Genomic DNA, 253,425 nt, shown 5'->3' on the forward strand with positions numbered 1-253,425 from the left:
TACGCAGGCGATGTAGCAGAGCTGATGTGCAAATGAGGTAGCAGAAACGATGCGCACATGATGTAGCAGAGACGATGATGATACTACATGATGTAGTATGCTGTGGCCGCATGCCCTGACCGAGTCGGCCTGTCATCTGGGTACGAGTGGAGCACAGATGGGAGCGAGATGGCCTGTCATCTGTGTTTGTCATCTTATTGAAGATAGGGAGGGACACGTGCTCCTGACTCTGAAGATGGGGCAAGGAGGAAGGTGTGCATCGGAATGGACTATGTTTACCACATTTTTTGCATCCAGAGGGGGCAGAAGTAGCTCCAAAATGGCTCAGAACAGGTAATTACTTGCGTTGAACAATATATTGAGCTATGGGTTTAGGGATTAATACATGCATTGAAACAAGGAACTTAGACATGCATGATTGACAATGAAGGATCCAAAGTAGGTGAGGGCCTACAGAATCAAATTTTAATTTTAAGGCAGATTACAGTTTTTTTTTTTTAATTCAGATTAAAATACATTTAGGCTTGACAAATTTGATTTTAAATACAAATAGGGAGCCTAAAAGGAAATTGTAGAAGAAAAATCTGAATGTAGTTTTGGCAGGTCTAGGCACTTAGTCACAGGAGCTAGACATGGAGAAAACTGTCCCTTGTGACTTCTTGTGGCACTCCGGTCCAGTCCTGTTGTCTTTTCCAGTGAGGGCCCGCTCAGCCAATCACAGGCTGACTGGGATAGGGCAGCTCCGCAGCCTGCAATTGGTTGATCAGGCTGTCACTCTTGTCTCTAGAGTGACAGCCCACTCAGCCAATCATAAACCGCAGTGCTGTCCTGACCCAGTGAGCATTTCCGGAATCGAGAATACAAGACACAAGATCAGAAGTCAAAGTAGCACTGACAACTCCTGGAGAAAGGATATTTTAAGGTTTCCCATCTGGGACATTGTGAACACCAAAGCTTCTAGATATTCACCCTTTTAGCATTATCCAGAAGATAATTTTTTATGATTGGTAAGCACAGATTTTTATGATTGGTAAGCACTCTCACTTTATGCCGAGCGCCCTCCAAAAAGTGTCTTCACTCCTCAAAGGCCCACTTGATGGCCAACAACTCTCTGTTTCCTATGCCATGATTGCTTTCGGCAATAGAGAACTTTCTGGAGAAAAAGCCGGCAGGTTTGAGGTTAGTAAAGGGATCAGCACCCTGTGCCAGGATGGCCTCTAAGCCTGTCTCAGAGGCACCAACCTCCACTAGGCCTAATCCAGTTCTGGATTAGGCTGTACAACAAGGGTTAAGGAACCTTGGCCCTCCAGCTGTTGCAAAACTACAACTCCCAATATCCCTGGACAGCTAAAGCTTTGGCTTATTCATGTGACCTCCAACTATAAGTCAGCTCCAGCTGCTCGTCATCAGATGCTATGTTGAATCTAGTGAGGGAGAGATGTTGAAGTAGGGACAGTCAGGGTTGTAGCTAATTTTAGGCAGGCAAGACCCCAAAAGCTCTTCATAGGGCTAATACACAACACAGTACAGCATATAGCTCCGTCTATACAGTAGGTTGGCCGGCTACAAGTACATCAGCTACCTATTCTCACTGGAAGGCAGCTGCTTATTGTGTACAATAGACTTCACCAGAACTGTTTGCTCGTACATTCTAATTGTCACAGGACAAGTTGAGGGATAAATCTTGGAGTGGGGACAGTTAGGATTTTGGCTGATTTTGGACAGGCAAGACCCCAAAATCCCTTCTTAAGGCTACTACACAGCACAGCATATAGCTCTGTCCATACTGTGAATAGGCCGGCTACCAGCAGATCAGCCACTTAGACGGACAGGCAGGCAGGTGCTCATTCTCCTGAATGTGCTTGTGTTAAGCCATTTGCTGGTACTTTCTAATTGCCGCAGGACAAGTTTTTGCGCTCTGTGGTACTTAACAAAAAAAATAAAATAAACGCTATGTCACGTACAAGATGCTGCTATATGTGAAAGCTGATAATTCTCCTGAATAGCCCTGTGTTGACCAATTAGCTGTTAGATTTTAACTGTAGTGAGGGAAATTTTGGTCCTCTGCGCTCTTTTAAAAAAAACTAGCCCAATGTTGACCTTTTTGCTGTTAAATTTCAATTGTAGTGGAGCAAGTTTTGGAGCTCTGTGCTTTAAAAAAAACAAAAAAAAACATTGTGCCATGCGTGAAAGCTGATAATTCGTCTGAATAGGCCTGTGTTGACCTATTTGCTGTTACATTCTAATTGTAACGTGGAAAGTTTTGGTGCTCTGTGCTCTTTAAAAAGTTAAAAAAAAAACGCTCATGTTACCACCCTGGGACAGCCTACCTGCTACCCCCTGGACCATGCCTTGCCCACTTTTTTAACGCTTTTTAAAAATGTATCCCAATTTCCCAGAGCTGCTGGTGAAATTGTGACGCTTGGGTGCCCACGTCCGCAGGTCAATAGCAGCAGCGACCAACCTGAGAAACCTGTTGTCAGGATCGGGCGATACAGACACGACAAGACAGTGGGCCCTAGGTCTGAACCCACCCAATGTCCCTGCCTACTTGCCTCGATCGGCCCTAGGCGGCCGTGGACAACCACGTAGACGTTCCTTACGCTGATAAAGTGCACACAGAACGAGACGAACGAACAAACATAAAAGAATGGTGAACAAGCCGGGTCAAATCCAAACAGGCAGCGCAGTACAAAATCAGCAGGCAAAGGGATCGTCAAATAGTCAGCCAGAAGGTCAGATAACAAGTCAAACAGAGGGATTAGGAGAGGGGTTCGCAGGAATAGACGCTGGATCCCAGCACCAAGTTCAGCTGAAGCATAAATCCTGCAGAGCTCAGGTTAACTCCTGCATTGCTGGATGAAAAGCAATCGGGTGTGTCACAACAAACCAGGCCCAGTTCACACCAGGCTACTGCACATTCCTGACACCTGTAGCAACACTTATATTTGCCGACGTCAGTACGAGCTGGAACTCAGCATACTACAAGTTGGCCAGGGTTTGCGAGCAGCAGAGATTGTTAATGGAGTATCAGCTCCAAAACCCTCCTGTTCCTCCTACTTACCTTCCACAGTTCGCTACCCATGAGTGGTCATGTATGTCTGACATATAGGAGGTGTTGTGCATCTTTCAGGAGTCAAAAAAGATGGTGAGCTGCGATGAAGCTATTGTTAGCTTAACAATACTACTTCTCTGCGTACTCAAAGAATCTGTGATCACTATAAGGGAGAACACGTTACATGCGGAGGAGGGCGGGATTGGAGAAGGCATAACGGAGCTTGACGCCCAGAGCACACTCGTGTTGGTTTCTCAGCACCAATGTTTGGCTACTTTTCCTGTGACAAACACGTTGCCCACATTATGGCCGGTAAAACTGGATCTTTGCAATCCTTCACCCCTGGTATAAGGATAACGTCTCCTCTCTTATTCCATTAGAGGAGAGGAGCAATACTGTAGGTTGTCGGAATACCAAGGAACTGCTTAATAATATTGCTACACACTTGTAACGCCTGGAGTAGTGGATCCACTGGACCGTCACCAGCGATAGCACTAACCTCACCAGGGAGCAGAGTCTAAGGGGCCGCTGGTTTTCACCAGGCGGGATGGACTTGCTGCGGCAGGCGACCCCCAGGTCGCTACCCCTGGCTTGGTTGCTAGTGACGGCAGGCGAGGCGTGGCAGGAGCAGTAGGCAGGAGATGGTGCTGGCAGAGATCTGTAGGCGTAACCGCAGGAGTAAGGCTGAACACAGGAGCAATGGAGTGACAGGGGAGCAGGAACCAGGAACAAGGACTAGGGACCAGGTAGCGGATAGGAATCAGGAACAACAGGGAGCTGGGCCAAACGCTATGGGAAGCATGTAGAGGCTCCAACACCTGGAAGGGGGCAGGGCTGGAACTTATAGGGAAGTGATTGACATGTGGACCAATTAGGAGCGCACTGCCCCTTTAAATCTGAGACAGCCGGCCGGCACAGTAAGAGACAGGAGCGGAGGAGAGGTGAGGCGCCCCCAGGGGCCGAACTAGCAGCAGCGCCGGGTCCCAGCACAAGGACCCTGGCAGCTGCATGGGGCAGGAGGAGGTCGCGGCGGCGGCCCGGAACACGGGACGCCGCCGTGGCCGTGACAACACTGTAACCAATTAATAGAATACTGCTACACACTGCAACCCACGTATATAATACTGCTACACACTGCAACCCATGGATATAATACTGCTACACACTGCAACCCACATATATAATACTGCTACACACTGCAGCCCATGTATATAATACTGCTACACACTGCAACCCATGGATATAATACTGCTACACACTGCAGCCAATGTATATAATACTGCTACACACTGCAGCTCCCATGGATATAATACTGCTACACACTAGCAGTACAGCTACATAGTGCGCCCCCTGAGAACAGTTCTGCTACAGGCTGCACGTCTGAATACAATACTGCTACACACTAGCGAATAGTGAGATATTCGAATATTCGATATTCGTACAAATATCCCGCGAATGTTCAAATATTCGATCGAATATTCGATCCCTTTAAAGTCTATGGGAACAAGTATTCGATTAGTGAAAAACATCTATTTGACCCTTTGGAGGGTGAAACCGGAAGCTGGGGGATCTGAACGCTTATCGAATATTTATCGGATATTCGTACGAATATCGAATATTCGAATATCTCACTATTCGATCGAACAGTATTCGCTCATCACTACTACACACCATACCCCCTCATTCCATAATGACACAAGCTGTACCCCCAGAAATATACTATATATATATATATATATTACACTCTGTGCCCAGTAAACAGTGTTTCCTCCTACAAGAATGATAATACGCATTGTGCTCTGATTTTTACAAGCACCGAACCCTCAGAAATAAGAGGTCATATAAAACATACTCACCTGTCTCTGTTCCCGTGCCGTCATCTACACAGCCTGCTCCGCTCTTCTCCAGCCTGGTCTGGATCCTGAGGAAGGATGCAAACAGCTTGAGGAAGTCAATGTGCATCTTACATCACAGAGAGACGGCCTTGTACCCAGCGGCACTTAGTTACTCAGTGGTCTCTGCACCCAAGGAGGGCAAAGACCATTAAATGGAGGGGTACTGCTTATGGGGACCCTGCTTCTCTCCGTTTACCGAAACCTTACCCTATGTAATTATGATTATTAGATGTTCTCTAATAAATTACAATTTCATAGCAAGTTATCAGTGTTATACTGAAAACAATAAGAGCAATATCCATAACTCGCCATAGTGTAAGATCTGAATCCCCTCCTGGATCCCATTCTGCATATAACATGTAACATATGACATCCCCTCCAGCAGATTCTGCCACAATACCTGATATCATGTGATCTGCCACTTACATAAGACACAGCATGTCCTCCAAATTGACTTTAGCCATAGAGGTTGTAAAAGTGTGGACGGTGACCACTCCTCCGACCATAATGTCTCCGTCCTGTACATATTCATAGTCCTCATACACTGGTTGTACCTGGAGCCTACAGGCCGGTGCTGGAGACTCACGTATCCATATACAAGATGTCACACACAGGAATAACACACGGAAGTGAATTTTTAGTGAAAAAGAGATGTCAGAGAAACTAAAGATCATGTTACCAGATATAAAGTCATCCATCCTATAATAAGAAGGAATAACCCCGGGGTCTCAGCACTCAGTGATATAGTGACCGGCAGTAACTTGTGCAGCATCTTAGTGTCACTGCAGCCTGAGCGAATCCTCCCCCTTATATACACAGCTCTGCTCACTATCATACATGGTGTCCTAATATTACACTCCGGTCTCATATCACTGCGGAGAACAAAAAAAAAGTTCTTTACTTATGGAAAATTAGTCTTTCTGATTATAAAAATGGTTGTGGGATTTTATTGACTCTTTCAGAGACACGGTGATATCTTGTATGGAAATGTCGGGTTTATCAAGGATTAGAGATGAGGGAATTAATTTTAAAAAAATCACAAGATTCGGAAATATTTGCACAAATTAGAATAGTCGCGAATTGATTCCTAACAAATCTCAATAAAACAGGCAAACCATTGGAGCCACAATAGTGGGATAGCCACGTAATATCAATTCTCTCCCAGGACAGCAGTGGACATTGGTGAATCAGCTGCGTCAAATCAAGTTTTTTCCCATGGCATTTGTGGATGGCGGTGGATCAGCGATGTTTTGGTTGATCTCCCTAAGGTCAACCCGCGTCCTTTTGCATGCACTTACTATGCATTTCTCCCACTAGCCAGAAACCTACTCCACACTGATGAGGGGCAAATACCCCGAAACAGCTGTCTGTGGATATATAGCTTGCTTGGGTGGTTTCCTTGATTGGAAACATTCCTTGGTCTGGTTGTTCTTTCCCGGAGGAAGGTCTGGCTAGTTCACTGACGTCGAGACATGTGATGGTGTCTCTGCAGTGTTCTTTTGCATATTTGATTTCCCAGGGGGCAATGTTCTAGATTATACTGACGTCAAGACACGTAATGTTGTCTCTGCTGTGTTTTGGTTGATCTCTCTAAGGTCATCCAACGTCCTTTAGTATATATTGTAGACCTGGAGTTGGCAACGACAGTACTCCAACTCTCTTCAATCTTGAGGAGCCTAGAACATAGACCTGGAGGTGGCAGCAGCAGCACTTGGACCCTAAGGGACCTAACACATAGAGTTGGAGGTGGGAGCGACAACACTCGCACTCTCTTCGACCCTTAAGGGCCAAGAACGAAGACCTAGAGGTGGCAGTGGCAACACTTGGACTCTTTTGAGCCCTGAGAGGCCTAGAACAGATACCTGGAGGTGACAGCAGCAGCACTTAGACTGTCTTTGACTCTGAGGGGTCTAGAACAGACACCTGGAAGTGGCAGTGACAGCACTCATACTATCTTTGTCCCTGAGGGGCCCTCGGGCTTGGAGGTTTAAGCGGCAACACTCGGCTGAGCAGGGTAAATCCCACCCACTTGTGTCATTCAATCCAGGTCATGACCTACACGGTAATGCAGGGAGAACACAGGGACAAGGGAGCATATTGTCTTTTTTCATTTCGTCCCACTCCGTACTCATAATGACTTTGGCCCCCCGCCCCCTTCCCCCGACGGACTTTAACAAAGAGATCAGCACTTATTGATCTATCTATGGTGGCCATTTTAAAGGAACTCCACAGATAAAAGACTTTTAGAATGTACATGGCCAACTTTTCCTTCCACTTTCTCCTTCGTTATTATGGCTTGAGGACTTGATCAGAGAAATCGACCACTCCCATCTATGTAATCCAGAATAAAATCTCGTTTCCAGATCGCTAGTAGTTTGCCAACTTGTGTTCTGGGGAGGCCTCTCTGATTTTTGGGGGGGTTTTTTGTTTCTTTTTCTCCTGAAAATAAAAATCAATCAAGAAAACATTTAGAATTCTCTGATACTTTGTTTTCTCTAAAAAGATTTTGGTAGAGGTGAATCCATCGTTACTTCCCTAATTACCACTGATACTGATGAAGGGCTTATTATTAAAGCCCCTATTACACCCCAAATAATCATTTTGTGTAATGGTGCCTTTAGAGCCTCATGTTGTTATCCAATATGGCACCTAGATCAGACCTTGCACGGCCTGAATCAAGTGCTTGGCTGTGGGAGATAGCCAGGACACCCACATCAGAAAGGGGGCAGTAATGATCCAGAGGTGACCCCTCCTGTTGGGTGTAATTAAATATTGACAGTTGCTACTGCTGGCAGCTAAAAGGTTACAAAAAATTCTAAAAAATAAAATAAAAATATACTGTTAAGCTGGGTTCACATTGCGTTTTTGCAATCAGTTTATTTTATTTTTTTTCAAAAAAATGAATGCAAAAAACGGATGCATTTGTGTCCATCCATTTTGATCTGTTTTTCCATTGACTTCCAAACTAAACAAACGGATTAATGTGCGTAACGTGTACACAACACACACAAAAACATAGTCAAGCTCATTTTTGTCTGTTAAAAAAACGGATTTGTTTTGATCCTTTTTTTTTTTTTCTATAACGGACGTCAAGGGAAAAACGGGAGTTGGAGAAGTTGGCCTCCCCACTCCCTCACACCACAGCTAGCTCTACTATGAATCAGTGGGCGTGGTGTCCCCGCTCCCTCACACCACAGCTAGCTCTACTATGAATCAGTGGGCGTGGCATCCCCACTCCCTCACACCACAGCTAGCGCTACTATGAATCAGTGGGCGTGGCCTCCCCGCTCCCTCAAACCACAGCTAGCTCTACTATGAATCAGTGGGCGTGGCCTCCCCGCTCCCTCACACCACAGCTAGCTCTACTATGAATCAGTGGGCGTGACCTCCTCGCTCCCTCACACCACAGCTAGCTCTACTATGAATCAGTGGGCGTGGCCTCCCCTCTCCCTCACACCACAGCTAGCGCTACTATTAATCAGTGGCGTGGCCTTCCCTCTCCCTCACACCACAGCTAGCGCTACTATGAATCAGTGGGCGTGGCCTCCCCACTCCCTCACACCACAGCTAGCGCTACTATGAATCAGTGGGCGTGGCATCCCCACTCCCTCACACCACAGCTAGCGCTACTATGAATCAGTGGGCGTGGCCTCCCCGCTCCCTCACACCACAGCTAGCTCTACTATGAATCAGTGGGCGTGGCCTCCCCGCTCCCTCACACCACAGCTAGCTCTACTATGAATCAGTGGGCGTGGCCTCCCCTCTCCCTCACACCACAGATAGCTCTACTATGAATCAGTGGGCGTGGCATCCCCACTCCCTCACACCACAGCTAGCTCTACTATGAATCAGTGGGCGTGGCCTTCCCTCTCCCTCACACCACAGCTAGCTCTACTATGAATCAGTGGGCGTGGTGTCCCCGCTCCCTCACACCACAGCTAGCTCTACTATGAATCAGTGGGCGTGGCATCCCCACTCCCTCACACCACAGCTAGCGCTACTATGAATCAGTGGGCGTGGCCTCCCCGCTCCCTCAAACCACAGCTAGCTCTACTATGAATCAGTGGGCGTGGCCTCCCCGCTCCCTCACACCACAGCTAGCTCTACTATGAATCAGTGGGCGTGACCTCCTCGCTCCCTCACACCACAGCTAGCTCTACTATGAATCAGTGGGCGTGGCCTCCCCTCTCCCTCACACCACAGCTAGCGCTACTATTAATCAGTGGCGTGGCCTTCCCTCTCCCTCACACCACAGCTAGCTCTACTATGAATCAGTGGGCGTGGCCTCCCCACTCCCTCACACCACAGCTAGCGCTACTATGAATCAGTGGGCGTGGCATCCCCACTCCCTCACACCACAGCTAGCGCTACTATGAATCAGTGGGCGTGGCCTCCCCGCTCCCTCACACCACAGCTAGCTCTACTATGAATCAGTGGGCGTGGCCTCCCCGCTCCCTCACACCACAGCTAGCTCTACTATGAATCAGTGGGCGTGGCCTCTCCTCTCCCTCACACCACAGATAGCTCTACTATGAATCAGTGGGCGTGGCCTCCCCGCTCCCTCACACCACAGCTAGCTCTACTATGAATCAGTGGGCATGGCCTCCCCGCTCCCTCACACCACAGCAAGCTCTACTATGAATCAGTGGGCGTGGCCTCCCTGCTCCCTCACACCACAGCAAGCTCTACTATGAATCAGTGGGTGTGGCCTCCCCGCTCCCTCACACCACAGCAAGCTCTACTATGAATCAGTGGGCGTGGCCTCCCCGCTCCCTCACACCACAGCAAGCTCTACTATGAATCAGTGGGCTGCTGGTGGAGGATCAGGTGATGGAAGATGGGCGATCTGTGATGACAACTAGCTGGGACAACCTCTTTATATACTCCAGGGTTCTCCAACCTGTGCCCCTCCATAACTACAGCTCCCAGCATGCCCTGCTAGCCTTCATATGGCAGGACATGATGGGAATTGTAGGAACACTGGTATAGTCAGGCACTATGACTGCCACAGTTCTACAAGACAAGCAGGGATGTGTATATATCACCACAAAGATGGCTGTATAGTGATGACTAAGATCAGGGCAACCTTACACCAGACCCAGGTCCGTAGCTAGGGGTTCACCCTATGGAGGAGCGAGCGAGCCTGAGCGAGAACCTCAGCAGGCGACTATCTAGCTATTAATTATCTATCTATCAATTAATTATCTATCTACCTTCTATCACATATTTGTCTAATATCTATCAGGCAGCACATGGATGATAGGGTGACCTCCATTATACTTAGTAAAACATGCTGGGAAAGCTGGTTGACCTCTATTATACTGGCTTTCGGCTGCTGGGAATGCTGGGTGACTTCTATTATACTGGCTATAGAGTGCTGGGAAAGCTGGGTGACCTCTATTATACTGGCTATAGAGTGCTGGGAAAGCTGGGTGACCTCTATTATACTGGCTATAGAGTGCTGGGAAAGCTGGGTGACCTCTATTATACTGGCTATAGAGCGCTGGGAAAGCTGGGTGACCTCTATTATTCTGGATTTCGGGTGCTGGGAATGCTGGGTGACCTCTATTATACTGGCTTTAGGGATCTGGGAAAGCTGGGTGACCTCTATTATACTGGCTTTAGGGATCTGGGAAAGCTGGGTGACCTCTATTATACTGGCTATAGAGTGCTGGGAAAGCTGGGTGACCTCTATTATTCTGGATTTCGGGTGCTGGGAATGCTGTGTGACCTCTATTATACTGGCTTTAGGGATCTGGGAAAGCTGGGTGACCTCTATTATACTGGCTTTAGGGTTCTGGGAAAGCTGGGTGACCTCTAACTGGCAGAAAGAGTTAATACTACACGATGTACAGCCTCTTTGCATTCTGCCAGAGTACCCACCCATGTATGGGTATTCCCCCCCACCCATATGTACTGTAGGGCAGGGCTGTTTTGGTTAGGGGGCAGTGATAGCAGCAACAGTGTGCACATTGATTATACATGTTATTCCCATAAGGCTCTGGTGGGCTCTGCTATGTTAGGGAGGCAGCAGGTGTCAGGTGCTCTGTACCCACAGACCCCCAGCTTCCCACTCATACCTTCAGTGTGGAGCCGACAACACTGCATCCCCACAGAGCAGGGAGGAGGGGAGGCCGAGGGGTTTGCTGTCGGTGCAGGCTGAGGCTGGGGGCAGGCTGTCAGCAGAGGTGGGTGATGGCCCCAATATAACTGATTGATGTATAGCCCCCCTGCACTCTGCCAGAGTACCCCACCCGCGGCAGGATCAGGGGGCGAGGCTTGTCGTCTGGGGCGGGGCTTGTCAGGACATTAATTTGCCCCACACAAACAATTGAATATCCTGATAAGCCCCGCCCCAGACGACAAGCCTCGCCCCCTGATCCTGCCGCGGGTGGGGTACTCTGGCAGAGTGCAGGGGGGCTATACATCAATCAGTTATATTGGGGCCATCACCCACCTCTGCTGACAGCCTGCCCCCAGCCTCAGCCTGCACCGACAGCAAACCCCTCGGCCTCCCCTCCTCCCTGCTCTGTGGGGATGCAGTGTTGTCGGCTCCACACTGAAGGTATGAGTGGGAAGCTGGGGGTCTGTGGGTACAGAGCACCTGACACCTGCTGCCTCCCTAACATAGCAGAGCCCACCAGAGCCTTATGGGAATAACATGTATAATCAATGTGCACACTGTTGCTGCTATCACTGCCCCCTAACCAAAACAGCCCTGCCCTACACTCAGGGCCGGCGTCAGCACCTGGCATACTCGGGCAAGTGCCGGGGGCCCACGGCCGCCCAAGGGGCCCCCGACACTTGCCCAAGCAGTGAGACAGACGCCCGCCGCATCACCGACCCCCGGGGGAGCGGGTGCTGCTGACACCAAGTCCGGGGGAGTGCTGGGGAAGGACCTGCCGTGTTTGCTGCACTGGGGAAGGACCTGTGGTGACGTCATAAGGGGGCGGGGCTGAGAACGGGAGAGGCTGTATATGGATGAAGGACCTGTGATCATTGTCATGTGAGATGAGGAGGCGGGGCTCACTAATACCTTCCACTGTATGCTGTGAGCTTTAGTACTTTTCTTATATCTCCTTCTGTAATGTCCTCTGATCTCCCATAATAACAGGCTGGACACACTGGGAGTTGTAGTCCTCTTATATCTCCTTCTGTAATGTCCTCTGATCTCCCATAATAACAGGCTGGACACACTGGGAGTTGTAGTCCTCTTATATCTCCTTCTGTAATGTCCTCTGATCTCCCATAATAACAGGCTGGACACGCTGGGAGTTGTAGTCCTATTATATCTCCTCCTGTAATGTCCTTTGATCTCCCATAATAACAGGCTGGACACGCTGGGAGTTGTAGTCCTATTATATCTCCTCCTGTAATGGCCTCTGATCTCCCATAATAACAGGCTGGACACGCTGGGAGTTGTAGTCCTATTATATCTCCTCCTGTAATGTCCTTTGATCTCCCATAATAACAGGCTGGACACGCTGGGAGTTGTAGTCCTATTATATCTCCTCCTGTAATGGCCTCTGATATCCCATAATAACAGGCTGGACACGCTGGGAGTTGTAGTTCCCCCTGGTATACCTCAAGTAATGTCTCTTATTGTAACTCCATTCTAGCCTGCTCTATGGTGAAGAAGCCAGAATACAGAGTCCAGGGGACGACCTCCTTCTAGCACCTTCATTCTAGTCCATTCTAGCATGGATGCGCTCTCACCAACAGGCGCAGAGCGATGACGTCATCACGCCTGCTGGTGGATCCACAAGGCGCACACAAGGGAGAAGAGGACCCGTCCCCCGGATTAGTGAGTATGATTTATTTTTTTATTTTCTTGTGCTGAGGGAGATAAGGGGGCATTTCTATGGGGCAGAGCAGGGGGCATTACTATGGGGCAGAGCAGGGGGCATTACTATGGGGACAGAGCAGGGGGCATTACTATGGGGCAGAGCAGGGGGCATTACTATGGGGCAGAGCAGGGGGCATTACTATGGGGACAGAGCAGGGGGCATTGCTATGGGGACAGAGCAGGGGGCATTACTATGGGGACAGAGGGCATTATTACTATATGGGGGGCACAGCACGGGACCCACAAACCTCCTTACTTTACTGCACATGACACCAAACAGTGGAGTTACTACATGTTTGTCTGACAGGTCCCGAAGAGATGAATTGTAGCTGGAAAAAATCATCATGGAGGTCTGGGCCAGATGGAGAGGAAACGGAGAGCGATCGCCTCAGATCAAAGAAGACGTCACCTGTGAGTTACTGGATTACTTTTTTTTCGATATTTTGTCAAACTTTATTTGGTAGGTGTGCCCCAAGGTGTGCTATACAAAGGGGCCCGCTGAGGCTCTCTCGCCCAAGGGCCCACAAAAACCTGGAGCCGGCCCTGCCTACACTACATATGGGTGAGGGGAAATGAATGACAGTGTGAGAGCTGCCTGACATGTCCTGACTGTCTGAGAATCCGTACAGAACTCAACCAGAGGACGGATCTCTGGGGGGGCGTGGCCAGCAGGAATGGACATATAATGCAGAGGCAGACAGAGTGCTGAGAGCACATTCAGACACATGTATTAGAAAAACTCTCCAATTTAGCTTATTATTGTATATTGCAAAAATTCTTAACATGGCCTTAACTAACTAAAACTAAATGGTCAAAATATTTTATAGTTACGCTTTAAAAATGAAAGGAAAAAAAAGGGAGGGTTAAAATACTGCTACAGATGAGCGAATAGTGAAATATTCGATAATTTGATTTGAATAGGTCTCGATATTCGAATATTTGAACGAATATCGAATCCCATTATAGTCTACGGGCATCGCCTCGACTGACCATTTTGGTGGCCTCTTCAAAACTAGCTAGGATGGCGCACAGATCTTTCACCTGTCTCCACTCTCTTTGAGTGAACACCCCGAGGTCCACACCACTGCTATTCAGGCCATGCTACATTTCCTACTGCATAATGGCATTACTCTGCTGCCACAACCGTTGGAGCATGTGGAGCGTGGAATTCCAGCCTGTTGCCGTATCACAGATGAGACGGTTGACGGGGAGGCCCAGATCCCGTTGTAACGCGCCGAAGCAGGGTGCGAACACCTGAAGTGGGAGCTAAGACCTCGAGCCTTCTTCAGGAGAGGTCAACACCAGGGTAGCACTTAAGACATTTCTGCACAACCAGGTTCATGACGTGTGCCAGACAAGGCCCGTGCGTAAGTCTGCCGATCTTAAGGGCAGCAAGGAGATTGCTCCCGTTGTCGCACACCACCTTACCTGGTGCCAGGTTCTTACCACCCAGCCAGTGGTTGGTCTGAGTGCGCAGAGCCCTCCATAGCTCTTGACCTGTGTGTTGACGGTCTCCAAGACAAATTAATTTAAGAATGGCCTGGTTTCTCTTAGCACGTGATGCTACCTGTCAAGGTTGGGGATCCTGGCTGTGCACCATCCCAGCAGTTTTGGAGACTTTTGGAGACCCAGAGGCACCTTGACCATACTTACTGGTCCATGTGTCTGTAGTCAGATGGACCTTGGTGGACCATCCAACGCGCTTAAGATATTTTCTGCAACGTGGTGGGCCAGGGCAGGGACAGCTTTTCTTGCAAAGAAATGCCTGCTAGGCATCTGATACTGGGGACATGCCAGGGCCAGAATGTGGCGGAAGCCATCTGTGTCCACCAGGCGGAGAGGCAACATTTCCAAGGCCAACAGCCTGGCAATGCCAACATTAAGCTTTTTGGCTTTGGGATGGTTGGGGTGAAAGCATTTCTTATGCTCCCACACCTGGTACACAGAAGGCTGGCTTCTGGACTGGCAGCTGTACTGCGTGCAGGTCACACTGGTGGTAGGCGAAGGTGTCAGCGGTGTTGGTGTGCCTGTTCATGCTCGTGGTAGTTAAACACTTTTCTTTTTTTTTCTCTACTGACGCGTTTCCGGCAAATACGACATATTACCTCAGTCAGAGAATCAGAGGCTTGATCAAAAAAGGTCCAGGCTTCACAGGTTTGGGACCTCTTAGATGGCGAAAACCTAGTACCGGTCTTCCCGCTGCCACCACTGACTATGGCTGGCGCAGTAATATCGGCAGACTTGTGCGACTGCACTCTCCCTTTCTTAGGTGGGACCCGCAGTGTAACTACCTCATCCTCCTCATCCTCCACTGATGATGCCCTTGGCAGCTGTCGCTCCAAAGACCACTTTGGATCTGCAATGTCATCATGATTATCATCGTCATGACATGAGACTTCCTCTATCTCACAGTCTGCATCCTCAAACTGCGGGCTTTCTGACGAAAGACCAGCTTCCTGATCCTCCTCTGAGGGCTAGAGCAGATCGAACTGCGGAAAATGCTAGGATTGATCGAACTCAAACATTCCCGAACCTTCCCCATTCGATTGCTGATGCCTTCCCGGTCCGTGGGGAAGGCGGAAAGTGTCCAGGGACCGCCTGGAATTCTGGGATTCAGCCTATTCCAGGCGGTCCCCGGCCACACTTCCACACGGGCCATGAAGACATCAGCAATCTAATGCGGAAAGTTTGGGAATGTTCGAGTTCGATCGAACCTAGTATTTTTCGAGGTTCGATCAACTCTACTGAGGGCATCAGCGATTGGGGGTCAGAGCAGACTAAATATTTTGCCTCTTGATCTTTAGAACGGCCTTCTGACCCCAACTGCATTGTTTGGTCAAAGAGCTCTTCAGAATTTGGATTATTTTCAATGGCCTGTATATTGGGTAGGGACATTCTACCCATATTTGCTTCCAGTTGGACTGACGATGATGATGATGACATTTGTGCCCGTGACTGGGAGGAAGAGGAGGTCAAAGCGCTTGATTCAGGGTCCGATAACCACTGAAGAACAAATTGACGACGTTGTTCATTAATAAGGCGTACAGAAAACCTAACAAAAGAGGACAGGTCTGACGGTCCCGCTACTGACGATGTTCTTGCTTGTATGTTGGCCGGAGCACTGGAACTGCCTTGTGCACTACCTCTATTTCCCCTTCCTACACCTGATACTGCTTGCCTACCACCTCTGGTTCTCACCATGTTCACAAGATAGATATAAAATCTTACAAAGATACAACAACAACAAAAATCAACAGATCTACCCACTCTCAATGAATCCACGTACACAAATTAGATGTACGATTAATTACTGGGTATAATAGATGTGAAGTATTCCGTATTTTTTTATGACGGACAAAGAACGTATGTCAACGTCTAGGAATACCGCTGTAATCACTGAACAAATGCATGTACATAAATGAGATGTACGTTTAATCACTGTATAACAGATGTCTATTATTATGTATTTTTCCTGACGGACAGAGGACCTTTTTCAACTTATAGGAATACAGCTGTAATAACTAAAGAAATGCACATACACGAGCGAGATGTACGTTTAATAACTGTATAACAGATGTCTACTATTTCGTATTTTTCCTGACAGACAGAGGACATTTTTCAGCTTACAGGAATACAGCTGTAATAACTAAAGAAATGCACGTACACAAATAAGATGTACGTTTAATCACTGTATAACAGATGTCGACTATTTTGTATTTTTCCTGACGGACAGAGGACCCTTTTCAGATTATAAGAATGTACTAATGTATAATGTACTATGTACTAATGTACTGTACCATTGTCCTCTCTATTATAACGCACCACTGTCCTCTAATGTACTGTACCACTGTCCTCTCTAATATACTGTACCACTGTCCTCTAATGTACTGTACCACTGTCCTCTAATGTATTGTGCCCCTGTCCCCTCTAATGTACTGTGCCACTGTCTCCTCTAATATACTGTACCACTGTCCTCTAATGTACTGTACCACTGTCCTCTCTAATATACTGTACCGCTGTCCCCTATAATGTACTGTACCACTGTCCTCTCTAATGTACTGTACCACTGTCCTCTCTAATGTACTGTACCACTGTCCTCTAATGTACTGTACCACTGTCCTCTAATGTACTGTACCACTGTCCTCTCTAATGTACTGTACCACTGTTCCCTCTAATATACTGTACCACTGTCCCCTCTAATGTACTGTACCGCTGTCCCCTATAATGTACTGTACCACTGTCCTCTCTAATGTACTGTACCACTGTCCTCTCTAATGTACTGTACCACTGTCCTCTAATGTACTGTACCACTGTCCTCTAATGTACTGTACCACTGTCCTCTCTAATATACTGTACCACTGTCCCCTCTAATCTGCTGTACCACCTTTTGTACCCTATCAGCTCTATACTTACTCTTGCACACACAGCCCCACCAATCACCAGTAGGTTTAATATGTCCCTATAAAAGAAGGATTAGTTCCGGGTTGGGGTTTCTCTAGGTAGTTCTGTCAGAGAGAGATACAGAGAGAGAGCTTGTGGTTTTGTGCTGTTACTCACAAATAGCATGCAGTGCTAAACCCCCTCAGGGGGAAGGATGTCCTCTGAGGATCACCTTGTCCACACCAGCGATACTTTCAACACTACACAGGGCAGTATACCTGAGCTAGGTACTGACCCCAGTAAGACAAAGCTGCAGATAATGCCTACGTATCGTACTGCAACGCACAACTATTCTGGGAAATCCTGACAAGTCTATTCAACCCAGCGCAGGGACCTGGGACCTCGTACTACCCTAACAAGACAGGTATCCCGACATTATAGGGCATAAGGCAGTCAGATCCAAGTTATCTATATGTGAGTATGAGTATCTTCTTTTTTTCTCTCATCTACTACTCCTGGCAGAGTACACAGCAAAATTGGACAGGGCCCTTAAGATGCTCCTCTACCCCATTTTCCTCTTGCCTACCTCTTCTACCTCTTGTCTGCACCTATGGTTGCTAAAGTATTATTGTATTGCACTGAAGATATTAAGTAAACGGACATTGTCCTGGTTAAGTTCTTGGACTCTTGTCCGGGGGCTGGTTCCAACGTCACTCCGGGCTACTGTGACAAGTGCCCAAGTGACCGACAGACCTGCCCCAACACCACACCAGCTACCCCGGCCTACGTCCGCCCCACCTACCGCACCAGCAGAAAATGATGGGAGCTGTAGCTCTTCAACTTGAAGAGCCAAAGATTGGGGAACACAGTCTTTAATAATCTTCCCCCCCTGGTAATGCTCACCTATCCTGGCTCCTGCTCTGCTGTGTGGTGTTACCTCTTCTGGTCAGGTCACTGAGTAACACAGACAGAGCTTACAGCAGTGCCGGAATCAGCCAGGAAGTGCCGAGTATCAGGACAGGAAGAGCTCCCTTGATCCTGCCAGTACTCAGCATTTAACAATACTAATACAACTGAGTAGGTGGAGCGCCCCCTATTGCCTCACAACTGGTAGGACAGGTTTTTCAAGCAAGCCAATATATTTATTCTTTGCGTAAATAAAGGTTTTAGAGAAGTTTTCCCATGACTAAAATATAGATAGAATATAAGAAAAATAAAATGTTATCTCAGCCGGTGACATATAATAAGAACAGTGACAGCTGGGAAATGACTAAACTCAGGTCTCTTTGTTCCTGATCTCTATATAAGACTCCGGCTCCTTACACCGGCACACACCTCCGGTCCTACACCGCCCGTCATCCCTCATGTCAGGGTGAGTTCTGACACAATGTCCGTCCTTACACTGGAAATCCTATTGCTTCTCCTGCTGCTTCTGATCACATTCGGATTCGTTAACACTGACCGCTCATCGGCCTGTAAGCTGAATCCTATCCCGGCCTATGAGGAGTACGAATATGTGCAGGACGGAGACATCATCATCGGAGGGATATTCTCTGTCAATTGTCTAATTGCTGGAATTAAATACAATGGCATGTCCTTCATACATTCATCGTTCTGCATCAAGTAAGTGACTTGTATAGAGAGACACCGAACCCCAGAACATACAGTCAGACGTCTAGGCGCCTGCACACACCTCTAGTAATGCATCCCCCATAGATTTCCTACAGAGAACATCACATATCAATAAATATAATAAAATTGTGCTGGTCTCAAATGGACCGATCCAGTTCTCCGTAATACGGCACCAAATGGAGCATCGAAGGATCATATCTGGATCAATTCCAAGTATCACAGGCATTACTTCCTATTAAACACATGACAAAATGTCCCATGATATAATAAGATAGATACCCTATCAGGACTGGCCAAATTTTGGTCTTAAAGGGGTTATTCAGCTAAAACAAATTAAATTTCTTTCAAATCAACTGGTGTCAGAAAGTTATATAGATTTGTAATTTACTTCTATTAAAAAATCTCAAGTCTTCCCATACTTATCAGCTGCTGTATGTCATGCAGGAAGTGGTGTATTCTCTCCAGTATGACACAGTGCTCTCTGCTGCCACCTCTGTCGGTGTCAGGAACTGTCTAGAAATGGAGAGGTTTTCTATGGGGATTTGCTGCTGCTCTGGACAGTTCCTGACATGGACAGAGGTAGCAGCAGAGAGCACTGTGTCAGACTGGAGAGAATACACCTCTTCCTGCAGGACATACAGCAGCTTATAAGTGTGGGAAGACTTGAGATTTTTAAATAGAAGGAAATTACAAATCTATATAATTTTCTGACACTAGTTGATTTGAAAGAAAAAATTTTTCGCGGGACAACCCCTTTAAGGACAAGAGCCTATTTTTCAAATTTTACTTGTCTTTATGTTGTTATACTGTAGCTTCTACCATTTTCTTGTGAAAATCGCCCAGATTTAACAAAAAAATTGCAAAGCTAGGTTTTCTTTTATTGTTTTACTTTTTTAAAATTTTTAAATACTTTGCTTTTAATAACAAAATAGTCAGGCCACATAAATCAGGTATAATTCACATTAACAATATGCCATTTTCTAAGTTTTCTACAAAAATGAAAAACGAGATTTTAATGTACAGAAATTAATGCAACACGATGGAAAAACGGCCTCCTCTCAGTGACACCACCAGCCCCCTCTCAGTGACACCACCAGCCCCCTCTCAGTAGAATCACCGTCCTCCTCTCACTGACATCGCCGGCCTCCTCTCAGTGACATCACTGGCCTCCTGTCAGTGGCATCGCTGGCCTCCTCTCAGTGACTGGAATTTTGGAGGGTAAAATTTTTGCTTAAAATGCCTGAACGCATAGGTGTGGTGAGGTGCCCGCTTGTGTCAGCTCAGCCGGTGAGGTTAGTGTTGTGACGCCAGTGCTAATCCAGCACACAGGTGTCATGTTGGTACTTGCATGTTTGTGGGGCTGGCCATGTTCCCCAGATGGTCGGTAACCTCCTGGGTTGTTGCAGGTTCCTTCAGCTCTTCTCACGGCAGTCCTGATTGGCAAATGCCCCACCGGGACCCAACCACAGAAAGGGGAAAAACAACTCAAGGTATGCAGTGGTGTGTTTAAAGGGGCCGGTGCGGATAAAAGATGACAGAGTCCCGGTAGCATAAAAAATAGAACAGTTTTACTGTAAGACTTCTCAATATAACAGTACACATTTCACAAGTAAATAAATCTTTACACAGACTTTAGTGCTTGACTTTTGTGCTTGGAGGAGGTGCTTTAGGAGAAGTAAGAGAGGTATTGGTAGCGGTGCTTTTAGAGTAGAACGTAGAGGAGAGGAGTTTGCCAGAGTAGCCGGAATCTGGAGATATCTTTAATAGCGAAATGTTACTTGTATTTGTGTATAGACTTCAGTCCCAGTAGGGTAGTACAAGCCCCAGTCAATGTTATCTGGGTGTAGCTAGGTGTCCGAGATGTCCCAGTTACCAGCACTGCGCGATAGGATACGTAGGCCTTTTGTAGTGGCCACTTTGTCCTATCAAGGCTAGTTCCTCTGTTGTCAGGATACTGCCCTCACCACAGTGTGATTTTAACTTCCATATCTCAACAAGTCGCTAAACAACAAAATACATTTTTTCCCTCCCCAGCCCCCCACCCTTCTCTTATTGATCCACCATCCCCCCCCCGGGATCGAGTGGAGCAGAAAAGGAAAAAAAACTCACCAACCTTCTACTACTTATACCATTTCCCCCAAGTTCTCTTATATATTTTCTGCTAACACCATAGTAAATGTTTTTTTACTAATTGCTCCCAACCTCCAACTGATGGGGGATTTGGGGTAATCCAGCTGCACAATACCATTATTTTAGCCAGAAAAAGTAATTTGCTAACCAAAATCGTTGATTTCTTGATGTCCATAGGTATAGTTATTTCCAATCTGTCTGCAATCTTCCTTAACACTACCTGCCAGAATTCTTGACAGACTCTACATCGCCAAAGCATGTGTATATAATTAGCTTCCGTTTGCTTACACATAGGACACCTATCGTTATCCCAGTATTCCATGTTACAGTGTAATGTGCGGATAATGTACCTGTCAGGATGCGTTATGCACCCCTCGGCACGTGCTGTGCGGCCGAGAAGGCGCTGATTTTCTTGTATTTGTTCTGTTTCTGTGGTTTGTTTTGCAGTGTCTGAACACTGGTTTATCTGCTCAATTGGTTTGGTGGACACACCCGACTGCACCTGCTGATTTCTGTCTGGTCATGTCACGGTTAATCTGTGTTTTGGTTCTGCTGTGACTGGCAGGTCTTCCTGCCAGTGGTTTTGTTTTGTTGTCAGCTGTCTGTGCTTGGAGATCAGGGGAATGGTCCAATTGTGTTCTGGACCAGAGTCCTGGCTTCTTATATAACTCACCCCAGTCTCTGCACTAATTGCTGGTTATTGACTTAGTCTCTGCCTGTTTGTGTCTTCTGTATATTTGCATCTCCTGATTTTTGCTTTGTATCTTTGACCTTCCTCGCTTGCCGCCTGCCCCTGACCATATTGCCTGGACTTTGACTACGCCTATTGGATCCTGATTTAGTACTTTTGTTGCCCGATTGTTGTGACCAGGACTGTTTACTATTCTCTATTGTGTTTGTTCATCTTGTCTTGTTTTTTGTTTCACTTATCCAGGCCAGGGACCGCCGCCCAGTTGCTCACTGCCATTTTAGGACAGATTGTGGCACGTAGGCAGGGACAGTGGGCAGGGCTGAGCTTAGGGCTCACTGTCTCTGTGTGTTTGGTGCGACTGGTCCTGACAGTAACCTATTGTTAATTCTAAACTGGGTTATTTGATGATTTTTGTTTATAGAACCTTGGTTTGTGTTTTCTAACACATTATCCCATTCTTTGTCAGTAATTATCCCTATCTCTCTCTCCCAAATATGTTCTAGTGATGCGTAGTTGATCCAGTGGAATAAGCTGTCCCTCTTGAAAAAAAATGTGTAACTAATTTCAGTCCCTTACACACCCATGGGGTACAGTCCAAGTGTTTCCCTTCCCCAAATTTATAATTGCCCCACAGTGGAGTGAATTTGGTACTAGTCTGTATGTGCCCTATTCGTTTAACTTTATTTCATGTATTCAACCACTGTTTCATTTTAGAATTATTCACCTTACAATCCGTTACCGTTGTGGTTATTTTCATCAATTCCATTATTGAATCTACATTTTGCTGTGTTTTAGAATGTGCTTTCCCACCAGTGAATTTGGGTTCCTAATTTGTAGGGGAGAGATTGCATAAAAATAATTCCTGAAATCAGGGAGGGCAAGCCCTCCATCCTCTTTACAAGGTGTGAAGCGTGTTTAACACTGCATAGTAGACAAAGTAGTGGTAGTAAACAAACTGCTAGTGCATGTGTACACGTTGGTGACTAGACTTTAACTGCTGTCCCTGACAGGGGTCCTGGCATAAGCCAGGCCCTGGCTTAACTTCTGTTGTCTCTTGTGTCCTTCCTCCCTGAGAATCTAGTAGGAACTAACTGTACTTCCTCCACCAGTGAAAACTCCTCCTACAGGGGTCTATGTATGCCTGCCTGTGAGTGGTGCGGATGAGTGTACACAGGAGCAAAAAAAAAAGTGAGAGGTTGGGAAGCAAAGACCACCTCCTATTGGTCAGCAACAAACACATGGTATGCATAAAACATTAACCCATGACTACCTTCAGCTGTGCTATACATATAAGGATACAAACACTGGCACCTAGTGGAAAAACTTAATTTCCTTTATCCACCACTTAGCTTCAGAGATAAAAGGCTTTTTTTGACAGGTGCACAGGAGAGAGAAATACACCAGTGGTGGGACACCACATAGGCCCCATTATCAGTCCATGGGGAATCCATACTTCTCTTTGAAGGGCTGTCCATATTTCGCTGCTGTGGGGTGCGAGGAACCTTTATCAGTATTGTAGCATAATTTATGCAGAGGGGATTGTACATGAAGTTATGTGGTATACTCTGATGTATTCCGTGATGACTCTGTGTATTCCTTGTGTCCCTGAGCTGTTCCTTACATTGAGTATTCCTTGTGTCCCTGACCTGTTCCTTACATTGAGTATTCCTTGTGTCCCTGACCTGTTCCTCACATTGTGTATTGTGTGTCCCTGACCTGTTCCTCACATTGTGTGTTCCGTGTGTCCCTGACCTGTTCCTCACATTGTGTGTTCCGTGTGTCCCTGACCTGTTCCTCACATTAAATATTCCATGTGTCCCTGACCTGTTCCTCACATTGAGTATTCCTTGTGTCCCTAACCTGTTCCTTACATTGAGTATTCCTTGTGTCCCTGACCTGTTCCTCACATTGTGTGTTCCGTGTGTCCCTGACTTGTTCCTCACAGATGTTTTAAGTTGCCATCATGTACATATTTCAGGTCTCGCTATAGGGATGTCCATATCAGTACGAGTAGTTTGGATGTTTTGAGATACAGGCGCATTGCAGCTCCTGTGTTGTCTTGCCAACATAAAGCAATGGACATGTCACTGTGCCACATATATATTAAGTTTTTAGAACTACATTTCAAAAATTGTCAAGTCCCATTGTCAATAGGATATGGTTTTTGGCATATACTGACATGCTTGGCAATGTCCACATGGGAAAGAGCCCTTGATCTTATTGGTCAGCCAAGTGCCATCATGCTCAATGGAGGCTACAGAGTAACATGGTCCTGTCTGATAGGTAACATTCTAGTGTTGACCAATCACAGGTGCAGGATCTTGGTCTGCTCTTAAGATGTGCCGGTGCTTATTTAGTATGGCTATAGTTTGATTGATATCACCAATAAAGGTGCCATTACACTCTATCATCTCATATCATCTTCCTTTCGTGATGACCTCAAAAGTGCATTCCTGTCACTTGTACAGACCCGATGAGATGCTTTTTTTAGGTATTCTTTAGGGTACCCACCTCTCTTAAAACAACCCTAGAGAGAAGCACCCATAGACTGGAAATTTTGTTCTGTGGAACAGTTCTGAAGCACCCTCAAATACTGCCCTATCAGTATACTTTTTCTCAGGGACCCTGAAGGCCAACTTTTCCAGTGAAGTAAGTAGTTAGTCGCAGTAGGATTGTAGTTAATGTTAGTCTGGATGTTGTTCCCCTCAACAAAACTAATGGACTTGCCCCCCAACTCATACGTAAAGCGCAGACACATGTTATTGCTATTGAGTACTGTAAGAAAATCCTGTAACCCCAAAGGCTGAGGACGTCATCAATATAACGTGCCCATAGGAATACGTGACAGGTGTACAAACTTAAATTCTCACCAAAAACCATTGTGTCCTCCCACCAGCCTAAAAAAGATGTGGGTATTTCGGATATAGCTTGTTGACACATATAAAGGAGCACGGAGTGATGGTTGAAGCCATATCTTCCTGAGGGTGTCACTTAGCGATGAAACATGTTGAAGGTGCAAATATACAGATTTTATTAGCGATAGGGAAAGAAATTACCCCGTGCTGTAGCCTGGGTATCGGAGGGACAGGATCAGGCTAGGAACCAGTGACAGAAATTATTCACCCAGCAACGTGGTTTTAGGTTCTATTGCTTTTATTACAGATACAGTACAATAAAAGTTATATTTATGGGTGAGGTATATCATTAACAGGGTTTAGTGCCCAAGGCTTTGGCCTTTGAGTTTTTGGTAATTGTTAGGTCATGGGTACCTCTGACCGACCTGAAAGATTCAGTGGTCTGTTACTGGTTGTCTCCGAAGTGGTGGCAGCTGAAGTCAATGACGGATTCCATAGACAACACAACGAGACACAGGGGGAGTGCCAAAAGGTAAGCATAAGATGTTTCTTATGTTTTCTAATGGGCAGTCGTATAAAAGAAAGCATATAAAAAAAAAAAACATAAAAAATTTCTAACACCAGATAACCTTCTTAATACAACAAAAGAACCATTGTGATGTTATTATTACAGACCCGGTAATGCAGTGATATTCTTCTGACAGGCCGCTTCCTCAGTTCTACAGAAATCTACAACTTTTCCGTTTTACTATCGACCAAATAAACAAAGACCCAACACTGTTACCCAACATGACCCTGGGATATCACATATATGACTCCTGCGCTCATCCAGGCAAAGCCATCAGAAGTGTCCTACAGATATTATCAGGACCCGGGGCGACCGTCCCTAATTATTCCTGTAGGAAGAACAGGAGAATGGCCGGGTTTATTGGGGACCAGAGTACAAGCACAACTTTACCGATAACTCAACTTTTAACTTTATATAAATATCCGGTGGTGAGTACAATAAGTAGAGAGCTTGGCTATCCCCAACATCCCCATAGACATTGAATTGAGAGGCAGTGTATACAAACCATTCTTAAGAACACAGAGGAATCCAAGTGTAAAACCAACTGTGATCATAAATGTATTATGCTGCATGCATTTTCTCCGTAGATTACGGATTCTAGGGAGCGTGAAGCGGCGGGCTGTGTCTTTACAGTAGTGGGAAGATTTGAATAGGTTTGGAGCTCCCGATGTCACAGTGATACATGATCCCAGGAGTTCCCGATACCGGCCCAAAGCTTTACGCTCTTCGGAGCATGTTCATGCGGCCTTATTTGTTGGACGGTCCAATAATTAGAGGGGAACTCATGAGAATACAGCTGTCCAATCCAGTCTACCCTCCAAGGATTCTTGCGGGTTCACCAATAGCTCAGAAAGATGGACAATGGACTAGTAACTCCTTGACCCTTCCAGAATTAACCAAAGAAAGAGTCTATAAATTCTTTTAAACCTCACAATTTGCTCTTGGTAATGTAGTTGTAATATAGACAGCTGACACACTGACTCTCTCTTTCTCTCTCTCTTATAGATCAGTTATGGAGCCATAGACAGAGTTTTAAATAGCCAACATTTCCCAAATTTTTTCCAGACTGTTCAGAATAATTATGAAACCTTTAATTTTTTATGTCAACTTATCAAATTCTTTGGATGGATTTGGATCGGAATCATAACATCTTTTAACGAGAGTGCACTTAGAGAAAGCAATATGTTATTCCACTTTCTGAACAGCCATCAAATCTGTGTGGCCTTTATATTATGGGAAGGGGTTAACATTCAGTCGACAGTCAGAAAGCATCACAGATACCATGAGATTGCTCGAAAACAGTCGGTCCAAGTGGTCATTCTCTGCGGCACTTATCACGATATCCTATTTGAGTCTTCCACTGCAGAATGGCTCAAGGGTGTGACCATGATCTTGGCTCCATCCTGGGCCCCGCACATCGTTCTCATAGAGAAGTATCCAGAGATCTTCAACTGCAGCTTGTCTCTGGAGCCCGAGTCAGAGGTTACGGCTGAGTTTGTACATTTTGTCGATGATTTTTACCCTTTAAAATACCCTAAAGATGTATTGCTGAAGAATTTGTGGATGGCGACATTTCACTGCTTATCAGGGAACAGAAGAAAAGATGACCTGTATGAGTGGATTTATGATATATCTTTTAACAACTGCACCGGACTGGAACGTATGAGGAGCACCTGGAACCACCTGTCTCAACAAATGTTTGATCCAGTGTACAATGCAGTAATGTCTTTGGCCGAGACACTAAATCGCATAAACTTGTCTAAAAATAAATGGGATGGTCATCAAACATCTTATCGATATCAGGTAAACTATAGAGCAGCTTCTCTGTGGTCAACGAGTGTGAAAAGGTAATCATACAAAAGCTTGATCATATCCATGGATGAAAGGAAACATTTGTACATGTGGTGACTGGTTTCTACTAAGCTATTAGATTGTTGTCTATTGCCTCTTTTATTTGTCCGAAATCCTCTGTCAAGGTCATATACTATGTCTAGAGATGAGTGAACTTGCAGTTAGTTTGGCTAAACCCCAACCTGATCGCTCAGCTGTTGCTTGTCAGGACAAGATGGAGACAGCCCTAGGAGACCAAAGACTGTATCCCCCTCTTCCAGGCAATCCTATGGCTGCATTCATGTTTTCCTGGCAACATTATCTGATGACTGAGTGATCAGGTTCAGGTTTAGCTGAACTTATCGTAAGTTATCGATAAAGAACGTGGGAAAACCCCTTTAAGCAGTATAATCAGTATTCACGGTCAGAAGATTTCTGTCAATGCTGGTTGAGTACACATGTGGTGTCCCACTGCTAGTGTTTCTTTTATGCACCTGTCCAAAAGTTCTCAGGTTAAACAAGTGGTGGATAAGGTATTTTAAAGCAAAGTAGGAAGCAATGGGTTAATTGTTTATTTGTACCCTGTGTTATGTGCTGACCAATAGGAGGTGCTCTTTCTTTTCTTCCTATCCCCTCTGGCTTTTCTGTACACTCACTTCCCTATAGAAGGAGTTAGCTCCATGTGGGAGTAAGTGGTTCAGGTTCAGTGGTTCAGTTCAGACTAGCTTCGAGCGTGAACAGATGCAGAAGAGAGTGGCTCTGAAAGAGACTTATCTTATGAAAGCAACTACTACTTACACTATGCAGTGCTAAGCTAAAGTAGGGCAGAGCAGCCACCAAAGAACACCCTAGCCCTTGGCAGGAACATGTCTACAGAGTGCCGGACAGACAAAAGGAGCTGATCCCAGTAGGACAAAGCTACCATGAAGAAAAGGTCTATGTATCCTACTGTGCAGGTAACTGGGAAGTCTCGGACACCTCGCTCCACCGGATAACAATGGCTGGGGCTTGAGCTACCCACCTAGGACGGGTTCTATGACACTAGGGGCAGAAGGTGGTCAGACATAGTGTAAACGTGAGTACGTGTATCACTTCACTACTTAAGGTATCTACCAATGTTCCAGAAGAGTACAGGGCTACATTGGGCATAGCGCTCCTTTGGCAAACCCCTTTTATCCTCTCTCTACCTTCTACAAAGCACTACTACTGCTAATTCTACTCTTCTAAAGCACCTCAAGCACTGAAGAGTGTATCAAGATTATTGTTGTCTGCAAAATGTGTACCGTTATCCTGCCAAAGTTATACAGTAAAGTTCTTCTATTTTTATATCAAATGAACGGAACTCTGCTCATCTCTGTTTGCACCTATACACATACTAAGAGCCCAAGGGACCCATAACAACCCGGAAGGTTACCTACCATTTTGGGGAATACAGCTGGCCATACAAAAAGCAGGTACCAACATCACACCTGTGTGCTGGACTAACACTGGTGTCACGACAAATAACATCACTTGCTGATCTCCCAACAGACCATGCCCAGCTGGTCACCACAAACACAGTGGCTAATCCATCAATACAGGCCCTAGGTTTAGACAACTCAACTTATGCCAAGGAAGCCAAGCATGAGACAGCAGGGCACGTCAGCATATAGCAACTTTCCCAACCACTTCAAATAAGTCCTTATACAGACTAACCCGACTTGTGAGTGATAATCCCCTTAATGTGGACAGGTCTCGTTTCCTCAGTCATGGCAGTTAACCCCATGATGTTTTACATGCCATAGCTTGGCTTTTGGGAACTTGAAGTAAAAAGGAACATAACATAAACTAACTATCTCAGGCACTGGCCTCAGGCCAGGACCCAGGGAGGACACCTTCCCGCTGAATACTTGATAGAGATCAGCCCTGACTAGTAACTGGATCTCAAGTATCTGAATCTGTTAGACAAATATTTTAGGATCATAGCTCCAGCACCATTCTCACCTCTATACAAATACTCCATCTGCATTGCTCCACAAAGTAACAGTGCCCCCTTTCTGACCCATTGAGGTTTTAATCTCTGACGCTTATATTTAGAACAAACGTCCCTATCTATGATCTTTGGACCCTCTCTGTGACCCATCTAGTAGCTAAACCCCATCTATGCCCCCATATAGTTGTTAAGTCCCTCTGTGCAAAGTTTATCCCTCCTTTTGTGCCTCCACACAGTAGTTAGGAGCATGTGTGCCCCCATATTATAGTAAATCCCCTCTATGCTTCCATATAGTAAATAATCCTCTTTGTCCTACTAGATAGTAGTTACCACCCACCTCCCCATGAATCTATACAGTAGTTAAGGCCCTATGTACCTCTATTTATTAGTTACCCCCTCAGTGCCCCGACCCCATATAGTATTAAGCCCCTCTGTTGGTAGTATCCCCATGTAGGCTCAAATCTTCTACCTGACCTATCACAGCCATGGGATTGCTAGGCCAACGGTGAAGCTGTAAATCTTGCTGACTGGCTGCTTAGTGTCAACTCAGCAGCTGGTTGGGTGTCTGGTTGCTCTGTATGAACAATGTAGGGGATAGAATGTATATGACAAAATCTGCAATGATTGATCAGATCTTTATTCACAGCTACGCCGGAATTTAAAGGTGACAAGTGATTATGCAATCCATAATAATATAATAGTCAATGGAAGACTGGAAAAAGTTAAGGTCGGCGTCTTCCATTCTCAGTCTACAGAGTTTAATACGAATGAAATTAACAAGACTTTAATTCAATGGAAAACTGGCAACAATGAGGTGAGCGGCCATTACATTATGGGAGTAAATGCTTTAATGAAATGTACACCAGGAAAAACTCTAAAATGTCATAAAAAATAGAATGGTCACACAACAGAAATGAAATAATAATTCACATTTACAAAACGTCTACTCTATGTCAGCATTGATTGGTAAAGGTCCTTTCAGTAAGTGACCTGACCGCGCTCCAGCGACGTCCTCCCCGGCTGGAGCACAGCGCCACCTTCTTGGGTGACGTCACGGAGACCCGACGGCGTCCTTGGTTACCAACGGCGCCGCAGGCTCCTGGTCTTGTCTTTAAAGAGCGAGCGGTCATTTCCTGATCGCTGGCTATTAGGTTAATACCCTGGTCCCAGCTCCCCTGTATCTATTCCTGTGAACCCCTTACTAATTCCCGCTGATTGTTTGCCTTGTTATCTGACCTCCCGTCTGACCTTTGACTACCCGATTGCCTTTTGAATTTGTACTGCGCTGCCTGTTTGGTTTTGACTTGGCCTGTTTACTATTCTATACTGTGTTTGTCTGTCTGTCTCGTTTTATGTCACATGTATCCCGTACAGGGAATGTCTCTGTGGTTGTACACGGCCGCCTGGGTAGGGACAGTGGGGTGGGTTCAGACCTAGGGCCCACTGTCTTGTCCTGTTCGTATCTCCCAGTCGTGACAGGTCCTTTCACTTTTTAGGATGTTATGGAGTTCAGATGTTTAGCAGCAAATTTTTTAAATCAGATAAAATCCGGTAGAGAAACAGAAGCAACGATTAGGTACACTAACAGCGGCGACAGTCAAATACACTAACAGAAGCAACGATTAGGTACACTAACAGCGGCGACAGTCAAATACACTAACAGGAGTAACGATTAGGTACACTAACAGCGGCGACAGTCAGATACACTAACAGGAGCAACGATTAGGTACACTAACAGCGGTGACAGTCGGATACACTAACAGGAGTAAGAATTAGGTGCACTAACATCAATGAATATCATGCATAGCAACAGGGGACAGGGATGAATATCAGGTACAGTAACAGGGATGATTTTAGGTACAGTAATGGAGGAAAAGGGAGAATATGTACAGCAATTGGGGCAGGGTAGATTATCATGTACATCAGCAAGGAGCTGTAGATACAATAACAGGGGTCACAATAACAGGAGTCATGGGCGACTATTAGATACAATACAGCATGTGTATAAGGTTGCCCTAACGGTCACCAACCCCAGATGTACATGAACGTGAATTTGAAGGGTTAATATAGATGGCCAGTCACCACCAATCAGTCCATTGAAGAGGAAGTGCAGAAGGCTCGCCATTGTTTTCTAGACTTGCCTACTGATTGTGAATCTTTGTCTTTATCTAAATGTCCTGAGTACCCCTTTAATAAACATTCACATAGGTTTGGAGATAACGCTCGAGGACTAGATTCCCACAGCATGAAAGTTCCTTTTACCTGATAGATCATGGAAAGGACGAGAATTTATGAGGCATCACATGGTGTGAGCGGCTTTATAAGATGAAATCTGGTGACATATTCCCTTCTCTCTTGTTCTCAGGTTCCAAAGTCTGTGTGCACCGAGAGCTGCCTCCCAGGATACAGAAAAGTCCTGGGGACGACAATATATCATGCTTGTTATAAATGTATCAAATGTTTCGAAGGAGAAATCTCAGATACAATTGGTAGGACCTGGGAGATTGGTGGTGGGGAAGGGGGAATTGTCATTTTAGTTTCCCCACAGATTTCTGGAGATGGAGGAAACAAAGTGTTTATGTCATTTGTTGACATCAATTCTTGTGAATATTACACATTGGTCCAGACATCTTTTATTACCAGGATCCAATCTCTGAATATCTAAGTCACCAGCCAATCTCTGAATATCTAAGTCACCAGCCAATCTCTGAATATCTAAGTCACCAGCCAATCTCTGAATATCTAAGTCACCAGCCAATCTCTGAATATCTAAGTCACCAGCCAATCTCTGAATATCTAAAGTGCATAGATGGGTACTACAGAATGGGTGCTGGGGGGGGGGACATAGTAAGGGAGACCAGTTATGCAATGTTATATTGATGTGGCCCGGGGCTCTGGATGCAGGTGTTGGGCAGCTGGACGGCTCTGGTGTTTTGGGGTAGCTCTGTCATGGTGGCCAGGCGTGGTAGCACCCACCCCCACATACATGGGCACCAGACCCTGAAGGAACAGTAGTGTTCCGTGAGGGTGCAAGTCCGGCGCAAGTAAGGTGACAGAGCCCTGTGTAGGGACCCATTTCTAATTAGTACAGAGCTCTGCCAGGATTGGGTAGTGTAGTGAAAGAAGAAATCCTCCTACAATTATAAATATATATAGCTGTTTTATATATGACCGCCTTCTGCCTTACCAGCTTGGAGACCGTCAGGTTATGTAGCATGAGTCCCAGGTCTCTGTCTCTGGGTGTAGCTACTGTAACTTCTCAAGATTTCCCAAGATAGTCGAGCGTTGTCAGTAGGATACTTCGGCTCTCAGCAACTTTGTCCTACTGGGGATCAGTCCCTCTTCCTTTCCTTTAGGGGGTGACTATCCTGACATTAAGAAGGATCCCAGTCGTAGACAAGGGTTTACCCACGTTATGGTTATCCCACTTCTTGAGCTTAGCACTGCATAGCTGTAGTCTCACAAAGAAATCTCTCTCAGTCCCGTCAAGCCAGGGCCGCTTCATGGAAGGGCCAACCGTCAGCTATGTGACGGGGGGTAGCTCTTAGGATCACGTGCTGTTTAGGATGCTTGAAAAGCTTTATGTTTGACTGTCAGCTTTTACATGGGGGGAGGGGGTGCTGGCGGCATAGTCACGCCTTTGCTCCTCAGCGGACAGGAGGGTGGTGAGTCATGGGGAGGGCTGTGTGGCGCGAAGGGGGGCAGAAGACACTGCATGGAGTGGGCTAGCTGTCAGCTGAGTGCCGCAGTGTGTGAGGGCGAGAGGTGCTGGCAGCACAGGAGGCAGCTGAGGGAAACGGGAAACTGTTATCTGTGTCATACACATCCTCCGTTTCTTCATTAGGTTATAATCGCTAACCCTGTTTATTGAACACAGAGAGGACACATGATCCATGTGCCTGAAGGGATGTCGGAAGGACAGAGGAGAAGTGACCCCGGGTGAGTTGCCAGGGAAAGCATAGAAGCGGCACAAGAGGCCATAATTATGTGATATTACAGGTAGATAAAACTATGTGTGATTTATTTAAAGATATTTTAAAGTATGTTGTTGCTCTAACTACTTCCCTTTAGTTAGTCAGTTAGTGTTATTTCTATTCTCCAAATTCTAGTTTCAGAGAGGGAAGAAAGCAGACTTGTTTTTCACCAGCTTCCCAACCTTTATAGGTTGCTAAACAAGACCCCTAGGGAGGCTGGAGACAATGAAGTCTTCACCTCTGCCTACACCGAGGACATAATAGATAACACAGGACAGTCAATCACCTTAGAGAAAGGGATTAATAACTCAAGACTGGAGCTGCAGTAGAGCACAGTGCCAGCAAGCCGCACTCTACTGACAAGACGCACAGCTTTGTAGGAAGGACACTACAAGCCATCTCCATCCAGAGCAGAGACCTGGGACTCGTACTACCCCCGAGGACGGGTAACCTGACACTGTGGGACAGAAGGCGGTTAGGATAGATAACTGGGACTCGTCTATAAGTGAGTACAACAATTTCTCCAAACACTCTGAAGACAATTCACCACATCCCGGTAGAGTACATAGTACATTAGGCAAGGGCCCTCCTATCTCGTCCCTGACAACTGTTACTGTTTCTTCTATCACCTCACATACTACCTGTTTGAGTATTGCATTGATATTTTTCCACTAAGTACCTGAGCACTGTTTGTAATTGTTTAAACTAAGGTACCTTCTTTTATAAGTTGTTTAAAGTGGTTCTCTGTCATCTCTTCCCCCGCACCGGTCCTAACCAAGGTCCGGTTGCTGTGTGTCACCACTCCTAGCCACCGTGACAAGTAGCCCCCAAAAAACCAGAACCCACCATCAGGCCCAACATCAGTACCAGCACCCCGTATCACGGCAGTATTACAACAAATCGAACACAAGGTGATCTTAAAGACATCTTGGCCATCGTTAAACTGTAACCCAAGATATTCATTGTCAGATCATATAAATACATATTGTATTGATAAAATTTAAGCGAATGTATCGGAACACATGCTGATATAAGTTTTTTCATGCTCATGGATCTATTTTAAAAGAAATTTCTCAGGACTGGATCCAGCTTTTCCCCGAGTGTACAGGCAGCTGATAGGCCGGTTGCTGATCATATCGAGCACTTTGCTTTGTTTAGATGGGAGATTCTCTCATCTCTAGCGACCATGCTTCAAAAATGTCAATATATTAGGCCCCCTCACCCATTAACTGCTGGGGTGTCAGATATTTTCTATTTCATTTCTAAAATAATAGGAGTCCAAAAATCCCATAATGCATTAAAATAAGAAAAAGAAGAACAACGAGTGTATTCTGCAATTATTTACATACTTTTTATATCTTTAAATTATTATTAACATAACAATTTATTTTTTTTTCTTCAGACAGTGAAACCTGCAGGAGATGTCCCGACCATGAGTGGCCCAATGTCAGCAAGACTCAATGTATCTCCAAACAGATAGAATTTCTTTATTACTTTGATGTGATATCAGTGACTATTCTATCAGGATCCATGTTACTTCTCACACTGACGGCTGTAATATTGGGGATTTTTATTCGATATCGGGACACCCCAATTGTGAGAGCGAATAACAAGAACCTGAGCTTTGTCCTCCTGGTCTCCATCATGCTGAGCTTCCTCTCTGTCTTCTTGTTCCTCGGTCGTCCTGTGGATACAACCTGCAGGTTACGTCAGATCTCTACTGGAATACTACTCTCAATATCCATCTCTTCATTGTTGGCCAAGACCATCATGGTTTACATGGCATTCAGAGCCACCAAGCCTGGAAGTGTGTGGAGCAGATGGAGTGGAGTAACGCTCCCTAACTGTGTGCTCCTGGTCTGCTCCTCTGTCCAGGGGGTCATCTGTATGAGTTGGGTGACCCTCTCTCCCCCCTTCCAGGAGCTGGACACACACTCTTATAAGGAGAAGATGGTGGTTCAGTGTAATGAAGGGTCAGATCTTTGGTTCTTCTCTGTCCTGGGTTATATGGGGATTCTGGCCGCTGTTAGTTTTATTACAGCTTTCTTAGCCAGGACATTACCGGACAGTTTCAATGAGGCCAAGTACATCACCTTCAGCATGCTGGTGTTCTGCAGTGTCTGGATAGCCATGATCCCGGCTTATCTCAGCACCAAAGGCAAATACATGGTGGCCGTGGAGATATTTGCCATCCTGACCTCTAACGCTGGACTGTTGGGCTGTATATTCTTCCCGAAATGTTATATCATCCTGTTCAAGCCAGAACTAAATACAAGGAAACATATTCTAGGAACTAAAAATACTATAGGACATCACTGATCCAAAGCACTAACAGCAAAACTTCCAAGATTTATAGTACCACAGTAAAATAGTTAATAAGGTTGAAAAAAGACAAGAGTTCAAAAAGTTCAACCCACAGAAACACCACTGCGATGATCTGCGTTGAATCCCCCCCCCCCTTCCTCAATGAGGCAGATGCAAACTGCCTCATCACAGGGACAACAACTCCCTCCCCACTCCGATGGCAAAAAGATTATTTAATGAATTAGCCATGACAACATCATGTGGCAGAGAGTTCCATAGTCTTACTGTTCTCACAGTAAAGAGTTCGCATCTGTGCTTTCCTCTAGACGTAGAGGATGCCCCCTTGTCATGGTTACAGACCTAGGAGTAAGGAGACCACTACAAAGATCTCTGTACTGTCCATTCATATATTTGTACATTGTGATCAGATCGCCCCTAAGACGTCTTTTTTCTAGTGTAAATAACCCCAAGCTTGATAACCTGTCGGTCTCTTTTGATGCATCCCATTATTTTATTAGCCTTGGCAGCTGCTGCCTGGCACTATTCACTATAGATGAGGTTACCATCCACCAATACCCCCAGGTCCTTTTAGGAAGAAGTGTTACCCAGTGTTTTATTATTTAGCACATAACTGTACTTTCTACGGCCCAAATGCATAACCTTACATTTATCCACATTAAACTTAATTCACCATTTATCTGCCCAAGCCTCCAGCTTCTCCAAATCCTTCTGTAAAATGATATTATCCTCCTCTGTACTGATTACTTTTTTCAGTTTTGTGTCATCTGCAAAAATGGAGATTCTTCTCTGTAGCCCCTCTACAAGGTCATTAATAAACAGATTAAAAAGAAGTGGACCCAATACTTAATCCCTGTGGTACCCCACTAGTAGCTGTTACCCAATTAGAGTATGTTCCATCAATAACCACCCTCTGTTTTCAATCACTCAGCCAGTTACTTACCCATTTGCATATGTTTTCCCCGAGTCCCAGCATCTTAATTTTATAGACCAACCTTTCATGCGGCACAGTATCAAATGCCTTTGAAAAATCCAGATACACAACATCCACAGGCAGACGGAGCTTATAAACAACTGGGTTCATGCACTTTAGTACCGAGGAATCGTGGACCCAACTTGTAGCTTGGGATTTTCAGGCACACATACTTAGCGGACAGTCAGACCTTGTCACCCGGAAAAACGGTCACGACAGGTCTTCTTTTCTTGTCTGCCTGAGACTTCATTTGATTGGTTGCTCATAACAGGGATTGCCTCTCTGTTCCCAAATGGTTTGAAAGTCTTCGACCAGTTCATCCACGGCCGGCACCTCAGAGGATGTAGACAGAGGCAGCAGAGGGTGAGGATGTCACCCATAGATTACAAAGAATGGCGACGTGCCTGTGGAACTAGAGTCCAGGTGATTGTAGCAAAACTCTGCCCAAGGAAGAAGACTAGACCAATTATCTTGGCGGCCCAAAACAAAATGACGAAGATAGTTTACCAGGACCTGGTTAACTCTCTTGACTTGTCCGTTGGTTTCTGGGCGATAGTCCGAGGAAAAGTCTAGGTTCACCTGGAGTTGAGAACAGAGAGCACGCCAAACTATTGAGACAAATTGAGTACCTCTTTCCGAAATGATATGTCGTGGAAGCCCATGCAGACGGAAGATGTGCTAGAAGAATAAGTTGGACAGACAAGGAGCGGAAGGCAGACCGGGCAAAGGAACAAAATGGGACATCTTAGAGAACCGGTCTGTAACCACCCAAATGACAGTGTTGCCTGTAGATGGAGGAAGGTCAGTGATAAACTCCATGGCAACGTGCTCCCAAGGACGATCGGGGATGGGCAAGGGCTGAAGCAAACCGGCAGGTCTTTGACTGGAAATCTTGTTTTGGGCACAGGTGGTACAAGAAGCCACATAGTCCATGACATCTTGGTAGAGACTTGGCCACCAGTAATGTCGAGAAATCAATTGCCTTGTCTTTTGAATACCAGGATGACCAGCGATCAAGGAAGCATGACCCCACTTCAGTTTCCTCCTACAAAGCGCAGGGCATATACAGGTCTTGCTGGGAGGGACCTTCTGAAGTGTGGAGGTAGCCACAGGAATCATACGGTCATTAGGGATAATATGACGAGGTGTATCTTCTTACCCTAGGACAACAGATGCTTGCGAGAGGGAGTGGGCCTGCAAGTCTCTAAAATAGATCAGTATGTCGACGACAACACAAGTGTTGAGGAGGTCCCAGAAGATGTCATTGACGAACTTCTGGAAGACCGCCGGGGTATTACACAGGCCAAAGGGAATGACCAAGTATTCAAATTGCCCATCCCTGATCCATTTGTCATCCTCACAAATTCAGATAAGATTGTACACGCCCCTGAGGTCCAATTTCGTGAAGATAAAGCCGGTCAAAGAAATCAGAGATCAATGGCAGGGGATACTGATTCTTCACCATAACCTTATTTTGACCTTGGTAGTCAATCGTTCTTCTGGATAAAAAAGAAACCTTCTCCAGCTGGTAAGGTGGACTTGCGGATGAAGCCCTTTTGCAGGTTTTCCTTTATGTAGGTGGACTTGACTTCAGTCTCCAGGACAGACAGGGGGTACACCCTACCACAAGGAGGAGTCACACCAGGAAAAATCTATAGGGCATTCATAGGGGCAATTAGACGGCAGCATGTCAGCTTCTTTGGTGGGAAACACATCAGCCAAATCTTTATATTCAGCCAGGAGGCCAGGTAGTGGCTTGTAGGAATCCAATGGAGACAAGGGAAACTGGATCTGAGGGGTCTTTAGACAGTGGTCAAGGTCCCCATCGAATGATCTCGCCGGTCATCCAGTCCAGGTTAGAAGTATGAAGCTGCAACCAAGGTAGGCCAAAGAGGATAATTGAAGAGCAGCGGGGCAAAACGTAGAAGGCCAACTTCTCCTTGTGCAGGACCCCAACCTGAAGGGTCACTGGTTTGGTCTGGAACCACATCACTAAGGGATTCTCCAGTGACGGAGGATATGTCAAGTGGAACCACTGGTAGTCGCCACTCCTTCACCAGGGATACTGAGATGAAACTGCCTGCTGAGCCGGAATCCAGGAAGGCTCCAGTAGACTGGATTTGCTGACCTGATGATCTGGAGATTGTCACTGGGAAAAACAATTGTGGAGAGGTTGCATTCACACCTAGGGTAGCCTCACCTACCGGACCTAGGTGCAGGAGTTTCCCCAGGTGCTGAGGGTGCTGAAGAAAGCTAAGGCAGAAGTGGTCAGGGCTGGCACAATAGAGGCACAGATTTTGCTCCTGACGACAAGTTCATTCCTCAGATGACAGAGGAATGAATATTACAGGGGCCGAAGGTGGTGGAGTCGCTGAGGAATACTGCTGTAAGGGCGGCAGACAATTGCTGAATCTGCTGTGACTGCTGCTGAATCAGTTGAGACTGCTGGGCGACCACTCTAGCGATCTCACGGATGTCGGGCAACTCTCCGAGATCCATGGTTGGATCCTACTACATCGACTGGAGTTTTGGATCCGATGTACCACCGCTAGCGATGGTGTAAGCCACACCAGGGAGTGAAATCTAAGCGGCCGCTGGTCTTCACCAGTGCCTGCTGCAAGGCTAAAATGACCCCCAGGTCACTACCCCTGGCTAGGCTTGCTAACGGTGGCAGGCGAGGTGCAGCTGGAGACAAGTGGGCAGGCAGCAGCAATGCAGCAGGACTCCCGGCTGGAAGCGCAGGTGGCAGAAACCATGAGCAGGAACATGGAGATCTGGGACCACACGCTAAGGAAGCATGCAGAGGATCCAACAGGGAATGTCAGGACAGGTGCTTTATTTATAGGGGCAGGTGATTGGTGCATTAACCAATTAGGGACGTGCTGTAAATCTGTAGTAGAGAGAAGAAAAAAGTACCTGGGTAGGTATCCTGGCGCTGCCAAAAATTCCTTCATTCCTTCATACCTTCCTTAATTTTTGGCAGCGCCAGGATACCTACCCAGGTACTTTTTTCTTCTCTCAACTACATGAAACCACGGGTCCCGACACTGGGAGAGTCCCGTTTCCTGGATCCTTCGGCCGGCAGCCATCAACCAACGCTACAAGTTACCCCATAGTGGGGTGATACGCACAAAGCCTAAGGGGCTAAAAGGTGAGAGTCCACCTATACTTTTAATTCACACATTTCCATGTAACAGGATTACACGAGGCGCCATCCTCCCGGATCCTTTTTTCCTCTTGTCTTATTTCTGTTATATCTGTGACAGTCGACCAGGACGGCCGGGAACAGGGGCACGGAGATGTAAGGCGCTCAGATCGGCAGATGCGCCGGACCCCAGCACATGGGCTCCAGCATCCGCTGTCAGACAGAAGGGGGTCAGAGCGGCAGCGGCCCGGAGCATTGGACGCCACTGCGCCATGACATCTATAAATATTAGTAATAAGGGTCTGTCCAACACCTAATTCCTGCAAAACTCTAAAATGCATGCCTTCTGGGCCTGGTGATTTATGGATTTTAATGTTTTTAAGGCGTCTCCCCACTTCTTGTTGTGTTGGGCAGGTGAGATTTATGGGAGGATTAACATTATCCCTAGTCATGTCCTCTCTTATGGGATTCTCCTCTGTGAATACAGTAGAGAAGATCGTATTTAGTAGATTGGCCTTTTCCTCTTCCCCCTCCACAATTACACCCAGATTATTTTTGAGGGGACCAACATTTTCAGTTTTATGTCTCTTATTATTTATATAACATTTTGGGATCTGTTTTACTTTCTGTGGCTATCCTTCTTTCTGTTGCAATTTTTTATTTTTTATTCTTTTATTTGTTTTTTGCACAATTTATTCTTCTGTCTATAGTTGCTCAATGCTTCTCCGCTACCTTCTAATGGTCTGCACAGCAGGGTCTACAGCCCTGTACTCTGACCCAGGAAGTCTTCCTCACCTTCCAAATCATAGCAGATCCACTTCAGGCTGGGGCTTGCATCAGAGGACAGGACTGTGAGGTAATCTCTCCATAGCTGTAACCCCTCTCTCCCCGGACAGAGAGTGCTGCTATACTGTGCCCATATCTGCCCTGCTCATTCCTTCATGCTCCCTGCAGTCTCTATCAGTCCTTGTGTTTCCCATCCTCTCCATTCCTGCTATAATGTGCCTGCACTCACACTCAGCTATACACACTGCTGCTATAATGTGCTTGCACTCACACTCAGCTATACACACTGCTGCTATAATGTGCCTGCACTTATACTCAGCTATACACACTGCGGCTATTCTGTGCCTGCACTTACACTCAGCCATCTACACTGCTGCTATAATGTGCCTGCACTTACACTCAGCCAGTCACACTGCTGTATGTTTTTGTCACTGTCCTCCTGCACAGCTCTGTGAACACACGCCCCTTCCCCATTGCTGTCATGTGACCACACAGACCTCTGACAGCAGCCCTGCTTGTCTATTCTTCTCTCATTTTCACATAACTTACGTTGTGCTGCAGGCTGAAGGGATTACGGCCGGAGTGTATACACATGGTATACAATACGGCCGAGATCCCTAGTGGCACGGTAGAAAACTGACATGTCAGTTTTCTGCGGCCGATATTCAGTGAATAGCGGCCGCAGAGAACCCTGTCAGTGCACACTATGGAGCGAGCGGCTCTAAGGTATCGGCCGGGATTATCTTTTCTCAGACCGGCCATTCCGTGAGCTGGACGGTCTCTTACATAATGTGAACATAGTCTAAAATGTTATTGAGAATTAAAAATCTTTATTTTGGGGGTGTAGAACCAACTTTCTGCATTTCAATCATTCTTTATGGTAAAATTTACTTTGGTTTAAAGGCCCTATTCCACGGAAGGATTATCGGACGTATTCGGCCCATAATCGTCCCATGGAATAAGAGGCAATGGTCAGCCGACATTATTCATGTGGGCCGATCGTTGAAGTCGTTTGTCTTTAAACATGTTGAAAGACAAACGACTTATATAGCAACGACCTACTGCCATCGCACCGCGTGATAGGAGCGGCGGCAGCAGACCGTCGCTATATCCTATGGGCTGCCCGCACGATCAGCGATCACCCGGGCAGCCCCCCTGCAGCTCTTCCCGGACTCATCCGCTTGCTGCCGGCGCAGGGAATAGCGGCGGCAGCGAGCAGGGAACGAGTCGGGCCGTGGAATACGGCCTTAGGGCCCTATTCCACCGGACGATTATCGTTAGCATAATCGTTAACGATTAACGATCTCAAATGACCGCTATTGCGAAAGACCTGAAAACGTTCACTCATTTCCATGGAACGATAATCGTTACTTATGATCGTAATTGCGATCGTTTCTTCTTCCGTATTTCTTCGCTATTGCATTCGTATCTATTGCGAACGACCGAACGATGTCTTATTCAATGCGAACGATTTGCGAACGTTTTGCGAACGAGCAACGATAAAAATAGGTCCAGGTCTTATAAAGCGATCAACGATTTCTCGTTCGGTCGTTAATCGTTACTGCATTTCAACCGAACGATTATCGTTTAGATTCAAACGATTTAACGATAATCTGAACGATAATCGTCCGGTAGAATAGGGCCCTTACACTGAGCAATTTTTATTGATTACTGACTAAAGATAAACGATCGCAAACAAATTGTTTATCGTTAACCTGAGATATTCACCATATTGCACAGAACGATAGTCGTTAGTTACGATCGTTACTATGAACGTTTATTCCTTCTGATCCTAGAAAAACAATGTACAAAGTGCAATTACACTGAACGATTAGCGAAAAAATGAGGAACTTGAGCGAACGAACGTGGAATTACAGCGAACGATTAGCGATAATTTTAGGTTCAGATCTATATCAACGACATACGAACGATTTTTTGATCGTTGCCTGCAATTACACAGAACGATTATCGTTTAAATTTGATCGATTTAACGATTTTTCGCACTATAATCGTCCCGTGTAATAAGGCCCCTAGAATAAGGTCCCCCCCCCATCTGATACAGTGAGGACGTTCTGCTCCATCAGCGTCAGTCTCTATCATTGTTCTCCCCGATCCGACGTCAAATAATGATCAGTTACCTGATCGGATCAACTCACGAAGAAAACAATCAGATTAACCCATGAGTGACCGGGCCCAACACTCCCCAAGTGTACATCACGGGGAGATGGTCAGCTGATTGGCGGTCAGTAAAGATGGACTTGTTAACCCTTAAAGAACCCTTTTTTGGTTCTAATTTATTGTATTTTTTTTAACAACCCCTTAAAGGGATTATCCAGGATAAGTAGAACATGGCCGCCTTCTTCCAAAAAACAGAGTCACTCTTGTCCTTGTGCGTGGTATTGCAGCTCATTGTAATACCGCACACAACCTGAGGACAGAGGTGGCGCTGCTTGTGGGAGGAACCAGCTATGTTTTTTTGTTTTTTTTTTTGTTAAATAAAATGTCACGGGAAAAAATTCCATGCACCCGATGTGTTTGGGGCCTTAAGACTGCGGCACAAACACTATGGGGGACATTTATCAAACTAATTGCGCCTGTTTTTAGTCTAATATATCTAGTTTGCGCTCAAAATAAATCTAATATGAATTTATGAAGCTTTTTAGACAAGACTATCCAAATTAGATGCCACTTTTTGAATTAGATTTTTTGTTGATCATTAGATCGAGAGTGCGCCAGAATTCTGTTTTAGCTAAATTTATTAACTGCACAATTTTTTAAAAAGTCGCATATATTGGCGCATCGCTACGTCTGCTCCGAACCAGGTGAATTAATTAGACTAATTAAAAGACCATTATTTTTAAGACACATTTACTATGCAATTAGACAATTCACATAAATTTGACTAAACACATTAGATTGGAAATTCTGCCAAAACATCGTTGACAAAATCGTGTTTTTAGATTTGTTAGTGAATATCCCCCTATGTGTGAATGCGGCCTAAAGCCATAAATTGTTATTCTTTGCAGATTACCATCAGTTTATTTGTTTTTTTTCAGTTTGTTCTTTGAGTTAATTTATTGTTAAGAAAACAAAGTGTGAACATAGTCAGAGAAAAAAAATCTAAATATAAGGAATGGCGGCGACCAGTCAGTGACGAAAGGGTTAATGGTTTTTATATTGGGGGCTGTGGCCTGAATGCTCCACACCTGGACCCCTCCCACCTGTGATCAGCTGATCTCACAGAAGCCTCCAGTCTCAGGTAGAAGCAGATCGTCTCCTTATTCCTCTCATGTTGTTACTTTGAGAGTTTTATATTGCTTTGACTTTTCTTCAGAAACTTTTGCTAGTTGAGCAGCAGCTAAAAGACTGCGATACGGTATGCTGCAGCGCTATACGGGGCCACAGACCTGACCTCTATCTCTGATCCTGACAGAATTTACAAGCAGAATCAGAGAGAAAACCATTGTCCTGTGCATTCTGCTTGTCATCCACCAGATGGCAGTGTAGTACTGCACGATGCCTCCCAGGCTCATGTTCTGCTGTGTTACCACTAGATGGCAGCATTGTCACACATCACAATTGTTTTCATACAGAAAGTCCCATTCTAAGGCTGGAATGTAGGAAAATAAATCCAAGGTGAAAGTTTTCAAGTCTTCTGAGCAGAACAGAAATTTCCACATGTTCCTTCTGTTATTATAGACAGAGAACAATACAGATGTTTGGCTGTGTATAAACTGAACTCCAGCTACAAATATAATATATACCTGTGGCCCCCAATGCAAGAATCTATACCGGGCCCCATACACACAAGTTTCTCACGTTTCTTCCTGTTCCCAGAATTCCCTGGGCCTCCACATCCATAGACAATTCCCTATCCCAGCCCTCTAATCAGAGCTGAGGTGTCGCTGCAGTGTGCTGTCACTGCTGCTGATTGCCGCCACTTGTCTCGTAGCGGTGTGTTCCCCGACCCCTGATCTGTAGGTTTATTTCTGCGGATCCATTGAAGTAACAGAATCATAATATATCAGGGTCCGGTGCAATTCCATCCGTGACCACTAGGGGAACATATTGTTATCTGCTCTATAGCATCTGATAGTAGGAGCTCAGTGACTCCTGTGATGTCCTGTCTGCTTCACTACAATACTCCCCCCTCTGGACCCCACCAGCAGAATAGTGAGTGCAGCTCTGGGGTATAATACAGGATGTAACTCAGGATCAGTAATGTAATGTATGTACACAGTGACCTCACCAGCAGAATAGTGAGTGCAGCTCTGGAGTATAATACAGGATGTAACTCAGGATCAGTAATATAATGTATCTACACAGTGACCCCACCAGCAGAATAGTGAGTGCAGCTCTGGGGTATAATACAGGATGTAACTCAGGATCAGTAATGTAATGTATGTACACAGTGACCTCACCAGCAGAATAGTGAGTGCAGCTCTGGAGTATAATACAGGATGTAACTCAGGATCAGTACAAGATAAGTAATGTATGTACACAGTGACCCCACCAGCAGAATAGTGAGTGCAGCTCTGGGGTATAATACAGGATGTAACTCAGGATCAGTAATGTATGTACACAGTGACCCCACCAGCAGAATAGTGAGTGCAGCTCTGGAGTATAATACTCAGTATCAGTAATGTAATGTCTGTACACAGTGACCCCACCAGCAGAATAGTGAGTGCAGCTCTGGGGTATAATACAGGATGTAACTCAGGATCAGTAATGTAATGTATGTACACAGTGACCCCACCAGCAGAATAGTGAGTGCAGCTCTGGGGTATAATACAGGATGTAACTCAGGATCAGTAATGTAATGTATGTACACAGTGACCCCACCAGCAGAATAGTGAGTGCAGCTCTGGGGTATAATACAGGATGTAACTCAGGATCAGTAATGTATGTACACAGTGACCTCACCAGCAGAATAGTGAGTGCAGCTCTGGAGTATAATACAGGATGTAACTCAGGATCAGTAATGTAATGTATGTACACAGTGACCCCACCAGCAGAATAGTGAGTGCAGCTCTGGGGTATAATACAGGATGTAACTCAGGATCAGTAATGTAATGTATGTACACAGTGACCCCACCAGCAGAATAGTGAGTGCAGCTCTGGGGTATAATACAGGATGTAACTCAGGATCAGTAATGTATGTACACAGTGACCTCACCAGCAGAATAGTGAGTGCAGCTCTGGAGTATAATACAGGATGTAACTCAGGATCAGTAATGTATGTACACAGTGACCTCACCAGCAGAATAGTGAGTGCAGCTCTGGAGTATAATACAGGATCAGTAATGTATGTACACAGTGACCCCACCAGCAGAATAGTGAGTGCAGCTCTGGAGTATAATACAGGATGTAACTCAGGATTAGTAATGTAATGTATGTACATAGTGACCCCACCAGCAGAATAGTGAGTGCAGCTCTGGAGTATAATACAGGATGTAACTCAGGATCAGAACACTATAAGTGGTTTGTTGAGAGAAATGGCCCCTCTTTCCACTTCCCTATGGTGGGGATAACCTTATATCGCTGGCAGACACATGTTGGGATCAGTCTTGTACATTGAGCCTCCTGTGCCGGTGCCGCTCATCTTGTTGGGATATGTTAGAGATTAGCGCATCTCTTATATAACAGACAAGTTACAGCATTTCTATCTTCAGATGCTTCCTCCTCCTCCTCCTCCTCTTCTCCGGTGATTCCCTGTGCGATCATTTGGCCTCATAGTGAATGTACTGAGTGTTTGGTTTGGCCGGTGACCAGTGCCATAATGTGACGGCTCGTTCCTCCGTGAGTCACTGCTCCCAATCCGCACATTCCTGCAGCTTCTTGTCCAGTCCCGCTGAGCAGAGCGATGGCCTCTACAACATGAGATGTCACTGCTCCCAGATCTGCACATGTGAACAGTGACATCACTTCGGCCTTTGCTCACACTTCTCGGCCTACTGGGGCTCCTTGTGGTCACAATTACATGGCTCCCTAATAAATAAGATGGAAGCAAAGACCTATGGAAGGGAATCCTCCACCTCAGGTCTGTAATGAGACGAAACGAATGAAAACTGTCAGGATGTAAAAGAATATACAGGGATATAACTACTATAATACTGCTCCTATATACAGGAATATAACTACTATAATACTGCCTCCTATATACAGGAATATACTACTATAATACTGCTCCTATATACAGGAATATAACTACTATAATACTGCTCCCTATATACGGGAATATAACTACTATAATACTGCCCCTATATACAGGAATATAACTACTATAATACTGCTCCTATATACAGGAATATAACTACTATAATACTGCCTCCTATATACAGGAATATACTACTATAATACTGCTCCTATATACAGGAATATACTACTATAATACTGCTCCTATATACAGGAATATACTACTATAATACTGCCCCCTATATACAGGAATATAACTACTGGTTCCTACTGCAGCAGGACAGCGACCTGAAAACGGTAGCGGATCGCAAGCCACTTATCACCTTTAGGAAAAACAGAACCATAGCAGATGCCCTCAAAGAAAGTCAGGCCACTAGACCAGGGAACTGGCTCGACCGCTGTTTGCCGGAAGGCAATAAGCGGTGTGGCTCTTGCCAATATTGCCCCCAGATGTTGTGTCTCACCTTCATCAATTTAGGGGGTAGAGACTGCTTCATCCGGGATTTTATTACGTGCAGGACCACGCACGTTATCTATGCCATCCTCTGCCCGTGCCACAGGTACTATGTAGGTAAAACCAAACGTCCCCTCTGGACTAGGTTTAAAGAGCATATGTACTCTGTGCGCACGGGTAGGGGAGTGCCTCGGCTAATAGAACACGTGCGATCCGCACACTCTGGTGACACAAAGCTACTCCGCTTCATCGGCCTTGAAAGGGTTAACCCCCCGACCACAGGCATGGATAGGCTTAAGCTCCTTCTCAAACGCGAGACTTTGTGGATTTTACGTTTAGACGCCACGGGACCTTGTGGCCTCAATGAGAGGAACGACCTCAATACCCTCCTTTGATGTTTTGCCACATGTTTATTTGTACCGTAACTTGTTTGTAACTTTATTGATACTTTTGTAACTTTATTGTTCACTTGTATATATGCACCTCCCCTTCACGTACACGCTGTTCCTAGCCCGACGAAGCGCCTCAGTGGGCGTGAAACATTGTTGCTCCTCCGTGAACGCACCTGCCATTCCACCTTCCCTCTCCCTGCTGCATACGCTCCGATGTGTCTGAATTAAACCACCTGCATCTTTGAAGTTGGTGAGTGCGAGACTCTCTTTCTCCATACTGTTATAACTACTATAATACTGCTCCTATATACAGGAATATAACTACTATAATACTGCTCCTATATACAGGGATATACTACTATAATACTGCTCCTATATACAGGGATATAACTACTATAATACTGCTCCTATATACAGGAATATAACTACTATAATACTGCTCCTATATACAGGGATATAACTACTATAATACTGCTCCTATATACAGGAATATAACTACTATAATACTCCTATATACAGGAATATACTACTATAATACTGCCCCCTATATACAGGAATATAACTACTATAATACTGCCCCTATATACAGGAATATAACTACTATAATACTGCCCCTATATACAGGAATATAACTACTATAATACTGCTCCTATATACAGGGATATAACTACTATAATACTGCTCCTATATACAGGAATATAACTACTATAATACTGCTCCTATATACATGAATATAACTACTATAATACTGCTCCTATATACAGGGATATAACTACTATAATACTGCCCCCTATATACAGGAATATAACTACTATAATGACCAAAATTAGCAGGAGATGCCTGTGCTCACATGTCTGGACCCTATGTCTTCCCCATTCTGTGAGAGCAGCAATGGTAAGTGTAATACCATATCCATACTTATGTCGTTTGGGGGCAGCCTTCCCCGCCGGTGGTGCTGGCTGGGTTTTGGTGGGGCTTTTTGGGTCTGGTCCTGTGACATTGGGGTTGCAGGGCCGTTCCATGGCCTCCCTTCCCTGCACGTGCACGCTTTGCGGGGTTGGCGGTCGCTGACCGACACGGTGTGGAGTTAGCGTAGGGACCCGTGTGGACCAGAGGACCTGCGCGGTGGTACACGGGGCAATATGGCTTGATCAATTCATATACAGACACTCTGGTGTTGATTTTTAATATAGGCCTAGCGGCATTAGTATCAGCCATATATGGGATGTGCAGCCGTTCCATTCTCTCCAGTTCGTATAACTACTATAATACTGCTCCTATATACAGGAATATAACTACTATAATACTGCTCCCTATATAGAGGAATATAACTACTATAATACTGCTCCTATATACAGGAATATAACTAATATAATACTGCTCCTATATACAGGAATATAACTACTATAATACTGTTCCTATATACAGGAATATAACTACTATAATACTGCTCCTATATACAGGAATATAACTACTATAATACTTCTCCTATATACAGGAATATAACTACTATAATACTGCCCCTATATACAGGAATATACTACTATAATACTGCTCCTATATATATACAGGGATATAACTACTATAATACTGCTCCTATATACAGGGATATAACTACTATAATACTGCCCCTATATACAGGGATATAACTACTATAATACTGCTCCTATATACAGGAATATAACTACTATAATACTGCTCCTATATACAGGAATATAACTACTATAATACTGCTCCTATATACAGGAATATAACTACTATAATACTGATCCTATATACAGGAATGTAGTACTATAATACTTCTCCTATATACAGGAATATAACTACTATAATACTGCCCCTATATACAGGAATATACTACTATAATACTGCTCCTATATATACAGGGATATAACTACTATAATACTGCTCCTATATACAGGAATATAACTACTATAATACTGCTCCTATATACAGGAATATAACTACTATAATACTGCCTCCTATATACAGGAATATAACTACTATAATACTGCTCCTATATACAGGAATATAACTACTATAATACTGCTCCTGTATACAGGGATATAACTACTATAAAGCGAATGAGAATAAATAAATGAGAAAGCGGGAAGTTTACCCGCGAAACGGCTGTAGCCCGAGGGCACAGCATCTGCTGGATCTGTCTCCCCCTGCCCCACACCAACCTGTTTGATGTCACCCTGAAATAAAGATACGTACTGCCTGAAGACTGGTGAGTGCTACGGGTCATCTTTCTGCTGCTTCACTACTTGGCTTGTGCATTATATTGGACTTACTTACCTCTGCATACCTGTCTGAGCACCACATAAAGGCAACGCTATCGGGTCTAGATAATCCCGTTACCCGAGATACCAAAAGTGACACTTCCTACACTTAAAATACATTTGTGAACGCATTGCTTACCACTGAATGCGATAGTGCCGACATCTCTTTGTAGCTTGTGTGATATAACTACTATAATACTGCTCCCTATATACAAGAATATAACTACTATAATACTGCTCCTATATACAGGGATATAACTATAATACTGCCCACTATATACAGGAATATACTATAATACTGCCCCCTATATACAGGAATATAATTACTATAATATTGCTCCCTATATACAGGGATATACCTACTATAATACTGCTCCTATATACAGGGATATAACTACTATAATACTGCTCCTATATACAGGGATATATCTACTATAATACTGCTCCTATGTACAGGGATATAACTACTATAATACTGCTCCTATATACAGGAATATAACTACTATAATACTGCCTCCTATATACAGGAATATAACTACTATAATACTGCTCCTATATACAGGAATATAACTACTATAATACTGCTCCTGTATACAGGGATATAACTACTATAAAGCGAATGAGAATAAATAAATGAGAAAGCGGGAAGTTTACCCGCGAAACGGCTGTAGCCCGAGGGCACAGCATCTGCTGGATCTGTCTCCCCCTGCCCCACACCAACCTGTTTGATGTCACCCTGAAATAAAGATACGTACTGCCTGAAGACTGGTGAGTGCTACGGGTCATCTTTCTGCTGCTTCACTACTTGGCTTGTGCATTATATTGGACTTACTTACCTCTGCATACCTGTCTGAGCACCACATAAAGGCAACGCTATCGGGTCTAGATAATCCCGTTACCCGAGATACCAAAAGTGACACTTCCTACACTTAAAATACATTTGTGAACGCATTGCTTACCACTGAATGCGATAGTGCCGACATCTCTTTGTAGCTTGTGTGATATAACTACTATAATACTGCTCCCTATATACAAGAATATAACTACTATAATACTGCTCCTATATACAGGGATATAACTATAATACTGCCCACTATATACAGGAATATACTATAATACTGCCCCCTATATACAGGAATATAATTACTATAATATTGCTCCCTATATACAGGGATATACCTACTATAATACTGCTCCTATATACAGGGATATAACTACTATAATACTGCTCCTATATACAGGGATATATCTACTATAATACTGCTCCTATGTACAGGGATATAACTACTATAATACTGCTCCTATATACAGGAATATAACTACTATAATACTGCTCCTATATACAGGAATATAACTACTATAATACTGCTCCTATATACAGGGATATAACTACTATAATACTGCCCCCTATATACAGGAATATAACTACTATAATACTGCTCCTATATACAAGAATATAACTACTATAATACTGCTCCTATATACAGGGATATAACTACTATAATTCTTCCCCCTATATACAGGAATATAACTACTATAATACTGCTCCTATATACAGGAATATAACTACTATAATACTGCTCCTATATACAGGAATATACTACTATAATACTGCTCCTATATATACAGGGATATAACTACTATAATACTGCTCCTATATACAGGAATATAACTACTATAATACTGCTCCTATATACAGGAATATAACTACTATAATACTGCTCCTATATACAAGAATATACTACTATAATACTGCTCCTATATACAGGAATATAACTACTATAATGCTGCTCCTATATACAGGGATATAACTACTATAATACTGCTCCTATATACAGGAATATAACTACTATAATACTGCTCCTATATACAAGAATATAACTACTATAATACTGCTCCTATATACAAGAATATAACTACTATAATACTGCTCCTATATACAGGGATATAACTACTATAATACTGCTCCTATATACAGGAATATAACTACTATAATACTGCTCCTATATACAAGAATATAACTACTATAATACGATCCAAAAGTAAGAAAGAGCTTAGCACTCACCGTTTGCTGCCAACATAGTCCACTTTATTCAGATCAATTCAGCTCCCTCCCCTGTATTCATGCTGAATTGATCTGAATAAAGTGGACTATGTTGGCAGCAAACGGTGAGTGCTAAGCTCTTTCTTACTTTTGGATCGTATTGGATTTGTCTTCATTAGCTATATGCACCACCGAGCTACCTATCCTTATGCCTCTATATCCTCTACCTCTATCATCCTAGCCCGGATAGTCTTCCCAGCCACATATGCACTTTGGTGCTAACTCGGTTTATCTACTGGACTATATAACTACTATAATACTGCTCCTATATACAGGAATATAACTACTATAATACTGCTCCTATATACAGGAATATAACTACTATAATACTGCTCCTATATACAGGAATATAACTACTATAATACTGCTCCTATATACAGAAATATAACTACTATAATACTGCTCCTATATACAGGAATATAACTACTATAATACTGCTCCTATATACAGGGATATAACTACTATAATACTGCTCCTATATACAGGGATATAACTACTATAATACTGCTCCCTATATACAAGAATATAACTACTATAATACTGCTCCTATATACAGGGATATAACTACTATAATACTGCTCCTATATACAGGGATATACTACTATAATACTGCTCCTATATACAGGAATATACTACTATAATATTGCCCGCTATGACCGCAGGATTACTATTCCTATATATAAGTGGTAGTGGGTGCTGTGCGGCTCCTTCCTGACACTGTGCATACACTACATCATCATTGTATAGGATGAGCACTTTTCTCTCGCGTGTCCCCTCTATTCCCTCTTAGAGTGTGAGCTCTTGTGATCAGGCGTCTCCATCTGTAGTTTGGATAGTTATTGGTTACTATGTAATGTCAGTATATGAGCCCTCTGGCTTGTACAGCGCTGCAGTCTATGTTGGCGCTATGTAAATCAGGCAGATTCTTCCCATCCATCATAGTTGGACCAGATAATACAGTCTCCTCGGGGCCAATAATGAGGGAACAGAATGTTCTAGTCCTGATTTATTGGCCATGGAATTAGTGATAGTGATGGGATCCAGCGCCCGCTGCTCAGGATGATCTATGGGACACGGGGTGAACATGTCCGCCCCAGGAGATGCATCTGCTTAGTGGACACATTGGGGTTATATAGGAGTCGTGTCCTGGTACCGGCTCAGACTGAGCGGCTCTTCACACTGATAATGGCCGAGGCCGGCAGATAAGCCCCTCCATGAATCCATGCCCCCCACAGACCCCACGCCATCTCACCAGAATATATAGACACTAATTATATTATTAACCATCCTAATCTCCAAATGCAATTGACCCCAATACAGAGGGCGAAAAATGATTTATACCCCGGGACCCTTATACAGAGAGCAATGAATCCCAAAGGGGCGGAAAATGTGAGCGCTGGACCCGTCCATCATCTATACTGGAGGCCGATGCCAAAATACATCGCCCCCCCCCCCCTCTCGAAAATGAAAAGTAAGGAAGTTTTCCATGCAGAAAATCATCATACATATTACCATCATACCACCATACACAATAACATCATACCAAGCTCACTATACTAAGATCACCATCATATAAACACCAAATAATACCGCCACACAATGACCACGTCACCATCCCAGAGTTTATTTGTATAGCGCACACAGATTCCACAGCACTTTACCTATCTGTATGTATGAGTGACTAAATATAATCACCAATATTACCCCATACAAAAGGAAAAAAATACCGCCACATCCTGAACACACTACCCCTGCTTAATAGAGTCCAGCATTACCCCTACACAGTGACAGTATAGTGATCAGGGTGCAGTTACATCCAGTGACCCACAGGGGGCGTCTCCTCTCATCAGTCTCGTTCTCTTTCTCTTTTCTTCTCCATACGGTCTGGGTCATCATGAAGACTTCTATTTGCCATGACTTGTCCCTATTGGTCAAACATTTTAGGCTCCACACTTTTCCAGCACCCTCTTCACCCCTATACGATACCTCATCCATAGTGCCCCAACATGAACAGTCCACCCCATGACACCCACACAGTAACTAGCCCCTTCTCTCCCTCCATGCTGTAATTACTTCCCTTTTGCCCTGACACCTGAGATCCCTTCTGCACCTTCACACTATTATAATTCCCCCCCCCCCCCATCCTGTCACCATGTAGTCATAATTCCCCCCCCCCCACCCCCCCATCTCCTCATAATTCTCACTACTCACCAATAGCTCCAGTAATGTCTTCTAGGTCAGGCTGCTCCAGATCACTTCTAGATCACAGGCCTAACACAGCCTGCTATCTAGAACTGAGCTGATGGCCCCCTGTCAGCAGTGTCTGTGCCCTTATAAGGACACAGGTGACATCGGGGGCGTCCTTATAAGGGCACAGGTGACATCGGGGGCATCCTTATAAGGGCACAGGTGACATCGGGGGCATCCTTATAAGGGCACAGGTGACATCGGTGGCGTCCTTATAAGGGCACAGGTGACATCGGGGGCGTCTTTATAAGGGCACAAGTGACATCGGGGGCATCTTTATAAGGGCACAAGTGAAATCGGGGGCATCCTTATAAGGGCACAGGTGACATCGGGGTGTCCTTATGAGGGCACAGCTGACAGCGGGGGCGCCCCATAGAGTACAGGAGCAGGGAGTCCAGTGTCACACTGGAGTCCCTCCTTGTTTACGCATTTTCCATTGGTCAATAAGATATTAGTGTAGCACGCCACAGAATAACAGGCATCAGTCTATTGCTGATCTCTCTTCTCCTGTAGTGAGTGAGCACTATGCATGGATGTCACTGTGCAGGGGCGGTGGGTGACGCCCCCTCAAGGGCCACAAGTCTTCACTTCCCCTCATGACGGATGCGGCCCTGACTATAACACATCAGGCCCCACAGTAAAATGAGATGGGGAATGTGAGGGTGAGCCACGTCTGCCGCTCACACTTTTTATTTGATCTTCATTTCCTAAAATCTTGTGAATTTGTGAAAAGTCAATAATCACAAATTCACTTTGAGACTTGGATTTTGCCCCCTCCCAGAATTCATAGCAAAGATTTAAGAAATTCAGATCGGGCTGATGTCACGGCTTTCAGATACATATTTTTCCTATCTGCACAACGTGTGGGAGTTGTATCTCGATTACTCAGGAATTATTAGAAACAAACTTCTTCTTGTCGTCCCTTGACGGCTCCTTAAAATAACATCAGGAACAATTCTGAGGCGCCGGTCACCGGTCTGATCCGGGCAAATCCAGAAACATGAAGCAAATTTCATCAGAACTGATTTGTGCCTTGGAATGACTGATAGGATGGTTGGATTCCTCCTCCACATCTGGACTGACCACAGGCCAAGATTCCTTCTAATCTCGGGATCGTCCCACTCATCATACTCGATCATACTCGGTGCCCAGGACACTTCTGTTTATGTCTTAGCTGGACAGTTTATCTTACAGAATAGTGATGGCATCAGAGACTGTGAACGTTAGGGGGTCTCATATGGTAAATTCTGATTCCTAAAATGTGCCTCTCCACTGAGCTGATCGGGAGTCTGTAGCTTGGAGCATCTTGAATTCCTTGGCCAGTCGGAAGTCCTAACTGGTTTATTGTGGTACTCGCTGGACTACTAGCCTAGGATACCTAGAAACTGATATGGGACTTAGAAGACATGGAACCCACCACCACCATTAAAGGAGTACCTGCCATGGGAGCCTGGGAACTGTAGAAGGTAGAAGAAAGGGAGGAGTGCTTGATAAGACTGTTGATAGGAAGTGAATGTAGAGGCCACCGTGTTCTAGGTGGACCCTTACTCTAAGGAATTGCTCTTCACACTTCACACCAGTAGGACAACAGTTTAGAAATCCAGGTGGGAAGTCTGTCCACCATATTCCTGGTGGAATAGGGAACGGAGAGGAGGAGGCATGTAACTCATACCAGTAGAGGAAATTCTGGTTGACACTTCTAAAGGAACTTTTATGGTTTCCATTGATGGCTGTCACCCAGCACCTGGTACCCATCAAAAACTTCACTATATATAACTATTTAGAAGTTCCTCAGAGAACAACTCAACCTGATGTATAATTTTTAAAGGAATCTTTACAAATTTGAGATCTTTCCTGACCTGGAAAGGTTTTCTGTCTTGGATTATAACCTACTTCCTATCGATATACAATGATGTTTCAGCAGAAATCCATTCTCAGAAAAGTCCCGGCGGTCGTCTCGAGCTGGAACATTCGTCTGTGGAGATGAATGAATTTATTGCATTGGAAACCGATCATTGTTTGTTCGAATTTCAGAGCCAGATCTATTTTTATATTGCTCAAGTTATTGTCAACAACAAGAAACCTCTCAGGACGTTCACATGTTTGGCCAAACCATGGGGAAAAGAAACATAGATGGGAGGCTACCGAGTGGACATCCCTGGTATATGGAATGGGAATGGCTTTGTGTCCAAGCACTGATTTTGATTTCTGGTTCTCATCTAGTGCAAAATGTGCTCCCCCCATAGTCAGTAGGGGTATTACAGCTTTTCATCTCTCAAAACCTTAATGGCTTGTCCCTGCTTGTTTCCGGTCGCGCTGCATTCTCTGTGGTTCTCAAAAATCTGAGTGGAGTGATGTCCCCAGATGAGCAAAAATTCTATAAAATATCTCAATGTTGGATAATATAAATGGCAACCCCCAACATGGGAAGCTGGTGGAACAAAGCTTGGCTTACAGTGAGGCTCCAGTTAGAAGGATGGGAAGACATAATTGGAGCTGATCATGTTATATTGGTTCCTCTATTTCAGTGGTCTCCAAACTATGGCTCTCCAACTGTCATCAGACTACAACACCAAGGCGTTGGCACTACAACACCAAGGCGTTGGCTGTCTGGGCATACTAGGTATTGGAGAGCTATGGATTGGAGACCATTGCTGTATTTGCAGCTCGGAAAAAAGCTACTTGCAAAGCCCTCCAGTAGCAACCATTGGCATTGATCAGTGGTCCAGTCATCTAATCCTTGGCTTGTCATGGTGTGTAATTTGTCTGTCCTTGATGTCTATTATGAAGTTCTTTACTTTTATTTAGTCGTGTATTTCATTCTAAAGCTGGATTTGATGGAGGAGCCACCCGTCGGCAAGAGCAACACTTGAATTCCATAGACATGAAGGATGTGGTTTACCCTTAGGGTCCCATTGCTCCTGTTGCTGTATGTCCACCCCAGACATACAGAAACTGCCACTTAAGGAAAAATTCCATGTTATGGTGCAATATGGTAATGTCTGAGGTTGTCTTCCTGTAGGCTCCACGCTGCTTAGAATCTCAATCACTCACTCTTAAGATGAAATGTTCCAGGTCTCATCCGTCCAGAATCCCAATTGTCTCCCATTAACCAATTGTCGCAATGGCATTTCTCTTTTGTTTTTGCATTTTAATCGTTTCCGGAGAACCATTAACATTCCCATCTTCCAGACTTGCAGATCAGCAATGCGGGGAATGTGTTTACTAACAGAAGAGACCATTGACACCACATAATGACAACGCGGAATGGTTGCAATAGCTCTGGTCTGAGATCACGAGTCCAGAATCATTGGGGAGAGGATGCTGGATACCCACTGGACGTCTACTGGAAAACACGCCGCAGGTTTTCTTCTCCGCCGAGGATGGGGATTAATTACCAACTTGTGGATGAGGTTTCATAGGCAGCTGGCTGAGGAATCGTTGTCTGACCGCCCTCTGAACTTTCCATTCTTGCTTCCTGTAAAACATCAGGCCCAAGAGGACAAAGCAACGGACTGGAATTTTTATCGCTGTTGTCTTAAGTTTGCCTTGCAAAAAAATGTTCTTGGATATTTCGAGCAAGAACAAAAAAGGGCAAAGATGAGAGACCTTCACCCATAAAGGGCAATGGTGGAAAATGGACCAGGCGAATAATCTATGATACGTAGGATATGATGTATTTCACATACTACAACAATCTGCTTGTCATTTGTCATGCTATTGCATTGAATTGTAACCATGTCATGGTGGTGACCCTTTTGACAGTAGAATGGTTCTTCAAGAGTAGATAGTACTGATTTTAGTTGATCATCTTCCAAAGAAATGGAGCATATGCAAACATGGAGAAGTTCATAGAGGTGGTCCCTGTAGCTGCTAGGGTCAATCCTCTTACAGGGACAACTTCTATGGCCTTCTCTTCCATGTCTCCTAATACTGTATTGCTTTGGAAAAAGAGAAAATAGAATCAGTACTACCTGCCTCTTAAGAACCATGGTGGAATTTGCTTATTAGGTCCCATAGCAGATCCAGGGGCAGTAATGCTGCATTGCTTAAAAAGAACAGGAGCTAGACTCAGTACTACCTGCCCCTGAAGACCTGTGTTAGGGTCAATGCTCTTACCAAGTTCTTCAGGGTCAGGTAGTACTCAGTCCAGCTGGCATGAACATGAAGAACATAGAGGTGGCCCTTGTAGCTGATATGGGACTTGCTAGGGGGTTGTTCCTGAAATAGTTCTTCAGGGGCAGGTAGCAGTGAGTTGGCATCCACCTGTTCCTAAAAAAAGGCGAGTTAGCAAGGAAGAGAAGATCAGATGCAGTGATTTTGCTTCTTGCATCCTAATGTCATGGAGGTAACTAATGTTGGGCATTGTCCTGGGCCTTCTCCACGACTGATCCCATGATTCCAGTCCAAGGAAATCATGAGTGAAGATGCTGCAGAATACAAATCAAGATAAGGTTATTAAGAATAGGTGGCCTCTTGACCAGCAACAATACAAAGCCTTCTTATGAGAGATAAATGAACCTTAAGCACAGTTGGGTTCTTCCAAACTCAAAAGTTCTGCATCTGATAACAAGTGGATAAAGAAGTTGGATGCAGCTCTAAGAATACCTTGAGGACATGGATACAGCCATAGGCTGGGTTCACACTACGTATATTTCAGGCAGTATTTGGTCCTCTTGTCAGGCCCTCATAGCAACCAAAACCAGGAGTGGATTGAAAACACAGAAAGGATCTGTTCACACAATGTTGAAACTGAGTGGATGGCCGTCATATAATGGTAAATAACTGCCATTATTTCAATATAACAGCCGTTATTTTAAAATAACAGCAAATATTTGCCATTAAATGGCGGCCATCCACTCAATTACAACATTATGTAAACAGATCCTTTCTGTGTTTTCAATCCACTCCTGGTTTTGGTTGCTATACAGCCTCAAATATACAGCCTCAAATATACGTAGTGTGAACCCAGCCTTAGGCTGTATCCGTGGTTTCCAGGACTCCTTAGTGCTGCATCCAACTTCTTCGGCCACCAGTAATCAAATGCCTAGTGTTGGTGCTTGGACGAACCAGAGTGTGCTAGAGATTCGCTTATGTCTAATTCTTACCAAAGACACCAAAAGCCACATGGCTTTTCATTATAAAGGTTAAACATATCGTACTTAGACAAATGACCCTCAAGTCTACCTTTTTTCTTCCACCTCCTTTTACACTTGGTCATTATTGACCAATCTGATTTTGAGGTTTAGGTCAAACGGAATAGGAGAAATTCCATAAATCTGGTCGTCTCTGTATAGTTGGAATTTTTGACACCATTGGGTGTGTGACACCTCCGACGTTATTGAGATGCGTTGGAGGATACCATCATTGGCGTGTCATGTACATTACTGCCTCCTTCATTGGCATTATCCCTAAGTTGGCCATAGACCCTTGTTCTAGTGATTATGTGGTCCCTGCTCACATGACTCAATAATGAATTTGTACTTTTACAATTCATAATGCAAAGACTCTCTTCCTAACTTCCTGCATATAACATGCAAACCCCATGAACCAGTTCTTCCAATATTCCCATCTCTGTTGGGGTAAATGATTATTATATTCTTTTCTCACTGTTCTTGCACTGATCTCTAGGCTACAGCTTCTCTTTCCACCTCGTCTTAAAAAAATGCAAGAAATCAAACTTGACACCTTGTTGTCATTTAATGGTACATGTTCTTTGTTGCCACAGTATTAGTCGATATCCTTCCCAGGTATCCTGCTTTGAAATTCTAGTCTGGTCTCTCTGAGTGAAAGTAATAAGGGTCTTGATGACAGATTGGAGCAGAGATAGACGACTTCATCCCAAGCAGATGAGAGAGTAAACAAGATAAATAGACGCCCTCCCAGCTCAACACAACGGGGTCTGGGGGCACTAAACCATGGTTGTAGCACCAGGGACATTCCATGCCGAAGACTTTCTGGGTTCTGGTTTTTATAAAAATTCCCTCTTGAGAACAAGCAGAGGCTCAAAAATCCAGACCAGATGTTCAGGCTTCACACCATGGTCCAAGCCTCCTCCACAATAGATTGTTATTCAATTCCTAAATTATGACTGAATCCAAACAAATAAAGATAAAATCTCATAAATAACAGCAAAAACTCGATCTGGGGTCCCAGAAATAATCTGTAGTCCAAGGATTTATTTATAACATTAGGGTAAAAAATGTGAATGAATCATTAGATGCAGCTTATGTTGTGACTCCTCAGTCGTGAAGGCTTCGATACGGGTGAGCGGCACAGTTGTGGTGAATGGTTTTTCTTTATTTTGTCTTGTTCTTTATTGACATCTATCATATGATTTTCCAAAATAAAGAACAAGACAAAGGAGATGAATACGTTTGTTTTCTGTTATTACTATTAGTCATCCTTCAAGTCATCATGAATGATCACTGATTATCCCCTCACTACTGGTCCCAGTACTTTTCCTTCACCGTCTCCTCTTTACTTGTCCAAGTGCATATCCTTCACCATCTCCTCTTTACTGGTCCAAGTGCCTATCCTTCACCATCTCCTCTTTACTGGTCCCCAATATCCATGTTTCATCTCACTATTGTCCCTAGGTCATCTCTTTACTACAGCTCCTGGTTTTCATCCTTTGCCTACAGTTGATAGTGATCACTCTCCAACCTGAGAGTGACAACTAGATAACACCTCCCCCACTAACTGCTAGGCATACACATTGGCTGGCCCACTTCTAGGACTTCCCGGTGTAGTTCAGTATAGTTGAGGCTCAATCTGTACCTTATTGTATCCCCGTGAAGTATTTGATATCTATCCATTAATCATCTTCTCCTTTACAAAATCTAATGGTCATCTGCTTACAATTTCCAGATCACTTGCAAATCAGCTCTTCTATAGCACCTTTCCCTGGTTGTCCTCTTCTTTTTCTTTGAGAAACACAATATGCGGCTCTACAACTTGTCAGGATGTTACTGTCTACTAAGTGACCAAGTAACTGTTGCCTAAAGTCTATAACTAGAAGAGAATATAGTTACATAGTAAGGTGGGGAAAAAAAAGACTTGTCCATCATGTTTAACCAAGAGAAGGGATGGGTGGATGGATACAATATAGTCATCCAGCAGTGATTCCTAAGTCCCTACATTGAAGATCACTGATAAGTTTCCAACCTCATTTACCACTCTGTAGAACATCAGAGCTGACAGGATATTGCATGTGGTGAGGACAAAACTAGGATATGGCGGCAATGTGCTGCTTGGCAGTAGACCCATCTTGTTCTTTCAGATAATGTTTCCTTTCTTATGGAATGGATCCAGCAGCGATCACTCTAGTAAAAAAATCTGGAGGTTTTTTTTTTTTGTATTAATCTAAAAAGAAAATTGGGGCACAAATAAAGATGTATATCCAAGAAGGTCTGAGGAGCCACCAAAGTGCAATATCAAGCAAGATGTCCTTGTTCTGATCAAGAGCCTAGGAGAGCAAAACGACAGATCTTCAAAAGATATGGAAATTGCTTTACAAAGCAATAAAATATTATAAAAGGTCATCAGGGACTAGCCGCACATAGACGGAGGGAAGCTCATGGCCTTTGCTGAGTCCTACAAGCCACAGGGTGGACATACAGCTACTGTAGATCTGGCTGTGGTTTGGCCTCGATAGTAGAAGCCGCTGCAGTCACTTCATGGTATGACGATAATAATGAGCGGAGACAACAACATGAAGACATTGACAAAGTGCAGGAGCGGGAAGATGGAAAGCAGACGACTCTGCTGTGCTCTGGCTTCTTACTGCTCCAAGAAACTAGAGACTGTGCACCAGCCAGCAGAAGGGACCACAAGCTACAGAGATCCCAGCTAGACCCAAAGGGGGGCGCAAAGACATTACAACATGGGCTTAGGGTTGGAAAGTAGATGCAGTTTAGCCCTTCATACCTTAGTCTACAGCAGTCTCCTCCAATTGGTTGCTGTTGGCTGTCCGGACATGCTGGAAGTTGTGGTTTTGGAACAGCTGGAGAGCCACAGGTTAGAGGTCACTGGTCTATAGAAGTAGCCCAGTCATCTTCATCTCCTTACAATGGCGGAAATTTCCTTTTCACACTAGAGAGAGGGCAGCTCTGGAGCACAAACTGCAGATTCAACTGGTGCAATATTCATGAACACAGGAAGTTTTTTACAATTCAGCATTTATTGTGTCCAGATTTTTTAGTGTAACATTTTGTGCTTTGCTATTTGTCACAGAATTGGATATTGTTCCTATGATAATTTCTGAGTCGGCACATCCGGGACTCTCTGCTCTTAATCCTCACATTGGACCATGTTTTCTGCAGGAATTCGAAGCACCCGGGGAACACGTGGAAATATGTTAATGGCCCCCGAAAAGAGAACGGCAGCATTCCTCTCATAATTACCCAGAGTAGTTATAGGAGGACACAAAGCCACATGAAAGGAGACTGGGTAATGGACACATATATTAAGTGATCAGACAAAGCGTGAGCCAAGTGCTGAGGACATTGAGGGATGGAAGAAACTTCAGGGCAGATAAGACACAATGATACTGGGGAAAATAACACAAGGCATCTAAGGTGAAGATAAGATGATGGCTGATACCTGATACACACATAGGGGGCACTGTGCAGCCTTCAGCTGGCGTTGGCCTTTATTTAACCAACTAAACATAGCAAAACACGACTATAGCAATGGGTAAGCAAGAGTGCGTCTGTAGTCTGTACTATACTCCAGCTCTGCCCTCACTATTCTGCTGGTGGGGTCACTGTGTACATACATTACTGATCCTGAGTTACATCCTGTATTATACCCCAGAGCTGCACTCACTATTCTGCTGGTGGGGTCACTGTGTACATACATTACTGATCCTGAGTTACATCCTGTATTATACTCCAGAGCTGCACTCACTATTCTGCTGGTGGGGTCACTGTGTACATATATTACTGATCCTGAGTTACATCCTGTATTATACCCCAGAGCTGCACTCACTATTCTGCTGGTGAGGTCACTGTGTACATACATTACATTACTGATCCTGAGTTACATCCGGTATTATACTCCAGAGCTGCACTCACTATTCTGCTGGTGGGGTCACTGTGTACATACATTACTGATCCGGAGTTACATCCTGTATTATACTCCGGAGCTGCACTCACTATTCTGCTGGTGGGGTCACTGTGTACATATATAACTTATCCTTTATTATACATATTCATCTCTCTGGTGGTGTCCTGTAGAGCAATTAGATACACAACCCCAACCCCCTTTCCCAATTTCTCTTAGATGACTCTATGGAGGGGTCTCCACTTTCTCGGATACATTGTCTCTTGGAATCTATCACTTTGGTAACTATTGCTGCCTAAACATAGAAACACAGCATTAACCATTGGACGTAATGAGCGGATTTCATGCTTTCCAGACCGTGTTATTACATTTGTATCTTTCCAGTTTTCCTTTTTCTTGTGTTTAATGGTTTTGGCTCCTTCGCTAGATCTGTTTCTTTATTCGCACCTACTGACTTTCTCAGGAGGGGGGCAATCTTTGGATTCCAATACAGTCTTCTTCAATCTCCCAAAAGGCAAATATCAGGGTCAATCGCAGAACAGAAAATGTACAAAGGAGCCAAAAATTCTTAGCTGATGGCGAGAAAGATGAAGGTAATGTGTTCTGACTCATCCACGGTCAGACCTGAACTCTCGGGAAAGTCTTAGTCCGCAGCATAGAGGCAGAGCATGCAGCTCCTATAGGGCCCCTGGAGACTGGGGTCACGGTTCTCATTGGTCCCTCTCCTTTGCTATTGGTGGTAACTTCCTGCAGAACGTGCTTCTCTGGGTGAGCATATGGTAGAAGGATTCAAAATCCAGAACTGAAATAGGGGTCCAGGTGTTCTCTTTCCTACTGCACCCCTTCGCTAATACACACCTCAGTAATCTGCTCAAAACTTTGTAGATATGCATGGGGGGGGCAGTCTACTACATCTAGAACCATGATACTTTGCAGCCATTTAGTCTTCTCATTGTCTTAGTAAAGCTCCTACTCAACAATAGTTCTATTTCTCTCCAACAAGTGACAACCATGATGAATAGAGTACATTAGATCGGCACAATGCCAATCAGCTATTGTTCTGGAGAAGACCCAACCTAGACTCCTATTCTGTTATGTGCTGGAGCTGTTGGTTTCTGATGTCAACCATTGGTAGAGTTAATGCCATTTACCTATTACATAACCACACCTTGGACACTGCTAGTCCAACTCCAGATGTGGGTGGTTAAGGATCCCACGCATCTTGAGGAGCAGACTATCCAAACCTGTGACTCTCCATCTTTTGTATTGCCATAACTCCCAGTATGGTGAGAGTTTTAGTTTCACGATACCTGCAGAACCAATAGAGAAGCAGCACTGATGACCCTGGTGCCTCCTGTTTCTTTACGGTGGACACCACGTGGAGGAGGACCAGGTGGAGCCTTGAGTCCTGCTTTTTGTCTTGCGTGCACTCTTTCTAGGAATTTCCTCCAGACATCGCCCCCAAACAACTTCATGCTCCTTCACATGGAAGTAGTAGAAATGTTAATTCTTTATACTTTGAGAAATGCCAGGAGAAACTCTACCCAAAAATTGGAGACACATCAGCATTGTGGTTTACATTAAGAAGAATGATTTGGACTTTGAGTAATAGGAGAGTTATTTGTGACTTATTTCAGGAAACGTTGTGAAGTCGAAACTCTAACAACAAGTGGTTTATTTATAGGGTGGTTTCTATTTGTACATGTTTATTTCCCATCCGGGACATATGTGTCACAAAAATGAGGGAAATGGCAAACAAGGCTGAAGATGCTAAGAGTCATCCACAGCATCTGGCCGGAATAGACACCAAACGGTGCCGACTTAACCGGAGGAAACCCTGCCGATCACATATGAGGTTGCAGGTGTTGTCCATACATATCATAATTTTTTTTTTCTTGTGGGAGCATGTCCCAAGCAAGACATCACTCAGTGAACATGGATATAGCACATGGAGTTCTATTACATATGGGGCACTGACCTTTGATGTGGAGGGTCCCCGTGCTCGGACAGTTATGATGATGTGTGTGTCATTCACGTTTAGCGCGTCCGTTTCTGTACTGAACTTTTATGACAATGAAGTAAAAGCTTGACGTTTAGTCAGGAGCTGGAAGCTTTTATTGTTTGTTGTTTTTAATTATTATCAACCTGATACATTTTGGGTATCACCAGTAATTGGGATAGGTCACTCTGCAGGCACTTCAAATTCTCACCACTGAGCAGACTCAGTTGGCTTTCAACCTCGGACATCTTGCCAAGGTTTCTTCTGACTAATGAAGCTTGAGCCGTGATCCCATTAGCCTCATTATTCTTTATCTATCTTGTCTCCTGTTACATTTCTAACAAGTCAGAAATACAGCATTCCCATTAACCTCAGGTCTGGTTATCAGGCCCGCATAACATGTTTAGTTTACCACCAATGCTGTTACAGTTCTATGGCTACTGGAGACTTTTATTAGCTGCTTTTACTGTGCTATATTGTCCTCTATGCTGCTGCTACTTTTGAGAGTTTTCTACATGGAAGTAGGGACAGAAAGATTTGGATTGGACAGAGTAAGGGTGGGTTCACACTGAGGAATAGGCGAGGAAAGTTTTCTGCTTGAAATTCCTAGTCTTTTCAGCTCTGGTGGAAGTCAAGCAGAATTTAAGCCCCCATTGACTTTTATATAGGATTCCTCTAGCAAAATCCATCTAAAGAATTGACATATCAATTCTTTGGGCGGAAAGCAGATCTGCAGCACAAAATTCTGCTTGGAAACTCTGCTGTGTGAACAACAGAGCAGAAATTGCATTGAACACAATAGGACATTGCTCTGTTCATATTTTACGGGAGGAATTTCAAGCAGAAATTAAGAGCGTATTCCTCTTTAATTCCTTAGTGCGAACCTACCCTAATATCAGAGCAGTTTAAAGGTAACATAGAAATCTGGGGTGGGACAGATTAGGAGGGGACAATAAGTTCTCAAGAAGTACAGAGAGGTTTTGAAAAATAAGGGGTCTGGCAGAAACAAGTCTTGATAGGGAGAGAGGGGTCCGGAGAGGACAAAGAAGTCTAGAAGGAACAGAGGGGTATGGAGAACAGTAGTCTAAAGCTTTATTTCCACATTTCATGTTTCGCATGGAACACGGCTGTGGAAGGCTGTACCGGATTTTCTCCCAGGCACAGCAGCTATGATATGATGCTGGGAGCGAGGGAACTGTATGGATATGTGCCGGGCAGTGATGACGGAAACACAAAAACTGGGAATAAGGCCTTAGTGGGAAAGATGGGTCTAGATTGGAGAGAGGAGTCTGGATGAAACAGAGGAGTCGGGAGGGGGACAGAAATATCTAGAAGATTACTCCCCTATATCCACTGAGTGGCAGTAATGGCATACCAGTCCTTACTAGGAAGCTCATTGTAATAATATATTACAGGAGTAGCTGTTACCTAATGAAGAGTCGGAACCCTCCGGCTGCACTTTGTCTCTTTGTTTCATAAGTCACAGAACGGGAGACTCTCGGGCAACGCTTGTTACAGATCTGGTATTTTGCTTGGCAGATGCGCGGCCCACACAAACTGGTCAAAACCATAAATATCCCATGAAACAGTTCCATGTGTCTCGGGCTTATCTGTAAAGCCACAGATCTAAATCCCTGTTTCCCTCATTGAATATAATTGATTGTGCTCCAAAGAATGTGAAAACAAAACTAATATTCCTTTAATGTTCCGCTGGCCGGAGAGGCCGATGCTTGGATCTGATGAATTTCGGCTTCATATTCCAGATTGCGGCTCTGCACAGTATCAACTCCGGCTATGATCCTCTGCTACACGACCTATCTTGGAGATTAGACAAACTGGTGACAGATGAATCGGAGCTGTGCGATCAAAACAATATTGGTTGGCGGACAGATACATCATCCATTATATGAAGTCAAGTGGCTTCCCAAGCAGCTTTAAGGCGTCACTCAATCAGATCCTCAGCATGGTTACATTTAAGTCTAACTGGGCTCATTCCAAGAGAAGACTTCTCGAAGAGTCTCCCAATAAGAACTCCAATCTGGACATGTTGACATGTATATTGCGTCTTACATTCTGGAATGTTCCCACTTACCACTATACACTACCTTTAAAGACATCAACCTTGGCCGGGATGGAAACGTTCCAGGACTCCATGATTCATCCAATGGGGAAAACAAACTCCTAGCAACTTATCGAAGAACATTTTATAGGATGAGTGATAAGAAAAATATCATCTGGTTATCAGAGGAAAGTCCCAGGCTTTTCATTTCTCCTTCTAGAGAATGAAACATGGCCTCCTGACAGCAGATAAAGACCAGTTGGTCCATCACTGCCCAAAATCAGCACGAGCTCACAACACAATGACACCCCCGAGACTAATATATTCTAATCTGAGAACGAGTAAAGCAAAACAGATTTCACTTCTACATTGACCTGTAACTGAGTAAGTTAATTGTATTCATCGTGGTAAAACGTCTCCACGTCTCCAAGAGTCTCAACAAGCAAATTAGGGCCGAGTGGGAGACGAAGAATAAAGCAGTTATGTGTAATACATAATAAAACGTCCATTACCGTCCAGGATAAATGACACGTACAAAAGACTGGATAAAGTAATGGCCGTAATTCTTTTTATATACTTAAATACTTTATAAATTTAAAGAGGTTAAGGTCGACCCCCGCCGATCAGCCGAGCCCTGTGGCTTCATTCTTACACCGCAGTGCTGTAAATGTATTATCGGCTATTAAGCTGGAGCCTCCCCCAATATGTGAAATTGGTGGCCTACTCTGAGGATTAGCCATCAATACTGTAATCTCAGAAGACGTCTAAGTATCTACTGAAACTTAGTAAATAATGTATGATTGAGATCCCACATTATCTTCACTGAAAGTTTTATCCTCTGCTCAGCTTTGTCTCCTGCTAAGTAAAGCGCTGTGTATGAGCTGTGTATGAGCTGTGTATGAGGCCAAGAGAAGAATGATGACTGCTCCAACCACATTTATGGCTCACTAAAGTTGTCAGATTTATACTCCTGACAAATACGGAATATCTTTAGTAAATAAGAATTTTAAACTATGTAACTAATATAATACTATCCCCTATATACAAGCATATAACTACTATAATACTGCTCCTATATACAAGCATATAACTACTATAATACTGCTCCTATATACAGGAATATAACTACTATAATACTGCTCCTATATACAAGAATATAACTACTATAATACTGCTCTTATATACAGGAATATAACTACTATAATACTGCTCCTATATACAAGAATATAACTACTATAATACTGCTCCCATATACAGGAATATAACTACTATAATACTGCCCCCTATATACAGGAATATATTTCTATAATACTGCTCCTATATACAGGAATATAACTACTATAATACTGCTCCTATATACAGGAATATAACTACTATAATACTGCTCCTATATACAGGAATATAACTACTATAATACTGCTCCTATATACAGGGATATACTACTATAATACTGCCCCTATATACAGGAATATAACTACTATAATACTGCTCCCATATACAGGAATATAACTTCTATAATACTGCTCCCATATACAGGGATATATCTACTATAATACTGCTCCTATATACAGGAATATAACTACTATAATACTGCTCCTATATTCAGGAATATAACTACTATAATACTGCTCCTATATTCAGGAATATAACTACTATAATACTGCTCCTATATACAGGAATATACCTACTATAATACTGCTCCTATATACAAGCATATACTGTACAGTGTAATAAGAAGCAGCTCTTTGGGTTTCACTGTTTCTAATTCTCCATGTCTGTTGTTTACACCTGATATGATTCAGAGTTTGCTGTAGTTTTCTTTTATTGTTGTCCAAGATTCCACTAATTTCTTCCAAGTTCTGGAATTTTTGCTTTGCTGTATGGAATCTAACTTCTCGCCTTTAGAACCTGATCCTATTGCACACAGGAGTTGTGATGTGTCCTGAAGGTGCCAGAGGATGAACGTGCAGAAGGCAGAACACGTATCTCAGACTTTTTTGGATTCTCTGCTTAGTCACATTTCTTCTTTGCACCTAACATTCCTCACACGATACAAACAATACGGCTTAATTCATGGGAAAGTGTGAGGGAAGTGGCGGCCAGGGTTTTCTGTACAGTGTCTGATTCTGCTGACAGGAGTTTGGATATTTGCTGAAACATGAAAAGTTCCTGGCAGCCAATGAGCAGCTGAAATGTACTGAATTCTGCCAATGAGGTTGTGCAGCATAAAATGGTGCGGTACCCTGTTGGCCAGAAACATCTCTATGATGCTAGGTACTTTGTCAAGTCAAGGAGTGACATCTATATTGGCTAATGTGCCGGATGAAAGGGCCTCTGGGCTCTGAAAGCTTGTCGATATAGTTGAAACATTTGGCATTTGCCGGTGATTGATCATCGGGGGGGATACACGGAGGGGAATTTGGCCCCATGTGTGGTAAAGTATGTGAGTCTTACTGAGGGTCCACATGACCGACGATGATGATGGACAAATAAGGTTTAACATGTATAGCTGGATCCAAATTACTTAGTCAGTGACGTCATCACTTTTGCCTCCAATTCAATAAGCCACCAATATATGGAGACCTTTGGCTGTAATCCAAGGGGTTTAACATAACTCTTTATTAATTAACCATTTCGGAATTACAGCCATTTTGCTCGTAATTCCCCCCCCACCCCCAAACATTTTCACCGGCCCAAAAGTAATTGGACAATTTAACCTAATGATGAATGCTGTATGGGGATTAGTCTTAAATACGTGGCTGCAAATTGTTTGCAGTTAATGTCTGGAACACACGAACATCCCCAAATGCTGAGCTGTTAGCGCATTTGTGTTGCTATGTTTTCTGCTTCAGAATCCATCCGTTCCTTCGATCTGCAGTCACATCATCGAGAAATACCAATGGCTCAGTTCCATTGACGTCACGAACGCCCGAGCCCTATCATCCACGATGTGTGATAGATGATGTGCTATGAGCCCTTCCTTTCCTTCTTCATACTTCTACTCATCTTGATTTCATCCATATACAGAATCTGGTTCTGGATCTGGGCAATTTCTTTTTTTAGTGAATTTTTCTCTGGTCTCTATGATCTTGGAGTTTTCTCGCGCAGTGCTTTGCATCCTTACACAAACCCTCGGTATTCACATTCACGACAGCTTCTCTAGACAAGATGATGACTTTCTCTTTGTAACGTCTATGGAAGGAGATGAACAGCCGCTGAGGTAGAAAACCAGGATTAGATAAATTGGACGTCCAATCATTCCTCTTATTGGGATCTTCAGGCTTTCCAATCCCATTATAAATTACTGTTGAGCAAACTTGCCGAGCTGTTCAGGTTCGGCAACATTCCCTGAACCTGAATGATTGGCATTTGACTCCCGGTGGTTGGAGAAGTTGAATGCCGCCCTGGGAAGTTCTAGAAAACCTGTTTTCCTGGCAGCCCTAGAGCAGCGTCCAACCTTTCCAGCTGCTAGGAGGCAGAGCGTTCATTTTCCCAGAATGCTGCCAAACAGTTTGGCAAGTTTGCTCAATACTACCAATTATTTAATTTTTAATAGGGAAGGAAATAAAGTGATGTAGTATATATTCTGGGAAATACTGGATAAGATGGTTCTATATCTAGAATGGGTAAAGAATGTTATGTAAAGTTTTCGACCAGTCCACAGGATAAACTGATAAAGTCGAATGAGATGCTCTGCAAAGTCCAAGATACTGGCTAGACAAAATATTTTACGAGGAATATATATTATTCCCTCTTTTATTGAGCATTGTTGGGCCACGTGATTTTTGTTGCATGTACTCCGAATAGAACTTACTAGAACATTTGAAAATCCATGAAGAATGTGATGGAATCCATCAGTCATGAAGTGAAGTCATTTTATCATGTACTTGTGTGACCTCAGATGGGAAAACCATCCAAAATTATGACTTGTGCTCAGTCAATGCAACTTACTAATTTTGTTTACTCCTTATATCTCCAGGCTAAAAATAACAAAAACAAGGAACCAGAGGCAGATCCTAATTTAGCAAATACAATGTCAGCAGCTGTAGGTTCCTTTGGGCTTTTATTTTCCTCTTAATACAAAAGTTGTGAAAGTTGATCGTTCCTCGCTGTTCTCAGTCCATCTGCTTCATCCATAGAGGAGCACAGGCTGTCCATGCTCCTTGGCTGCCTCGCCTTCTCGTGCTTTAGTGAATAGGTCATTTCCATGAGCTCATCGGACACATTTCCATTACTAGTAATACTTTTGGCTCTTCTACATTGAACTCAATAAGGATTATGGAACCAAAAAGGTTTCCAAAACAACATTTGGATTAAGTTCTCGTTTTGCACCACTTTAGCAATTTTGTTATTTATTATAACGTACTGTAAAAAAGGTATCGGAAAAATTATTTCTTCAGGAATCCCCTCCCCCCCAAAAGAAAACAAAAACAAAACAAAAATCAACTCGTGTAATAAAAAACTCCAGACTCAATAGATAATAGCAGCACTAGTGCAATACTAGGCAAAGTTCTAGATGGTATACTGATTTCATAGCTTATTTCTGGGCTCATTGTCATCCCCTAGCTGGCTAAGGAGGAATGTGGGGAGGAAATAAGGAACTATAATATGAAAGTTATCTACATAACAGCAAACTGACCCAACATAGAGGCAAAAGATTCTGCAGATGTCTAAAGTTTAAGCTAAACAAAGATACCCCAGGACTCATAAAAGCAGAGATCAACAACACCTGGAGCTATGGAAGACACAACTGTGGGCAACTTTCTATGAGCACCGCTGCTATCCGAGAAGTGTCCATTGGTAATCATCTGTGGACAATGGGAAGCAAAGTCAACAAACATCTCACGCAATGAAAGAGATCAATGTGGACAATGGTAACCAGAAGTCAACTTCATCTGAGGCTATGGCAAAAATGAGGAAGTTAAGGTCAGTTGAGGCTAACTACAGGGACCCTACGTGGGGTCAACTACAGTATTAAAACCACAGGAACCAGCAGAGGTCCACTATCCACTGGGGCTGATTGTAGAGTAACTAATTCACTGTGAATCGTGGGATCCAAAAGTCATTAACTCTATCTAGGGGGTTATGGAGAAGATCACTGTGGACCACAGAAACCAGCAGAGATCAAGCTCCATTTACTTCAATGGAACTGAGTTTCAAAACCCCACCCAATCGGGAGACAACAGTAGGGGGAAAGTGGCCATGTTTTTGTAGCGCTGGATAACCCCTTTAACAACACCTGAGCATGGGGAAAGGTCTGTGGCCCACGGGATCCAGAAACCGTCAAGTCTACATTACCAGACTATGGAGGGGATGATGGTGAAACAAAAAACAGAAGTCAACTCAGTCAGGCTAACTATAGTGGATCTCAGAAACAGAACAACTACACTACACATGCTGATTATAAAAGAGATGACTATGGACATTTGGATTAAGTAGGTTAATTCCAGTTGAGGATCCGTAGAAGGTTTCTGTGGACTATGGGATCCAGTGGCTAAAAACTTTGGAGATCACCTACCTCTCATAAACCCCATTTATCCTGAATTGACATGAACTTTTTTGCAATGGTAACAGCAGAGTCTATGATGGATCCAAGAGTCGTGTCATCACTGAGGCACCCAGGCCTGGCTTCAGGGTGGAACAAATTTTCCTAGAATATCTTTGTTAGCTAGAATCCTCAGTCACTTCCATTAGAGAACCGTAGATGCACAATGTAACACAATAACACAATTTGGGTGGAGACCTCTCTGAAAGCAACGGCAGAAGATCTAGCTTTAAGCCTGGGGATGACCTAACGGGTAATTTTCTCTTGATTGTTTTTCCTTGAAATTTATAAGTAATTGTCATTTGGGGGTTAATTGATGGATTGGGGTTTTGATGGTGAGGTCTTCACATTTGCTCCATCGTAGACCTCTGGAGTATATATTGACAGCATATGCCTTCCATCCTCCGACTTTAGTATTGACTTGGGGAATGCAGCTTATTTACTTAAGATGTTCACGATGCACAATGTTCTCCAGGAATGTGGTGCCCTACTCACCGATGTTGCATGCCGTCAGTATTAATACCATACAGAGCAGCATTCCTTCATATGCCTCGAATTCTGATCCTTCTAAATCACCACATTGTCATGTGTCTTCAATTAAAACCCACTGGAAGGTGCCGTCCTGGATTGCACAAGCCCCCCTCTCCTGACACTGATGGGCTAACTGGGTTAAGTCTATGGGATTTTCTTTAATTCTTGGTCTTTTTTCTTAGGATTCGCTTTGTAATCTTGAAAAGCTTTTACGGGAATGGAAAATCTAAATATTTTACTCTTCCGCAATCTTATTTTCATAAAAAGAGAAATTCTTAATTACCTCCGTGACTTCATATTTCTTACCCAATCTGGAGGAGATGTAACCTGGGGGTCCTGGTACTGTCTGATACTTGTGCAATCTCCATAAATCATAATGTTATATTCCTTTCATGGGTTTTGATCCATATTACACTACATGGTTGGTTGAGGAACATTACACTGGTTTAGTTATATTTCGGCACATTTACTGTTTTTACCTGATGAAGTCATAAAATGGCGATGTGATGTGACTTGCTCCTTCCTAGTCCTTGGCTGTGTTGCTCTCAGGAGGCATCAGGCAGTCATACGGATGTTTTTATACCTGTGTAGGCGTGCCTAGTTGTATCTGACACTCCCACGGGCCTAATGCTGATACCACCACGCTCAGTTACTACAACCGCTTCCCAGTCTGCAAAATGGCCATTAATGGCTCATGCCCTATAGTTACAATAGGAAGATCAGCTCTGGAGCACTTTTTCTCAGTTTATAGACGGGTTTATAGACAACGTAATTTCAAGAACAGAAGTCTTTTTACATCCGGTTTAGCTCTGAAACTTTTCCAGCTTGGAAAAGGTTAAAAACTTCCACCTGCCACTTTTTCAGTAAATTCGGACTCAATAAAAGCCTGAGTCTCCGCTCGGTGTGTACTGCATATAAGATTTATTTACAGTCCTTAACTGGGCAGTTATTACAAGATGTCCGACATACACAGCGTAACAAATACACAGTGTTAAAACAAGTTAAAAAATAAAGTTTTACATTTGTTTCTTCTTAGACGCAGGAGCTGGGGGGGGGGGGGGGGAGGGGGGACTTTATCTTACAAAGTACATAAAAAAAGGAAATCATATACAAAACAACACAAGTGTGCAAAGTGTCAGTGTCACGTGTGACCATTAAAAACAGAGCGATACAAAAAAAGCTCACTCACGCATGGGGAGGGGAGAACAGCTACAAAGAGGTTTCTCCCGCTAAGCAGAGTCTTTCAAGTTTCCTATATATATATATAGATATTTATACTTGGGTTTTTGGCACTGTGCGGTGAAGACGACACCAATTCATGTGGTCAAAAATACTTCCCCTAAAATCCAAAAATATTACAGGAAGTCCCCGATTCATTCTTCACTACCCCTTAGTTATATCGCGCTGGGTGACATCCAATATGTACGCAATTACAGCACATACGTATTACTATTGCCTGGATTCTAACTCTGCCAAGTTATGCCATAACATCTAACTCCAATACCCCAGGATATATAGATAGCTTTGCCATGGAAATGTTACGCAGCTTTCCCAGATATGATGTTATAAGTGACCCCGATAATTCTCCCTAAGTAAATAGTCAGCCAACCAGATTTCCCAGTAGCCATATCATGCAGCATCATGGGAGTTGGCTTAGTTTGGTACATCGATGGCGTAATTTAAAGGAGACACCATTTAAAGGCATAACACAGCTAGGAGGCAGCCATATTGGTTTCCCAAGAACTGATAATAACTAAGAAAGGATTGAAGAGAATTTCCAACAACAAGTAGCGACTCGTGAGGGAAGTTTTAGATTGTAGGGTGTAGTGGGGATGGGTTTGGTTCCCGATAACCCGGAGGTGAGACCTATATGGCTGTTTCTGCAGGGGGGGGGGGGGAGGTAAATTTACACAAATCAGAGACATAAGAAGATACAAAAAGTTCCTATATACAGTACAAACTTTGTAATAGACGACGTATTAACAGCTTAAAATCTAGAGAGTCCAGTCAAGAGAATATATCACAAGTGGTCAGAGAGGATTTTATCCTTTTTTTGGGGTGCAGGACCCGTAAATAAACACAAAACAAAGAAGGGGGTTGGGGCTGAAACCTTTGTTTTATCTTCGGAGGAATGCATGTGGCGTGTCCAGTAACATCATCCCACAATACTATGTACATGGCGGACTCTGAACGTTCCTTCATTAGGCCCTTCACGTAGCTTTAAGTGCATGTGCTTTGCATACGATGTGTAGTGCATTTCTATCTATGTACAATGAGGAGGGCTGGCCCCGCCCATTGGGCGGCTGATATCCTGGGCCCCGCCCTCCCTGGAGTATCGCATGGGCGCGTCACCCTGTCCCGATGCGACAACCTATACATTTAGAGAATAAAAAGCACCGCACTGCACTATAGACACCAAACACGAGGCTAAATACTGCGCAAATGTCATCGATAGAGGGGGGGAAGGAAAACTGTACAGGGTTCTGTAAACTGCTGGGCCTGAATCGCTCAGACTTACCCCTAAGCCCCGCCCACTTGACGCCGCTTCAAGTCCCTGTCAACCCCTCTGTCGCTGTAAACATCGTTTTAGGAATGTTTCATTTTAGCTGCATAAGAACTACTTGGTCTTTAAAAAAAAAAAAAATCCAAAAAATTCATCTTCTCCTTGAGCAGCGCCGACACCACGCGGAATCGCAGAGCTGTGATACCGCTGTCGTGTTCTGCAGGCGTCAGCTGACTGGAAGGAAGGGGCATTATACCACATGGCACAAAAACAACAAAAAGAAACGAAAACTGGTCCTTCCCAGAAAGAGGTGATATGGCTGATGACATCCCGGGTGCCCTAGGCGTCCGATATACAGCTCTGTATCTTGTCCATCCACTGCTGGGCACTTTGTGCATCCTGAGCGCAGAAATTGTACACTCGCTTGCTGGTTTTTACCTAGAAGGAGACAATGTGGAGCAAAATTACTTACACACCGAGCTCTGCTACGCCAACATAACATACAAACTAATATTCACACAGAGAGTAGCTACTGGTACCTACTAGCTGAGAGTCTGTGACTCCTCCCTAACCATGTGGCCTAGCATATGCTGCAAAGATAGGGTCACCTGCTCACCCACCACCTGCCTGGCAGCCAACCAAGTGAGCGTATAATAAGTGAGATGGGTGAGCACTCACTATGGAGACAGTGGGGTAAAGCAGTCTCATAGAGGGTGAATGACTCGGGCCGTCACATGCTCAACCAACACCCATGAGGGGAAGAAGGGACCCCAATCTCCTGATAGGTTAGGGGTCCCAGTGGTTGGACCACTACTGATGAGTTGTATTCCTGGGATACAGCTACGGCCTGAAACTCTACAGAAGAAAAAACTTTTTTGAAAGTTATTTAAAATGTATAATTTTGGGTACAGATATTCTTAAAGAAACCCCTATCTCCAGGCCAAGCACCTGAGTCCTCTCTAATCTGACCCGGAGCCACGATCTTGCTCTCCATTGGTTGTCTTGTCTTGTGACTTATTTTTCCCTGACTGTGCAGATTCGACATGTAGTATGGTCTCGCAGGTCATCTGACCCCGCAATGTGTATATGTAACGTATCTCCAGTCACGGTTCTATTTCTGCTCTCTCCGGAGTGGACGCTGATGTCATGCGCTGGAATTTTCGGGACCCCACCCGGCGATCCTTCAGGTCCCAGATGGCATGTGGAAAGCTGCTCTGATATGTCTGCATCCAGAAGGAATGCCTTGTTTCATCGGATTATCTGCTTCTAATTACATGGAAACTTTGACTTTTGCCTTACTTCTTCTTCTCTCGTTTCCGTACTAGGACACCGTCCACTGTGAATGTTTGCCACGGCCGGCGACCAGGCGTGAACGATAAAAACGTAGTGGTCTGGAACGTTCCGTAGGGATTGGAGGCTACATGTGAGGTAACGTGCCGCCATGTTCCACCTGTGTGTGACCCGCTGCCTCCACCGCTCACATGAGTTATGTTAATCAGTCAGCACGATGGTTGTAAACACTGAGATACCGCGTGACGTGTCCGGGAACTATGTTCGTGAAGCGTCAATCGCCAACCACCACATACAGACCGGTGCCGCTCTCTCCCCCTCTCTCTCTGGAGGAAATCCCAGCACAGTCTCAGCGCCTTAGTATTCACCTATCTCCATCTTGGACGTCTCGACCCATTATAGAAGACTGGAAGGAAGACGAGCAGCAACAAGATGGATGATGAAGAACCATAAGATGAAGGGTGGAGGAGCCGAAGCACGTTGTGCAGAGCCGATACCGCAGCCCTGTCGGGGGGGCCTCCGCAGCTACGACGTGTTTGTTTTCTCGATCAGACGCAGAGGATTCTGTTTTACGTTTGTCAGATTGTGTCTGTTTTGTCAGGGACGGTAATTGATTGCAGCTCCGAAGTCTCTATTCTCATTCTCACATATTTCCGCCTCATCAAACTCAAATTACCGTCTTCAGGAAAACAGATGGGCGGCGATGTACGGATGCACGGAGGAGCCGGGCAAGAGGAAGGCCAGATTACAGGGAACGTCTGGGGCTCGTGAAAATAAAACCTAAATCAGGGGGAACAGGCTGACGGCCCGAGGCCGAAACAACTCCTCCTGACCCAGATCCTGCAGTGTACGAGAGCAGAGAATACTCCGGGAATACACAGCACAACAAGGCTCCGTACACTGCTGGCAGTCTGTTACTATGTATCAGTGTAGACTATAATGTGATATAGACAGACTAACACTACAGCTCTCTCCTGTGCTGGGAGTCTGTTACAATGTATCAGTGTAGACTATACTGTCATATAGAGAGACTAACAGAACTACTCTCTTCTGTGCTGATAGTTTGTTACAATGTATCAGTGTAGACTATACTGTCATATAGAGAGACTAACAGAACCACTCTCTTCTGTGCTGATAGTTTGTTACAATGTATCAGTGTAGGCCATACACTTTAATAAAGAGTTCTGTATACTGATACATTGTAACAAAATAACAGGAGACTTGTGTTTCATCAATGTATCAGTGTAGACAATGCTCAGTGATGTTAACACATCGGCGACACAAAACTCTCTCCTGTCCGCATAGTTTGTTACAATGTATCAGCGCAGACAATGCTCTTTAGAGAGGCCAGTATACAGCGATACACTGTAACACAATATAAGGACAGGAGCTAACCTTGTGCTTCTGATGTAGCAGAGTGGACAATGCTCTGCGATCTAAAATACATCAGCTGCACAAATCTCTCTCCAGTTCTGATAGTTTGTTACAGTGTATTAGCGTAGACCAGGGGTAGGGAACCTTGGCTCTCCAGCTGTTGCAAAACTACAACTCCCATCATTCCTGGAGAGCCAAGGTTCCCTACCCCTGGCGCAGACAGTACGGTATAACCTACACTGATGCACTGTAACAAACTACCAGCACCAGAGAGAGACTTTGGGCTCCCTATGTGTTTTATGAGAGTTTGGTCTACACTGGTACATTGTAACAAACTATCAGCACCAGAGCTTGTCCTGCTCATCTCTCTGCTGTTCTGACACTTTGTTACAATGTATCGGGCAGTATGGCTCATTCACACCATGACATAAGGCTTAGATGACATTTATTAGATTGTTCCGCACTATTACTCACATCGAAAAACGCCTTGTCGCTGGCGTGCTTTGGCACTCCTATGGTAGGGCCGGCGGGCACCACCGTCTCCACGTCTGCCAGGTCTATGTGCCCTTTGCAGCTGGCGTCTTCCCCAGAGTCGTAGTATCGAAGCTGTAGGGAAGGACACAGAGTACAGTGACTGAAAGACATGGGATTCCTGTCTCCCACAATTCCCCAGGCTACCGAGAAATCATCCAGTAACAGGACAACCTGGGTTATATGAGACACCATGGAGATGACAGCGCCGCAATAAACCGCCGGAACTTTGAACTTTTATAACAAAAAAAAAAAAACTTTACACAAAAAAAGCGAGAGAATCATGTTTATGAGATTCCAGGGATTCATCTCTATCCAGAACGTGATCACTGGAGCCTCCTGCCGACACGTTTTACCACCATGATTGGTACATGCACCGGGGAAGCGGCTACCCCTGCTGGCACACACCGGCTGCACCAGCAACACCTTACCGGTTGTACCGCGGTGATGTACGCCACTGCCTATGTCAGAGATAATCGCTGGGGAATCCTCGGAATGTATATTTCTGACATGATGTGAATAGCCCCGTATGTTGTAGTCATCAATTGGTGATAATGTGGCTTAGGTGATGGGTGACACTGCGGCTGAGAGGTGACACTGCTTCACACCCCAATCACAGCTACTGTCATCCCCCTACCTGGTACTTGGTGACAATGTGGCTGAGAGGTGACACTGCTTTACCACCACCCCATCACAGCTACGGTCATCCCCTTACCTGGTGCTTGGTGACAATGTGGCTGAGAGGTGACACTGCTTTACCACCACCCCATCACAGCTACGGTCATCCCCTTACCTGGTGCTTGGTGACAATGTGGCTGAGAGGTGACACTGCGGCTGAGAAGTGACATTGCTTTACCATCACCCTCCCCCATCACAGCTACACTTATGCCCTTACCTGGTGCTTGGTGACGTCAAGTACGAACCACCGCGGCTTCCAGCCCTTGAGCAGCGCCCCTCGCTTATACAAGATTCCTTCAAATGACCTGCGGAGGGGCGAGATGCATCTTCAGATAATGCAACGAGTGTGCGTTCATTACCTTCAGGAAGCCGGAGCGGCACCATGCAGTATACACACCAGATCTAAGATACCAGCAGGATTTGCCAGACTACATTGCATCGTACCAGTAACAGTAGCATTTCAGCAGAAGATTGTTAAGAGCCGTGACTAAGGGCCACATGGGTGCAAAACCCGTCGGCCAATTTAAAGACTGTGCAATAAAGTTGAGCAACTTTATAAAAAAAAAAAAAAAACAACTCCCAGCATGCACTGACTTAATGATGATTACATTCAATCAATAATCTGCAACCTGTAGCTCCTCCAGCTTCTGCATAACTGTAACTCCCATGATGCCCGGACCGCCACAGACTGAGGGCATCCCCTATGTCAATGCTTCCCAACTCTCCAGCTGCTGTAAAATGACAACTCCCATCATGCCACAGGTTGGGGACGTTGCTATAGACCAGTGCTGTCTAATCTGCGGCTCCTCAGTATTCGGGCAGTGTTGTAGTATTGTAACAGCTGGAGAACCCGAAGCCACCAGGGGCATGCTGGGAATTGTAGTTTTATAATAGATGGAGCTACAGGTTGGGAATCATTGACTGACTGCACCTCTCATTAAGTCAATGCATGGGAATAGTAGTAGTTTTGCAACAGCTGGAGAGCCACAGCTTAAAGGGGTACTCCGGCGAAAATCTTTTTCTTTCAAATCAACTGGTTTTAGAAAGTTATATCAATTTGTAATTTACATCTATTTAAAAATCTCCAGTCTTCCAGTACTTATCAGTTGCTGTTTGTCCTGCAGGAAGGGGTGGATTCTCTCCAGTCTGACACAGTGCTCTCTGCTGCCACCTCTGTCCATGTCGGGGACTGTCCAGAGCAGGAGAGGTTTTCTATGGGGATTTGCTGCTGCTGTGGACAGTTCCTGACATGGACAGAGGTGGCAGCAGAGAGCGCTGTGTCAGACTGGAGAGGATACACCACTTCCTGCAGGACATACAGCAGATGATAAGTACTGGAAGACTGGAGAATTTTAAATAGAAGTAAATTACAAATCTATATAACTTTCTGACACCAGTTGATTTGAAAGCGAATAATTTTCACCGGAGTTCCCCTTTAAGTTGTGGCTCTCCAGATGTTTCAAAACTACTATTACTCCCATGCATTGACTTAATGAGAGGTGCAATGCAATCAGTCAATGATTCCCAACCTGTAGCTCTCCAGCTATTGTAAAACTACAATTTCCAGCATGCCCTGGCAGCTGGTACAATACTACAACACTGCCAGAGCACTTAGGAGCCGCAGATTAGACAGCACTGGTGTATAGCAACGTCCCCAACCTGTGGCAAAGATTTACACTGGAGTACCCCGCTAAAGACCTCCAGAATAAGAAAAACATGGCGGCTTTCTTCCATAAACAGCGCCACTCTTGTCCTCAGTTTATGTGCGATATTGCAGCTCAGTTCCATTGAACTGAATGGCGCTGAGCTGTATAACCAGAGATGAGGACAGTGGAGGCGCCGTTCCTAGAAGGAAGCGGCCATGTTTTTCTAATCCTGGATAAACCCTTTTAAGTCTCTGCAATACAGTGAGAAACCACAGGAAACCCTCAGCTGGGACAGGTGAAAGGTCAGGCGGATTTCAGCCATGATTGTGAATGAACGCACCTGTTCTCTTCATTCTTGGAGGTAAAGTGATTGTATAGCGTCGCCGATCTCCGGTCCACCCCATTGGAGGGTGAAGAGGTGATGTTCTGGTCGTCTCCTAAGCCGCTGTCCGGCAGATGCACCATGGAGGTCTTCTGGTAGGACTGGAGGTTGGCGGACATCAGGCTGGCCGGGTTCCTCTACACAACAGGACAGAGAACAGAGATTAGCGACCATGTCGGACACCATGTGAGGACAGGAGAAGGCCCCCTGCCCCGCTGTCACTACCGGGGGGTCCACCAAGGATTCAGGGAGAGTTAACAAAAAAAACCTAAAAATAAACGTAAAGGCCTCTAAATGTTTTCAGCCTTAATACGGCACAATGGAAGTGGCCTCAGGGTCTGTTCACATGTGCGCGGTGAGCTGCGGAAGTGTCGCGGATTGGCCCAAATTAGGGTAAATAAGGAAGTAAAAAATCTGCAACAAAGTATGCGTATCAATTTAAAAACATAAAACAAAAATTCTAAAAGAAAAAAAAAGTATAAAACACAAAAGAAAAAGTAAAAAAAAAATAAAAAATGCTGAAAATTTCCAAATTCTAAAAAGAAATATAAAACAATATAGTAAAAAATACAAAGGAAAAAGTAAACATAGTAAAAAATTAAAGGGAACCAATCGCGCCGAAATTGCCCCCATTGATAAGGAAACGTACTGGTACATCACCCAGCACGCTTCCCAAACATCCCCCTGTGCCCTCCTTTATTACCCCGCAGTCTTACATTTGTGAAGTCCCGCGCCGTTTGCTAATCAGCCCTAAGTAGTCATGGTGGGCTGAACTAGTCATGGTCCTGGGCGTAGTTATCCGGGTCCTGGGCGGCTTCCAGCGCCGTAATCACAGCCAGAGGGGCGTGATTCAAAGACCCGCCGTACTGCGCACGCACGCCGCCGCACCGCCGCCATGGAACGAAAGCCAGAGATGATGTCGGCGGAGCACAGGTCTTTGAATCACGCCCCTCTGGTTGTGATTACGGCGCTGGAAGCCGCCCAGGACCCGGATAACTACGCCCAGGACCACGACTAGTTCAGCCCACCATGACTACTTAGGGCTGATTAGCAAACGGCGCGGGACTTCACAAATGTAAGATTGCGGGGTAATAAAGGAGGGGACAGGGGGATGTTTGGGAAGCGTGCTGGGTGATGTACCAGCACGTTTCCTTATCAATGGGGGCAATTTCGGCGTGATTGGCTCCCTTAACATTATAGTAAAACATTTTCAAAAAAGGAAAAGCTGTTTAAAATCCTATAAGAAAAAAAGTGTAAAACGAAATTGTAAAATATTACACAAGAAAAGGGTACAACAAGTAGAGAAAAGTTCTGTAAAAAGTATAAAAACATTAAACACTAAAAGGAAAAAAAAAGTATAAAGAAACAGTAAAAAAATACAATAAAAAACAGTAAAAAAATACAATAAAGAACTTAAAAATTCTAGAAGAAAAAAGTATGAAACAAAAAAATAAGAAAACAACGTAAAAAATCTATTATAAAAAAACAGAAATAGTAGAATTTGGGTCGGCTGGCTGATCCTTACATTCTCCTTCTTGGCGTCCTCCTTGAGTTTGACCTTGGCCTTCTCCCACAGAAGCTGCCACCGCTCGGCGCTCTGGTTCAGCGCGCTCTCCAGCCGTTCGATCTCCTGCAGCGGGGACACAACGTTCCGCTATCAGATTGTTATATAACGGAGGTTGCGGATCTCTCGGACCCTCAGATGACACCGGCTGTGACTGGAGCCAACGTTAACATTCGGTTTTGACTTACGGCAGCGCGCGGCCGTGTCCTCTGGGCGACCTATTGTTCTGACATGGAGAAGGGTGCGGAGCGCAGACACATTCTTGGGATGAGGAGCGGAGGAGACGGACACATTAGGGTTTGTTTGCGGTTGTAAGAAACAAGATGGAAAAACACCGGGGGAGCACATGGAGCGGCGTGTAGTGCAGCGTCCCCGGGGGCCGGGGGTGGGAAAGGTGATACCTGAGAGGTGGCTGCCTGGGCTGCATCCAGCTGCTCAGTCAGTGACTACCGAGTGCCTGGCTGGCAGGAAGCCCTGGCAGTAACCTGATGCCATCCTCATCTGACTGCCAGCTCCGGGGGACACGGCCTGCTTAATGTATCTGCTGAGGGATCCCGGCGGTAAACACCTCACCTGGAGATTCACTTACACAGCGGAGGAGAAAGTATTCTCTATATTCCAAGCTCATAGGGATGTCTGCAAATACTGGATATCACTGCCAAGAGGAAGCCGTGTTACATGGGACTGCAGGTGACCGCTACTGTACTAAGGGGGTGTTACATGGGACTGCAGGTGACCGCTACTGTACTAAGGGGGTGTTACATGGGACTGCAGGTGACCGCCATTGTACTAAGGGGGTGTTAAATGGGACTGCAGATGACCGCTACTGTACTAAGGGGGTGTTACATGGGACTGCAGGTAACCGCTACTGTACTAAGGGGTGTTACATGGGACTGCAGGTGACCGCTACTGTACTAAGGGGGTGATACATAGGACTACAGATGACCGCCACTGTACTAAGGGGGTGATACATAGGACTGCAGGTGACCACCACTGTACTAAGGGGGTGTTACATGGGACTGCAAATGAGAACTACTGTACAAAGGGGGTATTACATGGGACTGCAGGTGACAGCTACTTTACTAAGGGGGGTGTTACACGGGACTGCAGGTGACTGCTACTGTACTAAGGGGGTGTTACATAGGACTGCAGATGACAGCTACTATTCCAAGGGGGTGTTACATGGGACTGCAGGTGACCGCTACTGTAGTAAGGGTGTGTTATGTGGGACTGGGTTGACAGTTTTAAGGTTGTGTTACATGGGACTGCAAATGAGAGCTACTGTACTAAGGGGGTGTTACATGGGACTGCAGATAAGAGCTACTGTACTAAGAGTGTGTTTCTGGGGTGTTACATTGGACTCATATCCCATCAGTGAGAACCCCAGGAGCTTACACTCATATCCCATCAGTGAGAACCCCAGGAGCTTACACTCATATCCCATCAGTGAGAACCCTGGGAGCTTACACTCATATCCCATCAGTGAGAACCCCAGGAGCTTACACTCATATCCCATCACTGAGAACCCCGGGAGCTTACACTCATATCCCATCAGTGAGAACCCCAGGAGCTTACACTCATATCCTATCAGTGAGAACCCTGGGAGCTTACACTCATATCCCATCAGTGAGAACCCCAGGAGCTTACACTCATATCCTATCAGTGAGAACCCCAGGAGCTTACACTCATATCCCATCAGTGAGAACCCCAGGAGCTTACACTCCCATCAGTGAGAACCCCAGGAGCTTACACTCATATCCTATCAGTGAGAACCCTGGGAGCTTACACTCCCATCAGTGAGAACCCCAGGAGCTTACACTCATATCCTATCAGTGAGAACCCTGGGAGCTTACACTCATATCCCATCAGTGAGAACCCCAGGAGCTTACACTCCCATCAGTGAGAACCCCAGGAGCTTACACTCCCATCAGTGAGAACCCCAGGAGCTTACACTCATCAGATGGGTGATGGCGTCCGGCTGCACTTTGGCCACGTTGTCGTAGCACGGCCACACCACCTTCCTCTTTCCTTGCTGCGAGGTCTCCTCTGCCGGCTCCTCGGACGGGGTCAGCCGGGTCGGGCTGGTGGTCCAGTCATAGGACGGCCCGGAGGCCAGCGTCTCCTCCGTGTAGTACTCCCACTTCCTCAGGGTGGAGATGTTGGCACTTGGTTTCAATGGCTGGAGGAGAGAAGACAGAGGGGGAGGGGGTTATAGAGATGGAGCTCAGGGGTCCGGGGGGCCCGGCCTCTCCCATTCCGCTTACCTCCACCTCACTAGGGGCGTAGAGATAGTTGAAGAAGACGGGGCTCCTCCTGTGCGTCCTCTCCATGTACTCCCAGATGCAGATCCCCCTCCTCGTGTGCTTGTCCCCTTTATCCTCAAACAACGTTCCTTCAGAAAACCAGAGACCTTACAGTCAGATCCCGCGGCCCTCAATGGGCGAGAAATCCCCCCCATGCACTGTGACCCCCGACTGACACACTGTAACAAAGTCAGTGTCCAGGCCAGACAATGCTCTGTGAGAACACAGACCGGAATCCACACCGATACATTGTAACAAATCAGGACAGGATCCCCCCCGATGCAGTGAATCAGTCCAGACAATGCTCTGCGAGCGATACAGACTGGTATCCACACCGATACATTGTAACAAATCAGGACAGGATTTCCGGTACAGTGCGTCAGTCCAGACAATGCTCTGTGAGAATACAGACTGGAATCCACACCGTGTATCAGTGCAGACAATGCTCTGTGAGAATACAGACTGGAATCCACACCGTGTATCAGTGCAGACAATGCTCTGTAAGTGATGCAGTACGGAATCCACACCGATACATTGTAACAAATCAGGACAGGATCCCCCCCCCCCCCCCCCCCGGTGCAGTATCAGCCCAAACAATGCTCTGTAAGCGATACAGACTGGAATCCACACCGATACATTGTAACAAATCAGGACAGGATTTTCCGGTACAGTGCGTCAGTCCAGACAATGCTCTGTGAGAATACAGACCGAAATCCACACCGTGTATCAGTGCAGACAATGCTCTGTAAGTGATACAGTACGGAATCCACTCCGATACATTGTACCAAATCAGGACAGGATCCCCCCCGGTGCAGTATGAGACCAGACAATGCTCTGTGAGTGATAAAGACTGGTATCCACACCGATACATTGTAACAAATCAGGACAGGATCCCCCGATGCAGTATCAGTCCAGACAATGCTCTGTAAGCGATACAGACAGGAATCCACACTGATACATTGTAACAAATCAGGACAGGATCCCCCCTCCGTCCAGACAATGCTCTGCGAGCGATACAGACTGGAATTTACACTGATACACATGTTTCAAAGAGATCCTGTTCCAGACTTGTTACAATGTATCCGTGTGGATTCCTGTCTGAATAGCTCACAGAGCATTGTCTGGACTGATGCACTGTACGGAGGAGGGGTCTGCCCTGATTTGTTACAATGTATTGGTTTGGATTCCGGTCTGTATCGCTCGCAGAGCATTGTCTGTACCGAGGGGTGATCCTGCCCTGATTTGTTACAATGTATCAATGTGGATTCCAACCTGTATCGCTCACAGAGCATTGTCTGGACTGATACACTGTACCAGGGATCCTGCTCTGATTTGTTACAATGTATCGGTGTGGATTCCAGTCTGTATCGCTCGCAGAGCATTGTCTGTACCGGGGGGGGATCCAGCACTGATTTGTTACAATGTATCAGTCCAGACAATGCTCTGTGGGCATTACAGACCAGAATCAGCACTGATATATTATAATCAGGACAGGATCTCCCCGCTACAACATATCAGCCCGGATCACAGTCTATCTGAAAGCAGCGATGTTCAAGTCTGATGTTTTGCAGCATTCGTCTTCCTTTACGGCAGAGGAGACAGAGTCATACTGCAGTGATCGATCAGTAGTGTAGTTGTCTCCATCCTCTATAAGTAAGTGCCCCCCTGAGTATGAGCTGCCTGTCCCCGGCCCCCGCAGTGAGTTATGGTGGGGACACATCCGGCACATTCCTCCCGTAGCTCCTCCGGTCATCCACCTTCCCTACACGAGGGGGACGCCACATACCGTGCTCCAGACGCTCGTAGTCAGAGTCCAGCAGGAAGGTCTTGAAGCGATTGGAGACGTGATGGAACGCCAGGAACTTCAGATAGTAGCGGTTGAACTCAAACTCGGTGGGATACTGATTGTGTATCTGCGAGATAAGAAACGGCAGCGTGTCAGGGGCGGGGTTATCAGGGGGGTCACATGACTGCTGCCGGGGGTCCCGACAGCTCTCTAAGAACTCCTATCATTACATCCTGAAAAGTTCTGAAACTTCTTGTAAATTTGACAAATATTAAAGGGGAACTTCAGCAAAAAAAAAAAATCTTTTAAAATTACCTGCTGTCAGTAAATTACTTCTATGTAAAAATCTCCAGTCTTCCAGTACTTATCAGCTGCTGTATGACCTGCAGGAAGTGGTGTATTCTTTCCAGTCTGACACAGTGCTCTCTGCTGCCACCACTGTCCATGTCAGGAACTGTCCAGAGCAGGAGAGGTTTTCTATGGGGATTTGCTGCTGCTCTGGACAGTTCCTGACATGGACAGAGGTGGCAGCAGAGAGCGCTGTGTCAGACAGCAAGAAAGATTGTTTGCAGTATTGCAGCTAGGCCGCATTCATTTCAATAGAGCTGAGCTGCAATACCACACGCTACCTATACATAGGGGTGGTGCTGTTTCAGGGAGAAAGCAGCCATCCAGGATGATGTCACTTCTCTGATAATCTGGCACGTTCTGGATTGTTGTCCAGTGTGTGCACAATGCCCAATGACCCGGGAGCGGCGGCGGAGCCATGACATCACCGGACCGTTCCACCTTTGTGTTCTCGCAGATGTTATTCTTAGAAGAAAATACAAGTAACACAATGGAGGATTTCTCCGGGTCTCGGCTTCAGCTGACACCTGGAAAATCTGGCATAAACAAGGAGCTGGCGGCCCGCTGTGTGTTTATACGGCGTGATGGACGCGTGCGCTGGGATAGGGGCACGTGCGGCCAGCCAGGGGGGGGCACACGTGACTCATAGTCCGCATAGTTACACACACAGGTTCTTCTCTGTCTCTCGTTCTGCACCTTTAGCAGCAGCTGCTTGGCACTGAGCTCTCTATGACCTTACAGCTAATATTGTTTATCCAGAGCCTCCTGATTCAGAACATGATCATGGGCTGCCGACCACCACTGTGTCCCATATAAGACTGCAGGCATGGACCGGCTGATAACAGGGGACAATAGCTGTGACCCTGCAGAAGGATGGATCCTGGAGAAGCGCTGTGACACCTACAGGACTGTCCGCCATACTATTATTATACTCCACTATCTATGATGGCAGATAACATGGCGACAGTCCTGTCCCGGATATTTATAACCTACAACATGCACCGAGCTTTACCACAATGCAATGGAATCTGCTGCATCGCATTCTGAGAGATGTAGCTGGTGCTGCTAGGAGAGATGTAGGGAGAATGGTGAGGGCAGCTTCGGCGGTAACTAGAGAGAAGTAACACTGCAGAAAGGGAACTACAAGTCCCAGCATGTCTGTTCTCACCTGATGGACACAGTCCAGGAACTGCAGGAAGATGGGCACGAAGCCGCTGCCCTGGCTGCTGAGGGAGAGGCTGCTGCGCTGGCTGAAGCGATGGCCGAACGACAGCCACTCCTTCTCGATCAGCATCCGGAAGCCGTCCAGCGTGCGGTAGAACGGGTCTCCCAGGAGTTGCACCAGAGAGATGATCTGCGAGATCAAACCAGGAACAAGTGGTCAGAGTCTGCTCCTATCCGCTCCTGGGAAAGCCGAGTCCCAGACCCATCACCAGTATACAGTCAGTGTCCTGTCATCCAAAGCTGAATGGCGGCCATATTGGATTATACTCAGAACAGGGAGAAATGCTATTTCTTACTGGAAACCATTATCTGCTACTCAGCTTTCCTAGAGTCCTGAGAGGCCTGGCCGCACAATGATAGAGCACCCCAAGGAGACTTTACTCAGGTTATCAGGCCAGCTGGAGTTATTAAGCAGACACCCAGCTTTCCCAGGAACAGATACTAACTTTTCTTTCTGCTGCTTTAGTGATATCTAATCCCGAGAAAGCAGAAAGATGAAAACCAATCAGGGCGGTCACCCAGCTTTCCCAGACTCCTGAATGGTAACTCTGTTCCCATAGTGGGGAGGGCGCTTACCTGGGTGGTGATATCCCACCCCTCCTCCAGGCTGACCATCACAGAGGAGCCGCCCTCCAGGAGCTCGGAGATGATGACCGACAGCTGGATGATCCTGTGTATCTGAGGAGAGAACGAGAGTCTGATGGAGATCAATGGCTAAAGAGACAGCATGGAGGAAGAGCGAGGGGGGCGGCTGAGCGGCAGAGGATTAAAGGGGGATTCCTACAACAGCTATATAACGGTATTAAAGAAAGGGATGACAAGGCCTCTACTGCCACCGCTGGCTGTATCAGGAACTGCAGGCTGCTCACTATTTACTGGAATACCCCTTTAAAGTGATACTGTCCATATCCGGAGTTCTCAGCTTCTTAAGCTTATTAGACTTATCTTACCGTATAAAGGATTTCTTGGTGGTCTCTGCCCTCAAAAATGCATGTTATTGTTGGTGGACAGTGTCATATGGGCGGGGCTTCACAACCATTGTGCCCCCATATCTCCGCCTACATTTGCACAGTAGGCCTTGCCCCTGACGTCATTGGCACCTAAGCTCCGCCTCTCAGCAGCGTCATCAGAATCAGCAGGCCTAGAAACCTATGGCACAGAGGTAGGCGGGCATATGGGGCACGACAGCTGTGAAGCCCCGCCTACATGACCCTGTCCACCAACAATAACATGCATTTTTGAGGATAGTGACCACCAAGAAATCCTTTATACGGTAAGATATGAAATGTCCAGAATATAATAAGCTTAAGAATGTGCTGAGAACTCCGGATATGGAAAGGGGGGTGAACACAGTATATAGGGGTTCACCTACCAGCAAGTGTCCAGAGGGGAGTGTAGGAGTATACAGCATGGTGGACGGCTGATACACAGTATATAGGGGTTCACCTACCAGCAAGTGTCCAGAGGGGAGTGTAGGAGTATACAGCATGGTGGACGGCTGATACACAGTATATAGGGGTTCACCTACCAGCAAGTGTCCAGAGGGGAGTGTAGGAGTATACAGCATGGTGGACGGCTGATACACAGTATATAGGGGTTCACCTACCAGCAAGTGTCCAGAGGGGAGTGTAGGGGTATACAGCATGGTGGACGGCTGATACACAGTATATAGGGGTTCACCTACCAGCAAGTGTCCAAAGAGGAGTGTAGGAGTATACAGCATGGTGGACGGCTGATACACAGTATATAGGGGGTGCACCTACCAGCAAGTGTCCAAAGAGGAGTGTAGGAGTATACAGCATGGTGGACGGCTGATACACAGTATATAGGGGTGCAACTCTCAGCAAGTGTCCAAAGAGGAGTGTAGGAGTATACAGCATGGTGGACGCCTGATACACAGTATATAGGGGGTGCACCTACCAGCAATTGTCCAAAGAGGAGTGTAGGAGTATACAGCATGGTGGACGGCTGATACACAGTATATAGGGGGTGCACCTACCAGCAAGTGTCCAGAGGGGAGTGTAGGAGTATACAGCATGGTGGACGGCTGATACACAGTATATAGGGGTGCAACTCCCAGCAAGTGTCCAGAGGGGAGTGTAGGAGTATACAGCATGGTGGACGGCTGATACACAGTATATAGGGGTGCACCTCCCAGCAAGTGTCCAGAGGGGAGTGTAGGAATATACAGCATGGTGGATACACAGTATATAGGGGTGCATCTCCCAGTAAGTGTCCAGAGGGGAGTGTAGGAGTATACAGCATGGTGGATACACAGTATATAGGGGTGCATCTCCCAGCAAGTGTCCAGAGGGGAGTGTAGGAGTATACAGCATGGCGGACGGCTGATACACAGTATATAAGTGTTCACCTCCCAGCAAGTGTCCAGAGAGAAGTGTAGGAGTATACAGCATGGTGGATACACAGTATATAGGGGTGTATCTCCCGGCAAGTGTCCAGAGAGAAGTGTAGGAGTATACAGCATGGTGGATACCCAGTATATGAGCAGATGTGATATAGTCACCGCACTCACCTGCAGGAACCACTCAGAGTCTCCCAGTGACTTGAAGAAGGTGGCGTCGGAGTCGCCTGGCACGCTGCTGGGCACACAGGCTCGCATCAGCTTCTTAAAGCTCGCCTTCACCTGACGGTTGTCGCCAAACTCCACCGGCACAAACTCACAGTTCAGGGCAAAGTCGAACTTAAAGCCCTGGAGAATGAAGAGGCACAAAAAAATATTGTGTTTACAACCCCAGTAAGGTGTCAGGGTGGGAGATGCCTCACATAACTGCAGTATAACTAATAGGGACACACAGGAAAAGCACAAGGGTCGCTGGCCTTGGTGAGGAGCCAGGAGCCGCACTGTGACCGGACGCCGGTTGCCTGGAGATTATAGTCGTTTGTTATAATAAAGACGGAGCAACAACCCCAAATTACTGCCCCAGGGTCACAACACAACCCCTGTCCTGATGGTGCGTTACCATGAATCAGTCTGGAAGGGAGGTCTGATGGCGGCTTATCCCCCTACGATCAGCAGGCAGTGTATGAGAGATCAGCAGGTAACCTGGATGCTCGGCTGCGATCAGTATGCAGTGTACGAGAGATCAGCAGGTGACCTGGATGCTCAGCTGCGATCAGTATGCAGTGTACAAGAGATCAGCAGGTGACCTGGATGCTCGGCTGCGATCAGCAGGTAGTGTATGAGAGATCAGCAGGTGACCTGGATGCTCGGCTGCGATCAGTATGTAGTGTATGAGAGATCAGCAGGTGACCTGGATGCTCGGCAGCGATCAGCATGCAGTGTATGAGAGATCAGCAGGTGACCTGGATGCTCGGCTGCGATCAGTATGTAGTGTACAAGAGATCAGCAGGTGACCTGGATGCTCGGCTGCGATCAGCAGGCAGTGTACAAGAGATCAGCAGGTGACCTGGATGCTCGGCTGCGATCAGTATGTAGTGTACGAGAGATCAGCAGGTGACCTGGATGCTCGGCTGCGATCAGCAGGCAGTGTACAAGAGATCAGCAGGTGACCTGGATGCTCGGCTGCGATCAGTATGTAGTGTACGAGAGATCAGCAGGTGACCTGGATGCTCGGCTGCGATCAGCAGGCAGGGTATGAGAGATCAGCAGGTGACCTGGATGCTCGGCTGCGATCAGTATGTAGTGTACGAGAGATCAGCAGGTGACCTGGATGCTCGGCTGCGATCAGCAGGTAGTGTACGAGGGATCAGCAGGTGACCTGGATGCTCGGCTGCGATCAGCAGGTAGTGTACGAGAGATCAGCAGGTGACCTGGATGCTCAGCTGCGATCAGTATGTAGTGTACGAGGGATCAGCAGGTGACCTGGATGCTCGGCTGCGATCAGTATGCAGTGTACGGGAGATCAGCTGGTGACCTGGATGCTCGGCTGCGATCAGTATGCAGTGTACGAGAGATCAGCAGGTGACCTGGATGCTCGGCTGCGATCAGCATGCAGTGTATGAGAGATCAGCAGGTGACCTGGATGCTCGGCTGCGATCAGCAGGCAGTGTATGAGAGATCAGCTGGTGACCTGGATGCTCGGCTGCGATCAGTATGTAGTGTACAAGAGATCAGCAGGTAACCTGGATGCTCGGCTGCGATCAGTATGTAGTGTACAAGAGATCAGCAGGTGACCTGGATGCTCGGCTGCGATCAGTATGTAGTGTACGAGAGATCAGCAGGTGACCTGGATGCTCGGCTGCGATCAGCAGGCAGTGTATGAGAGATCAGCAGGTGACCTGGATGCTCGGCTGCGATCAGTATGTAGTGTACGAGAGATCAGCAGGTGACCTGGATGCTCGGCTGCGATCAGCAGGCAGTGTATGAGAGATCAGCAGGTGACCTGGATGCTCAGCTGCGATCAGCAGGTAGTGTACGAGGGATCAGCAGGTGACCTGGATGCTCGGCTGCGATCAGCAGGTAGTGTACGAGAGATCAGCAGGTGACCTGGATGCTCAGCTGCGATCAGTATGTAGTGTACGAGGGATCAGCAGGTGACCTGGATGCTCGGCTGCGATCAGTATGTAGTGTACGAGAGATCAGCAGGTGACATGGATGCTCGGCTGAGATCAGCAGGCAGTGTACGAGAGATCAGCTGGTGACCTGGATGCTCGGCTGCGATCAGTATGTAGTGTACAAGAGATCAGCAGGTGACATGGATGCTCGGCTGCGATCAGTATGCAGTGTACGGGAGATCAGCAGGTGACCTGGATGCTCGGCTGCGATCAGTATGTAGTGTACGGGAGATCAGCAGGTGACCTGGATGCTCGGCTGCGATCAGTATGTAGTGTACGAGGGATCAGCAGGTGACCTGGATGCTCGGCTGCGATCAGCAGGTAGTGTACGAGAGATCAGCTGGTGACCTGGATGCTCGGCTGCGATCAGTATGTAGTGTACGGGAGATCAGCTGGTGACCTGGATACTCGGCTGCGATCAGTATGTAGTGTACGAGAGATCAGCTGGTGACCTGGATGCTCGGCTGCGATCAGCAGGCAGTGTATGAGAGATCAGCAGGTGACCTGGATGCTCGGCTGCGATCAGTATGTAGTGTACGAGAGATCAGCAGGTGACCTGGATGCTCGGCTGCGATCAGCAGGCAGTGTATGAGAGATCAGCAGGTGACCTGGATGCTCAGCTGCGATCAGCAGGTAGTGTACGAGGGATCAGCAGGTGACCTGGATGCTCGGCTGCGATCAGCAGGTAGTGTACGAGAGATCAGCAGGTGACCTGGATGCTCAGCTGCGATCAGTATGTAGTGTACGAGGGATCAGCAGGTGACCTGGATGCTCGGCTGCGATCAGCAGGCAGTGTACGAGAGATCAGCTGGTGACCTGGATGCTCGGCTGCGATCAGTATGTAGTGTACAAGAGATCAGCAGGTGACATGGATGCTCGGCTGCGATCAGTATGCAGTGTACGGGAGATCAGCAGGTGACCTGGATGCTCGGCTGCGATCAGTATGTAGTGTACGGGAGATCAGCAGGTGACCTGGATGCTCGGCTGCGATCAGTATGTAGTGTACGAGGGATCAGCAGGTGACCTGGATGCTCGGCTGCGATCAGCAGGCAGTGTACGGGAGATCAGCAGGTGACCTGGATGCTCGGCTGCGATCAGTATGCAGTGTACGGGAGATCAGCAGGTGACCTGGATGCTCGGCTGCGATCAGTATGTAGTGTATGAGAGATCAGCAGGTGACCTGTATGCTCGGCTGCGATCAGTATGTAGTGTACGAGAGATCAGCAGGTGACCTGGATGCTCGGCTGCGATCAGTATGTAGTGTACGGGACATCAGCAGGTGACCTGGATGCTCGGCTGCGATCAGCAGGCAGTGTATGAGAGATCAGCAGGTAACCTGGATGCTCGGCTGCGATCAGTATGTAGTGTACAAGAGATCAGCAGGTAACCTGGATGCTCGGCTGCGATCAGTATGTAGTGTACAAGAGATCAGCAGGTGACCTGGATGCTCGGCTGCGATCAGTATGTAGTGTACGAGAGATCAGCAGGTGACCTGGATGCTCGGCTGCGATCAGCAGGCAGTGTACGGGAGATCAGCAGGTGACCTGGATGCTCGGCTGCGATCAGTATGCAGTGTACGGGAGATCAGCAGGTGACCCGGATGCTCAGCTGCGATCAGCAGGCAGTGTATGAGATCAGCAGGTAACCTGGATGCTCGGCTGCGATCAGTATGTAGTGTACAAGAGATCAGCAGGTGACATGGATGCTCGGCTGCGATCAGTATGCAGTGTACGGGAGATCAGCAGGTGACCTGGATGCTCAGCTGCGATCAGCAGGCAGTGTATGAGAGATCAGCAGGTAACCTGGATGCTCGGCTGCGATCAGTATGTAGTGTACAAGAGATCAGCAGGTAACCTGGATGCTCGGCTGCGATCAGTATGCAGTGTACGGGAGATCAGCAGGTGACATGGATGCTCGGCTGCGATCAGTATGTAGTGTATGAGAGATCAGCAGGTGACCTGGATGCTCGGCTGCGATCAGTATGCAGTGTACGGGAGATCAGCAGGTGACATGGATGCTCGGCTGCGATCAGTATGTAGTGTACAAGAGATCAGCAGGTGACCTGGATGCTCGGCTGCGATCAGTATGTAGTGTACGAGAGATCAGCAGGTGACCTGGATGCTCGGCTGCGATCAGTATGTAGTGTACAAGAGATCAGCAGGTGACCTGGATACTCGGCTGCGATCAGCAGGCAGTGTACGAGAGATCAGCAGGTGACATGGACGCTCGGCTGCGATCAGCAGGCAGTGTATGAGAGATCAGCAGGTAACCTGGATGCTCGGCTGTGATCAGTATGCAGTGTATGAGAGATCAGCAGGTGACATGGATGCTCGGCTGCGATCAGTATGCAGTGTACGGGAGATCAGCAGGTGACCTGGATGCTCAGCTGCGATCAGCAGGCAGTGTATGAGAGATCAGCAGGTGACCTGGATGCTCGGCTGCGATCAGTATGTAGTGTACAAGAGATCAGCAGGTAACCTGGATGCTCGGCTGCGATCAGCAGGCAGTGTATGAGAGATCAGCAGGTAACCTGGATGCTCGGCTGCGATCAGTATGTAGTGTACGGGAGATCAGCAGGTGACCTGGATGCTCGGCTGAGATCAGCAGGCAGTGTATGAGAGATCAGCAGGTGACCTGGATGCTCGGCTGAGATCAGCAGGCAGTGTACGAGAGATCAGCTGGTGACCTGGATACTCGGCTGCGATCAGTATGTAGTGTACGAGAGATCAGCTGGTGACCTGGATACTCGGCTGCGATCAGTATGTAGTGTACGAGGGATCAGCAGGAGACATGGATGCTCGGCTGCGATCAGTATGCAGTGTACGGGAGATCAGCAGGTGACATGGATGCTCGGCTGAGATCAGCAGGTAACCTGGATGCTCGGCTGCGATCAGCATGCATGTGTACCAGCTGTTGGTGGTCGGCGTTACGCGAGGAGATTCCCTTCTAGGAACAGGAGTTCGGACACCTCGGACATCGGGAATTTTATTACTGTGACCTCAGGAATGTCGGCCGCTGATGTTCTTGGATCGAGACCAAAAAATTGAAAGCGATAGGAAGAAGAATGTCACCCGAGGAGCAACGTCCTGCAGGCACGGCCGGGTTACGGGAAGGGGTCGTGGGATCATCACGTTGTGTATGTAAGTGGAGGCCAATGGTAAGCGGGAGCTGATAGCCGCCGCTATGTGGGGAACGCAATGATAAGGTCTAGTGCTCAGCAGGACAAACAGGACACTAGAGCTCAGCTACACCGGAGACGGCTCTGCTACATGTCTCTAGTGAACCCTGAGCATCACCCAGACACTGCTACAGAGCGATCAGTGACTCCTTACCCTTAGCTGAGACTTCTCCCCAAAGATATAGAGGGCGGCCGGGCGCTTCAGCAGCTGGTTCTGCAGGGTGGTGTGGTCCGTGTAGGAGGGGTTGTGGTCCTTACCCGCAAGCCGAGCGCCAACATCCACCAGCGGCGTTTGGGTGGTGATAAGGCGATTGCTGGAGCGCAGACTGGCCCAGACACCTGCACATAAAACGAAAGGTTACTCAAAGAAAAAGGCACATAGTGTGTGTGAGAACTGGGGCTGACTAGGCAGCCAGGGAGGAGAAACAGAAGCTAAGCAATGCCAGGCGGCTGCTGCACAGCCGTGCTAGTAAGAGAGCCGAAGCAGAGTAATGCCAGGCGGCTGCTGCACAGCCGTGCTAGTAAGAGAGGCGAAGCAGAGTAATGCCAGGCAGCTGCTGTACAGCAATGCAAGCACAGTAATGCCAGGATGCTGCTGTACAGCAATGCAAGCACAGTAATGCCAGGATGCTGCTGTACAGCAATGCAAGCAAAGTAATACCAAGCTGCTGCTGTACAGCAAGGCAAGCAAAGTAATACCAAGCTGCTGCTGTACAGCAAGGCAAGCAAAGTAATACCAAGCTGCTGCTGTACAGCAAGGCAAGCAAAGTAATACCAAGCTGCTGCTGTACAGCAAGGCAAGCAAAGTAATGTCAGCCTGTTGCTGTATAGCAATGCAAGCAAAGTAATGCCAGGCTGTTGCTGCACAGCCATATTAGTAAGAAAGCTATAGTAAAGTAATGTCAGGCAGCTACAGAATTAGATGTAAGGGAATGATGAGGCCAGGACTCTGCTAGATAGGTAATGAAAGGAAAGCTCCTGTAGGGACTGTCACCCAGCTTTCCTGGAGGTATATAGTTATATAACCATACCCTGGGAGGTGAGGGAAGGATCACAGACTATGTGATATCACATTGACCTGCAGGACGTTAGGCTCTATTCACATTAGTCTAATGCTTTCCTTGTAAGCCACATACATTATTCCATCAGGATTTGGTGAGAGTGGAGGGGCCGCTGCCTGTAGGATGATGAGGAGGATGGTGGAGGGTGATTGGTGGGCAGGCGCTCTATACCTGGGGGAAGTTGACAGGAAGAGCCCCTATTGATGATGATGATGGGAGGTGATTGGGGTGCAGGGGCTCTATCTGCGGGTAGGTGACAGGAGGAGCCTCTACTGATGATGATGATTATGATGATGGGGGGTGATTGGTGTGTAGGGGATCGGGGCAGGGGCCCCTATTGATGACGATGATGATGATGATGATGGAAGGTGGCGGCTCAGGGAGAGGGCAGGGTAGGTACCTGTATTCTGTATCTTTTCCTTAGCTGTGAGATGTGTCTGTGAGAAGAGTTTATCCCTGTACCCCAGAACTGGTCAGCGGAGGAGGAAGAAAGCGAGAAGGTTACAGCACAACAGGACAGAGACAACAGCGAGAGAAGGAGCCGCACAGAACAGACAGAGAACCCCAACATGGCGGCTCTGAGGACGTCACAGATATCAACAGAACATATATCATCACTGATAACACTCCATACATAATAGGTGGTGTCCGGATAGTGGTGACCTCAGCATCAGGCAGCTCCAGGATCAGACACTGTCCATGATGATGATGATGGAGGAGGGCGAGAGGAGGGCGTCCTCAGGTTTGGTGGGGTGCAGATTACGGTTTTATGTAGTTCTGGATTCTTAAAAGGGTAATTTACCAAAAATGTTTTCTTTCAAATCATCTGCTCCCAGAAAGTGCCAGAGATTTGTAATTTACTTCTATTAAAAAAAATCTCCAGTCTTCCAGTACTTATCACTTACTGTATATCCTGCAGGAAGTGGTGTTTTCTCTCCAGTCTGACACAGTGCTCTCTGCTGCCACCTCTGTCCATGTCAGGAACTGTCCAGAGCAGGAGAGGTTTTCTATGGGGATTTGCTGCTTCTCTGGACAGTTCCTGACATGGACAGAGGTGGCAGCAGAGAGCACTGTGTCAGACTGGAGAGAATACACCACTTCCTGCAGAACATACAGAAGCTGAGAAGTATTGGAATAATTTTTTTTTAACAAGTAAATTACAAATCTATATAACTTTCTGCGAGCAGTTGATTTAAAAGAAAAAAAAAATCACTGGTGAATTTAAAACCAGAGAGAGACACTCAAAGCTTCCTGGGACCTTCCTGGCTAGAGCATTACAATGCTGGGAGTTGTAGTGTCACCACAGAGTGCTACATATATATCAGCTCCTGTTAAAGCTTCCCTTCCGAGAGGCCAATCGGCTGTCACCCAGCTCTGACTTACTAACCTCCTCGGGTAAAGCTATTGGACGGACTGCCATCCAAGTGTCCTGGCACAACATGCTTAACCCCTCCGCTCATTCTCTTTCTGGCGCTGTCTGATGTCGGTCAAACAAAACGGACAATGAGGACAACAGCGGGGGGGAAAAACGGGAAAACAAACAAAAACAGGTTAAATGCAACACAGAACATGGATGTGGATGTTACATTGTGGACCCCGGCCCCCCGCCCCCAGTTGGTTTCCCCCTCGAGGATCATCAGATGAGGCGTTAATGGATTAGGGCGCTGGATGTTAGGGGAAGCCGAGCATGCATGATTTCCTTAAGATTCCCAGCGAGGACGGAGAATCGTGTAACACATAAGCTGATTAAGTCTTAAGTTGGCGACTTTTCCAGTCACATGAGTCTCCGTCTGCCGCGTGGCATTACCTTCTACTGAACCCGACCCGATCACATGATCAATACCAAATCACAGACACCTATATCCCCCCCCCCCCCATCCTGACTCCAGATCCTGATACTCAGGGATGGGAGGAGACTGTGGCCTCACCTGGTGACAGGGCCAGCGTGGGCCGTACGGCGTGGCTGCTGTTGCCGTTCACCTTGTAGTGGACAGAGATGGCGTTCAGCAGGGCCTGGAGGTATTTTTCCTGCTCGATGCTGCTGGAGGACTCTAGAGATGAGGCCGGAGCTGGGGGGCGACAGACGTGGGATGAGTGGCGGTAATACACAGTACAGACATCGTTCTTCCCCAGCTCTATATCAGACTCTCCGTAATATCAGGATTAGTGAGGAGCCGAGTTGCCAGGATTGGCAAAATTCTCCGAGCCAGAATCAAACCCGAACAGTTGGGCAACTCCGCTCAACACTAACCAAGATCGGCCACTCACCGGCCGTGTGCGCGTTCTGAGATTTAAAGAGCCCGACGACGGTCTTCCCGTGGAAGCCTCCGGAGCGGAGTAAAATGGCGTTCGTCTTGGGGTTTTTCCAGGAGACCACCGGAAGTCGGTTGTGGCGGTAACACCGAGCAACCTTCTGCAGGCTGCTGTCCTGGACCGACTGCGGGACCACCAGGAGACCGGGGTAACTGGAAGAAAGTGTAAGGGGAGGTCATGTCATCTCCAACATCATGCCGAGCTCTGGGCCAAGATAAAGGGGGTCACCCACCTCCGGCACAGGGAGTACATCCTGTTCATGGCCGTCACCCGGAAGTGCTCGGATTTCAGCCGGGTGGAGCTGTTATTGATGGTGCCCAGGGCCAGACGCTGGTAGTCCCGGAAACAGGCCCGCTCCACCAGCTGCTCCATCGTAGACTTCTCCGTGGATTTCAGCGTGGCGCTCGGCAGCTCATTGTCATCGGAAACTGTGGACGAAGCGATATATGGCAGACGGTATCAGAGCAGTCACGTGACCTCAGGTCATGGGGGAGCGGACATGACAAGGCTTCAACCAGAGATCCTGAAACTTAGGATGATTTGCAGTCATTGACATTAGTCAGCGACTACTCTCTGAACCCATAAACGTTATTTAGTGTGCAGCAGCCAATAGCTTGAGGAGACAACCCCCCACCCCCACAGCCGTTTTCTGTACACAGCTCTCAGTCACAAGGCCTCATTATAAAAGGAACAGAAAGTAACTTTGTACCCGAGATGTCGTCGTCCTCGTTGCGGCTCCCGCGTTCCTCCAGTATGGTTCCAGTTTTCTTCTTGGCCACGTATGGCCGCCCGATGGTCATTTTCCCGGCCCGTTTGGCCCCTTTGACGATCGTTTTGGAAAGGGTCCTGGAAACACAGAACATGGGTTACATCACCCATCATGTGACACCAGGACGGTGTAATGTTCTACAGCAGGGTCCACCCAAACAGTGGGAAACTACAACTCCCATCAGGACCGGACTGGACAGGATTTGTAGTATTTCAGGAGCCAAAAGTTGGAGGACGCTGCTCTTCTATAGGATTTTTATAGGATTATTTAATTCTTGTGCAAACCCGGATCCCCTCCATCATGGGCTGGTTACCTGAATGAGGTGTTCTTCTCCTTTTGCTTTGGTAAGATAATGGGCGGAGCCGCCTGTCCTGCCGCAAAGGCGAAGGTGCTGAAGATGGACACCGGATAGCGGAACTTCATCAGCTGCTTCTTGAACAGATCTGCCATTTCCGGGCTGACCTCCTCGTCGAATGCAACTTTGATTAACTGGGGGGAGAAAGGAAACACAAATATAACAAAAATAACAAACAATTCAGCAGTTAACCAGACACTGGACATTATAGGGTCCGAAGATGGAAACACTGGTATTTTTCACCAGTTTTCCCCCCTGTAGGCTCCATCTCTTATGTTCAGTTGTCTCTGAGCTGCTATCATGGCGCCATACACTGCACACGTGTACAAGAGTGGATCCTGCTCTCCTATATAGCTATAGCACGCCCTCAGAAGCAGCAGGACTGAGGACATTTTAGAGCAGTAAGGAGAAGTGTAAGCTGTGAATCCAGTTCCAAAAGGAATAAAATGTAATAGTTTAGCTATTTTATTTCTGCAGCTCCCACCTCATATTTCAACATTTAGAAGTATAATGAAATCATGGAGGATATTATAGAGCAGTACTGAGCAGTGTAAGCTGTAAACCTAGCCCTGAGCAAGTTATAACTACAACCAGAGAGTTTAGTAGCTTCTCTGTCTTAGTAAGCTCCCTCTTCACCCCCCTCTCTATAGACCTATATTGGCAATAAGGAAGATGCCTCTGTCCTAAGCCGAAGCCCCCTCCTACTTGCAGCATGAAGGACATTATAGGGCTATACTGAGAAGAGTAAGCTGTAAGGATAACCCAGCTCTGATGAGTAAATATAGTACTTCAATCTCCTGCAGTCTTTCAGTCAATTCGCCCTCCCGTCTCCACACCCTTCTACTGGCAGCATGTAACCTGATTCCTCAGTATTATTTCTTATTTCTCAAGACAACCATTTTAGGTTTTTGCAAAGTGAATGATGAGTTTACTGACCACTCACTTTTTTATTCCGTGATGCAGATATTAAAGGGATTAAACAGGACTAGAAAAAAGAAATTGTTTATTGGGAAAGAGCGCCATAGCTATCCTCTAGCTGGTGTCTGGTATTGCACCTTACCTCCACTAAAGAAAATCACACACAAGCTGAGGACATAGGTGGAGCTGTTTCTGGATGACTTTTTCCCCTTTAAATTACGGAGAGGGGGGGGGGGTGACATACTTTGCTGTTGTGTCTGGTTGCTACCTGGAATGTGGCGGAGCGGATCTGGAGCCCCTCCTGCATGTTCTGCTGCAGATGGTTCTGGACATTGATCTTCTTCTCCTTAGTGATGGAAGAGATGGGGACGCTGCGGATCACAGTCTGCTCCCCTACTGCAAGACATAGAAGACAGACACATCAAAGAGCGCCCCCTAGTGTCTTCCTAATCCAACCCCCCCCCCCCTCCCGCCCAGGGGTCACCCAGCTTTCCCAGGAGCAGATAAGCATTACACAGCTGAATAGAGGGTTTATCCCATCGGCCTGTGCAGATCTCCTGCCGCTGGCTCTCCCCCCCTGACATTGACTGATGGCACGCTCCTCTGTGTGAATAGGTACAAGTTGTTCTTGGACTGTGGATAATATACACAGCGGAGGATACACAGAGGTCAATGCTGAATAAATACACAAATAGCAGAATATACACAAACAGCAGCGCTGACCGATCGTGTCCTAATAACCTGCCAATAAACCGCGGCGAGCGTGCGGAACATGAAATACGAGCGCGGCGCAGGGGCTGCGAACAGCTGACGGGGGCCAATTACATCTAATGTGTTACATATGAAGATGCGTTACAGGCGCAATATAATCTACAGGAGACGCCAGAGAGCAGACAAATTATAGCGGTATTCATCTACATGATCTTATCCCTCTATATACCGCCAGACTACAGATAGAGGAGGAGGAGAAAACCAAAACACTGCAACAACTGCCTGCAAAGCATCACACATACATACATACAACGGCCCGGGCAACTGCACACACATACATATATAAAATATAGGGGGCAGTATTCTAGTATTATATTCTTGTATATAGGGGCAGTATTATAGTAGTTATATCCCTGTATATAGGAGCAGTATTATAGTAGTTATATTCCTGTATATAGGAGCCGTATTATAGTAGTTATATCCCTGTATATAGGAGCAGTATTATAGTAGTTATATTCCTGTATATAGGAGCAGTATTATAGTAGTTATATTCCTGTATATAGGAGCAGTATTATAGTACTTATATCCCTGTATATAGGAGCAGTATTATAGTAGTTATATTCCTGTATATAGGGGCAGTATTATAGTAGTTATATCCCTGTATATAGGAGCAGTATTATAATGGTTATATTCCTGTATATAGGGGCAGTATTATAGTAGTTATATTCCTGTATATAGGAGCAGTATTATAGTAGCTATATTCCTGTATATAGGAGCAGTATTATAGTAGTTATATTCCTGTATATATGAGCAATATTATAGTAGTTATATTCCTGTATATAGGAGCAGCATTATAGTAGGTATATTCCTGTATATAGGGGACAGTATTATAGTAGTTATATTCCTGTATATAGGAGCAGTATTATAGTAGTATATCCCTGTATATAGGAGCAGTATTATAGTAGTTATATTCCTGTATATAGGAGCAGTATAATAGTAGTTATATTCCTGTATATAGGAGCAGTATATAGTAGTTATATCCCTGTATATAGGGGGCAGTATTATAGTAGTTATATCCCTGTATATAGGGGGCAGTATTATAGTAGTTATATTCCTGTATATAGGGGCAGTATTATAGTGGTTATATTCCTGTATATAGGGGGCAGTATTATAGTAGTTATATTCCTGTATGTAGGGGCAGTATTATAGTAGTTATATTCCTGTATATAGGGGGCAGTATTATAGTAGTTATATTCCTGTATATAGGGGGCAGTATTATAGTAGTTATATTCCTGTATATAGGAGCAGTATTATAGTAGTTATATTCTTGTATATAGGAGCAGTATTATAGTAGTTATATTCCTGTATATAGGGGGCAGTATTATAGTAGTTATATTCCTGTATATAGGAGCAGTATTATAGTAGTATATCCCTGTATATAGGGGGCAGTATTATAGTAGTATATTCCTGTATATAGGAGCAGTATTATAGTAGTATATTCCTGTATATAGGAGCAGTATTATAGTAGTTATATTCCTGTATATAGGAGCAGTATTATAGTAGTTATATTCCTGTATATAGGAGCAGTATTATAGTAGTTATATTCTTGTATATAGGAGCAGTATTATAGTAGTTATATTCTTGTATATAGGAGCAGTATTATAGCAGTTATATTCCTGTATATAGGAGCAGTATTATAGTAGTTATATTCTTGTACATAGCAGTATTATAGTAGTTATATTCCTGTATATAGGAGCAGTATTATAGTAGTATATTCCTGTACATAGGGGGCAGTATTATAGTAGTTATATTCTTGTATATAGGAGCAGTATTATAGTAGTTATATTCCTGTATATAGGGGCAGTATTATAGTAGTTATATTCCTGTATATAGGGGGCAGTATTATAGTACTTATCATCTTGTACTACAAATACCTAGTGGGTCATGAGGAGTTCCTTTGAAAATGATTCGATAAGTAGTTAGGAATAGGGCGCCCTCTGCAGGAAGGATGTGGGGTCCTCCAAGAATTCCCCCAGTGGCTTCTTCCCTCCCGTCGGGGTCCAGTAAGACTCGTAAAGCTTCACAAACAAACTCTTCTCCGGGCAATAAGGCTGGCCTCAGGATTTTCGGCTGTATTGTGAAGAAAAGACATGAGCACAATGATGATATAGTTGAAGTATTTCATGATCTGGACATCTGGAATTTTGATTAGCGATAAATGATAAAGTCCAGGGTTTAGGTGGGGTAATTGTAGCCTAATAGTGATGACTCCTCTGGGGTCCGGCAGGAATGTGTCAGGCGCTCGCGGGGTCATCAGGCTCAGGCATAAATCACTATACTGTGTTTGTCGCCAAGGAACGCGCAGAACTGCGCAGAATCTTCTGGACAACAAATCTGCTCAAAAGTTTTGAAATTTACCCCCAGTAGCCGTGCTTATCGAACAGTGGACAAGCCCTTTAAGACACTGCCATGGACAGAATAGAGGGATCGCTTAGAGACGGCACTCACCTTCTTGATTGGAGGTAGTCGTCTACTCTCCCGATGTACAGCCTCCAGTGTTTCTAAGTGCATAGCGACAATACCTGCCGGAGACATGAGAGGTTATGGAGAGAGAAGTCACAAGCTCTCCTTACACTGATACAACTGATTACATAGGGGGCGCTGTGGGGTCTGTTCTCAGGACCGTACCTGGGATCATGCAGTGCAGACTCTTGATGTGCTCCTGGGTCACTCCGCTCTCTGTACACACCTTATCAATAAACCTGGTGATAAAGCGGACCACCGAGTTGGCGATATCGTTCTCAGAGTCCTCAAAGCCGCTCTCAGTGTCGTAACTGTCCGCAACACTCCCAGCAATACTATAGTGACAGATACATAGGGATTAGTAATGTAATGTATGTACACAGTGACCCCACCAGCAGAACAGTGAGTGCAGCTCTGCGGTATGATACAGGATGTAACTCAGGATCAGTAATGTAATGTATGTACACAGTGACCCCACCAGCAGAATAGTGAGTGCAGCTCTGGAGTATAATACAGGATGTAACTCAGGATCAGTAATGTATGTACACAGTGACCCCACCAGCAGAATAGTGAGCGCAGCTCTGGGGTATAATACAGGATAGAACTCAGGATCAGTAATGTATATACACAGTGACCCCACCAGCAGAATAGTGAGCGCAGCTCTGGGGTATAATACAGGATGGAACTCAGGATCAGTAATGTAATGTATGTACACAGTGACCCCACCAGCAGAATAGTGAGCGCAGCTCTGGGGTATAATACAGGATGTAACTCAGGATCAGTACAAGATAAGTAATGTATGTACACAGTGACCCCACCAGCAGAATAGTGAGCGCAGCTCTGGGGTATAATACAGGATGGAACTCAGGATCAGTAATGTATGTACACAGTGACCCCACCAGCAGAATAGTGAGTGCAGCTCTGCAGTATAACACAGGACTTTATGTATAGACTATGTCAGTGTATATATAGTAATATATTGATAAGAGGTATTTCTGTATACTGTCTCGGTGCTGGCGTCTGCTTTCCCTCCTCTATAATAAATACTTGCATGTCCGTAGTAACAGGACAGATATTATTCGCCTAGTAAGACTATGAAGCAACACTGATGATCAGACGATTGTGGTAGAGATTCTTTGACTATTTTGTAAGACCCTTGATAGCTCTTAAAAGGCCAAACATTCCATCGCTGCTATCAGGGAAATTCATTGGAGCCATTTATTGTAATTTATTGTGACAATGTGATGTAAACCATGCTGAGGGCTGGTGATGGCTGCATACCTCATGGTGATGGTCCAGGACGGCGGCGCGGCGCAGGGGAACGGCCGGAGAAGGCTCTGCACGTGTTATAGTAAAGGAGGCGACTCATGGTCAAGGAATGATCAACGACAACACAAACAATGAGCTCAGCGCCCTCAGCCTACATGAGAGCCATTGTTTATGGGGCTGTGATCAGACACTTAATCTGAGTGGCGACATGAAGACAAGAGGAACATTCCAATGGGGGTAAACATGTCCTCACATGTGGGGGTCCTGGGTTTAACCCCTCGGGGGCTGGACCTATTTGCAATCATGCAATCACATTCTATGAAACATGGCTCCTGTAAGACTCAAGACATGGAGGGGATGCTGCATTCTACCGCTATCCCAGGCTCCTCCCTCTAGTCACATTTTTCCTCCCCCTCTCATCTGCATGCTCCTCCTCCATCTCATTTGCATTATTCTCCCTGTCCACTGTATTACTCTCCCTCCTCCCCCTTCTCTTCCCCCCCTCCTAATCGCCCCCTCCCAAAACTGAAGGTAAACCTTGGTGCCCAAGGTGCATCTCATCCAGCCCGCACTGAGTTTCACTCCTTTCACTCCTCCGTATCCGCCTCCCAGATTCCTCCATATCAACCTACTCCCTCTTTCTTCTTAACCAACTTCTCCCCCCCTTCTTATCAGTCCCCTCCCCTTCCTTATGAGTCTTCTCTTCACTCTCTTATAAGCCTTCTCCCTCTTGCTTCTTATCCGTCTCCTCCCCACTCCTCAGCTTTACGTGTTATCCATCTCCACTCCTTATGTGTCTCCTCCCCCTTCCTCCTCATCCGTCTCCTCCCCCCCTTCCTCCTCATCCGTCTCCTCCCCCCCTTCCTCCTCATCCGTCTCCTCCCCCCCTTCCTCCTCATCCGTCTCCTCCCCCCCTTCCTCCTCATCCGTCTCCTCCCCCCCTTCCTCCTCATCCGTCTCCTCCCCCCCTTCCTCCTCATCCGTCTCCTCCCCCCCTTCCTCCTCATCCGTCTCCTCCCCCCCATTCCTCCTCATCCGTCTCCTCCCCCCCATTCCTCCTCATCCGTCTCCTCCCCCCCATTCCTCCTCATCCGTCTCCTCCCCCCCTTCCTCCTCCTCCGTCTCCTCCCCCCCTTCCTCCTCATCCGTCTCCTCCCCCCCTTCCTCCTCATCCGTCTCCTCCCCCCCATTCCTCCTCATCCGTCTCCTCCCCCCCATTCCTCCTCATCCGTCTCCTCCCCCCCATTCCTCCTCATCCGTCTCCTCCCCCCCATTCCTCCTCATCTGTCTCCTCCCTCTTCCTCCTCATCCGTCTCCTCCCCCCCTCCTCCTCATCCGTCTCCTTCCTCCTCATCAGTCTCCTCCCTCCTCCCCCTTCCTCCTTATCCGTCTCCTTATCCGTCTCCTTCCTCCTTATCCGTCTCCTTCCTCCTTATCCGTCTCCTTCCTCCTTATCCGTCTCCTTCCTCCTTATCCGTCTCCTTCCTCCTTATCCGTCTCCTTCCTCCTTATCCGTCTCCTTCCTCCTTATCCGTCTCCTTCCTCCTTATCCGTCTCCTTCCTCCTTATCCGTCTCCTTCCTCCTTATCCGTCTCCTTCCTCCTTATCCGTCTCCTTCCTCCTTATCCGTCTCCTCCCTCCTTATCCGTCTCCTCCCTCCTTATCCGTCTCCTTCCTCCTTATCCGTCTCCTCCCTCTTCCTCCTTATCCTCCCCCCTTCCTCCTTCCTCCTTATCTGTCTCCTCCCCCTTCCTCCTTATCCTTCTCCTCCCCCTTCCTCCTTATCCGCTATGAACACCAGTGGAGGGGATCAGAGGAGACCCTGAAATGTATTATTCACCTGTTACCCATGTAGTAGCCCCTACACGCCGGTGTTTTACCTGTTAGTGACAATACTGTTGCTGCCGCTCTCCCAGTCGCCGGTGGCTGATGTCCGCAGCAATTTGTTTTTGCTGGTGTCTAGTGGAACCAGGAGATAGACCATGAGATTGGCAAAGTGTATGGCCTGGCTGAACACCGTACTCTCCTCACTCTGGACCAGCTCATGCTGCTGCTGCTTGCTGAGGGACGGCCATAGGCGCAGCTGCTCCGCTGCCAGGTCCATGACTGTATTCTCCTCCTCTGAGCCGTCCACGCCGTTCTCCTAAGGATGGTGCAAAACAGTCCTGCTCATCACCATATCCATCAATATCTACACAATGTACATATAAAGACTACAAAGCAAGTGCAGGCTCAGCAGTCCATAATATTCATGATATTCAATATTCTGGGTCGCCCACCCGGCAGTGATTGACAGCGGCCTGACCATAGTGCGCACAGTGTTACAATATGATCACCTGGTTGCACTGTAACTCCACCTTCACAGAGCGGGGGCGCCATCAGTCCACGGGCCACGCTGTCAGGCTGTTCCACTTGAAGGAGTAGCAATAAAAACTTTATGTACTGCTGCAGACTTGCAGGGGACCAGAGGCCAGCCGCAGACTTGCAGGGGACCAGAGGCCAGCCGCAGACTTGCAGGGGACCAGAGGCCAGCCGCAGACTTGCAGGGGACCAGAGGCCAGCCGCAGACTTGCAGGGGACCAGAGGCCAGCCGCAGACTTGCAGGGGACCAGAGGCCAGCCGCAGACTTGCAGGGGACCAGAGGCCAGCCGCAGACTTGCAGGGGACCAGAGGCCAGCCGCAGACTTGCAGGGGACCAGAGGCCAGCCGCAGACTTGCAGGGGACCAGAGGCCAGCCGCAGACTTGCAGGGGACCAGAGGCCAGCCGCAGACTTGCAGGGGAACAGAGGCCAGCCGCAGACTTGCAGGGGACCAGAGGCCAGCCGCAGACTTGCAGGGGAACAGAGGCCAGCCGCAGACTTACAGGGGAACAGAGGCCAGCCGCAGACTTACAGGGGAACAGAGGCCAGCCGCAGACTAACAGGGGAACAGAGGCCAGCCGCAGACTTACAGGGGAACAGAGGCCAGCCGCAGACTAACAGGGGACCAGAGGCCAGCCGCAGACTTGCAGGGGACCAGAGGCCAGCCGCAGACTTGCAGGGGAACAGAGGCCAGCCGCAGACTTGCAGGGGAACAGAGGCCAGCCGCAGACTAGCAGGGGAACAGAGGCCAGCCGCAGACTAACAGGGGAACAGAGGCCAGCCGCAGACTAACAGGGGAACAGAGGCCAGCCGCAGACTAACAGGGGAACAGAGGCCAGCCGCAGACTAACAGGGGAACAGAGGCCAGCCGCAGACTAACAGGGGAACAGAGGCCAGCCGCAGACTAACAGGGGAACAGAGGCCAGCCGCAGACTAACAGGGGAACAGAGGCCAGCCGCAGACTTACAGGGGACCAGAGGCCAGCCGCAGACTTACAGGGGAACAGAGGCCAGCCGCAGACTTACAGGGGAACAGAGGCCAGCCGCAGACTTACAGGGGAACAGAGGCCAGCCGCAGACTTACAGGGGAACAGAGGCCAGCCGCAGACTTACAGGGGAACAGAGGCCAGCCGCAGACTTACAGGGGAACAGAGGCCAGCCGCAGACTTACAGGGGAACAGAGGCCAGCCGCAGACTTACAGGGGAACAGAGGCCCGCCGCAGACTTACAGGGGAACAGAGGCCAGCCGCAGACTTACAGGGGAACAGAGGCCCGCCGCAGACTTACAGGGGAACAGAGGCCAGCCGCAGACTTACAGGGGAACAGAGGCCAGCCGCAGACTTACAGGGGAACAGAGGCCAGCCGCAGCCGCCCAGCTCCCCCACATGCAACTCCACAAAGAGTATCTGCCCCCCCTCTCCCCGCTCTTTATCAAACATTCATCTATTACATTAGATACAGTACAGTCTCTTATATTACTACATATATACAGCTCAGCCTCATATATACAGTATATACAGCTATGCCTTATATATACAGTATATACAGCTCAGCCTCATATATACAGTATGTACAGCTCAGCCTCATATATACAGTATATACAGCTAAGTCTTATATACACAGTATACACAGCTCAGCCTCATATATACAGTATGTACAGTTCAGCCCAATATATACAGCTCAGGCTCAGTCAGGTATATACCGCAGGTAGACAAGCGTGTGCCGGTACCTTTGACGCGGGCGTGGTCCCTTGGCTTCCATCTTTCGCAGTCAGGTAGAGCGCCCGCACCTGGCTCTGGACGTCATTGTAGAAGGTGGTCTCCCAGAACTGCTGGTTGGTCCATATGGTGTGGTCCTGGATACAGGTGTAGGCGAACTGGCTGACCCCAGCTGATAGTTTCTGTATGATGAATAGAAGAAGAAGAAGATTTATACAAATATCAGGTCATAAGAAGTATCACACGTTTCATGTGGGAGACACCTGTCACCATAAGCCTCAGCTTCCTGGAGGAGAACAATGCCATCTGCTTCCCGGCCTCTAGATGGCGCTCCAGGCAGGAGAATGTTCCCTGTTCTACCTGCAATACTGAATCATGCTGGAAACAAGTGGCTCATAGAGGGGTCCGCTGCTCGGGACCCCCACCATTATAAGAGAGAACCCCAATGCTAACAACTGCATGATACTCGACTCATACTAAACTCCATAAGCAGAGTCCATAGGAACAGGGACCTCTACGCTCATGGCGGCTGCGCTGATCTAACAGGAGCTGATCATGGGATCCAGGAGTCACCTGATCCCACTCAGCCAATCAGAGGAGGCAATCAAGTGCACTATGGGGAGAACAGAGGGGCAGTTGCCAATAGCAACCATTTATTTATTTATTTTTAAGGTAGGAAACTGGTTGGTTGCTATGGGTGACTGCTCCCCTGCACAAGGATTGATAACTCCCCCCCATGTGGCCCCTGATCTGCCCTCTGAGGGCCCCGGACAAGGTGAGCGCAGCTCTTGGCTCCGGTTCAGACGTCTGCAGCACCTACATCAGTCACGGTTAGACATTATACGGCTCAGTTACCGATAAGGTCGGGTCAAGGAGAGTTGTTGTATAACCGGTGTGAGAACCGCGCGGAATGTGCCGGCAGCTTGTTATGATGGGAGAGATAGCGGATGAATACAGAGATGACCGCCAGGGGCGCCCCTGACCATAAAGTTATGGGGGACACTGAGCGCACCCCACTGCTGGTCATGGCGCTTATATATAGGGATGGACCTCATCTGTGGCGCCCCCTAATGTGTGGGGTGTGTATACTGGTGTGTATGATATAGCAGTACTGGTGTGTATGATATAGCAGTACTGGTGTGTATGATATAGCGGTACAGGAGTGTATGATATAGCGGGACAGGTGTGTATGATAGAGCGGTACAGGAGTGTATGATATAGCGGTACAGGAGTGTATGATATAGGGGTACAGGCGTGTATGATATAGCGGTACTGGTGTGTATGATATAGCTGTACTGGTGTGTATGATATAGCGGTACAGGAGTGTATGATATAGCGGTACAGGAGTGTATGATATAGCGGTAGAGGTGCGTATGATATAGCGGTAAAGGTGTGTAAGATATAGCAGTACAGGTGTGTATGATACAGTGGTACAGGTGTGTAACATATAGCGGTACAGGTGTGTATGATATAGCAGTAGAGGTGTGTATGATATAGCGGTACTAGTGTGTATGATATAGCGGTACAGGTGTGTATGATAGAGCAGTACTATATGTATACAGTATATTTGTACTATGTATCTGTGGGATCTTGGATATCCGAGAGCAGAGCGTTACTCTAACATTTCCCAGCAGCTGTCAGGGGGCGGCCATGATTTCCGGTGACAGGTAACACGACCTTTGTGCCACTAATTTTACATAAACCTTGTAATTAATTTAGCATTTGGCAGCGCGGCAGAATGTGCTAAAGATACGAGGATTAGTCCAATGGGATAAACATATTCTGCATTGTTTGTGGATTATCCTGCTCCGAATCCAGGCTGGAGGTCTGCGGTGCCGCTCCGGCTCCTCCGGCAGTCCGACGTGCCGCTCCGGCTCCTCCGGCAGTCCGACGTGCCGCTCCGGCTCCTCCGGCAGTCCGACGCGCAAATACAGCTCCTCTGGCAGTCTGACGCGCCGCTTCGGCTCCTCCAGCAGTCTGCGGTGGCCCTCTGGGTCCTTCAGCAGTCCGATGTGCCGCTCCCGGTCCTTCGGCAGTCCGATGTGCCGCTCCGGCTCCTCCGGCAGTCTGACACACCCTGCTCCGCTTCCTCCGGCAGTCTGATGTGCTGCTCTGGGTCCTCCGGCAGTCTGCGGTGCCGCTCCGGGTCCTTCGGCAGTCCGATGTGCTGCTCCGGGTCCTCTGCCAGTCCGATGTCCTGCTCCGGGTCCTCCGGCAGTCTGCGGTGCCGCTCCGGGTCCTCCGGCAGTCTGCGGTGCCGCTCCGGGTCCTTCGGCTGTCCGACGTGCCGCTCCGGGTCCTTCGGCTGTCCGACGTGCCGCTCCGGGTCCTTCGGCAGTCTGATGAGCCGCTCTGGCTCCTCCGGCAGTCTGCGGTGCCGCTACGGATCCTCCAGCAGTCCAGACTCTGGTGCGGCTTCCTCAGCAGGGGGCGTCCTCTGCATTCACCTCATATGTACTAACTTCACAGCAAGGGAATACAGTAGAGCGCCACCTAGAGGAGGAATCAGACCGGACTGGATGAGTGCTCATCCACCAGCTCCGGGGCCCCGACTCCTCCACCAGCACTAGAGAACAATGAGAAGATTTCAGGAGACAATAATGGGAAACATCCCGCTCCTCAGGATCGCCAGGATTGCGTCTGGTTTTAATAAGAATTCCAGCGATTCCAGCAGAATCCGGCAGAACTTCACATTTTTCTATGGAATGGAATGAATGATATTTCTGCTCCAATATACCGCAACATGTTTTCGTGTTTGCTGGCGGAATATCAGGGGTTAATATGGAAACTGGTGGGATGTCCCCTAGTTGCAGAAGCCAAGAAAGTGGCAACGTGACGCCTCTATATATATCATGTATACATATATACTGTACACTGTGGCCCCTGAACACAACAGGATGCATATATACATATACACACACACACTGGCCGTGGCCATGCGCCCCCCCCTCTTGTATTGCTGTGTCACTCTGTGTCCCCCCTATAATGCTGTCACCCCTTATACTGCTGTGTCACCGTGTCCACCACTGTATTGCTGTGTCACTCTGTGCCCTCCCCTCGTATATTGCTGTGTCACCCTGCACCCCCCCGTATATTGCTGTGTCATCCTGTCCCCCCGTGTGTTGCTGTGTCACCCTGCACCCCCCCCTATATTGTTGTGTAACTGTATCCCCCCTCTCTATATTGCTGTGTCACCCTGCATCCCCCCCCTGTATTGCTGTGCCACCCTGCGCCCTCCCTGTATTGCTGTGTCACCCTGTGTCCCCCCCTCTGTATTTCTGTGTCACCCTGCGCCCTCCCTGTATTGCTGTGTCACCCTGCGCCCTCTCTGTATTGCTGTGTCACCCTGTGTCCCCCCCTCTGTATTTCTGTGTCACCCTGCATCCCCTCTCTGTATTGCTGTGTCCCCCTCTGTACTGCTGTGTCAACCTCCCCCCCCGTATTGCTGTGACACCCTGCGTCCCCCCCGTATTGCTGTGTCACCCTGCATCCCCCCTCTGCATTGCTGTGTCCCCCTGCGCCCCCCCCGTATTGCTGTGCCACCCTGCATCCCCCCCAATGCTGTCCCACTCTGTGTCCCCCCTTGTATTGCTGTCACCCTGCGTCCCCCCCTGTATTGCTGTGTTTCCCCCCACTGTATTGCTGTGTCCCCCTGCGTCCCCCATTGCTGTGTCCCCCTGCGTCCCCCCCCCCCCCGTATTGCTGTGTCCCCCTGAGGTCCCCTCTGTACTGCTGTGTCACCCTGCGTCCCCCCCCCTGTATTGATTTGTCCCCCTGCGTCCCCCCCTGTATTGATTTGTCCCCCTGCGTCCCCCCCCTGTATTGCTGTGTCACCCTGCGTCCCCCCCCGTATTGCTTTGTCCCCCTGCGCCCCCCCTGTATTGCTGTGTCACCCTGTGTCCCCCCCCTGTATTGCTGTGTCACCCTGCGTCCCCCCCTGTATTGCTTTGTCACCCTGTGTCCCCCCCCCCCGTATTTCTTTGTCACCCTGCGCCCCCCCCCTGTATTGCTTTGTCCCCCTGCCTTCCCCTCTGTATTGCTGTCCCCCCCCTGTATTGCTGTGTCACCCTGCGTCCCCCGCTCTGTAGTACTGTGTCACCCTGTGCGCCCCAACCCCTGTGTTGCCGTCAACCTGCGCCCCCCCCCTCCCCCCTATATTGCTGTGTCACCCTGCGTCCCCCTCTATATTGCTGTGTCACCCTGCGTCACCCTCTATATTGCTGTGTCACCCTGCGTCCCCCTCTATATTGCTGTGTCACCCTGCGTCCCCCTCTATATTGCTGTGTCACCCTGCGTCCCCCTCTCTGTATTGCTGTGTCACTGTGTCTGGGTGCGGAGCAGCTGCCTCGGCTGGGGGGGGGTGCTCACCAGTCAGCAGCCATAAATCTGAGGCTGCTGACACTCCATGGCGGGAGGAATGTGCCTCCTCATCCAGGCTCTGTCCTCACTCCGCAGGCTCGGCTCCCATCCCTCCTCTGGTTAGTTACAGTGCTTTTCTCGCTCGGAGCGCATTGTTCTGGGGACGGCGGGTGGTTGTGATTAATTTGCACATATTATTAGGCTGATGGGGAAATAACTGTACAAATATTCTGGACCCGGGACAGATCCGCCCCCCCCCTTGGGGACTACAACTCCTATCATGCCCCAACACCCCCCTTCCCCACTAATGGTGATGGTCTAGGCAAGAATACTGTGGCTATACCCCGGGTGGTCAGAAAACCACCCCTCGTCCCCCCGGCCCAGCCGCCAGCCCTCGTCCCCCCGGCCCAGCCACTAGCCCTCATCCCCCCGGCCCAGCCACCAGCCCTCGTCCCCCCGGCCCAGCCGCCAGCCCTCGTCCCCCCGGCCCAGCCGCCAGCCACAAGGTGTGGGGCCAGGGGTGATCCTCAATCTACAGGCCATCCCACCACCCCCTAACAGGGGGGCACCGGACCATGAGACACATGTGGGTTGACTCCCCATACTGGGCATACATCAGCAGATACTCTGGTAATGGTGTCTAGGACACAGCCTGTAACCGTCTACAGATTGTTACATTAGCTGCAGTATACAGATACACAGAGCCTGCCACTAATAGTTTTACAGCAGTCATAAAGTGAGGCACAGTGACCCAGACAATAATAACCATCACTATGTAACTAATGGTTGTGTTTATGTTGGAGTCTGCTTCCATGACACGCCCGGCACAGGACCTGGCAGCCGTCTCCGTGTACCCGCCAGAAGACTGGCAGCCGCCCCTGCCAGCCCAGCCAGGTAAATAGTCTACAACCTGCTCATACATATTAACAAGCCCATAAAACTGCAGGTGTGAACAACAATGAATAGTTATCATCCTATTACCGCATAGCAGACATACCGGAGCGTGGCGTAACCTCAGCCAGCCACCACGCTCTACACGTATAATACCGCTATACTGACCCTATGCTTATAATACCGCTATACTGACCCTATCGCAGAGCCGTCCCATGGCCCCCGTTCCCTGACTGTGCGCGCCTGCGGGGTTGGTGGCCACTGACTGGCGCGGTGTGGACTTAGTGTAGGGACCCATGTGTATCAGATACCGGCACGAGGTACATGGGGCAGTATGGCTTGATCAATTCATACACAAAATTCTGATGTGTTTTTTATTTAGCCTAGCGGCACTAGTATCAGCCATAGGTGTGATGTGCAGCTCTCTGTTTCTTCCCTGAACCGCATTATAGTAGTTATATTCCTGTATATAGGAGCAGTATTATAGTAGTTATATTCCTGTATATAGGAGCAGTATTATAGTAGTTATATCCCTGTATATAGGGGCAGTATTATAGTAGTTATATCCCTGTATATAGGGGCAGTATTATAGTAATATATATCTGTATAAAGGGAGCAGTATTATAGTAGTTTTATCCCTGTATATAGGAGCAGTATTATAGTAGTATATCCCTGTATATAGGAGCAGTATTATAGTAGTTATATCCCTGTATATAGGGAGCAGTATTATAGTAGTTATATTCCTGTATATAGGGGGTAGTATTATAGTAGTTATATCCCTGTATATAGGGGGCAGTATTATAGTAGTTATATTCCTGTATATAGGAGCAGTATTATAGTAGTTATACGTATGGTGAGAGTTCCGGCCGGCACTAACTACAAGGTACACCCAATGTGGGAAACCCGGGACTGGAGTATATAGCACACAGACTGTATCCAAACCGTGGAGTGGCGGTGCAGAGACAAAAAAGGCAGGATAAATGAACAAGGATCCTAGCCCGACGAAGCGCCTCTGTAGGCGTGAAACATTTTGTTGCTCCTGCTGAACACACCTGCTTCACCATCTCCCCTCTCCCCGCCTAGCCTACTCTGATGTATCGGAAATAAACCACTTGCATCTTCAGTCCGGTGAGTGCGAGACTCTGTTTCTTGATCCTTGTTCAGTATTATAGTAGTTATATTCTTGTATATAGGAGCAGTATTATAGTAGTTATATTCTTGTATATAGGGGTAGTTATATTCTTGTATATAGGAGCAGTATTATAGTAGTATATTCCTGTATATAGGAGCAGTATTATAGTAGTTATATCCCTGTATATAGGAGCAGTATTATAGTAGTATATTCCTGTATATTAGAAGCAGTATTATAGTAGTTATATCCCTGTATATAGGGGGCAGTATTATAGTAGTTATATTCCTGTATATAGGAGCAGTATTAAAGTAGTTATATTCCTGTATATAGGAGCAGAATTCTTAACTTTCAATGACAGGGGCCGCATTATTGAGAACAGGACCATCTCTTCGGGCAGACATGGTAAAGATGATTGACTTACAAGGGTTGACAGACACAAGGGGAATGAGACTGCCCCTGACCCATATTAACCCCCCAGTGACCGGGTCACACAAGGCCAGACTGCCTCATTAACAAAACACTGGGGGGTACAAAGTACTTGACTACTCTCCTTAGGATTGGAGGTCAAAGTCAATATGGACAAAGTCCTCCAGGGACCAGACTCAGAATATCTTCCTGTCACCACTAGTATGTGATGGTGAGTATGTGGAATCCGCGACATCCAACCTATGGTTTACACAGTTTCAAAGGTTTCGAGGTTTTCCATGACGTCCGGTAGTAAAGTAAAGTTGATCTCACATTTCATCTGAACACAAGAGACGGCAGGAATGTAAGGAACTCCGGACAGGAAGATTAAAGCAGATCTGTGCTCAAAAATAAACACACACAATTGCTTCGAGCAACTCTAGTCCTCTCCCTGTTGGCCTGTAATGTCTCTCATAAAAGAGGCCAGGAAGTGACTAGTAAACTGCAACTATTCATATTCTATTTTAATCCAGAGCTGCACTCACTATTCTGCTGGTGGGGTCACTGTGTACATACATTACATTACTGATCCTGAGTTGCATCCTGTATTATACCCCAGAGCTGCACTCACTATTCTGCTGGTGGGGTCACTGTGTACATACATTACTGATCCTGAGTTACATCCTGTATTATACTCCAGAGCTGCACTCACTATTCTGCTGGTGGGGTCACTGTGTACATACATTACTGATCCTGAGTTACATCCTGTATTATACTCCAGAGCTGCGCTCACTATTCTGCTGGTGGGGTCACTGTGTGCATACATTACATTACTGATCCTGAGTTACATCCTGTATTATATCTCAGAGCTGCACTCACTATTCTGCTGGTGGGGTCACTGTGTACATACATTACTGATCCTGAGTTACATCCTGTATTATACCCCAGAGCTGCACTCACTATTCTGCTGGTGGGGTCACTGTGTATATACATTACATTACTGATCCTGAGTTACATCCTGTATTATACCCCAGAGCTGCACTCACTATTCTGCTGGTGGGGTCACTGTGTACGTACATTACATTACTGATCCTGAGTTACATCCTGTATTATACTCCAGAGCTGCACTCACTATTCTGCTGGTGGGGTCACTGTGTACACACATTACATTACTGATCCTGAGTTACATCCTGTATTATACCCCAGAGCTGCACTCACTATTCTGCTGGTGGAGTCACTGTGTACATACATTACTGATCCTTAGTTACATCCTGTATTTCTTTTATTAAAATTTTAAACATAACAATAAATAAATACAGAAATAACACCCCATATACCATATCTGACCAGAACAAGACAATAAATAGAAAAATGAAACCATAACATAAAGCACCGGTCCATCCCCGCACTCATTCCTCCACACAGACAACCCATATACCTATATACAATATATACACCCATATACCTATATACAATATATACACACAATATAAACTATTTAGCTAAACATATTAATAAACTATATACACTACTATATACAAACCTATATATACACTACTATATACTATACACCTATAAACACACCTATATACACCACTATATATACACCTATATAACTAACTAAATGTGAACCCCCTGGCCCAGTTGCATTGTGCACAACCTAATACCACAGACATAACTCTACTCAACCCAACACCAACTAAACAAGACATCACTACACAAATAAACTAAAACTAAACAACACACAATACAAAATAATAACCTACAACTAAACAATACATATGATATTTTTAAATATTTTTTTAATTTTTTTTTTTTTTTTTTTTTTTTTTGGGCCCTGAGCTGGTCCCGCATCCCATGCCCCCAGTACATGATCACGGACGTCCATGAACCAGCCCAGGATTTTATATATATATAAAAAAAGTCCCAACAAAGTCCCACAGAAGCCCCCTCCCCCCTTTTACCCACCACCCAACCTATCACTAAACCCGAACCCCAGGTGCAAACAAAACATATATAATATATACAGTATATACAATTTATACAAACATACAAAGATAATCACAAAGACAATCACAATACACAAACTTTTGAAAAAATATATAACATACTAAACCCAACAATAATGAGACTTCTCAGCCCCACACACAGCCCGAAAGCCCAAGATCAGCGCCTGCAAGCCCTATACTCCAGTATCTCTACAGCACAAAACAAAAGACTAAGGTGCCAGCATCAGCCCACCACCAGGAGAGGAGACGCAGGCTAAGGAACCTTATAGGCAAAGCCCCTCCATAGACAAGAGGCCCTACCAGCTCCCAGCCTCTCGTACTCCAGAGAGCGCACCTTCACCAGGTCACCGAGTGTGCCCCTAACCACCTCATCCACAGGGAGGATTTTACGCTGCGTCGACACTAAACACCGTGCACTCCACGTGTGGTACCTGACCATTATGCTGACTAGGAATAAAGTGCTCCGGTCCCAACCACCAAGGTTTCTGAATGCTCCATAGGCCCATTCCGCATAGGAGAGACGGGCCAACCTGGGCCACCCGATGGAAGCGCCCACCCTGTTGTAAACCTCTGTATTAAAGGGACAATGAAGCAGAAAATGCTCCATGCTTTCCAGCATGCCTCCACACTCTTCCCGGGGACATCCCCGATCCTCAGAGCTCCTGCACTTCAGATTGTCCCTCACATACAGTTTCCCATGGAAGCAGCGCCAAGCCAAGTCCCAAAACTTCAAGGGGATCCTGATGGAATTCAATAGGCCCAAACCAACCTCCAGATCCCGACTTGGGCAATCCTTGAGCGCCAGCGGTTTTTGGAAATGGGACGACAGGACCCTATTGTCAAGGAATTTCCTCGACAGAGTCCTAATCTCCCACATCCCCAAACCCCACCGACGAATGACCTTCAGAACCAGGGTAGCATAAGCCGGAAGATGCCCGTGTGGTGTGCGGAGATCCTTCACTTGCCCTCCTGTCTCCCATTCCTGGAAGAAAGGCCGAAACCATCCCCTACAGGAGAATACCCACGGAGGAGCCCTCTCTTTCCAGAGGTTTGCAATGTTGGTCTTAAGAAAGGTATTCACCAGGAACACCACGGGGTTGACCATACACAACCCCCCTTGTCTCCTCGTACGGTAAGTAACCTCCCTCTTGACTAGGTTCAGTCTATTCCCCCATAACAGTTGGAAGAACACACTGTAGACCCGAGTCCAGAGAGGTTCTGGCAAAATGCAAACACTGCCCAGATATATCAGCAAAGGGAGCAGGAATGTTTTGATCAGGTTAACCCTTTCCCTGAGGGTCAAAGACCAACCCTTCCACTGATCCACCCTCTGAGCAGCGATCTTAAGCCTGCTGTCCCAGTTTTGTTTGGGGTAATCCCCTTGGCCGAATTCGATGCCGAGAACTTTTGCAAACTCCTGGGGCTCTGGAAGGGTGTCCGGGAGATCAAATCCAGGATCTCCACCTCCCAGCCAGAGACTCTCACACTTATCCTGGTTGATCTTGGACCCAGATGCCTCTGAGTAGCGCTCCACCTCTGACATCACACACCGCACCCCCTCTTGCGAGGAGACGAATATGGTGACATCATCGGCGTACGCTACCACCCTCAGAGTGGAATCCGGCACCGCAGGGTCCATTCTCACCCCTGCCAACGGTCCACAATCAATCCTCCTAAGGAAAGGATCAATTGCAAACACGTACAACAGTGGGCTCAAAGGGCAACCCTGACGGACACCAGACCCAACCTCAAAAGAGCGGCCAATCCAACCATTCACAAGCGGGAAACTCTCTGCCCCTGTATACAAGGTCTTAAGCCAATCAACAAAAACCCCCGGCAGGCCATATCTCAGAAGAACAGACCAGAGGTACTCATGGTTAACCCGATCAAACGCTTTTGCCTGATCCAAGGACAGCAAGTACCCCTTCCAATGACCCGCCCTACCCTGCTCCACAGCCTCCCGGACACCGAGCACAGCACTAAAGGTACTGCGGCCTGGAACAGAGCAATGCTGGGCCCTCGAAAGGAGCTGGGGTGCAAACTTCACCAGCCGATTAAACAGCACTTTTGCCAGAATCTTTCTGTCCGCATTGAGAAGCGCTATGGGACGCCAATTCTCAATGCGGGACGGGTCTTTACCCTTTGACAAGATGATCAAGGCTGACCTCCTCATTGACCTCGGCAGAGTGCCCGAGGAGAGACACTCATTGAATACCTCAGTCAAGAGGGGAACCAAAGTGTCCTTAAAGGTCTTATAGAACTCAGATGTTAAGCCATCTGGACCGGGTGACTTCTTGAGGGCAAGACCATCAATAGCCACCCTGACTTCCTCTTCTTGGATCATCTCTGTCAAAACGTCAAGAGAGGGGTCTACCCCTGGTTCAGGGACGGTTTCAGTCAAGAAAGCTGAGGCCTTATCCCGATCTAGATCTTTCCTCCCCAAGAGGTGCGAGTAAAAGGATCTGACGACCTCCAGGATCCCCGATCTGGACCTTTTCAGGGATCCTGTACTATCAATCAGTCCTGAGACGATTTTACTATTCACTGACATCTTGCAGTTTCTGTAAGGGTCGGGCGAGCGGTACTTCCCGTAATCCCTCTCAAAAACCAAAGATGCGTGTCTATCATACTGGCACCTCAGTAGCAAGGCTTTCACTCTGGAGATATCATCACGACTACCTCCAGTCGAGACAAGACGTTCAAGTTTCTTCCTCAGGCCCTGGTACAGGCGATACCTGTCCAGACTCCTGAGGCTCGAGAGCTGGCGGAAGAATCCCGCAACCCTTTTTTTGAACATCTCCCACCACTCTGACTTACTGCTACAAAGGCCCAGCAATGGTACCTGGCTCTGAAGAAAATCCTCAAAGGACTGTCTTATTTCCGCTTCTTCCAAGAGAGACGAATTGAGCTTCCAGTAGCCTCTACCCATCCGGGGGGTCTCTGTAACATTCAGAGAAAACAAAATTAAACAGTGGTCGGAGAACTCCACCTCAACAACGGACACCGCTGAAGAGACGGCTTCCTCCTTTAAATAAAACCTGTCTATCCTGGACCTACAACTACCCCTATGATAGGTGAATCCCGCGTGGCCTGGTGTATGCCGGATGTGAACATCCACCAGGCGAGCCTCACTAGCTATACTATTCAGAGCGACGCCATCATAAGTCAGCTTGTCTCTGGAACCTCCCCTATCCTGGGGCCTCGTGACAGCATTGAAGTCCCCTCCAAAGACCACCTGCCGACTTGTAAAAAGATAGGGCTTGATCCTCATAAAGAGACACTTCCGATCCCACTTGGACTGTGGACCATAGATGTTAATAAGGCGAAGTTCTTGTCCCTTCATGAGGACATCTAGAATCAGGCACCTCCCCATTTCTAACTCAATAACCCGTCGGCATTCTACCGGTGCGGCAAAAAGTACCGCCACCCCGCTATACGGCTCGGCCGCAAGAGACCAGTAGGAGGGCCCATTCCTCCATTCCCTTCTGGCTTTAAATATAGATGACAAGTCTGTTAGCCTGGTCTCCTGCAAAAAGAAAATATCAGCATTAACGTGGGCAAAATAATCATAGGCCGCAAATCTAGCCGTATCTGACTTAATGCTGGCTACATTAATGGAAGCCAGCGTCAACGGAGAGGGTGCCGCCATCATGAGTGATTGAGTTAGACAGCTTTCTTTTTCCCACTATCCTTTCCATCCTGCCCGCCACCTTCCTCATCTGACGATGGTTTACCCCTCTTTAGTGAAACAGATGTATCCATGTCCCCTTTATTTACCTTTTCCTCGTCCTCTGACCCTGGGCAGATCCTCCCCCCAAAGGAAATACGTTCCCCAGGGAGAGAGGATTCGACGTCCCCTGCAGGCCCCTCCGTCATCGCACCAACCAGAACCTCACCCTGTGCCTCCTGCACCTCTGAGGAGGAAATATCCTGGAGGGTTTGGAACCGGTTTGAGAGACCAATCAGAGGGAGGATGGTTGTACCTTCCTTTGGCATCTGGGGGGTGGGAGAAGATCTTACATCCCCCCTTTTCTTATTCTTTTTAGTACCCCGCTTGTGCTCCACCCATCTCCCACTATCCTCATCCGCGCTCTCACCATGGGAGGACAGTGCGGAGATGGCCCCTTCTTCTTTCCGAATCCTCCAGATCTCCTCATCCAGATCACTGTCCCTCAGAGCCTCAGCAGTAAGATTGGCCTCAGGGATGAGGTCAGAGGTCATCACAGTTGCGCAAGGCTCCTGAGACTCCCCCATCTCCCTCTCCCTTTGGCGCTTATCCCGACGCCTCAGTTGGGCTGGCGTCTTTTGCTTACTTTTCTTCCTTGGCTCTTTTACTCCTTCACCTCCGTCAGCTGCCCCCCCAGTAGATTCCTCCTCACGACCTTTCTCCACCGGGGTAACAACTGCGTTGGCAAAGGAACGAGGGCAGCGACTGAATGGGTGACCTAAGTCACCACACAGGTGACACCTAATCTCCGCACAGGATGCAGCGTGATGACCTATTTCCCCACACAACGAGCACTTCAATACCGTGCACCTAGCACTGAAATGTGTGGGGTCACCGCACCTGTGACAGAGCTTCGGCTGACCCTGGTAGAAGACCTGGATTCGATCCCTTCCTAGGAAGGTGGCAGATGGTATGTGGGTAACGGTGTTTCCTGAATACCTAAGTTTGACCATAAAGGTCCAAGCCCCTGACCAGATGCCATATTCGTCCCTGTTCTTTTTTGGGACTTCCACCACCTCTCCATACCGGCCAAGCCACGTCATGATGTCAATACAAGAGAGTGATTCGTTACGGGTTAAAACGGTCACTCTCTTGACGTTATTTTGGCGAGACACCGCCTGAATGGCAAAGTCTCGCCAGCCGGGCTCATCCTTTACCAGCTCGTAGTTCGACCAAAAAAGCTCAAGCCCCTCCGGCCGAACAAAGCTGATATCGAATTCAGGGGTACCAAAGGGATGTATCAAGGCAAAGATGTCGGTTGCCTTGAAGCTCATCCTCAGCAGGAGCTCAACAACTTTAGATCTTGGGGGACATGTATCACTGCCTCTCCACCTCAGACGGACCACATTCCTTCGGACACCGCCTGGCCCGGCTGTTGGGAGAGACCACACAGTTTCCCTACCCCTTTCCTCTCGGAAGGCTGTAAGGCCATGCCTTTCTATCAAGAAAGACAGATCAACCTCCCTACCCTCTACATTGATTGTTCTCTCCCCTCTCTTTAAGGCCTGCAGAACACGTCGATGCAAATCACCATCCCCAGGGCCCGAGGACGAGGAAGGCCCCCCACTTCCCCCAGCGGCGACATTTGCATAGCTGCGTACCGCTGCTGCAGCCGCTGGGGGTGCAACTGGACCAGGCCCTATGCTCCCACCACTAATCTGTGCCCCTTCACCACCCTCCTCCACATAATCCATACCCACACCAATACCACCTGTCACACTGCCCCGACCACCCTCCAAAGCCCCAGACAGATTCCTCCCCACATTCACTCCTCCCTTCCCCCCAACATTGATTCCCCCATTCACACTGGGTGGACCAGTGTGTTCTGGAACAGAAACAGATTTTGTACCATCAGCGTCATTGGGTACCAGGACCGGAGCCACCTCCACAGGACAGGCCACTGGTCCCTTAAGAAAGGACCGAACAGCCTGCCTGGACTGTTTAGAGGCAGCCCCTGCCCTATTTCTGCTGGTACCCTCTGCCTCATCAGTACTAGAGTCCTCCGCACAATCTGGTCCAGCAACTCCAATACAAAACAATGGCTTTAGTCTAGTCTTTCTTTTGGGAGGCGAAGGCATCCTAGCCCCGGCAGCATCCCGACGACGACACCGCTGCTCCAAAGGAACAGCAGTGCCAGCGCCAAGCGCCACCGGAGCTCCCGCAGCTGACACCGGCACACAGCCGCTCCCCCCTCCCATCAGGGAGCAAGCTGATGCACCAGTGCCTTTAACATTACTGCCCACCGCTGGGCCACCTCTCCTGCCACTGCCCGCTGCTGGGCCAATATCGCTGTCCGACCTTACGGCCGGTTCCTCACCTGCTCCACCTCTGCTACTGCAAACAGAGATGGAGCTTACCGCCATACTAGACTCCATACTCTCCCCATTCTCCTGCACAGGGTCCACAACAGAACTCAGGCCGGGCTGAGATATGGAGTTCACACAGTGAGCTGACCCTGAGGCCAGTCCGGGGGGCACAGGGAGGGGGGAATATACAAATGTTACCTGCTCCTGAAGCTTGGTGGTCTTTACCTTAGTCTTTCTCCCAGGCGCCTCCTCTGGTAACTCCTCTCCGAATACGAAGTCCTGGAGGCGCCCTGGTGACTCCAGGAGCTGGATCTGGGCCATCAGCGCCCCTCCCTGGTAACTGGTGTTGCTTTCATCCCCCGAACAGCGGCTAGATGACAATGCCGCTTGCCCTGCAGGGAGCCCACTGTATGGGGTCTGTTGTTGCGGACCCCCGGGTGGATACGGCTCACCCTCATGTATCTCCGCAGCGTCTCCTTCCTCCTCCACCCGGCTCTCTGGCTGGAGCCCTCTCAGCCCTCTCTGCTTTTCTCTCTCCATTTCAGCAAATCTGTCGTCATTCTGTAGTTTCTCTTTAAATGGCCCACTGTTCTCCAGAATAAAAGTTCTCTTTCTCATTAGCTTTTTGATATCAGCTTTCAGATGCTTCATTTTCGCTGTTAGCTCAGCCTTTTGCTGCTTAGCAGCAGTGTCCATCAATGCTTTTACAGCACATACCTCCTCCTGGAGCTTGTACAGCTGGTTTCTGGCTTCCTCATACCCATGGAGGCCTGCAGCAATCCGGAGGCCATAGGTCTGCCCCTTCTCTTGAGACCGCGGCACCCCCCAATCTTCCTCCACACCTCCATGGGCAGACTGCCTTGCTCCAGGAGGAGTGTCACTGCTCACACTTTCATGGTTTGGTTCCACAGCCACTGTAGTGCTGCTGGTGCTTGCAGTTCCACAGCTAGTTGTAGCCTTGCGGCTACCCTTTGTCACCTCTGGTTCAGGGGCGACTGGAGAAGCATCGCTGCACCTCCTAGTAGAACGCCTCAGCCCTTGGACCTCTGATGGTATTCCCTCTGTTGGTCGCTGGATTCCTCTGCCCCCCACGGACCTGGTTCGGGGGGCAGGAGTTGGGACTCTCCTTGGCTCGCTCATGCCTGAAAACCTGCTCCCTCCCTGGGGAGGAGAGAGCAGGCTCAGGGGCAGATCTTCCTTGCCTGGAGCTCAGGAGCAGCAGACTCACACAGCCTCACACAGCAGGACCACACCCAAAACTAATTGGAGCTGCACTCAGTATCCTGCTGGTGGGGTCACTGTGTACATACATTACTGATCCTGAGTTACATCCTGTATTATACTCCAGAGCTGCACTCACTATTCTGCTGGTGGGGTCACTGTGTACATACATTACTGATCCTGAGTTACATCCTGTATTATACTCCAGAGCTGCGCTCACTATTCTGCTGGTGGGGTCACTGTGTGCATACATTACATTACTGATCCTGAGTTACATCCTGTATTATATCTCAGAGCTGCACTCACTATTCTGCTGGTGGGGTCACTGTGTACATACATTACTGATCCTGAGTTACATCCTGTATTATACCCCAGAGCTGCACTCACTATTCTGCTGGTGGGGTCACTGTGTATATACATTACATTACTGATCCTGAGTTACATCCTGTATTATACCCCAGAGCTGCACTCACTATTCTGCTGGTGGAGTCACTGTGTACATACATTACTGATCCTTAGTTACATCCTGTATTATACCCCAGAGCTGCACTCACTATTCTGCTGGTGGGGTCACTGTGTACATATATTACATTACTGATCCTGAGTTACATCCTGTATTATACCCCAGAGCTGCACTCACTGTTCTGCTGGTGGGGTCACTGTGTATATACATTACATTACTGATCCTGAGTTACATCCTGTATTATACCCTAGAGCTGCACTCACTATTCTGCTGGTGGGGTCACTGTGTACATACATTACTGATCCTGCACTGATCCTGAGTTACATCATTGGGTTCCCCTTTAAGGATGGGGAGAGGTCAGAGAACTTTTTGACAAAGTGATGAAGATTTCCGTACGGGAAATTATTTATAAAGAGATTAATAGGATTTCCCAGTAACAAGTGGTGATCAGGAGATTGTGGGGATCAGGCACGAGAGGAGAGGAGGCGGTGCAGAGCCGCCTGTAATCACCGATCCGGCAGAGAACACTGGATTCTATTATTCCGCCACCAGAATAGATCCGTCTCCTCACTGAGGTGTTTAGCGCTGAGCCGAGCTCCGAGCACGGCCATCCGCTTACTGCCACAACCGGAGGCTATTTCTGGATCCGGGCAAAACAACAACTATAATCCGCACTTTCCGCCAAGTCTACAACTTTACACAGGAAACGTGAAGAAATATCGTCAGGAAACGGTGTCAGTTATATAGAGATAAAGATGGGGACAATGAAGGAACACGTGCACGCTCAGCTGGGTGGGGTGTGAGGTAAGGAGACGGGAAGAAGGAGGTAACGCTGAAGATTTCTGCTCTGAGGCTGCAGAGTTGTGAGTGACGCTCCAGAGTACAGGGGCAGAGACTGTACAGATACTATGGGGGGGGGGGGGGGCACATACTTATAGACAGTCTGACGCTTGTACGGCCACCATATCCTGTCCATATTCCTGCGATGGAAAGACCTGGGCGGCCCAGGAGACATCACAGCAAATGCCAAAGTGTATTATTATTATTTATTCATTTATAGAGCGCCCTTGAAGGGGTTATCCAGCGCCTGTGCAGAACTGAGTGTGCAGAACTGAGTGTGAGTGTGCAGATCACATACAATGTACCTATATAGTGCACCTCATCCATTGTATCCAACATATCACATACAATGTATCTATATAGTGCACCTCATCCATTGTATCCAACATATCACATACAATGTATCTATATAGTGCACCTCATCCATTGGCTGGCCTGATGGATGCGCTCTGACCCTATGGACTCGCTGGCCTGATGGATGCGCTCTGACCCTATGGACTCGCTGGCCTGATGGATGCGCTCTGACCCTATGGACTCGCTGGCCCGATGGATGGGCTCTGACCCTATGGACTCGCTGGCCCGATGGATGGGCTCTGACCCTATGGACTCGCTGGCCTGATGGATGCGCTCTGACACTATGGACTCGCTGGCCTGATGGATCTGCTCTGACCCTATGGACGCACTCTGGCCTAGTTACCCTCCGACTTGCCATGTTTTCCCTTGGAGCCAAGTGGCTACTATATCTCCAGACATATGTGTAACTGGCTGACAACAGAAGACAATAGATTACTGCCCCTTTAAGAGGTTGCGTCCTCCTCCCCCTGAGCCCGCCCGTACTGTACAGGGAATGTAAATACAGGAGACTCATTCCTGAGCTATTTCCTTATTGTTCAGAAGAATTCTTACAGTGTGAGCGGCAGGAAGCATTGCTGCCCCCCCCCCCCCAAGGTCAGGGGTCACGCGTGCGTGAATCACAACTAACAATAACCGCATCCGATCCACAAACACAATAAACCTCCGCTGACTTGTAATAAAGCTGGTCAGCCCCCCCCTCCGCATTGCACAAGTGATGACTCCCCATGAGTCTGCCCCATCAAGATTAACATTTCCCATCACCGAGGTGGAAGAAAGAAACCAAATAAACCGGGAGAACCTAAATATTAGCGAGAAACGCCGATTCACCATGAACAGGGGGCTAATGTACAGGGCGGCTGGGGTTAACCCCTTAGTGTATCCAGCAAAGGAAGAGACAGCAGCTGTGAGCTTTATGGCTGGTGAGAGATGAGAAGCCTTGATTTACCTTTCAGGAAGAGTGCGGATCATCTTTAGCAGGAAACAGGCTCAGGTTACGCAACACATGTTAAGCCCCGCCCCCACCCCCCATGTTCTGTCTTCATTTATCTGCTACTGAAGACAGAATTCCCATTAGGGTGAATACAGAGGAGGCATTCACCCTATAGCACACACAGGGGAGATAGCGGAGGAGGCACTCACCCTACAGTACACACAGGGGAGATAGTGGAGGAGGCACTCACCCTACAGTACACACAGGAGGGATGGCGGAAGGAGCAATCATCCTACAATACACACAAAAGAGATGGTGGTGGAGGCACTCACCCTACCGTACACAGGAGAAATCGCAGAGGAGTCACTCACCCTATAGCACATACAGGAGAGATGGTGGAGGTGGCGCTCACTCTACAGTATATACAGGACAGATGGCAGAGGAGGCACTCACCCTACAAGACATACAGGAGAGATGGTGGAGGTGGCGCTCACTCTACAGTACATAGAGAAGAGATGGTAGAGGAGGCACCCTCCCTACAGTACACACAGGAGAGATTGCAAAATCAGCACTCATGCTACAGTTCATACAGGAGAGATGGTGGAGGTGGCGCTCACCCTACAGTACATACAGAAGAGGAGAAATGGTGGAGGGGGCACTCACCCTACATCACATACAGGAGAGATAGTGGAGGTGGCGCTCACCCTACAGTACATACAGGTCAGATGGCAGAGGAGGCACTCACCCTACAGCACATACAGGAAATATGGCAGAGGTGGCACTCACCCTACAGCACATACAGGAGAGGTTGCAAAGGTGGCACTCACCCTACAGCACATACAGGAGAGATGGCAGAGGTGGCACTCACCCTACAGTACATATATGAGAGGTTGCAGAGGCGGCACTAACCCTTCACCGCATACAGGAGAGATAGCGGATGCGGCACTCACCCGGCAGAACGCAGTGGCCAGAGGAAGAAGCTGTGCTGCGATGTTATATTCTTCGAAGCTGGAGCAGTCCTGAAATATAATAACCCAAGAAGGTTAATGAGAGAGACAATGAAATATCTAGTGAGTACAATAGAAGCTAAACTTATTCCAGGTGGGTGGAATGTGGCGGCGGCCATGACACTTGTACGATAGGCAGCAGACATGACAGGTAAAGTGCTGCTGATGGATGGCAGCGCCAATGTCTGCCCAGCAGTAACCAGTAAACATGAGTTTTATGAGATTTTCCATCATCACATACGGAAGCCATTACCACCTATAAGTGTACGGGGTCAGGGGGTGGGGGGGTGCTGCGCACCGGGTCGTATATACATCACTATTATCCTATTATTCTGCCCCATAAATTTGTCTCTGAATTTTCCACTATGATTTCTGATGTTTCTAAAGACTCCTCAGATGTTGCAGCCTTCTCTGGGGTCTACATAGCAGAGGAGCAGGGGCCACAGTGGAGAACCTGGAGCACTGCTCTGAGATAACCACTTGTGGTCCTGACGCTGCCAGGTGACGGGATTAGGATACAGTCACAACTTCCATGTTTGCTGCAGATTAGATGCTGCGAAAGAAAAAATGCAACACGGCAAATGCAACAAACATGAAGCAGACCCTTACACTATGTGCAGCCACTAGTCACTACCTGTGTAACCAGCCACAGAGACAGCCCACCACAATGTCATATCTACTGAGTGATGGGGACAACTGAGGGGGAGGGATGGTGGGGACAACTGAGGGGAGGGATGGCGGAGACAACTGAGGGGAGGGATGGCGGGGACAACTGAGGGGAGGGGAGGGATAGCAGGGTCAACTGAGGGGAGGGGAGGGATAGCAGGGTCAACTGAGGGGAGGGGAGGGATAGCAGGGTCAACTGAGGGGAGGGGAGGGATGGCGGGGACAACTGAGGGGAGGGATGGCGGGGACAACTGAGGGGAGGGGAAGGATGGTGGGGACAACTGAGGGGAGGGGAGGGATAGCAGGGACAACTGAGGGGAGGGGAAGGATGGTGGGGACAACTGAGGGGAGGGGAGGGATAGCAGGGACAACTGAGGGGAGGGGAGGGATGGCAGGGACAACTGAGGGGAGGGATGGCGGGGACAACTGAGGGGAGGGATGGCGGGGACAACTGAGGGGAGGGGAGGGATGGCAGGGACAACTGAGGGGAGGGATGATAAGGGCAATAACAGAGAAGAAGAATGATGGTGATAACTGATAAGGATGATGGTGAGATCTGATGATAATGACAAGTGATAAGGAGGAGGATGATGATGTGATCATTGAAGAGACATTTTTGCAGCAGTAATTTTGCACACACAGCAGAGTGATCTATTCAGGATCTATATAGGATCCGGGTCCCTTCCGGTGATGTTTTCTGTCTTCCCTTAGGGTGATCTATTTTATATGTGGGATCTGGTCCCTCCCGGTGATGTTCTCCATCTCCTCCCCAGAGTGATCTACACTCACCGGCCACTTTATTAGGTACACCATGCTAGTAACGGGTTGGACCCCCTTTTGCCTCAGAACTGCCCCAATTCTTGGTGACATAGATACAACAAGGTGCTGGAAGCTTCCTCAGAGATTTTGGTCCATATTAACATGATGACATCACACAGTTGCCGCAGATTTGTCGGCTGCACATCCATGATGCCAATCTCCCGTTCCACCACATCCCAAAGATGCTCTATTGGATTGAGATCTGGTGACTGTGGAGGCCATTGGAGTACAGTGACCTCATTGTCATGTTCAAGAAACCAGTCTGAGATGATTCTAGCTTTATGACATGGCGCATTATCCTGCTGAAAGTCGCCATCAGATGTTGGGTCCATTGTGGTCATAAAGGGATGGACATGGTCAGCAACAATACTCAGGTAGGCTGTGGCGTTGCAACCATGCTCAATTGGTACCAAGGGGCCCAAAGAGTGCCAAGAAAATATTCCCCACACCATGACACCACCACCACCACCAGCCTGAACCGTTGATACAAGGCAGGATGGATCCATGCTTTCATGTTGTTGGCGCCAAATTCTGACCCTACCATCCGAATGTCGCAGCAGAAATCGAGACTCATCAGACCAGGCAACGTTTTTCCAATCTTCTACTGTCCAATTTCGATGAGCTTGTGCAAATTGTAGCCTCAGTTTCCTGTTCTTAGCTGAGCGGAGTGGCACCCGGTGTGGTCTTCTGCTGCTGTAGCCCATCTGCCTCAGAGTTGGCCGTACTGTGCGCTCAGAGATGCTCTTCTGCCTACCTTGGGTGTAACGGTTGGCTATTTGAGTCACTGTTGCCTTTCTATCAGCTGGAACCAGTCTGCCCATTCTCCTCTGACCTCTGGCATCAACAAGGCATTTCCGCCCACAGAACTGCCGCTCACTGGATGGTTTTTCTTTTTCGGACCATTCTCTGTAAACCCTAGAGATGGTTGTGCGTGAAAATCCCAGTAGATCAGCAGTTTCTGAAATACTCAGACCAGCCCTTCTGGCACCAACAACCATGCCACGTTCAAAGGCCTCAAATCACCTTTCTTCCCCATACTGATGCTCGGTTTGAACTGCAGGAGATTGTCTTGACCATGTCTACATGCCTAAATGCACTGAGTTGCCGCCATGTGATTGGCTGATTAGAAATTAAGTGGTAACGTGCAGTTGGACAGGTGTACCTAATAAAGTGGCCGGTGAGTGTATATGATATATGGTATCCGATCCCTCCTGGTAATGTTCTCCGTCTCCTCCTCAGGGTGATCTATATGATATATGGGATCCGGTCCGTCCCACTGATATTCTCCGTCTCCTCCTCAGGGTGATTTATAGGATATATGGGATCTGGTCCCTCCCGGTGATGTTCTCAGTCTCCCCTCAGGTTGACCTATATATGGGATCAGCTCCATCCCGCTGATGTTCTCCATCTCCTCCTTATTGTGATCTATAATATATAAGCGATCCGGTCTCTCCCGGTGATGTCCATTGTCTCCTCCTCAGGGTGATCTTTATGATATATGGGATCCGGTCCCCCCCGCTGATGTTCTCCATCTCCTCAGCAGGTTGTCCTCAGGCTGTTGACATCTCGTGTGACAATAGATTCTGCTCCGTCTGCACAATGTGACTCTTGTTTGTCTGCCGGCACATCTGACTTTTCTTAAGTCAGGATGCCATGCGTGTTTGTCATGGGGCCCCCACTTATAAAGATCAGTAAAGTGTGTCAGTAATCTTCTGAGGAAATGGTTGAGATGCCAGTCTCCCCCTCCGGACACTTAGGTCTCTCAGTGGGGACTTTGTCGGACCCTAACCATCCGCAGCTGTGCTGGGCCGCCTCCCCCTTGTACCGCGTCTCCCCATCACTGTGCAGGTGTCTCAGGGGATAGATGCACAGCATCCATCCTCCCCGAGCCGTCCCGGAATGTGCTGAGTAATCGCATGTCAGGGGCTGAACCATCGCTATACTAGAGCCGCAACTCTGCGACACTGTCTATATACCGGCTGTCACACAGCTTTCCCAGACCCCTGAATGTAACATCTATAATGCAGGATGTGCTAGATGCCACGTGCCCTGTGAAACTGTCTGGGATGGCGGCCATCTTTAGTGCTCTGCTCCTGATTAGATATGTGAGATATGAGCGTGCCGCACCACCAGATGTGAGATATGAGCGTGCCGCACCACCAGATGTGAGATATGAGCGTGCCGCACCACCAGATGTGAGATATGAGCGTGCCGCACCGCCAGATGTGAGATATGAGCGTGCCGCACCACCAGATGTGAGATAGGAGCGTGCCGCACCACCAGATGTGAGATATGAGCGTGCCGCACCGCCAGATGTGAGATATGAGGGAGCCGCACCGCCACATGTGAGATATGAGGGAGCCGCACCGCCACATGTGAGATATGAGTGTGCCGCACCGCCACATGTGAGATATGAGCGTGCCGCACCGCCAGATGTGAGATATGAGCGTGCCGCACCGCCAGATGTGAGATATGAGCGTGCCGCACCGCCAGATGTGAGATATGAGCGTGCCGCACCGCCAGATGTGAGATATGAGCGTGCCGCACCGCCAGATGTGAGATATGAGCGTGCCGCACCGCCAGATGTGAGATATGAGCGTGCCGCACCGCCAGATGTGAGATATGAGGGAGCCGCACCGCCACATGTGAGATATGAGTGTGCCGCACCGCCACATGTGAGATATGAGCGTGCCGCACCGCCAGATGTGAGATATGAGCGTGCCGCACTGCCAGATGTGAGATATGAGCGTGCCGCACCGCCAGATGTGAGATATGAGCGTGCCGCACCGCCAGATGTGAGATATGAGCGTGCCGCACCACCAGATGTGAGATATGAGCGTGCCGCACCGCCAGATGTGAGATATGAGCGTGCCGCACCGCCAGATGTGACATATGAGCGTGCCGCACCACCAGATGTGAGATATGGGTGTGCCGCACCGCCAGACCCATAAACTCTCCAGACAGCGAGATGCTTCTCATTACAAGCAGAGGATGACCCCCAACATGGCTAACTATTCCATGGAAAAGAGTAATTCTTACAAGATTTCATCACAGCCCGTGTATGTCACGTGGCGGCCGCGGCTAATGGACCATAGCTATTTTACAGCTGGAGCAGACCCCCGCGGAGTCAGGTAGGCGGAGCCTGGATTTATGTACATAACAAATTCAAAGGAACAAAGTTCTGTAACTTCCTAATAGACAATGCTCTGTGAGCTCCAGCCTGATACATTGTACATAGCTAGTCCTGCTCTCAGCTGTATCCAGTGTAGACAATGCTCTGTGAGCTCCAGCCTGATACATTGTACAAAGCTAGTCCTGCTCTCAGCTGTATCCAGTGTAGACAATGCTCTGTGAGTAACTGATAGACATGAATCAGCTATGTGATGCATGATGGGAGGGGGGGGGGTTGCGGAGTCAGCAGGGGCTCGGGGTGATTTTTCAGCGGTTTTTACAGGAATCTCAGTGTTTTTTCACCCGGACACATGAAGTGAGTGTGGAGCGTGGAGCTGAGTCAGCAGATCACTTATCAGAGGAGCTAAGTATAGAAGACTGAGTCACGGCTAAATCTAGAAGAATATGAGGGAGCAGATCGCCGAGAACACAAGGACGGCGGACAATAGAGGGTCTGTATCAGTACTGCTGAGCCACAGCAGAAAGAACCCAACCCCCGACCGTACAGACCGCCGGACACAACCCCCGACCGTACAGACCGCCGGACACAACCCCCGACCGTACAGACCGCCGGACACAACCCCCGACCGTACAGACCGCCGGACACAACCCCCGACCGTACAGACCGCCGGACACAAGCCCCAACCGTACAGACCCCCAGACACAACCCCATCACACAGAGCGGAAGAACCCAACCCCCGACCGTACAGACCCCCAGACACAACCCCATCACACAGAGCGGGAGAACCCAACCCCCAACCGTACAGACCGCCGGACACAACCCCACTACACCGAGCGGAAGAACCCAACGCCCGACCGTACAGACCCCCGGACACAACCCCATCACACCGAGCGGAAGAACCCAACCACCGACCGTACAGACCCCCGGACACCCCCCCCCCCCCCCCCCGCTGCCAGCCGCAGACACTTGGCCGTGACACCTTCTTGGCGGCATCAGATGACATGACATTACACGGCCAGCTCAGCAAACCCACTGGGACAGAATGAGCCTCATGGAGGCGCTCAAGAGCTGAGAATGGAAATCGCTCAATGCGCGACTCCCCAATACAGTCTTCCCGACCTATGACCCTCCAGCTGCTGCATAACTACAACTCTAGGCAGAGCATGATGGGGATTGTAGTTGGAGGGCCCCAGGTTGCAGGAACAGGGGAACCTTCTGCCTTCCAGCTGTTGCAACACTACAACTCTCATCATGGATCAATGATTACTGCACAATTTAAATCAATGGTCTGCAACCTGTTGCTTCCCAGCTGTTAAAAAACTACAACTCCCAGCATGCAGTGAATGAACTGCATGGATCAGGGATGGAGGAACCTTCAGCCTTTCCACTGTTCCTAAACTACAATTCTCATCATGCCTAAACAGCCAGGGCTGCGCAGACAGATGAGAGGGGCAAGAATTCCCAGTCCCTGATATATGATGGGATCTGTAGTTGTATAAGAGCTGGAGGGCTGTAGTAGATCATTGACTAGATGCATGCACTGATTTAAAGGGGATGTTAAAAAAAAATAAAAAATCAAACCAACTGATGTCAGAAAGTTATATAGGTTTGTAATTTCTCCAGTCTTCCAGTACTTATCAGGTGTTGTATGTCCTGCAGGAAGTGGTGTATTCTCTCCAGTCTGACACAGTGCTCTCTGCTGCCACCTCTGTCCATGTCAGGAACTGTCCAGAGCAGGAGAGGTTTTCTATGGGGATTTGCTGCTGCTCTGGAAGTTCCTGACATGGACAGAGGTGGCAGCAGAGAGCACTGTGTCAGACTGGAGAGAATACACCACTTCCTGCAGGACATACAGCAGCTAATAAGTACTGGAAGTCTGGAGATTTTTTTTAATAGAAGTACTGTAAATTACAAATCTCTATCACTTGCTGGGACCAGTTGACGTGAAAGATGTTTTCTTTTTGTAAACTACCCCTTTAAATCAGTGCATGATGGGAGTGGTAGCTTTCTCACTCTGCGACGCCTAAGCATTCTGCCGCAATGTAACACAAAGCGACATCTCCCATGATGCAATGCATCAGAGGAGCCTACCCTGCAATACACTCCAAGCAGCGGCGAGCAGAACTATAACTGCAGCTCTGGATGTGACTGGAGTGTAAGAGATGAGATCGGGATCGGCAGAGATATAGGGTGACACCGAGTCATGTTGATCTGTGTTTGGCTTTATTAGGGGGGGGCTCTGATCGGAGGGATGGGAACGCCGCGTATCCCGGGCCATGTCTCCCAGTAAACACTCATCACAGATGGTTACCATCACAAGGAACGTTCCCAGCGCGGAGTAAAAATGTTCGGAATGAACATACGGTTCTGGACGGGGACCAGTAAATAGTCGTAAATCCAGCGGTAATTGAGAGAAGATCTGCACTTAGGACATTCACAATCCCGCTGTTTATATCATCCCGGGACAGGGGGGGCGGCAGCTGCCGATCACCCCGATCATAGGGTCCGACGCCAGCCACAAAACAAGGGCCTATGGGGTTGTCACCCGGCTTTCCCCTGATGGAACCATACATGTGCGGTGTAACATACTAGGGCTGGGCGATTAATCTAATTTATTCGATTATTTCCCCAAGAATTTGAGAATCGATTTGATTTTCTTTTAAAATCAATTTCAAACGAACGGACGGCTGGGAGGGAGGCGCGTTGGTCGCGGCCTCCAGCTAATGAAACAGAGCGTGAGGAGGGAGAGTGTCCAGTAGCGTCCTCTGTCCTCGCCGCTTACCCGCCCCCATACCGTGACGAATACACGCGCTCCCTCCCGGCCGCACGTGGAGGCCCCCAGAAGAGGCTGCAGGGACTGAAGGACCCGGCGATAATGTAGCTGCAATTACTGTAGCTACATGCTCCCTCCACCCCTCACCCCAGTGTGCCCCATTCTCCCCCCTCCCCGTGCTCCATGCTCCTAGCTATGTCCCTAACTCTCATCTTTACATGTAATAATAAACCCCTCACCTGTTCCTGTACTACTACACCCCCCATCTGTTCCTGTACTACTACTACACCTCTCATCTATTCCTGTACTACTACTACACCCCTCATCTGTTCCTGTACTACTACTACACCCCTCATCTGTTCCTGTACTACTACTACACCCCTCATCTGTTCCTGTACTACTACTACACCCCCCATCTGTTCCTGTACTACTACTACACCTCTCATCTATTCCTGTACTACTACTACTACACCCCTCATCTGTTCCTGTACTACTACTACACCCCTCATCTGTTCCTGTACTACTACTACACCCCTCATCTGTTCCTGTACTACTACACCCCTCATCTATTCTTGTACTACTACTACTACACCCCTCATCTGTTCCTGTACTACTACACCCCTCATCTATTCTTGTACTACTACTACACCCCTCATCTGTTCCTGTACTACTACACCCCTCATCTATTCTTGTACTACTACTACTACACCCCTCATCTGCTCCTGTACTACTACTACAACCCTCATCTATTCCTGTACTACTACACCCCTTATCTATTCCTGTACTACTACTACAACCCTCATCTGTTCCTGTACTACTACACCCCTCATCTATTCCTGTACTACTACACCCCTTATCTATTCCTGTACTACTACACCCCTCATCTGTTCCTGTACTACTACTACTACACCCCTCATCTGTTCCTGTACTACTACTACTACACCCCTCATCTGCTCCTGTACTACTACACCCCTCATCTGTTCCTGTACTACTACTACTACACCCCTCATCTGCTCCTGTACTACTACACCCCTCATCTGTTCCTGTACTACTACACCCCTCATCTGTTCCTGTTCTACTACACCTCTCATCTGTTCCTGTACTACTACTACACCCCTCATCTGTTCCTGTACTACTACACCCCTCATCTGTTCCTGTACTACTACTACACCCCTCATCTGTTCCTGTACTACTACACCCCTCATCTGTTCCTGTACTACTACACCCCTCATCTGTTCCTGTACTACTACTACTACACCCCTCATCTGCTCCTGTACTACTACACCCCTCATCTGTTCCTGTACTACTACTACTACACCCCTCATCTGCTCCTGTACTACTACACCCCTCATCTGTTCCTGTACTACTACTACTACACCCCTCATCTGTTCCTGTACTACTACTACAACCCTCATCTATACCTGTACCACTACAACCCTCATCTTTACCTGTACTACTGCACCCCTCATCTATACCTGTACTACTACTACTACAACCCTCATCTGTTCCTGTACCACTACAACCCTCATCTTTACCTGTACCACTACAACCCTCATCTTTACCTGTACCACTACACCCCTCATCTATACCTGTACCACTACACCCCTCATCTTTACCTGTACCACTACACCCCTCATCTATACCTGTACTACTACACCCCTCATCTGTTCCTGTACTACTACACCCCTTATCTATACCTGTACCACTACACCCCTCATCTATACCTGTATCACTACACCCCTCATCTTTACCTGTACCACTACACCCCTCATCTATACCTGTACCACTACACCCCTCATCTATACCTGTACCACTACACCCCTTATCCACTATACGTAAAGAAGATCTCCTATACTATATGGGGGCACAGAGTACATAGGGCACATATTTGGGAAAACTACTTATATGGGGCATACAATGGGCTTGTCTACTGCATGGGGCACAGGGGGAGCACTGTTACATTGGGAAGCAATACAGTTGTCTCAAACGTCATTAAAATAGTATCAGACGCTGCAGGGACCAAAATGTTCTGTTTATTTAGCAAAAAAGGAAAAAAAATAAAAATAGAGATTTGCCCCCCAAAAAAATTTTAAATGGAGATTTTATTTTTTGCCCATATCGCCCAGCCCTATTACATACAGTTACATGCTGTGCTGCTCTGCCTGTGTAAGTCATAAAGCGCACTGCAGCTGCTGCAAAACTACAATTTCCATCATGCCTGGACAGCCGACAGCCAAGGTTTTTTACCCCTCTTGAATATGAACCAAGCAGAACCCTGCAAACTTTAACCTGCAGAACCATGAATGCAGCTCTGGAGGTGACTAGAGCCTTGCTTGGCAGCGCCATTACCTGCAGGGTGCAGTTCATCATCCGCACAATGTAATCGAACTGCTGGTGGTTGAGGATGGTCCTGTTCTCCTTCACGTGGTGGCTCAGCTCCTCGGTCAGACACTGTCTGGCAGCTTTCCCCTTCAGGGCGCGCAGGGCGGCTGGCAGCGTCTGTGGAGACACAAGCGGTTGTTACTTGTGAATGACACTTCATTAGGGAAGGAAATATGTCCTGGACGGAGAAGAGAGGAAACGCTCAGCGAGCCCGCCAGTATACAACCTCCAAGAGAGTGGCTGATAACAGAGAATAAAGGCTCACACTGGAGGACGGGGCTTCAGGGGTCTTAGGCTAGTCATACTTAAAGGGGTATTCTGGGTTTGTTACTGTCGATGGTGAGACTAACAATTCCTTCCATACTTGTTATTATCTTTTCTGTCTCCTTCCCCCAGTTCTCAGCTGCTGCTTTCTGCTGAAGACACAAAAATCTGTGTGTGAGCCTCTCTCTCTGTCTCCCCTCCATTCTGAGACGGCTGATGTAAACAAGTCCCTGGCAGGCTTTATCTGCAACATTGTAGCTTCTTTGTTATGCTTGAGGGGTTAATCTGAGGTCAAGTTGCTAATGAACTCGCTGTCAATAATTCTCCCAGCATTACAAAGAGGCTACAATGTTGCAGATACAGCCGTCTTAGCCAAAGGGAGGGGATAGGAGGGGGAGTAGGAGAAAAAGAAATGTGTGAAATGTTTCCTCTCTGTCTCCCCCTCCCCCCCCCTCCCTTCTGAGATGGCTGATGTAATCAAGTCCCTGGCAGGCTGTATCTGCAACATTGTGGCTACTTTGTAATGCTGGGAGGGTTAATCACTGTGAGTTCATCAGCAACTTGACCTCAGAATAACCCTACCAGCATTACAAAGCTGCTACAATGTTGCAGATACAGCCTGTCAGGGACTTGTTTATATTAGCCGACTCAGAAGGGAGGGGGGAGGGGGAGACAAAGAGAAAAGCTCACACACAGGTTTATGTGTCTTCAGCAGAAAGCAGCAGAACTGGGGGAAGGAGACTAAATAGATAATAACAAGTATGGAAGGAATTGTTAGTCTCACCATGGGCAGCAACATATCAGAAGTTATGTGTGAGTGGAATACCCCTTTAAAAGGTCCCCTGTACCTAGCACCATCTCACTGTTGATGGGTGAGTGACTTTGGCTGTCTTACATTGATCTCATTGTGTACCACACTATCATCACCTTCGCAGCAGCTTTGGATGTGACTGGAGGCAACACAATGAACGTCACTCAGTGTAAAGGACAACCTTAGCGCTGTGACTCTAGAAAAGGCAAGGAATGCTGGGAGCTGTAGTGATCAGTCAGCGGCGGCCGTCCTCAGACACAGACTACACACGGCCACATAGTTTCCTAAGAAGAAGCTGTGAGAGGCCAGTGATTGAGGTCTATTGCTGGAAGTGACAGACGAGAAATGAGACATTCCCGGAATATTGCCGAAGGTGCGACCGGTGATACACGGGAAGAAAGCAAACCGAGGACGCAAAGAGAGAGAGACCCGGGGACACAAAGAGAGAGAGACCTGGAGACACAAAGAGAGAGAGAGACCTGGAGACACAAAGAGAGAGAGAGACCCGGGGACACAAAGAGAGAGAGAGACCTGGAGACACAAAGAGAGAGAGAGACCCGGGGACACAAAGAGAGAGAGACCTGGAGACACAAAGAGAGAGAGAGACCCGGGGACACAAAGAGAGAGAGAGACCCGGAGACAGAAAGAGAGAGAGAGACCCGGAGACAGAAAGAGAGAGAGAGACCTGGGGACACAAAGAGAGAGCAACTCACAGGACAGAGAGAGTGAGACCCAGGGACACAAAGAGAGCGAGACCCGGGGAGACAGAGAGAGAAAGAGAGAGAGAGAGCAACTCACAGGACACAGAGAGAGAGAGAGAACGAGACCCCGGGACACAGAGGAAGAGAGCAACTCACAGGACAGAGAGAGCAAGAGAGTGACAGAAGGAGAGAGGAAGAGAGGGGAATAGAGAGACAGAGGGAGAGCGGCACAGGGAGCACACAGTAAATACCTTCTCGGTTTCCAGTATCTTGTTCTCGAATATATATAAGATGCAGTTTCGGACGACCTCCAGCCTCCGGGCGCTGTTAAACACTGTGCTGCCCTTGTCCACTATGGAAACTAAAAGACAGCGGAGGAGAGTGAGGGAAGAAACATGAAGTGTGAGCTCTGCGGGTCAGGCTGGCAGTGTACAGTCATTATTACAGAGGACCGGGCAGCAACATCTGTCACAGAGACGCCTCACAAGTTTTTATTGGTCGGGGTTCGAGTGTTAACACTGTAGAATGCGCCGCCACATGATCCTCTCCCCGCCGCCCAACGCTCCTGTCCCCGCCACCGCACACTCCTGTCACCGCCACTGCACACTCCTCTCCCCGCCGCCCAACGTTCCTGTCCCCGACACCGCACACTCCTCTCCCCGCCGCCCAACGTTTCTGTCCCCGCCACCGCACACTCCTCTCCCCGCCGCCCAACGTTCCTGTCCCCGCCACCGCACACTCCTCTCCCCGCCGCCCAACGTTCCTGTCCCCGCCGCCGCACACTCCTCTCCCCGCCGCCCAACGTTCCCGTCCCCGCCACTGCACACTCCTCTCCCCGCCGCCCAACGCTCCTGTCCCCACCACCCTACGCCCTCCTCTCCCGCCACCCAAACCTCCTGTCCCCGCCACCGCACACTCCTCTCCCCGCTGCCCAACGCTCCTGTCCCCACCACCCTACGCCCTCCTCTCCCGCCACCCAAACCTCTTGTCCCCGCCACCGCACACTCCTCTCCCCGCCGCCCTACGCCCTCCTCTCCCCATGGCCCCACGCCCTCCTCTCCCCGCCGCCCTACGCCCTCCTCTCCCCATGGCCCTACGCCCTCCTCTCCCCGCCGCCCCACGCCCTCCTCTCCCCATGGCCCCACGCCCTCCTCTCCCCATGGCCCTACGCCCTCCTCTCCCCGCCGCCCAACACTCTCCTCTGAAACGAGTAAAGTAAAACTTTGTGAGACGAGATTTTTTTATGGATTTCACTCAATAAATCTCTTTGTACCGACTGGCTGCTGGATCATCCTGGTTCCTATGTCTGCATACAAGTCGTGTTACCTTTGACCATTAGCCTAGATAATGGGTGCACAGACTACCAGACTGACACACTGTAACAACCCCCCAGAGGTGTATAGGATCAGAGAGGAGGGTCTCACCGACAGGGGATCCGGCAGGGACGATGCACTTCTTCTCCAGCCATGCCCCCAGCGAGTTCTGGTTCTTGTGGACGCCATCTTGGATCAGCTCCTGGACTTTGAGGTCATTGATCTTGGGGAAGGGCAGAATGTGGACACGGAGGTGGGAGCCCTCTGTAGGTTTGGGGACTTTCTGGAACGCCATGTGCGGGTTGGGGTTCTCCTATAGGGAAGAGGAAAAAAAAAAAGCTGAGCGGGTGACGTCTCCTTATGGGACTTACAGAAGAAAATCTATAAGGTCAGTCACCTATACACAACTAATACAGTGCCGACCCCTGATGAAGACCCCCCCACATATGATGTAATAGGAGGTTATATCAGTACTGGAGCGTTATAAGAGGAGCGGCTGATATCAGTCACATATGGTGTAATAGGAGGTTATATCAGTACTGGAGCGTTATAAATGGAGCGGCTGATATCAGTCACATATGATGTAATAGGAGGTTATATCAGTACTGGAGCGTTATAAGAGGAGCTGCTTATAGCAGTCACATATGATGTAATAGGAGGATATATCAGTACTGGAGCGTTATAAGGGGAGCTGCTTATAGCAGTCACATATGATGTAATAGGAGGATATATCAGTACTGGAGCGTTATAAGAGGAGCAGCTGATATCAGTCACATATAATGTAATAGAAGGATATATCAGTGCTGGAGCGTTATAAGAGGAGCGGCTGATATCAGTCACATATGATGTAATAGTAAGTTATATCAGTACCGGAGCGTTATAAGAGGAGCGGCTGATATCAGTCACACATGATGCAATAGGAGGTTATATCAGTGCTGGAGCATTATAAGAGGAGCGGCTGATATCAGTCACATATGATGTAATGTCTGGAGATTATATCAGTACTGGAGCGTTATAAGAGGAGCCGCTGATATCAGTCACATATGATGTAATAGGAGGTTATATCAGTACTGGAGCGTTATAAGAGGAGCGGCTGATATCAGTCACATATGATGTAATGTCTGGAGGTTGTATCAGTACTGGAGCATTATAAGAGGAGCGGCTGATATCAGTCACATATAATGCTTATATATATATATATATATATATATATATATATATATATATATATATATATATATACATATACACACACACACACACATTACTGAGCGTACAGTCTGATGGGGGGGGGGGGGGGGTCTCGCCTCAATCGGAACATTTGGAAGTAGTAAAACAAACAGCCTGTCAGGGCTCTGGCCGTGCGGATGTAACAGGATTGTACAGGGATTAACATGCGCTCGGACAACACATCCCGGCACATTCCGGACAGACAGCGAAAATGTAACCAAATAAAGAGGCAGATAATAAGCAGGATGACTGCAGCGACATCACACTGAGGTGAGAACATCGCCCAATGCACCTGAGCAGGACACTGTCACATGACTCTGCACAGCTCTGCTGATTAGCTGGGACAAGTCACATGGGGGCTTTCCACCCGACAGAACCAGATGGAATAGAGGAGGAGTAGGAGGGGTTCCTTACGTTTTTGAAGAGGTGTTCCGCCAGCTCCTTCACCCGTTTCAGCGTCTCCTGAGCGTCGTAGTTTTCATCTTCTTTGATTCTTTCCACTTCGAAGGATACGAGCTGTGAGGAGAGGGCAGGATCGGGAGCTTAATGTAACACCAACACATGGGGATCCACTACAAATAACGCACTACAACTCCCACAATGCAGCGGGCACTGAACCAGCAGGGGGTGGGGAGACCTCCAACATGAGCAGAATTATGAATGCAGCTCTGAAAGTGATTTCAGAAGAAAACCTGACTGGCATTACACTTAGATTTAACCCATAAAATGGCGCTCAGACGCAGAGCTCCGCAGATATGCCGCCACTTTATTTAGAGGAGCTGTCTCTTTAAGAGACCGCCTTAGCTGCCCGTAACTTCTTACAGCCTTTATTTAGCCCTGTAAATCGGGAAGATTTGCTTATTTACTCCCCCCATCATTATTACAGTCTATAAAGGCGGCGTCAAGGCCGCAGATCGGATACCCCCCCTCCCCGATCCGCCTGAAACCAATTAGCATCAATTAAACATAAAAGAGGCTAATGGGAATCAGTTCTATGAAGGAATTGTACGGAGCGGCCCAAGAACAACATCTAAGGCCCGGCGGCGCCCCCTCCTTAGCGGCCCAGAAAAACAAGGGCGCCTTATGGGGGGTAAGTGCTTCCTTCCTGCTCCAACATTCTAGTCAGTCAGGATCGGGCTCTGGACTGATACATTGTATCCAATATCACAAGAGACGTCAGAGTCTGATACACTGTAACAAACCCTCTGCTCCGAGCCCATGTATGTGAGCAGGGTGCTGCAGTATTAGTCAGGGTTCCCCTTTAAACACAGGACACAAGACGTGGACATATGTTCTTACCTCATCAAACAGATCGCAGGCCCGGTACGGCGGTCCCCGCTCCGACACAAATCCGGCAAACGCCATCCCGTTCAGGACTTTAGTAAGGAAATCGGTCTCTATTAATCCGCGCTGTCCCAGAAAGGCGGCCTGCAGAGAGAGGAGGAGAGCGGGGGTCAGCGGGGCGGGGGCAATGGGGGTCAGCGGGGGCAATGGGGGTCAACGGGGAGGGGGTCCTGACCAGACAAGTCCCTTAGCTGCTATTGTCCTGCATTAGCCATTTTTTATACTGTCCGTGCTCCATGACTGTTCCGTCCCTCCATATTACACTAGGGGGCGCTGTAAAGTGACTGTGATTTTGCAGGTTATGGACAGAATGCATTCTGGTCCTCTGGACATTCAGGACAGATCTTATTTCAGATCTCAGGATTTTTTTAGCTGTTTTTTTCCCCTCTTTTATTTCACTTTGTTGTTGTTGAAGATCAGAAGAAAAACAAAAAAAAAAAAAACCTGCTGCAAATAAGTAGGCGGAATGTAAGCAGAGTGCTGGAGGTCCGACTGACCATATACAGTAACCTAGCCTAGAGAGCCGGCCGACCCCCACAGAGCCCAGAGAGCTGGCAGACCACGACGGTGCCAACAGAGCGGTCCGAACCCCACGGCGCCCAGAGAGCCAGCCGACCCCCACGGCGCCCAGAGAGCCAGCCGACCCCCACGGCGCCCAGAGAGCCAGCCGACCCAATGGCACCCAGAGAGCCGGCCGACAACTACGGCACCCAGAGAGCCAGCCGACCCCCACGGCGCCCAGAGAGCCAGCCGACCCCCATGGCGCCCAGAGAGCCAGCCGGCCGACCCCCACAGCGCCCAGAGAGCCAGCCGACCCAATGGCACCCAGAGAGCCGGCCGACAACTACGGCACCCAGAGAGCCAGCCGACCCCCACGGCGCCCAGAGAGCCAGCCGACCCCCATGGCGCCCAGAGAGCCAGCCGACCCAATGGCACCCAGAGAGCCGGCCGACAACTACGGCACCCAGAGAGCCAGCCGACCCCCACGGCGCCCAGAGAGCCAGCCGGCCGACCCCCACAGAGCCCAGAGAGCCGGCAGACCACGACGGCGCCAACAGAGCGGGCCGAACCCCACGGCACCCAGAGAGCCAGCCAACCCAATGGCACCCAGAGAGCCAGTCGAGCCCCACGGCCCCAGAGAGTCAGCCGACCCCCACAGCGCCCAGAGAGCGGGCCCATCCCCCACAGCGCCCAGAGAGCGGGCCCATCCCCCACGGTGCCCAGAGAGCAGGCCCAACCCCAAGGCGCCCAGAGAGCCGGCCGACCACCAAGGCGCCCAGAGAGCCGGCCGACCACCAAGGCGCCCAGAGAGCCGGCCGACCACCAAGGCGCCCAGAGAGCCGGCCAAACCCGCCGACGCCCAGAGAGCCGGCTGACCCCCACGGCGCCCAGAGAGCTGGCCCATCCCCCACGACGCCCAGAGAGCCGGCTGACCCCAAAGAGATCCGACCGTCCCCAAAAAGACCGGACAGCATCCAGAGAGCTGACCCAACAGTGTCCAAAGACCAATTACCAGGGTCAGTGGTACGTGTTGAAAGCTCAGATGGAGAGAAAAAAAAAAAAAAAACAGAATCCTGAATGCAGCTCTGGGAGGTGATGATATAAAGCACATTACCTTGTGGAAGTGTATGACGGGTTCTGCATGTATCCTGATGAGCTGAAGGCAGGATCGGTATCCCTGAAATATCTGGGCAAACAATCGGAGGAAGACGGCCCGTACTTCTTTATCCTGAGGGAAGAGGAGACAATGCGGTAATTTACGCCGAGCGCTCCCACATCTCACCGCGCTCTACACCATAACCCCAGCGCTCACCAGGATCTTTACAGGGGACAAAGAGGTGCGCAGCGGCGGGAAGGCGTAATCTGCAACTTCGAGATCCGGATGAAGAACCTGAGAAAGGTGAAAAGTGACAAAAATGGAGGATTCAGGAGAATGATAAGATAAAAGACCAAGCGGCCGATCCCTTGTATGACCAGAAGTTCTGCTATGTCAGCGTCTCTGTTTGCAGTCAGTGAATGGAAAGTTGTAAAGACCTGCTCACAGCTGCGGATTTGCTACAATGTAGACGATCCCCTGTATGCTGAGCTCAGCGGCACAGGGCCCCAGCTGGCAGTTTGGTACAATGTGTCAGTGTAGCGGAGGGGAGATGGACTCACCAGGGACAGGGCGGTCTGCGTCTGGTGCAGCAGGGGCTCGGGCAGCTGGGACAGGTGGATACATTCTGGGATCTTTATGGTCCCTCCGTCCAGATCCGCTATGATCACATCGAGCTGGAACAACACAAGATAGAAGGGTGATAATAAGGGTATGTTCATATCTCGTTTTTAGTCGCACGTCGGGCTACATGGCAGAAATCAGTGAAAAAAAGATGCTGACGTGCAGCCGACGGCCACATGACGGCCACATGGATTTTAATGAGCAGGACAGAGTCATTATGTGACTGCACGGCAGCATCCTTTTTTCACAGATTTCTGCCGTGTAGCCCGAAGTGCGGCTAAAAACGAGATGTGAACATACCCCAAGAAACATGGCTCCACATCCATCAATCCATCATATCTAATCACTGTGGAGTTCTGGGAGGGAGGGAGGGAGGAAGGGAGGGAGGAAAGGAAGGAAAGAAGGAAGGAGAGGAAGAAAGGAAGGAAAGGAAGGGAGGGAGGGAGGGAGGGAGGAAGAAAGGAAAGGAAAGGAAAGAAGGAAGGAGAGGAAGGAAGGAGGGAAGGAAGGAGGGAAGGAAGGAAGGAAGGAAGGAAGGAAGGAAGGAAGGAAGGAAGGAAGGAAGGAAAGGAAAGGAAAGGAGGGAGGAAGAAAGGAAAGTAAAGGAGGGAGGAAGGGAGGAAGAAAGGAAAGGAAGGAAGGGAGGGAGGGACGGAGGAAGGGAGGAAGAAAGGAAAGGAAAGGAAGGGAGGGAGGTAGGGAGGGAGGGGGAGAGAGAGAGAGAGAGAGAGAGAGGGAGGGAGAGAGAGAGGGAGGGAGGGAGAGAGGGAGAGAGAGGGAGGGAGAGAGGGAGAGAGAGGGAGGGAGAGAGGGAGAGAGAGGGAGGGAGGGAGAGGGAGGGAGGGAGGGAGAAAGGGAGGGAGGGAGGGAGAGAGAAAGGGAGGGAGAAAGGGAGGGAGGGAGAAAGGGAGGGAGGGAGAAAGGGAGGGAGGGAGAAAGGGAGGGAGGGAGAAAGGGAGGGAGGGAGAAAGGGAGGGAGAAAGGGAGGGAGGGAGGGAGAAAGGGAGGGAGGGAGGGAGAAAGGGAGGGAGGGAGAAAGGGAGGGAGGGAGGGAGGGAGAAAGGGAGGGAGGGAGGGAGGGAGGGAGAAAGGGAGGGAGGGAGGGAGAAAGGGAGGGAGGGAGGGAGGGAGAAAGGGAGGGAGGGAGGAAGGGAGGGAGGAAGGGAGGGAGGAAGGGAGGGAGGGAGGGAGGAAAAGAAAGAGAAAGGAGAGAGAGGAAGGGAAGGAGGGAAAAGAGAAAGGAGAGAGAGGAAGGGAAGGAGGGAAAAGAGAAAGGAGAGAGAGGAAGGGAAGGAGGGAAAAGAGAAAGGAGAGGGAGAGAAAGGGAGGGAGGATGGAAGAGAGGAAAGGAGGAAAGAAGGGAGGAAGGAAAAGAGAAAGGGAGGAATAAAGGAAAAGAGAAAGGGAGGGGGGGAGAAAGGAAGAAAAAGAGAAAGGAGAGAGAGGAAGGGAAGGAGGGAAAAGAGAAAGGAGAGAAAGAGAAAGGAGAGGGAGAGAGAGAAAGGAAGGGATGGAGGATGGAAGAGAGGAAAGAAGGAAGGAAGGAAGGGAGGGAGGAAGGGAGGAAGGAAGGGAGGAAGGAAGGGAGGAAGGGAGGGAGGGAAGAGAGAGGAAAGGAGAGAGAGGAAGGAAGGAAATAAGCAAGGGAAGGAAGAAAAAGAGGAAAGGAGGGGGAGGAAAGGAGGAAAGAAAGGAAGGGAGAAAATAAGAAAGGAAAGGAAGGGGTAAGGGTAGGTCATTATGTGTTCTGCTCATTTGCGGGATGTACGCGGCTTTTGTGCAGGACTCAAAAGCGTAGTCAAAAGGGAAGGAAAGGGAGGAAGAAAGGAAAGCGAAAGTATAGAAGAAAAAAGAAAGAATATAGGCAGGAAGGAAAGGTAAGTAAAGTAAAAGAAGAAAATGGAGGGTGGGAAGGAAATGAAGAATGAGGATAAAAGGAAGGACTACAGAAAAGGGAAAGAAAAGATCGCAGGACAAGGAAGAATGGATAAAGGAAGGAAGGACGAAGAAGGGAACGAAAGAAAATAATGGGAAGAGAAGGGAAAGAAAAAGGACAAGAAAGAAAGAAGGGAAAAAGTATTGGGCCTCTCTACCTCGCTCCCCTCCGTAGGACAGGTACAGACTGGCCCCCCAAGGGACATCCACCCCCTCCCCAAACACAGACCCTCATACACTGAGCGGTCATTACCCGTCATGTCCCATATTTGATGAAAAATCTATTTATATTTCCCTCTATCCACTACTCTCACCATCCTTCTCTGTTAGCTCTTGTTTACATAGACAAAAACCACAGTGAAAGTTCCACTCCCATAACCAGCGTGGATTTTCAGCGTGCCTGCACCGGACTCATGAAGCTTGCAGGATATCCTTATACATTGCGTTCATGCAATCCTGGATGCTTGCAGTACCACCTTTTACCACAAGTGGCAGTATTAACACAGGGAGAAAGTTGAGCAAAAAGATGAAAACATCTTTTACTGTCAGACCATCCCCCCACTGGTATGATACAGCTCTATAGTGGTTATTCTATAGGTGACTGCGCCCCCTCTTGGTGAGGTCCGCTCCTCGGAGACAATAGCTATGGGCTATAAATTCCTAGACTTTGGCACCTGTCTCAGAAGCCGCTCTCCTGGGTCAGATGATCGGATTCCACTCCGGGTGACACGGCTGGATAAAACCAGTTCTTGATGCGTGTGCGCCATATGGAATGAATCAGGTATTGTATGCCCCACTGCTACTACTCCTATCACTATGGCCAGTACACATAACATGGAACCATCACTCATAAATCAGCCCCAAACATGTGTAACAAACACTCCAGTTATTTCAGGGATTTGTCCTCTCAGGACCGCACACCCCCTCTATATTATTCCAGTCACTCGAGGGGCGATTCTCCGGGAACGACAAGACGGATGGTCGGACACGTCAAACGTGCCGAGAGTTAAGAACAAGACACCGTATACAATAGGGACCTGACAAAGGGCGATAAATCCAGCACTCAGCACCTGTCCGACAAGAAGCCCGCTGCCAGATGACGGCCCAGACTCCCGGCTACGCTCTGGATCAAACCAGTTTCCATACTTGTGGAACACACATGGAAGCAATATGGTGGCGTACAGCACGGGGAGCGGGACGTGTCATGTCACTGCTACTACATACATCAGATCTAACATGGTCAGGTATAAGTGACCTGTCACATCCCATTACCATCAGGACATTGGACGAGAACAATGTGGAAACCATCAACAGGCTGAAAATGTCAACAAGCTGCCGCTGACGTAATGCATTGCATGTATCTTACTTAGTCCTTGACAGTCGTCCTGACTGGATTACTAGTACCAAGCTCTTATTAGGTTTTGTTGTTTTTTTATGCTAATTACAAATTGTATTCACTAAATACTCCAAGTGCCCATGGGTGAAATCATCCTAGTAGACAGGAGGATAGGGTAGACGCTCCTGAGCCAAGCTCCGAACACAAGGACACTGCAGGGGGGGTAATGGGTCTCACATATTAGAACAAATATCACCAGGATCTGGGGTTATAAGGAGCCAATAGTATTTATGGGTTTCTCAGAAGACACCCCTGGACACTCAGAGTACTGAGACATGGATTACAATGAATAAGCCAAAGTAATACGTTTTGTTTTATTTATTTATTTATAAAATTTAAAACAGACAATATACAATTTAACAAACCTGTCTTACCATAGAGTTACATTGCAGGTAGGTGTCCCGATATATATCCCTGATATATACATCCACAAATAGAGCAAGTAAACACGTGGCCATAGAATCCTAAGGAGGCTCTCATCACCAGGTCTCTGTTATATATTTCCTGTCTATTGTGGCATGTACCTTACTGTATACCCTGATACCTGCTGGTGTACACATTACCACCCTGATGGACAGAAGCCATAGTGATAAGGAGACATTACATAGATGTTACAGACACAAGAAGATTATAGATGGGCACTTATTATCAGAGAATGACGTCCTTTACAAACATAATGGGCCCAGGTCCCCCCACCGCTGCCCTGGACCACCAAAAACACTTACCAAATCATGGAGCTCCGAGCAGAAGATAGAATGGACCCCGATAATAAATGGAGTGGGGGAGCTGAGGACCTCGAGGAGCTGGGCAGGAAGGATGGGGATATACGGGTAGCTGCAAAATACAAATGTCAGGAAGAGATCAGACAACATGTGACCAATCTATGTGAGGGAGAGAGAGAGAGAGAGAGAGAGAGAGGGCGGAAGGAAAGAAGGAAGGGAGAGAGGGAGGAAGGGAGGGAGGAAGGAAAGAAGGAAGGGAGAGAGGGAGGAAGGGAGGGAGGAAGGAAAGAAGGAAGGGAGAGAGGGAGGAAGGGAGGGAGGGAGGGAGGGAGGGAGGAAGGAAAGAAGGAAGGGAAGGGAAGGAAGGGGGGGAGAGAGGAAGGGAAGGAAGGGAGAGAGGAAGGTAGGTAGGTAGGAATGGGAGGAAGGAAGGGAGGGAGGGAAGGAAGGAAGGAAGGAAGGGAGAGAGGAAGGTAGGTAGGTAGGTAGGTAGGTAGGAAGGGGGGAGGAAGGAAGAAGGAAGGAAGGAAGGGAGGGAGGAAGGGAGGGAGAGAGGAAGGAAGGCAGAGAGGAAGGTAGGTAGGAAGGGGAGGAAGGGAGAGGGGAAGGTAGGTAGGAAGAGAGGGAAGGAAGGAAGGGAGAGAGGAAGGTAGGTAGGTAGAAAGGGGGGGGAGGAAGGAAGAAGGAAGGGAGGGAGGGAGGGAGGAAGGGAGGGAGGAAGGGAGGGAGGAAGGAAGGAAGGAAGGAAGGAAGGGAGGAAGGGGAGGAAGGAAGGGGAGGAAGGAAGGGAGGGAGGAAGGAAGGGAGGGAGGGAGGGAGGAAGGGAGAGAGGGAGGGAGGGAGGAAGGGAGAGAGGGAGGGAGGGAGGAAGGGAGAGAGGGAGGGAGGGAGAGAGGGAGGGAGGGAGAAAGGGAGGGAGGGAGGAAGGAAGGAAGGAAGGAAGGGAGGGAGGGGGGAAGGAAGGAAGGAAGGAAGGAAGGGAGGAAGGGGAGGAAGGAAGGGAGGAAGGAAGGGAGGGAGGGAGGAGGGAGGAAGGGAGAGAGGGAGGAAGGGAGAGAGGGAGGAAGGGAGGAAGGGAGAGAGGGAGGAAGGTAGGAAGGGAGGAAGGGAGGAAGGGAGGGAGGGAGGAAGGGAGAGAGGGAGGAAGGGAGAAAGGGAGGGAGGGAGGGAGGGAGAGAGGGAGGGAGGGAGGGAGGGAGGGAGAGAGGGAGGGAGGGAGGGAGAGAGGGAGGGAGGGAGGGAGAGAGGGAGGGAGGGAGGGAGGGAGGGAGGGAGAGAGGGAGGGAGGGAGGGAGAGAGGGAGGGAGGGAGGGAGAAAGGGAGGGAGGGAGAAAGGGAGGGAGGGAGGGAGAAAGGGAGGGAGGGAGGGAGGGAGAAAGGGAGGGAGAAAGGGAGGGAGGGAGAAAGGGAGGGAGGGAGAAAGGGAGGGAGGGAGAAAGGGAGGGAGGGAGGGAGAAAGGGAGGGAGGGAGGGAGAAAGGGAGGGAGGGAGGGAGAAAGGGAGGGAGGGAGGGAGGGAGGGAGGGAGAAAGGGAGGGAGAAAGGGAGGGAGGGAGGAAGGAAGGGAGGGAGGGGGGAAGGAAGGAAGGAAGGAAGGAAGGAAGGGAGGAAGGGAGGAAGGGGAGGAAGGAAGGGAGGAAGGAAGGGAGGGAGGGAGGAGGGAGGAAGGGAGAGAGGGAGGAAGGGAGGAAGGGAGAGAGGGAGGAAGGGAGGAAGGGAGGAAGGGAGGAAGGGAGGAAGGGAGGAAGGGAGAGAGGGAGGAAGGGAGAAAGGGAATGAGAGAAGGAACCCAGTATGGATGGGCACCTGTGATATGGATGCTAGCACCCCAGTATGGATGGGCACCTGTGATATGGATGCCGGCCCCCCAGTATGGATGGGCACCTGTGATATGGATGCCGGCCCCCCAGTATGGATGGGCACCTGTGATATGGATGCCGGCCCCCCAGTATGGATGGGCACCTGTGATATGGATGCCGGCCCCCCAGTATGGATGGGCACCTGTGATATGGATGCCGGCCCCCCAGTATGGATGGGCACCTGTGATATGGATGCCGGCCCCCCCCCCAGTATGAATGGGCACCTGTGATATGGATGCTGCCCCCCAGTATGAATGGGCACCTGTGATATGGATGCTGCCCCCCAGTATGAATGGGCACCTGTGATATGGATGCTGCCCCCCCAATATGGATGGGCACCTGTGATATGGATGCTGCCCCCCCAGTATGGATGGGCACCTGTGATATGGATGCTGCCCCGCCAGTATGGATGGGCACCTGTGATATGGATGCCGGCCCCCCAGTGTGGATGGGCACCTGTGATATGGATGCTGCCCCCCAGTATGGATGGGCACCTGTGATATGGATGTCGCCCCCAGTATGGATAGGCACCTGTGATATGGATGTCACCCCCAGTATGGATGGGCACTTGTAGTATGGATGTCGCCCCCAGTATGGATAGGCACCTGTGATATGGATGCCACCACTGTGGGGTCACTTTCCGCCATATTACCTATACTTTAGCGGGTACATTAGAGCCTCTAGTGCCCGGCAGGCGTCGCTGAGCCGCTGGAAGCTGGAGGAATGGAACAGGACTTTGTTTTCGGTCAGCACCGCACAGAAGAGGCTGAGAACGTTCTGGATTCCTACAACACAAAGGATCAAAAAAAAGTTATTGAGAAAACAAATCAATTCCAAATATCGCCAGCGCCAATCTGCCAACGATGAGAGAAGCCGAGCTCACTGGAAGAGACTGCGGAAAATCTGGGTCACATTTGGTGATTTAGGAGAGCGGGGGGGAGGTGACCAGCAGCGGGGTCAGCCCCAGGAAACGCCATCCAATCCGCCCATCAACAGACTGGAGACTCCTTCCAGCTCTCCTTGTATCTCCGCTTGCTGTCAGTGACCAATACACTGATCTGTATAGGATATAAGTGTATAGAATGTAAGAGCTGCCCTCCTGCTGGTTTGTTACAATGTAGCAGCGCAGACACCACAATGGACTGTGAGGTGTATATGACCCTGACATCACACATGGATTGTGTAAGGGGGACGTGAGTAAATTGCATTAACGGCCCGAACCTCAAACGCCCGCCGACTCGTGTAAAATGTGAAGTATTTAAAGGGGAAAACAATTCCCCGAAATCAGGAAGAACCACAAAGATCTGGATGTGATTGTTCAGACGTGGAGATCAGAGCGGGGATCATCCTCTGTGGTTACAGGAGGAATGAAAACACCAAGAGAGAAGGCTGGGATATCACACATACATAGCTACAGCATACATAGATAGTAACAGACCATACACTGCGTAACATACTATGTATATGTGATGGATATAGGTAACAGTTCTATATTCATCACACATACATAGCTACAGCATACATAGATAGTAACAGACCATACACTGTGTAACAGTTCTATATCCATCACACATACATTGTAACATATCTATATCCATCACACATACATAGATAACTATGTATATGTGATGGATGTTACAGCGTGTATGGTCTGTTACTATGTATGTGTGATGGCTATAGACCTGTTACTATGTATGTGCGATGGCTATAGACCTGTTACTATGTATGTGTGATGGCTATAGGTATGTTACTATGTATGTGTGATGGCTATAGACCTGTTACTATGTATGTGTGATGGCTATAGACCTGTTACTATGTATGTATGATGGCTATAGGTCTGTTACTATGTATGTGTGATGGCTATAGGTCTGTTACTATGTATGTGTGATGGCTATAGACCTGTTACTATGTATGTGTGATGGCTATAGACCTGTTACTATGTATGTGTGATGGCTATAGGTCTGTTACTATGTATGTATGATGGCTATAGACCTGTTACTATGTATGTGTTACGCTTTCGCTTCCTGTTGATGGGATATACTGGAGATCTGGGTTCCTTATGTTCCTTCTTATTAATAAACCACCTCAGAGATTTCTGGGATCGCTCCTGTCGTCGCTGACACATCAGTCTCTCCTTCCTGTTGTGTCCTGCGGCTCGGAGATAGAGAGCGACCTCGGAGGTGAAGTGCTCGGACGCTTTCCCCTCACCAGCTATTTATATAGGATGTATCTTTAGAAGGACGGTCGGGAAGGAACAGTCTGATCTATCCGAGACGCTACACGAGCCTCCAGGAAAAGTACCAGAAGGAGGTGGTATATACAAGAGCCTGCAAAGGTGATATCTTACTGCTATACCGGGATATCATCCAAAGAAGTGACAGGCCCGAAGCCTGAGGCTGCACTACTGAGGCACTCACCTCCCTCTTATACACATACAGCTATGGTGTGCTCACATCTATACACACAGTCAGCTAAGCTGGATGGAGACACTGACATGGCCTTCAGTAGTTCAGCCTCACTTTTAGGATGTGCACTGAAGAGGCTGCCACCTAAACACTGAAAGCTGAAAACTGGCAAGAAATGGGTAGGCACATCTTAAAGGGAATCTGTCTCTAGGTTTATTCCATCTTAAATGATGGTAGCATAAACTAGTGACAGAAATGCTGAGCAGATCCTCATTCTACCTATCTGTTCTCCTAATATGCAGGAGAATAGGATTCTTGCCACACCCCTCCCCCGCCCTCCAGCTGCTGATTGACAGCTGACTGCCTATACACAGCATGCATAGATAACTGCCAATCAGCAGTTGGTGGGTGGGCTCAGGCCTCCCACAGCCAGGGGCGGCGGCTCAGGCCTCCCACAGCCAGGGGCGGCGGCTCAGGCCTCCCACAGCCAGGGGCGGCGGCTCAGGCCTCCCACAGCCAGGGGCGGCGGCTCAGGCCTCCCACAGCCAGGAGCGGCGGCTCAGGCCTCCCACAGCCAGGAGCGGCGGCTCAGGCCTCCCACAGCCAGGGGCGGCGGCTCAGGCCTCCCACAGCCAGGGGCGGCGGCTCAGGCCTCCCACAGCCAGGGGCGGCGGCTCAGGCCTCCCACAGCCAGGGGCGGCGGCTCAGGCCTCCCACAGCCAGGGGCGGCGGCTCAGGCCTCCCATAGCCAGGGGCGGCGGCTCAGGCCTCCCATAGCCAGGGGCGGCGGCTCAGGCCTCCCATAGCCAGGGGCGGCGGCTCAGGCCTCCCATAGCCAGGGGCGGCGGCTCAGGCCTCCCATAGCCAGGGGCGGCGGCTCAGGCCTCCCATAGCCAGGGGCGGCGGCTCAGGCCTCCCATAGCCATAAAAACCTAGAGGAAAATGACCCGGAAACTGCAACCCCCATCATGCCCTAACAGGCGTAAAGATAGGGGTTGTAGCTGACTTTGACGACCGATGTTATAATAAATCGAATCACCTTCACGTGTGAACAACCAGAGCGACGGTAAATACATTTACTATAAATACGTCCACGCGGCCGGTGTATGAAGAGCGAGAATGAATAAGCAAAAAATTGAAGAGTCAGAGTTAATGAGTTCAGAGTGTGAACTGTGTCCTAGATCCCTCCTGACGGCCGGGCTAACTATTACACGGCCAGGGATGGAGGCTGATGGGGCCAGAGGTAACCGCTCCCTCTATATCAGCTGTCATTATCCAAACCCAAATCAATGATTAATATAGCAGTTCTCAGAATGGCCACTAGATGTCAGCACAGTACACATGCAGAGGAAAAGGAACCTCACTTTACAGCCTGTGGTAAAACTGATCATCATTCAGAGAAGTGGAAGTAATAACTCACTACCAGAACAATGATCAGCAAGCTGTATACAAAGTCCCTGTGGAAGTGTACAGTGTGCAGAACACAGAGATGAACATGAGCATGAAAACTATGAGCTGGCGATGCGCCCTCTTCAGTCCGGGTATTCAGCAATTTTTAGGAGAACTGAGACCAAAAGGGTTAATGTTTCTTCTTAGGGAGATTATCATAAAGCCCTGTGAAGGCTTATAGGTCAGTCCACTGGGAATTCTGGGAAATGCAAAGCAGCTCTCTGAAGCCTCCATAGATCTTTATGATGCACTCGCCTTCTGGAGAGATTCCTGGCTTGGCCTAAATCCTCAGTCATGTTCTAAGGCTTCTTACGGGAGTCAAACACTGACATGAAGGGACAGCCGCTTCAGTCCCCCCTCCCGACAGCTGCTCCGCTGATCCCCCATCCCGGCAGCTGCTGATTCTTTCCCCCGTCCCGACAGCCGTTCCGCCCGTCCCCCGTCCCGACAGCCGCTCCTCCCGTCCCCCCTCCCGACAGGCGCTCCTCCCGCCCCCCCCTCCCGACAGGCGCTTCTCCCGTCCCCCCTCCCGACAGGCGCTTCTCCCGTCCCCCCTCCCGACAGGCGCTCCTCCCGTCCCCCCTCCCGACAGGCGCTCCTCCCGTCCCCCCTCCCGACAGGCGCTCCTCCCGTCCCCCCTCCCGACAGGCGCTCCACCCGTCCCCCCTCCCGACAGGCGCTCCTCCCGTCCCCCCTCCCGACAGCCCCTCCTCCCGTCCCCCCTCCCAACAGTCGCTCCTCCCATCCCCCCTCCCGACAGCCGCTCCTCCCTTCCCCCCTCCCGACAGCCGCTCCTCCCTTCCCCCCTCCCGACAGCCGCTCCTCCCATCCCCCGTCCCGAAAGCTGCTCCTCCCATCCCCCGTCCCAAAAGCTGCTCCTCCCATCCCCCGTCCCAAGAGCAGCACGTGTGTAACATACAGCAGGGTACGCCACTATGCAGGGGAGAGGAGTATACAGGGAAAAGCTCTACAAACCTCTAAATACCATCATAAATAAGAGCTCTGATTGCTGTCAGTGAACAGGAACCTCCCTGCATATTAGAGTGTGAGATCATGGGGTCAGGGATGATGGGAGTGATGATATACTGTGTGTGACAGGAGATTAGAGTGTGAGCTCCTGGGGTCAGGGAGGATGATGGGAGTGATGATACATTGTGTGTGATAGGAGATTAGAGTGTCAGCTCCTGGGGTCAGGGATGATGGGAGTGATGATACTGTGTGTGATATGAGATTAGAGAGTGAGCTCCTGGGGTCAGGGAGGATGGGAGTGATGATACACTGTGTGTGATAGGAGATTAGAGTGTCAGCTCCTGGGGTCAGGGATGATGGGAGTGATGATACTGTGTGTGATATGAGATTAGAGTGTGAGCTCCTGGGGTCAGGGATGATGATGGGAGTGATGATACACTGTGTGTGATAGGAGATTAGAGTGTGAGCTCCTGGGGTCAGGGAGGATGATGGGAGTGATGATACTGTGTGTGTGATAGGAGATTAGAGTGTGAGCTCCTGGGGTCAGGGATGATGATGGGAGTGATGATACACTGTGTGTGATAGGAGATTAGAGTGTGAGCTCCTGGGGTCAGGGAGGATGATGGGAGTGATGATACTGTGTGTGTGATAGGAGATTAGAGTGTGAGCTCCTGGGGTCAGGGAGGATGGGAGCGATATGATATACTCCGCAGCAGCCTATGTTGCTGCCATACAGATGTACCAGAGCTCTGGGATCTGCAGTCATAAGTTTTAGCATAACAATGAAGAAACAAACAATGAGGATTGGGGTCAGGCGGTGGCGGCAGAAGCGGTGTAGGGGGGGGGGGGCATTGGCCATCGCTGCCAACCACAAGTCCCACATGAGAGGCTTCATCTCCCCTGCGGCCGGCGGATGGAGCGGCTTCAGACGGATGCCTGCAGTGACATCATGGGGATGTGTGCAGCGCAAGGCGGCCGGGCCCCCGAGGGCTCGCCAAGCACGGACTTCATTATTAACCAATAATCTCCAGCCCGGCCATCTGACTGCCATTATAAACTAATCAGGAGGCCGAGAATACAATGTATCTGGAGCGCACGGAACATTCCTGCCGGCCCGCGTGTTCTGGAGAGCGCCTGGTGAATACCTGAGACCAAAACAACCCGCACGCCATGTACACAGCCTCACAGTCAGAGCTGCAATCATAATGCTGCATTAGGTAAAACTCAATGCAGCTGAAGAAGGAGCAATCCTATAAACAATCACATTCAGAGCTGCAATCATAATTCTGCATTAGTGTGCATTTACACAGAAAGATTTATCTGACAGATTTTGGAAGCCACAGCCAGGAATGGATTTGAAAAGAGGATAGATCCCAGTCTTTTCTTTATGACCTGTTCCCTGTTTATAGTCTGTTCCTGACTTTGGCTTCAAAGATCTGTCAGATAAATCTGTCCGTGTAAACGCACCATCAGATAGAACTGTCAATGCAGCTGAAGAAGGAGAAATCCTATAAATCGATCACTTCCAGAGCTGCAATCATAACTCATAATCAACTGTTAGAAAGTTATATAGATTTGTAATTTACTTCTATATAAAAAAGATCTCCAGTCTCCCAGTACTTATCATCTGCTGTATGTCCTGTAGGAAGTGGTGTATTCTCTCCAGTGTGACACAGTGCTCTCTGCTGCCACCTCTGTCCATGTCAGGAACTGTCCAGAGCAGCAGCAAATCCCCATGGAAAACCTCTCCTGCTCTGGACAGTTCCTGACATGGACAGAGGTGGCAGCAGAGAGCACTGTGTCAGACTGTAGGGAATACACCACTTCCTGCAGGACATATAGCAGCTGATAAGTACTGAAAGACTGGAGTTTCACATTGTAATCTGTAGTAAGGATAAACTACAACTCCCATAGTGGAATGCACTGCAGTGCACAATGAGGAAGGCTCTCCAGGGGAATGCGGCAGCAGAAGTGTGAGTGCAGCTCTGGAGGTGACTGCAGTATCAGCCACACTCACACATGTCAGGTTGGGTGCGCTTTATGTAATGTAATATACCACGTATACCGCCATCAGGTGACCCAGGCGATGAATAGGGATCAGACGGGCTGTGTGCAGCCATTGTGCCTGTGCACTGACCCGTCCCAATCGGGCTTCCTCATCCCCCTGCAGTACGGACGGGATGCAGGAGACACGTCCGCACTGTACTTTTCCAAGCTGAGCTGCTTTCTAGGCGCTGGGGTTATGTAACGCTCCGTGACCGGGATTCCGGATTGTTTACTGGAGGCGGCCGCGGGGGGGGGGGGCCCTCTGTATCTCCAATACTTTCTAACAAACTCTTCTGTCCTGATTGTTTGTTACAATGTATCAGGGCAGAAACAATTGTTCTGTGAAGACACCGTGCACAAGGGGAGAAACATGCGGGATTACCAGCACCCAGAGCTGAACTCACAATTCTGCAGGACATGCGGTCTCTCTTCTATCACATTAGGAGCAGTTCACATGGTTGGAAACGCCTAATATAAGAACACAGCTTCAGAGCTGCAACGTCCGTGAGACGTCCACCATCATAAAATACACGAAGGAGAAGAGTGATAGAGGAATAAAGCCCCTACCCATAATGCAATGCACAGTAATGTCAAGTGCCCCGAAGAGGAGGAGACAGAGGAGCCCCGAGGAGGAGGAGGAGACAGAGGAGCCCCGAGGAGGAAGAGGAGGAGGAGGAGACAGAGGAGCCCCGAGGAGGAAGAGGAGGAGACAGAGGAGCCCCGAGGAGGAAGAGGAGGAGGAGGAGACAGAGGAGCCCCGAGGAGGAAGAGGAGGAGGAGGAGACAGAGGAGCCCCGAGGAGGAAAAGGAGGAGGAGGAGACAGAGGAGCCCCGAGGAGGAAAAGGAGGAGGAGGAGACAGAGGAGCCCCGAGGAGGAAAAGGAGGAGGAGGAGACAGAGGAGCCCCGAGGAGGAAGAGGAAGAGGAGGAGACAGAGGAGCCCCGAGGAGGAAGAGGAGGAGGAGGAGACAGAGGAGCCCCGAGGAGGAGGAGACAGAGGAGCCCCGAGGAGGAGGAGACAGAGGAGCCCCGAGGAGGAAGAGACAGAGGAGCCCCGAGGAGGAAGAGACAGAGGAGCCCCGAGGAGGAAGAGACAGAGGAGCCCCGAGGAGGAAGAGACAGAGGAGCCCCGAGGAGGAAGAGACAGAGGAGCCCCGAGGAGGAAGAGACAGAGGAGCCCCGAGGAGGAAGAGACAGAGGAGCCCCGAGGAGGAAGAGACAGAGGAGCCCCGAGGAGGAAGAGACAGAGGAGCCCCGAGGAGGAAGAGACAGAGGAGCCCCGAGGAGGAAGAGACAGAGGAGCCCCGAGGAGGAAGAGACAGAGGAGCCCCGAGGAGGAAGAGACAGAGGAGCCCCGAGGAGGAAGAGACAGAGGAGCCCCGAGGAGGAAGAGACAGAGGAGCCCCGAGGAGGAAGAGACAGAGGAGCCCCGAGGAGGAAGAGACAGAGGAGCCCCGAGGAGGAAGAGACAGAGGAGCCCCGAGGAGGAAGAGACAGAGGAGCCCCGAGGAGGAAGAGACAGAGGAGCCCAAAAGAGGAGGAAGAGACAGAGGAGCCCAAAAGAGGAGGAAGAGACAGAGGAGCCCAAAAGAGGAGGAAGAGACAGAGGAGCCCAAAAGAGGAGGAAGAGACAGAGGAGCCCAAAAGAGGAGGAAGAGACAGAGGATCCCAAAAGAGGAGGAAGAGACAGAGGATCCCAAAAGAGGAGGAAGAGACAGAGGATCCCAAAAGAGGAGGAGACTATGAGACATGGAGAAGGAGGAAGAGGAGACACTGAGACATGGAGGAGAAGGAGGAGACAGAAGAGACAGGAGAGAACTGAACAGAGGAGACAGCAGGATAAAAGAGTGGGGTCCGGACGCTTAGCTGAGCATTTTGGGGGCTCCTGGGGACATAAGTCATAAGATGAAGTATCCAGCTGCCTGCTATGTAATATGTATGGTCAGCTGGAGATCAAGCCTCTTCTCACTTATCGCACCCAGCAGAACTGTGAATTCAGCTCTGGATGTGACAGGAGTATAAGACTATGGCTCAGTATAGGTTAAGTCTTCCATAAGTCAGTAATCGCTGGATGTGGATGTACTCAGGGAGGCTGATCTGCCGCCATGGTGCGGATTATACAGACAGGAGGTGGCGGTGCGGCTCCTCACACAATCATCCCTGCATGGATTAAGAGAGAAAGTTCTGAGGTCACTGACCCCCCTCCCCCCCCATCCTCCAGACGCCATCACCTTGTGGCCTTTTATTCCCTTCTTAAGTGACAATAATGATTTGGCAGCCTCAAAACCACGAGAGAGACGGAGGACGGAGAGGTCTCCACATCTAATACAGTCACCAGAGCTTCGGCCACGCGTCACAACCCTCATATAACCAAGGGTTCACACAATGCTCTGTGAGCTCCAGACTGATACATTGCACATAGCTAGTCCTGCTCTCAGCTGTATCCAGTGTAGACAATGCTCTGTGAGCTCCAGACTGATACATTGTACATAGCTAGTCCTGCTCTCAGCTGTATCCAGTGTAGACAATGCTCTGTGAGCCCCAGACTGATACATTGTACATAGCTAGTCCTGCTCTCAGCTGTATCCAGTGTAGACAATGCTCTGTGAGCTCCAGACTGATACATTGTACATAGCTAGTCCTTCTCCCAGCTGTATCCAGTGTAGACAATGCTCTGTGAGCTCCAGACTGATACATTGTACATCACTGATAGGGATGCGGGGAGGGCGGAGCTCTGTGATGGTATAGGGGGGGGAGCACCCTCTCGGCTCCGTCTCCTTACAGTAATGTTGCTGAGAATAACAGGGTGCGGCCCTCGTAAACCGCGGGTAAATTTCTTTTTGGCCCCATATAAATACCTTCCTGTAAAGTAACGGGGTGACGCCGCACTAGCAGCTAGAGTGACCGGGTCACCGATGAGGAATGAAAACACCCGCACCGCGCCAAAATTACCGGACGGGAAAGTAAATGAAGGCAGATGAGCAGAGCCGAGCGTGCGCCACCCACACCCCACACTGCTGCTCCACCCTGTGTGATAGGAGATTAGAGTGTCAGCTCCTGGGGTCAGGGATGATGGGAGTAATGATACACTGTGTGTGATAGGAGATTAGAGTGTCAGCTCCTGGGGTCAGGGATGATGGGAGTGATGATACACTGTGTGTGATAGGAGATTAGAGTGTCAGCTCCTGGGGTCAGGGATGATGGGAGTGATGATACATTGTGTGTGATAGGAGATTAGAGTGTGAGCTCCTGGGGTCAGGGAGGATGATGGGAGTGATGATACACTGTGTGTGATAGGAGATTAGAGTGTCAGCTCCTGGGGTCAGGGATGATGGGAGTGATGATACACTGTGTGTGATAGGAGATTAGAGTGTCAGCTCCTGGGGTCAGGGAGGATGATGGGAGTGATGATACACTGTGTGTGATAGGAGATTAGAGAGTGAGCTCCTGGGGTCAGGGATGATGGGAGTGATGATACACTGTGTGTGATAGAGAATGTATTTGTGCAGATCTGCCTGCGGGGGGCGACGTGTCTCAGGGCAGAGGATATTATATTATTACATCCAGAGACACGAGAGCCGCACAAACAAGCTGTATAAGTATGTGCCCCCCTCCCTGGGCCACCGACAGGAGCCGCTCAGTGCAGAGGGATAAGGTAACTCAGCCCCTGCAGCATCCCTGGTAAACACGGCCCCCCACCCCTGGAGCAGCACTTACGGGAAGCCTGAGCGGCGGGCTCTGCTGTGTTACAGTGTGATACAGGATACGGCCCCCAGTACCGGCAGGAATGTCTGTAAATCATCGTCCTGACACTGACACAGCCCCGCTGCTCCACAGGAGACTTATACCTCCATATAATGACAGTACAGGGGTCCGGGACAAGGACTGCGGAGGGGATCCTCCTATGTATGCCTTGTAGTCCCAGCCCCAACCACCGGGGGAGCTGTCTGCTAAGGCTTCATAATCTAAACCAGGGATAGAGAAGCTGTGGCCCCGCAGATAGTTCTGAAATCATCTGCAGGACCACAGGTCCCCCTCCCTGATCTGGTGCTGGGTCAGGTCCTCACCTAGTTGCTGGAAAAGCAGCGCCACACTGGTGCCCGTCACTGGCAGGCTGTCGTATAGCGGCGTCTGGATCAGCTGCCGGTCCCCGGCTCCCAGCGAGAACAGTTTCTGCAGAGATAGAAGCAGAGAAGTCACCGCCATGTCTGGGCCTGCTGCTGTGGTGATAATAATCCACCCCCCTCCCCCACCCTGCTCAGCCTGAGCTCCCTGCTTCACAAACACAGAGCAGACTGACACCTGCACAGCAGGTAGGGATGGAGAACAGAGCTCTACAAGGCGGGGGGGAAACAGGAGACCCCAATCTGTAACACCTCCAGTGTACCGGTGATCCCTTCTCCAAATATACCCGCTCACACCTGCAGGGGGCAGTCTCCATCCCAGTCACACCCGCAGGGGGCAGTCTCCATCCCCATCACACCCGCAGGGGGCAGTCTCCATCCCCATCACACCCGCAGGGGGCAGTCTCCATCCCCATCACACCCGCAGGGGGCAGTCTCTATACTTGTCACCCTCTCAGTTACAGATGACACGACCAGCGCCATTACCTGGGATCCGCCGGCTGATGGGATGATACAGGTCACCAGATTTGCCACCAGGTTCTCCAGCGACACGTTCAGACTGTCCACATAGACTGTGTAGATCAAGCCGAGGCAGGCCTGCGGGTGGGAGAGCGGGGATACATGTTATAGTGTGGGCTCGGAGTGCGAGCTCTTCAGTCCGGGACATGGAGGGAGCTGGCTGGGATTACTGACCCTGAAGATTTCCGGATAGTCCAATCTGGACACCAGCACCAAACTTTTTGGAGCGAACACTTGTGCCGGTTGGATTAATCCGGAATCCTCGTCGTCGCCATCGCTGTGATCGCTCTTCGATCCCTGGAAAAAAAAAAAACACAAATAGTCTAGTTATATTCACAAAAATCGGAAATTGTCCAAAAAGTCCTAAAACCCCCAGAATAATTTACTATAGATGAGTGAACGCAGCCCATCCATCACTAGAGAGAGATATAAAGTGTCTGTATGTGTGTGTGTATGTACGTATGTATAATATATATATATATATATATATATATATATATATATATATATATATATATATATATATATATATGAGCTCTCTGTATACCCTATAGGATAAGCACAGCCTTCTCCTGTAACACTCTGTGCTGCTTTGGACACTGCGTAGCTCTCGGTCTGTATACCCTATAGGATAAGCACAGCCTTCTCCTGTAATACTCTGTGCTGCTTTGGACACTGCGTAGCTCTCGGTCTGTGCACCCTATAGGATCAGCACACCCTTCTCCTGTAATACTCTGTGCTGCTTTGGACACTGCGTAGCTCTCGGTCTGTATACCCTATAGAATCAGCACAGCCTTCTCCTGTAATACTCTGTGCTGCTTTGAACACTGCGTAGCTCTCGGTCTGTGCACCCTATAGGATCAGCACACCCTTCTCCTGTAATACTCTGTGCTGCTTTGGACACTGCGTAGCTCTCGGTCTGTATACCCTATAGGATCAGCACAGCCTTCTCCTGTAATACTCTGTGCTGCTTTGGATACTGTGTAGCTCTTGGTCTGTATACCTCATAGGATCAGCACGCCCCTCCCTTTAATACTCTGTGCTGCTGTGGATCCTGCGTAGCTCCGATCTCTGTATAACAGAAGCCTCTGCTTGCTGTGAGTGTTGTCTCCATCCTCGCACAGCTGAGGGGCTGTTACAGTGTAGCCCTGACCCTCCTCTATGGCCTCCTGCACTCTATTACATGGCGCCCCCCGGTGTCGGCTCTGTCCCGGCCCGCCAGCCCTGTCTTTCCTCCATCGGACAGTGACACATTGCTTTTCCACCTGCTCTTGTTGTCTCCAGGTTGCTGGACGTGTAATAGTCATTGTGCGGTGAAACGTTCCAGCTCCGCTCCGTTATATAAGACGACACCTGACCTCCTATAAACGTCTCCGGATACAAAACAGATCAATTAATCAGCATGTAATCCCCCTGGAGGGAGACGGACTGCTCGCAGCGATCTGGAACAATGTTTCGGCAGCGTTGCTAGCAACAAAGGAGTTGTGGATGGAAGACCTGACAGGGATGTTACACCGCCATCTATAACAATCCGGAAACCGCTAACACCGCGCTCCATCATCCGCAACATGACGCAGGAAAAATGCTACAGTCTATGAGACTTAAAGGGACAGATGCCCAATAAAAAGTCGATCACTAATCCCCTCGAAAAGCCTTTACCTGTGCAGTGAAATCAAAGTGACTACAGCCTATCCATCACTAGAGATCAGCGGTGACATCACTAAGAATACGGCCTATCCATCACTAGAGATCAGCAGTGACATCACTGAGAATACAGCCTATCCATCACTAGAGATCAGTGACATCACTGAGAATACAGCCTATCCATCACTAGAGATCAGCGGTGACATCACTGAGAATACAGCCTATCACTAGAGATCAGCGGTGACATCACTGAGAATACAGCCTATCCATCACTAGAGATCAGCGGTGACATCACTGAGAATACAGCCTATCCATCACTAGAGATCAGTGACATCACTGAGAATACAGCCTATCCATCACTAGAGATCAGCGGTGACATCACTGAGAATACAGCCTATACATCACTAGAGATCAGCGGTGACATCACTGAGAATACAGCCTATCCATCACTAGAGATCAGCGGTGACATCACTGAGAATACAGCCTATCCATCACTAGAGATCAGCGGTGACATCACTGAGAATGCAGCCTATCCATCACTAGAGATCAGCGGTGACATCACTGAGAATACAGCCTATCCATCACTAGAGATCAGCGGTGACATCACTGAGAATACAGCCTATCCATCACTAGAGATCAGCGGTGACATCACTGAGAATACAGCCTATCCATCACTAGAGATCAGTGACATCACTGAGAATACAGCCTATCCATCACTAGAGATCAGTGACATCACCGAGAATACAGCCTATCCATCACTAGAGATCAGCGGTGACATCACTGAGAATACAGCCTATCCATCACTAGAGATCAGCTGTGACATCACTGAGAATACAGCCTATCCATCACTAGAGATCAGCAGTGACATCACTGAGAATACAGCCTATCCATCACTAGAGATCAGTGACATCACTGAGAATACAGCCTATCCATCACTAGAGATCAGTGACATCACTGAGAATACAGCCTATCCATCACTAGAGATCAGCAGTGACATCACTGAGAATACAGCCTATCCATCACTAGAGATCAGTGACATCACTGAGAATACAGCCTATCCATCACTAGAGATCAGTGACATCACTGACACCTCTGGGTCGTTCGCTGATCTATCTATATGATCAGTTGTTATTATGATGTCATCAGAAATGTCGCTTTCATAAAGCTTCCTGTCTGAGAAGCGTACGGGATGTCAGCCATCGCCATGGTTATATGTGCAGGAGCCTGGGCCGTCCCAGCTACACTGCGCCAGCACTCCAGCTCTGCTGTTCATCACAGATGTTTCATCTCTGCTCTGGACCACACAATGTTTTCATTCTCCATTCATCCCTATGGATTAGACCTCGCCAGAGCCAGCCATACTACCAGCCGCTGTTTATTGCTATTGCTCCATGAGAGACAGGCGGGCAGAGAATGGATGGGCAGAGGGACAGACGCGGATGGGCAGAGAGACGGACGCGGGCGGCCAGAGGGACGGACACGGATGGGCAGAGAGACGGACGCGGGTGGGCAGAGGGACGGACACGGATGGGCAGAGGGACGGACGCGGGTGGCCAGAGGGACGGACACGGATGGGCAGAGAGACGGACACGGGTGGGCAGAGGGACGGACACGGATGGGCAGAGGGATGGACGTGGGCGGCCAGAGGGACGGACACGGATGAGCAGAGGGTCGGACGCGGGTGGGCAGAGCATGGAGGATGCCAGGAAGAGGAAACAAAGAGAGGATGGCGGAGGAATAAAATAAAAAGGAAGGAAACAATGAAAGAAAGGAACAAGAAAGAAGTATAATAAAAGTCATGAAAGAAGGAATGTAACAAAGAGAAGGAACAAGAAGGAAGAGAAAGTAAAGATCATAGGAGGAGGCGAGGATGGAACAAGGAAGGAAGTGATGGAATAAGGGAAGGGGGAAGAAACCGGAAAAGATGGAAAATGGAGAGAGGGAAGAGAACAAGGAAAAGGTGAAAAAAGACAAAGGGGAAGGAAGAGAGGAAGAATACAAGAAATAAAGAGGAGGAGAAGGACAAAGAGACAAGGAGGAGACTGAAGAAGGGAAGGAAGAGAGAGAAGGAGGAAGAAGGGAAGGAAGAGAGGAAGAATACAAGAAATAAAGAGGAGGAGAAGGACAAAGAGACAAGGAGGAGAGGGAAGAAGGGAAGGAAGAGAGAGAAGGAGGAAGAAGGGAAGGAAGAGAGGAAGAATACAAGAAATAAAGAGGAGGAGAAGGACAAAGAGGCAAGGAGGAGGAGGAGGAAGAAGGGAAGAGAGAGAGAAAGAAAGGGAAGGAAGAGAGAGGAGGGAAGAAAGGAAGGAAGAGAGGAAGAATACAAGAAATAAAGAGGAGGAGAAGGACAAAGAGGCAAGGAGGAGAGGGAAGAAGGGAAGGAAGAGAGAGAATAAAGGAAGGAAGAGAGGAAGAATACAAGAAATAATGAGGAGGAGAAGGACAAAGAGGCAAGGAGGAGGAGGAAGAAGGGAAGGAAAAGAGAGAAGGAGGAAGAAGGGAAGGAAGAGAGGAAGAATACAAGAAATAAAGAGGAGGAGAAGGACAAAGAGGCAAGGAGGAGAGGGAAGAAGGGAAGGAAGAGAGAATAAAGGAAGGAAGAGAGGAAGAATACAAGAAATAATGAGGAGGAGAAGGACAAAGGCAAGGAGGAGGAGGAAGAAGGGAAGAGAGAGAGAGAGAGAGAAAGAAAGGGAAGGAAGAGAGAAAAGGAGGGAAGAAGGGAAGGGAAGAGAGAAGAGAGGAAGAATACAAGAAATAAAGAGGAGGAGGACAAAGAGGCAAGGAGGAGAGTGAAGAAGGGAAGGAAGAGAGAAGAAAGGAAATAAGAGGAAGACTATGAGAAAAAGAGGAGGAGAAGGACAAAGGAGGCAAGGAGGAGAGGGAAAATGGGAAGGAAGGAAGGGAAGCAAAGAAAGAAGAGAGAAGGATAATAGAAGGAACAGAGGCAAGAGAGGGAAAAAGGAAGGAGTAGAGAGGGAAGAAAGGAAAGAAAAGAGGAAAGGATAACAGAAGGAATAGAGGGAAGAAAAGGAGGAGGAGAGGGAAGAAAGGAAAGAAGAGGCGGAAGGATAATGGAAGAAAGAGAGGGAAGTAGCCCGGCGGCATTAGGGCCCACTATCTGATGCTGTTGACGGATCCCAATAAGCTGCTGCCGCTGACCCGGCAGATTCTTCTGAACATTGGAAGAATCTGCCGCTCACCCCAAACATTCTTCTTGGAATTGAAGGGAAATCAAAGAAAACTGGAACGGATCTAATATAGAGGAATTCTACGGATTTCTTTCATTTGTTCCCAGCAGGCTTCCCGCTGCGTCTTCATCACGTGGTGAAGACTTGTGTGGAGTGTGACAGTTCAGGGGAGACGCATGCCACCGCCGCTCTACCACAAGTCACGGACCGCAGGAGGTGGCCGTAATCCTGGAGATCCGGACACGTCTCTCAGCGACGCTCCGACAACCAAAGCAACACAAAGCCAAGACACATCATCAATATAACCAGAAACAGATAGCGTGCAGAGAAAATGCTGCGCAACATGTCAGCCGTCACCTCGCAACTCCCCAGGACGAGCGCGCCAAGAGCGCTTATCAACAGGAAGGTCGCTCAAATGTGCAGAGTCATCAGAGCTGCAGGGGAAGAAGCCAAACACCTAGCACTGAGGGGCAGGAAAGATAGGGGGCGCCGCAGGAGACGGGACAGGCAGGGGGCGCCGCAGGAGACGGGACAGGCAGGGGGCGCCGCAGGAGACGGGAAAGGCAGGGGGCGCCGCAGGAGACGGGACAGGCAGGGGGCGCCGCAGGAGACGGGACAGGCAGGGGGCGCCGCAGGAGACGGGACAGGCAGGGGGCGCCGCAGGAGACGGGAAAGGCAGGGGGCGCCGCAGGAGACGGGACAGGCAGGGGGCGCCGCAGGAGACGGGACAGGCAGGGGGCGCCGCAGGAGACGGGACAGGCAGGGGGCGCCGCAGGAGACGGGACAGGCAGGGGGCGCCGCAGGAGACGGGACAGGCAGGGGGCGCCGCAGGAGACGGGACAGGCAGGGGGCGCCGCAGGAGACGGGACAGGCAGGGGGCGCCGCAGGAGACGGGACAGGCAGGGGGCGCCGCAGGACATGATGGGGAGAGGGAAAGCAATAGACAATGTGATATGCCCAGTCAGTCATGTGATATCTTGGTGGAGAAAGCTTTCCATTTTGGGCGACCATTACAGATACAGGAGCTGTACTTCCCGCTAGGTGTATGGACAGAAGCCAAACACAGGTGCCAGCGAGCCCAGAGAGCTGGCGCCATCTCTATTGTCATCTATGAACGTCGCCCCCTGTGGGCTCCAGGAATCTACGGCATGCTGTCCACCTCAGGAGCGTCAATCACAGCAAAGCCCCTTAAGATTGATTAGCAGTAAGAGGCCAATAAACAGAAGGTCGCGCTCCGGAAATCCCATTGTTTAGGTTTCGTGAGCGGAGTCGGCGGCTGCGGCTCCAGGGATGACATAAGGGTGATGGCCGAGAGACAAACAACGGCCCATTGTATGGAGCTCAGCCACAGGACCTTCCCGCCAACTTCTACATTTGCTGAATTCTTTCTCTTATTGCAAAAAAAATATTTTTTTTAAATGGCAGCTGGCATGTCATTAATCAGCGCAGCGTGATCTCATCAGGGGACAGGAGAAACATGTCTGAAGTCCAGGAGGATTGTGTCACAGAGCAGACGGATGCCATCACCACAGCGGCCAGAGCCTATAACACAGACATAGGAGAAGGGAGACGCAGCCACCGTAGTGCACTGGAGCGCTCCTCAGCAGGCATGATGGGGGTTGTAGTTCTGCAACAGCTGGAGAGCCACAGGTGTGGGGATCACCGAACTAGACAGAGGATCCACCCCTGGGAAAGATAGGTGATAGCAAATAGCTGCAACTATAAGGCCAAGTCTCCATACTGCTGCTCATCCTCCAGAGCTGCACTCACTATTCTGCTGGAGACATTAGGAGCAAGGAGAGACTCCGAGTGCAAAAAGCACCGGACCCCCGGCCACAGGAGTCATCTTCGCAGTCGCTCCCCCGAAAATCCTGAAGAGGAGATTTACAAATAATCTTGGGGGCCGATGGGCGAAATTGGAGTGGGGTTGTCAATGGGCGAGATCAGGTGAAGGGGTGCTGGATGGGATCAGGTGGAGGAAGGGGGATGGGGGGGTAGCGATGGGTGAGATTAGGCAGCAGAAGGGCAATAGGCGAGATCAGGCGGAGGGGGGGAGATGGGCGAGATCAGGCGGAGGGGGGGGGGGGGAGATGGGCGAGATCAGGCGGAGGGGGGGGAGCGATGGGAGCAGGATTAAGCGGAGGGGGGCGTTGGACGAGATCAGGCGAAGGGGGGAGCGATAGGAGCGGGATCAAGTGGAGGGGGGGCGATGGGCGAGATCAGGTGGAGAGGGACGATAGGCGAGACCAGGTGGAGGGGGGGTGATGGGTGAGATCAGGCGGAGGGAGGGAGATGGGCGAGACCAGGTGGAGGGGGGGTGATGGGTGAGATCAGGCGGAGGGGGGAGCGATGGGAGTGGGATCAATCGGAGGGGGGTCGATGGGTGAGATCAGGCGGAGTTCCAAGGAACGAAGTCAAGTCGAGGGCGATGGGAGCGGGATCAGACGGGGGGTAATGGGCGAGATCAGACGGGGGGTAATGGGCGAGATCAGACGGGGGGTAATGGGCGAGATCAGACGGGGGGTAATGGGCGAGATCAGACGGGGGGTAATAGGCGAGATCAGACGGGGGGTAATGGGCGAGATCAGACGGGGGGTAATGGGCGAGATCAGACGGGGGGTAATGGGCGAGATCAGACGGGGGGTAATGGGCGAGATCAGACGGGGGGTAATGGGCGAGATCAGACGGAGGGTGATGGGCGAGATCAGGTGGAGGGGGGGGGGAACGATGGGAGCGGGATCAAGAAGAGGGGGGGGGGGGGGGTGATGGGCTAGATCAGGTGGAGGGGGTGATGGGTGAGATCAGGCGGAGGGGGGGGTGATGGGTGAGATCAGATAGAGGGGGGGGATGGGCAAGATCAGGCGGAGGGGGGGGGATGGGCGAGATCAGGCGGAGGGGGGGGATGGGCGAGATCAGGCGGAGGGGGGGGATGGGCGAGATCAGGCGGAGGGGGGATGGGCGAGATCAGGCGGAGGGGGGATGGGCGAGATCAGGCGGAGGGGGGGGATGGGCGAGATCAGGCGGAGGGGGGGATGGGCGAGATCAGGCGGAGGGGGGGATGGGCGGGATCAAGTGGAGGGGGGCCGATGGGTGAGATCAGGCGGAGGGTGACTACCAATTCTGACACATATGAACATGTGTAAAAATAATTTTCGCTGTCAGGACAGGCAGCAGCTGCGGGGACAGGCGGAAAGGCAAACGCCGAGGATTATGGGGGAACTAAGAACTAAGAGTCCATCACCATCTAATGTAACAGAAAGCTGCGAGTCACTATATCCAGTGATAAGACCACAATGGCGCCATATTGGCAACGCTTCCTAGTCGTAACAATGTATCCAGTGTTATCAATGTCATCAGTGTGCACAATCCTCTTACCCACACCGATACACTGTAACGGACCCTCAGCTGTTCAGCCACATTAGCTGGAGGGTTCACACTGATATATCTATGCACTATAGTAATGGTCTCACCTGCAGGTTGATCTCGGCCTCGTAGAAGGTCAGGCAGGCGCAGTAGTGGCGATCCGAGTCGATATCCGTTAGAACCACAACGAAGAACGTGGGCTGTTTCCGCTCCCGGGAAAGCTGCCATCCCCCCGGCTGACAGAACTGCGGAGAAAAGAGAGAAATCAGTAAAAAAAAAAAACAACTTGTGAAGTCATGTGACTGACGGCAGCAACGTGTCAGTGACATATAGAGTTTTCTATGGGGATTTGCTGCTGCTCTGGACAGTTCCTGACACGGACAGAGGTGGCAGCAGAGAGCTCTGTGTCAGACTGGAGAGAATACACCACTTACTGCAGGACATACAGCGGCTGATAAGTACTGGAAGACTGGAGAGAATACACCACTTCCTGCACTTCCCCTTTAAGATCTTGGCTACTGTATTTCCATCCAGGGGCTGCTTCTATACACTGACAGCATGCAGAGATACTGACATAAGACAGAACCTGAGACAACTGACTGATGGAGAAGAGGCTGTAAACATCGGCCATTGGATCCGTGCACAGAGCAGCTTACCACGTGTGACTATTGGCGCCAACCTGTGCCCAGCGGCATCCAGCATGGCAGCAGATGAAGGGTTACACAGGAGGGGTTCATCCAGGGCTCGCTGGACCTTCATTCCCTCGCTATCCCCCCCGGCCTCATCTTACTGATGGAGCTCACAGCTGCCCAAAGCTTTTATGATCCATCCGAGAATCATTCACAGCAACAACACGGCCAACAAATTCCACTAAGAAATGAGAAAAATGAGGCACAAAGTGCCAGAATGCGATGTACACCGGCCGGACAGGAGGAGAGGACGGGATCTCGCCAAGGTGACCTAGAAAACCCTCCGGCTACAAGTCACATAGAGAACCGGAGCCAGAGCGGCAACTAACAGGACAACTAACCCTGCATCATCCCTAACAATAACCCTGAGTCACATCTGTACTATACTCCAGAGCTGCACTCACTATTCTGCTGGTGGGGTCACTGTGTACATACATTACATTACTGATCCTGAGTTACATCCTGTATTATATCCCAGAGCTGCACTCACTATTCTGCTGGTGGGGTCACTGTGTACATACATTACATGACTGATCCTGAGTTACATCCTGTATTATACTCCAGAGCTGCACTCACTATTCTGCTGGTGGGGTCACTGTGTACATACATTACTGATCCTGAGTTACATCCTGTATTATACTCCAGAGCTGCACTCACTATTCTGCTGGTGCGGTCACTGTGTACATACATTACATTACTGATCCTGAGTTACATCCTGTATTATACTCCAGAGCTGCGCTCACTATTCTGCTGGTGGGGTCACTGTGTACATACATTACATTACTGATCCTGAGTTACATCCTGTATTATACCCCAGAGCTGCACTCACTATTCTGCTGGTGGGGTCACTGTACATACATTACATGGCTGATCCTGAGTTATATCCTGTATTATACTCCAGAGCTGCACTCACTATTCTGCTGGTGGGGTCACTGTGTACATACATTACTGATCCTGAGTTACATCCTGTATTATATCCCAGAGCTGCACTCACTATTCTGCTGGTGGGGTCACTGTGTACATACATTACATGACTGATCCTGAGTTACATCCTGTATTATACTCCAGAGCTGCACTCACTATTCTGCTGGTGGGGTCACTGTGTACATACATTACATTACTGATCCTGAGTTACATCCTGTATTATACTCCAGAGCTGCACTCACTATTCTGCTGGTGCGGTCACTGTGTACATACATTACATTACTGATCCTGAGTTACATCCTGTATTATACTCCAGAGCTGCGCTCACTATTCTGCTGGTGGGGTCACTGTGTACATACATTACATTACTGATCCTGAGTTACATCCTGTATTATACCCCAGAGCTGCACTCACTATTCTGCTGGTGGGGTCACTGTACATACATTACATGGCTGATCCTGAGTTACATCCTGTATTATACTCCAGAGCTGCACTCACTATTCTGCTGGTGCGGTCACTGTGTACATACATTACATTACTGATCCTGAGTTACATCCTGTATTATACTCCAGAGCTGCGCTCACTATTCTGCTGGTGGGGTCACTGTGTACATACATTACATTACTGATCCTGAGTTACATCCTGTATTATACTCCAGAGCTGCGCTCACTATTCTGCTGGTGGGGTCACTGTGTACATACATTACATTACTGATCCTGAGTTACATCCTGTATTATACCCCAGAGCTGCACTCACTATTCTGCTGGTGGGGTCACTGTACATACATTACATGGCTGATCCTGAGTTACATCCTGTATTATACTCCAGAGCTGCGCTCACTATTCTGCTGGTGGGGTCACTGTGTACATACATTACATTACTGATCCTGAGTTACATCCTGTATTATACCCCAGAGCTGCACTCACTATTCTGCTGGTGGGGTCACTGTGTACATACATTACATTACTGATCCTGAGTTACATCCTGTATTATACCCCAGAGCTGCACTCACTATTCTGCTGGGAGTTGTAGTTCTCGCACAGTCAGCCCCAGGTCACGTACCCTCTGCAGCGGCCTGTAGGAAGCTCTTGCTGGTCTTTCCATCATTGTGTTATTACGCTCTCAGTACTGAGGTTACATTGTTGCCGGTGCCAGGTCTGGAGCCGTATGACATCTTTGGCAGTGATTAGCGCTGGGCATGTGCCGCTCCCGAGCTCCGTGCTCCGATACACGTAACTGTAGCCGTGCGCAGCGGTGGAGGAGGAGTGGACAGGAGAGATGAAGTCATTGGGCCCGAGTAAGAGGATGATCCTCGTGATCCACCCTCATATCTGACATTTCATCATCGAAGTTGTAAAATATATTTAATTCTCTTTTTTCGGCTTACAGTAAATGGAGACACAGGAGGGATCTGACTACACAGGGCTAGATTGTAGTCTGTTACCATGGAGACACATAGATCTCTATACAAAAACAGGATAAGATTTTCATATAGAGTCATGGGAGCAATAAAAGCCCTCGTTCTCCAGGTCGGAGGCGTCTCCCGGGTGACCCGCTTTACTTCTGCTACAGTCGGATCCTCGGGACGTTTATTAAGTAAATTCTCCCAAATCTCAGACCATGAAATAAGAATGGGTCAGGATTAGGGGGAAGCCGCTGTGTCACATTCCGTGAAGGAATGATAATCCGACGGCGCTCGTCTCCGTAACCAACGCTCTCCAGGTGTCATCATTACCCGGGGATTAATGGTGGAGGATCAGACGCAGAGATGGAGACTGTCAGCAATGATGGAGGATGGATGGAGCCCAAGATACATATATACAGGATGCCAGGGGCCCGACCAGGACACAAAGCAGGACAGGAAATCTGGCAATCTGCAGAAGCCAGAGCTGAAATCATCACAGATACCATGGGGGCCTGTCCAGCAGCAAGCAACCAGGACAAAGCAACTGGTGCCAGAGATCTGTAATTTACTTCTATTTAAAAATCTTTTTATCAGCTGCTGTATGTCCTACAGGAAGTGGTGTATTCTCTCCAGTCTGACACAGTGCTCTCTGCTGCCACCTCTGTCCATGTCAGGAACTGTCCAGAGCAGCAGCAAATCCCCATAGAAGTTCTCTTCTGCTCTGGACAGTTCCTGACATGGACAGAGGTGGCAGCAGAGAGCACTGGGTCAGACTGGAAAGAATACACCACTTCCTGCAGGACATACAGCAGCTGATAAGTACTGGAAGACTGGAGACTTTTTAATAGAAGTAAATTACAAATCTATATAACTTTCGGACACAAGTTCATTTGAAAGAAAAAAAAATGTAAACAACCCCTTTAAGGTCAGGCAGGAAAAGGTTTTTCTCAAACCTGTGGGCCTCACAGGGCGACTTCAAGCATGACCACCGACATACTAACAGGCAACAAGCGTTAGTGCCCAAACTCCACCAGCAGGTGTCGGGAGAGAGAAGCCGCCATAAGGCGAGACGGACAACGGTTCAAACTCATTATAAAAAAAAAATAAAAAATCATAAGAAATTGAGATTTTTTTTTTTCTTCTTTGAATTTATAAAATTACTATTTATTGTTTTCTGAAGCAGAAACCTGCATAAAGTCTCGTCCTGTCTCTCCTGTGATCCGCGCGTCTCTGGCCGATCCCGCCTTGGTTCACATTCCACAGGCCGGATGATACCGGCCGCAATGTCACCTGTCAGCGAAGCCGCCACGGCCCCAAAACCGAACACAACAGAAAGCGGAGAAGAGCGAGCCGGTCACACAACTGAGGAGGAATACAAAGACTGAGAATAGAGAAGAGATGATCTGCAGAAAGTATCAGACATATAACCTCCGCTCATAGGGCTGCATACTGCCCCCTAGGTGTAGGGTCGGGTCATTCAGACGGTTACAGATGAAGGTTAAGTAGCTGGTGGAGGACCCTGGAATGTTAGTCCTATCTTCCTGGAGGACATCACGGTGTCTGGACTCTGAGAGGTCAGTCACCCTCTACATACAGTCATGGATCATACGTGTCAGGTCTGTGCCGTCTGCTGTGCTGCCTCCATGGGAAATTCCTGCAGAGTACATACAAAATTTCATAAAAAACCTACTGTATACATTGTGCCGAGTGCCGTACAGTGCTGAAGCCTGCGGCCCCCCGTTATCTCCTATGTCTGCTATGTATTAGTCTAAACACCAGGCCAGGGGGCTTCTCTGTCAGTCACAAGGAGAAGAGGAGGATCACAAAAACTTTCATCTAATATTGTATTGAAGCTGTTCACACCAAGCATAATAATAATAATAATAATAATAATAATAATAATACTGGAGGGAAATACACCTAAACTCCGACCGCGGTGGTGAGGAGCCAAGGAGGGGATAATGAGGACCCAACGTCCCAGCTGGGAGAGTAGGGGCCCATTTACACAGAAAGATTATCTGCCAAAGCGGAAGTCAGGAATGGATATGACCTGTTCCCTGTTTATAGTCTGTTTCTGGCTTTGGCTTCGGCTTCAAATCTTTGGCAGACAACCTGTCAGATAATCTTTCTGTGTAAATGGACCCTAAGGATGCGATGCCGCATCTGGGAGAGTAAGGATGCGATGCCCCAGCTGGGAGAGTAAGGATGCGATGCCGCAGCTGGGAGAGTGGGGATGCGATGCCGCAGCTGAGAAAGTAAGGATGCGATGCCCCAGCTGGGAGAGTAAGGATGCGATGCCGCAGCTGGGAGAGAGGAAGCAATGCCGCAGCTGAGGATAGTGAGGAAGCGATGCCGCAGCTGGGAGAATGAAGACGCAATGCTGCAGCTGGGAGAGTTAGGATTTGATGCCGCAGCTGGGAGAGTGAGGACCTGATGCCGCAGCTGGGAGAGTGTGGATGCGATGCCGCAGCGGAGGAGAGTAAGGATGCGATGCCGCAGCTGAGGAGAGTGAGGACGCAATGCAGCAGCTGGAAGAGTGAGCATGTGATGCTGCCGCTGGGAAAGTGAGGATCAGATGCCGCAGCTGAATATAGTGAGGATCCGATGCCGCAGCTGGGATAGTGGGGGTGCGATGTCGCAGCTGGGAGAGTGGGGGTGCGATGTCGCAGCTGGGAGAGTGGGGGTGCGATGTCGCAGCTGGGAGAGTGGGGGTGCGATGTCGCAGCTGGGAGAGTGGGGGTGCGATGTCGCAGCTGGGAGAGTGGGGGTGCGATGTCGCAGCTGGGAGAGTGGGGGTGCGATGTCGCAGCTGGGAGAGTGGGGGTGCGATGCCGCAGCTGGGAGAGTGGGGGTGCAATGCCCCAGCTGGGAGAGTGGGGGTGCGATGCCCCAGCTGAGGATAGTAAGGATGCAATGCCGCAGCTGGGAGAGTGAGGATCTGATGCCGCAGATCCCATTTCATGCGGTGTGAGAAAGACGCAGCATTTCTGGTGCCTGAGAAGATTGACTTCTGGCTCAGACATGCAGTATCGCTGAGGTCTCCTCCAGGTACTGCAGGTCTCTCTCACTCATCCGGCATCAGGGAGTTCAGGCTTTGGCTCCCTCATCTGGAATAAGGGAGCTCCGGCTTCGGCTCCCTCGTCCAGGATCAGGGAGCTCAGGCTTCGGCTGCCTCATCTGGAATCAGGGAGCTCAGGTTTTGGCTCCCTCATCTGGAATCAGGGAGCTCAGGCTTCGGCTCCCTCGTCCAGGATCAGGGAGCTCAGGCTTCGGCTCCATCATCTGGAATCAGGGAGCTCAGGCTTCGGCTCCCTCATCCAGTATCAGGGAGCTCAGGCTTCGGCTCCATCATCTGGAATCAGGGAGCTCAGGTTTTGGCTGCCTCATCTGGAATCAGGGAGCTCAGGCTTCGGCTCCCTCGTCCAGGATCAGGGAGCTCCGGCTTCGGATCACTCATCCAGCATCAGGGAGCTCAGGCTTCGGCTCCATCATCTGGGATCAGGGAGCTCCGGCTTCGGATCACTCATCCAGCATCAGGGAGCTCAGGCTTCGGATCACTCGTCCAGCATCAGGGAGCTCAGGCTTCGGCTCCCTCGTCCAGGATCAGAGAGCTAAGGCCTTGGCTCACTCATCCGTTATGTAAAGGTAAACTACTAAAGAGTGCCAGGATGACTGTCACCAAGGTCTACTACAGTGCATGTCTGTCAATGAGGATTATAGGACTGGATAAATAGGGAACCTGCTAGAACCCGGACACGCCGGTCTGCATGGGATTATCCACCAAGTAATGCTGTATTTACTGATACAGATAGAGAGATATCACTCTTATATTGGCTCAGGGCTGAAGCTTCATTACGGATGAGGTGACTTCTAGTTGCCGGCCAGGATTTCCGTGTGCAGGATCGGAGCCAGGACACGCAGCGCTGTAGATCAGTCACACATGGAAGGTCATCGCTGTCCGCCACAACACCGACATCACTTTGTTCTATTATTATTTCTGCAGTTCAGACATCAAAGAGAAGCTGCAAATAGATGATTCCCGGCTGACCCTGGAACTGCAGACAGGAGGTCACCGCTAGCTATATACTAGAGCGTGCCCGCCCAGGAGGAGCAATGGATCCATAGATATAAGATAGATGGAGAGACGGAGGACCTGATCTTTTTCATGTACTGACAAGGTTTGATCTAACTCCTGGGCACATATAAGCTGGGAGTGATATACCCATGTATCGGGAGGGGGAGGGGTGATATACCCATGTTCCGGGAAGGGGAGGGGTGATATACCCATATACCGGGAGGGTTGATATACCCATATACCGGGAGGGGTGATATACCCATATACCGGGAGGGGTGATATACCCATATACCAGGAGGGGTGATATACCCATATACCGGGAGGGGTGATATACCCATATACCGGGAGGGGTGATATACCAATATACCGGGAGGGGTGATATACCAATATACCGGGAGGGGTGATATACCAATATACCTGGAGGGGTGATATACCAATATACCGGGAGGGGTGATATACCAATATACCGGGAGGGGTGATATACCAATATACCTGGAGGGGTGATATACCAATATACCTGGAGGGGTGATATACCAATATACCGGGAGGGGTGATATACCAATATACCGGGAGGGGTGATATACCAATATACCGGGAGGGGTGATATACCCATGTTCCGGGAAGGGGAGGGGTGATATACCAATATACCGGGAGGGGTGATATACCAATATACCGGGAGGGGTGATATACCAATATACCGGGAGGGGTGATATACCAATATACCGGGAGGGGTGATATACCAATGCACCATGGAGTCAAGGGGGGGGGGGGCGAATTTACCCTTACAGACATGTAGGGGTCTTGTTTCTTCCTCCGCAGACCACAGGGAATGTTCCCTCCTCAGTTGTGATCACGTCGTCCTGACTATTCCTATTCGCATTTCTTTCTGTGATCTCTGGATTGTGAGTATACCTCCTGCAGAGGTAAACAGGGGTAATGTGTACCAGGTGGGACGCCCCAAACTCAAAGGAATTCTTCACAAGCCAGGCGTATCATGACTTTGACTTGTTTATCTGTCGGTGACATTTCTTTTGGATGTTTACGAAGCACACGATGCCCGAAGAAATAAGAAGGCACATTCCTTGTGAGGCATGGGCGCCCTGTGAAGGGAGGGGGCGCTACAGCTAAAAACGGAGCCTACCCGGTGATAACCTGCTGAGTGGAAGAGCAGGGTATTAGGTAGTAACATATTGGGGTCACTCCACCTGCCAACGTGGTAATGTAGTAGTGGCACATTTCCGAACACTCCTCTACCACATTATTCTTTCACTGTCATTCTACACAGAGTCACATCGTTCTACTTCCAACTTCTGGCATTGACTGCATGGAATCATGAGTGGTGAGCAGCTTGTTGGGTATGTAAGGAGTGTCATAGTTAAGGGGTGTGATAGTCTTTTCCTCTGATTGGTAAAGGGCTGTCTTTCCCGCTGGTTGGTAAAGGGCTGTCTTCTCCACTGGTTGGTAAAGGGCTGTCTTCTCTGCTGGATGGTAAAGGGTTGTTTCTCTGATAGTTGGTAAAGGGTTGTCTTCTCCTCTGATGGTTGGTAAAGTGTTGTCTTCTCAGATGGGTGACATTTTCTGCTTCATGGATCTGATAGACGTTGGAGGAGAACCAAACACCTTTCAGCAATTACACAGTAGTTACATCTTTCTACTTCCAACTTCTGGCATCGGCAGCATGGAGTCATGAGTGGTGAGCAGCTTGGTGGGTATGTAAGGAGTGTCTGTGATAGTCTTCTCTGCTGATTGGTAAAGGGCTGTCACCTCTAAAGGTTGGTAAAGGGCTGTCTTCCCTGCTGGTTGGTAATGGATTGTCTTCTCTGCTCATCAGTAAAGGGCTGTCTTCTCTACTGATTGGTAAAGGGCTGTCTCCTCTGATGATTGGTAAAGGGTTGTCTTCTCCACTGGTCGGAAAAGGGTTGTCTTCTCCAATGGGTGACATTTTCTGCTTCATGAATCAAATAGATGTTGGTGTCAAGAAAAGATCCATCAGAAACACCCTTCAGCCATTACTGGAAAAACATAAGCTGTTGGGGCACTGTTATTTTCAGGCGGATGTTTTCTGGGCCACTCATCCATGTGGAGGCGCTCTCAGCCAATCTGGCTATAAATCCGTCCCCCACAGATCATGTACACCCACGCATGCTGTCTCCCTGATAGGATATTATAGTAAGACAACACAAAAGGTCCAACATTGGTTAGAAGAACATGACCATGACTTCAAAGTACCACCCTGCTGCCTAACTCAATAGAACTGAACCCAACGATGCACCTGTGGGGCTACTTGGATGGTGGTGCTGGTTCCATGGACCCTCCTCCAGTAGTCAGCATGACTTCAGATACCTGTAACACCCACCAGGACTTTTAAGACTCACCCTGGGCCCACGTTTATGTGTTTACAGCGGAGACTATAAAAAATAAATTTATAGGGAAAAAAAAGTAACAAAAGCATGGTGTCCGGGGAGGAAGAACAATCCTTACTGTGATACCATGGGCGAGAGGCGGACATGAGAACATGCTCACTGGCTGTGAGCGCGACCCCTGGATTCCCACAAGCGCTCGCTGTGCAGCTCGCGGTGACTTTGGAGACTCTCCATGTCACATTCCTGCAGACAGATGTGGACTCTCTTCTATACACACACAAGTCCCTGATTCTCCCCGATCCTGGAAGAAGAGGGAATTTTCCACAAAGGGAAATTCAATTATTTGTAAAAGATTCAACGTCGCAAATAAAAAACAAAAAGTCCCAAATCTAATAATTTCTTATTTGATCCTTTGGCCTGAAGTCCCGGGGCCCGAAAATCCCTCCGATTAATGGTATCAAGTTGTTTATAACGTGAGGAGGGGCCTTGAGGTTCATCTACTGGGGGCCCCCCAACAGGACGCCATACTTCCTTCATCTTTATTTTCTTCATTTTAACAAAATTTTTTCCAAGTTACAGAGACAGTGAGACAAGGCCCTAGTGAGCGCAGCTCTGGAGTATAATACAAGATAAGCAATGCTGAGCTCTGGAGTATAATACAGGATAAGTAATGAATGTACACAGTGACTCGGCTGTTCTGTATGTAATTCTATATGTAAACCATATGACAGGGATCAGAGGTGACCAGGGCTGTAAGAAGGATTGCAGCTCTTGAGGCAGTATTTCCAGCGATGGGACATGTGGATGATTACTGTGTGTGTTATTGTAAAGACATAAACCACCAGTCACATTCCTGACGTGACTGAGCGGCAGCCGCAGCGCTGACAGGTCTCCGCTTCCTGGGATGGGGGGGGCTGTTTATATTGCTGAGTAATAACTGGACGTGACTGACAGCAGAGCGGCTGTAATGGAGAATCTCTGGCCTGTACTTACCATATACTATGTGCACAGGGTAAGGCTCAGCACTATTCATGTTATATGCATCCTCCACATCAGCCACTATGATGAAATGCACTATGATACCACACAGTCCTCCTTGTGGTCGGTGACTACCTCCCCCCCCCCTCCATTACCCCCGGCTGCACACAGTCCTCCCTGCAGTCGGTGAACATGCAACACCCTTAATTATCCCGGTGGTCGGTGAACGTGCGCCTCCCCCTTATTATCCCTATGGTCGTTAATCGTGTGTCCCCACTCATTATCCCTGTGGTTGTGAACGTGCGTCTCCTCCACATCATCCCAGTGGTCGGTGAACGTGCTTCCCCCCTCATTATCCCAGTGGTCGGTGAACGTGCTTCCCCCCTCATTATCCCAGTGGTCGGTGAACGTGCACCTCCCCCTTATTATCCCTGTGGTCGGTGAACGTGCGCCCCCCCCCCCCCCCGCCCCATCACCCCTTTGGTCTGAGATCATGCGTCCCCCTCATCACCCCTGTGGTCGGTGAATGTGCGTCCCCCTCAACACCCCAGTGGTCGGTGAACGTGCGCCCCCCCCCCCCCCGCCCCATCACCCCTGTGGTCTAAGATCATGCGTCCCCCTCATCACCCCTGTAGTCGGTAAACGTGCGTCCCCCTTCATCACCCCAGTGGTCGGTGAACGTTCGCGCCCCCCCCCCCCCCCATCACCCCTGTGGTCGGTGATCATGCGTCCCCCTTCATCACCCCCGTGGTCGGTGAACGTGCACCTCCCCCTTATTATCCCTGTGGTCGGTGAACGTACGCCTCCCCCTCATCACCCCTGTGGTGGGCTCCAACTTCCCTCCTCTCTCCCCCGTTATCCCTCCATGTTGGTGATGCAGATCCAGCCTGTCCCGCTCCCTGATCACTCTCTTCATACTCTTCACAATCTTCCATCCTTTCCTGCATTTTTTCAGCCAGAGTTATGCGCTTCCCGGAAGTCGGGGGTCACATTCCAGATCCCCCGGGGGGGCTGCACTGACCCAACATCAGGGGCTGAAGGGACCCCGGCTGCTAAGAACCTGGGGGCTATCAGCGAGCTGGGTCACATTCCTCGCTGCCCCCCAGTCCCCACAGTAATGTGTGACATGAGGCTGTCCTGACTCCATCACCTACGCACATAGGCTGCGCTGACACACTGTCACGACTAGTCAGCACGTGACAGAGTGCAGGGATCAGCGGCAATCACCATGAAGCCTCCTGCCCCCCTACATCAGGGTTAGGCTTTCCTCACACAGGACTGATCAGAACGATGGAAAGGAAATAAGTGAACATTTGATTCCGAATACACGAAACTGAGCGACGGTGAAAAACAACAAATCACCAGTCTGATACAGAGAAACATGTAGGGGACCCCGATACCCAAACTGGGGGGTCAGGAAGGGGCAAAACGTATTATCATAGGCGATGAATGACAGACACATGGCTGCCTGTACTCACCACTAGGGGCAGCAAAGACCGATTTACTATAGTGTCTATAATGGCAGATATATACATATATCTAGAGTGAGCGCCCCCTAGTGGCCACTACAGACAGACAGAATTTTATATTGACATCTCTGGCAAAGGCATACAAATACATACCACTAGGGGTAGTGTACCAATGGCAGATTATAGCATCAATAATGGCAACTGTATACATATAAATGTAAAGAGCGCCCCCTAGTGGTGGGTGCAGTCAACGTTTCCATCGAAGATCGTTCCACTTGTCTAGAATAGGCATACAATCATATACTCTACCACTAGAGGCAGTGCAGGCTTACAATAGTGTTTATAATGGCCGCAGTATACATATATATGTAATGAGCGCCCCTAGTGGCGGCTGCAGTCAGCCAAATTGTTTCCATCACAGATCGTTCAACATCTCTGGAATAGGCACACAGTTATATACTTTACCACTAGGGGCAGTGCAGGCTATTTATAGTGTGTATCATGGCCTCTGTATACATATGTATGTACTGAGCGCCCCCTAGTGGCGGCTGCAATCAGTCAGAATGTTTCCATCACAAATCTTTCTGCATCTCTGGCATAGTTATATACTCTACCACTAGGGGCAGTACAGGCTTATTATAGTGTGTATACATATATAAGTGGCTGCAGTTCTGGGGGTGAGAGAAGCGGATCATAAGATGCCTCGTGCCTCGGTGAAGCATCTGTTTGGAGTCGCACGCGGCCGCCGCCGCCAATAGTTTACTTGGACGAGCCGTACAATTAACCCTTCCCCCGGGGGCATATTTTTCAGATGAAGTGAGCAAACAAGATTAGCTCCACATTACCACACTGATCTACTTTTAGGCCCGCCAGGGGGAATCGGCCATGACCAAGTAATAAGTGAAGTATGCGGAGGGCGGCGGAGCATTGTCTCACCTCTCCTGAGGAACACATGCATTATTACATAGAGAAACAAACACATAAAAGCTCCAACATCTGCACAAACCAGGGGCTAAAAAAAGCCTCGCTGCCTCCTGCCAGCACCGCCGCTGCCACCGTGCCAATTCTGTCATCTATCAGCGGCTCTAACTGGAAACAGAGGCCGGTGAGTCATGTCAGGCTCCGACTTCACACAGAACCGCGCTGGGAACAAAGGATGACCAAGCTAAAACCATAGAGGAGAACAGAGCCGCTCATCTATACACCAGGGGGCTGCGGCGGGCAGGTAAAGCCACCTCTAGGTCTCCATGTCTGCAGGCGGACGTGCAGGACGTTGGGGGTCACCGACTTATATCATCAGAAGAGACTGGGAAAGGGATTGCTGCTGACTGTGAACAAGTGCAGGACTGTCTTCTAATAGGTGTTAGAGTCAAGGAACAAAGTTGTGCTGAAGCGAAGGAGTAAGCCTGTCCTGGAGTTGCTCTGTACAGCCGTCCAGGTGACAGCTCCTAGAGGTCAGGTAGCAGGTAGTCTCCGTACACAGCCCATAGTGTGACTATACAGAGACATTAGTATAATGTTTGTTATTATTATACCCCCTGTGCTGGGTCCTCAGCGCTGGGCTCCTGCTGGGGGCGCTGTGTACACAGGGTTATACATCAGCTGTTATCACAGGTGCGGTGTACACAATGCGGAGCCGGCCGACAGGACGTCACATTAAGTGATAACCAAGCAAATAAACAGAAATTATAGAAATATTAAGAAAATATTGACCCCCACGTTTGATGATGAGATGAAAGCAGCGCCCCCTACTGTGTGCCCTAAAGGTCAGAATAATATCACTGCACCCAAACAGTGGCCTGTGTTATCTCAGGGCACGAGGCCGCTCTGGATAAACACCTAATCCCCGAGATTATAACCTGAGCGCGTGCCAGGAAATACACAGAGCCCCGCTCCATAACATTACACTACAGGGGAGAGTGACTGCTGCTGCTGGGGGACTACAACTCCCAGCATGCCCTCACAGATGCATTAAATAGAGGAGACAGTGTCATCCCCCAGACATCAGGGGTGTGTGTGGTGTCAATGCTGCGTCATGGGGGGGGGGGGGGGCAGGAAAATATAGGCGTTTTTGTGACCGATTTTTAACCATTATTTCCTATGGACAATGCCCTTCTTTGAGAAGACCCCCTGATCCAACCCAAGAGCGCTTTTTTTGTGCAGATTTTGTAGCTGAAGACCCCCATAAAAAGACCAGAAGCAGGACTCACACGTAAAATTTGCTACCTAACAGCGCTGACCGGGCCATGATGATGGCGGATGGAGACAGAGAGCGCATGAACAGAACAAGGGAGGGTGGAGGACGGAAGGAGAAGGAAGGAGGAGGCGACGTGGCTGAGCTGGGAGGAGGAAGCGACGTGGCTGAGCAGAAAGGAGGAGGAGGCGATGTGGCTGAGCAGAAAGGAGGAGGAGGCAACGTGGCTGAGCTGGGAGGAGGATGAAGACGGCGTGGCTGAGCTGGGAGGAGGAGACATGGCTGAGCTGGGAGGAGGATGAAGACGGCGTGGCTGAGCTGGGAGTAGGAAGGAGGTGGCGTGGCTGAGGAGGGAGGAGGAGAAGGTGTGGCTAAGCTGGGAGGAGGAAGGAGACGGCGGTGTAGAATGGTGTATACAGCTGATACTGTACTTATTAAACTGTATTCAGTTCCAAGAATAGCTTTAGGGCTGGGGCCATACTTCCCATATTTAGGGATGTACAAAAAGACATTCCTCATACAGTCGTCTCCCATCGGTGCTCTCCCATGATTATATATGTGTAGGTGTGCTGTACATGTTCCTGCTTCAATTAGACACTTAAATACTTGCATTTTATATACTTTGTTCATTGACAAGACCACCCTCATGAAAGACCGATATTTTGTGCAAAATTGAGTGGTCGGCTCACTTTATATCTGTCAATGCTGTGTGATTTTGGGGGGGTGGAGTCTTTCCCAAGATCCCACCCGCAGGCTAGAATAGGGGGGCCGGGAATATTTATATGTCAATGCTGCATGATAGGGGTCGGGCCTTCACCAGAATCCCACCCGCAGGCTATGATACGGGGGGCCGGGCCTTCACTAGAATCCCACCTGCAGGCTATGATACGGGGGGGCCGGGCCTTCACCAGAATCCCACCCGCAGGCTATGATACGGGGGGGCCGCGCCTTCACTAGAATCCCACCCGCAGTCTACCATAGGGGGGGCGGGCCTTCATCAGAATCCCACCCGCAGGCTATGATACGGGGGGCCGGGCCTTCACCAGAATCCCACCCGCAGGCTATGATACGGGGGGCTGGGCCTTCACTAGAATCCCACCTGCAGGCTATGATACGGGGGGGCCGCGCCTTCACCAGAATCCCACCTGCAGGCTATGGGAGGGGGCCGGGCCTTCACCAGAGTCCCACCTGCAGGCTATGATACGGGGGGGCCGGGCCTTCACCAGAATCCCACCTGCCGGCTATGATACGGGGGGCCGGGCCTTCATCAGAATCCCACCCGCAGGCTATGATACGGGGGGCTGGGCCTTCACCAGAATCCCACCCGCAGGCTATGATACGGGGGGCCGGGCCTTCACTAGAATCCCACCCGCAGTCTACCATAGGGGGGGCGGGCCTTCGTCAGAATCCCACCCGCAGGCTATGATACGGGGGGCCGGGCCTTCACCAGAATCCCACCCGCAGTCTACCATAGGGGGGGCGGGCCTTCATCAGAATCCCACCCGCAGGCTATGATACGGGGGGCCGGGCCTTCACCAGAATCCCACCTGCAGGCTATGATACGGGGGGGCCGGGCCTTCACTAGAATCCCACCTGCAGGCTATGATACGGGGGGGCCGGGCCTTCACCAGAATCCCACCTGCAGGCTATGGGAGGGGGCCGGGCCTTCACCAGAATCCCACCTGCAGGCTATGGGAGGGGGCCGGGCCTTCACCAGAATCCCACCCGCAGGCTATAATACGGGGGGCTGGGCCTTCACCAGAATCCCACCCGCAGGCTATGATACGGGGGGGCCGGGCCTTCACTAGAATCCCACCTGCAGGCTATGATACGGGGGGGCCGGGCCTTCACTAGAATCCCACCTGCAGGCTATGATACGGGGGGGCCGGGCCTTCACCAGAATCCCACCCGCAGGCTATGATACGGGGGGGCCGCGCCTTCACTAGAATCCCACCCGCAGTCTACCATAGGGGGGGCGGGCCTTCATCAGAATCCCACCCGCAGGCTATGATACGGGGGGCCGGGCCTTCACCAGAATCCCACCCGCAGGCTATGATACGGGGGGCTGGGCCTTCACTAGAATCCCACCTGCAGGCTATGATACGGGGGGCTGGGCCTTCACTAGAATCCCACCCGCAGGCTATGATACGGGGGGGCCGCGCCTTCACCAGAATCCCACCTGCAGGCTATGGGAGGGGGCCGGGCCTTCACCAGAGTCCCACCTGCAGGCTATGATACGGGGGGGCCGGGCCTTCACCAGAATCCCACCTGCCGGCTATGATACGGGGGGCCGGGCCTTCATCAGAATCCCACCCGCAGGCTATGATACGGGGGGCTGGGCCTTCACCAGAATCCCACCCGCAGGCTATGATACGGGGGGCCGGGCCTTCACTAGAATCCCACCCGCAGTCTACCATAGGGGGGGGCGGGCCTTCATCAGAATCCCACCCGCAGGCTATGATACGGGGGGCCGGGCCTTCACCAGAATCCCACCCGCAGTCTACCATAGGGGGGGCGGGCCTTCATCAGAATCCCACCCGCAGGCTATGATACGGGGGGCCGGGCCTTCACCAGAATCCCACCCGCAGGCTATGATACGGGGGGGCCGGGCCTTCACTAGAATCCCACCTGCAGGCTATGATACGGGGGGGCCGGGCCTTCACCAGAATCCCACCTGCAGGCTATGGGAGGGGGCCGGGCCTTCACCAGAATCCCACCTGCAGGCTATGGGAGGGGGCCGGGCCTTCACCAGAATCCCACCCGCAGGCTATAATACGGGGGGCTGGGCCTTCACCAGAATCCCACCCGCAGGCTATAATACGGGGGGCTGGGCCTTCATCAGAATCCCACCCACAGGCTATGATACGGGGGCCGGGCCTTCACCAGAATCCCACCCGCAGGCTATGATACGGGGGGCCGGGCCTTCACCAGAATCCCACCCGCAGGCTATGGGAGGGGGCCGGGCCTTCACCAGAATCCCACCCGCAGGCTATGATACGGGGGGCCGGGCCTTCACCAGAATCCCACCCGCAGGCTATGGGAGGGGGCCGGGCCTTCATCAGAATCCCACCTGCAGGCTATGTACGGGGGGCTGGGCCTTCATCAGAATCCCACCCGCAGGCTATGGGGGGGCCAGGAATATTTATATGTCACTAGAATGGTAACACTGCATGATGGGAGATCGGGCCTTCTCCAGAATCCCACCCGCAGGCTATGATACGGGGGACCGGGCCTTCTCCAGAATCCCACCCGCTGGCTATGATACGGGGGACCGGGCCTTCTCCAGAATCCCACCCGCTGGCTACAGAGCAAGATACCATGAGAGTCACTGAATGTCTGGACGGCGGCCATTATACAACACAATGGGCTCAGCGGGGGTCCTCACTATACATGGTCCAGAGCACTTCAGGTGAAACCCCCCCTTCTCAGCAATATCGCCCCCTGCAGGACTTCTGGTCCAGGCTCCCTATGTATCACTCCTATCATCCTCCCTGACTACAGGAGCTCACACTCTAATCTCCAATCACACATAGTGTATCATCAAGTCATGGCAGTCACCCAGCTTTCCGCAGACCCTGATGTATTGGGGGCCATCACATTCACACCAGCTCCCCTATCATCCATGTTTATAGAAGACCCCAGTGTGGTGTCCCGGGGTCTGGGACGTGAGGAGCCTGTGGGGCCCCTGGCCGGATGTCATCACATTATAACGGTCCCCCAGGGAGGTCAGGACTTTCAGTAAGCGGCTGAGTGTTATCCGGGGGCTTTCTCAGGGGTCACAAACAGGAAGCTGAAGCCTCGCACCTCCAAAAAAAACACCATAAACAAGGGGGAAACCCAGCAGATCAGGAAACCATCAGCGAGGAGGCCAAAATCCCCTGAGCCGGGTGCCAGAGCCCCCCCAGATACACCACCCCTGACCACTGCTATACACTGCCCCCCCTGCAGGTGTCAGCCTGCACTGCAGCTCTGGGATTCTGTGCATGAACCAGGAGGCTCAGGATGAACATAGAAGGGCTGCGAGGTTATACAGGACAATGTGTTCTATGACAATGGGGGGTCCATGGGGGGGAGGGGCTCCCAGGGGTAATGAGAAGATTCTAAGGGTAATAAAATGCAGCTACCAAAACAAGCAGCTGAAGGCTGAGGGATTGACTCAGCAAAACCGGGGTTAATCCCAGAGAATTCTGGGAACGCACTGTCCCCTTCCACATCCGGTGCGCTTCATACTCTGACTAGATGGATTTTTCCATTGTGTGAACTCGATGGGAACATCGTGTGTTCTGCACCAGTTACCTCCAGAGCTGCACTCACCATCCAGCCGGAATCCAGAGCTGCGCTCACCATCCAGCCGGAATCCAGAGCTGCGCTCACCATCCAGCCGGAATCCAGAGCTGCGCTCACCATCCAGCCGGAATCCAGAGCTGCGCTCACCATCCAGCCGGAATCCAGAGCTGCGCTCACCATCCAGCCGGGATCCAGAGCTGCGCTCACCATCCAGCCGGGATCCAGAGCTGCGCTCACCATCCAGCCGGAATCCAGAGCTGCGCTCACCATCCAGCCGGAATCCAGAGCTGCGCTCACCATCCAGCCGGAATCCAGAGCTGCGCTCACCATTCAGCCGGAATCCAGAGCTGCGCTCACCATTCAGCCGGAATCCAGAGCTGCGCTCACCATTCAGCCGGAATCCAGAGCTGCGCTCACCATCCAGCCGGAATCCAGAGCTGCGCTCACCATCCAGCCGGAATCCAGAGCTGCGCTCACCATTCAGCCGGAATCCAGAGCTGCGCTCACCATTCAGCCGGAATCCAGAGCTGCACTTAAAGCTGTGGCAAAACTACAATACTCATTAGCCTTTGGTTATCAGGGCATGATGGGAATTTTAGTTTTTTAACAGGTGAAGGGCAAAGTGCGTTTAGTCATATCCAGAGCTGCACTCACAATCCATGGAAACCCAGCAGCAGCCCTGAGGGTTTGGTACAATGTATCAGTCTGTCTATCTCTTACGCACTATTCACACCCAGAGCTGCACTCTTATTATGTATTATGTGTTTTGTTTTTTTACAGAAGACTGAATAGCGCAGAGTTGCCCTTTAAGGGCCGTGCACGCCTATACTCCATGACGCTGGGGTCCTCATCAGGTGACTGGATGGTCTCTCATCCCGGACATTACTCTGTGACCAGCGCTGACCCCCCCAGGGGAGACGACCCTCAGAGACAGCAACGCTTCCGTTACAGTCAGGCACGGCGGCCCCCGGGGGCCTCACTTCCTACAGCTGCTGCGGCCGTCGCCTGTGAACGGACGCCGCTGAGGATGAGAACTATTCGTGGAGACCCTTTATAGGGCGCAGAACTGCAAAACTACAACAGATCACCATGCAGGGTATTGGGAAAGCTGGGTAGAAGGCTTCTCTTTACTTCTCACATATACATCTGCCTGGTGACCCCAGCTCCTATAAGGATTGTCACCCAGCTTTCCCAGACTTCTGAATGGCAAGTCTGCCTTGTCATAAATGGACAGTATATATATATATGGGTGGCCATTGAGGGAAAGCTAAGCTTTACTATTCTAAAGCACTCAGCTTTCCCAGGTACAGAAGAACGTCTATACCCGGTGACCCTGGCGGGCCGGCTGCGCCCAGATCTCAATGTTCCTAGATGGCGGCAGATCACATGGATCATTCAATCATCATTGAGGTGATTAATCGTCAGGGTAATTACAGCTGATTTACATAACGAGCGCAGGTGACAGGCTCATCCATCACACACAGCTGTATCATCCTACAGGAACCAGGAGGCTCTGGATGAACAGTGCGCCGCCGGGGATACACAGGAGGGATGCGGCCCCGGCTGCTGCACATTCAGCTGATTTCAAGGGGGAGGGGGGATACGCGGCTTCATGCACGCAGTCCGACACAAAAGGTTTGACGGATTAGAGGAAGATTCAGCGCATCATCTCACAGACCAGCGACCTCAAAGGCTCTCAGGATGGAGAGGTCACATATACTCAGGTTGGGGGGGGGGGGGGGAGGAGTAACAATGTCCTGTCACCTACCAGCTCTATTCCCTGTGGGAACGGCGTTTCGCTCCAGTCCGTCAGCGGGAAGCGCTGGATGATTTTGCCAAAACCTTCACCAGATCCTGTAGAAATACAAGAAGAAGAAGAGAGTCAGAAAAACTAAACACGTCGGGAGCGTCACAGTGTAATAATACGAGCGCACGCTACACACCCAGAGCCCACAGTCTACGGCCCTATGGGGAGCCCAGCAGCGCAGAGTATTTCAGGAGAGTAGTGTGCTGACATTGTAGGAGCAGGGTCCCCAGCAGCACAGAGTATTTCAGGAGAGGAGTGCGCTGACATTGTAGGCACAAGGACCCCAGCAGCACAGAGTATTTCAGGAGAGGAGTATCCTGACATTGTAGGCACAGGGACCCCAGCAGCACAGAGTATTTCAGGAGAGGAGTGCGCTGACATTGTAGGCACAGGGACCCCAGCAGCACAGAGTATTTCAGGAGAGGAGTATCCTGATATTGTAGGAGCAGGGTCCCCAGCAGCACAGAGTATTTTAGGAGATGAGTATCCTGACATTGTAGGAGCAGGGTCCCCAGCAGCACAGAGTATTTTAGGAGAGGAGTGCACGGACATTGTAGGCGCAGGGACCCCAGCAGCACAGAGTATTTTAGGAGAGGAGTATCCTGACATTGTAGGCGCAGGGACCCCAGCAGCACAGAGTATTTCAGAGGAACACTATGTCAGTGGTACACAGAGTTCCTATAACGTCCGCGGTGATTATACAGTCCCATCACTATGGATGCCGCTAGTCGCAGCTGTCCGCACAGATTCCAATACTCAACAATCACATCAAGGAGAAGACGGAGCCAAATCATGAAGAAAATCTCATGTCCTAAAGAATGAAACAAGACATTTGGTGTTGTGTAATAATGAGGAGCATATGTAGCGGCCGCAGAGCATCCTTCCAGCATGAGTCAGGAGCGACAGGCCGGCCGCACCGCAGCCGATACACAGAGTCCTGTCCACCGTCTCAGCGCCACACCGCCAGCGGCTCGCCCACATGTACTGCAGCTGGCTACTATTCTGGGACATCACAGTAACGTGAACAAGGGCAACACCCGGAGCGCCACAAAGAGAGATGCCGCACCAGGGGCAGCAGCACCACCATGGGGTGGAGGGCACAACACATGGCGGATCACAAGTGACATCACAGCGTTGTTATAGTATATAATACATAGGGTATATAGTCTGAAGATTCCATTCGCAGCCTCAGGTCCCCCCCATTGCCCCCAAATACAATCTATATATCTGGCGCTGTCCAGTGGGTGGTGCTAATATTAGACCAACGTACCTACCTGTATGGGTGACAGCCACAGAAGTGACAGCCACTAATTAGGACTGCCACTGGACTCCTGAGCCTAAGGTTCTGCAGAATGTTGTTAATTCCTTACAATTAAGAGTCCAGTGGGCGGTGCTAATAAGGGCCTTGCAGCCCCACCTGTATGAGATTACTGACAGGCTTAAGAGTCCAGTGGGCAGTCCTATTTAGTGGCTAAGATTCACTGGACTCCTAAGAGTCTGCAGAAATTCTCATTTAGGATTAGGAGTCCAGTGGGTGGTCCTAATTAGTGGCCATCAGTTATATCTTACAGGCAGGGCTGTCAATCACTCATTAGCACCGCCCACTGGACTGATCAGAGTTTTGAAAGGAATACATTCCATGTTCTCCTGAAGCTTTTCCTAGAATCCCTGTGCTCAGCTGCTCCTGCTCTATACGACGCCGCCGGCAGATCAGATAGCGAGAGCAACGTGACCGCATCCCTTTAATCTTGTCTCAGCGTTTTAATGGCCTGTATGTATGAGAGAAGGGAGGGTCGCGGTGTCTACGTGAGCCAAACACGGGGAGGGCACATGAGACTGCTGGCATCACACAGGAGCTGGCGGGGAGCGGGCACAGAGCCCATTACCGTGCCTCTAGTCTCTGTATATAGTACACGGGAACAGGCAGAGACCCATTACCGTGCCTCTAGTCTGTGTATATAGTACACGGGAACAGGCAGAGACCCATTAGCGTGCCTCTAGTCTCTGTATATAGCACATGGGAGCGGGCACAAAGCCCATTACCGTGCCTCTAGTCTCTGTATATAGCACATGGGAGCGGGCACAAAGCCCATTACCGTGCCTCTAGTCTCTGTATATAGCACACAAGAGCTGGCACAGAGCCCATTACCGTGCCTCTAGTCTCTGTATATAGAAAACAGGAGCGGGCACAGAGCCCATTACTGTGCCCCTAGTCTCTATATATAGCACATAGGAGCTGGCACAGAGCCCATTACTGTGCCTCTAGTCTCTGTATATCGCACACAGGAGCTGGCGGGGAGAGCAGGCACACAGCCCATTACTGTGCCCCTAGTCTCTATATATAGCACATAGGAGCTGGCACACAGCCCATTACTGTGCCCCTAGTCTCTGTATATAGCACATGGGAGCTGGTGGGGAGCAGGCGCAGAGCCCATTGCTGTGCCTCTAGTCTCTGTATATAGCACATGGGAGCTGGTGGGGAGCAGGCGCAGAGCCCATTGCTGTGCCTCTAGTCTCTGTATAAAGCACAAGGGAAGTGGCAAAAACCCATTATAGTCTCTGTATATAGCACACAGGAGCGGGCAGGGAATGTGCACAGAGCCCATTGCCGTGCCTCTAGCCTCTGTATATAGAACACAAGAGCGGGCACAGAACCAATTGCCAAGCCTCTAGTTTCTGAATATAGCACACAGAAGCTGTCAGTGAGCGGGCACAGGGCCCATTGCAGTGCCTCTGCTCTCTGTATATATGACAAGGGAACTGGCAAGGACCCATTATAGTCTCTGTATATAGCACACAGAAGCTACCAGGGAGCGGGCACAGGGCCATTCCCGTGCCTATAGTCTCTGTATACAGCACACAGGTTTAGCTCAGTTATTACTATTCCTATTCTCTGGCTGCTGCACAGCTAGGATCCTCATTGTGCTGGAATGATGGAGATTGTAGTTTGCAGCAGATGGGAAACAATAATATATATATATTATATATCCATATATCTATACATATATCATATATCTATATAACTCTCCAGCTATAGCTCCAGTCCTAGAATCCACAGGACGGGCCAGGACCGGGTTAAATAATTGACCTCTTGTCGCTCGGTGTTCGGGCTAATGTTTAACTCCGTCATGAAAGGTCACATTCAGTGTCAAGGAGACAAAACCACTGAAAAGAGATTATAAGGGGGACGTGAAAAACAGTGCGACGCTGCAGCACAGGAAACGAAAGAGAAGAAGATAAAAAAAACTAATAAAGGTGAGGTGTAAACCAGAACATTCCCTGACAGCAAGCAGAGATCCTGACACTGGTGGAGGAGGAAACACTCTAAGAGAATGGCAGCCATGATGGAATTACATAAGACTGGACGCCGTCCCTTTAACACCCCATCAGTCCTGAGAACGGTCGCTTCATTACCCGGGTTGGGGGCGCTCATGCGGTGCATGGTTATTGGGCACTCCGGTGTATACAGTCAGTGGGTTATGTAATCCCTTGAAGGGGTGATTCAGGATTAGATAATCATCTGCTTTCTTCCAGAAACAGCGCCCACCTCATCCCACTTTAGGCATGGTATTACAAGTAAATGGAGCCCGGGTGCAATACCACACACAACCTGAGGACAGGGGTGGTGCTGTTTTTGGAAAAAAGCAGCCATGTTTTCTTTTCTTTTTAAAGGGATAGTTCACTCACCTTTTTTTTTTCTTTTAAATTAACTGGTATCAGATCTGTAATTTACTTCTACTAAAAATCTTCAGTCTTCCAGTACTTACCAGCTGCTGTATATCCTGCAGGAAGTGATGTATTCTCTCCAGTCTGACACAGTGCTCTCTGCTGCCACCTCTGTCCATGTCAGGAACTGTCCAGAGCAGCAGCAAATCCCCATAGAAACCTCTCCTGCTCTGGACAGTTCCTGACACGGACAGAGGTGGCAGCAGAGAGCGCTGTGTCAGACTGGAGAGAATACACCACCTCCTGCAGGACATACAGCAGCTGATAAGTACTGGACGACTGGAGATTTTTACATAGATGTAAATTACAAATCTATGGAACTTTCTGACAGCAGTTGAGCTTCCCCTTTAATCCTGAATAATCCCTTTAAAGTTGCGGTCTAGATTCGGGGTTGAGAACACTGACTTTTCTCCTTGCGTTGTTGCATCGGTCGCCATCACATGACTTATTACACTACTTTGTGATGACTTTTTATAGTTTTTTTTTTTGGCTGGATAAATGGCATCTTATAGTACAGGATGTGGCCGCACTAACTATGCCGGGAAATATATTTTATTTTATTTTTATCTTTTCCCATAATAAAAGATTTAATTGTTTTCTCTTTTTTCTTTACTTAGCTCTTTGTCTTTTTTTGGCATGATGGGAATTGTAGTTCTACAGGTTGATAAGGGGGGGGCAGCTATAATAAGTGGGCATGAGATTAAAAGGGGGGGGGGGCTCTGCTTATTGCCAAGAGAACACTACATCTTCCAGAATACAGTGCAGCAGGAGCTCCTTCTACGTCTATGGGATGAGAAAAGACTGAAGAGAATATGGGGAGGATGTGAGGAGGTGGGGAGCGCAGGTGACACCCGGAATTCTACTTATTTATTAGTCGGGATCCTGACCTGTATAATAAATAGGGCACAGGGCAGATGGATGGCTGACACATGGGCAGGAATGCCGATGCGATGCGATGGCAGGAGGCGCTGACATCATCCTGGGCCTGTGCCCAGAATGGGGGTGTAATATACATTATACAGATAGAGTTCTGGATCTAGTGGTCATGTACCCTGCAGGAATCATACTGCAACATCCCCCCCCCCCCCCCTGCTTCATGTACCCTGCAGGAGTCCTGCTGCACTGCAGCTCAGAGAGATGAACGGCCTCACATTGACCTCAACCCAACAATTGCAGGATTCCTAGACGTTGGCTCGGGGGTCACAGCCCTATTTAACTTTCTAAGCTGCAATGTGACAGTCCCAGCAGTGGGATAAGCCGATCCTGTGTCACAGCCAATATCCCCCCCAGCCCTGCAATGTGACGGCCGCAGGAAATCCTAAATGAGATGTTTAATTGCAGGTTGCTGCTGTTAGCTTTCTGTATAGATAGATGTAACCCAATATAGCTGACACTGCCGGCATCTCGGCCCTTGGCGTGCGCGTTTCCCTCCGTACCATTCTGAGACGATCCCTATATCACACGGAGAGGATCGTATATAATAAAAGGATTACGTTCCAGATTAAATCCAGATTTACACGAAGCGGCCGCACTGGCTGGAGATCTGCCATTGGTTGTGGAGAACGCGGGCGAGTAATAAATTTACGGCACCGCAGCGTGATGTTCTGCTCCAAACGAGGTGTAAGCGGCGGTGAGATGATGTCATGGCGTGCCCGGAATGCGGCCTTTATTAGACCTGGATCAGGGCTCCGGGCGTGTGAAGCTCAGGATGGAGCGGGGCCCAATTCTCAGGCCTCGTATAAAGCAGAGCGGGGCGTGCAACGTATACACCCGTATAGGGCGAGAGCCGGGAGAGTGTGTGCAGCACCCACCACAACTCCAGGAAACATTAGCACCATGTCGCCCTACTACCTATAAGGCATGGGTGAGGGGGCATGTGACCGTCCCAGAGTGGTGGAGCGAGCAAGCCTAACCCCAGAGTGGTGGGCAACTGCCCAACCCCCCCCCCCCCCCCCGCCCCCCAGGGTGCAGGATTGAGAGAAGCCCAGAGTGAGCACCCCCCCCACACACCAAGAGTGGTGAAGTGAGTGGTGGGCCCTTAAGAGTGGGGGAGTGAGTGCACCCCTCCAGAGTGGTGGAGCGGACCCCTCTAAACCCCCCAAAAGAGATTTAAAGAGCTCCTCTCAATCCCCCCTTCTAAGTGGTGGAGCAAGCCCCTCTCAAACTCCCTCCCTCCCCCCCCAACCAGAGTGGTGGAGCGAGCCTCTCTCAAACCTCCCTCCCTACCCCCCCCCCCCCCCAACCAGAGTGGTGGAGTGAGCCCCTCTCAAACCTGCCTCCCCCCCCCCTTTCCCAACCAGAGTGGTGGAGCGAGCCCCTCAACAACCCCCCCCCCCCCCCCCCCCGAGGTTGTGGAGCGAGCCCCTCTCAACCCCCCCCCCCCCAGAGTGGTGGAGCGAGCCCCTCTCAACAACCCCCCCCCCCAGATATTCTGTCCCCAGAATCTCCCCCCCCCCCTCCATAACAATGACACATGTCCCTGCTCTATGTGTATGATGAAAGGTAGGGGGCGCTCCATCTATGAGACTTAAGGCTCCTCCAGGACACGCGGCAGGTGGTTGGTCACACGCCTGGATGAGTGACAGGTCCGTAGGACAGTGTCAGGAGTCAGGCGGCAGCATCTCCAGCACGTAGAAGGACTGAGTCACCGGTGAGACGCTTCACTCTCTCATTCCTGGATAACATTGTTGCATCGTGTTCTCCAGATTAATGGGATATGGAGGAGATAGAATGTAATAGTAGACGACACGGCAGCCTGGTAACACGGAGAGGAGCAGCCAAAGTCACCGCACCACCACACCTATGGGAATACAGCCGCCCGGCCTCTCCATGTACAGCACTGTCAGGGTTCTATATACACAACCTTATGGAACCTTCACAACTTGTTAGACACTTAGTATCTTGTAGGACCTTAGAGAAACTTGTAAAATGTTACAGAAGCCTGGAGAACCTTACAGTACTATAAGCTGCTGCAATGCACTAGAAAGTTCTGCAATACACTATAAGGTTTCATAAGGTCCTGCAAGGTACTATAAAGGTCCTGCAAGGTACTATAGGGTTCCATAAGGTCCTGCAAGGTACTATAAGGTCCTGCAAGGTACTATAGGGTTCCATAAGGTCCTGCAAGGTACTATAAAGGTTCTATACACTTCTATAAAGGTCCTATAAGGTTCCATAAGGTCCTGCAACTTACTCTAAGGTTCTGCAAGGTATTATAGGGTTCTATGAGGTCCTGCTAGGTACTATAGGGTTCCATAAGGTCCTGCAAGTTACTATAAGGTTCTGTGAAGTACTATAGGGTTCTATGAGGTCCTGCAGGATACTATAGGGTTCTATGAGGTCCTGCAAGGTACTATAGGGTTCTATAAGGTCTTGCAAGGTATTATAGGGTTCTATAAGGTCCTGTAAGGTACTATAGGGTTCTATAAGGTCCTGCAAGGTACTATAGGGTTCTATAAGGTCCTGCAAGGTACTATAGGGTTCTATAAGGTCTTGCAAGGTATTATAGGGTTCTATAAGGTCCTGTAAGGTACTATAGGGTTCTATAAGGTCCTGCAAGGTACTATAGGGTTCTATAAGGTCCTGCAAGGTACTATAGGGTTCTATAAGGTCCTGCAAGGTACTATAGGGTTCTATAAGGTCCTGCAAGGTACTATAGGGTTCTATAAGGTCCTGCAAGGTACTATAGGGTTCTATAAGGTTCTGCAAGGTACTATAGGGTTCTATGAGGTCCTGCTAGGTACTATAGGGTTCCATAAGGTCCTGCAAGTTACTATAAGGTTCTGTGAAGTACTATAGGGTTCTATGAGGTCCTGCAGGATACTATAGGGTTCTATGAGGTCCTGCAAGGTACTATAGGGTTCTATAAGGTCTTGCAAGGTATTATAGGGTTCTATAAGGTCCTGTAAGGTACTATAGGGTTCTATAAGGTCCTGCAAGGTACTATAGGGTTCTATAAGGTCCTGCAAGGTACTATAGGGTTCTATAAGGTCCTGCAAGGTACTATAGGGTTCTATAAGGTCCTGCAAGGTACTATAGGGTTCTATAAGGTCCTGCAAGGTACTATAGGGTTCTATAAGGTCCTGCAAGGTACTATAGGGTTCTATAAGGTCCTGCAAGGTACTATAGGGTTCTATAAGGTCCTGCAAGGTACTATAGGGTTCTATAAGGTCCTGCAAGGTACTATAGGGTTCTATAAGGTCCTGCAAGGTACTATAGGGTTCTATAAGGTCCTGCAAGGTACTATAGGGTTCTATAAGGTCCTGCAAGGTACTATAGGGTTCTATAAGGTCCTGCAAGGTACTATAGGGTTCTATAAGGTCCTGCAAGGTACTATAGGGTTCTATAAGGTCCTGCAAGGTACTATAGGGTTCTATAAGGTCCTGCAAGGTACTATAGGGTTCTATAAGGTCCTGCAAGGTACTATAGGGTTCTATAAGGTCCTGCAAGGTACTATAGGGTTCTATAAGGTCCTGCAAGGTACTACAGGATTCTCTAAGGTCCTGCAAAGTACTACAGGGTTCTATAAAGGTCCTGTAAGGTACTGCAAGTTGCTATAAGGTTCCATAAGGTCCTGCAGGGTAATATAGGGATTTATAAGGTCTTACAAAGTACTATAAAGGTTCTATTCACTTTTATAAGGTCCTGCGAGGTACTATAAGGTTCTATAAGGTTCTGAAGGAACCCTGCAAAGCCTTACGGCATCCTGCAGAGCCTTCGGTAAGGTTGCTTGCTCACGTAGGTTTGCATCCAGACCAGTTTTTGTGCCTCAGCTAAATGCAACTGATGCCACAACGATACAACAACGACCCCTCCAAGGAGCCACTGACTCAACCATGACGGACCCATTACAGAACCGAATGCAAAGTTGGTTTAGTGGCCCCATACAGCAGTGGAGAAGCTGTGCCGGTCTCCGTACGATGAAGGGTTACATGCTATATACAGCAGACAGCTGCACGTATACACCACAACCCATAAGCCATTATACCCCAGAGTCATGACTTGGCATAACCAACAGGGTCATGTGACCAGCGAGGATTACTGCACCGAATACCAGAGAGGCCACACTGAAGCCAATGCTCTGTGGGAGGCCGCAGCATAACCTTTACTGATGATCGCCCAGGATTAGCTGGAGGTGAAAGTCAAAGCTGGTTACAGACATGACATTCAGAGCTGCACTCATAATTCTGCTACTCACTAATGGAAACTGTCAACACAATGCTGACAGACACAAAACCATTACAATATGAAGAGGGATTACATGGCCCAACTAAGAATTGTGCAATAGCCTATTTCCCCTATGGGGGCGCTGCAGGTTATTATTGACACCTATTGCCCACAGAACAGGTGGAGAACCCCTTTAATAAAGCAGAGACCGTAAACAGAAGAGGATCTGCCAAACCCCCGGACATGTGTAAAATCTGTGATCCCAGAGGAAGAATTTCCCGATACTAGAAACCTGCAGAGACTGACAGGACTGAGAACATCCAGGATGAGTAATGGAGGGATATAAATAGCAGCCGGCACCGCAGCCGAATCACAGAGAAATCCAAAAATCAAGAGGGCGAAGCGCGGATTATACACGGACTGACAACGGACCCGAGATTAATGGTGGATGATACAATGGGACACACTGTCCCCGGGATCAAGGGCTTAGTGTGAACGGGGAGCAAACAGACATATGGAGGCCGGATGTTAGGCCGCGGGGCAGAGCTACACAGGACATCGGGATCCCGCAGGCTATACTCCAGTCACACCCAGAGCTGCACTCACAGTTCTGCTTCCTTCTGAAGCCATCCACACATTTCAGATAGTCGACTGTTCATTCAACTTACAGAACTCACTATCCAAATCCTTAAGGGCCTATTCCACGGAAAGATTATCGGCCGTCACGGCCGATAATCGTCCCGTGGAATTGACAGCAACGATTAGCCGACATCGATCACATCGGCTGATCGTTGCAGTCGTTTGTTTTTCAACAACCCCCCCCCCCCCCACTGGACTCCTTTCATCCCCTTCACACCACATGAGGCCTTCTCCAGACTTCTTGTGCACAGGCCAGGTTTTTCTTCCGCCTCCAGACTCCTGAAACCACCAATATCCAGTCTCCTCTTCCCCCCTCCGGACCCCTTTAAGAAACCATATCCAGTCCTCTCTCCCGCCCCCACCCCCCCAGACTCCTCAAGCACCCATATCCAGGCTCCTCTTCTGCCCCCCCCCCTCCGGACTCCTCAAGCACCCATATCCAGGCTCCTCTGCCCCCTCCGGACCCCTTTAAGAAACCAAATCCAGTCCTCTCTCCCGCCCCCACCCCCCCAGACTCCTCAAGCACCCATATCCAGGCTCCTCTTCTGCCCCCCCCCCTTCCGGACTCCTCAAGCACCCATATCCAGGCTCCTCCCCCCCCCCTTCCGGACTCCTCAAGCACCCATATCCTGGCTTATCCCCCTTCAGACACCCATATCCAGGCTTTTCTGCCACCTCTAGACTCTTCGGGCACCTGTATTTAGGTTCCTCTTCTCCCCTCCAGACAACACATTAGATGGTCGCCCGATCCTGCTGAATTTAACCCAATATACTCGGAGCTTCCACATAACCACCCCCATGTTGGTTCAGGGCAGCTGTAATATTGTGGCTGCAGCTCTGGATGTAACTGGAGTATAACACATTATATAACTGTACAAAACATACACAAAGTAACCAACTGTACAATGTAAGGTCCAAAGGGCAAAAAAAGGAAAGGAAAAGCAATGACAGCAGCTCCGAAAGCAATCACCAACCCCAAAATAAACACCAGGACTATTTATACACCAGACCAAAGCCTGCGGTCACCCCCAAACCTCAGCAAAGGGCTCCGAATACGGCCAAAAATATCCAGAGTAAGAGACAAGAAGTGTAAAAAGTCATCACAGCGAGTGGGATACTACCGAAAACTCTACAGCCGTCCCAGGAGGCGGCCATGATGAGACCCCACTAAATCACAGACCCCGTTACATCATCATGTGACTGGTGCTGGTGGAGCAGAAGGTATGACATCATCATCATGTGACTGGTGCAGGTGGAGCAGAAGGTATGACATCATCATGTGACTGGTGCTGGTGGAGCAGAAGGTATGACATCATCATCATGTGACTGGTGCAGGTGGAGCAGAAGGAATGACATCATCATCATGTGACTGGTGCTGGTGGAGCAGAAGGTATGACATCATCATGTGACTGGTGCAGGTGGAGCAGAAGGAATGACATGAGTCAGAGGCCACCCCATACACCCCTGTGCCCGCCCCATACACCCCTGTGCCCACTCCATATACTGTAGATGACCCTGTGCCCACCCCACACACCCGTGCCCGCTCCATACACTGTAGATGACCCGGTGCCCACCCCATACACCCCTGTGCCCGCTCCATATACTGTAGATGACCCGGTGCCCACCCCATACACCCCTGTGCCCGCTCCATACACTGTAGATGACCCGGTGCCCACCCCATACACCCCTGTGCCCGCTCCATACACTGTAGATGACCCGGTGCCCACCCCATACACCCCTGTGCCCGCTCCATACACTGTAGATGACCCGGTGCCCACCCCATACACCCCTGTGCCCCCTCCATATACTGTAGATGACCTGGTGCCCACCCCATACACCCCTGTGCCCGCTCCATACGCTCTATATGCCCCTGTGCCCACCCCATACACCCCTGTGCCCACTCCACACACTGTAGATGACCCTGTGCCCACCCCATACGCTCTATATGCCCCTGTGCCCACCCCATACACCGTAGATGCCCCTGTGCCCGCCCCATACACCACTGTGCCCGCCCCATACACTTTATACACAAATCTGGCCCTCTGCCCCGGATCCCCCACACCACCCACCTCCTCTTCTAATATATTTATCATCCCCAGTAATGATGCCAGCTGAGCCATCTGATGGTTGCTATGGATACAGAACAGCTACAGAATGTTCTATGGTGTTGCCAGGCAGCGTGTCCATAGCAACCAGTCTGTCAATAAAGTAGTGATGGGCAGAGAAGAGACCTCAGATCAGTAACACATCAGGTCTCACACATACAAAGCTTCATCCTCCTCCTCATAACACATACAAAGCTTCATCCTCCTCCTCATCACACATACAAAGCTTCATCCTCCTCCTTATCACACATACAAAGCTTCATCCTCCTCCTCATCACACATACAAAGCTTCATCCTCCTCCTCATCACACATACTAAGGGCCCTATTCCACCGGACGATTATCGTTCAGATTATCGTTAAATCGTTCGAATCTAAACGATAATCATTCGGTTGAAATGCAGTTAACGATTAACGACCGAACGAGAAATCGTTGATCGCTTTATAAGACCTGGACCTATTTCTATCGTTGCTCGTTCGCAAATCGTTCGCATTGAATAAGACATCGTTCGGTCATTCGCAATAGATACGAACGCAATAGCGAAGAAATACGGAAGAAGAAACGATCGCAATTACGATCATAAGTAACGATTATCGTTCCATGGAAATGAGTGAACGTTTTCAGGTCTTTCGCAATAGCGGTCGTTTGAGATCGTTAATCGTTAACGATTATGCTAACGATAATCGTCCGGTGGAATAGGGCCCTTAGCTTCATCCTCCTTCTCATCACACATACTAAGCTTCATCCTCCTCCTCATCACACATACTAAGCTTCATCCTCCTCATCACACATACTAAGCTTCATCCTCCTCCTCATCACACATACTAAGCTTCATCCTCCTCATCACACATACTAAGCTTCATCCTCCTCCTCATCACACATACTAAGCTTCATCCTCCTCCTCATCACACATACTAAGCTTCATCCTCCTCATCACACATACAAAGCTTCATCCTCCTTCTCATCACATACTAAGCTTCATCCTCCTCATCACACATACTAAGCTTCATCCTCCTCATCATCACACATACTAAGCTTCATCCTCCTCCTCCTCATGACACATACTAAGCTTCATCCTCCTCATCACACATACTAAGCTTCATCCTCATCATCACACATACTAAGCTTCATCCTCCTCATCATCACACATACTAAGCTTCATCCTCCTCCTCATCACACATACTAAGCTTCATCCTCCTCATCACACATACTAAGCTTCATCCTCCTCATCACACATACTAAGCTTCATCCTCCTCATCACACATACTAAGCTTCATCCTCCTCCTCATCACACATACTAAGCTTCATCCTCCTCCTCATCACAAATACTAAGCTTCATCCTCCTCATCATCACACATACTAAGCTTCATCCTCCTCCTCATCACAAATACTAAGCTTCATCCTCCTCATCATCACACATACTAAGCTTGATCCTCCTCCTCATCACACATACAAAGCTTCATCCTCCTTCTCATCACATACTAAGCTTCATCCTCCTCATCACACATACTAAGCTTCATCCTCCTCATCACACATACTAAGCTTCATCCTCCTCCTCCTCATGACACATACTAAGCTTCATCCTCCTCATCACACATACTAAGCTTCATCCTCCTCATCATCACACATACTAAGCTTCATCCTCCTCCTCATCACACATACTAAGCTTCATCCTCCTCATCACACATACTAAGCTTCATCCTCCTCATCACACATACTAAGCTTCATCCTCCTCCTCATCACACATACTAAGCTTCATCCTCCTCCTCATCACAAATACTAAGCTTCATCCTCCTCATCATCACACATACTAAGCTTCATCCTCCTCCTCATCACAAATACTAAGCTTCATCCTCCTCATCATCACACATACTAAGCTTGATCCTCCTCCTCATCACACATACAAAGCTTCATCCTCCTTCTCATCACATACTAAGCTTCATCCTCCTCATCACACATACTAAGCTTCATCCTCCTCATCACACATACTAAGCTTCATCCTCCTCCTCCTCATGACACATACTAAGCTTCATCCTCCTCATCACACATACTAAGCTTCATCCTCCTCATCATCACACATACTAAGCTTCATCCTCCTCCTCATCACACATACTAAGCTTCATCCTCCTCATCACACATACTAAGCTTCATCCTCCTCATCACACATACTAAGCTTCATCCTCCTCATCACACATACTAAGCTTCATCCTCCTCCTCATCACACATACTAAGCTTCATCCTCCTCCTCATCACAAATACTAAGCTTCATCCTCCTCATCATCACACATACTAAGCTTCATCCTCCTCCTCATCACAAATACTAAGCTTCATCCTCCTCATCATCACACATACTAAGCTTGATCCTCCTCCTAATCATCATCCTTCTCATCTATACAAACATAGATAGCTTAATCTTCCTCCTCACCATCCATCCATCCAAAGCTTTATCTTTCTCATCCTCCTCCTCATCATCATCCATGCATCGCTTCATCATCGTATCATGAAAAGTTCTAAAACGTTATGGCTTTCAGGGTCCTGGCTGCAGCAGGCGGCTCTGGATGAGCAGTGTCCTACATACACTGATAAGACGGACACGGACAGCAGACAGAATGACAGCCGCAGGACTCACCGCATGGAGCCGCTGTCACATTTGCGCAGCTGTCACGATGCTGTCAGGGCGCTGACATTTACTAGGCGCTGTAATCCGGTGCTTAATGTATAATTACGGTATAGACGCGGGGGCTCATGTGATGCGCTCAGGAATAGAACAGAATCAGGTGCCTGTCACCAGCTGACGGCAGCGCAGGACGCCGTACCGGGATGACACTTAAAGGCGTAGGGGCCTAGACTAAAAACAATCCTCAGAGTGACCCGACACCCATCTGTCTCATCTATAAGACCCATAGTATATACAGGTCAAGAGAATGCCCTATATCTGACCGCTATCAGTATACAGTGGATTTCTGATGAGCATGACCGCTATCAGTATACAGTGGATTTCTGATGAGCATGACCGCTATCACCATACAGCGGGTTTCTGATGAGCATGACCGCTATCAGTATACAGTGGATTTCTGATGAGCATGACCGCTATCACCATACAGCGTGTTTCTGATGAGCATGACCGCTATCACCATACAGCGGGTTTCTGATGAGCATGACAGCTATCAGTATACAGTGGATTTCTGATGAGCATGACCGCTATCACCATACAGCGTGTTTCTGATGAGCATGACCGCTATCACCATACAGCGGATTTCTGATGAGCATGATCGCCATCAGTACACAGTGGATTTCTGATGAGCATGACCGCTATCAGTATACAGTGGATTTCTGATGAGCATGCCCATTATATTTATACAGAGGATTGCAGATGAGCATGACTGCTATCACCATACAGTGGATTTCTGATGAGCATGACCACTATTTCTAAACAGAGGATTTCTGATGAGCATGACCGCTATCAGTTTACAGTGGATTTCTAATGAGCATGCCCACTATTTCTATTAAGAGGATTTCTGATAGGCAGAAATCCTCTATATCGGATTTCTGATGAGCATGCCCACCATCACTCTACAGTAGATTTCTGATGAGCATGAACACCATCACTCAACAGCTGATTTCCGATTAGCACAGCACTCCCACTTTCATGTATAAGCAAGATAGGCAAGAGATATACTGCCTGGAATATTGGGGTGACAACCTACAGACTCCTGAACATCAAGTCAGCTGTTGAAACTACAACTCCCAGCATGCCCTGATGGGCCAAGATTTCTAAGGGCCCTATTCCACCGGACGATTAACGTTCAGATTATCGTTAAATTGTTCGAATCTAAACGATAATCGTTCGGTTGAAATGCAGTTAGCGATTAACGACCGAACGAGAAATCGTTGATCGCTTTATAAGGGCCCTATTCCACCGGACAATTATCGTTTGCATAATGGTTAACGATTAACGATCTGAAACGACCGCTATTGTGAAAGACCTGAAAACGTTCACTCATTTCCATGGAACAATAATCGTTACTTATGATCGTAATTGCGATAGTTTTTTCTTCGCTATTTCTTCACTACTGCGTTCGTATCTATTGCGAGCGACCGAACGACGTCTTATTCGATGCAAACGTTTTGCGAACGAGCAATGATAAAAATAGTTCCAGGTCTTATAAAGCGATCAACGATTTCTCGTTCGGTCGTTAATCGTTAACTGCATTACAGCCGAACGATTATCGTTTAGATTCGAACGATTTAACGATAATCTGAACGATAATCGTCCGGTGGAATAGGGCCCTGATGCCCCTATTCCACCGGTCGTCTGCTGCCGATGCTCCTATTCAACGGAGCGACGGCAGCAGATCGTTGCTGTATCAGTCGCTTGTTTTTCAACATGTTGAAAAACAAGCGACTGCAACCATCAGCCGACATGAACAATGTCGGCTGATCGTTGCACTCTATTCCACGGGACGATTATCGTTCGTAGCGGCCGATATCGGCCGAATACGAACGACATTCGTTCAGTGGAATAGGGCCTTAAGACCTGGACCTATTTTTATCGTTGCTCGCTCGCAAAACGTTCGCATTGAATAAGACATCGTTAAGTCGTTCGCAATAGATAAGAACGCAATAGCAAAGAAATAGCGATTACGATCATAAGTAACGATTATCGTTCCATGGAAATGAGTGAACGTTTTCAGGTCTTTCGCAATAGTGGTCGTTTGAGATCGTTAACGATTATGCGAATGATAATCGTCCGGTGGAAGAGGGCCCTTAGTCTGCCCAGATATATAAGGCTGAACACTGGGGGGGGGCTATATACTGTTACCCTGTATACAGACTGTATATAGACGCACAATGATACAATGTAACAATCTCCAGGGAGGCTATATACTGTTACCCTGTATACAGACTGTATATAGACGCACCATCATACAATGTAACAATCTCCAGATCTCCAGGAATTTTCCCATCCGTGAGAAGAACCTCAGAATATTCCGTACACAACATGTTTTTGGTTGTGTGCATCACATACCGTCCGCTTACACAATGTACCGCCGGTAATCGGGGAGGGGGGGCTGTTCCGCTATCCAGGGGTCACTTATTTTTACTTCCCACAGAAGTTACTACAACTAGGGGGGGGGGGGTGTAAATAGAGGGCGGCCGCCAGATCTCCCGGCAGACCCCGGCGCTGCTGGCAGAGGACGAGAGTCGGAGACTCTGATGACTAAAGCGAGAAGGTGACGCAAGCCAGATGTGAATGTTACACAGAGGGAGCAGGGAGATCAGCCCCAAACTCCATCACCCTATCGAGCTTTGTGCTCAGTGTCGCCCCCTGGGTTATGTGACCCTCGGACACAGATACTACCGCCACCTCCTCTGATGTGATGGTGAATAATATGGTGAGACATGACTGGGGATAGAGCGTAGGTATGTGGTGGGCAGGTGTGGGATTAGGGGGGTCTCCTCCATGATGGATGGGGATTTACAGCCGCAGTAATGGAGAGCGGTGACTGATCATCCTTTGATCCGGAGATTTAACGCCTCGTGCCGCTGCTGACCATGGAGAGCGCCTGATGGTCGGCAATAAAGTGTCAACAATGGGAGTGATGTTACTCTGGGGAGGATGAAGAGAGTGTGGTCAAAAAAATGGCACCAGGGCCCGCAGAGTGCCAACGACACCAGAGCCCCCCCAGAGCGCCGAAGACGCCGAAACCGCATAAAGCACCAGCGGCGCTGGGGCCCCACAGAGTGGCAGCGGCGCCGGAGTCCCACAGAGCACCAATGACACCGGAGTGCCAAAGGCCCCAGAGCCCCACAGAACACCAGCAGTACAGATGCCCACAGAGCGCCAACAACACCGGAGCCCCCCCGAGCACCAAAGGCACCAGAGCCATACACAGTGCCAGCTGCACTGCAGCCCCACAAAGCACCAACGGCACCCGGAGCCCCACAGAGCGCCAACGACACGGCAGCCCCACAGAGCGCCAACGACACGGCAGCCCCACAGAGCGCCAACGACACGGCAGCCCCACAGAGCGCCAAGCAGACCCTGGTATCAGTCAACCACACATAGAGAGACGCCTATCTTATGGAGACATCAGTGGAGGACCCAGGAGGATCAGGATCACTGGTATGTAGGGATGGTCCAAACAGAGTTCGGTTCGGGTTCGTACGAAACCCGAACCCTCGGTAATGATTCCTGCTGTCTGCCTGCTCCGTGAAGCGGGCGGATCCAGCGGGAGGACCACCTTGAAAACTGGGATACAGCCATAGCCATAGGCTGTATCCCAGTTTTCCAGGCGTTACTCCCGCTGGATCCGCCCGCTCCACAGAGCGGGCAGACAGCGGGAATCTGCTGCCGAGCGTTCGGGTTCATACCATCCCTACTGGTATGCTAGGCCCCCTTACAATTTTCTGGCCACCCCATCTATCTAGCTTGAGATCCCTCCTTTAATTGTGATCAGAGGAGACCCCCATCCAGACATCAGTCATTGTTTGCCCTAAGGGTCACCTCTGCCCCAGAGTGACTGACATCATGACTCCTGTCCTCATCCTCTTCACCAATGATCATCCAAGATGAGACCAAGGATTTGGTCAAGGAACTTCTTTAAGGGTCTCAATCGTCTTGAACCCCCAAGAGCAGTGGACCCTCTCCCCCAGTACAGGAGGTCAGCAGACCTTTCAGTCTCGTATTAGCCGTAATCGAGCGTCTCTGCAATCTATAAGCCTCAGTCTCTCGGGATCCTCAGACAGATATATAGAAGCCAGGTGCCAAGTCTTTGAATTCTTCTTCCTACGTCATTCAAAAACACTATTCCCAACTAACACGTCTTACGGTTCTGAAGCAATAACCAGATCTCCGGCATGGCATCGAGGTTACATACCGGCCATGGTTAGTCAGATTCTTAAGCGGATGACGCAGGTTATGGAGGGGCGACAGATTGGATGAAGTACGAGCGGCTCCTCACATCAATCTCACCAGTCTCATCATCTACAGAGAAGGAATTTCCAAGAATTTCTCCTCCCCGTAGTATAGAACCACCAGGACCAGACTGGTACAAGATCCAATCTTTATATCAGTTCCAGGATAAGAAGACATTGGCGCGGTATCACAATGCGGCAGTATTGGGCATAACATGACCCCTTGCTCCTTATATCATCTTCTCGCTGTCATTTCACGGAATTTAGCGAAAAGTCAGAATTCTGAAGCATCGTTCATGGTCAGGTGAGGCCGTGAGCCAGGAAATGTCACAACAGCGGGCGACCCGGGCACCATCAGGAGTCGCTCTGTAACACGTTCTGCAGGCGACATGAACAGGAAGCCCGTGTGGTTTTCACAGATTCCACAACAGCGGAGGTTTGAGGGTTTTGTTTCTTACACTCCCCACATGTCGGAAACCCCAACCACGGAAACCGCAGGGCGTGCGCTGCCGGGGCCACCTGACGAGATTCAGCAAGGAGAGAAAATGTTGGGTAAACCACAGCCACGATCCATGTAACATAGTTACACGTTCAGGAGCAATGAATCTGGACCAAGAACCAGATAACACAACAAATGGGCCGATGCTAGAACCCATCAGAGAACACCCAGAACCAACGTAGAATATTGCGTCTATAGATGGTAACTAGAGATGAGCCAACCCGATCGTTTGGCATTTTATTAGCTGGGGCTGCTGAAGTTGGATAAAGCCCTAAGGCTACGTGGAAATAGTCATTGGCTGTATCCATGTTTTCCAGACAACTTAAGAGCTTTATCCAACTTCAGCAGCCGAACGATCGGGTTCAGATGGACTCTAGCATGCTCGTGGTTCACTTATCTCTAATGGTAACCTATCATACGGCTAAAGAACCTATGATGACACAACGCATGCACCTAGAACCTATGATGACAACGCATGCACCTAGAACCCATTAGAGAACACGAGAACCAATACAATATCTCCATCGTAGAATACAGTGTCTATAGATGCACCTAGAGCCCATGCAATACCTAGATCAGTGTTCCCCAACCTGTGGTGCTCCAGCTGTTGAGAACAATGTCCAGCCCTAACTAATAGCTGAACTTGTGGCACATGTGGAACATGTCAGTGACTATAAATCATGGCTAACACTCTGCGTCGTAATAAAAGCTTTTAGAGAACATTACAGTAAAGCTCCCGGTAATCTGCCCGCAGGGAGCAGTGAGGACGGTGATGACAGAACCATCACAAGGTGAACCCAGACGTATAACAACTGGGAGCGGCTCATCTATTTATACCTCTGTACTAAGCAATTATCTCTAGGAAAAGCCTCAACCGGGCCGTAACAGATGGGACCTCTACCGATCACAGCAGGGGCCTAAGTAACACCAGTAACTGCACGTCCCTGCTCCTCCCGGCACATCTCCACTCTGCCCCGTTTGGGCCCTGCTCCTCCCATTCTGGCCTGGTCCGGCCAGGCTCGTGGCCCCTACAGGTCTGGCTCCTCCCGCTCTGCCCCGTCCGGGCCCGGCTCCTCCCGATCTGCCCCATCTGGGCCCCGCTCCTCCTGCTGTGCCCCGTCCGGGCCCCGCTCCTCTCCATACTGGCCCAGCTCCTCCTGCTCTGCCCCGTCCGGACCCTTCTAATCCTGATCCTTCTGGTTTATGAACAGAATACAGAGCTACAGTACAGGGCAGGTGTGCAGATCTGCGTCCCCCCCGCACTCCTTACATGAGAGATAAAGTTGGCCCCCTGAAGCAGAATCTCGGCCCACCGTCTGGCGTGGCTGGTTTTAATAAAGATCTGGGGGTAATGATGGGGGAATAAATAACACAATCTCGTCTCCCTGGCAGACGGATTTCATTGGGGAGTGAGAATAATAATAGAGCGCAGGATTCTCAGGGAAATATTTCCGAGCGATTATATAAAGCTCGCTAACACGCCAACATTTTATTTAGAATAAATTCATCCCAGAATAAATCCACAAATGAGATTATACAACCGGAGGAGTTGGAGCGGGGTCACCAAACGTGCGGCCCGACGGGAAGTCTACGTAACGGGAGGCAAAGGGTGACGCGGAGAGCTGGATACCGGATGAGTACGGCGACTCCTGGCCTCTCTGTCCTGGAGGTGTCACATGGTCCCGACACCTGCAGCCACATGGGGGGCACATGGCCATCGGGGTCGGGAGGCGCCTCAAACCTCTACATGGGCACCTTTCACCTTTAATACTATGAGCTAAGAACTACATCTCCCAGAATTCCTGGACAGTCTGGGTAGTTTTGCAACAGGTTGGGGTCTCTCTATGTAAGATGACAATAACGTGACAACTTTGGGGGAAATTCATCACTTGCTTGGCGCCAGTTTTCTGACATAAAAAGTTGAACAGAAGTATATTAACGCAGATTAGAGTTTTGGAGAAGTGGGTGGAGTTACCTGGAGGGGCGTGGTCAATGAACTTATGGAACCGGAAACTATTGTGGACTGGGTGAAAAAGGGGTAGGGTCAGGCCCGCTTCTGCCATGAGGCGGAATGAGCCTTCCGCCTCAGGCGGCAGATTTTGCGGTCCGGCAGGGGGGCGGCATTATGTCCCCCCTGCTGTCATTTTTTGTTAAGTAACACTTAACAAAAATGACAGCGGCCGCTCACCTGTCCCGTCGCCCGCGCTCTCCACATCCCGTCAGGTCCCGCGACGTCACCCTGCAGCTGTCACGGACCTCCAGGCTGTGGTGAGTGCCCGGGGTCGGTGGGGGACGCGCTGGGGTGATCGGGTTGCGCGGGGCCGCCCCGTGCGACCCAATCACCCCACTCACTCACCACAGCCTGGAGGTCCGTGACAGCTGCAGGGTGACGTCGCGGGACCTGACGGGATGTGGAGACAGCGGAGAGTGCAGGCCGGCTGCGGCGTGGGACAGGTGAGCGGCTGGCGGGGGGGGGGGGGGGGGGGGGGGCCATCACTCGGGGCGGCCGCCTGAGGTTTGCTCAGGCGGCAGAGACCCCAGAATCGGCCTGGGGTAGGGTTTATATAAAGGCTATCCACGGGTGCCCATTTCTGGGGGCAAGGCTTAAAGAGGTTATCCAGCGCTACAGAAACATGGCCACTTTTGCCCTACTCTTGTCTCCAGGTCAGGTGTGATTTGCAATTAAGCGCCATTTACTTTAATGGAACAGAGTTTAAGGGTATAAACCCACACACCGTATACGCAGCGTATTTATTGCTGCGATACGCAGCAGATTAGATCTAAAAAACTGAACACAGCATCAAATCTAAACCATCAGATCTGCTGCGTATTTGTTGCGTATCTGCTGCACGCTGTCAGCGAATGGGAACATTCTTCTTGTCACAGCTGAGGGTTTGTTACAGTGACAGTCAGTTTAGACAATCCTCTGGGAGCTAAAACACCCAGACTACAGATTGATACAATGTGTCGGTGCAGGTGCCATGTAACTCCAGACGGATACAATGTATCAGGGGCAGGTACAATGTATCGGGGGCAAGCACCATGTAACTCCAGACGGATACAATGTATCAGGGGCAGGTACAATGTATCGGGGGCAAGCACCATGTAACTCCAGACAGATACAATGTATCAGGGGCAGGTACAATGTATCGGGGGCAAGCACCATGTAACTCCAGACGGATACACTGTAAGGGCCCTATTCCACGGGACAATTATCGTTTGGATAATCATTAAATCTTCGGAACAAAGTGATAATCATTCGGTTGAATAGCAGTTAACAACTAAAACGATGAACAAGAAATCATTGATCGCTTAATGAGACCTGGACCTATTTTTATCGTTGCTCGTTCACAAAAGATGTCGTTCACAGTAGCGATGAAGAACGATCATAAGTAACGATCATTGTTCCGTATTAATGGGTGAACAATTTCAGGTCGTTCGCAATAGCGGTCAATTGAGATAGTTTATTGTTAACCATTATGCGAACGATAATCGTCCCGTGGAATAGGGCCCAAAGAGTACTTTTACACAGAGCGATAATTCGCCCTATCGCACGATTAACGATTTTGAATGAACAATGTTTTTTTTATAACGATCAGCGTTTAGACGGAACAATATATCGTACGGAAAATTCGCTATGCGATCGTTTAAGCCTCTCTCACACATAGGTGAAATCGTTGAAAGACTGTTTACACTGAACGATCTGCGAATTTTTTGCGAACGATCAACGATGATTTGTGAACATATTGAAAGATCAAAATGAACGATTTCTCACTTGTCGTTTGATCGTTTGCTGCGTTTACACGGATGATTATCGTTCGAATTTGATCGTTATCGTGCAAATTCGAACGATAAATCGTTCCGTGTAAAAGGACCATAACTCTAAATAGATACAATGTGTCAGTGCAGACACCAGGTAACTGCAGAGTGATACAATGTATCGGTGCAGGTAACATGTGACTCCAAAATAGATACAATGTATCAGAGCAAGTACCCTCTAACTCCAGATAGATACAATGTATCAGAGTGTATCTAGAGAGGGTTAGAGGAAGTTGCAGGATATCCCCTTTAAGCGACTGCTCTGCAGGGGATAATCTGCCCTCTTAGCAGCTCGTTCGGGTAACGCTCACTTGATACAGGAATAGAACAGGATTTATCAGCCGATTCCCAGAATAGGAAAAAGTTTTAGAAAGCAGAAGTGTGAAAATAGGAAATCGTGAAATGACTCAGCTGGCCGCCCTCCCCCCTCCGAGTCGTGGGGGCAGGTAACATGGCGGATGGGCTCTACAGCCTGTGTGGTCCCGGCAGGTCAGATAGCAGGAGACGTGTGCGGTCATCAGCAGCAGGGTCAGCCGGAACATTATATTCAGGTGACTGTACCTTATATAATTATAAGACGCTATCACAGAACATTATCAGCTCGGGATCACCACTCTGGATCATCATCCATGTTATGTAATACACTTAAAGGGCCCTAGACACGACGCCTCGCAGTGTGTACAACTACAAAACATTCGTAAACTTGCATGCTACATTGAAAAAATTCTCCCCCTATGTGTATCCATGGTTACAGACTACAAACAAACCCTGTGCAGTCAGATCCAACATGGTGCTCTCAAGCTGCCCCAAAACTAAAAGTCCCATCATGCCACGGGGTCAGGGAGAGACAGTCACAGATTGGGGAACAATGCTAGAGACAGTAGAATAGGTGGTGATGGAAGAGAGGAACATGAATGCTGGATCAGACTACACTGGGTTTGTTTGTAGTCTGTTACCATGGAGGCTATTGCTCCAGCATGCACAATTTCTTCATATTTAAATCTTTCAAGCTAAAGCTTTGGCTGTCCAGGCATGATGGGAGTTGTAGTTTTGCAACAGCTGGAGAGGCGAGGTTCCCTACCCATGCTCTAAAGATGTCCATGCACCTGCTCGGCTTTAGTAGACAGGTGTGACATTGTATAAACCCCACTGATACAATGTGCATAGAAAACACGGACACGCTCCATCAGTCACGGATTGGCCGCATGACCGCCACAGCTTATACATTGAAGCCGCTAAGAATTTTCCTGGAATTTTGCTGGAGATTTATCGCTTGGGCAGGTAACACGGCTCACAGCTAACAAATTTATATATATATATTATGCAACCAGAAACAGCGCCCCTCTGGTTCACAGGCCACGTCTGGTATTGCAGAGAGACTGACAAGACAGTCACCTGTACGCAGTCACTGCACCGACCCAAACACAATGCGACACATGCCGGGTCATCTAGGGTATAAGATGACAGTATCAGGACACACCTAGGGTATCAGACACCAGTATGGCGGTGCGGCATACGTCACTGGGGCTCCGGTAATGATCACATGTGGAGCCTTATTATAGTAATGACAGGAGCCCAGGAGCCGCCCGCCGCCTCCTGGAACGTCTTTGCTATGGATGATACTGATGACAGACAGAGACGCCATTGATACCGTAATAAGACAGATGACTATTATTATAATGACCATTATACAGGATCCTGTGCTGATAAATTCTGTACATTTCCACTGCAAGAGCAACAACTTAAAGGGACACTCCACCTATATAATCCAACAGCTCCATTCTGCTATGCAAGAACGGTCAGTAAGACGCTGCCGACAGCTTCAGTCCAGGAAACCATCAACAAGCTGCCGGTGACTGTCCCAACACAGAGCACAGGGGGCTGATGGGAATGGCCGAGCAGCGGAGCAATGCTTTATAACATCTCTGTATTTACCATAAGAATTAAACCTAACGAAGAGCAGAAGGGGGGAAAATCTGTCCCAAAACGGTGATCGGAGACGTGACAATCCACAGATCACTCCTGAGTGTATGTACGGAGCTCTACTGTACTTCACCAACTAATCCTCTGCATGGGAACAAAACCTTAAAGAAGTACTCCAGCAAAAACTGACAGAAAGTTCTATAGATTTGTAATTTACTTCTTTTACAAAATCTCTAGTCTTCCAGTACTTATCAGCTGTTGTATGTCCTGCAGGAAGGGGTGTAGTCTTTTCAGTCCTGCACAGTGCTCTCTGCTGCCACCTCTGTCCATGTCAGGAACTGTCCAGAGCAGCAGCAAATCCCCATAGAAAACCTCTCCTGCTCTGGACAGTTCCTGACATGGACAGATGTGGCAGCAGAGAGTATATATAATTTAGAGGAAAGTTGGCTTTTGGGATTGGCTGATCGTTTGTGTACAAGCAGTGCCCAGTCCCACCCCAATCACAGAAACTGGGGAGGAAGAACAGGCCTGATCCTTTGATACCACAAAAGATGCAGAGAAGAGGAGTCGTCCAGAGGGAGGAGAGGCAGAAGAGTCCAGAGGGAGGGCAAAGGAGGATAAAAGGGGGGAGGGCAGAAGATGGATGGAAGGGGGGGCATGGATGGAAGGGAGGGGCCGGACAGAACATGGATGGAAGGGGGGGTACAGGAGAGTCCAGAGGAGAGGAAGAGATAGAGGAGTCCAAATATAGGGGGATCGAAGAATCCACAGGGTGGGGAGGCAGAGAAATCCAGAGGTGCAGAAGTAGGGGCGGCAGAAGAGTTCAGAGGCAGGAGGGGCAGAGTTCAAAATGTGGCAAAGTAGTCCTAAGGAGGAGGAGGAGGAGGGAGCCCACAGGGGGTAGAACCGTCCAGAAGCACCCTCTATGTAAGGTGTATGTAGAGGGTTAGTAAGATTGTGGTCTGGGACTCTGGGGACATAATGGGGTCCCTCTCCCCCCCCCCTCGGAAATATTAACTAGTTTATTAGGAATGTCTGGTTGAGGGTCCACGCGAGGGGTCAGGATGGCGGCTCAGCTCGGGTTATGTAAGAGGAGGAAGCTTCCCCTCTGTCGCTTGTTGTTGTTCCCGACATTAGAAGCCGTTGATCCTTTCAGACACGAACAATAGCGGAACCAACCCGACCGGCTCCGGGTCACAATAAGGAGCCCCCTGTAGTGTTCTCCAGAAGCCGGGCCTGATGCGGCAGGTACGGCAGGCGGGCGGCAGGCATCGGGCGGCGGTTCTCACACGCTGCAGGACATCTGGACGTTGTTTGTCCTAAATTAGCAGAACAACAAGTAAACCCAGAGGACGGGAAACTAATACATGGGAATCTTATTAAGATTTACGAGAACACAGGCATGTATTACATGGGGATTAATGCTCCCCGCAGTAAGGTACAGCCCGTCTGACCAGTTACCTAATATAGAAACAAAACCACAAAGAGATGGGATCACTGAGAGCCAAGAATCACGGGTATACACACAGCTATATACTCCTACTATTACTAATGTAGTCACAACAGCCCTTATATTCACTTTTATCTTAGGGTACTATTTCACGGGCCGAAGAGGGCCCGATCAACGGTGTAAACGAGCGCCGATCTGCTAGATCGCCGCTCATTCACTGGGCCTATTCCACGGCCCGATGATCATTGAGCGAGGGCTGCAGGGACACCGTTACCGATGTCCTTGCAGCATACATTACCTGTCAGGTCTTCTGCTCCGCTCAGTTTTCCTCCCAGAGTCTGGCGCACTCTAGCTTCAGAATGGCCTGTGGGGGTCCCGGCCTGTGATTGGCTGAGCTCTCCGTCAGCTGACAGGCCATTCTGGGATCCTGGGAGGAAGACAGAGCGGAGCAGAAGACCTGAAAGGTAATGTATGCTGCTGCTGCTTCTCAAATCGTCGGTCGCCTGCCGTGCACCGCTATTCAACTGTAGCAATGCATGGTGGGGGAACGATGATTTTAGATCTGGCCCTAAATGAACGATCAGCCGATGACACGATCATCAGCTGATTGATCTCTCTATTTCACCGAGCGATAATCGGCCGAATCAGGCCAAATGGGCGGGAAGAGAGGGCCGAGAGAGTCTGCAGAAGAGGAGGAGGAGAGGGCCGAGAGAGTCTGCAGGAGAGGAGGAGGAGAGGGCCGAGAGAGTCTGCAGGAGAGAAGGAGGAGAGGGCCGAGAGAGTCTGCAGGAGAGAAGGAGGAGAGGGCCGAGAGAGTCTGCAGGAGAGGAGGAGAGGGCCGAGAGAGTCTGCAGGAGAGGAGGAGGAGAGGGCCGAGAGAGTCTGCAGGAGAGGAGGAGGAGAGGGCCGAGAGATGCTGCAGGAGGAGGAGGAGAGGGCCGAGAGAGTCTGCAGGAGAGGAGGAGGAGAGGGCCGAGAGAGTCTGCAGGAGTGGAGGAGGAGAGGGCCGAGAGAGTCTGCAGGAGAGGAGGAGGAGAGGGCCGAGAGAGTCTGCAGGAGAGGAGGAGGAGAGGGCCGAGAGAGTCTGCAGGAGAGGAGGAGGAGAGGGCCGAGAGATGCTGCAGGAGGAGGAGGAGGAGGAGAGGGCCGAGAGAGTCTGCAGGAGAGGAGGAGGAGAGGGCCGAGAGAGTCTGCAGGAGAGGAGGAGGAGAGGGCCGAGAGAGTCTGCAGGAGAGGAGGAGGAGAGGGCCAAGAGATGCTGCGGAAGAGGGGGAGGAGGAAAAGGGGGCCAAGAAGTGCTGCAGAGGAGGAGAGGAGCCAAGAGATGCTGGAGGAGTAAGATTTGGGGGGGGGGGGGGGGGGGGCGGCGGAGAGAGGCTGCAGGAGGAGGAGAAGGAGAGGGTTGAGAGATGCTGCAGGAGGAGGAGGAGGAGAAGGAGAGTGCCGAGAGATGCTGCAGGAAAAGGAGGAGGAGAGGGCAGAGAGATGCTGCAGGAAGAGGAGGAGGAGAGGGCAGAGAGATGCTGCAGGAGGAGGAGGAGGAGAAGAAGGAGAGGGCCGAGAGATGCTGCAGGAGGAGGAGGAGAAGGAGAGGGCCCAGAGATGCTGCACGAGGAGGAGAAGGAGAGGGCCGAGAGATGTTGCAGGAGGAGGAGAAGGAGAGGGCCGAGAGATGCTGCAGGAAGAGGAGGAGGAGAGGGCCGAGAGATGCTACAGGAAGAGGAGGAGGAGAGGGCCGAGAGATGCTGCAGGAGGAGGAGAAGGAGAGGGCCGAGAGATGCTGCAGGAGGAGGAGGAGGAGAAGGAGAGTGCCGAGAGATGCTGCAGGAGGATGAGGGGTGAGATGCTGCAGGAGGAGAGGGGGGGGAAAACATGCTGCAGAGGAGGAGAGGGGGGCCAAGAGATGCTGCAGGAGGAGGAGGAGGAGGAGGAGGAGGATTAGAGGGAGGCCAAGAGATGCTGCAGAGGAGGAGGAGGATTAGAGGGGGGCCAAGAGATGCTGCAGGAGGAGAGGGGGGAGCAAGGGATGCTGCAGAAAAGGGGCGAGAGATGCTGCAGGATGAGGAGGGGGCAAAGAGATGCTGCCAGAGGAGGAGAGGAAAGGCGAGAAATGCTGAAGGAGGAGGAAGAGAGGGCCGAGAGATGCTGCAGAGGTGAAAAGGAGAGGGCCAAGAGATGCTGCAGGAGGAGAGGACATTGCTGAAGGAGGAGGAAGAGGAGAAGGAGAGAGGAAAGAGAACTGACAGAACCATCACACATACAGAAGCTTCTATGGATAGATTTCTATGATTATAGGAGTGAGTGACTGTGCCGCCATATAGTGTACGCAGATTGGAGTGATAGTGGGCCGCCATGTAGTGTACACAGATGGGAGTGATAATGTGCCGCCATGTAGTGTACACAGATCTTCTTCCTGTGATTTGTTGTTGCAGACTGACGGCTGTGGTGGAGATAGGATCAGAAGCGTGCGCTGCGCTCCGGTCCTGCTCACAGGTGGAGGGGGGTTTGTTGCCCCGGGGGGATACAAGCACCTGTCGCCTCCGCCCGCTCCATTTCCTCTATAACCTGAAAACAACAATATTTTTCCTGTCTGAGCCCGGCAGCTGTAATATCCAGATATCAGAGTGCGGCATCAATGCACAGAGCACGGCCTCAACGGGAGGGGAAGGGTCACCACAGGGGACATTGTGGCCTGTAACATCAACTATATCCCCCACTATGCCTCAACCTGCACCTACTACTCCCAGCATCAGCCAGTCTACAGCTCCAAGCCCCGGCATCCTCCCAGTCTACAGCTCCAAGCCCCGGCATCCCCCCAGTCTACAGCTCCAAGCCCCGGCATCCCCCCAGTCTACAGCTCCAAGCCCCGGCATCCCCCCAGTCTACAGCTCCAAGCCCCGGCATCCTCCCAGTCTACAGCTCCAAGCCCCAGCATCCCCCCAGTCTACAGCTCCAAGCCCCGGCATCCCCCCAGTCTACAGCTCCAAGCCCCGGCATCCCCCAGTCTACAGCTCCAAGCCCCGGCATCCCCCCAGTCTACAGCTCCAAGCCCCGGCATCCCCCAGTCTACAGCTCCAAGCCCCGGCATCCCCCCAGTCTACAGCTCCAAGCCCCAGCATCCCCCCCAGTCTACAGCTCCAAGCCCCGGCATCCCCCCAGTCTACAGCTCCAAGCCCCGGCATCCCCCCAGTCTACAGCTCCAAGCCCCAGCATCCCCCCAGTCTACAGCTCCAAGCCCCAGCATCCCCCCAGTCTACAGCTCCAAGCCCCAGCATCCCCCCAGTCTACAGCTCCAAGCCCCGGCATCCCCCCAGTCTACAGCCACAAGCCCCGGCATCCCCCCAGTCTACAGCCACAAGCCCCAGCATCCCCCCAGTCTACAGCCACAAGCCCCAGCATCCCCCCAGTCTACAGCCACAAGCCCCAGCATCCCCCCAGTCTACAGCTCCAAGCCCCGGCATCCCCCCAGTCTACAGCCACAAGCCCCGGCATCCCCCCAGTCTACAGCCCCAAGCCCCAGCATCCCCCCAGTCTACAGCTCCAAGCCCCAGCATCCCCCCAGTCTACAGCCACAAGCCCCGGCATCCCCCCAGTCTACAGCTCCAAGCCCCGGCATCCCCCCAGTCTACAGCCACAAGCCCCGGCATACACCATCTACCACAACCATCTTGCTGATGTGTAAATGGGTACACAGAAAACACAGGGATCTGTGTGTGAACGGGGCCTTACACCAGGACACCGTCACCTTCTGCCAATCCACATTTACAGCACATCACATGATTAAACCTGCGCTTTACTGCTCTTACAGGAGCTAAACTTAGAATTCTGTTGGTTTCCAGTTACCAGACATAAAGACATAGGGAATATAAACCACCCAGCTTTCCCAGACACTTGCACGTCCTCACGTATCACTACTGCCAGAAGTGGATAAACCTAAGACTTAATACAGTGGAAAGTTTTACAGCGTTGCGTTGTCTGATGCGACAAGTGTGACCCGCGATGTGGACGTTATGGGAAAAATAAAGTTGCACCTAAATCCTGATAGGGAATCGAAACCAGAGAATGGAAAATATAAGATGGAAAAAGAGAGAGAGAGGTCTGGGTGTGATGAGACCCCCGGGGACCCGAAGGATGTGGGATCGGGACAACGTCCAGGGGTCGGCTCCGGGGGGGGGGGGGGGGGGGGGGGGAAGAAGAAACCGGATGCAACGGACAAGTGGAGAGGACGCACATGTTATGAATGGGCCTACTTACTGGTGGTTTCCTTCTAAAGAGCAGGAGACGCCTTCGATTCTGTATGTGGGAGAATAGAGTGAAAATATGGCTGCCGAAGGAGACCTGGGGAAGCTGGGGGACTTCACCTGTTGTAAAACTCCCAGCATGTCCCGCCTGGCCTTAAAGGGGTTATCCAGGCTTAAAAAAAACATGGTCACTTTTCTCTAGAAACAGCGCCTCTCGTGTGCTCAGTTTGGGTGCTGTATTGCAGCTCAGTTCTATTGAAGTCAATTGTAATATTACATACAACCCAAAGACAGGGGTGGTGCTGTTTTTGCAAGAAAGTAGCTCTGCTTTTTTTTTTAATCCTGTAAAACCCCTTTAAGGGGCATGCAATCATGATATAACTTTGTGTCTTGACTTATATTCTGGCAATTTATTCATGAACCAGGAAGCTCAGGATGAACAAGTCTGCAAGGAGGGAAGACATGGAAGTATGGGGGGGGCTCTCTTCTCTCCCCCTAACCAGATATGGATGACCCCCGAGTGGCCGGACACTGGGAGCGGAGGACACGCAGAATCCCTATGGTTTTCCAGCTGCTCTCTCTTTCATGGCGTTTTCTCCTGAACTGCAGCGGAAATGTTTTCTTCTCCTCCAGGAAATCCTGTATGGAGCTGCTACAGCTATACAGCCGCCGCACTACAACACCCAGCATGCCATAAAAGCAAGTCAGCTATTCAGTGCAGACAAAGCAATGACGCTGGAATCCGATGGCGGCAGCTGCAGAGAATGTGGCGGGTGGGAGGCGACACTGAGCGGCTTTTGTTCAGTCCAGGGTTAATGTCACTCGGCCCGGGGGGGGGGGACCTATAGATACAGATCGGAGGATCGACGCTGCCGTACAGGCCACAATCCTGTACAGTACAGCCCTTATTCTTATCACAGCTGCAGGTCTGTTACAATGGGGTCCTATATAGACAATATAGACAGAACACTGGTTACATTGCATCCATTGGTTTATAAGAGGGTACCCCAACCTGCGGCATGATGGGAGTTATGGTTTTAGAACTAGTTGGGCAATCCTGCACCATAGTTCTATGACCATTGCAAAACACTGACGACAGTCAGAAGTGCATGATGGGATTTGTAGTTTGCAACAACCGGAGGGAAACACATTGAGAGACACTAACTTGTAGGGTAACCACCTCCTATAGGGGGCGCAACTGGTTCTCCCTCCTGGTTTGAAGACTATATTAGGTATGTAACAGCTAAGGTTCCCATGTCCTGATGTGCTGCATGCAAACATCTGTGGCGGGCGGCCATCTGCGTCCCATGATGCACAGCACACAGGAAATGGACAAAGTGCCTGGATCCCAGCGGACCCCCCGCCCCCTCAAACATCCCGGACCACCAGAGTAACTATACGTAACCCAGAGACACCTCCTCACTGACAGCGATACCATAACCAGCACAACTGGTGTGCCATAGAGATTATGCAGAATATAAAGTGCTTTTTAATCAACTGGTGTCAGAAGGTTAAAAATGTTAAAAATCTCCTGTCTTCCAGTACCTATCAGCTGCTGTATGTCCTGCAGGAAGCGGTGTATTCTCTCCAGTCTGACAAAGTGCTCTCTGCTGCCATCTCTGTCCATGTCAGAAACTGTCCAGAGCAGCAGAAAATCCCCATAGAAAACCTCTCCTGCTCTGGACAGTTCCTGACATGGACAGAGGTGGCAGCAGAGAGCACTTTGTCAGACTGGAGAGAATACACCACTTCCTGCAGGACATACAGCAGCTGATAAGTACTGGAAAACTTTAAAAAAATTACAAATGTATATAACTTTCTGACGCATTCTCCAGAGATCCCCCTTTAAAAGGAGCAGTCCATAAGTGATCGCGAAGATTATAGCGCCTTTTCAGGTTCATAACAGGAACCTTCTCTGAGTTCAGAGATTCATTGACGCTTCTGCTTTTTAGTTGCATCATGAGATTTCTCACTTACAGGTCAAAGGAAGATCAGAGAAAAACAGAGATTTTCTAAAACTAGGCGAAAAGGTGAAGGGTTGGGTAAGTTCGACTTAAAGGGACTGTCCAGGCTTTCTCTAGACACGGTGACAACCATGAGGATTTGTTCACACGCTGACGTTTCTTCTCAGTATTATAATGAAATCGCAACATGTGTGAACTACAACCGAGTGACCTGACAGTCTGTTACAGTGTATCAGTCTGTTGCAAAACTACAATGGGATGGGAATTGTGGTCTTGCCAAACCTGGAGGGTAGGTGGTTCCCCCATCTCTGGTTTAAACCAATCGCATTCATTAGTTTATTGCAAAACTACAACTCCCAGCATGCCCAGACAGCCATTGGCTGTCTGGACATGCTGGGAGTTGTAGTTTTGCAACAGCTGCCTTAATAGTTGATGTTCTGCAACCTCGTTCCTGCCTTGATAGTTGATGCAATAGATCTAAGGATGCAACCAATATGGCCGCCGTCACGTCTCATAGTCCATCCTTTCCGGAGGTCTGGAGGAGTGATCTGTACGCCGATCAGGGGTATGAGAAAGGCGGGTGAGCTCCCTGTGATATCCATCCCGGCGGGTCTCTCAGTATGTAGAGCAGCAGGGGAGATGACACGGCCCACGCTCACATTCTCTGAGATTTATGGGGTGTTTGGCTTTAGGTGACAGATCTGACACGTTTAGGATGACGGAGGTCGAGAGGTCGTAAATCTGACAGCTTATTGTCCAAGGCGAAGGAGAAGATCCTGACAGTACACAGGAGATACAGGGGTTACATCCTCCGTGAAGCGGCCATTGGCTGCCGGGCATGCTGGGAGTTGTAGTGTGAGAGTCACAGGTTGGAGAACACAACACAGATTAATAAGGACACAGAAAAAGTTCCCACAGAAGCAGCGGTATCCGGGCACAGAACCAGGGCCCATCCTGTGCCAGGGGCATCACACACAGCGTGATGGCGACGCTTCATAGGAAAATCCCAGAGAGTACAGGGGGGGGGGGAATCTGCTGCCTGGGCACAAGGGGGGTAACTGGGCACACCTCTACCATCATGCACGCATGGGGGGAACCAAACTAGGACCCTGCACTGGGAGGAGGGGGCGCTTCTCTAGGACCCTGCACTGGGGGGGTAGGCACCTCTAGGACCCTGCACTGAGGGGGGGGGGGGCACCTCTAGGACCCTGCACTGGGAGGAGGGGGGTAGGCACCTCTAGGACCCTGCACTGAGGGGGGGGGGGCGCTTCTCTAGGACCCTGCACTGGGAGGAGGGGGGTAGGCACCTCTAGGACCCTGCACTGAGGGGGGGGGGCACCTCTAGGACCCTGCACTGAGGGGGGGGGGGGGCGCTTCTCTAGGACCCTGCACTGGGGGGGGTAGGCACCTCTAGGACCCTGCACTGGGGGGGGGGGGGGGGGTAGGCACCTCTAGGACCCTGCACTGAGGGGGGGGGGCACCTCTAGGACCCTGCACTGAGGGGGGGGGCACCTCTAGGACCCTGCACTGAGGGGGGGGGGGCGCTTCTCTAGGACCCTGCACTGAGGGGGGGGGGCGCTTCTATAGGACCCTGCACTGGGAGGAGGGGGCGCTTCTCTAGGACCCTGCACTGAGGGGGGGGGGGGGCGCTTCTCTAGGACCCTGCACTGGGAGGAGGGGGGTAGGCACCTCTAGGACCCTGCACTGGGGGGGGTAGGCACCTCTAGGACCCTGCACTGGGGGGGGGGGGGGTAGGCACCTCTAGGACCCTGCACTGGGGGGGGGGGGCACCTCTAGGACCCTGCACTGGGGGGGGGGGGCACCTCTAGGACCCTGCACTGAGGGGGGGGGCGCTTCTCTAGGACCCTGCACTGAGGGGGGGGGCGCTTCTATAGGACCCTGCACTGGGAGGAGGGGGCGCTTCTCTAGGACCCTGCACTGAGGGGGGGGGGCGCTTCTCTAGGACCCTGCACTGGGAGGAGGGGGGTAGGCACCTCTAGGACCCTGCACTGAGGGGGGGGGGGGCGCTTCTCTAGGACCCTGCACTGGGAGGAGGGGGGTAGGCACCTCTAGGACCCTGCACTGAGGGGGGGGGGGGGGGTAGGCACTACTAGGACCCTGCACTGAGGGGGGGGGGCACCTCTAGGACCCTGCACTGAGGGGGGGGGCACCTCTAGGACCCTGCACTGAGGGGGGGGGCACCTCTAGGACCCTGCACTGAGGGGGGGGGGGCACCTCTAGGACCCTGCACTGAGGGGGGGGGGCACCTCTAGGACCCTGCACTGAGGGGGGGGGGCACCTCTAGGACCCTGCACTGAGGGGGGGGGGCACCTCTAGGACCCTGCACTGAGGGGGGGGGGGCACCTCTAGGACCCTGCACTGAGGGGGGGGGGCACCTCTAGGACCCTGCACTGAGGGGGGGGGCACCTCTAGGACCCTGCACTGAGGGGGGGAAGTAGGCACTACTAGGACCCTGCACTGAGGGGGGGGGTAGGCACTACTAGGACCCTGCACTGAGGGGGGGGGGGTAGGCACTACTAGGACCCTGCACTGAGGGGGGGGGGGGGGTAGGCACTACTAGGACCCTGCACTGAGGGGGGGGGGGGGGTAGGCACTACTAGGACCCTGCACTGAGGGGGGGGGGGGGTAGGCACTACTAGGACCCTGCACTGAGGGGGGGGCACCTCTAGGACCCTGCACTGAGGGGGGGGCACCTCTAGGACCCTGCACTGAGGGGGGGGGGGGGTAGGCACTACTAGGACCCCGCACTGGGGGGGGGGGGGGGTAGGCACCTCTAGGACCCTGCACTGAGGGGGGGTGGGGGGTAGGCACTACTAGGACCCTGCACTGGGGGGGGGGGGGGGGGGTTGGCACTACTAGGACCCTGCACTGGGGGGGGGGGGGGGGTTGGCACTACTAGGACCCTGCACTGAGGGGGGGGGGGGTAGGCACTACTAGGACCCTGCACTGAGGGGGGGGACCTCTGGCCAGCCCTATGAAGTTATGGATGCCAGCTGACAGCCGCTGTGCTGGGAGAAGGAAGAGGAGGACATCCCTCTGCGTCACTCAGGATGTGACATGAGGGGAGGGAGACATTCCCAATTTACAAAACACTGGGGTAGTGGCTGGACCAGGGGTAACAACAGCAGAACCCTCCCCCCCCCCCCCCCCCAATCACATAGTATGTGCCAACCGCTGCAAGATACCCGGGGGGACGAGCCCAAATATATTGGGGAGGGGGGTACCCGGACAGCAGCAGCATCCCCATCACCTCACAGCGCAGAAAGCTCGCCACCCACCTGTCTTCTCATGGTCGTATCCCACCACTATGAAGTAGTCCGCCAGCCTCGCCATGGCCGCCCGCACTCCTCCCTTCCCACGGAAAATCTCAGCATCTTGGCCGCAGCAGCCCGGCCATGTTTGAGGGGCACAGAACCCTACTAAACACTGCGCAGGCGTGGACAGCTCAGGCCTACTGAGCATGCGCGGGGGGAGACCCACTGGGTGGGCGGGGCCTGCTGAACAGTGACAGTGAATGGCCGTATACTGCACTGTGTATATGTATATAGCTGTATATACTGCACTGTGTATGATATGTATATAGCTGTATATACTGCACTGTGTATATGTATATAGCTGTATATACTGCACTGTGTATATGTATATAGCTGTATATACTGCACTGTGTATGATATGTATATAGCTGTATATACTGCACTGTGTATATGTATATAGCTGTATATACTACACTGTGTATGATATGTATATAGCTGTATATACTGCACTGTGTATATGTATATAGCTGTATATACTGCCCTGTGTATATGTATATAGCTGTATATACTGCACTGTGTATATGTATATAGCTGTATATACTGCACTGTGTATGATATGTATATAGCTGTATATACTGCACTGTGTATGATATGTATATAGCTGTATATACTGCACTGTGTATATGTATATAGCTGTATATACTGCACTGTGTATGATATGTATATAGCTGTATATACTGCACTGTGTATATGTATATAGCTGTATATACTGCACTGTGTATATGTATATAGCTGTATATACTGCACTGTGTATATGTATATAGCTGTATATACTGCACTGTGTATATGTATATAGCTGTATATACTGCACTGTGTATATGTATATAGCTGTATATACTGCACTGTGTATATGTATATAGCTGTATATACTGCACTGTGTATTATATGTATATAGCTGTATATACTGCACTGTGTATATGTATATAGCTGTATATACTGCACTGTGTATATGTATATAGCTGTATATACTGCACTGTGTATGATATGTATATAGCTGTATATACTGCACTGTGTATATGTATATAGCTGTATATACTGCACTGTGTATATGTATATAGCTGTATATACTGCACTGTGTATATGTATATAGCTGTATATACTGCACTGTGTATATGTATATAGCTGTATATACTGCACTGTGTATGATATGTATATAGCTGTATATACTGCACTGTGTATGATATGTATATAGCTGTATATACTGCACTGTGTATGATATGTATATAGCTGTATATACTGCACTGTGTATATGTATATAGCTGTATATACTGCACTGTGTATATGTATATAGCTGTATATACTACACTGTGTATGATATGTATATAGCTGTATATACTGCACTGTGTATGATATGTATATAGCTGTATATACTGCACTGTGTATGATATGTATATAGCTATATATACGGCACTTTGCACAGTGTGTGCCACCATATGGTGCCACCCTATCTCATTGCCTGTATACTATGGGGCTGTATATAATGGCTGTATACTATGGGGCTGTATACTATGGGGCTGTATACTATGGGGTTGTATACTATGGGGCTGTATATAATGGCTGTATACTATGGGGCTGTATATAATGGCTGTATACTATGGGCTGTATATAATGGCTGTATACTATGGGCTGTATATAATGACTGTATACTATGGGGCTGTATATAATGCCTGTATACTATGGGCTGTATATAATGCCTGTATACTATGGGGCTGTATACTATGGGTCTGTATATAATGCCTGTATACTATGGGGCTGTATATAATGCCTGTATACTATGGGCTGTATATAATGCCTGTATACTATGGGGCTGTATATAATGGCTGTATAATATGGGGCTGTATATAATGCCTGTATACTATGGGGCTGTATATAATGGCTGTATACTATGGGCTGTATACTATGGGGCTGTATACTATGGGGCTGTATACTATGGGGCTGTATATAATGCCTGTATACTATGGGCTGTATATAATGCCTGTATACTATGGGGCTGTATATAATGGCTGTATACTATGGGGCTGTATATAATAGCTGTATACTATGGGGCTGTATACTATGGGGCTGTATATAATGGCTGTATACTATGGGGCTGTATACTATGGGGCTGTATACTATGGGGCTGTATACTATGGGGCTGTATACTATGGGGCTGTATACTATGGGCCTGTATATAATGGCTGTATACTATGGGGCTGTATACTATGGGGCTGTATACTATGGGGCTGTATATAATGGCTGTATACTATGGGGCTGTATACTATGGGGCTGTATACTATGGGGCTGTATACTATGGGCTGTATATAATGGCTGTATACTATGGGGCTGTATACTATGGGGCTGTATACTATGGGCTGTATATAATGGCTGTATACTATGGGGCTGTATACTATGGGGCTGTATATAATGGCTGTATACTATGGGGCTGTATACTATGGGGCTGTATACTATGGGCTGTATATAATGGCTGTATACTATGGGGCTGTATACTATGGGGCTGTATATAATGGCTGTATACTATGGGGCTGTATACTATGGGGCTGTATACCAAGGGGCTGTATATAATGGCTGTATACTATGGGGCTGTATACTATGGGGCTGTATATAATGGCTGTATACTATGGGGCTGTATACTATGGGGCTGTATACTATGGGCCTGTATACTATGGGGCTGTATACTATGGGGCTGTATACTATGGGGCTGTATATAATGGCTGTATACTATGGGGCTGTATATAATGGCTGTATACTATGGGGCTGTATATAATGGCTGTATACTATGGGGCTGTATACTATGGGGCTGTATACTATGGGCTGTATATAATGGCTGTATACTATGGGGCTGTATACTATGGGGCTGTATATAATGGCTGTATACTATGGGGCTGTATAGTATGGGGCTGTATACTATGGGGCTGTATATAATGGCTGTATACTATGGGGCTGTATACTATGGGCTGTATATAATGGCTGTATACTATGGGGCTGTATACTATGGGGCTGTATACTATGGGCCTGTATACTATGGGGCTGTATACTATGGGCCTGTATACTATGGGGTTGTATATAATGGCTGTATACTATGGGGCTGTATATAATGGCTGTATACTATGGGGCTGTATATAATGGCTGTATACTATGGGGCTGTATACTATGGGGCTGTATACTATGGGCTGTATATAATGGCTGTATACTATGGGGCTGTATACTATGGGGCTGTATATAATGGCTGTATACTATGGGGCTGTATAGTATGGGGCTGTATACTATGGGGCTGTATATAATGGCTGTATACTATGGGGCTGTATACTATGGGGTTGTATATAATGGCTGTATACTATGGGGCTGTATACTATGGGGCTGTATACTATGGGCCTGTATACTATGGGGCTGTATACTATGGGCCTGTATACTATGGGGCTGTATATAATGGCTGTATACTATGGGGCTGTATATAATGGCTGTATACTATGGGGCTGTATATAATGGCTGTATACTATGGGGCTGTATACTATGGGGCTGTATACTATGGGGCTGTATACTATGGGGCTGTATATAATGGCTGTATACTATGGGGCTGTATACTATGGGGCTGTATACTATGGGGCTGTATACTATGGGCCTGTATACTATGGGGCTGTATACTATGGGCTGTATACTATGGGGCTGTATATAATGGCTGTATACTATGGGGCTGTATACTATGGGCTGTATACTATGGGGCTGTATACTATGGGGCTGTATACTATGGGGCTGTATATAATGGCTGTATACTATGGGGCTGTATACTATGGGGCTGTATACTATGGGGCTGTATACTATGGGGCTGTATATAATGGCTGTATACTATGGGGCTGTATATAATGGCTGTATACTATGGGGCTGTATAGTATGGGGTTGTATACTATGGGGCTGTATACTATGGGGCTGTATACTATGGGGCTGTATACTATGGGGCTGTATATAATGGCTGTATACTATGGGGCTGTATACTATGGGGCTGTATACTATGGGCTGTATACTATGGGGCTGTATACTATGGGGCTGTATACTATGGGGCTGTATACTATGGGCTGTATACTATGGGGCTGTATATAATGGCTGTATACTATGGGGCTGTATACTATGGGGCTGTATACTATGGGGCTGTATACTATGGGGCTGTATACTATGGGGCTGTATACTATGGGGCTGTATACTATGGGGCTGTATACCATGGGCTCTTTCCTTCGTACGCCATGTCCCGCAGTGTGGGGACGGTCTGATGCCCTTCGCACAGATCTCCTCCTGTGTTGTAGCCTGGGGACACGCTCTTTGCACACTTCCCGGTTGCTGCTCACACTCTCATCTGTTATTATTTACATAGTAACTTCGCCTCACACCCGCGTAGCTTCACTTTCGTTTGGTCGTACACGTGCGCAGTGTTATCTCCTGGATAGCCTCACCCGACAATGGGAAGGAGTTAAAGGGGTATCCCACCCCATAAAGTCATGGTGTACCCCTGTCCTAATAAGAGACTGCAGACCCTCCCCTGGTGGGGGTCCCACATCTTCTCCAATCATTAATTGATGGGATGGGAATTCCCCTTTAAGTTGCTCTATTTATGCTCAGATTCCCTTGAAATTTTATGGCCAATATAACAGGGACAACTCCAAATCATCAAGATGGACGCCCCAAGCTTAGGTCTGGTCTATACGTGACTTAAAGGGGTTGTACAGTGAAAATATTTTTCTTTCAAATCAACTGGTGTCAAAAAGTTATATAGATTTGTAATTTACTTCTATTTTAAAATCTCCAGTCTTCCAGTACTTATCAGCTGCTTTATGTTCTACAGGAAGTGGTGTATTCTCTCCAGTCTTCCAGTACTTATCATCTGCTGTATGTCCTGCAGAAAGTGCTCTCTGCTGCCACCTCTGTCCATGTCAGGAACTGTCCAGAGCAGCAGCAAATCCCTATAGAAAACCTCTCCTGCTCTGGACAGTTCCTGACATGGACAGAGGTGGCAGCAGAGAGCACTGTGTCAGACTGGAGAGAATACACCACTTCCTGCAGGACATACAGTAGCTGATAAGTACTGGAAGACTGGAGATTTTTAAACAAGTCAATTAGAAATCTATATAACTTTCTGAAACCATTTTATTTGAAAGAAAAAGAGTTTCCCTGATTAACCCCTTTAAAGGGGTACTCTGGTGTCAGAAAATTGTATTTACATAAAGCGATCACCCCGACACATATAAGTTACTAGTGTAGGGTCCTTAGTTATAGTTCTGGATTCAGGAGGTTGTGTAGTCCTCTCATTGTCAGTGTGGTGTTGTCTCCAGCTCCTCCCTCTCTCCTGAAGTCACCTATCATCCTCTGCTGTCTCTGGAGGCGTGGCTGGATCTTGTCTCTAAGTTGAAGCCCCACCCCCTATGTGATGTAATCACCTTAAGCCTACATCACTATCTCCCTGTCATATACACAGATAAATATACACCTTTATTATGAGGTGTGATGACAGCATGCTGCCCTTGTGCTGAGCAATGCCACAGGCAGAGGAGCAGGCAGGGAATGAATACAGCAGAGCAATAGTCTGCTGTGTACTGACATGTTCTGCAACAGCTCTGAGAGGAAACTGTGGGGGCTTATGATAGAAAGCTAAGGGAAAGCAATGCATTCTGGGAATTGTAGTATTAAGCAGCTTCTCAACCAGGAAGTAGTCGCAGAGGGTTGGAGGACTGATGTTTTTTTGTAATTTTAGCTTGGGTAGACAGGTAAGAAATGCAACGTGTGTCTGCCCATGATGTTGGAGTACCCCTTTAAGTCCCTGCTTTTACTGCACAGACTTTTTTTTAAAAAGACAACACTGAGGCAGATGTGGAGAGTCAGAGGGGCTAACATGGATAGGTGAGAAAATGTAGCTGCTTACTTCCAAAAACAGCACCACACCTTTCCGCAGGTTGTGTGCGGTATTACATCTCAGATCAATTCACTTCAATGGAAGTGAGCTGCAATACCGCACACAACCTGAGCACAAGAGTGGCGCTGCATCTGGGAGAAAGCTGCCATGTATATCCTATCCTGGATAGCCCTAGAATACATTACATAGGAGCAGCGCCCCTAGTGGCCACATTACACTGCTTATCCAGGCTCCTCCCATTTACTAGAGTAAAGTAAGTCATTCTCCCCATCACGATGATGTCATCCACCTCCTTCTGCTGATGTCACCAATCCTCACCCAGAGCCCCAGGCCAATACTCCACATTCCCCTCCGAGGGTGTCTCACCTGCCTGACTCACCTGCACGGGATTCACTCCTATTATCTATTATGTCATTTGTTTGTTGTCCTTAGATACAAACACAATATAACAGGAGTCTGTACAAACTCTACATAACAGGACGAGCGTAAACCTAAAATCCCCAGCTATATCCTAAGAGAGGTAAAAAACAAAACGTGGATCCAGAGCAAGAGCAGAATGGAGGGGACAGGTGAGATGTATGGAGGGGACAGGTGAGATGTATGGAGGGGACAGGTGAGATGTATAATGGAGGGGACAGGTGAGATGTATGGAGGGGACAGGTGAGATGTATGGAGGAGACAGGTGAGATGTATGGAGGAGACAGGTGAGATGTATGGAGGGGACAGGTGAGATGTATGGAGGAGACAGGTGAGATGTATGGAGGGGACAGGTGAGATGTATGGAGGGGACAGGTGAGATGTATGGAGGAGACAGGTCAGATGTATGGAGGAGACAGATGAGATGTATGGAGGGGACAGGTGAGATGTATGGAGGGGACAGGTGAGATGTATGGAGGGGACAGGTGAGATGTATAATGGAGGGGACAGGTGAGATGTATGGAGGGGACAGGTGAGATGTATGGAGGAGACAGGTGAGATGTATGGAGGAGACAGGTGAGATGTATGGAGGGGACAGGTGAGATGTATGGAGGAGACAGGTGAGATGTATGGAGGGGACAGGTGAGATGTATGGAGGGGACAGGTGAGATGTATGGAGGAGACAGGTCAGATGTATGGAGGGGACAGGTGAGATGTATGGAGGGGACAGGTGAGATGTATGGAGGAGACAGGTGAGATGTATGGAGGAGACAGGTGAGATGTATGGAGGAGACAGGTGAGATGTATGGAGGGGACAGGTGAGATGTATGGAGGGGACAGGTGAGATGTATGGAGGGGACAGGTGAGATGTATGGAGGGGACAGGTGAGATGTATGGAGGAGACAGGTGAGATGTATGGAGGAGACAGGTGAGATGTATGGAGGGGACAGGTGAGATGTATGGAGGAGACAGGTGAGATGTATGGAGGGGACAGGTGAGATGTATGGAGGGGACAGGTGAGATGTATGGAGGAGACAGGTAAGATGTATAATGGAGGGGACAGGTGAGATGTATAATGGAGGGGACAGGTGAGATGTATAATGGAGGAGACAGGTGAGATGTATAATGGAGGGGACAGGTGAGATGTATGGAGGGGACAGGTGAGATGTATGGAGCAGACAGGTGAGATGTATGGAGGGGACAGGTGAGATGTATGGAGGGGACAGGTGAGATGTATGGAGGAGACAGGTGAGATGTATAATGGAGGGGACAGGTGAGATGTATGGAGGGGACAGGTGAGATGTATGGAGGAGACAGGTAAGATGTATAATGGAGGGGACAGGTGAGATGTATAATGGAGGGGACAGGTGAGATGTATAATGGAGGAGACAGGTGAGATGTATAATGGAGGGGACAGGTGAGATGTATAATGGAGGGGACAGGTGAGATGTATGGAGGAGACAGGTGAGATGTATAATGGAGGGGACAGGTGAGATGTATGGAGGAGACAGGTGAGATGTATAATGGAGGGGACAGGTGAGATGTATGGAGGAGACAGGTGAGATGTATGGAGGAGACAGGTGAGATGTATAATGGAGGGGACAGGTGAGATGTATAATGGAGGAGACAGGTGAGATGTATGGAGGAGACAGGTGAGATGTATAATGGAGGGGACAGGTGAGATGTATAATGGAGGAGACAGGTGAGATGTATAATGGAGGAGACAGATGAGATGTATAATGGAGGAGACAGGTGAGATGTATGGAGGGGACAGGTGAGATGTATAATGGAGGAGACAGGTGAGATGTATAATGGAGGAGACAGGTGAGATGTATAATGGAGGGGACAGGTGAGATGTATGGAGGAGACAGGTGAGATGTATGGAGGAGACAGGTGAGATGTATGGAGGAGACAGGTGAGATGTATGGAGGAGACAGGTGAGATGTATGGAGGAGACAGGTGAGATGTATGGAGGAGACAGGTGAGATGTATAATGGAGGAGACAGGTGAGATGTATAATGGAGGGGACAGGTGAGATGTATGGAGGAGACAGGTGAGATGTATGGAGGAGACAGGTGAGATGTATAATGGAGGGGACAGGTGAGATGTATGGAGGAGACAGGTGAGATGTATAATGGAGGAGACAGGTGAGATGTATAATGGAGGGGACAGGTGAGATGTATGGAGGGGACAGGTGAGATGTATGGAGGGGACAGGTGAGATGTATGGAGGGGACAGGTGAGATGTATGGAGGAGACAGGTGAGATGTATGGAGGAGACAGGTGAGATGTATGGAGGGGACAGGTGAGATGTATGGAGGAGACAGGTGAGATGTATGGAGGGGACAGGTGAGATGTATGGAGGGGACAGGTGAGATGTATGGAGGAGACAGGTAAGATGTATAATGGAGGGGACAGGTGAGATGTATAATGGAGGGGACAGGTGAGATGTATAATGGAGGAGACAGGTGAGATGTATAATGGAGGGGACAGGTTTGATGTATGGAGGGGACAGGTGAGATGTATGGAGCAGACAGGTGAGATGTATGGAGGGGACAGGTGAGATGTATGGAGGGGACAGGTGAGATGTATGGAGGAGACAGGTGAGATGTATAATGGAGGGGACAGGTGAGATGTATGGAGGAGACAGGTGAGATGTATGGAGGAGACAGGTGAGATGTATAATGGAGGGGACAGGTGAGATGTATAATGGAGGAGACAGGTGAGATGTATGGAGGAGACAGGTGAGATGTATAATGGAGGGGACAGGTGAGATGTATAATGGAGGAGACAGGTGAGATGTATAATGGAGGAGACAGATGAGATGTATAATGGAGGAGACAGGTGAGATGTATGGAGGGGACAGGTGAGATGTATAATGGAGGAGACAGGTGAGATGTATAATGGAGGAGACAGGTGAGATGTATAATGGAGGGGACAGGTGAGATGTATGGAGGAGACAGGTGAGATGTATGGAGGAGACAGGTGAGATGTATGGAGGAGACAGGTGAGATGTATGGAGGAGACAGGTGAGATGTATAATGGAGGAGACAGGTGAGATGTATGGAGGAGACAGGTGAGATGTATGGAGGAGACAGGTGAGATGTATGGAGGAGACAGGTGAGATGTATGGAGGAGACAGGTGAGATGTATAATGGAGGAGACAGGTGAGATGTATGGAGGAGACAGGTGAGATGTATGGAGGAGACAGGTGAGATGTATAATGGAGGGGACAGGTGAGATGTATGGAGGGGACAGGTGAGATGTATAATGGAGGAGACAGGTGAGATGTATGGAGGAGACAGGTGAGATGTATAATGGAGGAGACAGGTGAGATGTATGGAGGGGACAGGTGAGATGTATGGAGGAGACAGGTGAGATGTATAATGGAGGGGACAGGTGAGATGTATGGAGGGGACAGGTGAGATGTATGGAGGGGACAGGTGAGATGTATGGAGGGGACAGGTGAGATGTATAATGGAGGAGACAGGTGAGATGTATGGAGGAGATAGGTGAGATGTATGGAGGAGACAGGTGAGATGTATAATGGAGGGGACAGGTGAGATGTATATAGGAGATAGGTGAGATGTATGGAGGAGACAGGTGAGATGTATAATGGAGGGGACAGGTGAGATGTATAATGGAGGGAACAGGTGAGATGTATGGAGGGAACAGGTGAGATGTATAGGAGGACGGGCCGTATATCCTCTGGGTGCACCTGTGGGTGGGTGAGGAGGAGCAGCTGGTGATGCAGCAGGGGGTGACCTCATTCACCTGCTCAGGTGTCTGTGTTAGACGTGCTGGACGTGATGGATGCGGCTCTGTAGCTGTTGACTGTCACAGAAACCTTATATGGAGAGGACGCAGCTGATGACTGATCCCGGGCTGAGTCGCCTGTGCGGCATTTCCTGTTTACTGCATGAATGTTAATGAATGAGAATCCTAATTACTGGGAGAAAGCGCCAAATAAGGCGCAAAGAGGAGAGGAGGCAGCAGCAGTACCTGAGTACCTGGCAGATGAGCTGTCTCCTGCACACCCCCAGCACAACCCCACCATCCCTACCCACAGAAACCTCAGATATGTGCTGCTCCCCGGCCTGACCCTCAGGAGGAATGCATATAAAAATACACTGACTGCAATATATACTGCTCCCCGACTGCAATATATACTGCTCCCCGACTGCAATATATACTGCTCCCCGACTGCAATATATACTGCTCCCCGACTGCAATATATACTGCTCCCCGACTGCATTATATACTGCTCCCCGACTGCAATGGCACAGCACCACTCCTATGCATATCATCACCCCCCATTTCACCAGTTATACTGCTATACCCCACAATAGATTTGTGGCTGTACCCCCTCCCCCATTCCTGTGCCACCAGTATACAGGGCACTTCACTGGAGAGCTGCAGGCAGAGCTGTATGAGACATGGGGCCCCCACCCTCCTCTTCTCATGTGAGCTGGTAATTCCTAGCAATTACAGCTGGCACTGCTCCAGTGATGCCCAACCTTCAGCTAACTCTACCTGTGTTCTTCCCACAGCCACCCAGCCCTGACTACTCCAGCAGCCCTAGTCTGGGGGGAAGGGAGGGGGGGGGGTGCAGGGATGCTGGGCATCACCCTGCATGGCACAGATGACTCTATAACTACAGGAGACATGAGTGTAACCCAGCAACATGGTGTGTGGGGTCACAGCCCAGTGCACCGTGCCCCCTGCACCCCTGCACTACCCCGTCACCCTCCAGGAATGGCTGCTATTCAGGGGTGCGCCCAGTATCACCTTGCAGCCAAAACCCATTCAGCTAACCTGGAGCAGGTACCACCTAGAGCACCTGCCCCCCACCCGGAGAAGATACCATCCAGAGTCTCTGCCCCCCACCTGGAGCAGGTACCACCCAGAGCCCCTGCCCCCCACCTGGAGCAGGTACCACCTAGAGCACCTGCCCCCCCACCTGGAGCAGGTACCACCCAGAGCCCCTGCCCCCCCACCTGGAGCAGGTACCACCCAGAGCTAATGTCCCCACCTGCAGCAGGTACCACCTAGAGCTAATGCCCCCACGTGCAGTAGGTACCACATAGAGCACCTGCCCCCCACCTGGAGCAGGTACCACCCAGAGCCCCTGCCCCCACCTGGAGCAGGTACCACCTAGAGCACCTGCCCCCCACCTGGAGCAGGTACCACCCAGAACCCCTGCCCCCCCCACCTGGAGCAGGTACCACCTAGAGCCCCTGCCCCCCACCTGGAGCAGGTACCACCCAGAGCCCCTGCCCCCCCACCTGGAGCAGGTACCACCTAGAGCACCTGCCCCCCACCTGGAGCAGGTACCACCCAGAGCCCCTGCCCCCCCACCAGGAGCAGGTACCACCCAGAGCCCCGGCCCCCCACCTGGAGCAGGTACCACCCAGAGCCCCTGACCCCCACCTGGAGCAGGTACCACCTAGAGCACCTGTCCCCCCACCTGGAGCAGGTACCACCCAGAGCCCCTGCCCCCCCACCTGGAGCAGGTACCACCCAGAGCCCCTGCCCCCCACCTGGAGCAGGTACCACCCAGAGCCCCTGACCCCCACCTGGAGCAGGTACCACCCAGAGCCCCTGCCCCCCCACCTGGAGCAGGTACCACCCAGAGCCCCTGCCCCCCACCTGGAGCAGGTACCACCCAGAGCTAATGCCCCCCAAGTGGAGCAGGTACCACCCAGAGCCCCTGCCCCCCACCTGGAGCAGGTACCACCCAGAGCCCCTGCCCCCCCACCTGGAGCAGGTACCACCTAGAGCACCTGCCCCCCACCTGGAGCAGGTACCACCCAGAGCCCCTGCCCCCCACCTGGAGCAGGTACCACCTAGAGCACCTGCCCCCCACCTGGAGCAGGTACCACCCAGAGCCCCTGCCCCCCACCTGGAGCAGGTACCACCCAGAGCCCCTGCCCCCCCACCTGGAGCAGGTACCACCTAGAGCACCTGCCCCCCACCTGGAGCAGGTACCACCCAGAGTCTCTGCCCCCCACCTGGAGCAGGTACCACCCAGAGCCCCTGCCCCCCACCCGGAGAAGATACCATCCAGAGTCTCTGCCCCCCACCTGGAGCAGGTACCACCCAGAGCCCCTGCCCCCCACCCGGAGAAGATACCATCCAGAGTCTCTGCCCCCCACCTGGAGCAGGTACCACCCAGAGCCCCTGCCCCCCACCTGGAGCAGGTACCACCTAGAGCACCTGCCCCCCCACCAGGAGCAGGTACCACCCAGAGCCCCTGCCCCCCCACCTGGAGCAGGTATCACCCAGAGCTAATGTCCCCACCTGCAGCAGGTACCACCTAGAGCTAATGCCCCCACGTGCAGTAGGTACCACATAGAGCACCTGCCCCCCACCTGGAGCAGGTACCACCCAGAGCCCCTGCCCCCACCTGGAGCAGGTACCACCTAGAGCCCCTGCCCCCCACCTGGAGCAGGTACCACCCAGAGCCCCTGCCCCCCCACCTGGAGCAGGTACCACCTAGAGCACCTGCCCCCCCACCAGGAGCAGGTACCACCCAGAGCCCCTGCCCCCCCACCTGGAGCAGGTACCACCCAGAGCCCCTGCCCCCCACCTGGAGCAGGTACCACCCAGAGCCCCTGACCCCCACCTGGAGCAGGTACCACCTAGAGCACCTGTCCCCCCACCTGGAGCAGGTACCACCCAGAGCCCCTGCCCCCCCACCTGGAGCAGGTACCACCCAGAGCCCCTGCCCCCCACCTGGAGCAGGTACCACCCAGAGCCCCTGACCCCCACCTGGAGCAGGTACCACCCAGAGCCCCTGCCCCCCACCTGGAGCAGGTACCACCCAGAGCCCCTGCCCCCCACCTGGAGCAGGTACCACCCAGAGCTAATGCCCCCCAAGTGGAGAAGGTACCACCCAGAGCCCCTGCCCCCCACCTGGAGCAGGTACCACCCAGAGCTAATGCCCCCCAAAGTGGAGCAGGTACCACCCAGAGCCCCTGCCCCCCACCTGGAGCAGGTACCACCCAGAGCCCCTGCCCCCCACCTGGAGCAGGTACCACCCAGAGCTAATGCCCCCCAAGTGGAGCAGGTACCACCCAGAGCCCCTGCCCCCCACCTGGAGCAGGTACCACCCAGAGCCCCTGCCCCCCCACCTGGAGCAGGTACCACCTAGAGCACCTGCCCCCCACCTGGAGCAGGTACCACCCAGAGCCCCTGCCCCCCACCTGGAGCAGGTACCACCTAGAGCACCTGCCCCCCACCTGGAGCAGGTACCACCCAGAGCCCCTGCCCCCCACCTGGAGCAGGTACCACCCAGAGCCCCTGCCCCCCCACCTGGAGCAGGTACCACCTAGAGCACCTGCCCCCCACCTGGAGCAGGTACCACCCAGAGTCTCTGCCCCCCACCTGGAGCAGGTACCACCTAGAGCACCTGCCCCCCACCTGGAGCAGGTACCACCCAGAGCCCCTGACCCCCACCTAGAGCAGGTACCACCTAGAGCACCTGCCCCCCACCTGGAGCAGGTACCACCCAGAGCCCCTGACCCCCACCTGGAGCAGGTACCACCCAGAGCCCCTGACCCCCACCTGGAGCAGGTACCACCCAGAGCCCCTGCCCCCCACCTGGAGCAGGTACCACCCAGAGCCCCTGACCCCCACCTGGAGCAGGTACCACCCAGAGCCCCGGCCCCCCACCTGGAGCAGGTACCACCCAGAGCCCCGGCCCCCCACCTGGAGCAGGTATCACCGGCAGAAATACAGGGTAGATGGGCAAGTCAGGCAAAGACGTACAGATGAGATAAAAGACTTCTCCCAAGGTTACCCAATAGGAATATGAGGGTCTCTAGATATAGGGGGGCTCTGCCCATGGTGGGTAAGAAGTATCTGATGAAATTCTACCATCGCATCATTCGTTGCTAAGTGATATCGGTCGAAAAATCGATTAAATACTTACTGATCGATTGTCGTCTTAGTGATCGTAACCTGTAGCGACCACTTACAGCGATCAGCACCGCCCCAGCGGACAGCGCCCAACCTCGGCCAGATGGATGAGACCCAGGGGGATGGCAGGGGAGCGAGGCAGCAAGGGAAGAAAGGGGCAGAGGGGGGCATACAGGGCCCGGGGGGGGGGACAGAGGGGGAGGGGTAGTAAGGGACAATGGGGCAGAATACACATTGGGGTCTATCTTACAATGGGATGTATTTCATTTAATGACTTCATATAGAAATGGTAGGGGGGGTATGCAGAACAAGCGGAGTCAGAGGCGGGGAGGGGGGGTTATATGTGGTAATAGCCCCCCCCCCCCCGCTATATTATATCATATCTGTGTAGCATAGAACATTCCTCATGTCCCTCTCATTCCACTGACTCTGATTCCAGGAATGTAAGACAGGGATCTCCCCTCATTCTCACCCTCAGCCTTTGCCCCATTTCTTTGTATGTCAATCTGTGCCCCCAGGGGTAGAAGCTGTGCCCAGTGACTCAGCAGCCTGGCATCTACCATCCCAACCATCCCCACCTCCTCTACTATGGATGGCAGCAGAAGTGGGGAGAGATGGATGGATAGGAGATAGATAGGAGATAGATAGATAGATAGATAGATAGATAGATAGATAGGAGATAGATAGATAGATAGATAGATAGATAGATAGATAGATAGATAGATAGATAGGAGATAGGAGATAGATAGATAGATAGGAGATAGATAGATAGATAGGTAGATAGATAGATAGGAGATAGATAGATAGATAGATAGATAGATAGATAGATAGATAGATAGATAGATAGATAGGAGATAGATAGATAGGAGATAGATAGATAGATAGATAGATAGATAGATAGATAGATAGGAGATAGATAGGAGATAGATAGATAGATAGATAGATAGGAGATAGATAGATAGATAGATAGATAGATAGATAGATAGGAGATAGATAGATAGATAGATAGATAGATAGATAGATAGATAGATAGGAGATAGATAGATAGATAGATAGATAGATAGATAGATAGGAGATAGATAGATAGATAGATAGATAGATAGATAGATAGATAGATAGGAGATAGATAGATAGGTAGATAGATAGATAGATAGGAGATAGATAGATAGATAGATAGATAGGAGATAGATAGATAGATAGGAGATAGATAGATAGATAGATAGATAGATAGATAGATAGATAGATAGGAGATAGATAGATAGATAGATAGATAGATAGGAGATAGATAGATAGGAGATAGATAGATAGATAGGAGATAGATAGATAGATAGATAGATAGATAGATAGGAGATAGATAGATAGATAGATAGATAGATAGATAGATAGATAGGAGATAGATAGATAGATAGATAGATAGATAGATAGATAATAGATAGATAGGAGATAGATAGATAGATAGATAGATAGATAGGAGATAGATAGATAGATAGATAGATAGATAGATAGATAGATAGATAGGAGATAGATAGATAGGAGATAGATAGATAGATAGATAGATAGATAGATAGGAGATAGATAGATAGATAGATAGATAGATAGATAGATAGGAGATAGATAGGAGATAGATAGATAGATAGATAGATAGATAGATAGATAGGAGATAGATAGATAGGAGATAGATAGGAGATAGATAGATAGATAGATAGATAGATAGATAGATAGATAGATAGGAGATAGATAGGAGATAGATAGATAGATAGATAGATAGATAGATAGATAGGAGATAGGAGATAGATAGGAGATAGATAGATAGATAGATAGATAGATAGATAGATAGGAGATAGATAGATAGATAGATAGGAGATAGATAGATAGATAGGAGATAGATAGATAGGAGATAGGAGATAGATAGATAGATAGATAGATAGATAGATAGATAGATAGATAGGAGATAGATAGATAGATAGATAGATAGATAGATAGATAGATAGATAGATAGGAGATAGATAGATAGATAGGAGATAGATAGATAGGAGATAGATAGATAGGAGATAGATAGATAGATAGATAGATAGATAGATAGATAGATAGGAGATAGATAGATAGATAGATAGATAGATAGATAGGAGATAGATAGGAGATAGATAGATAGGAGATAGATAGATAGATAGATAGGAGATAGATAGATAGATAGGAGATAGATAGATAGATAGATAGATAGATAGATAGAAGATAGATAGGAGATAGATAGATAGGAGATAGATAGATAGATAGATAGATAGATAGATAGATAGATAGATAGGAGATAGATAGATAGATAGGAGATAGATAGATAGATAGATAGATAGATAGATAGGAGATAGATAGATAGATAGATAGATAGATAGATAGATAGATAGGAAATAGATAGATAGATAGATAGATAGATAGATAGATAGATAGGAAATAGATAGATAGATAGATAGATAGATAGATAGATAGGAAATAGATAGATAGATAGATAGATAGATAGATAGATAGATAGATAGATAGAATAACAAAAAATCACTGCGGAACTCCAAAGTAGCTGGTGTTCAAACGGTGAGGTTTATTTCTTCCACAAGTTGCATTAGCAACGTTTCAGCTCAATCAATATGAGCCTTTCTCAGGCTGTGCTGTATACTCACTGAATAAATCAAAGTGGGTTTTTTTTCCACCTAATCTGGAGTTCTGGTGGAATACTTTACATATCTATCTATCTATCTCCTATCTATCTATCTTCCTATCTATCTATCTATCTCCTATCTATCTATCTATCTATCTATCTCCTATCTATCTATCTATCTATCTATCTATCTATCTATCTATCTATCTCCTATCTATCTATCTATCTCTTATATATCTATCTATCTCTTATCTATCTATCTATCTCCTATCTATCTATCTATCTATCTATCTATCTATCTCCTATCTATCTATCTATCTCCTATCTATCTATCTATCTATCTATCTATCTATCTATCTCCTATCTATCTATCTATCTATCTATCTATCTCTTATCTATCTATCTATCTCCTATCTATCTATCTATCTATCTATCTATCTATCTATCTATCTATCATCTATCTATCTATCTATCTATCTATCTATCTCCTATCTATCTATCTATCTATCTATCTATCTATCTATCTATCTATCTTCTATCTATCTATCTATCTATCTCCTATCTATCTCCTATCTATCTCCTATCTATCTATCTCCTATCTATCTCCTATCTATCTATCTATCTCCTATCTATCTATCTCCTATCTATCTATCTATCTATCTATCTATCTATCTATCTATCTCCTATCTATCTATCTATCTATCTATCTACCTATCTCCTATCTATCTATCTATCTATCTATCTATCTATCTCCTTTCTATCTCCTATCTATCTCCTATCTATCTATCTCCTATCTATCTATCTATCTATCTATCTATCTATCTATCTCCTATCTATCTATCTATCTATCTATCTATCTATCTATCTCCTATCTATCTCCTATCTATCTATCTATCTCCTATCTATCTCCTATCTATCTATCTATCTCCTATCTATCTCCTATCTATCTATCTATCTATCTCCTATCTATCTTCTATCTATCTCCTATCTATCTATCTATCTATCTATCTATCTATCTATCTATCTCCTATCTATCTATCTATCTATCTATCTATCTATCTATCTATCTCCTATCTATCTATCTCCTATCTATCTATCTATTTATCTATCTATCTATCTCCTATCTATCTATCTCCTATCTATCTATCTCCTATCTATCTATCTATCTATCTATCTATCTATCTATCTATCTATCTATCTATCTCCTATCTATCTATCTATCTATCTCCTATCTATCTATCTATCTATCTATCTCCTATCTATCTATCTCCTATCTATCTATCTATCTATCTATCTATCTATCTATCTATCTATCTATCTCCTATCTATCTATCTATCTATCTATCTATCTATCTATCTATCTCCTATCTATCTCCTATCTATCTATCTATCTATCTATCTATCTCCTATCTATCTATCTATCTATCTATCTATCTATCTCCTATCTATCTATCGATCTATCTATCTATCTATCTATCTATCTATCTCCTATCTATCTCCTATCTATCTATCTATCTATCTCCTATCTATCTATCTCCTATCTATCTATCTATCTATCTCCTATCTATCTATCTATCTATCTATCTCCTATCTATCTATCTATCTATCTATCTATCTATCTCCTATCTATCTATCTATCTATCTATCTATCTATCTATCTATCTATCTCCTATCTATCTATCTATCTCCTATCTATCTATCTATCTCCTATCTATCTATCTCCTATCTATCTATCTATCTATCTATCTATCTATCTATCTATCTATCTATCTATCTATCTATCTCCTATCTATCTATCTATCTCCTATCTATCTATCTCCTATCTATCTATCTATCTCCTATCTATCTATCGATCTATCTATCTATCTATCTATCTATCTATCTCCTATCTATCTATCTATCTCCTATCTATCTATCTCCTATCTATCTATCTCCTATCTATCTCCTATCTATCTATCTATCTATCTCCTATCTATCTCCTATCTATCTATCTATCTCCTATCTATCTATCTCCTATCTATCTATCTCCTATCTATCTATCTATCTATCTATCTATCTATCTATCTCCTATCTATCTATCTATCTATCTATCTATCTATCTATCTATCTATCTCCTATCTATCTATCTATCTATCTATCTATCTATCTATCTATCTATCTATCTATCTATCTATCTATTATCTCTCTCTTCCACCTGTTCCCCTGTCTCTCCCCCCTCAGTAGCTCAGTCTGTAGTCACTGAAAGTCTCTGGTGCTTCTTCCTCTTCTCAGGATCATCCTCCTCTCTGTCTGTATCCCCCCCCCCTGTACATTACCCCCCATACACCCCACACTATATATAATACTAATAATGCTATTTGTTATGATGGGACCCCCGGAGCCCCCCTATTATCTGCAGCACATTCCTCCGATCCTTCCTTATTAGGTAACAAACCTCCCATTGTCCAATAATGTTATGTGCAATCTGTGAGTCCCCATTGTCCTGTATACAGTAATAAGAGTCTGGCCCCGCCCCCTCCGCCTCCTATATATAGAGCTGAGCAGCCCAGGACAGGCAGAGGGCAGAGAGGAGCAGCAGCCACAGCACTGAGGATTACAGCTCCTGAGGAACAAGCAGCAGCAGCTACAGTACTGCCAACCACTGAGGATTACAGCTCCTGAGGAACAAGCAGCAGCACATACAACACTCCCAGCTACTGAGGATTACAGCTTCTGAGGAACAAGCAGCAGCCTGACTACAGGTAGGTTCTCATACATTCCATTACACTGCAACAATGTGCAACAATGTATCACTGCAACAACGTGCAACAATGTATCACTGTACCTGCCACAATGTATCACTGCCACAATGTATCACAGCCACAATGTATCACTGTACCTGCCACAATGTATCACAGCCACAATGTATCACTGTACCTGCCACAATGTCTGACTGCCACAATGTATCACTGTACCTGCCACAATGTATCACTGTACCTGCCACAATGTATCACTGCCACAATGTATCACTGTACCTGCCACAATGTATCACTGTACCTGCCACAATGTATCACTGTACCTGCCACAATGTCTGACTGCCACAATGTATCACTGTACCTGCCACAATGTCTGACTGCCAATGCACCTGAGTGGTGTCTGGAAAGTTTTGCTGCTGCAGATGTAGCATAGAGGTGTTTGTTCCGCACACTGATCCCAACCTGGGATGCAGAACTACAGCTGTGAATGTGAGTGCATGCTGGGAGTTGTAGTTGTGCAGCAGGTTGATAGGATGTACATAGTGGTCTCCCCACATCCCCTCTAAGTCCTTGTTTTCGTTCCCCCCCTCCAGGACTCCGTCATCCAGCATGGACTTGGCGTACGTCGTCTTCATCCACATCTCGTATCTCAGCTTCCTCGGATCCGTCGTCGCAGGAAGGATGGAAATCCGGCCAGAAGGAGAGAAGTAAGTTCTATGGAGTGTGGAGGACTGGGGCTTGCCTAAAGGGACGGCTCATGACTTGTTACCCTCCTGACCCATCACTGCCCACCTAACCCCTCACTTTACCTGTTACAGATGGAGACTTGTGGAGGTGCAGAGAGTCCGGCGAGACCTGCAGACACCTGTGCAGAGTCCGGAGGCATCCGCAGCATTCCCATACATCAAGCCGGAGGATACCAGGGACCCCCGACTGCCCCTCAGCAGGTAATTCATCCCACAGATCCGTCTGGATGTAGCAGAGCCGAGAGGGTTACATGTCGCATAGCACAGATCTATCTGCTTATATATGGATGTAGCAGAGCCGAGAGGGTTACATGTCGCATAGCACAGATCTATCTGCTTATATATGGATGTAGCAGAGCCGAGAGGGTTACGTGTCGCATAGCACAGATCTATCTGCTTATATATGGATGTAGCAGAGCCGAGAGGGTTACGTGTCTTCTAGCACAGATCTATCTGCTTATATATGGATGTAGCAGAGCCGAGAGTGTTACTTGTTTCATAAGACATGTGTACTTGTTTATAGCATTGGATGTAGCAGGGCCGAGAGTGTTACCTGTCTCATAGCACAGACCTATCTGCCTATAGCACAGGATTTAGCAGAGCTGAGAGTGTTACGTGTCTGAAATCACAGATGTATCTCTATATAGCAATGGATGTAGCAGAGTCGAGAGTGTCACTTGTTACATAAATGCAGAACAACCCGGTGAGCTCTGCTACATCTGTATATTGATGGCTATAGGGCCGTGTGTGTGTTTAATGGGTTTCTCAATCTCAGTGCAAGGGTTGTGTTGGTTTTTGGTGTGAACGTTTCCTAGAATAAGCAGAGTGGGGGGTGGGCTGTAGTGTGCAGATACTTATTATTCTATTCTTATTAGCTCGGAATAGCAGAGTGGAGTTTGCAGGTGTCTGACCCTTCTCTCTCTCTCTCCCTTGCAGCAATGGTGCCCATATCCGTGTGAAGAGATACAGGCACAGCTTCGGTAACTACCCCCAGATGTCCCGAGGCTGCAAGTTCGGCACCTGCATAGTGCACAACCTCGCCAACCAGATCTACCAATACACGGACAAGGACAAGGACATGACGGCCCCGGCCAGGAAGATCAGCTCCCAGGGCTATGGCCGCAGGCGGAGGAGGTCTGTGCCCGACAGGCGGCTTCTCATGCCCTATGTGGACGGCACATTCAGACCACAGTGGGTTAAAAGCGACAGAAGCGGCCCGACCGCCCGGCAGGTCCTGAGCCTCCTCCGGGGGACACCCAGCCGGCTGACCAAGACCAAAGGCAAAATGTGGCAAACCCTTCTGCGGACTTAAAGCGTGGACGTAGCGGTGTAACGTACGGTGAAGGATGAACGTCCCCCGAGACGGGAGGACCCAGGATTCCTCGGGAAGGTGCCGGCCAGACGCGGGCACATAGAGGAGCCGATGGCGTCTACCAGGGATAGTATTGCAGCAGGTGGTCGGAGAGTGGTCTCCGCATGCTTGGACTCTCCGACTAGTCGATGTGGAGGAGACCGTGGACTTGTCTGCGTCATTTTGCACTTGTGAATGTGAGCACTGAGCACGGGGGGCACGGAAGGAACGGGAGCTCCGGATGCACAAAGGAATGGGAGCTCCGGATGCACGGAAGGAACGGGAGCTCCAGATGCACAAAGGAATGGGAGCTCCAGATGCACAAAGATATGGGAGCACCGGATGCACAGAAGGAATAGGAGCACCGGCTGCTTGGCCAGGGTTTGCATTGGTCGAGGTGCTGCAGAACTTTACTGATGGCTTCAGTAGCTGAATTAACTGACCTCAGCGCAGGACTGCGCAGTCCCCTCATCTCTCTCCCCTTCCCCAGGACTGTCTCCCCTCCCCAGGACTGTCTCCCCTTCCCCAGGACTGTCTTCCCCTCCCCAGGACTGTCTCCCCTTCCCCAGGACTGTCTTCCCCTCCCCAGGACTGTCTCCCCTCCCCAGGACTGCGCAGTCCCCTCATCTCTCTCCCCTTCCCCAGGACTGTCTTCCCCTTTCCAGGACTGTCTCCCCTCCCCAGGACTGCGCAGTCCCCTCATCTCTCTCCCCTTCCCCAGGACTGTCTTCCCCTCCCCAGGACTGTCTCCCCTTCCCCAGGACTGTCTCCCCTTCCCCAGGACTGTCTTCCCCTCCCCAGGACTGTCTTCCCCTCCCCAGGACTGTCTCCCCTTCCCCAGGACTGTCTCCCCTTCCCCAGGACTGTCTCCCCTCCCCAGGACTGTCTCCCCTTCCCCAGGACTGTCTCCCCTCCCCAGGACTGTCTCCCCTCCCCAGGACTGTCTCCCCTCTCCAGGACTGTCTCCCCTTCCCCAGGACTGTCTCCCCTCTCCAGGACTGTCTCCCCTTCCCCAGGACTGTCTCCCCTTCCCCAGGACTGTCTCCCTTCCCCAGTCCTCTCACTGCCGATGGACCTTATCCGCTCTGTGGACTCTCTGGAGACGGACCGGACCGTTATACTTGAACCTTATGTGCAATGTTTTCTAGGATATTTATGGTTATTTCCTGTTTGTTTTGTCCAAAGCCAAAGTTATTTTTTTACCAGATTTTATAAGGGCATTATATATATATGTGTGTATGTATCTGTGTATCTAAGCATCGTGTATCTGTGTATGCCGGGATCGGATACCTCACATTCCTCCTGCTCTGGATGTAACTTGTTATTATTATTATTATTATTATTATCGGTTCCATCGAATAAAACAGAACAATTCACCAGAACTTTCCTCGTCTCCATTGTTTTATTATTATATATATTGTGATCACTGGTCCCATTGTATATATGATGTATATACCGCCACATAGTCCTCACTGTTATACATTGTATATATGATGTATATAACGCCACATAGTCCTCAGTGTTATACATTGTATATATGATGTATATAACGCCATATAGTCCTCACTGTTATACATTGTATATACCGCCATATAGTCCTCTCTGTTATACATTGTATATATGATGTATATACCGCCATATAGTCCTCAGTGTTATACATTGTAAATATAATGTATATACGGCCATATAGTCCTCAGTGTTATACATTGTATATATGATGTATATACCGCCATATAGTCCTCACTGTTATACATTGTATATATAATGTATATACCGCCATATAGTCTTCAGTGTTATACATTGTATATACCGCCATATAGTCCTCTCTGTTATACATTGTATATATGATGTATATACCGCCATATAGCCCTCATTACGTATACATTGTATATATGATACACATGCCGGCCCCATATATTCTTTACTGTTAGGCCAGGTTCACACTATGTAAAAATCACAGTCGTAAGAACAACGGCCATATTTGCGCAAACAACGGCCTTATACATTGTATATATGATGTATACACTGCCGGTCCTATCTACTCCCCATCCTGCGGCTCCCCAGCTGTTGCAAGACTACAACACCCAGCCTGCTTTGGCTATCAGGGAAGCTGGGAGTTGTAGTTATGCATTTGCCTCTGAGCCTGCAGCTATCAGGGATGCTGGGAGTTGTAGTTATGCATTGGCTAATGAGCCTGCAGCTATCAGGGATGCTGGGAGTTGTAGTTATGCATTTGCCTCTGAGCCTGCTGCTATCAGGGATGCTGGGAGTTGTAGTTATGCATTTGCCTCTGAGCCTGCTGCTATCAGGGATGCTGGGAGTTGTAGTTATGCATTGGCTGATGAGCCTGCAGCTATCAGGGATGCTGGGAGTTGTAGTTATGCATTGGCCGATGAGCCTACAGCTATCAGGGATGCTGGGAGTTGTAGTTATGCGTTTGCCTCTGAGCCTGCAGCTATCAGGGATGCTGGGAGTTGTAGTTATGCATTTGCCTCTGAGCCTGCTGCTATCAGGGATGCTGGGAGTTGTAGTTATGCATTGGCTGATGA

The 253,425-nt window shown here is 48.9% G+C and overlaps 3 protein-coding genes across 6 annotated transcripts; 2 read left to right on the top strand and 1 right to left on the bottom strand.

Moving 5' to 3' along the window:
• The first annotated feature begins 18,563 nt into the window (after positions 1–18,563).
• LOC138789187 (vomeronasal type-2 receptor 26-like) lies at positions 18,564–37,590 on the top strand. Its single transcript, XM_069967794.1, has 9 exons — positions 18,564–18,799; positions 24,888–25,016; positions 25,189–25,480; positions 26,058–26,855; positions 29,501–29,668; positions 31,220–31,343; positions 34,231–35,049; positions 36,395–36,486; positions 37,288–37,590. The coding sequence occupies exons 1-9, from the start codon at positions 18,564–18,566 to the stop codon at positions 37,588–37,590; spliced, it is 2,961 nt and encodes a 986-aa protein (XP_069823895.1).
• Positions 37,591–73,829: 36,239 nt separating this feature from the next.
• SBF2 (SET binding factor 2) lies at positions 73,830–229,268 on the bottom strand. Of its 4 annotated transcripts, XM_069965034.1 has the most exons (42): positions 229,133–229,268; positions 193,346–193,431; positions 173,301–173,438; positions 165,167–165,289; positions 164,960–165,070; positions 164,417–164,522; positions 154,133–154,265; positions 151,626–151,734; positions 147,509–147,622; positions 147,165–147,242; positions 146,967–147,080; positions 145,307–145,435; positions 144,422–144,523; positions 142,889–143,090; positions 141,716–141,825; positions 139,656–139,805; positions 129,859–129,927; positions 110,282–110,452; positions 108,074–108,336; positions 105,090–105,259; positions 104,910–104,983; positions 104,336–104,531; positions 101,959–102,086; positions 100,731–100,906; positions 100,358–100,494; positions 99,881–100,076; positions 99,604–99,800; positions 99,264–99,404; positions 98,723–98,812; positions 97,736–97,804; positions 96,429–96,613; positions 91,094–91,270; positions 89,137–89,238; positions 88,505–88,690; positions 86,989–87,115; positions 85,164–85,291; positions 84,851–85,078; positions 82,861–82,965; positions 81,294–81,472; positions 79,525–79,612; positions 78,573–78,704; positions 73,830–75,872 (listed from the first exon to the last, which is right to left on the bottom strand). In XM_069965034.1, exons 1-42 carry the CDS (start codon positions 229,185–229,187, stop codon positions 75,774–75,776), a joined length of 5,673 nt encoding a protein of 1,890 aa, XP_069821135.1. In that variant the 5' UTR covers positions 229,188–229,268; the 3' UTR covers positions 73,830–75,773. The 4 variants fall into 4 exon arrangements, with proteins under 4 accessions (XP_069821135.1, XP_069821133.1, XP_069821132.1 ...); XM_069965032.1 differs by lacking the exon at positions 98,723–98,812; XM_069965031.1 differs by lacking the exon at positions 97,736–97,804.
• Positions 229,269–248,612: 19,344 nt separating this feature from the next.
• ADM (adrenomedullin) lies at positions 248,613–252,258 on the top strand. Its single transcript, XM_069968036.1, has 4 exons — positions 248,613–248,785; positions 249,373–249,486; positions 249,598–249,726; positions 250,462–252,258. The coding sequence occupies exons 2-4, from the start codon at positions 249,389–249,391 to the stop codon at positions 250,835–250,837; spliced, it is 603 nt and encodes a 200-aa protein (XP_069824137.1). The 5' UTR covers positions 248,613–248,785; positions 249,373–249,388; the 3' UTR covers positions 250,838–252,258.
• Positions 252,259–253,425: the final 1,167 nt, after the last annotated feature.

This window comes from Dendropsophus ebraccatus, chromosome 4 (genome assembly GCF_027789765.1).
Source record: "Dendropsophus ebraccatus isolate aDenEbr1 chromosome 4, aDenEbr1.pat, whole genome shotgun sequence".
Classification (NCBI taxonomy): Eukaryota; Metazoa; Chordata; class Amphibia; order Anura; family Hylidae; genus Dendropsophus; species Dendropsophus ebraccatus.

What these genes read in the sequence shown, in the direction of transcription:
- LOC138789187 (XM_069967794.1), top strand. Translation starts at nt 18,564, where the DNA reads ATGTCCGTCCTTACACTGGAAATCCTATTGCTTCTCCTGCTGCTTCTG. An exon ending in TAACGCTGGACTGTTGGGCT is followed by an intron (nt 35,050 to 36,394) that starts GTATATTCTTCC and finishes TGCTCATAACAG; the next exon opens with GGATTGCCTCTCTGTTCCCA. An exon ending in GTAGACAGAGGCAGCAGAGG is followed by an intron (nt 36,487 to 37,287) that starts GTGAGGATGTCA and finishes TTCTTACCCTAG; the next exon opens with GACAACAGATGCTTGCGAGA.
- SBF2 (XM_069965034.1), bottom strand. Translation starts at nt 229,187, where the DNA reads ATGGCGAGGCTGGCGGACTACTTCATAGTGGTGGGATACGACCATGAG. An exon ending in GGACCACGCCCGCGTCAAAG is followed by an intron (nt 108,337 to 110,281) that starts GTACCGGCACAC and finishes CACCATCCTTAG; the next exon opens with GAGAACGGCGTGGACGGCTC. An exon ending in TCTGCACTGCATGATCCCAG is followed by an intron (nt 104,984 to 105,089) that starts GTACGGTCCTGA and finishes TGTCTCCGGCAG; the next exon opens with GTATTGTCGCTATGCACTTA.
- ADM (XM_069968036.1), top strand. Translation starts at nt 249,389, where the DNA reads ATGGACTTGGCGTACGTCGTCTTCATCCACATCTCGTATCTCAGCTTC. An exon ending in ATCCGGCCAGAAGGAGAGAA is followed by an intron (nt 249,487 to 249,597) that starts GTAAGTTCTATG and finishes TACCTGTTACAG; the next exon opens with ATGGAGACTTGTGGAGGTGC. An exon ending in CCCCGACTGCCCCTCAGCAG is followed by an intron (nt 249,727 to 250,461) that starts GTAATTCATCCC and finishes TCTCCCTTGCAG; the next exon opens with CAATGGTGCCCATATCCGTG.